Source organism: Phocoena phocoena, chromosome 2 (assembly GCF_963924675.1).
Source record: "Phocoena phocoena chromosome 2, mPhoPho1.1, whole genome shotgun sequence".
NCBI lineage: Eukaryota > Metazoa > Chordata > Mammalia > Artiodactyla > Phocoenidae > Phocoena > Phocoena phocoena.
This window is the reverse complement of record NC_089220.1, coordinates 110,490,426-110,774,222: the sequence shown is the minus strand read 5'-3', so window position 1 is coordinate 110,774,222 and position 283,797 is coordinate 110,490,426. Positions and strand designations below refer to the sequence as shown.

At 41.3% G+C, this 283,797-nt stretch overlaps 4 protein-coding genes across 4 annotated transcripts; 2 read left to right on the top strand and 2 right to left on the bottom strand.

Annotated features, from left to right (window-relative positions):
* Nucleotides 1-476: 476 nt before the first annotated feature.
* Nucleotides 477-10,647, bottom strand: FEM1B (fem-1 homolog B). Its single transcript, XM_065872744.1, has 2 exons — nt 10,287-10,647; nt 477-2,506 (listed from the first exon to the last, which is right to left on the bottom strand). The coding sequence occupies exons 1-2, from the start codon at nt 10,532-10,534 to the stop codon at nt 871-873; spliced, it is 1,884 nt and encodes a 627-aa protein (XP_065728816.1). The 5' UTR covers nt 10,535-10,647; the 3' UTR covers nt 477-870.
* Nucleotides 10,648-42,619: 31,972 nt separating this feature from the next.
* Nucleotides 42,620-58,441, top strand: CLN6 (CLN6 transmembrane ER protein). The gene is made up of 7 exons (XM_065871863.1): nt 42,620-42,810; nt 49,801-49,915; nt 53,102-53,200; nt 54,359-54,547; nt 54,858-54,913; nt 56,419-56,541; nt 58,167-58,441. The coding sequence occupies exons 1-7, from the start codon at nt 42,713-42,715 to the stop codon at nt 58,435-58,437; spliced, it is 951 nt and encodes a 316-aa protein (XP_065727935.1). The 5' UTR covers nt 42,620-42,712; the 3' UTR covers nt 58,438-58,441.
* Nucleotides 58,442-69,172: 10,731 nt separating this feature from the next.
* Nucleotides 69,173-78,960, top strand: CALML4 (calmodulin like 4). Its single transcript, XM_065871907.1, is given in 5 exon segments — nt 69,173-69,307; nt 69,410-69,440; nt 74,037-74,177; nt 75,772-75,960; nt 78,646-78,960. Coding segments are annotated over 5 exon segments (594 nt in total). The 3' UTR covers nt 78,744-78,960.
* A 6,003-nt stretch (nt 78,961-84,963) lies between these two features.
* PIAS1 (protein inhibitor of activated STAT 1) lies at nt 84,964-202,923 on the bottom strand. Its single transcript, XM_065872971.1, has 14 exons — nt 202,877-202,923; nt 176,240-176,684; nt 130,343-130,427; nt 130,031-130,078; nt 126,705-126,795; nt 125,924-126,058; nt 117,932-118,037; nt 107,141-107,214; nt 94,740-94,900; nt 92,871-93,001; nt 91,969-92,149; nt 88,015-88,157; nt 85,971-86,008; nt 84,964-85,349 (listed from the first exon to the last, which is right to left on the bottom strand). Exons 1-14 carry the CDS (start codon nt 202,898-202,900, stop codon nt 85,056-85,058), a joined length of 1,956 nt encoding a protein of 651 aa, XP_065729043.1. The 5' UTR covers nt 202,901-202,923; the 3' UTR covers nt 84,964-85,055.
* Nucleotides 202,924-283,797: the final 80,874 nt, after the last annotated feature.

The window sequence follows — 283,797 nt, the reverse complement described above, 5'->3', positions numbered from 1 at the left end:
AAAGAAGAACATGTAACTATATTGTGACAATTTGTTTCCTAAGAGAGAACACAGCATTCATAATTTTTACATGTCTGTGAGCTGAGTCAAATGCAGACTGTTGCAATTTAGATTAATTACATTAAAACAGAGACTTCCACACATTTTAGAGTCCAAGCCCAAAGGCAAATAGTCCATCAATATTCTCTGAAAAGTTGCTTTAAGATTTACTGCTGTATATGTACCACCCAGCATAATTCAACAATTTCAATGGATTTAACTTTATAAATTTGTAACTATTATTAAGTTAGCACATTTTTCAGATTAATCTGCAGTTATATTTTTAAAAATCCTCCTGACGTTATAATGCGTTGATCTCTTCACATAAATAATGGAAGAGTGAAAACTACCTAGAGCAGTTTGGCATGTGCAGAACATCTAGATATTCCATTACTTTTAATGTTCCTTTTCATTGTTTTTCTTCATGATTCTCAAAACTGCTGCAGAGAATAACATGCTGACACAGGCTTAACAGAAATACTTTTCTAGGCAGTTTTTTTTAAACATTATCAACTTCAAATCATAAGGGCCCTTGTTACATAAACAAAATATTTTATATTCATTCCTTTAAAAAAAGAAAAATAGTTAAGTGACCAATATCCAAACACCTCAGATTATAGTTACACCTAAACAATGTGGTTTTGTTTAAAGTGTATTTGAAATCAGTAACCACATGAGGCAAGAAGACCAAATACAAAACTAAGGAAGGATGAGTAGGGAGGAAGGGTAGTGGAAAGAAAAGCACATTTTATGAACACATAATTCTATTGTCTGTGATTAAAGTCCTTTACTTTTTAGCACCACATTAAATGATTTTACATATCCAGTCACTTAATGAAATCCAACAAACTCTTCAAGAGTTCTGGGGATCTGGTCTTGGTAGTTAATGTCATTAGCCCGAACTGCCCGGGCGGCCAGGCACTTGAGACTCATCTTCATTTGAGTTTTAAGTAGTATTTCTGATACCCCAGTTGTACTTTTGTCTAGCGGAGTCTTATTCTGTTTATTTGTCATGTCGGTGTGAGCGCCAGCTTCAACTAGGCTAATGATGATAGAGTGCAAGGTCAAAAAATCACTGATGGGCCTGTTGTACTGAACGATGATGTGAAGGGCACTGTTCCCTTCATTGTCCACAGCATTCACCTCAGCACCACAGTCCAGCAGGAGCTTTGTGACAAGCGCGTTTGGAAAGCTGCAGACATCATTGGTGTGGAAATCATCAACTGGGGTATTCGAGTTGACAGCTAGATGCAGCAAGGTGAAACCTTCACGAGTTCTGGGATCAAGGTGAATCAGGTTGTAGATCTGCTTGTTAATTTTGCACTGATCTTCTTCGCTGCACTGCGTTTTGGTGGAAATGCACACTAAATACAGAAAAGTATAGAGATTACATTCATAATTGTCCATAGCACTGTGGACGTCAGCATCTGGAATATTTTTTACTCTGTTCATACTTTGTTCTATTTCCAAAACACTGCATCTCAAAACACATTCTATGTCTGGGGCCTTCACAGTTTCATTCAAATGTATCATCTGTGAAAAAACCTGGGCAAATCGAAGAAGATCCTTATGGGTATTCCTGTTACCTTTCTGTCTGAGGTGCAGGGCATGAAGCCACAACTTGATACACTGTTCGAATTCCATGTTATCTGCATAAACAGCTCCCCTGTAAATGATGGGATGGGAAACATCAATGTTGTCGGCACCTAAAATCCGTTCCCGAACTATAAGGCCTTCCATATGAAGAGCATCTCTGTCTTGCCGAATGGATTCCAGTTCCTGAGGATTTCTACATTCAGTTCTATTCCCATAGGCATGGATTGGTGGGAGAACCTCTTTCTCAAGAATGTTATCACCATCTTGAAACCTCTCCAACATAGCTAAATATAAATAGTGGTATGTCTTCATGATGTCATAGTTCTCACGGTCATTTGCAAAGGAAGCACCCAAGAGCTCCAGAGCTTCAATCCGACTTCTTCGGTCACAATCAGCATGAGAGAGCAACAGTTCGACAACATCAGCTTTACAGCTTTCAGCAGCTACTTTTAATGGCGTCATCCCATGGCCGTTCACTACTATAGCAGCACGCCATTTTATCAGCTCCTTCACAATATCTATGTGCCCAGCTTCAGCTGCAAAGTGCAATGCTGTGGCTCCACAATGTGCTTTAGCATTTGGATCGGCACGTTGTTCTAAAAGGTACCTGACCACATCAGTGTGTCCTTTATAGGCTGCAATCATTAGGCAGGTGTTGTCATACTTGTTGGCAATGCTGATGTTGGCATTATTTTCAACCAAGTATTTCACAATGTCCAATCTGCCATCAAAGCATGCTGCCCGTAGCGGGGTTGAGTTAGTTACTGTGGTATGGTTCACGTTGGCTCCATGACTGACTAGAAGCTTAACAACTTCAAAATGTCCTGCCCCTGCTGCACACCAAAGAGCGGTGGCACCATCAATGACATACCTATTCATGAAAAGAACGAACAGTTAGAAAATGGAGGTTACCTGCCCTAACGTAAATTTAAAGGATGTATTCATTTACACTGACCCAAAATCTCAATCTACAGAGCGTTAGTAAAACATTAGTTTGGCTGAAAATAAAATCAGGTAATTTAAGTAAAGCACTTTGCGTAGTACTTGTACCTAGTATGAGCTCAATAAATGTTAGCGACTGTTGTTATTACCAAAGTATAAAAACTAAAAAAAGAAGAAAAATCGAATCACTGACTTGCTGCTAGCAAAAGTAAATAAATTTCAGAAAACAAAGAGGAAATGTATGGAGTTTTTTAACTTCTTGACCACCAAGCTGATTCACTGGCTCTTAGGAGCACAGCATGTTCCTCCCTCCCAGCACCCCCTAGGTACCACAGTTTCATTCAGTACATCAGTGAGAAGGCCACCCCAATCTCTGCATTAACATTGTGTTAGAAACTGCTTTAGGAAGAAAAGTATTTAAGCAGATAATTTTTCCCTAAGATTATCTAAGCTAACAAGTATTATACTCTACTACAGCAGCGAGAAAGAAACAATTACTGCCCCAACATGCATGGTACAACCTTATAACACAGGTCAAATTCTATCTCCCTTGAAGTGAAAAAGAGTACAATCCACCTGGTATTAATATAAATACCATAGTTTAACCGCAATTATCAATACCATCTATCACTTCTGCTGAAAATAAAAGACACACTTTATAAACATGCAAGCAATTACTTCTTCAGTTTCAAATAATGACGCAAAATGTTTATAAGCAAAAGCATTCCCGGTAACAGTTACCTATGGGGTGACCTATGGGGGAAGGTGTAGGATTCACTCGGATGAGGCTTAAAGCTACTAGAAATGTACTATATTTTGATCTGGGTAGTGGCTACATGGGTGGACATTTAGGGGGAAAAACTCATCAAACTGTACATGAAAGATTTGTACATTTTACTGTATGAAAGACATACCTCAAAATAAATTTGAGACTTCTGAAGTTTCTTTTTAAAATTCCATCTTTTTAATGTCATTTAATTGTTAATTGATTTTTTAAACTAAAGAATGAATCAAGAAAATAAGACATTACGTCAGTTGAAATGTTTTAGTGGTTGCCAACTGTACCTTTTGCAAACAATTCAGTTAATTAAAATTCACTTATTACATTTTTATTGTCATGATTATAAACACAAAGTTCAAAAAAGTTTTCTTTCACTGTCAAAACAATAAAATTTTCAACAGCATCAGAAAATACCAATATCTGATACTAAATCTAATGAAAAATGTACAAGACTTCTACATTGAAAATTACAAAACATTCCTGAGATAAAGACCTAAAGAAATGGAGAAATATTCCATGTGTATTGTTTAGGAGATTCAATAATGTTAAGATGTCAGTTCTCCCCCAGAATAATCTACAGATTCAATGCAATCCGAAACAAAATCCCAGCAGGGATGTGTGTGTGTACACATGCACAAATGTGTGCATGCATCCACATATGTGTAGATATTGACAAGCCAATCCTAAAATTTATATAGAAATGCAAAGGGGGACTTCCCTGGTGGCACAGCAGTTAAGAACCCGCCCACCAATGCAGGGGACACGGGTTCGAGCCCTGGTCCGGGAAGATCCCACATGCCGCGGAGCACCTAAGCCCGTGCACCACAACTACTGAGCCTGCGCTCTAGAGCCTGCAAGCCACAACTGCTGAGCCCACGCGCCACAACTACTGAAGCCTGTGTGCCTAGAGCCTGTGCTCCGCAATAAGAGAAGCCACCGCAATAAGAAGCCCGCGTGCCGCAACCAAGAGTAGCCCCTGCTCGCCGCAACTAAAGAAAGCCCACACGCAGCAACAAAGACCCAACACAGCCAAAAATAATTTTTTAAAAAATGCATGGCTTCCCTGGTAGCGCAGTGGTTGAGAGTCTGCCTGCCGATGCAGGGGACACGGGTTCGAGCCCCGGTCCGGGAAGATCCCACATGCCGCGGAGCGGCTGGGCCCGTGAGCCATGGCCGCTGAGCCTGCGCGTCCGGAGCCTGTGCTCCGCAACAGGAGAGGCCACAACAGTGAGAGGCCCGCGTACCACAAAAAAAAAAAAGAAAGAAAAACAGAGGCACTACAGTACTACTATAATTTAACTTCTAAATCAATTTAAAGAAAAAGTTTAAATAAACACAAATAGCTAATAATTTCCACGTGCCAAGCACTGTATTAAGTGCTTAATATATAGTATATCTTATTTAATTCTCATAATAACCTTCTCCCAATAATCCTATAAGGTAGATACTATTATTACGCCCATTTTAAAGACATATAACTAAAAGGCTTACATGAGATTAAAAATACAAAAGTACTTTGGAAACTATATAATGCATCAAATGTAAGGAAACAATACATGTCATTGTTCAAACATGTTTCAATTTTAAAAGCTTTTTTTAAAAAAACTTCTTAATATAATCTATCCAAAAAATCAATACATAGTTAACATACAGTTATATTTACATAGTTACAAAGTTTCCTTGCACGCCTTAAGAATATTATTTGCCAAGAACACGAACATAAACTAAGTAAAAACTCAAGAAATGTTACATTAAAATAGGCATTCACATACATTATCTTTAACTCTTGCAATAACCATATAAGATAAATAGGACCCCTATTTTAAAGATGGAAAAAAAAGAGACAAAAGTAATTAAAATTTTTTTCTGGCCTCAAATTTCCCAGAACTAATGACATGAGTAAAAATTAAATTACAAGTATATACTTCACTTGGTTTTTATAATCGTTTAATACTTTTCCTGGTGTAATCTAATAATTTCCATTTTCCCTATGGTGATGTGACAGGAGCCTAAAAAAAGTTTCAATTATCTATTTTTATTGAGACAATTAAAATTTTTTACATAGTTTATGACAAAATATTCACTGTAGAATGTTACAGAATGACAAATCCTTCAGAAACATTAGCCTTAGTGATTTTTAAATTTCTACATCTAAATAAAAACATTAAACAGATTAAAGGGAATTATAATCCTAACATCTATGACATTTTTTGTCCAGAAAATACAGCTAAAATTATAGCCATATACTGCCTCAAAACAAAATGCCAAACACATTTATAACAAAATGAACAGAAAATAAATAAAAATATAATCAAATTAATGCAATATTTACTTAATGCCTATGGGAGAAGCACTATAAAACAATGATCTTTCTAGATTGAGTCTAAAATTGCAATGCAAACTAGCTATTATGTATTTCATCTTAAAGATGAAGAAACTTGGGACTTCCCTGGTGGCTCAGTGGGTAAGAATCCACCCGCCAATGCAGGGGGCACCGGTTCGATCCCTGGTCCAGGGAAGATCCCACATGCTGCAGAGCAACTAAGCCCGTGCACCACAAATACTGAGCCTGCGCTCTAGAGCCTGCAAGCTACAACTACGGAGCCCATGTACTGCAACTACTGAAGACTGCGCACCTAGAGCCCATGCTCTGCAACAAGAAGCCACCGCAATGAGAAGCACACGCGCCACAACGAAGAGTAGCCCGAGCTCACCGCAACTAGAGAAAGCCCGTGCACAGCAACAAAGACTCAACACAGCCAAAAAAAAAATCAAGAAACTTTAATCTGATATTCACCTTTTAAACAAAATGTATGCATCAGATGATGGAAACGTTTCACAATAAAAGATAACATTTCTGATCACAAAACTAAACTCATGTATTTCCTGGTTCGATCTGAAATAAAAATGTCTGGTTCAAGCATTTGAAATAGAAATAAAAATTCATTAAATGTAAATGACAGCACTTTATTTTAAACAAAGTCCTTAAAATCATTTATCAGATCATATGTAGTTCCTTGAAATATACACTGGAAATGACTTTCTAAATGAAGCCAAATGACGATGTGCCCCTTACGCCTTTCCTCTACCTGGACATTTATTAGAAGTATTAGTACTGGAACTGACTTTAAAAGAGTACTCAACAAAAAGCCTCAGAATTCCCAGAGGTCCTGTTCTCCTTCCCATCCATGTCAGCAAACTTCTAGGACAAGAGTTCCCCACAAACTCTGGCACACAGCAGTCAGGCCCTCAGAACTCAAACCAGCACAGAACTCCAAGGTCACATGACACCTCCCCTTTGTTATGTTCCATTTCTATAACATTCTTAACAGCTTCCCTTACTCCAACTAAAGGTTCTTCTTTCATTCCCGTTCATGTAATTTTTCTTTTTTTAAAAAATTTATTTATTTATTATTATTTTTGGCTGCGTTGGGTCTTCACTACTGCGCGCAGGCTTTCTCTAGTTGTGGTGAGCAGGGGCTATTCTTGTTGCGGTGCGTGGGCTTCTCATTGCGGTGGCTTCTCGTTGCGGAGCTCTAGGTGTGCGGGCTTCAGTAGTTGTGGCTCAAGGGCTCTAGAGCGCAGGCTCAGTAGCTGTGGCGCACGGTCTTAACTGCTGCGCGGCATGTGGGTTCTTCCCAGACCAGGGATCAAACCTGTGTCCCCCTGCATTGGCAGGCGGGTTCTTAACCACTGCGCCACCAGGGAAGTCCCAATTTTTCTTCTTATCCACTCATCTATGTCAATTGTGGTCGTTACACAGTGAGCCATAAATAAAATAATCTCAAATGTTACTCCTAAAAATATGTACAAGGACTCAAATATCAGCATCGGGCTTAATCTAGGTGGGTGGCACCGTCCCCCTTTTGAGGCTCTATTATGAATATACTTTAGTTTTCTAAGGTATTCTAGATGTTTTTAGGCAGAGTATAGGCTTATTTAAATAAGTTATTTTAATGTCTATGTGTCTCTCTATCCCTCTCTCTGTTTCTCTCTGTTTCTCTCTCTCTCTCTCTCTCTCTCTCTCTCTCTCACTCACACACACACGCAGAGTACCATATCAAACCCCATAATTACATAGATACTGTTGCTTAGGATGAAGCTAAGTGAGACTTTTTTTTAATATTAGGCAAATAACAGGATAGGTGGTGAACGATTTGGCAAAAAATTGTGAAGATGGTACATAAATTACTGAAAATTAGGAAACACTAATCTACTTCAGCGCACAAAGAACCTGTTTGTCCCTATCTGGCCATGGGTCTCAAGTACCAGCGGAATCTAAAGAAGGGGGGTTGGCTAAGTACCTCTCAAAAGCCAGTCCCTGAGGGGTGAGTGAGCTTCATATTATTAACACCTCACTCAGACTAACATTTTCACACTGTCTGGAATGAATGTAAAGTGAAATCATGACATTTGCAAGTAACACCCTCTTCATCTATTTCTGAAATGCCTAAATGACTGGAACAAACTGCAAAATAATCTCACAGAGTGGTGTGAGTGGGCAGAAAGGTGGCCATGAATTTCAATTCTTCTCTTTTGTTAATCTGTAAGCTCCTCGAAAGTAGAAACTTTACATTTTCTTCTACATCTTCCACATTATCTGTGTGACACAGGGCTAGGCCCATCACAGGCATTTAATAAGTTAAAAAACAAAACTACTTTGACAGAGCAGCTAATAAATCCATAACTGTAATAATCCATAAACAAAAAAAGACAGATTGAAGAAGCCTCACACAAAATCTCAAATGATAGAAATCTTTGCAATTCCAGTCTCACCAATCTGACTCTTGAAATTTTACACAAGGATCATCAAAATCTGGCCTCCACCTCACTCTAGCCTCCCACACTCTCTCTTAATTTCCCAGGCTTGAACCCCTTACTGAAACTGCACTGAAACATTTGTCATTGCAAGAGCACCATGCTGCCGTCCCTCTTCTTCACTCTCTACTATCCTTTAAGACTGAGCTCAAATATCACCTCGGCTGTGAAGTCTTCCCTGATTCTCCCAGGCAAAGCTGAGCACTTCCTCTCCCTGTGTTCCCTCAGTAGTCCAAAAGATTTCTATAACCCTAAATGGCATGGCATCTACACTTACTCATTTTCATCAATTTCTTACCTCTGCCACACACCACGCCCCACCTCCAGCCCCCGCCCAGGGCAACAGACTGTCTTCCTCTGCAGTGGGAACAGTATGTCATTCATCTCTGCACACCCAATCCCTACTACAGAGCCTGGCACACAGTAGGTGTTCAAAATATGTTTGCTTATTGAACCCTTTAATTTCACTGGTCAGTGCAAAATACTGGGCAAGGTAAGCCACTACACAGGCTCAATGCTACATTCCTAGCCATTTCAGGTTCTCTTAATTGCCACCTCAAAACACCTTTCTCTTTGATGGTTAAGAAAGATGAGCAAAGCCTTTCCAAATGCTTTAGAAAACTATATTTTCTCGCCACTATTCTCTCCTAATCAAAACAGGCCTCAGCAAGCTCCTTAGCAGCAGTGTAACCAGTAGCTGTTACTGCAGAGATTCATATCTCAATGGATGCTTGTGCCTATACAACTGGAATGGTGCTGGAAGTTCAGGGGTCATCCTACTTCACTCCTCTGCGTATAGAAAAGGCTGTGGGAATGCAGGGAGTTACAGAAAGCACACAGAAGCTAGTAAAAGAAAACGAACAAGAATCAGGTTGCCATCTTTGATTAATATGTAAAAGACCATCTCCTTAACGTCCAGAGAGGTGGTACCAGAGGTTAACCACCACCCGTGGGCTATCATTTCAGTAAAATGTAATACCCTGAAATATTTTCCTGTCATCTAAAACAGAAGAAAAAGCTCTTATTATTTCAACCTACAAAAAGAATCAACCAAAATTCAACAATGCCCTAGTCATCTTCAAGAGGAATTGTTTTTTCCATCAGGTTTTAACCAAGCAGTTTTCAATCACCAAAACTAAAGATACGTATCTTTATGCTAGGACCACATCTATCTCAAAAGAAGAAAATGCTAGAATAGCTTATGTACTGGCACAAGTCAACAAAAACAATTAATGCATCTTCATGCAGTTGTAATCTGTAAAACAGGTTATAACCATCCAGCACAGAAAAGATAACGTCAAACCTGACAATTCTGCATTCAACCCTATCATACCCAAAAATATGTACAATTAAACCTAAAGGGCAAGTTTTAACTCTGACAATATGAATTTTTGAACTCCCCACCTGGAATAACAGTATATCATCAAGCTTCCCCACAACATCACAGAATAACATGTAATTTAACAATGGCATCACCTCATCTACACCAGGTCTGGTGCCATTTTCACAGCCAACACATCTACCCCCAGCAATGTGTAAGAGTCGGAATCATGTCTTGGGAAGCCTGGCTGCGTGACCACCCCTCAAGAGGCTGCAACTGCTGCTGGTTCTAGGGGCTTATTTTGACATTAAGGTCCCACAACCCACTAAGGGGCTTTATCGGACACTCACGTGAAGGGGTAAAAATTGGGTGGCCAAATAACTCATCAAACAAAGGTCTTCAACGTTAATTGCTGACCTCGTTAATTTCTGATCTCGGTTACAACCGCAGCACTGATAAAGTGAAAACATGAAAAGGCTGCTACCTCCTCCATACTGCTTCTTCACAAACTATCTAGTAAAGAATACAGAATACCTATTAGGTATCAAGACAGAGGGTGTGGCTATTTACCTATAGAGGGAATAAGGGGTAGGGGCCAATGAGGATGAGCAGCAAAACATGGGATGGAGTATTCGCCCTAGAAGATGAAGTGGGCATTAATGAGGCAAGTCAGGAGGTACAAAATGGGAGAAGTGATACCTCCATGAAGCGAGAGAGAGGGAGGGGAAGACCCATAAAGTGGTGGGTCCGCGCGCGTTAGAGAGGAGGCTGGAGTTGGGATGTACCTACCCGTCGAAGCGGACAGTGCCAGTCTGCTGAGTCTGCACCCGGTAATGTTCTAACAGCAAGCGCACCACCTTGGCGTGCCCATTGCGGGCTGCGATGATGAGGGGCGTGGAGCGCTGCCCTCCCTGCTGGCTAACATAGCCAAGCAGATAGCGGATGTCGCTTTCAGACCGGTTGAGAAGCAAGGCGGCCAGAGTCAGCACCTTGCCCTCGCTGGCCGCCTTGTATACATAGCCAGCCAGGCCCTCCATGGCCGCTGCCAACTCCAACACCCGTTTGGTCGCCACCGCTGCTGCTGCCTTGCGCCCCTGGAGGCCGCGTTCGCCAGCGCTTCAAACCTGGGCCCTCACAGCCCATTCAACAGGGCGCCGCCGCCGCCGCCGCCGCCGCGCCCAGGCAGCAGCGCGGCCAGGGGAGGGCGGAGACGCAGAGGTGGCCGAATGCCGCGGGGGGCAGGTCAGCGATCCAGGCCGGGCAGGGAGGAGGGCGGTCAGGGCCGCCCCCAAGGCCCCAGACGCCAGCCCTGGGCCGAGGGGATCTCCATGGTGGCCGGGCCTCAGGCTGGACCCCTCCTTCCTGCGGGCTGCGACAGGCGCGTGCCCGAGCTACGGGTCGCCGGCGAGGTCCCAAGAGGGCCGCGCGCGCCCTGGATGGCGAATGATGGACGCGCTTCACCCGACCCAGCCCGCCGGGCCTAGGGCCTGAAAGTGCTTCTGCCTCCGCCTCCGCTCTGCGTCCTCCCCAGCTGGAGGAAACCTGCAGGCCCTCGCCCACTGGAGCTCAGAAGAGCCAGACGCTGTCTGTCGGTAGCTTCAGAGGTCCACGCCTGGGGAGGCCCCCAGAGAGAGGCGGAACGCTGCGGCCACAGCAACCCCTGGGCTCTGGACGGGGAGGAAGGCGGGCCTCTGCAGACAGGGCTGAGACGGGGAGGGTGCGAGCGGGGGACGGTTAAGTGGGGTGTCTCTTCCAAAGCAGACCGGCCGGCGAACGAGGCCCGATGAAGAAAGGTTCTGCAAAGGTTCTGCTGCGCGAAGGCGGCCCATCCCCACTTCGGCCCGGGATGTCCTCATTGCCCTTGATGCCTGGAGCTTCCAACTCGCCCCCACTAGGCCCTGGGGGTCCCTAGCCAAGGAGTGGGACAGAGTGAAGGCGCTGAACCGTTACTGCCGGTGGGTTTTGGGGCCCGCCCCGTTTTACCGTAGACATTGCGGGGCTCTTCTCAGCCCGTTTGGGGGCCCGGGGAGGGGGGTGCGTGCACCCGGCGGGGTCCGTTTTGAGAACAGGGCGGCGTCTCTGAGCCCCCGAAATGTGGGAGGACTTTGAGGGTCTGCACGAGGCTCTGAGAAGGAACTGGAAGTCCGACCTGCCCTCCCTGGAGAGGAGGATTAAGTGTGTGAGAAAGGTCGGGAGAGATGGGGAACTGTGGAAAGGGGCGAGGTACCCTGGGAAGGAAGACGAAATCTGTGTTCGGACAGACCAGGATTCTAATCCTGAATCTGACGGGACCTTCGGTTTTCTCACAGACCTCACCAGATTGTTAGGGTTTGAAAAGATCATTCATCCAACGAATATTAGAGATCTACTATGTGCCAGGCTCTGCTTGGCCCTGGGGATTCAGTGATAGACCAGACAGACACAGTGCCCTTCAGCGACTGTGTTGTTGCGGGGAAAACAGACAATAAACAAGTAAACAAATAATAGACAAGACTGGCTGAGTTTGTATCATTACCATTTGCTATGAAGCAAATGAAATAGAGTGATGGGGGATGGGAGGCGGAGCTAATTTAGTTTGGGCGGTCAGACAAGACCTCCATGACATGTAAGGAGAACAGGTGGTATTCTAGGTGGAGGGAATAGCTAGTACAAAAGCCCTGAGGAGGGAACAGTCTTGGTGAGTTCAGAAACAAAGGTCAGGGTGGCTGCAGCAAAGTGGGCCATAGGAAGAGTGATAGGAGGGGAAATCAGCAGGGTGTAGGTCATCTTAGGGCCCAGTTACCCATGGTAAAGTGTTTAAATTCTACTCAAGTGTAGTGGGGGCATTTGAAGAGTTTTAAACAGAAAAGTGACAAGATACAATTTATATTTTTTAAAAGATCACTCTTGCTACTGTGTAAAGAATAAACTGTAGTAGGCAGGAGTCAAAGCAGGAAGGCTACATTTAGGAGGAAAGGTTGGGACTAGGATGGTAGGAGTGGAGGTGATGAATCTCATGGGGCAGTCACAGAAGGTATAAGTTCAATATGGAGGTCACTCCCTCCATACACAGACAAAGGACAATATCTACCATAGAGAAAGAGCAAATACATTTATTTGGTCCCAAGGGACCAGGCTGAGCTCAATGAGTTCACATAAATTATTTCATTTGAACCCCACCCTTCCAATCCTAGTTGGTAAAGGCGTCATCTTAGCTGCAGAGCTATTGGTGAGGGTTTGGGCCACTTCTCAGATTTTTCTCTTCCACTCTACAGTACAACTTTACCTATTTTCAGATCTCTACAGTTTTTCACCCATGTTAAACAAAAACAACACTGGAAATCAGAGCTGAAGGTGGGGTTCTACCAGTAGAGTCTCTGAAATAACTGGTGGAAAAGAAGGGGAAGCTGGTTGTTCTCATTCTGGGGCTTCAGGGTTGGAAAAAATTCCAGTTCTTGACAGACTGAGCCAGGCTTTTTGGCCTCTGGGCACTTGGCGGTGACACATTCGGATGTGGGACCTGGGGGCTCCCTTCCAACTGATTTCATTCCTAGGCTCTACAGAGCAACTAGTCTCCTCCTATTCTCTCCCCCTCTCTCCCTCTCTCTCCCTCTCCCTCCTTTCCTCCCTCTCCTTGCGGCCCTTTGCCCTGCAGCATTCTTTTCACACCCAACTTTTCGAAGGTGATCCAGACACAGGCCCCTTTCACACCCAGCTTTTGAAGGTGATCCAGACACAGGCCCCTTCTTCCCTTTGGTTTCATTTTCTGAAAGAGACCTGATTCATCCAGCTATCCATTGCTGAGTAAGAAACTTTCTTCTGGGACTTTCCTGGTGGTCCAGTGGTTAAGACTTCACCTTCCAATGCAGAGGGTGTGGGTTTGATCCCTGGTAGGGGAGCTTAGATCCCACGTGCCTCTGGGCCAAAAAACCAAAACATAAAACAGAAGCAGTATTATAACAAATTCAATAAAGACTTTAGAAACGGTCCACATCAAAAAAAGAAAGAAAGAAAGAAACTTTCTTCTGCCTCTTCTTGCCCTTTTTTTGCGGTACGCGGGCCTCTCACTGCTGTGGCTTCTCCCGTTGCGGGGCACAGGCTCCAGACGTGCAGGCTCAGCGGCCATGGCTCACGGGCCCAGCCGCTCCGCGGCATGTGGGATCTTCCCGGACCGGGGCACGAACCCGTGTCCCCTGCATCGGCAGGCGGACTGTCAACCACTGCGCCACCAGGGAAGCCCCTCTTGCCCTTTTGAGATGAACTAGGGTTCATCCTGGTGCTGACACCTCAAATTTGGTTGTGTAACTGGATGAGTGCTAGAAAGGATGACTAAACCAAGAGTCATGCCAGAGAGGGGCTCAGAACTTGCACTTCCGGGCCTCCTCCCCCAGATGGGAATATACTTCTGCTCCAGCAGCCCAAAGTCAGGAACCTTCTTTATTTATCACAGTTGCCTAGTATAGGGTTCTGGGCTCCTTGGGTTGCTCAATAGCCATTGACTGGAGAGTATTTGGTAGCCTATATTTACCTGGGCTTGGAGGATGATGTTTCTGTGGTCAGGCTGGGCAAATTAGAGACAGGATGTATAAACAGGACAAGGCTGCTTTCCCAAAGGCCAGAGCCCAGAAATAGCTCCTTGTGCTTCTGACCTATTCCCTTCCCCTTTGACAGAAAGCCACTGAGCAAATGATCAGTAGTAAAATGTAACTGAAAATAGTTGTATCCAGATGGAGATTGATTTGCTGATGACAGCAAACTGCAACCTTCTACCTGGACAAAAGACAGGACCAACATCCAGCACTTTGTTTTCTGGGGATTGGAGGTGACCTATGAGCAGAATTAGCTGTACCTTCCATAGAATATTCCTTTTTCCAAGCCAGGTCAGCCCAGCCTACAGCTCTGAATCAATGGAGTTTCTCAGATTTTTGTATAAAATGTATTCAAAATGTCATTTTTCAAGCACCAGTAAAGATACTTGTTTTAGTCCTGTAAGCCTCCCACAGACCCTAATGGAAGAGGATGACTTTTGGTGTTGAATAGATCTGGGTTGGACTCCGTTCTCTGTGGGTTAGCTGTGGCCTTGGGCAAGTTTCTTCATCTGTACAATGGGAGTAATAAATACTTTCCTTGCAGGGCTGGTGTGATGGTAACAGGCAAGCTCCTTCACCCAGCCTCCTCCTGCGAAGGAGTGCCTATCAGTACACATTAGTTTCCCTTCTTCCTAGCTCCCACCCCAGTCATACTTCCATTGTGCCGTTAACCTGTTCAAGAAAGGACTTCCCACCCCATCTGCATTCTCCCTGCAGGATGTGTCTGCCTCTGGACACATATGGAAAGTAAACCCATAGTATGCAAGGGGCTGGGGAGGTTAATTGACAAGAGCTGGGAAATTCCAACAGAACCTCCGAAGGAAGATGTCAAAAATCAGACTGACGACCAGTCTGTATTAGCCCAGTTTCAGGGGACTGGCAGCCCACTAGCCTTTGTCTCCTCCTCCTCTCTCTCCTAGACTTGCCCTGAAAAGCAGATGTAATAATTGTCAAAGACAAAACCTAAGGTGGAGGAGAGGGGGCAGCTGGTCTGTGTTATTTCCCGAGCCAGTTCACCCCTGCCAGGTTTAGGTTTACCAGGAAAGTAGACTGAAGTTGACATGTGCCTTCTTTCTTCTGACCCCATTCCTCCCTGAATCATGGTACCAGTCAGGTACCCTGGGATTACAATAACAGAACTAACAATAGCGAGCTCATACTGAGTGCTTACCGTGTGCCAGGCATCATAGTAAACACTGTATACAGATTAGCATGTTAAATTTGCACAAGCCTCTGAGGGACATGCCATTATTATCATTCCCGTTCTTCAGATGAAGAAACTGAGATAGAAGTGTTGTGTAACCAGATGTAGAGAACAAACGTATGGACACCAAGGGGGGAAAGCAGCGGCGGGTGGGGGTGGTGGTGTGATGAATTGGGAGATTGGGATTGACATGTATTCACTGATGTGTATTAAACTGATGACTAATAAGAAAAAAAAATAGCACAGAGGACATACAAAAACAACAAAAAAAGAAAATGCACTGGAGAGCAGGGAAAGATTTTTTAAAAAAAAGAAATGTGTAACTTGCTTATGGCCTCATAACTAGAGTGTGTTAGAATGTCAGGATTTGGATGCTGGGTGTCTGACCCCCATGCCCTGACCCTGCTACCAGCTTTCTGTTCCCTCTTTATCCCCCTCTGAATGGCTCCCACCCAGCCTGCTCTCTGCAGCTAGGATCTCAGCTGGAGGTCCCCAAGGCTTTCTATGGTCCTGATCACTTCTCCTGGGCTTAGGTGCTAGTTAGCTAATCTGATCATCCATCCTTTGTTAATGGGAGAAGGGCTAGAGGAAATTCTTCCCCACCTGGCAATCCCACACACACCCTGGACGTTCCTCGTTCCTACCCAGGAACACAGGTCCAAATCCAAAGCAAACGCTGTCTCATCCTAGAGATCTTCCTTGTTTTGCCCTGAGCTCTGTACCACTTTATACCTCTCTTGGAACGCTTACCTCTTTCTTTTTTTTTTAATATTTGTTTATTTATTTGGCTGCGCTGGGTCTTAATTACAGCACACGGGATCTTTGTTGCCGTATGTGGAATCTTCGTTGCGGCATGCTGGATCTTTAGTTGCGGCATGCAAATTCTTAGTTGTAGCATGTGGGATCTAGTTCCCTGACCAGGGATCAAACCTGGGCCCCCTGCATTGGGAGCACAGAGTCTTAGCCATTGGACCACCAGGGGAGTCCCTTACCTCTTTCTAATAATAACTCATGTCTCTATAGCACTTTATGGTCTACAACACTTTCCCATCCACCCAATCCAGCCCCCACCTCCTAGGCTTCTTAACCACCTTCTGTAACTGGGGTGACAGAGAGCATGGTGGTTCAGTACCCAAGGTCTGGAATCTACTGTGCCAGCATCCCAGCTCCACCATTTGCTAACTGTGACACTGGACAAGTTGCTTATTTAGCTTCTTCCCTCAGTTTTCTTATCTGTGAAATGAGATAATAACAGTGCTTCTACCTGGTCATTGTGAGGGTTAAATGAGATAAACACACACAGAGACACAGAAAAACACACACACAACACACGTACACACACAGCAAGCAGCCCATTAAGTGTTGGCTATTGTTATCATTATATCATTGAATCCCCAAACCGTGTGGGAAAAAACAAAGCAAGTCAGTTCTTGTCATCAGTAAACACAAGTTTAAACCAGATAATCTCTAAGCTCTCTGCCAGCTCCATCAAACTCTGATTCTACCATGAATCACGGTTATTTATGGACGGTTATTTAGTTCTTCTATGCTGTAGCAACCCCTGAAGGCCCAGCCCTTAATAGAGGGCCTTGTATATAGCAGACTGTCCTGCCAGGTCAGGGTTAGCATGTAACAATAGTCCCTCCCTCATCCAGGCAGTGGGAGGAACTAATGAGAAATTCCTATATAGCCTTTAGCACAGTGCCTGGTACTAAGTAAGCTCCTAATAAATCATAATTACTATCGTTCCATCTTACAGTGAGCCTCCCAAACATGGTCCTTAAAAACATAGACTCTAGAACCATACTGCTGGGGTTCATCTTAGTGCTGATCCTGTGAGGCTTTGAGTGAGTTAATTAACCACCCTGGGCCTCAGTTTCCTCATCTGTAAGATGAACACGATGATAACAGCATGTGCCTAAATAAGGTTGTTGCATAGATCAGATGAGTTAATATAAGAAAGGCACATAGATTTGTGCTTGGCATATGCGTGGTGTATGTAAGTGCTTTTTGTCATCGTTTACAAATGAGGAGACCCAGGCTCAGAGACATCAAGTGACATCCCCAAGCAGTAGTGGAGCTGGGATCCAAATCTAACTGAGTCTGTCTGATTCCAGAGCCTCAGTCTTTTTTTTTTAATTAATTAATTAATTTAGTTTTGGCTGAGTTGGGTCTTTGTTGCTGCATGCGGGCTTTCTCTAGTTGCGGCGAGCAGGGGCTACTCTTCATTGCAGTGCACGGGCTTCTCATTGTGGTGGCTTCTCTTGTTGCAGAGCACGGGCTCTAGGCGACCAGGCTCCAGTAGTTGTGGCTCACGGCTCTAGAGTGCAGGCTCAGTAGTTGCGGTGCATGGGCTTAGTTGCTCCACGGCATGTGGGATCTTCCCGGACGAGGACTTGAACCTGTGTCCCCCGCATTGGCAGGCGGATTCTTAACCACTGTGCCACCAGAGAAGCCCCAGCGCCTGTCTTAGTATTAGGATATGTTGCTGCCCCAGGTGATCCATGTATATTTTATAACAGGAGCCTTCTCCTATGGTGGAGATCTCAAGAGTGGAGGAGAGTGGGTTGGCACCAGAGACCTCTGGGGTAAGGATGCCCTGAAATCATGCCACAGAAGTGGCTTTTTCCTCACCTTTGTCTGGCCATATGGTTTTAGCGTTCCATCAGGGCTCAGGCCCAGAAACATGGCAGCACCCACACAGGCCTCTAACCTGGAATCTGCAGCAAAACTCTCATTATGCACATTGATGGCACACTCAGAGATGGGCCCCAGCTGTTTAACACAGACAGGCCCTGGCCTTGAGGCTTTTTCCATTTCTGAGGCATGATTCAGCCCAGGAGACAAGACCAGACAGACTTGTACCGGAGGAAGGAGGGCTTGGTGGTGGATGGAGGGGGAGAAGAAAAACAAACAGAGGTTAGAGCAGGGGAGTCTCTCAGCTGCTGGGCTGCAGGGGGAGGGGGTAGGAGCGAGCAGAGGGAGCCTGCCTGCTGGAGGAGCTGCACAAAACTGGGCCGCCCACTGACCAATGTATCTTCCTTGCAGTCAAATTTATTGATTTAAACATGAATCCAACCATGCTTCTGAAGCCCCAGAAAAACACTAATAACATTTCACAATTGTGTAGCACAGTATGATTTCCATAGCATTGCACATAAATAAGCTCAATTTTGAGCTGCTTTTGAAAATAATTGGCTTCTCTTATTACAAAGCATCACATGCTTTTTGAGGGATACTGGGAAATGTTTTTAAATGTAAATTTTAAAATGTCAAATATGTATATATTATACCACTAGCAGTAACGTTTTCAGTAAATTTCTAACTAGGCTTATTTTCTGAGCCTATGTACATATATAGGTCACTTAAACAAAATTGGAGGCATACTACATAAAGAGTTTTAAATTTTTTTTCCACTTAACATAAAATCATAGGCATTTTCTAATGGTGCCAAACATTCAGCTATAAAAATCCATAATGACTGCATTTATCAGTATAGAAGTGCCACAATTTCTGTAGCCATGCCCTAATTGTTGGACATTCCAGATATTTACAGAAGTGTAGTATATACCTATAAATAATACTGCCGTGAACATCTTTTTACTTACATTTCTGTCTATATATCTGATTATGTCCTAATAGTAAATTTCTAGTAATGGAACTACTAGCTCGAAGGATTTGAATATTTTTGAGTACATAGAGCCGAATTACTCTCCAGAAAAGGTATTCAACTTACTCTCCCACCAGCAACGTGTGACAATGTACCTCTCTACGTTTTGAGCCAGTGAGTTAGGTAACAAGCATCTCACGTTACAGATAAGGAAAATTGGGGTTCATACAACTAAAAGTCAAACTCTAGTGCCCTGGATTTGGTGCCAGGGCCCTTCCCACTCTGCCTTCTAGACAAGAAGAGCTCTGAAAAGGTTTTCCTGAGTAATGGAGTTGTATAAAATCTTATTTTTATATCCACACTTATTGGTGAAAATATTTTTGAAAATCTTCAGTTTCTTGACCTTATTTGTGCCATGGGCCCCTTTGGCAGCCTGGTTAAGCTTACCAACCCTGTCTCAGAGTAATGTATTTGTATGCATACAATAAAATACATAGGATTATAAAGGAAATGAATTATATTAAAATATAAAAACAAAATGATGACAGAGTAATACATCTGCTCCTTTATAAATGCATTAATGACAAGATCTAGTACTACATGTAGGAGAGGCAGTCCACCAGGGGTCCTGGACATCCTTGCTGAGTTTACCCTTGTGATATTGAGCCGTTTCAGTAGGTAGTCACTTAGGCAACAGACTAGCTTATTTGCTGCTTACTCAAACAAGTGCTGGGCCCTCGGCTCTAAATTCTTCTTATGTAACATAATCTACTACATGTGCTCGAGTCACCTGGCCCTCCACATTGTCCGATGGGAATTAGAGCTCAGGGAAACAGCGCAAATATGCTGACACTCTAGCTACCCCTTTTGCTGTGAGTAATAACGTCTTACATTTGGGATCCAGGAGTTTTGTGTCTTCTGTCCTTATCCAGGAAACTGTGGCAAGCTGACTGACTTGTTAGCTTGCAGGGAGGGCAAAATCTCAGCGCCTTCACAATTCTGACCCTATCATTCATTTCAAAGTAGTGTTAGGCGTAAATGATATTTTGAGATGTATGCAACAGCTATAATGCAGACTGAAAATACCTGTAATTTTTACTTGTGCAAAAGTCACTGTGGTTTGTTGTGTACATTCATAGTTGAAGGAAATGCTCACTTTCAGTTAAACATTTCTGAAAATCAATGGCAGGTTTTTTTCTCATTCAAGTTCACAGATTTTAGAACTCTTGGCTACAGCCACCTCCTCAAAAGAAGACCAGAAAAACCTGTTGATCAAGCAAAGTAAGTCTAAGTTAATTCAGTATTTACTGCAGAAAGGGAGAATAACACCTTGAAAGAGACTTAGTGTAGTTTCTAAGAAGGAGGATTTCAAGAAAGGGTGTTTATAGGATTTGGAGGCCTGGGATCCAGTGGTTTAAGGTGGTTTTTCAAAGCAAGAAATTGATGGGGAGTGGGCACAGTTTGTGGCATTTAAGACAGTTTAAGATCCGTAAACACAGGAAAGCAGGGGTCTTGAAGCAAGTCTCGTTAAATAAACTTGGTCATACATGTGAGCTCTTTGTCTGTGTGAGCAGTCTGTGGTCCTGAGAGTCACCTGTCCTGTCCCAGATGAGCAAACTATTTGCCCAGATAAATTAATTTCTTGAAACAAACAATTAATCTATTTATCCTCCTGGACTAGAATTTCCTAGAGCAGTTGTGTCATGTTGACATAGGTGGTCTCAGTTCTTATTTAACAAGACCAAGTTCTTAGCTTGAAATCCCCTTTCTCACAAAAGTGGAAGCCCGCCTATTTTTACCTGTTTTTGCTCTGTCCTTTCCATACTGTGAGTTCACCGTGTGTGTGGGCTAAATGTTATACTCCTAGATGTGGGGTTCATTTGTTTTCTATATATGTTTACCCAAAAGACCCAGTAAAATACCTTTTTTAATATATGGGGGTATTTATTTGGTGAGGATTCCTTGTGCAGTACACTTTTCCATACATATGTAATACTTGAATAGTTAAGGTGTTTGGTTTTTTTGTAATACCCTTCTGTTGACCCTGATAGCTGTTGCTTTTTTTTTTCCTTTTTGCATCAAAATTCCCAAAAAGAGCCATCTGTACTCATTGTTTCTGATTACCCTTTCATTGTCTTTTTTTTTTAATGAGCTTCTTTATTTGGAAAATCACAAACATAAACAAAAGTAGAGAGAATTGTAGAGTACGAATCACCTGGATTCAATAATCATAAGCTCATAGTCAGTCATGGTTCATCCATACCCCATCCCACACACATTCCCATTGTATTATTTCAAAGCAAATCTCAGACATTTTATCATTTCATCAATAATTATTTTAGTATATATCTCTAAAAGATAATATTTTTTAACCTAACCGTAATATCATAAATCTGAAAAATAGTACCATATTATCTAAAATATAATATTATAAAATAGCATAATGTCTTAAAATCAACAATTAATTCCTTAATATCATTAAATATCCAATCAGGGTTCACATTCCTAAATGTCTCATAAATGATAGCACATGTTTTTTCATTTGAATCAGGATCTAAATAAGACCCATATATTACATTTGGATGCTATGTACCTTAAATTTAATTTAGAGATTCCCTATCCCTCCCCCCACTTTTTTTTCCTTCTTCTTTTTTAATTTATTTATTGAAGAAACTAGGTCACTTGTCCTGTAGAGTTTCCTACAGTCCGAATTTTGCTGATTGCATCCCCTTGATTTGTTGTTTAACATGTTCTTCTCATTCCTATATTTTCTGTAACTTGTTGGCAGTTAGACCTGGTAACTCAGTCAGATTCAGGTTTGAGTGTTTAGGCAAGAATAGTTGAGAGGTAGCACAGCCGTCTCCTATTACGAAGCATAGGATGGATGTCTACTCATCTTTCTCGCTTTATCTCGGTCTCTCTTTGCAACCATTGATGATCATTGCCTACATCCATCATTTCCTTAGTGGTTGCATTATTTCTTCTTTATTTAATAATGAGAATACTTTTATAAAGAGAAACTTCCTCTTGTTAACTATTTAGCTATCCTGACATACAGTTTACATAGAAAAGGCAGGCCACACTTGATTCTTTCCTTTTGTTTTTATTTGTTTGTTTCAAAATAATGAATTGTTTCCCTAGCATCCTCCAAAAATGAACATTACAGGTTGCTGGGGAAGTTTACTGTATTACTACAAACTCATGGACTTAAACGTATTTCACATGTTTCTGTTCATTCTTATTGACGGAAATACCATTTTTAATCTAGCATACTGTCAAAGATCAAAAAGTTTGAAAACATACAGCACTGGGGTGGCTGTGTAAAATGGTTCAACATCTATGGACAGCAATTTGGCAATATTTAACAAATTATAAAATGCACATTTCCTTTGACCCAACAATTTTACTTTTAGGAATTTATCCTAGAAATAGACTTACAAGCATGCAAAGTGATGTATGTACAAAGGTATTAATTGCAGTCTTGTTTATTTTAGCAAAAACAATGGAAAGAGATATTTATACACACACATTTATAGCAGCTTTATGCACAATAGCCAAAAAGTGGAAGCAACCCAAATGCCCATGGCTGGATGAAGGGATAAAATGTGGTATATACATACAATGGAATATTATTCAGTCTTAACAAGGAAAGAAATTCTGACATGACTGCAACATGGAGGTGTCGGTTGCACGGCAATGTAAATACTTGATGGTACTGAGCTGTACAATTAAAATGATTAATTAAGATGGTAAATTTTATATAAGGTAAATTAAAATTAAAACTAATTACTAACATGAATTTTACCATTGATCTTTCTATTGTGCAACGCCAATTTTAAATGCAACTATCATAGTATTTCACTCACACACGGAATCACACAATACCGAAATTACATAATTTGTGAGTTACGGTTTGTCCCCAGGGGTGCCTTGAGCTGTCCATAAGAGACAAACACAAGAAAGACGGAGGAAGGTCGTTAGGAGGAAAAGAGCCCTCCCAATCCTCCTCCAAGCTCGGAGCCAGAGTAGGGCGCGCTTCCGGAACACGCGGACACTCTCTAGCTAGAGCGGTCCCCCAGGGTGCATCCCTCCTGCAGGGTTGCAGCGAGCGCAGGCCTGCGTGCTGCTGGGTCCGGCTCCTGCCAGCAGATGACCGCCCTAGCCTGGCGGAGTCTGGAAGGGTCAGGCCAGGTGTCTCTCCTGCCCCAGGGCCCCCTGCCCAAACCGGGGCAGACAGGCGACTCCCAACGGTACTGAGACCTCTGCGCCGGTGAAACTCTCGCCCCGGGATTGGGGTGGGCGAGAGACCCTGCGCAGCCAGCCCGGGGAAGGGATGGGCACCATCACACCCCTGACCCTTCCCATAGCCGCGCCCAGAACCCTGCCGGGGACGGAAGGGGGCAGCAGTCGACTTCCTTCTGAAACGCAAATTCAAAGATACAATTAAGGATTTCGAGGCAGTAACAGCACTTCAGAACATGGGACCCCCTGTACGACTGCACCGGCCACACACCCATGCAGCCGGCCCTGGTAGGTAGGGGTCGCAAGTCTTGGTGATAACATCTAGAGCTGTGCTGTCCAATAGAAATAAAATGTGAGCCCCACAGGCGAGTCACGTATGTAATTTGAAATGTTCTAGTGTCTAATTAAAAAGGTGAGATTAATTTTAATATATTTTATTTACCCTAACATATCCAAAAATATTATCATCTCAACATGTAATCAATATTAAAATTACTGAGACATTTTACTTTTTTTTTTTTTTTCATACTAAGTCCTCAAAATCCAGTGTGTATTTTACACTTAGGTCACATCTCGTTCCAAGACCTCAATTGCCACATGGGGCTAGTGGCTGATCAAGTGGACAGGGCAGGTCTAAAGCATGAAAAAGGAAGTGGGTGGCTGGAGGACCGTTTGTGCTGTTGCCACTTGGTGGCATAACATTGGCTGTTAAAACAGAGATACCTACCAACGTTTGTCAGTCACTTCCTGTGACTGGTGCAATTTGGCACCAGAATTCCTGTGAGTAATTTTGATGACTATTGTGACTATTGTGCTGCTATTTTAACACTGCTACTGATTTTTAAATATTCCTGTATGTAACAGTGTCATCCAGACATTCATTAAAGCAGTGGTTCTAATGCTAATGCTACAAAACCGCCCCTAATCAATAAACATTAGAAGGGGAAGTTAGATGTGTCAATTGCCAAGAGGGAAACCAAGTAACCAACAGTATGCTCCATGTTGTTAATTTAGAAATGAAACCTTGGGAAATACTGGAAAGTTCTGAAAAATAAAAATCAACATTTAAGCAGATACACTTCTGTTTTTTTTTAAGCAGATACACTTTTAAGTTTTCAAAAATGGTTACATAAGGCAAAAAGAAAGGAAAAACAAAACCTGACAACAGAGCTGCAAGATCCAGGTCAGAGTAATGTGCACCTGAGCTGCCCTGGTTGTGCATGTAAACACTCAGAACAAAAAGCCCTGTTTTACATTTTGCATGTGTTCCTACAGGGGAAATTGAGTGCTTACTAGAGCACTGTCATTAGGTACAGTTTCATCTTCACCAGCCTTTCCCATTCAGGAGTCACTTTTCCGGCGGACTAGCCTGCCGTGTAGTGGTGAAAATAGGAAACTACAGGCCACTTTTTAAACATTTTATGCATAGTATTTGAAACATCAAAATAATAAATGCAATATAAAACAAACACCTGGAAGTGCACCATCCATCTTAAGAACTAGAACATTACCTATTAATGCATCCACCTGTATGCCTTTTTCCTATTTTATCCTGCCTCCTCATTAGAGATAATACTGGCTTGAATTTTACGTTGACCATTTTCTTGATTTTAAAAAGTAGGTTGTTTTATCATTTGTATATGCATCCCTAAACGAAATATTGTTTAATTTACTCATTTTAGCTTTAGAAAAGTGCTGTCATGATTTTATGCAGTTTTCTGCAACTTGCCTTTTTCATACATTATATTTGACCATGTTATGTGTGTAGCTGGAGTTGATTCCCTGTGGGAATAGATAGCTATTTATTTATCCATTCTCCTATCAATGGACATTTGGTAGCCTCCAATTTTTTGCCATTTTTTAACAGTATGGCAATGAATATTCTTATGCATGTGCAAGAACTTCTTTATAACATATCTAGTTCAATTTTACAAAATACATATAGCCAAAGTGTCTTTCAAAGTTGTACCAATTTACACTCCATTTGTAGTTTATAAAAGGTCCCAGTGATCTTCATCTCCATCAGCACTCGGTGTTACTAAATTTCTTAGTTGTTGCCTATGGAGTTGGAAAACCGGATCTTATTGTGGCATTGACTTGTATAATGTTTCCCTGGCCATCAATGAGGTCGAGTGTATTTTAATTTTTATTGGAGATTTGTTTCCTCTTTTGTAAAGTGCCTATTCATGTCTTTTGCCCATTTTTAACTGGCTTATCTCTTTGTAATTTTAAGATTGAGATCTTAATCTAGGGAGATATATATCAGTTTCTGTATTTAGCAACCTTGGTGAATTGTATTTAGCAACCTTGGTAAACTCTCTCATTAATTCTAATAATTTGTCTGTAGATTCTTTTGGGGTTTTCTACATAAACAATTATATTAGCTACAAATAATGACAGTATTGTTTCCTTCTCTCTCCTTATATCTGTCTTATCCTTGCCTTGTGGAGCAGAAGAGGTGATGGCAGACTCCTTTGCCTCGTTCTGCTCTTAAAGGAACAATGCTTTCAATGATTCATCATTAAGAATGATGACTACTGTAGGCTTTTTAAAAAAAGATTACCTCTTAATGTTAGGACTTTTTTTTTTATTCCTGCTTTACTAAGAGTTTTTACCAAGAATGAATGTTGACTTTTACTGACTGCCTTTACTAGATCTATTTAGATAATCATACAACTTCTCTAACCCATTAATATGATGAATTAAAGTCATGGGCTTTTATGTTAAATGATCCAAATATTCTAGGGATAAAACCAGCTTAGTCATGATGAATAGCCTTTAATATATGCCGTTGGATTTGATTTGCTAGTATTTTGTTTATAGTATTTCCATCTAATATGTTCATGAAGGATTCTGGTCTGTTATTTTCTTTCTCATACATTTTCATACTTGACTGATTTTATTTCAAGGTTATACTAACCTCATATGAGTTGAGGAGCATTGCTTCTTTGGATAGTCTTTGTTCGTGTGAAATTAGAATCATTTGTTCCATGAAAATCTGCTAGGAATTGCCTGAAAACCAGCAAGGCTTGATTTTTTTTTAAGCCACTGATTCAATTTCTTTAATACTGTTGGGAACTCAAGCTTTCTTGTTACAGCTTTGATAAGTTATATGTTTCTAGAAATGTTTCCCTTTCTAGTAAGTTTTTTAATTCATTGATTAATTCATTAATTCATTTTTTATTCTTTATGGCATGCTCATCTTATCTTTTTAATCTCTTCTGTATTTTCAGCTTTCTTCTGTTCTCCATTCCTATTATTGCTTGTTTATGCATGCTACCTACTACCCTCTTATTTAATGAATCTTACCAAAAGTTTGTCTGTTTTATCTGGCCTGGGCTTGTTCATCTCTATTGTATATTCATTTCATTTCATTAATTTTTGCTCTTATCTTTATATCTTTTCTTAAACTTTCTTAAACTTTCTTTGTGTTTATTCTACTGGGGTTATTTTTCCTCTTAGAGCGAAAGGTAGCTCATTAATTTTCAGCCTTTTTTCTTTTTTAATGTAAGCATCTAAAGCTATAAATTTCTCTGTAATTACCATTTTTGCTGCATCCACCAGTTTTGATATGTACAGTTTTCATCACATATCATATAGTTGTTTCTATACAACTTTCAATTTCTATTATGATATCTTACTTGACTCCTAAATTATATAGAAATGTACTTTCTGGGACTTCCCTGGTGGCGCAGTAGTTAAGAATCCGCCTGCCAACGCAGGGCACACGGGTTCGATCCCTGGTCCAGGAAGATCCCACATGCTGCGGAGCAACTAAGCCTGGGTGCCACAACTCCTGAAGCCCACGGGCTCTAGGGCCCGCGTGCCACAACTACTGAAGCCCGCGCACCTAGAGCCCATGCTCCAAAAAGAGAAGCCACTGCAATGAGAAGCCTGCACACCGCAATGAAGAGTAGCCCCTGCTCGCCGCAACTAGAGAAAGCCCGCACATAGCAACAAAAACCCAGTGCAGCCAAAAGTTTATTAATTAATTAATTTTTAAAAAAGGAATGTACTTTCTAATTTCAAAACTCAGGAGGGGGGTGTCATTTATCTTTCTGTTAAAGACTTAATTTAATTGCATAAGTTATAACTATGATCATAGGTCATAAAATGTGATTTATGTGAATCAGATTCTTTGAAATTTGTTGAAACTGGCTATAAGGCCTTTTATATGGTCAACTTTTGGAAGTGCTCCATGTGCACTTGGAAAGAATGTCTATTCCTTGATTGTTGGATATAGAGTGACTTATAAATATCCACTAAATCAAGCTGGTTAATTGTGTTATTCAAATCTTTTTGACCCATTAATAATTGAGATCATTGTATTGAAATCTCCCACTATGTTAATGGGTTATCAATTTCTTTTTTTTAATATTTATTTATGTATTTAGTTTTGGCTGTGTTGGGTCTTTTTCTTTTCTTTTTTTTGGTTGCACCAGGTCTTAGTTGTGGCCAGTGGGCTCCTTAGTTGTGGGAGGCAGGCTCCTTAGTTGCAGCACGTGGGCTCCTTAGTTGTGGCATGCAAACTCTTAGTTGCGGCATGCATGTGGGATCTATTTCCCTGAGCAGGGATCAAACCCGGGCCCCCTGCATTGGGAGTGCAGAGTCTTAACCGCACTTAACCACTGCACCACCAGGGGAGTCCTTGCATTGGGTCTTAGTCGCAGCACGCGGGATCTTTTCTTTTCATTGCAGCATGTGGGCTCTTCATTGCGGTGTGTGGGCTTCTCTCTAGTTGTGGGTGCGGGCTCCAGGGCGTGTGGGCTCAGTAGTTGTGGTGCGTGGGCTCTCTAGTTGTGGTGCGTGGGCTCTCTAGTTGTGATGCATGGGCTCAGTGGTTGCGGTGCACGTGCTCCAGAACACGTGGGCTCTGTAGTTATGACGCACGGGCTCCAGAGTGTGTGGGCTCTGTAGTTGTGGCACACAGGCTTAGTTACCCCGTGGCATGTGGGATCTTAGTTCCCCAACCAGGGATCGAACATGCATCCCATGCATTGGAAGGCAGATTCTTAACCACTGGACCACCAGGGAAGTCCCAGATTAGTCAATTTCTATCCATAGTTCTATACATTTCATTTTATGTATTTGGATACTATTTTAGTAGGTGCCCACAACTTTTGGACTATTATATCTGGTGGATCAAACCTTTTATCATGAAAATGATGAAAGGCCCTAATAATACATTTTGCCTTATAGTCTATTTTGTCTAATACCAATATATTGCACCAGCTTTCTTTTAATTAGCATTTTACTTTTGTTCATCATTTTACTTTCATCTTTTCTGTGTCCTTTTATTTTAGGTTTGTCTAGTTTTTAGGGGTTTTTTAAAAATCTGGGTCTGAGAATCTGTCTTTTGTTTATCCCATTTATACTTATTGTGATTACTGATAATATTTCTACATCTTAATTTTTATTTTCTATTTGTTCTCTTTTCTAAACTTCTTTCAACTTTTTTTTTTTCTAAACTGACTTTTTTTTTTTTTTTGCGGTACGTGGGCCTCTCACTGTTGTGGCCTCTCCCGTTGCGGAGCACAAGCTCCAGATGTGCAGGCTCAGCGGCCATGGCTCACAGGCCCAGCCGCTCCGTGGCACGTGGGATCTTCCCGGACCGGGTCACGAACCTGTGTCCCCTGCATCGGCAGGCGGACTCTCAACCACTGCGCCACCAGGGAAGTCCTAAACTGACTTTTTGTTTTTGTTTTCTTACTCTATTTTCTGCTCTACTGGTATGGAAGTTATACTTTCTGTGTTTTTAGTAATTACCCTTGAAATTTTACCAGGCACATTTAACAAAGTCTAAAGTCAACAGTACTTGAACCTTCTCAAGAAGAACTCAGAACACTCTACCTCCTCTCACCAGCCTCACTCTCCTTCCCCCACCTATAAATTATTATTGTCCAGTATTTGTGCCTGTCATTTTTCAACCCCACAAATTACATGCCATCACCATCTTTCATTACTTGTTTTTTGCAGACAGTGTGTTTGGAATTATCTACATATTTACTGATTTCTTTGCTCACCATTTCTTCTTGCATTCCAGACCTTCCTTCTGGGCTCATTTTCCTTCTTCCTGAAGTTCATCTTCTAGAAGTTGTTTTAGTGAAGGTCTGTTAGTGGTAAAATCTGTGTTTTTTTTCTAAAAATGTCCCTATTTTACCTTCATGTTTCTATCTTACACTTATTCTTGAAAGATAGTTTTGCTGGGTACACACTTCTGGGTTAACAGTTATTTTCTCTCAGTACTTTGAAGATATTTTTCTATCTTTTAGATTCACTGTTGTGGGGACTATATTCAATATCCTGTGATAGACCATAATGGAAAAGAATATATAAAAAAAGAATGTATAGATTCACTGTTGCTGTCACTGTCCAATTGTTTCTCTGTAGACAATCTTTCTTTTCTCTCTAGCTGCTTTTAACATTTTTGCCTTTAGTGCTCTGTGGTTTCCCTACAATATGTCCAGGTGTATGTCTTTTGTAACCTGCTTGATGCATGTTCTGTTTCTCCTATCCATAGGTTGGTGTCTTTTATCAGATCTGGAAATTTTTAGCTGTTAGCTTTTCAAATATTGCTTCTCCTTTATTCTCTCTATTCTCTGCTTCTGGGATTCCGACTGGATATTTCTTAGACCTCATTCCATCTTCCCTTCTCTTAACCTCTCAGTCATAGTTCTCATCTCCTTGACTCCCTGTGCCTCATTCTGGGTAGTTTTCTCAGATCTATCTCCTGTTCACTAATTCCCTATCCAGCTGTGTTTAATTAATCTGTTGTTTAGCCTGTCCATTGAGGTTTTTTTAAATAAATTTATTTATTTTATTTATTTATTTTTCTGTGTTGGGTCTTCATTGCTGCCCGCCGGCTTTCTCTAGTTGAAGCAAGTGGGGGCTACTCTTTTTTTTTTCTTTTTTTGGCTGTGTTGAGTCTTTGTTGCTGCGTGCGGCCTTTTTCTAGTTGCGTCAAACAGGGGCTACTCTTCGTTGTGATGCGTGGGCTTCTCATTGCAGAGGCTTCTCTTCGTTTCAGAGCATGGGCTCTAGGCATGCGGGCTTCAGTAGTTGTGGCGTATGGGCTCAGTAGTTGTGGCACACGGGCTCTAGAGTGCAGGCTCAGTAGTTGTGGTGCACGGGCTTAGTTGCTCTGCAGCGTGTGGGATCTTCCCGGACTGGGGCACGAACCTGTGTCCACTGCATCGGCAGGCGGAGACTCAACCACTGCGCCACCAGGGAAGCCCTGTTTTGTTTTTTTTTAATTTAATTTAATTATTTAATTTTGTATACAGCAAGTTCTTGTTCATTATGTATTTTGTACATATTAGTGTATACATGTCAATCCCAATCTCCCAATTCATCACACCCCCACCCCACCCCGCCACCACTTTCCCCCCTTGGTGTCCATATGTTTGTCCTCTACACTGTGTCTCTATTTCTGCCTTGCAAACCGGTTCATCTGTACCATTTTTCTAGATTCCACATATATGCATTAATATACGATATTTGTTTTTCTCTTTCTGACTTACTTCACTCTGTATGCCAGTCTCTAGGTCCATCCACGTCTCTACAAATGACCCAATTTCGTTCCTTTTTATGGCCGAGTAATATTCCACTGTGTATATGTGCCACATCTTCTTTATCCATTCATCTGTAGATGGACAGTTTGGTTGCTTCCATGACCTGGCTACTGTAAATAGTCATGTACTTTTTGTGTGTGGATGTATATTTTCTTTTCTCTTGGTCATATACCTGTGTATCTAGGTTATGTGATAACTCAGTATTTAACAGTTTGAGGAATTGCCAGAAGGTTTTCCAAAGGGGATGCACCATTTTACAATCCCACTAGCAATGTATAAGGGTTCCAATTTCTCCACATCTTCCCCAACACTTGTTATTGTTTGTCTTTTTGATCCCTTGCTTATTCCTGTGATCCCATCTTTTATTTCTTTAAACATTTTGTATCTAGTTATTTTACATTTTCTTCTATCTGATAATTGCAATAACTGAAAACCATAGGGATCTAAATGTGTTAACATTTTGTCTTCTCTTCATGGTAGCTCATTTCCTTTTGTATTTGATGATATATTTCTGTGAAAATATAAGGTAGGGTTTTTCTTGTGTTCATTGCTATATCCCCATCATCTAGAACAGTGACTGATATGTAACAGGTGCTCAACAAATTGTTGTTGAATAAACAAATGAGTCCTAAGGACCTAAGCAGGAAAGGAAACCCCAGAGAAGATGTGCATTTGCTTCTGCTTAGTGCCAAGATGCCTATAGACCTACGGCTATGTTAGCCTCTATCAGTCACAGTCTCCTTGGGGAAAACAGAAGCCATACACTCTATGTATTCCAAGTGTATCCACCTGTGTCCAATCAGGAAACAAACCACACAGTGATTTATTTTTTTTGTTTTTGTTGTTTTTGTTTTTGCGGTACGCGGGCCTCTCACTGTTGTGGCCTCTCCCGTTGCGGAGCACAGGCTCCGGATGCGCAGGCTCAGCGGCCATGGCTCACGGGTTCAGCCGCTCCGCGGCATGTGGGATCTTCCCAGACTGGGGCACAAACCCGTGTCCCCTGCATCGGCAGGCGGACTCTCAACCACTGCGCCACCAGGGAAGCCCAGTCCAGCTTTTATAAAGAGCCCAAAGCAGTTGGTATTTTTCTCACAATGCTTTTCTAAACATTAATAAAAGCATTTCTAATTAAATGTTCACTGTTTACTGTTTCTAGCATATTAGTTTTAAATCATATTAAAGACATAGTAAAGTTTTTCGTGTTTCATAAAAAATTTTGCAGTGGAAGAGGGCCCCTTGTGTAATTAATGTCTACAATGACTCCATGCCTGTTTCATAAGGACTGAGCATGGCTTTACTAACAAGTTATTATAAGGATTTGTTTATAATAACTTTACTTGTAAGACATTTTCATCATTTAATTTATGTCAAATCAGGAACAAGCTCCCAACTCAAACAATGTTCTTATGGGGAAGACAGAGTTTTATGCAATGGTCAATTCAAGAATGCCCTGGGGAAAAAACTAGATTGTCTCGTTTCGGGTATTTTAGCTTTGTCCTCCACCCCACCCCAAACCCGGCTACCTTACATGTTTCCCCAGGGAAGGGACTGCAGAGCAGGAAGACCTGGGAGTCCATCCTGGCTTCTGCTGGGTAACCTTGGCCTCACATCTCCGAGTTTCCGTTTAATCATCTGTCAAGAAGCAATGACAATACCACGGAGTGGGTGGGCAAGGACAGTAAGGTTACAAGAAATATTGGTTCCATGTGTGCTCTCCTGGTGCCGCTCAACAAATGCTTATTGACTGACTAGGTAACTGGGAACTAGCTCTGGCTAGCTGTCCAACTAGGAAAAGGGATCCCGCTTTGCCTGCTGGGTCTATTCAGAGTTATGACTTGCCCATTGTTCGATGGGGGATCCTGTAGCCAAACAAATGAATAGTTAATTTAAAGTCAGGCAGCGAGGGCTTTTGGCTTTGGGTGGAAACTTAATTCCCAGATAATACATCCATTATGTATAGACTGCCTATACCTGCCTCTGCACTTGGCACTCAGGCCAGAGCCCTGCACAGGAAAGGCAGGGGAGGATGAGACATAGGATGGTGGTGAATGACCCAGTTTAGAACTCCCCGCTCACATCGCAGGGGTGAGGAATCTCCAGGCCATGGGAGTGAAATGTACAACTTGATTTGTCAGCAGGGTGATACTGCCATGGTTACCTCTGCTGTCATTCAGAAGGTAATCTTTTTTGCAAGGCAGGGCATCTAAAGTTTTTAAGATTAAAGATCACTTGAAATGGTATTGCTCCTTTGGAAAATAGTTTGCAGTTTCTTATAAAGTTAAATGTACAGTTACCATAGAAGCCAACAATCCCATTCCTAGGTGTTTACCTGAGAGAAATAAGACATCTGTCCACACAAAGACTTGTACGTGAATGTTCCTAGCAACTTTATCAAACTGGAAACAACTCAGGTATCCTTCAAATGGATTAACAAACTGTGGTACATCCAGACAATAGAATTCTACTCGGTAATAAAAAGAACTGAACTCTTGAAATGTACAAAAATGCGAATGAATCTCAAAGGCATCATACTAAGTGGAAAAATCCAGATGGAAAAAGCTAGATTATTCCATTTATATGAAATTTAAGAAAAGACAAAACTATAATGACATAAAGAAAATCAGTGGTTGTCTAGGGTTGACGATGGTAGAAGGGAGGGACTGCAAAGGGACAGGAGGGAATTTTTGGAAGCGATGGAATTATTCTGTATCATGACTGTGGTGGTGGTTACGTGAGAATATACATTTGTCAAAATTCATTGACTTATACTTAAAATTAAAGAATTTTATTGTGTGTAAGTTATACTGCAATATAGCTAAGTTTTTTAAAACCGTGACTTAAAGCTATCATGCTTATCTCTCAATTAAACCCGAAACTAGCAAAGTTTACTTAAGTTTGATCTTAGACTCATTTTACAGGCAGGTCAATGGGCCTCAGAAAAATTCCTAAGGACTCACTTCTGAGCTGGTGGTGGGAAAGGCTGATACAGGCTTCTGAAGCCAGAAGTTATGTGATGTTTTCTGCTTTGGGAGCCCATGGGCTCAAAGCCCAGAAAGGAATTCAGGGGCACCCTTACAATGTGGAGCAGGATACAGACTACCTGGTGGGATTCGAGGGGATCCAGAAAGTTCTCCTTCAGATGGCCCCCACGTTGGTGCTAAACTTATGGTGTTTCCTCTGGATTCAGCATTTGCCTTCCCCAAGCTTCCTACCCAGGAAAACACATTCTTGCCACCCGGACGATGACCATGAGTTTTCAGGTTTCTACCACCTTCTTAGAGCTTCCCAATAACCTTGGAAGGGGGCTGTTATGATCATCCTGATCTTGGGTGGCGGTGTGGTGGCTGCAGTGTGTGGCACCTTGAAGCAAGATCTCAGTTCCCCGGCCAGGGATTGAACCCAGGCCATAGCGGTGAAAGCCCTGAATCCTAACCATTAGACCACCAGGGGTTAGTGAAGCAGGACCCTGGCTCTTGTCTGCTTTGAAGAAAGAATTCATCAAAGAGATGAAAAGTAGCGAGGCAAGTAAAGGGTTTATTAGGAGAGAAGATAAGTTCAGAGAAAGCATGGGTGGGCTGAGATAGAGAGAGAGAACCACGCTTTGGGGGTGGTTTAAATCACTTATAGGGGGGCAGTTCTTCCAGGTTTCCTCTGGCCAGTCCTCTTGCGTTGTCTGTCTTTGAGTCCATGTTTGGTCTGGCTCAGGGCCCTGCCCTCTGTGCGAGCGCATCTTTTACTCAAGATGGATTCCAGCACGAGGGTCTCTAGGAGGTTAGCAGAACATATTATAGTCCAGTGCCCCCTCCCCTGAGGATCTTTTCTGTCCATGGGTAGCTTGAGGGGGTCTCCTTGAACTCAAGAATGAGAAATATGTGACCTCCTTCGCTTTTATCCAAGCAGGGCTTCGCCCCTATTTGTTTCTGTCATTCCCATCATCTTGAAGTGTCCACAGGAGACAAAGTCCAGCTGCTTATCATGTTCCTGTTATTATCTTTATTTTCAAAGTGTAAACAGGAGGCTAGTTGTAAATGTCTAACCTGGGGCCCATCTATCTCCTACCTCAATCCCATTTTACAGGTAAAGAAACCAAGAGCAGAGAGCTTGGGTGGCTTTTCCCAGAGCACACAGCCCTGAGTCAAGCTCAGTGGGGCCAGAGCCTATCTAAGGCTTATCTTTTCAAAGCCCTCTCTTTCTGCAGCATGGCTGTCCACTTCACATGAATGACTTTTCTACTTTTTAAAGATCAGACCTATGAAGATGCCTCTGGGAAAAGCCTAGATTTTCTAACACTAACAGCTCTGGGTCTCTTGAATAGATGATTAATTTCAAAGTCCAGTCACACAGAGTTCAGGCTTAACAATTCTTAAATAGTTTTTAAAAGCATATATTACTCCTTGCTCGCCATGGCCATGGAGAAACCTCCCTCAAGTCTGCATGGCCTGTCTGGTCAGGCAGCTTGTGTGGTGGTTTCTGAAGAGTACATGCCCCAGAGGCAGGCTGCCCAGTTCATTGATGGCCACAGCACTGACAGGAGAGGCTGTGGGATCTTGGGCGGGTGACTCAGCCTCTCTGTGCCTGAGTTTCCTCATCTGTAAGCGAGGCAAAATTTATTCCTACCCCTAAGGGCTATTGTGAGAATTAAATGAGGGCAGACACGTAAAGCACTGAGACCAGGGCCTAGCACATAGCAGTTGTACAATAAATGTTAGCTGTTAAGAGTGAAAGAAAAGGGAGGACTTCCCTGGTGGTCCAGTGGTTAAGAATCCACCTTCCAATGCAGGGGACGCAGGTTCGATCCCTGGTTGGGGAACTAAGATGCCACATGCTGTGGGGCAACTAAGCCCGTGAGCCACAACTACTGAGCTGGCGTGCTCTAGAGCCCACGCACCACAGCTAGAGAGCCCACATGCTGCAACTACTGAACCCATACACTCTGGAGCCCACGTGCCACAACTAGAGAGCCCGCGTGCTGCAACTAAGACCTGATGCAGCCAAATAAATTAATTAATTTTTTAATAAAAGTGAAAGAAAAGGACCCTGAATTCCTTTCTGGGCTTTGAACCCATGGACTCCCAAAGCAGGAAATACCACGTAAGTTCTGGTTTTAGAAGCTCACATCAGCCTTTTCCACCACAGGCTCAGGAGCAAGTGCTTAGAAATTCATTTGAAGCAGTAATTTTGAGGCCCACTGACCTTTTTTAAAAAATGAGTCTAAGATTAAACTTAAGTAAACCTCACTAATGTTCACGTAAGAGCTAAGGATGTGGCATCAGGGCAGTGGCAGGCCCTGGGACCCTGTTAGCAGCAGATGGGAAGGAGAGGGGGCTAGCTGAGAACAATTCAGTGGGGGAGGCAGACTTCCAGACAAGGTTTATAACACATGTAGAAAAGAGCGATCTCTTCCATTAAGGCATGGGGAAAGAGCACAGAATCTCCTATCTTAGGGCTTTTGTTGAAGCCTAAGGTAGTGAACCGTCCCCTTCCTCCCTGGCCTATCTGGCCAGAGAGGGAGCAGCTGTGAATGCACAGCACCTGGCCTCACTGACTGGCCCAGGGTGGGCACCTGCCTCAAGCTGAGCCAATCGTAATCGCTCCACAAGAACTTAGAATTGGGCCCAGAAGAGTCCAGGCTCATTCTGCTTAACTCCTGGGTGAAAGCGAGGTAAACTTGGAAGCTGTCAGCTGAGGCCATTTGCTGCCAATGCTCCCTAGGACACAGGGCAAGCCAGTTTCAGAGACAGAGAGAAGGATGGAACAGAAGCAGAGTTGGAGGGTTTCTCTAAGTCCAGGCCCTGGTTCTCATCTGTTCCCCAAGGGCCAGCTGCATCCTCGTACTTAGATTCCTTTAAAATCGCTTTTTGCCATTAACCTGGCCCCAGCTGTTTCTAGCAGTCACAACCACAAGACTCTTTTTTTTAAAAAAATTAGTTTATTTATTTTTGGTTGCATTGCGTTTTCGTTGCTGCTTCGTTGCTGCACACGGGCTTTCTCTAGTGGCAGTGAGCAGGGGCTACTCTTCGTGCGGTGCGTGGGCTTCTCATTGCGGCGGCTTCTCTTGTTGCAGAGCACGGGCTCTAGAGCACAGGCTCAGTAGTTGTGGCTCGTGGGCTCTAGAGCGCAGGCTCAGTAGTTGTGGCACACAGGCTCAGTAGTTGTGGCCCGTGGGCTCTAGAGTGCAGGCTCAGTAGTTGTGGCGCATGGGCTTAGTTGCTCCGCAGCATGAGGGATCTTCCTGAACCAGGGCTCGAACCCATGTCCGCTGCATTGGCAGGCTGATTCTTAACCACTGCGCCACCAGGGGAGCCCCCACAAAACTCTTAATGAAAGCAATTTGAGGCAAACACCTCTTTCTGTTTCTTTCCCCCAAGTGTGGTCACCCTCCAAGCTTCCTTAAGGATGACCTCAGCCTGGAGGAGGGTGTCCTACAGGCGATACCAGCTGATAGGGGAAGCCATTCTCCATCTCCTTCTATGGTCCCTCCCTCTTCCCCTAGGCCTATCCTCTCTTCTCTGAGGTCTGACCATGTGTAACTCCTGTTTCCCACAAGCAGAGGTCCCTAAATCAGGCCTTTCCTGACTGCCTTTCTCCCAGCATAACTGCCCCTTCCCTGTCCCATTTCTTCTTTGTCTGCCCTCCTTAGTCCCAGCTTCTGAGTTCAGAGGGCTGTGTGTCATGCCTCCCAGGTGGTGGCTACAGCCTAACAGGGGACTTCAAAGCCTTCCAGAGAGATGATGGATATTAGCTGAACCTATTGTAATCATTTCATAATATACGTAAATCAAACCATGATGCCGTATGCCTTAAACTCGTGCAGTGACGTATGACAGTTATTTCTCAACAAAACTGCGGGCGTGGGGGGGGGGGGAAGATGTTTTGGGAAAAGAAAAATTTTCCAAAGTTCTTATGTAAACTTGATAGAAAGATGAGGATTCGTCTCACCAGATTAGGAGTGAGGAGATTGGAGTCTAGCCCTGGCTTTGCTTCTAACTCACTGTGTGACTTCAGGCTTCAGTTTCCTCAGCAGCAGAATGGCAGAGTTGAATGAGATCAAAGGCTTTTGGGAGCCTTATAAGGAGGCCTTGGTCATCGCCTTGGAAACGGTAGGGGGGAAAGAGAGATGGTTCCTGGGCCCCTGTTTCTCTTCACTCAGAGCGGCCCCACTTGTATCTGTTTTATACACGGAGCCTCCTTCTCAGATGTTACCTTATCTCAGGTTTCCAAAGAAGCAGATCTTGAGGCAGAAGTGTATGTGCTAACAGTTTATGATGGAGTACGATGCTAGGGAAGCTGAGGTGAGAGAGAGAAAAGGAGGGAGAGGGCACAGAGGACTTTGCTGAGCTGGCTGCTATACACCTCCCCTGATGCTAAATCTTGTGGGACCTTCTTTAATGAGGCTGTATGAAGCTTAGGACAGTCCACCCAGAAAGAGGAAGAGAAAGGAATTTATCTGCCAATCCCTGTCTCTTACTGGTCAAAGGTTCACCCCATGGAATGTCTGACACTCCTGCACTCTCAGGCCAGAAATTTGGGGGATCGGGGTGTGCCATTGGCTTGTGCTGGTGAAACAAGTGGCAAGACCTGGAAGACAGGTGTAGCTGAGAGGATCTTAGGTAGGCATTAAAAAGGAGCTCATACAGCTCTAGTTGGAAGAGTGAGAACTTCTGCTAAAATAAAAGTTGAGGGCTTCCCTGGTGGTGCAGTGGTTGAGAGTCCGCCTGCCGATGCAGGGGACACGGGTTCGTGCCCCGGTCCGGGAAGATCCCACATGCCGCGGAGCGGCTGGGCCCGTGAGCCATGGCCGCTGAGCCTGCGCATCCGGAGCCTGTGCTCCGCAACGGGAGAGGCCACAACAGTGAGAGGCCCGCGTACCGCAAAAACAAATAAATAAATAAATAAAAATAAAATAAAAGTTGAAGCCACTGGTCTGTGTAATCCCAAAGAACCTTCCCAGCTGCAGACCTTGATGCTGTTCACTGAAATTGTAGCTGAGACCATTTGCCTTTCTGGTGGGCAGGAACCATGTCCCCAGAGAGTTGGAAGCAAGATTCCTGGAAATGTGTATCCCTCAGTGCCCAAGAGTTGGTGCCAACTTTGCTCTATCCCCCACCCCTGGCCCTGCTCCCCTCAATTTCCATGCAATTTGAGAGCTAACACAGATCATATCTTTAAAGAGTTCTGATGGGACAGGAAAGAGGGGGGACTGATAATCCCACCAGACTGAAGGAGTTTTCATCTTGTTCATTCCGAAAGTCCCAGCCTCCCTGCCAGCCTGGACTCCCCTCCACTCAGGAGCAGCTGTCGGCTCCAGACAGGAGGCAGATTTGATGGTATTTAAGGGATTGGAGGATTAAGTGAGCCAGAGAGGCCCCCACTGCACAGCCTCATCCTCTAATGGCTGGAAGCCCACTCCTAGGTATTATTAAATCGATGATTACATCAAAGGTACGGCATACCCCTACCTTTGGAGCCCAGCAGGCTTGCAAAGCCAGCAGAGAATGAGAGATTAGGGTCAGAGTGGGAAGCCTCAATCCTTCTTCTCTGGTGTATGCATAGATCAATCTGTAGATGGAAGATCAGACTCACCAAAATTAAATCTGGGATCCAGTCTGAGTGTTGTCATTGGCTGACCTTGGGTACACTACTTCAGCTCAGGGCATTGGCTTTCCCTGATGCAAAACAGGAACATCCCCTGCTTGCTGAAAGCAAACATGCCCTTTAGTGGGGCTGGGGTGGGCACTGGGGGTGTGACCTGTGGGCTGCTGGAGCCCAGGATGACCCTGATAGAAAACGGTCCTGATGCAGGCACCAGCCACAGTCAAGATGGGACATACGGGCTCTGATCAAAAGGAGAAGGAATAAACCCAAAAAAAGTCTCTCAAGAGAAAAGACAGGAAAGAAAATAGAATGGAAGTAGGCATAGCTCAAACCCCTCACATCATGGAGGGAAAACCTCAGGTCCAAGGACAGACTTGTAAATAACAAACCCACCAGTGCCAGGCTCTGTGCTAAGTACTTCACGTGCATTATTTCACTGAATCATCACAACCCCAGTGCAGTAGATGCAACAAGCTTCTCCCTGTTACAGATGCGTGAAGTGAGGCTGAGAGGGGTTGAGCAGTTTACCCAAGTGTCACAGCTAGTTAGTATCAGGGTTGAAACGCAGGCAGTCTGCCTTGCAGATTGTCCTCTGGCTTCTTTTTTTTTTTTTTTTAATTGAAGTATAGATGATTTTCAATGTTGTGTTAGTTTCTGGTGTACAGCAGAGTGATTCAGATATACATATATATATATATATAGGTATATATATATTCCTTTCCATTATGGTTTATTACAGGTTGCTTATTCTTTTATATTCTTTTCCATTATGGTTAATATAGTTCCCTGTGCTATACAGTAGGACTCTGTTGTTTGTTCTCAGGCTTTGCCCGTTGTTCTCTTCTCTCACAGGGAAGCTGTCTCCCCAGGTAGCCTCTAAGGTTCTAATTGTCATCTATATTCCTGTGACTCACAAGTCCGTCTGCCCAACTCCCAAGTCTGGCCTAAGTTTCAGATCCGTGGGTCCATCAGCCTTCCTGACCCACCTCAAGCTTAATGTGTCCAAGGATGAATTCTCATTTAGCTCCAACCCGCTTCCCAAGGGGTACCTCCACCATCCACCCAGCTGCAGAAACTGGCCACTGCCTGAACTCTTCTCTCACCCCTGACATCCAAATCACAGCCTTGGTACCTCCTACACAACTCTTGATGTCATCAATTCTCTCCTTTCCACTGTCACTGTAACCAGTCCAGGACCCTCACTAGAAGAACTGGGCCCCAGTCTCTAGTCCTGCCTCCTCTCATCCACCTCCCCAAACCCCCATGCTGTGGAGGGAAGGGTCTAAAATGCAAATATGTTGGTGCCACTCCCCTGCCCAACAGCCTTGTACTGCTTCCCATTTGTTCTCTGGATAAAGGCTCTCCTCCTTTGTGCTGGTTCCTTCCCCAGGTCAACTCCTGTGGCTCTCCCTCCCTGCCCTCTGCTGCTCTCACTGAACTTCTTTCTGTTCCTCCAAACATCAGGGTCTCTCTGGATGCCAAGCCCCCTGGCTGGCTGTCCCCTCTGACTGGAACACTCTTCCCCACTCCTCATGTGTTTGGTGGACTTCTGCTCAGACTTCATTGTCAGCTCAGAAGTCCACAGTCACAGCTAGGATGTCCATCTGAAGCCAGGTCCCCCTAAACTGAACTCATGATTAATCTCTCTATCCAAAACTTTATTCCCTTTCTCGTCCCCTCTGACTTCAATCCTGTGCTAACTGAACACTAATCAGCCAGAGTCAGGTGACTAAAACTGTTGTTGTTGACATCATTAATGTACTAAAATTGCTACTATAGATATCATCATTAACATACAAACCCAGGTTGTGTCTCCAGGGCAGGATGAGCTAACAGACCCCCCCAGCCATGGACCATCTGGTTGGAGAATCATAACCAGAGATATCCGGACTCCTGAAACAACAATTCACAAATGTCACAAGACAATGATTAATCCCAGCCTCTTTGTTCTTCCCCTTAAAAAAAACCCCTAACTCAAAGACTAAGTTGGAGTGGATCTGAGGCTTGTCTCCCACTCCCTTGCTTGGCACCCTGCAATAAACGCTGTACTTTCCTTCACCAAGTGGACAAAAAAAAAAAGTTGTCCACCATCAAGCCATCAGCCACTGCAGCTGCCCCCACTGCGCACCCTGAGGGGAATTCAGGATGGAGAAAAACAGGATTCTGGCCCTAGAGAGCTAAGATGCAGCTCAAAGGTCAGTACGCCCAGACTCTTGCATCTTCCCATACACTAAAATCATTAACTTGAGATGTCTGTTTTTTGTGATTAGCGGTAATCTTTTGACGTTCGACTACATTTTTTTTTTTCTCAGCAAAAACTCCTGTGTATCCTGGCTCCTCCCTTACCTCTTTGGAACAGTTCCTCAAAGCTATCTGAGCTATCTGGGCTACAGTTCTCAGTAATGTCCCCGAATAAAACATAATTCTCAACTTTTAGGTTGTGCATTTTTTTTCAGCGGACAACCACAACTCACTGTCAGTAAATTGGCTTTGCTCCACGTTTGCAAACGGAGTTCAGTTCCCTAAGGCCTCCTCCAGAAGCCTTGTCTGACCCCACCCCCTCCAAGTTTCCACCGTCACAATACTCAGTACCTTCCCCAGCACACCACTTACCAATCCGCACCCCGAACACCCCATGTAAGCCTACTAGGGTAGGGCTCATCCATTCTCATATGGGATGGGGCGCTGCTCAGGAGTTAATACATGTTTGAATGGAAGAGAAGGGAAGTAACTTTTACAAAACCACAGTCTAAGAAAGTGACAAAGCCGGAAATGGATTCTGCATCACCCTCCTCCCCAACCTGGAAAGAATTCGCTCTTCTTTGCGTCCTACCCTCCTATCCCACCGATTTTTGATTCCCAGCGTCAAGGGCCGTAGAGTTGACATTTTAAGGAGTGCTATCTTCCATCTGAGGAAGGAAAGTGCATAACACAGTGGGGAAGGGCACTGAACCCGTCCCCAAGGAAAAGGGAAATCCAGTCTCGTCTCCTCCCCAGGGGAGCATTTGGGTCGAATTAGTCTTTCCCCACGTCCCTAGCCCACCCTAGACTAATATCTAATATGCGGGTCTCAGGCAGCCTAGGCAAAGCTTCCCGCCACCGGCCACGCAGGGGACTCCAGCAGATCCCAGCCCCATTAAGCTACACGTCGTGCCCTCCTGCATCGGTCCCCACCCACTGCCTGGGACGCCACAGTCATCGGGCCCCTCCTTCCCCGCGCGGAGCCGGCCCCGCCTCCCGCGCTCCCGCGGCGCGTCTCTTGTCCCGCCCCCCGCCGGCCCCTCCTCTGGCCCGCGCCTCTGGGGCCGAGCGCTCTCCCGCCGGTACGCACCGGCGCTGGGTATTTGCTTTCGCGGCAGTCAGGCCAGCCGAGCCCGTTTCCAGCTCGGGGCAGCGGGACGGAGGGCCCGGCCGGCGGGGCAGCCATGGAGGCGGCGGCACGGAGGCGGCAGCACCCGGGAGCGGCGGGTGGCCCGGGCGCGCAGCCGGGCGCGCAGCCGGGCGCCTCCTTCCTGCAGGCCAGGTGGGCGCGCGTCGGCGGGCGGAGCTGAACCACAGCCCCGCCACGTGACGGGGAGGGCGGGGGACCGGGGCCACGGAGCCCGGGTGGGTAGTCCACGCGATATCCCTGCAGCTGCTTCTCGCTCACTCCCCTGAGCCCCGCCTCCGCGCTCCTTTCTCTTCCTGGGGGAACCCCATGCCCAGGGAGGCTCAGCGGCGGGGTTCAACTGCCCAGCGGCCCGGCCGGCTCTAGGACAGTCGCTCAGCTGGGGTCCAGGAAACTCGGGGTGGGGACGTCGGCGGCGGGCCCAGAGGACATCTCTGCTCACTAGGGACCCCAACGCGCCTGCAAGCCCCGGGCGCCAACCCGAGTTCTCGGGGTGCCTCTAAACTTGACTTGGGTTCTGATATTAACAGGAGACTCACTACTTGCCCCGAGGAACCAAAGAATGTGGGAATGTAAATGGAACAGACAGCGAAATGTGGAAGCTCCCCTCCAGAGAAAGAATTAGGAAGGGCTTTTTCCACATGGTTGCTGTTCCCTTCTCTCAGTAAGGGGAAGTTATTGGTTTATGTAGCTGAGACCAGGTGCTTGGGGCAGAGGAAGAGGTACAGAAGCCACCTTTTAATCTTTCCCTCCACTCTACTTTCATACCATTTTACAAATTATAGACATTCATTGCACATAGTAGGCATTCATTAAGCATCTCTGTTGTGTCCAGCGCTGTGCCAGGCACTAAAGCGGTGGGTAAGGTGAAGCTAGGAGGGTCCCACAGTCCGGTAGGGCGGGCCTGGGAGGAACAGTCCAGGGGCTGAGAGCTCGTCTTGGAGGGCTGCCTGGAGGAAGTGGAGCTTGAGCTGCATCTCAAAGAACTCAGTAGGTGACAGGGGAAGAAAGGCTGTTTCAGCCAGGGGAAAGCTTGGGAAAGGCAAGGAGTGCAGTGGTGCTGGAGCTTTCTTTGTGTACAGTGGCAGGAGGATGCAGACTGATTGTGAAGGGCCTTGAATGGCAGCAGAGCTGGGACCAGAGTGAGAGCCTTGAGTGCAAAAATTAAGGAGATGCTCTCGGGGCACTAGTGTTCAAAAACGTTCCATGGCTCCCCTATGCCTACTTAAATGTTGGGCCCTGTGTGCCTCACTTGCCTCACCCTAGTTCCTGCCCTAAATGTCAGGTTAAGGATGCAGCTTTTGTTCTGTAGGGCACGGGGGAGCCATGGAAGGTTTTTGAGCACTAGTGTGCTCAGTTTTAGGAAGTTTGTGGTATGATTTGGGATGAAGTCTGAGAAGAAGTCTGAGAGACTTGGGTGAGAGTAGCTCTTTTTCATGCTACTAAGGACATCTCTGTTCCAGATCACCTATAAGTTGGGAGTCTTTGACTGCCTTGACCTGTGGTAGTCCACTTAGAACAGTGTGTGAGTAGTGGATATGGTCACCACTTTATCTCATATGCAGGGTTTCCACACGCAGCATCTTACTCAGTCTTTTTGTATTTTGCATATGTGGAAACTGAGGTCTAAGGAGGTTTACATCATTTGCCGGCAAGAACCAGGGCCTAAACCCAGGGCTTCTGTTTTCTGTTCTTCCTACTCCACTCTGGCTATTCCTCTTTACTCCTACATGAGCTCCCCACCATCCAGGTTGCTCGTGGGGATGGCATGAGAGGCTGGCTGTCTTCCAGGGTGTCTCTGCCCCCCCCCCTCATTGGGTGCCTGTAGGCTGGTTCTCAATATCATTGCTGCACAAGACAGTAGGCAGAATCATCCTGTCTGACTCCTAGGATGCTTGGATTTCCTCTGCTACATTCATGCTTTGCTTACATACCTCTAATGACAAGGTGCTCACTACCTTTCAAGGTACTCTATTCCAGCTTCCACCTGCTCTGTTGACAGTTTTTTATATTGTAATCAAAGTAATACATGCCCATGATTAAATACAACTGCACAGACAGGCTTAGAGTAAAAAGCAGTGGCCCTTTTTCCACCTCTCCCTAGTACCAGAGACAACCATGTTAGCTTCTTTTAACTGTTTCTACCAGAATTAAATTCATATTTCTAAATAATAATAACAAATACTACATACATACCACTTTCTGTGGGCCAGGCCCTGCTCTTAAGTTTTTGCATTTAAAAAAAAGAAAAAGTTTTTGCATAATTTAATTCAGCCACAACTCTTGACGTAAGATCTAGTATTATCCCCCATTTTACAGATGAGAACATTGAGGCCCAGGAGGTAACTTGCTCAAGATTTGGTTAATGGTAGAGCTGGGATATGAACCCAGGCAGTCTCCAAAGTCCACACTCAAAAGCTATGCTCAGGGCTTCCCCGGTGGCGCAGTGGTTAAGAATCCGCCTGCCAATGCAGGGGACACGGTTCAATCCCTGGTCTGGGAAGATCCCACATGCCGCGGAGCAACTAAGCCTGTGCGCCACAACTACTGAGCCTGCACTCTAGAGCTCGTGAGCCACAACTACTGAAGTCAGCATGCCTAGAGCTCGTGCTCTGCAACAAGAGAAGCCACTGCAGTGAGAAGCCCGCACACCACAATGAAGAGTAGCCCCCGCTCACCGCAACTAGAGAAAGCCCACAAGCAGCAACAAAGACCCAACACAGCCAAAACTAAATAAATAAATTTACTATTTTTTTTAAAAAAAACTATGCTCAACTGCTATATCTTGGTTTATCAGTTGCCTCTAAGCTAATGTTTACCCACTAATTTCCTGTTATGATTTGGTTCACTTATGCCGCTCCTATCTTCACAAGATGGTTTTGTATCACCATTTTTAGTTTTGCTCTTTGTTACCTTTGTAGCCTTAAGGAATATGTATATACCATTATTTCTTTTACGGTCAACTGTAAAGCACTATCTTTTTTTTTTTCCCCAAAGTTTACTTATTTATTTATTTATTGAAGTATAGTTGATTTACAATAAGGGCGGTATCTCTTGATTCCTTTTTAAAAGAATATTAGTCTCCTACCCTAATCTCTAGCATTCTTTACCATTTCCCCCACTCCTGTCATCTATAGTTTTACTTTCAAGTTGTCAAGGTTCACAGTATTTACCTGCTCTTTTTTAACCATAATTGCCTTCCATGTTTTGTTTGTGGATTGATTCTGAACTTTGGAAATCAGTATACAATGTTTTTATTAGTTAAGCCATGTAAATATTGTTCCCTACAGAGGCCAGTAAGTTTAACAGTTACATTTGCTTTCTTGTATTGCTTTTGTTTTTCCTGGAGTTTCTAATTGCCTTTCCTTTTTTTCCTCTTATTTTTTGCCTTCATTTTCTCATTTTTTGTTCAAACTTGTCATCATGTCAGGTATTTCACCATTGTGTATATAGAACCAAAATCAGTCCCTTTATAGTCCTCATTCACAGGTCCCTGCTTGACTCCACCATGGCTGAGACTGCTGACCGCTTTGAATAGTTCATCTATATGTTATGTGCTTTATGTCAGGGGTCCCCAGTACCCGGTACCAGTCCACAGCCTGTTAGGAACTGGGCTGCCCAGCAGGAGGTGAGCAAGTGAGCAATCGTTTATCTGCCACTCCCCATCACTCCCCATCACCACCTGAACCATCCCCCCCATTGCTCGCATTACGGCCTGAACCATCCCCCATCTCCTCCCCCCCCCACCGCCGCCCCCCCACCCCCGTCCACGGAAAAATTGTCTTCCACAAAACTGGTCCCTGGTGCCAGAAAGGTTGGGGACCGCTGCTGTATGGTATGTGCTCCCCAACTGTCGTGGTATCAGCTTTCCCAGATGGTAGACTTGTAAAGCCGTGGAGGAGATTAAAGGCCATCCTTGTCTTGGGTTACCTGCCCTTGTGCTTTCACTGTTGTTCTCAGCAGGAGTTTCTGACGATTGAGGCCTAGAGCTGGCATGGCTGGAGGCTAGGTGTGCGAAGTCTGTGAAGTCAGAAAGTTGGGTTAGGTTTGAAGATGCTCATCCCCAAGAGAGGGGCTGGGGGAGAGGATGCCTTCACCCTTCATGATCTGCCCCCTGTGCTCAGAGTCCCAACAGGAGAAAACCAGTCAGATGCTCACCAATCTTGATTCCCAAGTTAGGTGTCTGCCCTGCACCTGCCCTTTTTCTTCCTGCTCTGCTCAGCCAGGCTGGACTCCTGATGGGGATCCCCCTTGACTGAGTGCCTCCTGAGGTGGAAGAGGAAATAGTCCCTGAGCCCCTAGTGTGTGCTTCGTATCCACAGCTTCCAGAGACCCACACTTAAGTGCTTCCCAGGCTTTCAAAACGCCTTTATTTCCTGTACCAAACATCCTGCTCTTTGCCCAGTTTGAAGGTTTCCAGAATGAAACACTGAGGACTGTCATTCTCCTTCCCCATCCAAATTCTTCAGGCCCAGAGGTTGCCACCATCTGCTTTTTGAGGCCTTGCCCTGATGGTCACAAAGGGGAAGGGGCACGGTGGGGCCTCTATACCAGTCACTTGTCTCAGACAATGACTGAATGTCTGCCCCCCGTCCGAAGGCCCAGCAGCCCCTCCTCCTCCTTCCACCAATAAGCCAGGCATCTGAGCTCCCTTCAGCACCTTTCTCACTTCCACCTCCAGGCCTTTGATCCTGCTCTCCTGCTGCTTTTCTGCCTACTGGAATCCACCCATCCATGCTTCCAGGCTCCCTTTCTTCCTGCAGGTGTTGCCTACTGCTTCAGGCTACACCGATCCCTCTCTATCTTGATCTCCTGATATGCCACAAAGCTTATAATAATCAGCAACAAAATAGCAAGCTACTTAGAGCACAGGTCTTGAATCCTTAGAGACCCAGGTTTGAATTCTCTGCCTTTCAGGACTCCTGGATTACGAGTGACAGAAAGCCAGTGTGAACTACAGCACCCTTAGCAAAAGGGAATGTATTGGCTCTTGTGGACAAACCATTGCCTTGGGAACGCCTGGAACTGGGAAGGTGAACCCTCTCAGGCCTTCTTCTCCTCTTTCCCTGCTCCTCTCTGCAGGGCTGCTTCATTCTCACCTGGCTGTCCCTTGAGGCTGGAACCTTGGCCACAGGCAGCCCCGCACTCTCATCTTTAGCGTCCCAGCACCAGAAAGGAAGATGCACTTTTCAACTCTAGTTAGAAAAGTCCCACTGCTCCGGCCTGGGTCACTGGCCCTCCCTGTGGCTCAGGATACATCATCTCTCACCAGAAGAAGGAGGGAGTAGGAAGGCTGACAAAGGGAATAGTTGATGCAGCTTCTTTTTTTTTTTTTTTTTTTTTTTTTACATATGTCCACTCTTTTTTATTCTTTTCCTTATGATGCAGCTTCTTATTAGCGGGGGTAACCTTGGTTAAGCCTCAGTATCCTTATCTGTAAAATGGGAGGGTAACAGCCTCCTGTTATGGCTGTGGGGATTAGATGAGATGGTGCTGGTGAAGCTCCTAGCACAGCACACAGTCGGCACTCAGTAAGTGGTGGGCACTGAGTAGAGGGGACAGGAAGACTTAGTTGACCTAGGAAAGGCCCACTCCACCTGCCTTGCCTGCCGCTAGAGGACGATGAGATCCTCCAAGAGCTTGCCTCTCTGTGTCTGGGTTGCTCTAGCAGCCCAGTGTGGACCATACTTGGAATTGGCTAAAAAGGATCCCAGAAAGTTATGGAAGCAATAGCAGTGTTGACAGAGTAAAATCTTCATGGTGCCTCTAAGCTATTGTTTGCCACTAAAACGAATGAGTAACTGGTAACTGAGATTGTTTTATATCAGCCAGTAATCACTGAGCATAAATCAGGTACTGAGCTGAAAACTCTGGAGAATATGGACTCACATCACACAGCTCCTGGTCTTGGCACTAATGGGGCAGTACAACTTACACCTCAGTCGTCTTAGGAGGAGTGAGCTGCTTGTCACTGGAAGTATGCAAGTAGTGGCAGGGACACTGTAAAGAGGATTTGTACTCTGATGGGGAGGTTGGTGAGTTGAGAGAACCTTAAAATCACCCTTCTTCGTGAGGGTCTAGATACGAGCAAAACTCCAGCCCTGTGATGTCATGGCCTGAGTGGGAGTTAGGGATGATGCACTCCCTGTAGTGGGCTTTGGGAAAAGCGTCATCAGGGAAGCCTTCTTGGAGGAGGTGGCACATGCACTGGCCCTTGAGCTTCAGCTCATTTGTGAAGAGCAGATGGCTGACTGCTTTGCAGGAGAGACAGGCATCCAAAGTTGTGTCATCAGATGGTTCTCCTCTTCTTGCCACGTCTCTCACATCACCTTGTCCCTGCTGCCTTCCTTCTTAGGTTTCACTGTGGATTGGTGAGAAGAAGGACACCTGCAGCCCCGTTCCTACCTCCTCATGGTTCAGAAACCAAGGGAAAGGGAGATCCCCTGTTCATCCCAGTCTATAGTCTGTAAGGCACATCTCACCAGAGGGCTCTGATTGATCCAGCTCAGGTCACATGCCCATTCCGTGGACCAATCACTGTGGATACAATGATGGGTTAGAGGTTAAAAATATAAGCTCTGGAACCTAATCATTTAGGTTCAAATATTTAGCTATGTAACTTCGGGCAAAGTTGCGTAACATCTTGGGCCTCAGTTTTTTCACTTGTGTAATGGGGGTAATATTCTAACCTCAGATGGCTTCTGTCAGAATTAAGAGAGTTAAATGAGATGGTACGTGCAAACAGCTATAGTAGTGCCTGGAATATAGAAAGTGTTCAATAAAGGTTAGCTATCATCATCCATCACCGTGTTTCATGCTTTTCAGCCACATTTGCCTCCTTTGCCCCATCTGATTTCCCCATCATTCTATAGGTAAGAAAACCCGACAGTTATTATACCCTTTGGGCATTTTCCTGCCTGAATCATAGAGAAGCAAAGGTCAGGGCAGATGGAGTCCACTTCCAGGATACCTCCCCATGGACCACAGTATTTCCAGCAAAACCTTTTCCTAGAACTTAATCATGTGTGTTTCCTCCTGCTCTCAAGTCTCTGTGGCTCATCTTCATGGGGAAGCTTCCCATGGGAGGAGAGAAGAGCTGACCCCTTTTGTCTGCCCCTTTCCCAGGCACAGCTCCGTCAAGGCTGATGAGGTTGCCAGCACGGCTCCCTTCCACCTTGATCTCTGGTTCTACTTCACCCTGCAGAACTGGCTTCTAGACTTTGGCCGCCCCATCGCCATGGTGAGTGTGAAGCTGTGGACAGAGCCCTGACCAGCAGTGAGGAGACAGGGTGACTTCAGTTGTCAGAGTGACCTCAGACAAGTCATTGCCTCTCCCAGTACACTGTGAGAATAGGTCTGGATGCTTTCATGTCCTTTGGTTCTACGGCTGTGAGCAGTGTGGCAGCTACCAGCGAGTGGGGGATCCGGGGGGGCCTGACTAGTCATACTGCGCCCCCCCCCATATCTCACACCCAGGTTTAACCAAAGCACCAATTCAGACAGTGGGGTATGAGAAAGGATCCCACCTGCTTCCCCCACAGCCTTGGGATAGTATTGTTTTTCTGGAGGTGAAGAGTATAGGCCGAATTTGCCTATCATGTATGACTTGAGCCTTGGGTAATTTTTAGTGTCATCTGGTGAAACTGTCCCCTTCCCTCCAAGGCTACTTCATGCATCAGTGTCCAGTGGGAGCCTCTACGGAGATTAATACTGGAAGAGCACCAAATCCCCTCACTGGTCACGAATAAGATAGATAGACAGACAGACAGGTAACAGAAGGTGAAAAAAATTGAGTGAGTTCCCACCAAGAACTAAGGTGTTAATTTTTGCATGTGGGTGGTAAAACTAACAATATCCAGCACTGAAACTGACACCTCATACATGCTAGTGCTAATGCAAATTAGGAAAGCCCTTTGGGAAAGCAGTTTGTCGAGGCGATAACTAGTACCTAGAATAGTGCCTAGCAAGATATGTGCTCAGTATACTTGTACTGAATGAATAATAACAGCTAGAAACAGCGGTTAACATACATGGAGCGCTTACTCTGTTCTAAGCTCTTCATGTGTTTACACTTATTTAGTTCTCCCACCAATGCTATCATTAATCTCAATTTTATAGATGAGAAGAGTCGAGGATAGAGAGGGCAAATAACCGGCTCAAGGTCACCCAGCCAGCAAGTGGAGGAGCCAGCACCTGCCCCCAGGCACTCTGGCCCCAGAGCCCACCCCCTTCCATCCTGATTTTATCCAGAACCCTAATATGTTCATCCCTCCCGACTCAGTACGAGCCCTGCCGAGCATCTGCCCTGAAGATGTAATCAGCAAGAAGACAGCCTCTGTACCGAAGGTGTTCATTGCAGTGTTGTTATAATAGCCAAAACTTGGAAGGGACTTGAGTGTCCGGCAGTAGGGACTGGGTAAATCAGCTTTGCTGTACGCAGTCTAGAGGATGCTACCTGGGCATTAAACAGGAATTATGAATACTCTAGAGCAACCTGGAATGTTTAAGGAGAAAAAACATGCCTAAGTGTCATGCATATTGACTGCCTGCCAATTAGTAACGGCCCTAACAGTCTTGTATACATGGGATCAAAGACTTGAAGGGGATGAAGAAAAGCTTCCTGGCAGTGGTGTCGGGGAGGAGGTATGGTGGCTGCTGATTCCTCTTTCTGCAGGCTTGCCATAAGGTTTACCTGTTTTTTAAACGTAGGTGAAAGTAAAGGGACTGAGCCAGGAGTCAGGGCACCCAGTCAGGTTCATAAGTGACTTTGGGCAAGTCCGTGTCATCTGGGCTTTGGTTCTCTCATCTGTAAGAAGACTGGTTGGACTAGCTGCTCTGAGCCCCCGTGCAGCATGAAGGTTCCACATACTGGGGGACAAAGGAGCTGCCCATCAAACTGGTGTTACAGGGAGAGGGGAGATGAGGCCAGGGGCAGGCTCATGGCTCTTCTCATTCATTAGGACTCAGCCTCATCAGGTCTAATAGGGGTCTCCTGCAGGGCAAATCACTTCCCCCATCCTGCACAGAGTTGCTGTGGCCACTATAACCCTAACTGGGCTTATCAGGAATATACATTTGAAAAACCCGTGTATACACTGGAGCTTTTCAGATGTACCCGTGATAGTCCCAAATTTGTAATAACTACAAAATAAAACCGTTTACAAGTTATAAAAGTAATATGTCATAGTTATAACAAGTCGGTTCATATCCAGGGGTATAAAGAAGTGTGAGACTTTCCCTTTCCAGTTCCACCCCTGACAGTTTGAGGCTCATCCTTCCACTCCTTTCTCTACTCATGCAAACATATGTATACATCCTTTTTTTTTTTTCTCTAACCAAAATGAGATTTTACTTTATACTTTATTTTACAACTTGCTTGTTTTACTTTAGAATATATCATGGATATCTCCCTGTCAGTACATATGAGGTGTCATTTCTGTTAATGGCTACTAAACCTTCAATAGAAAAGATGTACTGTAGTGTATTCAAGTAGTCAGCCTATTTCTGGTATTTTGCTATCAAAGAGTATTTCAGCCAACATATATATCTTGCTACAGATAAAGATACAGAGATACATGCACCCAGCAAGTAAGAAAGAGAAAGAGATTGAGATTCTTGTATCCTGAGAGTTTTATTTCTGCAGGGTGAATTTTTGATCGAAATCTATGGTCATTACACGTGTTCTCAATCAACAGATAGTGGGCGTACTACGGTGTGGCAGGGTGGAGGTTGTGAAGTGTTTTGACCTCGAATAGGGGTTTTCCCACTGACACCGACAAGGCTGGGACTCACAGCGTAGAGCAGTAGGAGGAACAAGGGCATTCTAGACAGAGGAACAGCCCTGGCCTGCCTGCCTCTCTCAGGGAAGGTAGAAAAGGAAGAATCGAATCTTTGTAGAACTCACTTACTTTCTCCTTTGTTTCATAAGGTATAGTTTCGACCTGATTTGGAAGTGGTCCATCTGCTCAGTGGACAGTGTTTTTCCATACCTGGGTGGCCAGGAGATCTTGTCATCATCCTAGGACCTGGAGTGCCAGATCCTTAAGGGTCCATGTAGATCACCTGGGCCACATTTCGTGTTACAGATGGGGGAACTGAGGCCTGAAGAGGGGAAGAACTTGCCCAGGGTCACCCAGAACGTTGGTGCACAACTGAGTCCCAAAGGAGCCTCCAACTCTCAGGCCGGTACCCAGGGACCTTTATTTAGTACCCACAGGGAGAGGGACACAGGGTCAGGCCCTGGATTTGTGTCTACTGTGTGCTTACCTTCTCTGGGACTCAGTTTGTCTGTCTGAAAACACCTTGACTTCAGTGCTGCTGAGAGGATCCCAAGAGATCACAGAAAGAATGAAGTGTGTGCAGAAGAGGTTCTGAGGGTCTCATGGGGCTGTGCCTAGTAAATATCATTCCTCCCCTTGCTCCCCAGCTGGTGTTTCCTCTGGAGTGGTTTCCGCTTAACAAGCCCAGTGTGGGGGACTACTTCCACATGGCCTACAACATCATCACGCCCTTTCTCCTGCTCAAGGTACAGTCCAAGGCTCCCTGCCCTCCCTTCCCACCCTCATTTCTTCCTCCACCCGGCAGGGAGCTGGTGCCAAGCCCCGGGAGTGCCCTGAATCAGACTGTCCCCTGCCTAACTCTGGGGGACGAAGGCTGTGATAGAGGGACATGTCAAGCCCCCAGGAGAGGCAGGACTGCCTCTGGCCAGGAGGGATGGAGAAGGCCTCCCCAAGGAGGGGCGTTTGATTTGGACCTCCGCCTGGTGTGCTTGGGGTTGAACTGGGAGAGACCTTCAGGCAGGAGCACCTGAAGACAAGGCCGTGCTAGAGGAGCCATAATACATCTGGGGAGGCTGAGGTGGAAGGAGTGGCTGGATCGCCCAGGGCGAGGTCAGGGACCAGTTGGGAAGGCAGGTGAGGGCCAGGTGGCAGGAAGGGCAGCAAAGGAGGGTGAACTCTCTCCTCTGGCCTGGAGATCCCTGACTTTGAGATACCACTGGGAACACAGAGCTATCTCCTAGGTAGCTGCGGGAGATAGATATCTGGGTGATGGCTGTCTCCAAGGTAGCTCTCGGCAATGCTGGCTTTGCATTTTGCCACATAAGGGCTCTTAAAACTATTGCTGTTTACTGTCCCCATCATTTTGTTTTTAGAGAGACATTTCAGATCTCCAAAAAATAGGGAAGGTGTAATCTCAGAATTCAGAGGGTCTAAATTTAGTAAAAGAATTTAGTTTCAGAAGCACCTGCCGCATCCCTGTCGTTTTCATTTTTGTTTGCTTGGATTGCTCAGTTGCTCAGAAATGGGAGGGTCTCCTCAACAGGCCAGCCCAGTGACCCAGGAGCAGAACTGGGGGTGGTGGGAGGGCAGGACCTGGAGCCTGGATGCCTGTGTCACCTCCAGCACAGCCCGTGGGTGTGTGTGACCTTGGGCAGAGCTGGCCCTGCTCAGTGTGTTTCCTCTCCAGCACAAGAGGGTGCTGATCCCTGGCCCCTGCTGGGTTCACAGGGATCTTGTGAGACTCTGGAGGCTGGACTGGCCCCACTAAAGGGACCCACCAATTTGAGAGTGACGTTCCAGCTGGTGGCATCCATCCCACTCTGGGTGTGAGGGAGGGAAGCAGAGGGCGGCTCCTATCATGGTGGAGGCGGGGGTCATGCTGTCGGGCCTCCCTCTGACCTCAGCTCATCGAGCGGTCCCCACGCACCCTGCCGCGCTCCATGATCTATGTCAGCATCATCACCTTCATCATGGGCGCCAGCATCCACCTGGTGGGCGACTCTGTAAACCACCGGCTGATCTTCAGCGGCTACCAGAACCACCTGTCAGTCCGCGAGAACCCCATCATCAAGAATCTCAAGCCGGAGACGCTGGTGAGCCTCCACCCCGGCAGTGCGATCCGTCCTGGGGCCCAAAGAGGCTGCCCGACCTATCATGGTGCCCTAGATGAGGGCAGGCCCGCCCCCCCGCCCCAAGCTAGGATGCTCCTGTGTTGCTAGGAAGTGGCACCTAGGCTCCCACCAGGGCCCCCTCCTCCGGGTAGGGAGGGACTGAGGGCAGCTGGGGGAGGCCTGGGCATTGGGGGGAGGGGGGCCGCCGGGTTGCGTGGGTCCCGCACCCTCCCTGAAGCCCCTCCCCGAAGCCCCTCCCACTCTGACCCTGACTCGCCTCTGTCGCCCCCAGATCGACTCCTTTGAGCTGCTCTACTACTACGACGAGTACCTGGGCCACTCCATGTGGTGAGTAATGGGGCCCGTGGCCCCAGCCAGCTCTGCCGCCGGCCTTGGTGACACTGAACAAGGGCCTGGGGTCTCCAGGTGTCAAGAGCAGCGGCTGGAATGGCGTGCTCTTCCCGGCGGGAGCGCTGTCACTCAGCTCTGGCTCCCGCCGCGCCGCCTTCCGCTCCCGCCAGCCCGCGGTGCCCGCGGTGGCCACTAGAGGGCAGCGAGTGGCTGTCCTCCCTGAGCCGAGGCTGCAGCGCTGATAAACATTCTCCCCCACCCTGGGGATGGGGATGGGGGCCCCGCCGGGTCGGGCTGCGGTCTTGGGCATGGAGGCGGGGAGGAAGATGAGCAGGTCCGGCGGGGGTGGGGCGGGGGCAGGGTGCTGTCTGTGCCCCCGCTCCTCCTAACTCCCAGGGGAGCGCCTCCTCCCACCCCTTCACCCACAGTGGAGGAAACCTCACGAATGCGGGCTCAGCCACAGGAGATGCAGGGCCCAAGCTGGGGGCATCTGTTCCAGGCCCACACCTTACACAGGATAAGCTGGGGCTGGTGGAAGGGGGTTTGGCCCTGGGTTGACAGCTAGTGACGGAGCCAGCCCTCGGCCTGGGTGGCTTCACTCCCGAGCGAGGTGGGCTTACTCTTATCGCACTTGCCCTACGCTGTGTTTCTAGGTTCTGTTTGGGGGCCTGGAAGGTCAGGGGCTTCCTGGACAGGCAGGCCTCTTGCCAGTTCTCCCTGGCCTGTGCCAGAAGACCCTTTCGGTGGGAGGCCGGGGACGGGAGGAGGAGAGGGGAAGAGAGGCTGGAGAAACGAAGGAGCAGGAGAGGACTGGGCACATGAGGGGCAGGAGGGAAGGTGGGGAAGGAGTCAAGGTGGCAGGAGGGAAGAGAAGGGGGGTGTGATGGCACAGGTGCGTGGGGAGAGCAGCCTGTGTGTGGAGAGGAGAGAGGGTGGTACCTTTGGGGTGAGATGGTGTGTGTATGGAAAGGGGGTGAGGCTGTGGGCTGAGTGTGGGTGAAGGGGCTTCACAGAGCTCCTTGGAGTCCTCTGGCAGGTGCTGTCCCCCCCACCTTATTTTAAACTGGGACCCCGGGCCTCTCCCTCCTCGACCTTGCTGGGTACACCCCTTTCCAGGGCAGTGAGGGGCTGGGATTGCTGGTATTTGTGGGTGCGTACACGAGGCAGACACACACACACACACACACACACACACACACACACACACGGAGTGAGTGGGGTGGCCAGCGCCGCGTGGGAGGGAGCTGCCCCTCCCCGCAACCCCCAGCCTGCGGGGCTCTGACCGGTATGTGCTCAGGGAGCAGACCTCATCTTCCCGCTTCCCTCCTGGACCCCCTGCTCGGGAAAGGCTGCCAGGGAAGAGGGCCACCCGAACCAGGCATTTTTGTAAACCACGAAGTGAGACTGCATAGAATGGTGCCGGGAACCAGTACAAGGACGGGCGGGGAAGAGGCCCTGGGTGGGGGCAGCTGGGCGGCTCAGCACTGGTTTCCCTGCTGCAGGTACATCCCCTTCTTCCTCATCCTCTTCATGTACTTCAGCGGCTGCTTCACTCCCACCAAAGCTGAGAGCTCAATGCCAGGACCAGCCCTGCCCCTGGTGGTGCCCAGCGGCCTGTACTACTGGTGAGTGGACGCTGGACCTGGGGTGCGGGGAGGCTGGGAACCCTTAGTGAGCCAGGGAGTGAAAATGTGCTCTTGACCACAGGGCTGCTGTGTGACCCCAGGTGAGACTCTCCCTGCTGAGGTCCCTGCTTCCTCCTCTTTCAGTGGGGATTGTGACTGCCTTATGGTGGCCGCTCTGTGACCAGGAAGCCAGGCCTGAGTGTGACCTCTTCACATTCAGAGTGCAACCTCGGGGCCAATAGAATCCATCTCCGACACCAGGCCCTGTAAAGGCCTTGGGACCTCAATTTACTCCTCTGTGAAATGGGAATAATACCCACCTGTCTCCCTTTTAGGACATGGTGAGAATCCAGGGGGAGAGAAAGGGGCTTTGTAAACTATGGAGCATCATGGAGATGACAAGGACAGATATGTGGGGAATTCCGTGGCCTCAGGGGCTCCCTGCCTGGTTTCCTTTTCCCTCCAGCTCTCTCTTACCATTCCAGGGGCTCCAGGCCTCACCCAGGCTCCTACCCCTCCTCTGTCACTTCCGCTCTGGAGAAAGGCTCCCCTGGGGATTGTGGGTGTCCTGGAAACAACTAGCCCTTCTCTGGTGGGAAGCCTCCAGCCAAATGAAAAGGGCCTCCGCTCCTGGGGCCAGCTCCGGCCCACCTCCAGGGGCTGCCCGTGGCCAGCAGTGGGGGTCCACCAGGGCAAATCCGCATGCCCGCTGAGGGCAGGATTAACAGGAATGGGTGGCCACTACAGCTGGAGGGAAACAGGTGAGACGTGGGAAGGAGCTTCGGCCCGTTCTTACCCATAGCACTACCAGAGTGATAGCTACAGGAGGCCGTTTATTGAACAATATGCTTTTCCAAGTATGTAGTTCTTGAGAGATAGGGCCATTTATGCCCCCTTTATTAGCAAGAAAACAGAGGCTCCAAGATGTCATGTAAATTCCCCAAGGTGACACAGCCACTAAGTTGCAGAGCTGTGTAGTTCCTTGAGTGGGATGGGTCAGCATCTATAGGCAGGGGAGTGGATGAGATAATCTCTCAGAAGCCCTCTAGCCAGTGTTACTGAGTTCCTGGCCACGTGCTAGGTACTGCCTTAAGAGATGGAGAGAACCCTAGGAGATGAGACTGTCCCAGCCTTCAACGAGACAGTAATGACAACTCCCATCAGCTGAAACTGCATTCCCAAACTCAGACGCCTTTAGGAACCAAGCTAGTAACAGACATGCATGAAGCAGGCATCAAGTGAGGCAGTAGGGAGTGGTGGGGACTGTGGCAAGCTGCAGAACAGTGCTCTGTCTAAAGGCAGCCACTGCTTTCTCCTCATCCGTTATCGTTATGTGGGAATACAAGCCAAAGGTGAGCAGGGAAACCAGAACTCCACATTGGCAGGTAATCTGCTATTTACATACTGGCAACAAATTCAATGTTTTAAAAAACAGTAACTCTACAAGCCAAATCAATATGCTGAGTATGGGCCACGGCTCAGAGTGAAGTGGTTGCCTCAGCCCCTCACTTGACGCGCTAATCTGACCCACTGGGTGGGCAGCCTGGTACTTGGGTAGAGGGAGGTATGCCGGGCAGGATGGGCTGTCACGGCACCCACCTCTGCTCACGCACGGGCCTCCTTAGGTACCTGGTCACCGAGGGCCAGATCTTCATCCTCTTCATCTTCACCTTCTTCGCCATGCTGGCCCTTGTCCTGCACCAGAAGCGCAAGCGCCTCTTCCTGGACAGCAACGGCCTCTTCCTCTTCTCCTCCTTTGCCCTCACCCTCCTGCTCGTGGCGCTCTGGGTCGCCTGGCTATGGAATGACCCCGTACTCAGGAAGAAGTACCCGGGCGTCATCTACGTCCCTGAGCCCTGGGCCTTCTACACCCTCCACGTCAGCAGCCGACACTGAGTCCGGAGGAGTATGTGCACCCCAGATCCTCACCCGACCTCAGGCTGCACGGGGTGTCGAGCCACCTGACCGTGGGCAGCCAGAGGCCACCCTCCCCGCCACCCACCGGCCTGATCTCAGGGTCTGGCAGTGGTCTCTGGTCTCCCTCTGCCAGAAGCTCTCTCTCCCTCCCCACTCCAGGATCGTGGCACCCCTTCGTGTGAGGCTGACTGCAGGTTTCTGAGTGGCCGCCGAAGGCAGAGTTCTCACGCACTTGTACTGCTCCCTGAGCCGCTCACTAGGGGTGGGGACGTCTTGAGGCTCTTCAGTCAGCCTTGTCTCAGCCTCAGTCTCTGCCTGCCACCAGCAGGCCTGTTCCCAGGAAAGGGGCCCTCGTTCCCCATGGGACGACCCCCCCGCCTCCCCCGAGGCACTGGGGCCCCGTCTCCTCCCTCGGCTGCGGGCCCTCAGCCTCATTTACCAGCAGTGCTGACCTGCGTGTGCGCGGGGGTCTCGGGGGCCTGCCTCGCCTCCCCCGGCCCCGCCTCCTCTCCTGTGCTCTCAGGGAGCCCTGTGCCTCAGAGCCTCCTTTCACCTTGCATGCAGTGGTCCCCCAGCCCCCATCAGTCCCCGTCTGCTGTCAGCATCAGGGGTGAGAAGTGTGACTAAAGGCGGTGTGGAGCCCAGCCTGGCTGGCTGCTGCTGCTTCTTACTCTGGGAGTGAATTTGGGAGGCAGGAGGAGGGCGGTCCCTGGAGCAGGGGAGGGAGTGGCTGGTCTGGGGCCCAGGCAGGAGCCCTGGGCTGACCCCAAGGGCCCACTCAGCCCCGTGTGGCTGAGAGCAGGTGTTGCCACTGGCCACTGGCCCTCCGTGCCACTTAGTAGGATCCTGCGGTTGGGGGTCACCTCGGGAGCAAGAAGGGCCTCCTCTAGGTCCCAGCTCTCTTCAGAGGAGTCTGGGGGTGGTTCTCAGGGGTGGGGACCAGCATAGGGCATCTCCAGACCTGCCCCTCAGAGATGTCCCACTGAGCCTCCCAGCTGTGCTGCCAGCCCGTTCCAGGGGCTGAAGCAGAGAGGGTGCCCTTTGGGGCAAGGTGGCGGACCTGGTTTGTGGGAGGTTGGCACTTAGCCTTGGGCAAGTTGTTTAATCCCTTGAGGCCTCAGCTCTTGATCTTTGAGGGTCTCAGCCTCACCACACAGCCACCGGGGGCTTTGTGGGCTACTGTTACTAGAAAACACAGGGGAGGGCCACGCTGAACAGGAGACGCATTGTCGGCCATGCTGTGATGAGAGAAACACCTTTTGAGGAAAGCAGCTTTGTTTTTCAGGCTTGCTGCCACGGCATGTTACAGCACGGTGACCCTTCTCACACCCAGAGTGTGGACATAAAGACTGGAGTTTAGGATTCCCACTTTGCCTTTCCCAGGCACCTTTAAAATAACCACTCAGGGTTTAAACCCATAAAAAGCTGGTGACCTCCACCCCTTCCGCTTTAGATAGGTACTTGGTACCCTGCTGTCTTCTCCCTCAGGATCTGGGACGGAGGATGGTCCTACCCCTGGCTCATTGCGCCCCCTGGCGTCTGGGATCTGAAACAATAAATTTTGTGGCTCTACTTCCTTCGTGTGGATGTATTGAAACTGCCTTCAATCAAAAGGATCCCATGGGTTTCATTTCCCCAGAGTGGGAGCTGGATGCCGAGGGAGCTGCCTGCCGCCCCTGCGTGGGTGGCTTGTGCCCCCTGACTCAGCAGGTCACAAGTCTGTACATTCTTAATTCATAAGCCAGCTGCGGCCTTTCAGCACACAAGGGCCTCCACCTGCCCAGCAACCTCGTTTGACCCCTTCCCTACCTCAAGGCCACTGTTAACTCCAAAGCCTGCTCCAGGCCTGTTCTCCATAGAAGGACTTAATGGATATCGTCTGAGCAGGCATAGGCCTGGTTATGTGGGGTCTGAAGCTTATACAATTTTGTGGGTGCTTCAAAAGAAAACAGTTGAAAAAAAAAGTGAATAAAAAATTAGGTATGAAAACGAGTGTTTAGAATGGAAAAGAAATCACAGCAAGTTATTGGAGCCTTGGAGAGTCATGTCCCTCTTGACCAAGATCTCTTTGGGCAGTTTACTGAAAATGTTGCCCTAGAAATACTTCTTAATTGCCCCCTGGCTTCCCTCCACCTAGAAAACTCTACGCCAATGGTTTTCAAAGTATGGTCCTGACTGGCAGCATCTAGATGGCAGGAGAAAATGCAGATTCTTTCCCCCTTTCACCTGCTGGGTCAGAAATTCTGGTGATGGGGCCCTCCAGGTGAACAAACTCTGCCCCCAAGTGGCATTGGAGGGGGTTTCTGTTTTGCGGCCTGAGTTGAAGTGTAGCCTACACACGACAAGGTAAAGCATACACCTTGAGAATTTTTGTATCGTGAACTCTCAGGTAGCCACCACCCCGTGCAGGTGTTTTCAGTCATGAGAAACACCCCTTAGAGACACCTACAAACACCTAAAAAAGGAGTTGCCCAGGGTGTCTCAGTTGGTGTGCCTTTGAGGACACAGCCCCAAACTCTAGCACACACTGACCTAAACTCAAGGAAATGTCACGTGTATGGTCAGGCCATTCAAGATGGCTGTTCTCTTGCTCTCTGTACATCCCCAGCTCGACCAGGCCCTGCTTCGCTCCCATGACCATCCAATCCTCTTAATTGTAGGGCTTAACTAGCCCCTGGTAAATGAGGAGCCCACCTGACGTCAATTCCCCCTATAACTGGTTACCTCCTTCCCCCGCAGAGCAGCAAAGATGGCTGCCGAGTCCCGTCTGCCGCACACGGTGGGGTGTTGCTCCAGGATGTTGCTTCAAACGTGTAAGATCCCCTATGCAACAAATCACTGATGTCTCTGTCACTGTCTCTGGGCGGTTCCTTTGGTCTCAAGGCTGGGCCACTACAAGGCTTGCAGGCCTGCGGGAGTGCAGCCCCACAATTGGCGAGCCGGCCGAGAAGCCGGGGAGACTCCCGGGCGCACCGAGATGTCGGGGAAGGAGGACGGGGAATGGAACGTTGTGAGGAATCCGGGAGGTGGCCATCCACTCGTGTGCGGGGCCCTGTGGCGTCTGTCTTTGATGAATGAGGGCCGCCAAGGGACTGGCGGATCCACAGACCACCCTGAGGGTGTTGCAGAGATGTCGCTGCCATTACTGTGGGGAAAAAGAAGCTAGACGGTGGAAGGGGTGGCCATGGCTGTGGGCTGGCTGCTGCTTTGGGGGCTGAGAAAGGCCACAGACACTGAGCAAGTGCTCAAGGCTCAGGTTAGGGGCCTACAGGTGGGGTGCCAGGCTGGCCCAAACCAAAACTGCCGGAACGTTAATGGCCAGCTGGAGGGAACAAGATGGGATAGCAGACACTTAGCCCAGCACGCCGCGTGGCTGAAGGGAAGGTAGCTTCCCCGACAGGGAGTCCAGATGGTTGGGGCCCGTCCAGCTGGGAACCCCAAGGCGTGGGACCCTACAGAGAGCACTGGTGAAGAGGAAGAAGATTGGGACGAGGTCATCGAGCTCCCTGTCCCCCAGGCGCAGATGAAGAGCTCTCTTCTCCCCCAGAGCGGAGGCAGCAGACCATCAGGAGGGATGCCTCTCTCTCCCATCATAATGGGGATATTCTGTTAACCTCAGGGTGTGTTTCCCGTTTCAAAGTAGCAGCCCCCACGCTTGGAGCTCCTTTGACAGCAGAGGGATGGCTGGAGAATGCAGACAGAAGGCAAAGACCTGGATGACCTGTCAAATACTTGGGTGTTATCTGGTCCGGTAAGGCAAAAGTGGTACTGTCAGCAGTTACTGGCAAAATGCAAGCACACCTGTGGCCCATCACCCCGAAACAATTACAGACCTGGTTAGGGCTGTTGGAGGCCTCTCATCCCGCATCTGGCCCAAACTTTTTGACCCTTAGTTCAAGCCTGTAAAGAAGGGAGCTCAGTGGGAGAGGACCCCGGGGGAGGAAGATGTCTTCACCCAAGCCAAGGTGGCTGTTAAACAGATCCAGGGCTTTAGGGATATGGACTCGGGGACAGGCCTGTGAGTTGGACGTGGCCAGTTACCTGCAACGGTTTGGTTGGGGCCTGTGGTAACAGCGTAATCACAGGAGTGCTCTTGGGCTTCTGGTCCCACCCGTGGAAGGGGGCAGAATAATCCCATGGATGCCGTGGGATGGAACAACAGCTCTGGGCAATCGACGATGCTTCACGACAGGTGAAAGACATCCCAGGAGGCACCCCAGTGACTGTACGTACTCAGGATCCCACAGCTGAGTGGCTAAAGGAAACCTTCCAGAAGCCCAAGTCCGGGCACGCACAAGTCCGAACCAGAACTAAGTGGCGTGTCTGTTGAAGGCAACGTAGCCCTTGACCTACTGGCCCACCGAGTGCAGAGTTACACGCTGAGGCCCGGTTACCTACAGCATGGAGGACCCCACCGGCCTGACGGAGACAGCTGATCCTCCTGAGATACCACCTTTAGTGGAAGAAGGCACAGGCTCCATCCCTTGGGAGGTTTCGTACACTGATGGGTTGGCCCCCGGGGTAATCAGTGCAGGTGGGCAGCAGCGGCCAGCCGGTCTGCAACGGACAGCATCTGGATGGATGCAGTGGACAGCGCAGGGGTGGATGGTGGCGGGGCGACCCTATGGGGAAAGGACCCCGATAGTGACCAAGGAACCCACTTTATGGGCCACGAAACTGAGGCATGGGCTGATAAAAATGACAGACGCTGGCATTTCCCCCTGCGCTACAACGCCCCTGCTGCCAGGCTAAGCCGAGGGATGAATGGACCACTCAACCCGCTAGTGAAACTGGAAACCCGCTCTCTTGACACGTGGACCAGGACGCTAACTCAGCCCCTCCGAGCTATAACTGAACATCCCAGGAGCAGTCGACCCAGTGCCTGCCGCACGTTAACCCAGAAGCAACTAGGCAACGCCATCCAAGTTCAACTGTTGACCACCGAAGGACCAGTACTGACCAGGACAATAACTTGTCTTCACCCTGGCCACCGGACCTATTGCTAGGGGAACCCAGTACCAAATGGCCTGGGACTGGCAGGTGGGTCCCCGGCGGTTTGGGTGTGCTGCTTCATGGGGAATAGGATTAGAAAGGGACTCACAGGCTTCACCTGTCCTCCACTTGGCCCTGCCTAACACCACTAAGGTAATCAATCCGGGCCCCTGTTGGAGAAAGCACCATTATATGAACGCTATGGTCTGTTATGCGCCCTCTCCAGTATTTGGCACTGGCTGTGGGGACTGAGGGTGGACAGACGGCGTGGGACTGCGGGCTGCGATGCAGACCACAGGTAGGGGTGGTGTGATCTCAGAATGCTGTTACTGCTTGTATCTGGCTTCAGGGTCACGATCTTCCCCCCGTCTCGTGCCTGTAAAACATCTCTATATTTCGTCCCTAGCCTGAGCAGAGGGAATCTGTTTGGGACCTGGACAGCAGTGGTGGCCTCGCCATTGGTAAGTCTGACTGCTGGGTCTACAGCGAGATGCTATCGTCATCCTCCTCTGGACTTCCATGAAAAGTTGACCCAATAAGCGCCTGGCTCCAAAGTCTGCCCACCTCTGGGACTCTTGATACTCCTTAGCAGCTGTTGACTCTGTTGCATTTGTGGTATTTGGTTGCAGTGCCCTCTGCATACCTGACCCCAGGGATGTGGCGGAAGAGGGTCAGACCAAGATTGTAAGGGTCATATAGGGTGTGTAGGGGTGGAGTGTGTGGTCAGGCCGTTCAAGATGGCTGTTCTCTTGCTCTCTGTACATCCCCAGCTCGACCAGGCCCTGCTTCGCTCCCATGACCATCCAATCCTCTTAATTGTAGGGCTTAACTAGCCCCTGGTAAATGAGGAGCCCACCTGACGTCAATTCCCCCTATAACTGGTAACCTCCTTCCCCCGCAGAGCAGCAAAGATGGCTGCCGAGTCCCGTCTGCCGCACACGGTGGGGTGTTGCTCCAGGATGTTGCTTCAAACGTGTAAGATCCCCTATGCAACAAATCACTGATGTCTCTGGGCGGTTCCTTTGGTCTCAAGGCTGGGCCACTACAAGGCTTGCAGGCCTGCGGGAGTGCAGCCCCACAATTGGCGAGCCGGCCGAGAAGCCGGGGAGACTCCCGGGCGCACCGAGATGTCGGGGAAGGAGGATGAGGAATGGAACGTTGTGAGGAATCCGGGGGTTGGCCGTCCACTCGTGTGCGGGGCCCTGTGGCGTCTGTCCTTGATGAATGAGGGCCGCCAAGAGACTGGTGGATCCACAGACCACCCTGAGGGTGTTGCAGAGATGTCGCTGCCATTACTGTGGGGAAAAAGAAGCTAGACGGTGGAAGGGGTGGCCATGGCTGTGGGCTGGCTGCTGCTTTGGGGGCTGAGAAAGGCCACAGACACTGAGCAAGTGCTCAAGGCTCAGGTTAGGGGCCTACAGGTGGGGTGCCAGGCTGGCCCAAACCAAAACTGCCGGAACGTTAATGGCCAGCTGGAGGAAACAAGATGGGATAGCAGACACTTAGCCCAGCACGCCGCGTGGCTGAAGGGAAGGTAGCTTCCCCGACAGGGAGTCCAGATGGTTGGGGCCCGTCCAGGTGGGAACCCCAAGGCGTGGGACCCTACAGAGGGCACTGATGAAGAGGAAGAAGATTGGGACGAGGTCATCGAGCTCCCTGTCCCCCAGGCGCAGATGAAGAGCTCTCTTCTCCCCCAGAGCAGAGGCAGCAGACCATCGGGAGGGATGCCTCTCTCTCCCATCATAATGGGGATATTCTGTTAACCTCAGGGTGTGTTTCCCGTTTCAAAGTAGCAGCCCCCACGCTTGGAGCTCCTTTGACAGCGGAGGGATGGCTGGAGAATGCAGACAGAAGGCAAAGACCTGGATGACCTGTCAAATACTTGGGTGTTATCTGGTCCGGTAAGGCAAAAGTGGTACTGTCAGCAGTTACTGGCAAAATGCAAGCACACCTGTGGCCCATCACCCCGAAACAATTACAGACCTGGTTAGGGCTGTTGGAGGCCTCTCATCCCGCATCTGGCCCAAACTTTTTGACCCTTAGTTCAAGCCTGTAAAGAAGGGAGCTCAGTGGGAGAGGACCCCGGGGGAGGAAGATGCCTTCACCCAAGCCAAGGTGGCTGTTAAACAGATCCAGGGCTTTAGGGATATGGACTCGGGGACAGGCCTGTGAGTTGGACGTGGCCAGTTACCTGCAACGGTTTGGTTGGGGCCTGTGGTAACAGCGTAATTACAGGAGTGCCCTTGGGCTTCTGGTCCCACCCGTGGAAGGGGGCGGAATAACGATGCCGTGGGATGGAACAACAGCTCTGGGCAATCGACGATGCTTCACGACAGGTGAAAGACATCCCAGGAGGCACCCCAGTGACTGTACGTACTCAGGATCCCACAGCTGAGTGGCTAAAGGATACCTTCCAGAAGCCCAAGTCCGGGCACGCACAAGTCCGAACCAGAACTAAGTGGCGTGTCTGTTGAAGGCAACGTAGCCCTTGACCTACAGGCCCACCGAGTGCAGAGTTACACGCTGAGGCCCGGTTACCTACAGCATGGAGGACCCCACCGGCCTGACGGAGACAGCTGATCCTCCTGGGATACCACCTTTAGTGGAAGAAGGCACAGGCTCCATCCCTTGGGAGGTTTCGTACACTGATGGGTTGGCCCCCGGGGTAATCAGTGCAGGTGGGCAGCAGCGGCCAGCCGGTCTGCAACGGACAGCATCTGGATGGATGCAGTGGACAGCCCAGGGGTGGATGGTGGCGGGGCGACCCTATGGGGAAAGGACCCCGATAGTGACCAAGGAACCCACTTTATGGGCCACGAAACTGAGGCATGGGCTGATAAAAATGACAGACGCTGGCATTTCCCCCTGCGCTACAACGCCCCTGCTGCCAGGCTAAGCCGAGGGATGAATGGACCACTCAACCCGCTAGTGAAACTGGAAACCCGCTCTCTTGACACGTGGACCAGGACGCTAACTCAGCCCCTCCGAGCTATAACTGAACATCCCAGGAGCAGTCGACCCAGTGCCTGCCGCACGTTAACCCAGAAGCATCTAGGCAACGCCATCCAAGTTCAACTGTTGACCACCGAAGGACCAGTACTGACCAATAACTTGTTTTCACCCTGGCCACCGGACCTATTGCTAGGGGAACCCAGTACCAAATGGCCTGGGACTGGCAGGTGGGTCCCCGGCGGTTTGGGTGTGCTGCTTCATGGGGAATAGGATTAGAAAGGGACTCACAGGCTTCACCTGTCCTCCACTTGGCCCTGCCTAACACCACTAAGGTAATCAATCCGGGCCCCTGTTGGAGAAAGCACCATTATATGAACGCTATGGTCTGTTACGCGCCCTCTCCAGTATTTGGCACTGGCTGTGGGGACTGAGGGTGGACAGACGGCGTGGGACTGCGGGCTGCGATGCAGACCACAGGTAGGGGTGGTGTGATCTCAGAATGCTGTTACTGCTTGTATCTGGCTTCAGGGTCACGATCTTCCCCCCGTCTCATGCCTGTAAAACATCTCTATATTTCGTCCCTAGCCTGAGCAGAGGGAATCTGTTTGGGACCTGGACAGCAGTGGTGGCCTCGCCATTGGTAAGTCTGACTGCTGGGTCTACAGCGAGATGCTATCGTCATCCTCCTCTGGACTTCCATGAAAAGTTGACCCAATAAGCGCCTGGCTCCAAAGTCTGCCCACCTCTGGGACTCTTGATACTCCTTAGCAGCTGTTGACTCTGTTGCATTTGTGGTATTTGGTTGCAGTGCCCTCTGCATACCTGACCCCAGGGATATGGCGGAAGAGGGTCAGACCAAGATTGTAAGGGTCATATAGGGTGTGTAGGGGTGGAGTGTGTGGTCAGGCCGTTGAAGATGGCTGTTCTCTTGCTCTCTGTACATCCCCAGCTCGACCAGGCCCTGCTTCGCTCCCATCCAATCCTCTTAATCATAGGCCTTAATCAGTAACTACTAACTACCTATGTGCTTGCCCCTTTCCCAGCTGCTGGTTTGCCTGGTAATTGAGGAGCCCACCTGAAGCCAATTCCCCCTGTAACTGGTAGCCTCCTCCTCCCTTGGAGTAGAAAACTGCTGCTGCGTCCTGCCTGCCACCTTCCATCCACAGTGGGGAGTCGCTGCAGGATGTCGTTTTGGACACGTAAGATCCCCTATGCAACAAATTGTCATCTCTGTCGTTGCCTCTGGGCTTTTCGGTCTCGAGGCTGGGCTACTACAAGGCCCAACAGTCATGTCTCCTCCAAGAGACCCTTTCCAGACACAGGGTGATTCTGAGTAAGCCCTTGGCCCGGCCCTGCCGGCCTTCCCCCCAGGCCTCTGCTCTGTGCTCCCCACCCTTCCAAGCCCCCACCTGACGTCCTGTCTCCTCTTCTCCTGTAAGGCTGTCAGTGAGAAGTTCCCCTCCTCTCCTGCCTCCCTCCAGTCTCTCCTCTACTCAGCCCAACCGGGAAGAGTGTGAATCCTCCAGCTGAAATTCTCTGGGTCTAGAAACGGGTGTGAACAGGTGACTCGAGAGACGCGAAGTGGAGGAAAAGAGATCCTTCCACATGGAGGTGGTCAAGGGACAAAGGAGGGCCCCAGCCGTCCATGTGCCAATTACCAACGCATCCCTCTGCGCACATGCAGCCCCTTTCTAGGACCCACTTGTCCCTGGTCTGGGAGCTCTGGTGCAGTGCACAACATGTGCAGCCGTACGTGTCGGTCCTGACAAAGTGGCTGGACCTTGGAGTCAGAGCCCACAGGCAGGACAGCCGTCAGCGGTGGACAAGGGATATAACAGGTGTCTGGGAGAAGAACGGGGAGAACCTAGCTGTGCCCAGCGCTGTAGCTCCAGGGAACCGCCCCCCTCACTTCCTCGGTGGGTGTGGGGAGGGGTGGGGGGCAGCACAAACCACTGAGAAGTGGGGAGAGTCAGCAGCTTCTGCTGGAAGGGGTGGGGGCTGCGGTGGGGAGAGGAGGGAAAGGAAGAAAAGGGGAGAGACTTCCCAGCTGGGAAAGTCACTTAAGAGGCCTCCCTCTGAGCCCCCTGGGCAGCTTGTGGTGGAGCCGGAGACCGCAACGCAGGCATCTACTGCATCCCCACCCCAAACCGCACCCCCCCCCCCCCACCAGAAGGAGGGGAGAGAACTGACACACATGCTGAGAACTGACGGTTCACCAGCCATTTGACCATCAACAGCCCTGTGACGAGGCCCGGCCAGGACACTGAGGCACAGAGCAGTGACGTGACAGGCCAAAGTCACTCAGCAGAGGGGCCTTAGAGCAACAGTGGCTGTGTCCCTTCCGCATAAGGCATCCCAAGGCTCTGGCAGTGGAGGTGGCTGTGCCGTCACAGTGGGGTTTCTTTCCACCTACAAGGCGGTGTGTGATGAGCCTTAAGTAAGGCGGTGTGCAAAGTGCCCAACACCTAGGAGGAGCCTGTCAGCCCCCAGCTTAGTCCCCGGAGAGAGAGAGGAAAGACCCCCAGAGGCAGGGCCAGGGACCCGTTTCCTGTGTGTCACCCCTTCTTAGTGTCCACAGAGGGCTGGGAGAAACAGCAGCGTTTGTCCTCTGGCTACAGAGCTTCAGCCTCCTGGTGCAAGATTGAGTGCTGGGGAAGCCCTCGTGCAGCCCCCGTCTCTCAGAATCCAACCTGCCACTAGCCCAGGCAGGCCGGGCATTAGCAGTACATTGGAAGCTGGAATCTGACCCCTGGCGTTGGGCCTGGTCTCCATGGCAGCCGTGGATTTATAACCGGGGCCTCCACCCAGCTTGGCGGACTTTCGACTTGAAGCCGGGAGGAAGGGGAACAGGAAGGCGGTTCTGGGAGCAGCGAGCGCACGGGTGGCAACCGGAGGCCCCGCGATGGTGAGTGAGGGTCTGTGTGGCCCTGTCGAGCTGTCCTGGGCTGGGGTGGCTGGGGGGCTTTTGTGGAGTCCCTCCCTGACTGTTCTCCTCTCTCTGCTGCAGGCCAAGTTTCTTTCCCAGGACCAAATTAATGGTAGGTTTGGTTTGTTCTTTCATTAGCAACTCACAGCAAAATGTGGGTCTCGTTAGGCAATTTGCTCTGCTCATTTTTTGTTAGTGGGAGGGAAGGAGGTTGGTGGGAGAGCTGGGCCCACCCACAGGCAAGGGGCCGGCCGCTGTAGGGAAGGGCTGGGTTGGAGGTGCAGGTGGGGGGCAAAGCTCGGAGGTAAGAGATATTGGTGTCACACCTGTCGGTGTGATTTACAAGAGGGAGTGATAGGAGAGGGAGCTCACTGGGTTTTCCCCCAGAACTTGATAGCTGGATTTGGGGAAGGAGAGGGAAAGGGGATGGACAGAGAGACACCGCTGTGGCTGAGGACCCAACCAAAGGAGGGGGCTTTGTAACTGGCTGAGAAAGAGAAAAGAGCCCAGGTTTGCACACTCAGGCAGGATGCTTCTACGCTCTGGGCCTCAATCTCCCCATCTGTAAAGGGGGGAAGGTCAGCTTAGGTGGTCTCTGAGGTCCCTTCTGTCCTGACAGCAAGCCTAGTTTTGGTGTTTGGAGCACTTTGTTCCTGGAGTCCCCTGACCTGCTGGTCCCCAAGCAGGCTTCAGTTTCCCGCAGTGCATGGTTCTGTTTCCACAAGGCCAAGCCAACAGGGTTGGGTTACACAGAACTCAGGGGCCCAGACCTGGCTGGGGAGGCCCATCCGAGCTCAAGTAGGGAGATGAACTGAGGGTTACCTAGGCAGGGATTCCAGAGTTCTGTGTACCAGGAGCTTGGTCTATAAGGGAGAGTGGGTGGGTGGGTTGCAGGCACCTCCCTACAGATCCCTTGATATCCTTACCCCACGAGGAGGAACAGAGCAGGGACTCTTAAAACACAAGGCCCAGGGCAGGGGCCCCTCTTGCCCAGGTCTCGAGGCAAGACTTGAGGAGTCTCAGGGCTGGAGTCCAGCTGTCAGCCTCAGCCTCCCCCAACCAACACCTGGCTCTGAGGCTCACCCTCCCTCTGGGGCCTCTGAACCTCCCAGAAGAGAAGAAGGTAAGTTCCCCTTTGTATGTTAATGTCTGACACAAAGAAAGTGACCACAAACGTTAATGAATGAAAGACTGGAGTGGGAAGACCAGGGACCTTGGAGGCAGTGGACCTGGGGTCCAGTCACCTCTGAGCCTCAGTTGTCTCATCTGTGAAGTGGGGCTAATGACACTGCCTCACCAGGCTGCTGTGAGAGATGCAGCATATGTCAGCCATGTGCCTGACACTGGGCCTGGGTGTCGCCCAGACGTACGCTGGGGCCAGCTTGCTCTTGCTGGCGTGAGCCAGATGGTACGGTTTTAAGAAATTTGTGAGCTGGTTAAAATCAGCCATTATTAAATAATGGAAGATGAAAGAATGCTCCAATCCCTCCATCTGTATAAACAATTTTAAAAGATATCTCTTGGGGCTTCCCTGGTGGCGCAGCGGTTAAGAATCTGCCTGCCAATGCAGGGGACATGGGTTCGGACCCTGGTGCGGGAAGATCCCACATGCCGCAGAGCAACTGAGCCCATGCGCCACAACTACTGAGCCTGTGCTCTAGAGCCTGTGAGCCACAACTACTGAAGCCCGCGTACCTAGAGCCCGTGCTCCACAAGAGAAGCCACTGCAATGAGAGGCCTGTGCACCACAACAAACAGTAGCCCCGCTCTCTGCAACTAGAGAAAGCCCGCGCGCAGCAACAAAGACCCAATGCAGCCTAAAATAAATTTATATATATATTAGAAAAATCTCTTGCAGTCAATAGTGCTGAAGACTTGAAAGATTTCAGTTTAATGAATTATAATTTGCACAAAGGCCGAGAAGTAGTTTAATAGATCACTTATCAGATGTAATGATAGTATAGTCATTGGGAAAAGAGTGGCATTCATTGGCATGCAGCCTACCTCATTAATGGTTAAATCAAAACCGTAGGTTGGCAATGGCTACCAGAGCTGTCAAAGCTCACTGTGATAATCAATTGGCTAGATGGAATTTATAATCGAGTATATTTTATGATTTGTAAATTGTGTGCTGTACATCCTCAAGTCTATAAAACTTAAACTATGTACATGTATCATCAGAGCCGGTTGTTACATTCCGAGCATACAACTGGTGTTATCCTAGGCCCTGGGGAGGATTATTTCTTGCCTTGGGGTATTTGTATTTTCAAAGGGAAAACCTAAAGGGGATTTTTAATTCAATTTATTTAACCCAATTTGTTCTTTCATTTAACAGTTATGAGTCCTTTCTTTGTGCCAGCCCAGATCTAGGCATTAAAAATATAGCAGTGCACATAATAGCCCCAAATTCCTGTGCTCACAGGGTTCACCTTGCAGGGAGGGCAGGCGGGGGTGGGGGGTGGGGGACGACAACAGGAAAGTAGTAACAAACAGGATGTTGGATGGCCGGCTGGCCTATCAGAAGGAGAGCCAGGCAGGGAGAGGAAGGAGGTGTGGAGGTCTGGGGGGAGGGGGGGCGGGGCAGGGGGTGGGAGGAGAAGAGCCCTGTTGTTCCAGCGCAGAACTCCAAGTTCAGAGCCAGACTCCCAGGTATCTAAAGGTAGGAAGACAGAACACATATGTAACTGAGGAGGTGGGCCCCCATTTGACCCTAGCCCTGCTGATACCAGGGACCACGGGCCCCCGTGGTGCAGGGCATGGGGGCAGGGGGCAATGTTCCCCCCTGTAGAGCCTGGTGGATTTTAGACCCCAAGAATGTGATGTCCCCACCTGGCCACTGTCAGAAGATGGTCAACTGTCATAGGATGAGGTCTCAGGAAGGCAGCGGGCCCACCCCTCATGCAGAGAGACAGAAGACAAGCCAGACAGAAAACAAGGTGGGGTGGCCAAGAGCGGTCCCCAGGAGGGGGAAGGGGAGAGCTGAGTTTAAGCCCTGCACACATGGTGGCCCTCTCTCTTCCCCCATCCCCAATGGCACTGGGCCTTCTTGGAGGGAATTAGGTTTTGCAGGAACCAAAGGTGGGGTTAGGCCAGGCTCTGGCTGGGCCACTCCAGCCCCTGCCACCAGGTCCTGTTGGTGGTCTGCCCCTCTGAAGCTCAGGCTCTGCAAAGTTCTGAAAGGGTGGAAAGTTCCCATTCAACCTCTCCACAGGCACAAAAGCAGCTAATTGTCTCTAAACCCCACTGCCTGGCCTGCCTTTGGTTAGCAACCTCCCTGAAATCCTCCTGCCAGGAGAGGCCTTAAGGAGGCACCATGAAAGGGCCCTAGGCCTGGGCTTCCTTTTGCCGTCTCTCCCGCTCTGCTGCCCTCTGGTGGCTTCTGCCCGGGAGTGGAGATCCAGTGTGGCCTCCGGGGCAGAGCAGGCTGCCCACCGCGAGTCTTCTGCTGCTCCAGCCTTCCGCCCCATCTGCACCATGGGAACAACGAAGGTACCACCCCGACAGGGTCACAGTGAGAATTACACAAGGGCCTGGGGGGCAAGTGCTAGTAGCGGGAGCTGCGGTTGCTGGTTTTGTTATCAGCTCAGGAGCCAATGGTCTAGGCCTCTGAGGAACCGGCTGGGTGTGGGAAGCAGGAGACAGCAGGGTGCTGAGGACAGCGCAGGGCCCTCCCTGCCTGTTCCCAAGCGGGGCTCAAGCAGGAGCTCTACCCTGTGGGCCCCAGGGACTGGACGAGAGGGGAGTCTTGACCAATTCTGATGAGAGCCCTACCAACAGCCCGTGGTCAGAACCTCTATGAGAGGCCCCTGATCTTCCCAAGCTCATGGCTGGCCTCACTGTGCCTTCAGGGCTGGGGGTCGGGGGAGATGCAGGTGGGGGTCGGTTTTGCTGGGCCTGGGGGGCTGTGGATCTGGAGGCTACTTGGCCCCCAGCAGGGTAGAGAGGGTTTGGGGAGAGCAGCAAGCAGGATCTCAGCAGAGCCTGGGACGACTTCCTGGCAGCGCCTCTTGAAGTCTTGAAGGGGGCCAGGGCCTGTGTCAGAGAGCAGCTTGAGAGTTCAGCAGCCTGGAGGCCGGCGGCTGGAGCAGTAGACTCAGAAGTGCCCACGGTTGTGATTATTGTCATCACATGAGAGCCTCTCTGCCAGGCCTGCCCAGAGGGGATTTCTGGTCCTTCCCAGAAAGGAGGACCCGTAGCCCCGAGGCATTATTGTCCCCGTTTCCCACATAAGCTGTCTTTGCCAAGGTCCCCTGGGAGTCTGGTGCCCTGCTGTGAGCTCCTGGTCTCCCTGGGCTGGCCCTGGAGGGTGAGAGAGAGCTTTCCTCTGGTTTTAGTCGACTGAGGAAGGGAGCAGGGAGGGCAGGAGAGAGGAGGCACAAGGGAAGTCAGGAGAGGGAGGGGAGAGGGTTGGCAGATGAAACAGGACACCTAGTTAAATGTAAATTTCAGATAAACAACAAATACCTTTATAAGTATGTCCCATGCAAAACTTGGGATCGACTTAATGAATACATTTTTTAGAGTATCTGAAGTTCGGTTTACCCTGGCAGCCCTGTCTTTTTCTTTGCTGTGTCTGGCCACTCTAGGAGGGAAAGCGGAGAGGGGAGCAGGCAAAAGGGAGGGGAAGGGCAGAAAGAGCGGGAGAGGACAGAGAGGCGGGGTGGAGGGTGAAAGGCGGCTCCTGATTCTCCTTTCTGGGCTTTGGCAGAGTACAAGGAATGCTTCTCCCTGTACGACAAGCAGCAGCGGGGGAAGATGAAAGCCACTGACCTCCTGATGGTGATGAGGTGCCTGGGGGCCAGCCCGACGCCGGGGGAGGTGCAGCGGCACCTGCAGACTCACGGGATAGGTGAGTTGGCTGGGCCGGCTCAGTTGCCAGGGAAGGAGGAGTCTGGGCTGAGGGTGGGCCCTGAGCCCCACAGCTGTGGTCCTGGGGAGGGCCCGGCAAGCAGGTGCAGATGATCGGGGTGTAAACAGCTCAGAAGCTTGAGGGGTAGGTTGCAGCTGGAGCTCACCAGCTGGGTGCTGTGTATCACTTGGGCTTCCTTGAATCCTCACAGCAACCGGTGACACCCCCATCCCAGAGGACCAAGGGATCTAGGCATTCCCACAAGGTTATCACACACCTGCAGCCCAGACAGTGCTAAGTGATCCCAAAGTTGTTTTGATAGAACAGTGTCCCTTTACTGTTTGTCATGTGCTTAGCTCAACAACCCGATGAAGGAGGCATATCCACATCCGGGTTTTACAGACAAAGATCGAGATTCAGAGCCCATGAGGTAACTTCCCCAAGAGCTTACGCCAATGGTGGACTCAGGCTTGGAACCCAATTCTGATCTCCAAGTGGTTCTCTGCTGATGCGATTATGGGAGTTTCATTCTCCTTGTTTCCTCTGTTTTTGACAATGGAAACATATGGGGCTTTTCATAACGAAAAACAAGTTTTTTTTGTTGTTGCTGGGTTTTTATTTTTTAAAGAAAAAGAGGGAGGGATGTCAGAGGCCAGGATGGCTGTTTGCATTGGTGGCTGGACACTCAGGAAGGAAAGAGAAGGGTGGCCTGGAAAGAACACTTGATCAAGAGCCCATCTGGACCTCAGTTTCTTCATCTCTCAGATGGGTTCCCACCGTCTGCTAGCGTTAACCTGAGGTCCCATCCGAGGGTGCCTGAAGTAGCACTGGGAGCCCATCCTGAGGCCAGCCTGGGCCTGGGGGTGGGCCTCTGAAGGCCTCAAGCCCAGTGATGGGGCGCTTAGCAACTGAGATCTGCTGCTTCCATCTCCGAAGGGGTGGTGGTTTCCTCTGGTTTCTGTCTCCTGCAAACAGGAAGCTGTGGTCAGGGGCAGTTCTGACTTCCTGCAGTTGTAGCCCAGCCAGGGCCTGGGCTGAGGTCCCCAGGCATGCCTGGAGGAAGGGTGTGGGCTGGAGGGACTGGGGTGGAGGCTGCAGTGAGGGAAGTAGTGAGGCTGCAGTGAGGTGAACAGCCTGGTGGGACAGAGGCTTGAGGCCCCAGGTGGGGGTCATCTGTCTATCTTTGTAAATGTGTTACAGTGGCTGCCAAAAGGGGGGATAGACATGTTGGTGCACTTCCCTCCAGTTCAGGGCAGGAGAGAAGCATCCAGAAGGGGATAGAGGAGGCAGTGCTTCATCCTAGTCCTGCCACTGCACTGAGGTGACTCTTCGCTCTGAGCTTCTGTCTCCTTAGTGGGCAAAATGCGATGATAACCAGTCACTAAGGGGTTGTTGGGAGGATTAAATGAGGAATATCCATGGTGGGAACTCAGCAGGACAGGCTGCATCCTCTTCCCCATGACCACTGCCTCCATCATGGTGCTTCCTGAGTTAGGTGGCCCTTGAGCTGGCCATGAAGGCAGGAACCCAGCTGCCTTCCTCAAGAGAAGCCTTTTCCTCCCTGCTCACTCCGCTGTGTTTGGGGGTTTCCTAGACAGAAATGGAGAGCTGGATTTCTCTACTTTCCTGACCATTATGCACATGCAAATAAAACAAGAGGACCCAGAGAAGGAAATTCTTTTGGCCATGTTGATGGCGGACAAGGAGAAGAAAGGCTACATCATGGCGTCTGAACTGCGGTCAAAACTCGTGAAACTGGGAGAGAAGCTCACCCATAAAGAAGGTAATGGCCTGGGTCCCTCTTTCCCACCAGCACGAGGTGATTAAGGGGTTGGGGGAAGGACACCAAAGCCCAATCCATGCCACCTGGGTTATGTAGGCACTGCATTTGATGGATGCCCTAGAAGGTTGTAACTAGGTGTTGAGCTTAGTGAACTCTGGATTGGATCCCAGAAGAGAACTAGGGACCCTGTGGGTGGCAGGAGAAATCAGCCAGGGCGAAGGGACGGCTTGGGGAAACCCAGTTATGATCTACTTGGCATCACACTGTGTTCTAAACTTTCACTGTGGGCCTTCATTTAGTGATTATGACAGCTCTGGGAGCACTAGTGTCCCCCTCATACTGATTAAACAGGTGCAGTGAGTGGCTTGTGAGTAACAGAGCTGGGAGCTACGTGCAGGTCTACTAGACACTTGGACCCCCGCCCCCCAGCCCCTCTCAGGCTCTTTCCTCTCACCACAGCTGTCTTCTGAAGCTGCTACTGCTGCCAAGTTTCTAAACTGAGATGTTACTTTGCTCCCTTTCCCCACGACTCAGCCAGCTCTAAGAGCTTTTCCAGAAGGGGTGTCCGTGGTGGTCTTTGACTCCTACCTTCCCTGCCTTCCTACCTCAGAGAGGATGAGAGGCTTGGGTCTTCTAGGAAAGCCTGATGTCCATGGTAAGGGTGACCCCAATGTTGGGCCCTTTGCAGGTGTTCTCCCAGTCTGCCTGGTGGGCCCCTCGGTCCAGCCATGGCAGCCATGCCAGGTCGCTACCAGAGTCCACAACCACCAACCCCAGAGGCTGGGATTTCTAGTTAGGCGCTGGGCCACTGCCTATGGTTGAGGCAGGAGGAAAAAGGCTTCAGTAGTGATGGGCCTTTAGCCTTTGGTTAAATCACAACAAACAAACAGACTTGAATCCTGGCTCCCCCTCATTCTGGGGGACCTCAGGTGAGTTTCTTAACCTCTCTCACCCTCCTCAGTTTCCTCGTTGGGAAATGAGGTTACAACAGACAATCCCTCAGGTCCCTCCAAGAGCTAACATTCTATAAAGCAGTCTGCTGAGATTTTATCTTCAGTCACAAAGACAGCGCAAAGCATGTAAAAATAGCTCTACAGAAGGCAGATGGAGCTTCCCCCGCTTTTTCAGGCCGGCAGCTATCACGATCTCGTCTTTCATTGTGTCTGTTTTAATGTGAACAGGGAAACACCGGCTCTCCTTCCCTCCCCGGCTCTGAGGACACTGCTTGGGCTTTTATGTACCAAGTGGAGTGTTTGTTAGCAGAGGGCCAGCAGGGGCCTTATTCTTATGGTTAATGATCTCTGTCTAAAGCAATACCATGGCCCCCAAACTCAAACATATCTCTCATTTGTTTAACTGGTAAAGAAACAGTTCAAAGAAACTGACAATGTCTTCCAGACAGAGACTGATGTCCCTTCCTCTGGCTGTGGGAGAAGGAAAGATGATACTAGAAGTAAGACTCCTTTACCCTCGGTGATTGAAAGACAAAGCTTCAGTTTTACTACAGAAGCATCCTTGGAGCTGAGATGGCTGGGAGGGAGGCCTCCTTTGCGACCTGGTTCTTTGTGGGTTCACAGGGAACCGCCGTTCTACCCAGAAGGCATCATCAGACTCCAGCTGCCCCTCTTCTGGACAGTTGGAGGCTGCAGTGGTTGGTGTTAGACCTGTCCATTGGGACGGTTTTAACCAAGTGGCTGGTGGGTAGAAGCATCTCTATGAAATAAGATAAATTACAGTCTCAACACTGAAAATACTCAGCAGTGCTAGCAGCTTACGCACAGAGCACAGTAATTACTTTTTGGAGGAGGATGGTTAAGCAGGCAGTCACAGGATATTTTCTAACAACTACCCAGGATTATGTTGGGGGTGCCTGGGGCCGGGGAAGTTAACACAGAGCAGTGGTAGTTTTGTAAGAGGGTGAGGATGGTCCTGAGAAGCCACCGTGGAACAGTGTATGTAAGCTGAAATGGCTCTTGTCAACTGCTGGGAGAAGCTAGTATTCTGTCCCAGGGATCCAAAACCAGTAAATGTTGGGGTTTTGGTTTGGTTTTTTCTTTTTCTGAGCAACATTAGAGAACAATGGCAGTTTTTTGTAGGCTTTGAGCTTAGTTAGACACAGTTGAATATATTTTCTCTTACAGTACCCCACCCCCAAAACGCACACTTTTAAAAAGAGGTGATGGTGGCAGGTACCACTTGTCACTGAGCTCCCTTGGGGTTGGGGGGGTGTCAAGTTGGAAGGCAGACTGGCAGGTCAGGGGCAGGCCAAAGACTGGGCTGGGGGGCCTGGGATGGAGCTGCAAAGGGTGTCTGTTCTGCAGGGGCCTGAGACGGTAGGCTGTAGAAGGTAAGATTCATGCCAAAGCTTTCTGGAAATACTGGCACAGGGGCCAGACATTTTCTGAAGGGGAAAAAAAAAGCACAAGATGGTTTCAGTGACTGAATCCTTACCAGTACACCCCTACCCTGGCCCCTGCAGAAAGCCTGATGAACTCAAAATTGGATACATGGTCTCCAAGGGGTAGGGGGTGGGTTGTCCGGTTCCCTCCACTGGTTTATTTCCTCATCTCAGGGAACAGTCAATCAGACGCTCAGGGAAGACCTCCAGGGAGTCCCAACCCCCAACTGGATGTCCTATAACGTAACACTAAAGCCAAACTGAAAAATTAATGTGATTTATTGCAGTGGATGATCTTTTCAGGGAAGCAGATATTGATCCTCATGGCAAAGTGAAGTATGACGAATTTATCCACAAGATCACCATTCCTGTGCAGGACTACTGAATGAGCAGAAGGCAAGAGAGCCTCCCCTGGGCCGGAAAACTCAGACCGACGAATCTTTAAAAAGAAAAGCGTTCCTTTCACTGCCATCACTGAGATGGCAGACACAGCAAGATGACATACCTGACCACAGCAGAGGGTAACTTAGCAAGGAAACGAAACGATTTCAGCTACAGTATTAGCATGTCTTTAATAAAAGATTTTTACTGATTTTAATAACTAACTACCATCAGTCTAGCCCTTTATATCATGGAAAGAGCCTTATGGTTTAGAGTTGGGCCAGGGTTCCAGTCCTGACTATGCCACTTCTGAGTCAGGTGATTTTGGGCAAATCATTTCACCCCTCAAAGCCTTAGGATCCTCAGAGGTTGGATTCCTACTTCTTACCTCATGGAGCCTGTTGAGAATGGTCTTCAAAAGGCCTTTGCAATTTGTAGAGCACTGTGTAATCCTGGGTTGCCATTGGTCGTGCTTCTCCTAAAAAGGGCAATTTACCGAAAGACTAATATTCTGTATTTGGGTACTAGAATCATCTTCCGCATTTCCAAGATAAAGCTAGCTGAGAAACAGCAACAAACAGAGAGCTCAAACTATGGCAACAGTTCTTGCAGCCCCACAGGGTCACATACAAATTCTCATTCCCAGTGCATACTAATGTAGTTCAGGATATTCATTCATAAACAGGATAAAAAACAGGTTTAAAACAAGGCAGCATCAGCTAAACCCGGGGAAGAGTGATCCGACTACACCCCAAACCAAAGGAAACCAGATGTGACGAGTTGCATTCACTGAGGCCTTGCAGAGCTTGAGAAGACCTGTTATGATGCTTCTGTCAGAATTTTGAGCTCCTCCCTGACCCATTATCAGAGAGGTTCATGGGACTGGGATGGTCTGCTCAAGTGGGCCAAACTGATGATGGCTTCCTCAGGACTAATGGAAAGTAATAAGGGGATGGAACAGGCCACAGCCGTGACCCAGCGAGAGCCCTGGAAAACAATAGTAGGGGTACTGGTCCTGCCGGGAGCTTTTCCAGCACAAGTGGCTTTTTAAGTTAGTTATGTAGCTAGGAGGTGCCAGGCTGGTGCTGCCTGTGCACTCATCAACGGTGTGGATCCATCGCTAGCGCCAGCACAGCCCTAAAACGGGCTGGAGTCACACACCAGCATGCTGAGGGCGGAGCGGGGCAGAACTCTTAACTACAGAGATTTTCATCCTTATATGTATCAAAACTGGGATCTCTGGGCTGTGGCTTTTTCTAATTGTGCCTTAGTGGCTAAAGCAAAAGAAAACCAAATTAAGAGGGAGGTGCGTCTCTGGGGAGGTTTACACAGAACACAAATCTAAGGGCCAGGAACAAGGTAAACTTCAGGGGACAAAACAGTCACAGTCTTAGTGCAGCTATCTCACGATGCTGCACGGCCTCAGACCAAATGGAGGTCCTGAGAAAGGAGAGCCACTTTCATTTCCCCAACAGTGTAACTGCCAATGAAGTGAGTAGGAATTCCTAGGAGCTGTAGAGGAGGCTTCTGTGGGGGCAGGCAGTATATGGGCCCCAAAACACCAAGTAGGTGACCTTGTGATCGTCAGGCTGGGGATCTTAGGCTCACTCGGTACAGGGGCAGATCCAGGTTTTGTGGGGTCTGAGGGTTATACGATTCGGCGGCCTTCTTTAAGAATATTACAGTAGAAATACAGAATTACTAGGGCTGCTCCTGGGACCCTGGAAGAGACCAGAGCAAGTGAGGGGCCCTGGTGCTTAAACTTCATTACCTTCATGGTAAATCCATCTGAGGGCTGGTTAGATGTTGGCACCCCATGTTGAACTGCTATATTTCACTCTCAGGCAAGGCTCAAGGGTCCTAGTGCGCCACATTTCTTTTTAACTCATCATGGACATGAGGAAGTTAGTCCTGCACAGCCACTCTGGAATACCAAGGATTAGACAGTAGATACCTGTGATTTAGATGGGACAGGAAAAGGAGGTTCTGGGCTATAACAATAAACGAGGGTACGTTCCCTCAAAGCTTTGTCTTTATATGCCACTGAATGGTACCCGTTTGGTTTCAAAGCAAGTTTTATGAATCTCATTTGCCTAACAGGAACCTGAAGTAGACCTTGCCAAAAACACGTAAGTGGTGTGTAATTGCCTTGAGAACCTGGGGCTTGTGTCCACTGACTCAGTGTTCCTCATTAAGGGTGTTCAGTGGGTAGGATTCCAAGATCCTGGGATGTGCTCTGATTTAAACTTCTACCCCAGGAAAGGCTCTGACACTACCCCATGTCTGGGTTTCATGCTCATTCCTGAAATTCCTGTTGGTTTACCTAGCACCAAGTATTGTTTGCAAAGAAAAGGCCACAGTGCTCTTAACAATCAAATTGCAGATTAAACAGATTTAAAACTAAACGGATGCTGTGGTTCATTACAAAGCTAGCCATATTTCAGTAAGAAAGGGGAATGATAGCTGTATATTCGTTACTTACCTCAAAGCATGTTGCAAGAGAATGAGTTACTTGTCATGCTTTGAAATCTCTGGATCAGAGGGGCTCTGGAAGCACAAAGCATTGTCACTTTTTCTCATAGGGATTGTCCCCTTGTATACGCAGCAGTGCATTTTACAGAAGACAAATTAACTGAAGGCTTTTCTTTTATTACATCTAAAGAGCTCTACATAAACAGGTAACATTCAATAGGTAAACAATTTTTTTTCCAATGCATGTAATAAATATTTTCACTTGGTACTTTTATACAAACTGACATTGGTCTACTATACATTTTTAAAAGCCATTTTACTGGTTTGGCATGCGGTATGGAAATTCTAAGAGAGAAAGTTTTAAGGCAATGAATCACAGATTTAAGTTCATGGAATTTATGGTAACTTTTATATCTGTTTATATACATTTTTCCCCTTTGTTAATTAAACAATTAACAGCAGCACACTCTGGGACCACCAGCTATTCTCCCTCCCTCTTTCTGAAATCTAAGCTTTGTATTTTCTTTAAATTAAAAAACAGAATTCAACATGTATTGATAAAACAAAACTCTTACTAAAATAATTTCAAATGTGCTTTAAAGTCCTAAAGATCTTGAAGTGTTTTGTGTGTTTAAAATTGGAGCTGTTTAAAAACAATGTTCTTTCCACAATTAGTAATTTTAAATTGGGATGTATTTTCATTCAGTTTCACACATTTGACTCAAAGGAAAATCTGCCAAGAAATCACATTTCTCAGAAGCTTAAGTGTATCTTTTCTAAGTCAGTAATAATAGAGAATTGTGATAATGTCTACATTAATAGAAGTAGAAAATTTTTAATGCTCAAAATAAATTAGTCAACCAAGCGTGGCATGGTTAAGGTCCAGATACTTTTAAAAACATGTGTTCAATAATGCCCACAAAACAATTAAAAGCCACTTCAACCCTGCTAGTCAAACAGCTATTATACTAAAGATGTGTGTGTGCATATACACACACACACACACCCACAGTACTATACAGACACACAACATATGCGCACCTATTATGAGTGACCAAGGCAAGGGGATGGTGGTAACTTGACTAAAGATTCTGAGAGTCATTAGTCCACAGACAGCATGTCAATATTAGCATGGGTGGGGGAGTGACAGTGGGCTAGGGAAAAAAGAAATAACTGTGCTTTAAAAACAAACAAAAACTTAGAAGATAAAGATGCAGTGCATGACTCCACTAATAATTACTATGGACCATAAAAAGTCTGATTGACTAATAGCGGCCATGAGACCAACAGAGTAATAGCTACTACTACTGCAACATTTTAGAAAGTTAACAACTGAAGGGAACAAACTCCTTAAGAGTGGAATGAACTAAAATAAAAAGACAAACTGAATGGTTAGTTTCTCCCGCGGAGACACGACCAAAGCTACTAGACAGACATTTATTTCTCCCTGTTACCTGTTCTTCCCTTCGGTTGGTATAACGCAGGACCCTGAGAGAAAATAACCCTCTCCAAAACTGGGCTGAAGAAAGTAGAGGGACGGTTTTTCAACTGGATCATTCAAAGAGTCTGTTATTCAGCATCATACACAAAGTTATTGATCAGAATTCTGAGACCACTAACAACAACAAAGAAAAACAAAACTATTCATTTTATCTTAGGTAGCTGAATTAACAGAAACGTTTCCTATTACAATATGAAATAAGAAGCAATTCCCTACAATTTAAGTAATTTCTATCCCAATCTGAATTTAGACACAAATTATAATACTATTAGATATTAGCCTAAGTTAACATGGCAATGAGAGTTCTAAAGTGTGTACTCACATAACACCAGATTCATTTAAAAACTTAACTATTTCCTGTTTTAACTGACAATGAACTTTTTTTTATTGCAAATTGTTTAGTGACTATAACTCAGCCATGTATATGTGGAATACACATGCGTAGGGAAGACTATATAACTCAGTTGTCACTCACACACTTGTCTATAAATACATATATACACACACACATATACATATCAATACCAACCTGTTTTTCAAAATTCAAGTCAACAATTTGGTGGCAGAGAGATACTGTAAAAAACAGGTATGTTTAGATGCCACACAGTCACGTGAACCATTAATTTCATCAGACAACTGAAGATACAGCCATCTTGAACTCTAACTGGATTAAAGTAGGTCAATTCGTTACCACTGCAAGGTTTAAAATGACAATTTTATACACAAAGGTGGTCCTTCATCAACTCTGAGAACAACTCTGAGAACATTAACAGTTGTGATATAAAAATCCAGTCTGGAAAATTGGTAATCGTTATGCCCCTTATCTTTTCTGCTAAACCTTTCAATCAGATAAACAATATTTTCAACACCTTCAGATATTACCTGAAAAACGGACCTTCTCTGACGAGGATTTTGGAACACAAGTAGAACCACTTTTTCCTTCCCTCCAACCCTCACTCATTTCCTGAAAAACAGTTTTCAATATATTTACATTTCCATTATTAATAAGAGTAGATCAGACTGATCCATGAATTCTTAAAAAGATTTGACTTTCCTATGTCATGCTTGTCTTTAAAAGATGAAGAAAAATATAAAACAAACAAGATAACTAGGCTAAAAAAATAAGTACACTCAGAACCAGAGAGTGAAAATGACTAAGGATCAAGCCCATTTTGAATTTCAACTGTTTATCAGATGACAGATTTCTACAGACTGACATGTGTGGTGCGCTGTATTTTCCGAAGAGAATTTACTTTTAAGGGTAACTGACTGTCTTTCTTTTTTGAGGTGATGTAGCCTTACCTCTGTCAGCTGCACAGGACATCCAACAGGGCTTTCTAAGCTATTTTTACTTCCTACTTTGGTATGAAGATCTCACATGAAAACTTGTTACCCTGTGGCCAAAAAAGCAGGTGTTCACAGACTTGGTTTAAATACATAATACTGGCAATCCAAATTTAAAATAAAGAACTAGACTAAAGTGTATTATTCACAGGTCGGCTAAGCCTACTCCTTACCCAAATAGCTCTACTCCAATCTCAGAAACATATTCTCAGGGGGTATCTAGCAAATAAGAGACAATATGTGATGGAGAACATGCAATTGGGACAGTCGATAAAGATGCTTATATGAGAGTTCAAGACCTTCAAAGCACTTTTAAAGAAGCAGGCAACTGATTTATCAACTGAATGCAAACTCGGGAGAAGGAACAGTAACGACACAAAAATACACACAGACACACACACACCCACAAGCTATGTCCTGAAAATACATAGGGAATGCAGAGGAACAGATGAGATTTATAACTTAAGGCTGGATAAAATATGCACACACACAAACAGAATCCAAGTCTGTCATTTTTAGAAAATGGAAATTAAAACTATCCCCCCCAGCCCCTCCCCACAACAAAGAAAAGCCCACAATTTAAAACTTCATACATGCAATTCCTTTTCTGTTATTGCAAATAAAATAATGCCATTGAAGTAAAATAAAACCAAATAGGACAAATGATGAAAAAAAATCTTCAGAATCCAGAAAGAATGAACTGAAGGTGGTTTGTGGGTACTTGTTTTTTTTCTTTTTTTTTTTTCTTTTCTTTCCTTTTTTTTGTTTTTTACAAGTGTTTTTTCAGACAGGCAGTCTTAGATTTATATACAAAAGTAAAACTGAAAATATAGTTTTGTTCTCTGTACATTTCTTTTAATTTTTTCCCTAAAAAAAAGGAAAAAAACACGCTTGTGTACTTTTCTAAACAGAATAAGGTAAAACATAGCACAAAGTTCTCTTCTTTCTACCAAGTTCATTTAATCTGGGGTAGGGATGGGAGCAGCAGGGGCAAGGGAATCAGTCCAACGAAATAATGTCTGGTATGATGCCGAAGATGGATGCTGTGTCCGTGCTGCTCCTATTTGCGACGGTGTGGCTATGGCTCTCCCTTAGGCTGTTGGAGGATACGAGGCTGCTGTTACTGCCACTGCTGCTTCCATTGGTGGCTGGCAGAGAAGTACTGCCTCCTGCACTTAACTGATCAAGAAACATCTGTGAGGAGGTATATGGAAAAAACCGAGACGAGTGTAAGAGGTCTTGATCATCTGAAACCGCTGCTGCTGCAGCGGCAAGCAGGGAGGTGTTATAATGCTAGGGAGGGGAAACAAAACACAGGAAATAAAGTTAATTATACTTATAAATTAATAAACTTTCTTCTCAGCAGAACAAAGTCCTAAATTTAATATATTCTGAGTACCTGGTGTTTCTGAAATATTTAGTAAAACATTTTGCAAAATCAAATGGTCTTACGTAATGATCACATCATTGACATTTTTATTGGCACATCACTGATCTTAAGGAGACATTTTTGTAGCTGAAACTGGGGGGGATTGTGGGAGGGAATAAAAATATTTTTTTGTTTTAATTTGTATTGCAAACAATTTTCATAATGCTATTTCCAAAGAGGCATATAGTCAGAAGCAGCAGGAAACTCCTAGGAGAGTCCACTTTCTTTATCTTCTGGAGATATATGGCCAAGAAATTTATCAGTCAATATGACTCACTGCCCTGTTCTTTATAAAACAGTACTATATATTCAGGCACAGCTGAAACAAAGGGACTTTTATTTAAAGTTTTAAAACCTTAACAATAATGGGTATAACTACTCTGAATTTCCTAAGGAAATTTATTTTCTTTCTCTTGGCTACATATTATACTTTTAAGTATTTTAACTTAGAACTAAAATAACAGTATTTTTTTCATATAACATACCTGATTGTCTCCTGATAAGAAAGGAAAGAAATCTAATCCTGTGGGAGAAAAAATTATTTTAGTTAAAAAAAAAGAAACAAAACAAAGAAAGAAAAAGCCTTCCAAATGCCCCAATACTACAAATACAATATCTTAAAAAGCTAATTCTAAATTCATTTAGAATTTTATTTAAACATGAAGAGTTGAGCTGAATGTTTTACATCTCTCCCATCTCTAGATTACAAAGCCTAGAGTTCAAGGTTTAGCAATGATTTGCACTCCCGGTGACTCCATTTGTGGGACTTGGGCCAATGCTGCCCTGTTAAGTCCAACACTGATCCCTTAAATTGACAGAGCACTTTTCACTAGATGCTCTCATCGACTCCCCTAAAGTCACCTTTTAATCTACTCGAATTTACTCCTCACAAGCACCTCATGAGGTATGTAATTACTTTGGTCTCATTTTGTGGATAAGAACGTTTTTACATTAAGCAAGTTGTAAGACAGATTTTCTTTCTCAGATTCCTTCATTTCCCACTATCTGTTCCAGATTCTAACTCAGAGACTCCTGAGTGACATGAGAGGGGAAGAGATCTGAGGGGGTGTCTAACCGCTGGCCTGGAGGCTATTACAGAAGGACCAGCTCTCATCCCTGGCTGCCAGGAAGTCATTGAAAGCCGGCCCCTTCCAAGTCACATTCTTGTCCATATTGCCCAATGTGTAATATGACGAAGAGCAAGTAAACCAACATGAATAAAATGCCTCATTATGATATCTAAACTTGGAGAAAAGTACAACAAGCAGGTATAGATAAAAATATGACAACAACATGAACACTTTGGGGATCCATCCACTGTCTACACTACAACAGATTATAACGTAAGGATCCTGCAAAATGTATAGTGCTGTGTTTTTTGTTTGTTTGTTTTGGCCATGCCGCAAGGCATGTGGGATCTTAGGTCCCCAACTGGGGATCGAACCTGCATCCCCTGCACTGGAAGCATGGAGTCTTAACCACCAGACCGCCAGGGAAGTCCCAGTACTGCGGTTCTTGATAGTGAGTTTGGCAGTGGGCTAACAGGCAGTGAGAAACGGGGCTACACTGTCTAACAGAGTAGCTGCTAACCACCTGATGTGGCTATTTAAATTTACTAAGATTAAATAAAATGAAAAATTCAGTTCTTTAGTCATACTAGCCACATTTTAAATGCTCCATAACCACATGTGGCTAGTGGCTACTGTACTGGTCAGATTACATTTCCCTAATTGCAGAAAGTTCTATTGGACAGAGCCGAAATAGGGTTTTCATAACAATCACTAAGAATCCACTCAACTATCTCAGCTCCCAAGATCCTTGCCAGTGACCCTGAATTTTACTGTAGGAAATGGGTGGAGGGCACTTTGTGCTTCTGTATTATATTTTCTACAATGAGCATATATGGCTTTTTGTAATTTAAAAAATGTTCTCAGATAATATGGCTAATGTACAAATTATTAAATTACAAACATAATGCGAACTAGTAACTTTTTGATAATGTAAATGATTATTATGAACTCAAAGTACATCGTAGAAATGAGTATACTGACATTTCAAATTACTTTCAAAAAGAAGAATCAGGTTCACCAGAATAAAAATTAAAGCTTTCCAATGTTTCAATTCTGCATTATCTAAAATACAATATGACATAGCTACCCACAATGCCTGCTGCATTATAACTGGATTCACGGAACAAAAACTAATTGTCATAAATATCAAAATTTAAAGCAACATATTGGAAGTCATTAAAAAACAACCTGCAGACTACTTTGAAGCGCACAAAACCTAAAGATCATTACACTGTTTTTTACCACTGGTAGTAAAACACTGGTAGTAAAACACTGGCTACGAACAAGGAACTGAGTCTGTATTTATTTATGACCACAGTGTATATTTCTCCCAGTTTCCTAGATCCAACCCCTTCTTTTCCTAATCTTTCAACCTTTCTTATACTTGCCCAGAAGAAGACTATATAGATCAAAGGCATTCACAATGCTATGTGACGACACAGAAGAACCGGTGACTCACCTTGCAAGTCATAAGGCATGGGTGTCATGTGGAAAGGATGTCTGTAGTCTTGGATGAGGGATGTGTTAATATAGCTTGTGTCTACAGCAGGGAGGCTTGGGGTGCGGGACACTGGAGATGCTTGATGTGGAAGACTTAATATGCTAGAAGAAGAAAAGGTTTGCGAAATTTTCATGAGTCAGTTGAACTTTTAAAAAGGGTTGCATCTCACAATGAGTCCTAGTTTTTGTGCTGGAAATTAAAACAGAAGACAAGTAAAGCAATATATAATTTAGACTACCATAATTATTAGGAAATAATTTGTATACTTAATAGCATCTTTCAGAGGCTACAGGGAAAAAGATGGACGCAATGGTATCCAACATTCATAAATCACATGTTGTCTTTGGAATGACATCATCTACACTTTCAGAATGCAGGGGGAAGGCATGGCTGAGCCACTTCAATGGAATATGAGTGAAAAGTATCTACAGCAGACAAAATTCTGAAACCTTTAAAAAATAAGCACTAGAGTGCTGGCTAGTAAAAAGTTTAGGTAAATCCTTGCAAAGAAAACACATATAACAAGACTAGGGGAATGCAGCAATCTGAGCAGTGAGGAGTTAACAGTGGCCCTCAGACTTGTAAGATTTATGAGAATAAAAACTAGGTACTGTTTATCTTGGTATATTCAATGCCCGGCACAGTCATTACCACGCTATTTACATAAAAGGCCTGCTGAATGAACAAAGGCAGCAAGACAAGGAGTAAAGATGCTCCATAGGGGCTTCCCTGGTGGCGCAGTGGTAGAGAGTCCGCCTGCCGATGCAGAGGGCACGGGTTCGTGCCCCGGTCTGGGAGGATCCCGCATGCCGCGGAGCGGCTGGGCCCGTGAGCCATGGCCGCTGAGCCTTCGCGTGCGGAGCCTGTGCTCCGCAACAGGAGAGGCCAAAATAGTGAGAGGCCCGCGTACCACAAAAAAAAAAAAAAAGATGCTCCATAATGAACAGGTGGTACAGCGTTTTTAAAGGGAGAATAGTATAAATGGAAAAAGAAAAAAAGAACAAAGAGAGGGATTCTGGAAGAACAGAGTGAAATGTTTAAGTAGCTGAGTAGTTAAATCTTTTTTTCTTTACCAAAAATCAGGGAAAAGCAAAAAGAGGGAGAAATAAAAGAAAAAAGAAAAGGAAGAATTAAAATGATTTTGAAAAGAAAAAGAAAGAATTCTAATAGTCCTGGGTGAAAACATAAGGGCCATATGCTATCCCAACCATACAAGAGGCTAATAGACATATAAGTTATAGAAAATAAAGAGAAAAGAAGGTAGAAACAGGCTGTCTTTTGCTTTTAAAACTTCAAGTAAAGTTCTCAGGGTATGGAGATACAATTTCAATGGTAAAAAATATTTCAAAAGATGCCAAGGTTGGATTTCCAGGAATAGAGTTCTAGTTATGACCTTCTACCATATTTTTATGAATGGGATATGAAGCATAAAATATACTCTCATCCACCTCATAAAAATGTTTTGTCTAATGGAAACTTAACTAAACCTCTTACATCTATAGAAAGTACCATTTTCCATTAGCTATCTCCTCTGACAATACCTAAGGGATTACAAGAGAGACAAAAGGAGTTGAAATGCTAGTCTCTGAAAACATCTTGGTATACCAAACAGCAAAGGTAATTTCTGGATGAATACTCAGCAGCTGAAGACCGCAAAATGTTTTACATTTCCTAATCTTTGCCTCTTTCTAATTCCTGGCTGGCTCCTTCTCTTTCAATTTTATGATAATATTCTAAAATGCATTTCCACCTTCACACTGCACAATAACAACAAATACAATAGCTGGGTAGATAGAGGTTTCTATTTATTGGCTAGTCATTACTGAAAAATGGTCACTTGTGCTGAATATGGTGCTGTTCTTCTAAAAATGTCATAAACCTTCAGGTTGCTTGTTTTTATCTGAAAATCAAGAGAGAAAGGTCTGGCGTTAGCAAATACTCTATCTGGGTTCAATTAGTCACTGGGAAGCTCAGGAAGTAGTTAATGCATCTAATGTAATTTCCCAAACATAATAAACAAACTATTTCTGGAGAAACAGCAAAGCAAATATTCAAAGAAGAAAAATTAGATTTCTAAACACTCAGAAAGTTTCCTTTAAGGAAAAGTGTTTACATATGTATGACTACTATCAATATACTAAAGAGCAGAACTAACGTATATATAATGATGCATTTAATCCATAAAGTATTTATGTACCCAGATTTATGAAATGTATTTTAAGGTACTGTTTTATGGCATTTAAAGTAATAAAATGATGATATGTTTTGGTCATGCTATGTTAAATATACCATTTAAAAATATATATAAAACATAAAATATCTTAGACTCAAAATTCTACAGACATTTGCTCTAACTACACCAGCTTTTGCTAATTTGACTCTTCTTCCCTCCCTGCGCCCCACCCACAACTCAGATTTAAGAAAGAAGCTGGTATAATAATATGGTCGGGCTTGTTGGATAACAGCCATCAATGTAGGCTTTCATCAGAGGTGAATGTTCATAAAGTAGGATGTAAAGCAGAATTAGTGTTTAAATATTCATTTTGTATAGAATAATGATACTGTTTTTAATGTCTTTTATTTCTGTCTCTATGATAAAATAAGCTACTCTAGAGTGAAAATATCAACCTGCGTCATATGTCTGGTTGTACTACAAAGATTCCTGAAATAGCCAAAGTCCTCTAATGAGAGAGGAGCCACATTTATCACAATTGTGCTCTTTTACTGTTGCAACTTCATCTTTCAAGTAACTACAAATATACTCAAATATAAGATCTTTTTATCTCATCAAACAATATCAAGCTTGAAAATAATTTGACTCCAAGCACAGAAGTGCCTGCTCTTGGTCTGGTGTTTACTTTCCCTCTTTACCCTTGAAATCTGTAACAATGCTTTCTGCAGACTTTCCCTTCCTCACTTACATTCTTCCTTCAGGCACTACAGTTTGCTGGAAGATCTTCTGAATAGCTCCTATTCAATTACATCAGGCCACATAACTCTCCTGATATATACCTAAAAGGGGTCACACATGGATTTCTAGATTTACCTTTGGTGTGCTACAACTGTGCCTTAGAAAAACATGAAGTCTTTTGCTGAGAATCCCCGAAGTGTCTCATAAGACTAACAGGCTGTTTAAGAGTACAGCTAGAGTCAGCTACTTGTTTTACCATCCTCTACAAAATGTTAAACTCTTTAAGGTTGGGACTGTACTTACTTACTTTATTATCACCCATGTTTAGCACAGCGTGTTTTACATAAAGTAGGTAACAGTGTTTCATGAAGTGACATGAAGCATAACCAAGGTACATTATTACTGATATGAGACTAATGGGAAGTATGGGAAATGAGTCTGCAAAACATAAGCATTGTGTACTGCAACTTAAGTCCTACACTTCTTTCATTGCCAGTCTTAAACATTCTGAGGCAGGTTTAAAGCATTCATCTGGACTTTCTCTGCTTTCTGCTTGAAACACTCAACTTAGGGTTAATTTTACAGCACACATTTTCCAGTTTGAGTAAATATTTTAAATCCTATGACCAGCATTAGGATCACCTGGGAACTTATTAGAAATACACATTTTCTCAGTTCCTATTCCTGAATCAGACATGGGGGCTAGGGAAGCAATGTGTTTTAATAAGCCCTTCAGGTGATACTGATGTATACCCAAGTTTGAGAACCACTGTGCTAGAATCATCTTTTGGTACGATGAAGACCATATCCAAGTGACCCCTTTAATGCATTATCCCAACCCCTTAAGAAACACACCTGAGAAAAATTCAACCTATTCTCTGATTACTAAGTTTTACAACCATTACTAAGTTTTACAATCATTTTATTTAGCAGATCTTTTAACCCTATTTGCAAAATTAACTTTCACAATGAGTTTTTTTTTTTAAGATCTCAGCACTTACCCTTTATTACTTAGTGGTGATGTGGGAGAGAGAGAAGGGCAGGTTCTCTTGGCAGATGGCTCTTCCTCCTCCTCATCAGATGAACTGTCTATGGTTAGGTCAATCACCTCTACTTTCTTACTTTTATTTGAGGACGGGTGATGAGAAGCCACTTGGTGCTCTAATGTGGAGCTCAAGCATCCTGTGTGGGAATGATTGAAACACAAGGCAAAAAAGACCTGTAACATCTCTCCTTTTCTCAGCCTATGGATTAGATTATCAGTTGTAGCTTAGACTTTATCAGTTACAGTATATTGCTAGGGTCCAAGAATACAAAAGCAACAGTGGCTCTGCTCCCCTAAGCTTAAAACTATTATTTATTATCGGTTGTTAAAGGATTTTTTTGAAAATCAATTCTGAATTAGGGCAAACAATCAAAATATATGTCCACCTCAGAATAAAAGTAGTCTGAGGGCAAACACTATATATTACACACGTTTACCTGTACAATACCTGATATACTGAGAGACGTTACAGTAACGTTTTTAAAAAGTCATAGTTTCCTTCCAGCAAAAACATACTAAAAAAGCCAGGAAAAAGATGTAAGTGAAAAAAGAACATTCACTAACCTGTACCAAGTCTGTAAAAAATTTAAAAGGATACCATTTCAAAAGCATGACTTTACAAATAACTTATTAGATTATGTTATTCTGAAATCTTATACCACAAAATTTTAAAAGCTGGCAGAAAGTGAATTTAGAGTTTCAATAGTTCTGAACATTTAATCAATAATTTAATAAGAGTTACTGAGCTATCCATAAACTGGTGAGTATTCTTAAAAATTTTATGTGTTTTAATATTGAAAACCAAGGCTTTACAACAACAGGGAGACTGCCCCACTCTTTTAGAAAACTAACACTCACCGTCAACCCCATTGTAAGAGGCAGAAACTTCCTGTACTTCCTTTTTTGATCTCATAGGTGCCCAAGAGCCATCCTCCTTAAACTGTATTTCATCACAATCTGTACAGTACTTCAGGATTTCCATAAACAAGCTATAAAAAACAATTTGTCCTTTGAATATCACATTCTAAAGTAAGGCCAATTAGAATTATTACTATTCAAAAAACATTCAGACCTTCTATGTTTTGTACAAGTATAAATGCGAAAGAAAGTGTAACAGACAAGGTATATTTGTTCTCAAAATCTAGGGCTAAATAGGAGAATAGTTACTTAAATTATGGTACCTGTATGCAAGAAAATATTATGTAACCATGAAAAATGAGGTTTCCAAAGATTTTTTTTTAATAATATGGGGGGAAATATATGTTCACAGAAAGTGTGAAGAGGCCAAGAAAAGAAAACTCTATATTTTAAAAATAAAATTCTGTGTGAGTGGTATATAAATAGTGCTTATCTCTCAGTGGTGACATTGTGGATATTTATTCTTTTTCTTTATACTTTTCAACATAATCCAAATTGTCTACAATAAGCACATCTTATTTGATAACTGAAGAAATACATGCAAAAATATATATTGAAAGTTAAAGCTTCTTGATAATTACCATGCAGATATTAAAAAATGAGATTTTCAAAAATGTGTAAAATTAATGATCAAATTATCAGGTTGTAATGTTAAATAAAACCAAAGGATAAAAAATACTAATACTGTATAATCACAAATATGGGGGAAAAAATCAGAAAATAACGTAACAGCTTTTTATTTTCGTATGTTTCCAATTTTTCTTTAGGGGTGTGTGTGTATGTGTGGCTTTTATAGTAAGAAAGAATAATCCCAATTGATGCAGGCATCTAGAGTTACATAATATACAGAGTTGGTAAAATATTACTCAATTCTGATTTATTAGTGATCACTGACATCTCTGAAAAATCAAACATAAAACATTTAAGTTACATGTTTACTTCTCCCCATATGACTGGTCTGACATCTTTCAAGCTCTGGATTACACTTCTATCGCTAAATGTATTCCATTCCTTATGTTATACCTTCAGGCTTCTATGTCTTCTCAAATATTATAGGTAAGTTGTATTAAGCATTTTTCTAAAGAGTACAGGAAATCTCAAGAAGATCCTTCTTCTCACAATTTATCTTTGTTCGGCGGCAAAATGGAAAAAAAGGAGGCTAGAGAATAGGAGAAAAGTGAAAGGGATATTCGAAGATGTTTGGAAGGACAGATAAAACACCAGAGTGTTAAAAAAATAATTGACTGTTGTGATGCTATAGGTGGAGAAGAAAGACAAAGACAAGTATTTTAGAGAAAACAAAAAAAACAAAGAGAGCTGCTATTCAGTGTGTTGATCAGTTTTAGGAGCCCGTAAGGAAGGGAGTAGGTATGCTGGCCCACAACTGAAGCACCAGGAAATCTCCAAAAACAGACCAATTTCTGGTCAATTAGGTTAACCAGAGTTTCACAACCCTTTCATTCTCTCTCCAAAATGGTCTCTCTCCAAAATGCATGTCTAGGGATAGATGGATTCATGTTAGGAAAAGTACATCCTACTTAGAACCATTGGTGCTTTAAAATGGTAAATGTCAGGAGGCAGTGACAGTAAGGCACACATTTTCAAAACAAGGGGACATAAAGTTAAAAAGGAGAAATGTTCACAATATTAATTACTTAGAAAACTACTGACTTTACAGTCATGAAAATCCTAAAAATACATAACTCAGGAAACACTACCTACAGAATTTTAATCTCAAACGTGCTGGATAACAAAACCAATAATAGATGGTTACTTTGAAGTACAACGAAAAACTTTAAATTGACATACCCATCAATAATAAGGTGTTCATATGGAGCCTTCTTATCACAGACAGGGCAAACCCAAGTTGGTTTTTTCTCATTCATCTGAATATACAGAGTTGCATCAAAACACTGCAGATGAGAACATGTAAGGGCCCGACATGGAATTGTCAACCGCATTTTACCAAGCTTTGAAAAAGGGAGACAAAAGTAAATATTAGACAACTGTTATACAAAATTTTTCCTGAAACACAAAGTGTATGTATTCCAATTTAAAGCGTATTCTGTTTACTTTTAACACATTTCTGTGAAACATCTACCGGTTAAAAATTACAATATTTCTTTGGATATTAAAATAGAGGGACTATGGAAAGTTACAGCAGAGGTTATTTACCCTCAATCCACAGCTTACAGATCTGCATTTAGGGGAAAGAACCATGAACCCCTTGAAATTACATGCAAAATCTTGTAAGTGTGTGCATTTTTCCGGGGAAAGTGCTTTCACCAAATTCTTAGAGTAGTCCCTAATCCAAACAAGTTAAGAACCACTTTACTAGGTATTGGGAAAGGAAAAAAGAATGCCTTATTAAATGCTCAAGATACAGATACGCTCATTAAGATATCAGGTTGATTGTAATTCAGAGGTCAGAACAGAATAAGCATTCCCCACAATGCCTGGCATAAGTGCCAAAGAGCAGCTCTGAGAAGAAACCCAGGTGTGCGCACTCTCTTCCCTCACTGGGCACCATGACAGGCAATTCAGCAAACACCTCTGGACCTCTAGCATCTCTAGCATGTTATGAGACTTGTTCTTCTTGCCCTGCAAATAGTGCTTATGCTGACATAGGTTGAGTCTGTCCTATGAACAATGAAATCTGTTTCATCTGGTCCCTGAAATGCCAGCTTTGGACCAAAGCAGAGAAGCTGTCCAAAGATCTGCCCAGGGAGCTACCATATCATGACCTCCTTGCATGGAACACACTTCGTACAGTACAGCTGGATAACCACTGTGGGGTCTCCGTAGGTCACAATGGCCATATAGTATAGAAGTCACCTTTCAGTAACCACATTTTTTGCTAAATATCAGGAAAAGATCTTCCACATGTTTGTGAGCTTGAAAAACGTAAGGCCTTGGAAAGGATATGAGTTAAATGAGGAAAAAAAGAGGAAAAGATTCTTGGCTTAGGAGGATTTCACGGAAATGTGTAATTTCCTAGTCTACCAAGGAAATTAACTGTCATTTGGGGCCCTAAATTATTGTTCTCATACCAGTGATTTACTGTGCCTCTAGGAAAGGCACTTAACCTTGCTGGGCCTTTTTTTCTATCTCTGAAGTAACATGGTTTCCTTCTTACTTCAACAGGATGTAGTGATGAAGAATAAAAAAGGACCCAGAATGTGTCATCAACTTGAGGCAGGAATGCCAGTTTACAGTATCAGAAGTATGGACAGGAGGACTCCCAAACTCATTCTACAAGGCCACCATCACCCTGATACCAAAACCTGACAAGGATGTCACAAAGAAAGAAAACTACAGGCCAATATCACTGATGAACACAGATGAAAAAATCCCCAACAAAATACTAGCAAACAGAATTCGACAGCACATTAAAAGGATCATACACCATGATCAAGTGGGGTTTATTCCAGGAATGCAAGGATTCTTCAATATATGCAAATCAATCAATGTGATACACCATATTAACAAATTGAAGGAGAAAAACCATATGGTCATCTCAATAGATGCAGAGAAAGCTTTCAACAAAATTCAACACCCATTTATGATTAAAAACCCTGCAGAAAGTAGGCATAGAGGAAACTTTCCTCAACATAATAAAGGCCATATATGACAAACCCACAGCCAACATCGTCCTCAATGGTGAAAAACTGAAAGCATTTCCACTAAGATCAGGAACAAGACAAGGTTGCCCACTCTCACCACTCTTATTCAACATAGTTTTGGAAGTTTCAGCCACAGCAATCAGAGAAGAAAAGGAATCCAAATCGGAAAAGAAGAAGTAAAGCTGTCGCTCTTTGCAGATGACATGATACTATATATAGAGAATCCTAAAGATGCTACCATTAAACTACCAGAGCTAATCAATGAATTTGGTAACGTAGCAGGATACAAAATTAATGCACAGGAATCTCTAGCATTCCTATACACTAATGATGAAAAATCTGAAAGTGAAATCAAGAAAACACTCCCATTTACCATTGCAACAAAAAGAATAAAATATCTAGGAATAAAGCTACCTAAGGAGACAAAAGACCTGTATGCAGAAAATTATAAGACACTGATGAAAGAAATTAAAGATGATACAAATAGATGGAGAGATATACCATGTTCTTGGATTGGAAGAATCAACATTGTGAGAATGACTCTACTACCCAAAGCAATCTACCAATTCAATGCAATCCCTATCAAACTACCACTGGCATTTTTCACAGAACTATGACAAAAAATTTCACAGTTTGTATGGAAACACAAAAGACCCCGAATAGCCAAAGCAATCTTGAGAACGAAAAAAAACAGAGCTGGAGGAATCAGGCTCCCTGACTTCAGACTATACTACAAAGTTACAGTAATCAAGACACAGGGAGATCAGCTCAGTGCTTTGTGATCGCCTGGAGGGGTGGGATAGGGAGGGTGGGAGGGAGGGAGACGCAAGAGGGAAGAAATATGGGAACATATGTATATGTATAACTGATTCACTTTGTTATAAAGCAGAAACTAACACACCATTGTAAAGCAATTATACTCCAATAAAGATGAAAAAAAAAAAACCCCACACACAAAAAAGACAGTATGGTACTGGCACAAAAACAGAAATATAGATCAATGGAACAGGATAGAAAGCCCAGAGATAAACCTATGCACATATGGTCACCTTATCTTTGATAAAGGAGGCAGGAATGTACAGTGGAGAAAGGACAGCCTCTTCAGTAAGTGGTGCTGGGAAAACAGGACAGTTACACGTAGAAGTATGAGATTAGATCACTCCCTAACACCGTACACAAAAATAAGCTCAAAATGGATTAAAGACCTAAATGTAAGGCCAGATACTATTAAACTCTTAGAGGAAAACACAGGCAGAACACTCTATGACATAAATCACAGCAAGATCCTTTTTGACCCACCTCCTAGAGAAATGGAAATAAAAACAAAAATAAACAAATGGGACCTAATGAAACTTCAAAGCTTTTGCACAGCAAAGGAAACCATAAACAAGACCAAAAGACAACCCTCAGGATGGGAGAAAATATTTGCAAATGAACCATCTGACAAAGGATTAATCTCCAAAATTCACAAGCAGCTCATGCAGCTCAATAACAAAAAAACAAACAGCCCAATCCAAAAATGGGCAAAAGACCTAAATAGACATTTCTCCAAAGAAGATATACAGACTGCCAATAAACACATGAAAGAATGCTCAACATCATTAATCATTAGAGAAATGCAAATCAAAACTACAATGAGATATCATCTCACACTGGTCAGAATGGCCATCATCAAAAAATCTAGAAACGAAAAATGCTGGAGAGGGTGTGGAGAAAAGGGAACCCTCCTGCACTGCTGGTAGGAATGTGAATTGGTTCAGCCACTATGGAGAACAGTATGGAGGTTCCTTAAAAAACTACAAATAGAACTACCATATGACCCAGCAATCCCACTACTGGGCATATACCCTGAGAAAACCATAATTCAAAAAGAGTCATGTACCAAAATGTCCATTGCAGCTCTATTTACAATAGCCCGGAGATGGAGACAACCTAAGTGCCCATCATCGGATGAATGGATAAAGATGTGGCACATATATACAATGGAATATTACTCAGCTATAAAAAGAAATGAAATTGAGCTATTTGTAATGAAGTGGATGAAACTAGAGTCTGTCATACAGAGTGAAGTAAGTCAGAAAGAGAAAGACAAATACCGTATACTAACACATATATATGGAATTTAAGGAAAAAAAATGTCATGAAGAACCTAGGGGTAAGACAGGAATAAAGACACAGACCTACTAGAGAATGGACTTGAGGATATGGGGAGGGGGAAGGGTAAGCTGTGACAAAGTGAGAGAGTGGCATGGACATATATACACTACCAAACATAAAACAGATAGTTACTGGGAAGCAGCCGCATAGCACAAGGAGATCAGCTCGGTGCTCTGTGACCACCTAGAGGGGTGGGATAGGGAGGGTGAGAGGGAGGGAGACGCAAGAGAGAAGAGATATGGGAACATATGTGTATGTATAACTGATTCACTTTGTTATAAAGCAGAAACTAACACACCATTGTAAAGCAATTATACTCCAATAAAGATGTAAAGGAAAAAAGAAGTATGGACAGGACGGATGCAGAGAAAACTGATAGTTTCCTCCTCCGTGCTCCCAACTCTACACTGCATATGATTACACTGTTTATGTGTTTCTCCTCCTACTAGAAACACACTGGGCTCATCTCCTTATCCTTGGCACTGGGAAAGGTACCTGCTATACATACAGCAAGAAGATGGTCCTGTGTACTGATCAGGCTTTAGCTATGCATGCTGGGTAGTTCTAGGAGGCACCATTCATTGAGGGTATGAATCCTGGAAGTTATTTAGTCTCTCTGAGCCTTAGTTTTAGAAAATGGGGATAAAAATAGCATCTATACCATATGACTGTGGGGTCTAAACTATATTTATTGCACAGGGCCTGACACAGAGCAAGTACTCAATATATGTCCCCCATTATTAATAAAAGTACAGAAACATATTTGCTTCAAATCACTCTGTAAGCTAGTAGGAGACCCACTCAAACCTCAGCCCAGTCAGTCTTCTCTGTTATGCTCACACAGTATTAAACAACTCCATTACTCCCTTTCTACACTTCTATTCAGGTTTTATGATTTGATTTACCTAAGTACCTGATGAAAAAGGCACATACACAAAAAGAACAAACTAGCTCTTATAACAGAAATATCATCTATTTACCATTAGCCAAGACATGCTGCGTTAGTCTAGAAACATCTTCCAAATAACCATCTAGGGGGTGGTGCTAAATTACACTTTTATGTCTTAAGTCACACCTTAACTTATCTGTGAAGTGCAAATTCCTACTGAGTAGGTATATTTGCTACTGCCTTAATACTAAGTAGAGAAATCCTAGATAAATACAGTCATCGTAGACAAGGTTCAAGTAACCGCAGAACTAGTAGGCTACTTCTGATATTTATGAAGACAATGGATAAGAAGATAAGAAACACAGCAAGATCCTTTTTGACCCACCTCCTAGAGAAATGGAAATAAAAACAAAAATAAACAAATGGGACCTAATGAGACTTAAAATCTTTTGCACAGCAAAGGAAATCGTAAACAAGACCAAAAGACAGCCCTCAGAATGGGAGAAAATATTTGCAAATGAAGCAAAATATTTGCAATGAAGCAAGAAGAAACAAAGATTGTTTCAGAATCCAAGCCATAGGCTGTAGAACTTATACTATGAAAAGCAGTTATTCTCCAAAGACTGTCACCTCACATAACTTTAGCCCTATAATTTCCAGCTGTCAGTTCATCTTTTCGTTGGGAGAGCAACTCTCAAGCCCTTATATGATCAGCCACACTGACAAGTTTACCTACAGAATTTTTAAGGAACACTGCTACATGAATGGCACAGGAAGGACGTTTACAAATAAGTATACGAAAGCATAAGTTCAATTTCAAATGCAGTTTATTAGCCATCACACAAATGTCTTGCTTCAAAGAATTACCAAGTAATTGTTATATGACCCTCATACTCCTGACTTTTAAAAACAATCACTAAATTCTAAATACTTATCTATGAATGGACACTGAATTCTCTAACTTCAGAAAAGAAGCTGAGCTTTGAACATCTTCATCCTGTAATTACAAATCCCCCTTTTCCCTTTATAGGATGGGGTGGATATTTGCATCATTCGCAAATAAACACTTAGAAAACAACTCCCAAATACGTTTTCTAATGCCATTAACCTTACTATAACAATAGTAACTGATGATACTTCAAGAGAAAATACCCTACGTAGATATAAGTTCAAACCAGCTTACAACAAAGGACCCCCAAAACATCAATAATATATGTACTTTTTCCTTATAAAAAGAAAGTAGTGTGATATTGAGAATTTTATAACTTTTTCATCATCATCATTATGGTAAGTATTTCATGAATAAATTTCCAAGGAGTTTATTTTTTTTTTCTATCAACTCCAAGTGATTTGCATTCGAGTTTACAGGTCTAGGGAGTATCTCACAAAGCAGGTTCACAAACATTCTTCCAGCTCTATTTTTAATAAATTAGAACTGAAAAATTCCCAAAGAGCAAAAAATCTTTAATTATTTTCACTGCCTTTAGCTAAACAGCACACAAAAACCAGAAACTCATTTATTTTGAGCTGTGTATATCACAACAAGGGTAATTCAAATGCACAGTCAGACATCATATTTACATATTTCAAAGGGAACAAATCTCTTTTATTATTCTATAAATTTGATATATAGATGAGTTGCCATTACGAAGTTTTACTTTTTAGAGTAGAAACATACCTAAAATATATTGCCTTACTGTTCCAGAATTATTGTAAAGGGATTGTCCCTTTGGCCTAATAGAAATCCATAAAAGTATTATAATTATGGGTTATATATAGTTGTTTTTCCTATAATCTGAATTTTGAAAGCATAAGTCAATTTAAAATGAACTGCTATAACTGCTCAAACTAAAAAGGGAGGAGCAGGGGGATACAGAAAGAAAAATTTAAAGCTCGCCGATTAAATTAAGAGGTGTAACAAGCAAAACATGATTAACATTTTCTAATAATATAAAGATCACCTGAACTATAAAATTCAAAACTAGTTATATAAATAAGAACATCAAGATTTATATTGTAGTCCTTATTTATATGAATAAATGCTTCATATAAATGTTAAATAATATAAACATCATATATATTAGTACAACTGTAAACACTTTTAAAATGAGACTGCAGAAAAACAAGACCTTCCAGTGATTTGAATGGAAAATGAAGCTTTTGCACGTTCCTAAATTTCTCATGTTCTCTGAACTGGTGTTTTATAATGGAATGGGGCGGCAAGGAATCATGTCAAGGGCGAGGGTGGATAAATAGGTGTTTGGAGGAAAGAGGGTATGATAGGTATATACCTTTAAAAAAAAACTTTGTCTTCTTCCCACCCTCTACTTAGCTGGTCTGTGAACCATTTTTCTAAATGTTAAAAAATACCACATTCCTTTACACCATAGTCTGTTATAACATCTGATTACTTAAGAATCCACCCCATGTCCCCCTGGCCAATATTTTTTATTGTGGTAAAAACATTAACATTAAACCTATCACCTTAACCATCTTAAAGTGTACAATTCAGTAATGCTAAGTATATTCACACTGTTGTACAAGAGATCTCTAGAACTTTTTCATCTAGCAACACTGAAACTCTACACCCACTAATTTGCCCTCTCCCAGCCCTTGGATCCATCTTCCTACTTTCTGCTTCCATGATTTTGACTACTTTATATACTTCATGAGTGGAATCATACGGTATTTATGCTTCCGTGACTGGCTTATTTTGCTTATTGTAATGTTCTCAAGGTTTATCCACATGGCATATGACAGGATTTCCTTCTTTTTTCATGTTCCATACATTATATTCTATTGTATGTATTTATACCGTATTTGTTCATCTCTTGATGGACATTTGGGTTGCTTCCACCCTTTGGCTATTGTGAATAATGTGATGAAAGTGGGTATGCAAATTATTTCTTCAAGATCTTGCTTTGAATTCTTTTTTTTTTTTTTTTTTTTTTGCGTTATGCGGGCCTCTCACTATTGTGGCCTCTCCCGTTGCGGAGCACAGGCTCCGGACGCGCAGGCTTAGCAGCCATGGCTCACGGGCCCAGCTGCTCCGCGGCATGTGGGATCTTCCTGGACCGGGGCACGAATCCGTGTCCCCTGCATCGGCAGGCGGACTCTCAACCACTGCTCCACCAGGGAAGCCCGCTTTGAATTCTTTTAGATATATACCCAGAAGAATTGACAGATCATATGTTAATTCTATTTTTAACTTTTTGAGGAACCTCCATACTGTTTTTCCATAATGGCTGCAGCATTTTACATTCCCACCAACAGTCCACAAGGGTTCCAGTGTCTGTGGCATCCTCACTGAAACTTGTCATCTTCTGATTTTTTTGATAGGCGCCATCCTGATGGGTGTGAAGTGATATCTCATGTGATTCTGATACACATTTCCTTAATGATTAGCTATGTTAATCTTTTCATGTGCTTGTCAGCCATCTGTATACCTTCTTTGGAGAAATGTCTATTCAAGTCCTTTGCCTATGTTTAATCAGGTTGTTTTGTTGTTGTTGTTGGGTTGCAGGAGTTCCTTATATATTCTGGATATTAACCCCTTATCAGGTATAAAATTCTCAAATTATTTTCTCCCATTCCCTAGGTTGTCTTTTCACTCTGTTAACTGTTTCCTTTGGCAAGAAAAGGTTTTAAGTTTATAAGTTTAAGTTTTTAAGACCAACAGGTGTATTCCCATTGGTCTGTCTTTGCTTTTGTCGCCTGATTTTGGTGTCATATCCAAGAAGTCACTGCCAGATTCAACTGAAGCCCTTCCCCCATGTTTCTTCTAAGAGCGTAACAGTTTAAGGTCTTACGGTTTTGATCTTTAATCCATTTTGAGTTAATTTTTACATATGGTGTAAAGTAAGGGTCCAACTTCATTATTTTGCATGTGAATATTCAGTTTTCCCAACGCCATTTGTTTAAAGAAACCATCTTTTTCCCATTATGTAGTCTTGGCACTCCTGTAGAAAGGCATTTGATCATATTGTTTCTGGGCTCTCTATTTTGTTCCATTGGTCTATATTATCTACCTTTCTGTCAGTACCACACACACCATCTTAATTACTACTGCTTTGTAGGATGTTTTGAAATCAGGGAGTGTGAGGGCTGGAACTTTGTTCTCATTAAGATTGTTTTGGCTACTCAAGAGTCCCTTGAGATTCCACAGAAATTTAAGGATTTTTTTTTTGTATTTCTGCAGAAAATGCTATTGGGATTTGATAGGAACTACACTGAATCTGCAGATCACTTTGAGTAGTATGCACATTTTAACAATATTAAGTCTTCTAATCCATAATTATGGGATATCTCTCCATTTATTTCTATCTTCTCTGAATTCTTTTTTGTTATGTTTTATAGTTTTCAATCTCCTTGGTTGAGCTTATTCCTAAATATTTTATCCTTTTTGATGCTATAGTAAATGGGACTGTTTTCATAGTTTCCTTTTCAGTTTGGTCACTGTTAGTGTATAGAAATGCAACTAATTTTTGACTGTTGATTTTGTATCCTGCCACTTTGTTGAATTCAGTTCAAACAGGTTTGTTTTGGGTTTTTTTGTGGAATCTTTGGTGTTTTCTACATAAAAGATCATGTCATCTGCTAACAGAGATTATTTTACTTCTTCCTTTCCAATCTTTTTTTTCCTCCTTGTCCAATTGCTCCGGCTAGAACTTCCAGTGCTATGCTGAACAGCAGTGGTGACAGTGGGCATCCTTGCCTTGTTCTTGGCCTTAGAGGAAAAGCTTTCAAGTCTTTCCACACTGAGTATGATGTTCATTATGGGCTTTTCATATATGGCTTTTATTATGTTGAGGAAGCTTCCTTCTATTCCTAGTTTGCTGAGTGTTTTTATCATGAAACGGTGTTGAATTTTGTCAAATGTTTTTGTCAAGTTTTTTTCCTGCATTGATTGAGATGATTATGTGGTTTTTGTCCTTCATTTTGTTAATGTGGTATATTACAATGATTTATTTTTGTATGCTGAACCAGCCTTACATTCCAGCTATGAATCCCACTTGGTCTGGTGTATGATCATTCTAACGTGCTGGTGAATTCGGTTTGCTAGTATTTTGTTTACGGTTTTTGCATTAATATTTATCAGGAATACTGGTATGTAGTTTTCTGGGGGTTTTTTGTTTCATTTTGTCTTGTCTTGTTGTGTCCTTGTGTGGTTTTGGGATCAGTAATGCTAGCCTTACAGAATGAGCTTAGGAGTATTCTTTCTTCAATTCTTTGTAAGAGTTTGAAAAGGATTGGTGTTAATTCTTCTTTAAATGTTTGGTAGCATTCTCCAATGAAGCCATAGGGTCCTAGGCTTTTCTTTGTTGGGACATTTTTCATTGCCGCTTCAATCTCCTCACTAGTTATAAGTCTGTTCAGATTTCTTACTTCTCCATGATTCAGTCTTGGTAGGTTATGTGTTTCTAAGAATTTATCCACTTCTATGTTATCCAATTTGTTGGCACAGTAGTGTCATAATCTTTTTAATTTCTGTGACATCAGTTATAATGTCTCCTCTTTCATTTCTAATTTTAGCTATTTGAGACTTCCCTCTTTTTTTCTTAGTCTAGCTAAGGATTTCTCAATTTTGTTGATCTTTTCAAAAAACCAACTCTTGGTCTCGTGATTTTTTTGGACTGTTTTTCTATTCTCTATTTCATTTATCTCTGCTCTAATCTCTCTATTTTCCTTCCTTCTGCTGACTTTGGGTTTAGTTTGTTTTTCTTTTTTTAGTTTCTTGAGGTATAAGATTAGGTTGTTGATCTGAGATCTTTCTTCTTTTTTAATGTAAGTATTTACTCCTATAAACTTCCCTCTTCTGCTGCATCCTGTAAGTTTTGGTATATTGTGTTTTTATTTTCATTTGTCTTCAGATATTTTCTAAATTCCCTTGTGATTTCTTCTTTGACTCATTGGTTGTTTAAGAATGTATTGTTTAATTTCCACGTTTGTGGATTTTCCTGTTTTCCTCCTGTTACTGATTTCTAGTTTCATCACACTGTGATCAGAGAAGATACTTTATAATGATTTTAATCTTAAATTTATTAAGACTTGTTTTGTAGCCTAACATGTGCTCTGTCTTGGAGAATGTTCTGTGTATTCTGAGAAGAATGTGTATTCTGCTTTGTTGGGTGCAGTATTCTGTATATATCTGTTAGGTCCAACTGGCATACAGTGTTGTTTAAGTCCTTTGTTTCCTTATTGACCATCTGTCTGGCTGTTCTATCCATAACCAAAAGTCGGGTATGGAAGTCTACTACTATTATTATATTGCTGCCTATTTCTCCCTTTAGTTCTGTCAATGACTGCATTATATATTTGGGAAAGAATTTAACAATTTAAAGTAATAATATAAAAAGCCTGGAGTCAAAATACTTTCCCTATAAAAATGACTGGCTATAGTAAGGAATAAAAAGATAGAAGGATATATACAAAATTATACATTTGGTGATTTTTATTAACTTCACTGTATTTTTTTCTGTACTTTATAGACGTTTAATAGTGAACAGGAGTGCTCTTAGCAATTATAAAACAAAAAAGTTTTTTTTTAAACAGCTATGCAAAGTACTCTATTATAAACTAATTCATGAGCTAATGACCTTTTCATATTGTTTAAGGTTTTATAAATTATAAAAGACTAAGATATAAGACAAATAACAATTTTTGTTTAAGAATAAATAACTTCATCTCAGATTAGCAGGATTCCAATATTAAAAGCTTTCAATATCAGGCTTGCCTGAACAATCCTGGCAAATCAGGAAAGAGCTGAGTCCTCTTATTTTCCATACTTTGTCCCCAAATTTAAATATGATTAATTTGATTAATTACAGAACAAAAGGCAATCAAAATATCAAAGTAATTTACTCTCAGTTTTTCACATATTTTTGTATGAAAGCATCATTCAACGACCATTCCTACTGTTGGTGGACCTGACATCAAACTAGTTAAGAAATAAACCTTAACACATTTTTGGAAACTTTTCCACTACCAGTTTAATCATTCGGTATGTCTTGAGGCTTATATTTATTTTGTAGAAATGACTGAAATTGATCTCATTTTCTGGTTTAAAAATATTTCTAGTTGATTTTTATATGCATAACCAATTCAATTATTCAGGCTAAACAGAATAATTGTTAATTGTTGTTATAGTCATTGTTGGCAAAATGGTTAAATTGAATGTGTGAATAATCATGGCCAGATTTTTATTCAGAAGTATACTATTTTAAAAAATGAAATTTTAATAAATATACTAAGATAATAAAATGCATTATGTGGAGATTTTACACTTAAGTCTGAGAGAAAGTCATTTAATAACCACAAGCAATATTTAAATATAACTTACTAAGAGTAGAAAATTTTTATAGACATATATTTGTTTAGATTTCAATTCCTAAGACTACATGATGTCTTTTACTTTTCATAAACTCTAACAAACAAGTGGGCATGTTTCAATTTAACAGAACTTGTTAAATACTGGAAATACTTAATAACCAAAGAAAATGTATATTAAGCCTCCTGGAGAGCAAATATTAGTTAACACTTACTGGACATAGTAGAGAAACCCTCAGGCTGGTTGTAGCTATTTCACTGTCTGGATCCGCAGTCAATTTCTCTTTAACTGACATTCATCAAAGAGAAAACAAACAGAAGTTGTTTATTAAAGATACATCACCGATGCAACATAAGAAAAAGAATGAGGAACTTAAAAAAAAAGAACTCAAAAATAATCTGCTCAATTATTTTCCAATCAATTGAATGAAAAGATAAAAACAATTTTAAGGTTCACAATCTCTACAATAAGCAAAGGAAGGAAAACAACTGTATATGTATAGACTGACTACATTTCCTGTAAGTCTCCTATTTCTCACCCACAAAACAAAAACTGCATTGCACTAACATAAAGGAAATTTTATATAGCAGGTTAATATATTCAGCTGATGGCAGACCATCTCCCTTTTATAACTCTAAGATACTGGATAAAGATTTTCTTTCTTTTAAACTATGACAATATTATTTTAAAAGAAACTAATAAAAAACAACTATAAAACTAACACGTATAAGTTTTTACAATGCTCACATAATACAAATATTTATTGTAAACACATTAATTCTAATTTCAAATTATAAAAAGAAAAAAGTTCAACTGATTTTTTTATCATATGATTATTTGAGTTTTATATTTATTTATCCATAACCTAATTAATTATGCTACCTTGGGCAAGTCAGTCCTCCTCTCTGAGCTTAATTTTACTTCTTGGAAAATAACAGCCTACACTAGATAATCTCTACATCTTCTCAGTTCAAATTTCCTATGGTTCTTAAGAGAGGAGGCACTGGTAATTTTACTTTTGAAGCTGTTCTGTTACTCTCAGTCAGTCTAACATAACAAGGACTTTTTTTTTTTTTTTTTTTTTTTTAATTTATTTATTTATTTATTTTTGGCTGTGTTGGGTCTTCGTTTCTGTGCGAGGGCTTTCTCTAGTTGTGGTGAGTGGGGGCCACTCTTCATCATGGTGCGCGGGCCTCTCACTGTCGCAGCCTCTCTGTTGCGGAGCACAGGCTCCAAACGCGCAGGCTCAGTAGTTGTGGCTCACGGGCCTAGTTGCTCCATGGCATGTGGGATCTTCCCAGACCAGGGCTCAAACCCGTGTCCCCTGCATTGGCAAGCAGATTCTCAACCACTGCGCCATCAGGGAAGCCCAGCAAGGACCTTTATACTTCTCTTCTGAAAACCTGAGACATGTTACTTCTGAAAACCTCAGAACTTTAATTAAACTTCAGCACAGAAGTGAGACTGGAAATGCCTAAACGTAATATTTCAATAATTTTAGAAACTGTTCCAGAATAAAGTCTATATGTGTAAGGGGGCACAAGTGGAGTAGTTCTGGAGTCAATCATAGAATTTCAGACCTGAGGCACAACTGAATGTGACAGGAAGGAAGGGAGGGAGGGAGGGAGGGAGGGAGGGAGGGAGGGAGGGAGGAAAGAAAGATACAAGAAAATGGAAAGGGGAAAAGTACTTGGGTAAGGAAGAACAGTTTCAGATGTCTGTTGAACTGGTAACTATTTATAAGAACTAAGAATTCTGGCCTTTCCTGGTGGCGCAGTGGTTAAGAATCTGCCTACCAATGCAGGGGACACGGGTTCAAGCCCTGGTCTGGGAAGATCCCACATGCCGCGGAGCAACTAAGCCCGTGTACCACATCTACTGAGCCTGTGCGCCACAACTACTGAAGCCCACGCGCCTAGAGCCCATGCTCCGCAACAAGAGAAGCCACCACAATGAGAAGCCCGCGCATCACAACGAAGAGTAGCCCCCGCATGCCGCAAGTAGAGAAAAACCGTGCACAGCGACGAAGCCCCAACACAGCCAAAAATAAATAAAAGAACTAAAAAAAAAAAAAAAGAATTAAGAATTCTGCCTTTATTAAACTTGATGATCACAGAGTCTGGATTTTTTTGAGATGGTCCAAATCTTAGATATTCTATTCAACTGCCTCCATAAACTAGTGGATCTCAACTAAGATGCACATCAGAACTACCTATAGAGCTTTCTAACTTATAACTGCCCACTGAACCAAAATGGGGAAGAGGGACACTAATAAGTAGTTTTTAAAAAGCTCCAGATGTGATTCTGATGACAGACTAAAAAATCATTTTATGGCCTGGAAATTCAAAAACTTTACAGTCTATATAACTCATAGGCTGTCTATCACATCTAAAAAGGCATACAATCCGTGGGTTTTAGTTTGGAAAATATAGTTATCATATCACTTATGCTAATTAATATTATATGTAAATTATGAAAAGTATGCTTTTGCCATTATAGACCCAATCTTACTCCAACCTTTCTTATAAAGATAGATTTAACCAACAGTATCTTTTTAAAGGTGACAAACAATTGCCATACGAAACAAACACGTAAATAGAATTCTAATGTGATTCCTAACCATTCTGCATGTCTTCACCAACCACTCCCTAACACCCACCATGCACACAGCAATGGGAACAGTAACTGACTTTACATCTTATCTATTTAAACTTGGAGTTAAATGAAGCAATATCATAGATCATAATATCAGCCTTATGCAAAACAAAGTTCAGTGTTAGTACTTTGAAAAAAAAATGAAAAAGGAAAGGCAACCTGAGGTAGTGGTTCAGAGCACAGGATCTAGAGCCAGCCTAGGCTGTTGTAATTCAGCCTTAGTCATTTAACTTTTCCATGCCTCAGTTTCCTCATCTTGTAAATGGGAATAATAACAGTACCTCATAACATTGTTGTAAGGATTAAATGAGTTAATACAAATAAAATGCTTTAAAATAACCTAACATTATACTAAATAAATATTAGTTATCGCAACTTAAAATAAAATGTGACTTGTATGTTTATTTTCTCTCAGAGGTAAAAGAATTTTCTGAAATTATTTTAGAATTAGCTTATTAATTTCTATTTTAAAAAAAAACTTCGCTTTTCACCTTTGCCATTATAGACTCAATCAATTCTTTCCTGTAAAGATATTTTTAATACTTTAGGATCTTGATTGGATTGAATTTAACCTACAGATCAACTTGGAGAGAACTGACATTTCTCCAATAACAATACTGAGTGTTCTGATCCATTAACATGATGTATCTCTTCATTATTCAGGTCTTATTTTAATTACTCTCACCAATGTTTCATAGTTGTCAGCATACAATTGTGCATATATTTTGTGTAACATATTCCTAAGTATTTCATATTTTTAAAATTCTTATTATTTGAATTTCAATTTCCAGTTGCTTACAGCTAGTAGAAATACAATTTTTATAAACTGACCATGTATTCTGCAACCGTGCTAAATTTACACATTGGCTTTAGTAGCTTTTTTGTAGATTTTTTGGGATGTTTTCTAAACAATGAAGTCATCTTCAAATAAAGACAATAATTATTGTTCATTTCTAATCTGTATGCTTCTTTTTTCTTGCCTTATTGTGCTGAATAGGATCTTAAGGGCAATGCTGAATAGAGGCATTAAGAAAGATATTCTTGCCTTATTCTCAGTCTTAGGGGTGAAGATTTTTACCATTAAATATGATATTAGCTAAAGGCTTTTTGTAAATACCCTTTATTACATTGAAGCAGCCCCCTTCTCTCTATTTTGCTGAGTTTTATCATGAATGGATATTGAATTTGACCAACTGCTTTTTCTGAATCTATGGAGACGATCACATGATTTTTTCTTTTTTAGTTTGCTGAGATGAGAAGGTGAATTATATTGATAGATTTTTGAATGTTGTATGAACCTAATATTCCTGGAACAAACTCTATTTGATCCCTATGTATTACTTTTTAATATACTGCATTTGTCAAAACAATTCTGAAAAAGAAAAATAAAGTTGGAGGACAACCTGATTTCAAGAATTACTATCAAGCTTTAGTAATGAAGACTGTGTTATTGGTATAAGGATAGATAAATAGGTCAATGTAAGATAATGGAGTCCAGAAATAAATTCATACATCTATGGTCAACTGGTTTTTGACAAAGGTGTCAAGGTAATTAAATGGAGAAAAAATTAGTATTTTCGAGAAATGTTATGGAACAACTGGTATCTGTATGGGGAGAAAATGAACCTCTAAAGCTTACTTTGTATCATACACAAAAATTTATTTAAAATAAACTGTAGACCTAGATCAAAGAATAAAACAATAAAACTTCTAGAAGTAAAATGTTTGTGACCTTGGGTTGGACAAAGATTTCATAGTATGCAAAAAGCACAAACTATAAAATAAATGCAGGGAAAAGTTGAATTGATATTTTATCAAAGAAGCTATAGGGATGGCAAATAAGCACAAGAAAAGATGCTTAACATCGTTAGTCATTAGAAAAGTTCATATTAAAACCACACGACATATCACCTACACAGTGACCAGAATGGCTAAAATCAAAGCAGCCTGACAATATCAACTGCTAGAGAGAATGGGGAAAAAACTCTAAATCTCAAATCTTCTTGGTAGGAATGCAAAAATGGAATATGCACTTTATAAGAAACTGCCAACCTCTTTTCTATACATTTATCATGTGACCCAACAATCCTAGTCCTGAGTATTTACCCAAGAGAAATGAAAACGTATGTCCACAAAACTGATATTCATATGCAAACTGCAAATGTTTTAGCAGCTTTATTCATGATAACGAAAAACTGGAAGCAATCTAAACGTCCATCAACTGATAAATGGATACCCAAATTACAGTACAGATAAATGGAACACTACTCAATAATAAAGAAGAGCAAACTACATGAATGAACCTAAAACCATTATACTATGTAAAAGAAGCCAGAAACAAAAGGCTACATGCTGTGGGATTTCAAGTCCTGGAAAAGAAAAAACCACTGAGACAGAAATCACATCAATGTTATAAGAACTGGGGGTAAGGAGATGAGACAGAATGCAAAGGGCCACAGGGGAACTTTCTGGGGTGAAGAATGTTACATATTTTGATTGTGGCATTTAGTTCATGATTGCATACACCTGTCAAATTCATCAAACCGTACACTTAAACAGGTGAATTTTTACTGCTTGTAAACTATACTTGAATAAACACAACCAAAATAAAAAAAAGAAGAAAGGTGTGGGGGGGAATCAGTATGTTAAATTTCATAAGAAAGTGAAAAATAAAAATAAGACATCAATATTCATCCTGCTGCATCAACCAACACCGGGTAAATCTTTCAGGAGTTCAGGTTTTCTGGTGTCACTGTGAGCTGCAGCCGTAATAGTATTTTACTATTTTACTATATGATGATTAATTTACTAAAATTAATCTTTGAAAATCCCTGTTGTCATATGCTATGAGAGTTTGCCACTAGTCACATGTGGCTATATTTAAATTAAATTAAATTTAAAATTCAGTTCCTCAGTTGCACTACCACATTTCAAGTACTCAACAGACACATAGTACTAGTGGCTATCACACGGGACAGTGCAGATATAGAACATTTCCATCACCACAGAGTGTTCTATTAGTGTTCTAGGTTTTCAAAAAATTTTCTATCCTTTTTAGAATTTTATTTTATTTTATTTTTTTTGCAGTACGTGGGCCTCTCACTGTTGTGGCCTCTCCCATTGCGGAGCACAGGCTCCGGACGCGCAGGCTCAGCGGCCATGGCTCACAGGCCCAGCTGCTCCACAGCATGTGGGATCTTCCCGGACCGGGGCATGAACCCGTGTCCCCTGCATCGGCAGGCGGACTCTCAACCACTGCGCCACCAGGGAAGCCCTCCTTTTTAGAATTTTAAGGCTGTAAACAATTGAACATATTAAGTCCAATACTTCATTTTATAAGCAAGAAAACAGAGGCACAGAGATGTGATCTTTTACTCAAGAACTCTTTTCATCAATTTACTTAACAGAAGTCTGAGGATCTACTATGTGCCAGGCCCTGAGCTAAGCACTAGGAATTCAAAGAAAGATAAGATTAAGTTCCTGCCCAAAGGAACTCATAGTCTAGTAGAGAGCAAAGATACTTCTCTAATGTGCTGTAATGGAAACTAGCTCAAAGTCAATGCATCAACTCTGGGGGTTCTGAGATACCTCCTGGAAAAAGTGAAACATGAGGGATAATTAGAATTTAGGCAAAGTAGGTAACAGGGAAGTCTGAGGCACAGAGAACAATACTGGCAAAGCACTGAAGAAAAGAAAAGAATTCATTATTTTTGGAGTAAAAAGAATGAGAAGAAGAATGAATACAGATGACACCGGAAAGTAATAAGCAGGTGCCACACCATGGAAAGCTATATGTTTAAGTCATGTTAACAAGTTGGAGTTTTTATCCCATTGGTGTTAGGAAGTCATGGATTGCAAAGAAATGGTAAGATTAGATCTGTATTAATCACTTAGATTGCTACCAGAAGAGAGATATAAAAAGGGGGGCCAATGGGCTTCCCTGGTGGTGCAGTGGTTGAGAGTCCGCCTGCCAATGCAGGGGACACAGGTTCGTGCCCTGGTCCGGGAAGATCCCACATGGCACGGAGCGGCTGGGCCCGTGAGCCATGGCCGCTGAGCCTGCGCGTCCGGAGCCTGTGCTCCGCAACGGGAGAGGCCACAACAGTGAGAGAGGCCCACGTACCGCAAAAAAACAAAAAGGGGGGTGGGCAAGAAAGGAGAGGAATATATAATTCAAGAATAGGTTTTTAAAATAAAGGGAGGATATGAGAGCTTAAATGAGGTCAGTGATGGTAGGGAGAGAGAGAGCTCGACAGAGTTGAGAAATATTTAGGGTTTATGTCTGATAGAACTTAGTGAGTTCAGTTTTCACTACCTGAATCTGAGGAACCAGTGGTATATTTCGGTGAAGACAGTTAGCTATGTGTATCTACATTTGAAATTCAGGGGAAGGTCTGGAATGAAAATATGTATTTGGGAGTTGGTGCTAATTTAAACCACAAGAGTAAATGTGATTATCTCTAGGGAAAGTATGTATGTCCTTGTAGAGACCAAGGACAAAGACCGAGGGAAAACAAACATTTAGGATACTACCCTTAAGAGTATCCATTGAAGGCAAGTGATTGAGAAGAAATAGAGATGAGAATTTCAAGGAGAAAGTTGTTGGTATGGAATGCAGCAAAAATATCTGACATAAACTGAAAAGATAAACTTTAAATCTGGCAATCAGATTGTCACTTGTGACATCTGCAAGAGCAGTTTCAGTGGAATGATGGGAGTTAAAAGTTCACAATGGGTTGCAGTGAGGAGGTAGAAAGGGAAGTGTAGATGACTCTTTGAAGAAATTAGGATGAGAACAAGAGGAACACAGATCTCTATCTAGAGAGTAGCTTGCTTTTGTATTTTCTAAAGGATGAAAAAGACTCAGTGAAGGCTGACAGAAAGAGCCTATAGAGCGGAGGAAGGAACTGAAAATACAGGACAGACAGCAGATAAGTGAGCAGAGAGGCCTCGTATGCTGTTTCTGAGCATCTCCATCTGGATGCCTCATAGACATCTCAAATACCAAAAGTCCAAGAGTGCACTCTGATCTTGCGCCTGCAACCAGATCTTTTCAACACTGTTTTCCATTTCAGTAAATGGCACTACCATGTAAGCTGGTGCCTAGTAAGTAAGGAACCTAGAACTCCTTCACTTCTTTTTCTTCACTCCCCACACGTAGTCACCACTTCTCCCCTTTAACACCTGTCAAACCATCAACTTCTCTCTATTTCCATCACCATTACTTCAGTTCAAGACATCATCGTCTCTTATCTGTACAACAGGTTCCTAACTGGCCTCACTACAACAGCCTAGCTCCCCTTCAATTCAGTCTTCTAAGTGAACTTTTTATTGCCCATATCTGATCGTACCACTCTGCTTAAAAATCCTCTAAGGGTTTTTTATCATCTGTCTTCATATCATCTATATGAACTCACCCCATGGCTATCTCTCTGGCCACTTTCCTCCTTTGTTCTCTCCACTCCAACTCTACTGGCCTTGTCTCTTGGCATATTCTCCTCCCATCTGGGGCTTACCTCCTCCTCATCCTTATAATCGTGTCTTAAACATCATAGCACCAGAGAGGACTATGTTCTCCTGCTGTTACCTCCAGAGTTCCCTGTCTTTCTTCTTTAAGACACATGTCACAACTGTAATTCACTAATGACTTGTACAATCATTTAATTCTGTCTTTCCCACTGGACTGCAAACTTCTGACGGATGCAGAGACAGTATGTGTTTTGTTTAAGGCTACAGTCTCCTGTGCCTGGAACATAGTAGACTCTTAATACAATGTCTTGAATGAGAAGAATAAATGAATAAAAAATTAACTTTGGGCAGGAAACGGGACATTTCCTCCTGAGATTGAAGAGAATAAATAAGGATGGGTACAAATGAAGATAAGCTGAAAAGTAGTTTTGTGACATTAAGGAAGAAATGGGCAATTTAGACAAGTCACATCTTATAGCACCGATTTTCTTGCGCTGACAGTGTTGAAAGAGGGGGAATATTGTTTAAGTATGGCCAAGGTTTAAAGTGATTGCTAAAGGGAAAAAGAAGAGGAGACAGGAACTTGACCAAGAATTAGTAAAGGACTGCTTTGTGATAGCGGTGAGGGGACAACTCTACGTGAAGACAGAAACCGCAATACAAAAATCTACTAGTAATCAAATGAATCAGCGTGGATTTCTCTGTGAAAAGTCTAAATACCATTGACTTTATTTCAAGAATAATGTCTGATTTGACTAATAAAAGTTTGCTGGTAGAATTCATTGATAAGATTAAGAATGACTTACAATGAACATATTTGTGGGTAATTTGATTCTACAAAATATCTGAGAAACCCACCAACATTTTCTTCTGTCAAGTTGTTTCACACAATCTTTTAATTACATAATTAATTTGTTGGGTAACATTTCTTTAGAGATAGCATAAAGGCAAACAATCTGTTCTTTAGTCAATTATGACAAATGCTTTATTGGTAGGATCCAAATTAAAGTTTTGTTGGTTCCCCAAGCCAACAAGATAAGATACAAAGTTCCACAAAAATCCAACCCAATCTGCAATTCCTCTCCACCTCCAGGATTTATTAGAGATGAAATAAACCGCTCTTGAATTCAGTAGCTTTTGCTACTTAACAGTGGCTAACAGTGGTTTGTTCTAGTAAATAAAAGAACTCTAGGCTCACCTTCCCACTCTCCCTCCAGATGGTGCCACAGCTGCAAGCGGAGAAGAATTTACAGCTTGAGCAAAGACAGCTTGCCTTACTATTATTATGCAACATAACAGCTTCATCAGCTTTCAGCTTTATTTCTTGGTATGACCTTTTCTACACAGGCTCACACAATTCCATAATACTTTCTGACTAAATGAAATTCTAACGCTATGTGGCAAATACGAAGATTCTCAGGAGAATGACCAGAATGGAGTGTGAAAAAAGAAAACTTCTTCTCTTGTGTGCTCCTTCAAAGCAGGTGTCTGTCCCTCCTCTTCTTTCAGGATCCCCCACTCATCTCCTTGTCCTTGCCAAAAGGTGCTTCCACTCCCCTAGACCTCAAACCAGACCTCTAGCTCTCCACTGTCTATCAAGGAATGCCTACAGAGGCATTAGCCACTAGTGTGCTCCTCTTGACTCAGAATATTTTCAATTTTAAAAGGACCCTTTTTATACAGAAAAATCCTTCAATGAACTCTTGAGGGTATACTGATATTCAGAGGTAATGGGATCTTTTAATCCGGCATAGAAACAGGTTAGGAAAAGAGATAAAAGCTATGTCACAAAGGGAAACAAGAGGAAAGGTGGTCTTACTACCTTAGTTTCTTTCTACCAGAATGTTCCTAACTACAAATCTGATAGTGGGCTTCATTAATCAACTCACATCAAGAATCCTTAAAAGGGTAGCTATCGAACCCCCATCTGTAAAAGCTTTGTTCTCCAAGTGCCCATCCCCATCCCCCAATCCATCTATCTCTCACAAAGAAGAGAATAAAGGAAGAACTTAGTTCAACTGTTTGGAAAGGCCACCAACCTCTGGCCTTAACCCTCAAACACTGAGGCCAGAAGAGTCAATGTGCCCCTTACTACCTCTCAAGTTCACCTGAACAAAAGGAACCATCTAGTTATTCCTACCTAAGAACCTAGATTTTGAAGGAGCTTTAGATATGATGTGGTATAAACTTCTTGTTACAGATGAAGAATAAGAGATTCAGATTATGAGTAGACTGAGTTTCCAAGGCCACATAACTGGTTAAAAGCAGAACCTACTTCATTATTATATCTACCACCCCACTGACTCTCTTTTTACTTTGTTAATGCAGGGATGTTGTCATCACATACCCTTGGACATTTTTCCTGGATAAACCTTAAATATAAAATAATTCTTGTAAAATATATGCCAAGATTTCCTTTCTATCTCCTAGAATTCCTGAACACTTATTTATTTTTATGAAGCTTTGGTAAAATATTCTTCTGTATGCATGTACTGACTTTACAAAGTTAATTTTAAGATCAGTAAAATATAAACTATAAAATATACGTCATGACAAAGATATTAAAACTACTCTTTTTTTTTTTTTTTTGGCCCCACCACACAATGTGTGGCATCTTAGTTCCCCGATGAGGGATCAAACCCGTGCCCCCCTCAGTGGAAGCGCAGAGTCTTAACCGCTGGACTGCCAGGTAAGTCCCTAAAACTACTCTTAAGTCTTGAATTACTCTAGCTCACAAAACAAAGTTTTCAGTGTTTTAATCCACTGTGACAAGCTCTAGTAAAAAAAATAAACCCTAAAATTTCTTGAGTTGAAAAAACACTATTCTAACCTTTACCAAAATAGTTCAGCTGCATAAATAAAATAAAGTTATCATACGTACTTAAAGCTCTAGAATGATCCGGATTCCTTATTCCCTTTGCTCGTAACCTCTGAAGAAGAACTGTTGAGGACAACTGTTTTACAAGATATACTGCCATGGAATAGTTCTGGAAAAAAACAAACAAAAAAAAAGATGTAGAAAGCAAACAACATACGTAAGTAAATAGGTACATCTATTTTAATCCCACAATGATAGGGAAAGAAAATTAACACCTGTTTAAAACACCTACTGTGCGCCAAGCACTATCTTAGGTGTTTTCATGAATGCTAATTCATTTAATCTTAACCAAAAAGCTGCTGAGGTAATCCTATTTTTATGGATGAGGAAAGTGAAGTGTAGAAAAGTAAAAGAACTTGTTCTAATTTTGCAACTTTCAAGAGATAATGCCAGATCTGTCATGCTTCTGTATTACCTGACTACCTATGCTTGAAGTTAATCAATTTAAGGCACTTATGTAAAGAACATTGTTAAAAATAAATATAAACCAATGCCAGTAAGATGTCAAAGTCATCATAAAACATGTTTAGCAGGTAGCAGTAGCTATTTAAAAAATTAGACTGGCATCCTAATTTATACCATTTAATCTCTCTCTATGCCTTTAACTAGTTTTGAAAAGAGCCTACTTGGGCTATTATCACAACAAGCAGAGGGAATATTAAATATTTTCAAAGAGAAGCTGATGGTTTGGCAAAAGAACAGATGAATATCCATTACCAGCAGAGGGACTACCCAGAGATGGTACTAGGAGAAGGGGGACAAAGAAAATAGTTTATCAACAAGCCAAGGCAAAGTAAAGGGTACATGACTGGATAAGAGGCAGAAAAGAGGGCTGAGGCTTATGAAGGGTAAGAGAGAGATCTAAATGAGAAGGCCCACTTTCCACTTGGTGTTGGAATCAAGAGATTTGGAAAGAAGCAAAAGGAAAAATAATTATTGCCATCTTCTATTTATTAGCTACATACAGTTTTACACACACTCTTAATATATACTATCCACTTCATTTAAACCTCAAAGAAGGCCTGTAAGAGATACGTAGGGCAAGTATCCTTCTAAATAAAGGACTGATAAAATGGAGGCACACAAAAATGCTTTTAATTTTAAATTTTAAAAAATATATGTAATCTGCTCATGATCATGCACCTGCCTGATGACAAAGGTGGCACTAGAAATCAAGAGGAAAGTGAAGGGATGTCAGGACAATGGACTAATGGCCAAGGCCAGTGTAGTTCTCTATAGTTCTTCACTTCACATACCATTTGCTTGGACCCTCCTAACCTAGTCCAATGTACATTCCAACTTTCACACTTTGGAAAATGCATCCCCCTCTTTTGGCAAGAAGAGAATATATTGTACAATACCCTCTGGAAGGTCAAATTTTCACTTAGAGTTCAGAAACCTATCCGTGTTCACATGCTACACATTTTCCAGGAAAAAATGAAGTATCAAAAAAGCTAATTTGGGAGGGATAAATTAGGAGTCTGGGATTAACATATGCATACTACTATATATAAAACAGATAATCAACAAGGACCTACTGTATAGCACAGGGAACTCTGCTCAATACTCTGTAATAACCTAAATGGGAAAAGAAGCTGAAAAAGAATGGATATATGTATATGTATAACTTGAATCACTCTGCTGTACACCTGAAACTAACATTGTAAATCAACTATACTCCAATATAAAATAAAAATTAAACATTTTTTAAAAGCTAATTTACTTTCATTAATAAATCCCATAATTTATTAATGAGGAACAAATAACCTTAAAACTTACCAAAATTTTAGACATACAACATACCAATCTAATGTAAAACTAAAAAGCTCCTTTTAGAAAAAAAATCCTTATTCACCTTTATTATTTGATTAATGGTTCAAGTATGATAGAAACTGCAGAAATGCTAATTAACACTGTGAAATTATTATATATACTTACAGCCTGAATCTTCAGAACTAGTAATCACCCTAAGGCTTTATATAAATTTTTAAGGAGAGGTCAAGTAGAAACTACAAGTTCAGTGAAAAGGGATGTTCACTCTAGTTGAAACATGTAACCAGATAAGAAATTAAAAAAAAAAAAAGGAAGCAAAAAGAAGGTCAGGTATTAACAAACACCACTTGTACCGATAATATGGAATTAAATTTTATATCACATGAAAGAGATTCAGCAGCAACCCCCACCAAAACTTCACAGTGGTATAGTATCTTTCCTAGGTAGATGATATATTGTTCCTGCTAATGCTTCAAAGTACTACTTAACTCCAACTACTGAAATATATTGCATGACACTGATGTTTTTGTCAAATGCTTTTTCAAAGTCTTCAAAATTGTCTATCAAGTTTATAGGACGTTTTCTTCATTATTAAGATATGATCTCATTAAGTGCCCTTTACACCAGTATCTAAATAACTTCTCTACAAACAATGACAATTTAATAAATGGCTAGATGCAGTGATTACTCTGAGGTAGGATAAGAAGTTACAACAGAGTTCACTTATCTCCTTCAACCACTGTACTAGCTCTTCTTTTTCTCTTATATTACAATTTTTAAAATTGAGCTATAATTGACATATAATATTGTGTAAGTTTAAGGTGTACATGTTGACTGAATAGTTATAATATATTGTAAGACGATTACCACCATAGCATTAGCTCTTCCATTTATTTCCTTTGAAGACATAATGCTAACACTTCTCAATGGCAACTAATAATACAGAAATTAATCCCCAAAACAGTAAGAGATCCTACATGAACTATTCAGATTATCTTCACAAGCTGAATAAAACTAGGATCAAAAACCAATCTAATAAGTTATCTTTTGGGCTTCAGAAAAGAATAATTTTCTTTCAATGTTTTATTTCAAAAAGAAGGTCTCCAACTTGTAGATCATGGTCTACACAAATCTTACCTGGGAGATCTTCAAATCACTGAAGATTACTGTTTTCTTTCTGAGGTGTGGAAGGCTTCCCATGGAAGAATATTTCCCCCTCTCCTCTAGTGCTATATATCAGCAACCACATTTCCCTCCTCTCCCACAGTTTGACTTCTTTCATAGTTCACTGTAAACACCCTGGTGTTTATACACTTTTCACACACAGACAAAACCCAAAACATCTGCAATACCCTCTTCAAAAAGGGGGACAAAAACAGGGAGCCCAAGGTACACTAGAAAAAAAACATTTAAAAGGATTTTAAAAACCTAATAGTGACATACTGATTAGGTAAAGAAAAAATATATAACCTTGATAGATCCCAAAAAAGGATTTTGATAAAATTCAAAATCCATTTCTCTCAAAGATATACAGTAAAAAAGAGGACCACAGGATTATGTTGTTGCTATAATTAAGTTCTATCAAAAATTAATAGCCATTATAATACTTAATGTTGTGACACTAGTATTCTCATTAACGTTAAGGAACAAGCCAAGTATGTCCACTAGCACTCACATTACTTAACATTGTTCTGAAGGTTCTAGACAGCACAGAGAACAAGAATAAGAAATTATGGCCTAAGTATTAGGATTATCATTATTCATATAATGATACATCTCAGACTCAAAACCGCCTATTTGGAAATACCAAGAAACCTACTAAAAAGCTATCAGAACCAATACGTGAATTTATGTACTAAGTAAATATTCAACAATAACTAGCTTTTAAATAAAACAATAAATACATTTTTTAGAAAATATAACAGAAAAAAGATCTATTTACAATGGCAGTAATAATAATAAACAACACAAGAATCAATAAAAAATATGGAAACTTTGTAAGAAGAAACCTATTAAATTACTGAGGAACACGAAAGAGGATTTGAATAAATGGAGAAACATACAGTTCCTGAAATAAGGACATTAAATACTGTAAATAAGTTAATCCTCTCTAAGTTAATATACAAATTTTAAAGCAAGCTCATTTATTCCCAGAAAGATTTGGGGGAATAATGCAGGGGAATATGTCTTACTCCATGCAATTACTTTTTCAACATTTTCACTCTCCTCAATGCCCCGATTTCTTCTCTCACTCTCAGCAGACTTCTCTCACCTCCTATCTCACAGACTTAAGAGAATTCATCAGATCAGAACTTACCACCTCTCCAGTACCAATCGTATACATGCATCCAATCCTTTTATTCCACTAAATAAAGAAGTTGTCCCTCCTAGCTACAATGAGTTAGTTAATGAAATTCACTATTGATTATTTTTCTCGTGTATATTTAATCTCTTCCTCCCAAGAAGATACCTGCCATCATCCTTTATACATGTTTAACACTCTCCCATTAAAGCAAACAAATAACTCTCATCTCAAATTTCCCTCCAGCTCAGCTGTATCTATTTCCAAAGCTACCCTTCTATAACTCACTATCTCCACTGCCTTACCTCTGCCTGGTCACAATAGGGCTTCTCCTCCCACCATTCACCAAAACAGCTCATGCTAAAGTCAACTTTATGTTTCTAATCCAAAAAGTATTTTTTTAGATTTCAACATACTTGACTTCTCAACATCTGTTCAGTACTGCTTACCATCTCCTTTTTTTAAAATAAATTTTATTTTATTCACTTATTATTTTTGGCTGCATTGGGTCTTCGTTGCTGCACGCAGGCTTTCTCTAGTTGAGTGGTGGCTACTCTTCATTGCAGTGCACGGGCTTCTCATTGCAGTGGCTTCTCTTGTTGCGGAGTACGGGCTCTAGGCACGTGGGCCTCAGCAGTTGTGGCTCGCGGGCTCTAGAGCACAGACTCCGTAGTTGTGGCACACAGGCCCAGCTGCCCCGAGGCATGTGGGATCTTCCCGGACCAGGACTCGAACCCGTGTTCCCTGCATTGGCAGGTACATTCTTAACCACTGTGCCACCAGGGAAGTCCCTGTCCTTCTTTTTTGAAACTCCTCCCTTGGCTTCTCATACCCACCCCCCGTTCTGCCCCACATCTCTGGTACTATTTCCCCATGTCCTCTGCAGGTTCATTCTCTTCTATCCAGTATTAAAAGTTATAGCTCCTCAAGAATGGTAAGCCTTCAACACTCTCTTCTTTTTACTTGTTACATTTCCCCTAAACAATGTCAGCCTGCTTGTATGGCTCTAATAACCACCAATATGCAGATGACTCATTTTCTTCTCTAGCCCAAACTTATCCTCTGAGCCTATATGCCCAATGCCTCTTCAGAATGTCTCAAAGGCATCTCGAACTCAAAAGCTTCAAAACTGAACTCATGATTGTCTCCATGTAGTCCTCCAATACTCCTTCCTTCAAAGCGAAGCAAAGCAAAACAAAACGCACCTAAATTCAGTCCTTTTTCAGTGTTTCCTCTATCTCAGTAATATTATCATTTACCTTGTCACTCAAGCCAGAAACCAAGGAGTCATCCTTGACTTCTCCCTTTCTCTTAGCCCCTATTTCTAATCTATCACTTAGTCCTACAGATCCACCAATTTATCTCCATCCCCAGTGCCACCACTCTAGACTAACATACTATTTCTATCACTAACGCTTCAGCAATAGTAAGAGGTAACCTCTATGCATGACTCTGGTCTCCATTCAAGCTGTTCACCACTCTAAAGAGTGGCCTTTTCTAAACAGAAATATGGCCCTGTAAACTTTCTGCTTAAAAAGAGAATATCCTTAACATTAACATTACCTCAAAGGCCCTACACGGTTTGGTCCTTTTTTACCTCTCTAGCTTCATCTTGTACCCTGTTCTTCCCCATTCTATGTACTCTAGCAATTCCTCCTCCCTTTCAGTTTCTTAAGAAGAACTAGGCTCACACCTGCCAGTGGACTACTCTGAATGTTGTTTTCTCTGAACCTTTCACCTAACTGATTCCTTCTACCCTTCTCTCAGCTCTTAGCTCAGTCATTACTTCCTCAGGGAAGCCCTGCCTGACCTCTCTCTAGTGCAAAGTGGCCTTTAATATACTCTAAAATCACCACACACATCTTCTTTATATTACTTATAATACAGTTCACATTTTCGTGTGTGACTACCTGCCCCCTAGATCCTAAGCTCCAAAAGAGTCAGGACTTTTTTTTCTCACTATGGTACTGCCAGTCTTCAGCAGAGTGCATGGAATATAGCACACATTCTATAAATTTCAAATGAATTAGTGAATAGACATGAGCTCATATCATAAAACCGTAATAATCAAAACTATTCTGAAATTGTGCCAGAAAAAGAATGCTAGGCTAAGAAACAATACAGAAAAGTTCAGAACACACACAGGATAAATCAAAGCAAATATATAATAATGGTGGCTTCAGAATTAGCATTTATTTAGTCAATGGTATTAGAACTGGCTATTTAAAAAATTAAATTTGTATTTCACACTACACATAAATTCACAATGGATTAAATATTTAAAGGTAAAACTAGAAACCTCAAAAGTCAAGAAAAAATATAAACAAATTATTTATGTAAGATTGGGAAGGGCAGACAGACTAAACTTGATGGAGGCTGACTGGAAAGACTATAAAGAAACAAAACTGTGCAACTAGAGACTATAATACTAAGTGAAGTAAGTCAGAAAGAGAAAGACAAATGCCATATGACATCACTTATATGTAGAATCTAATATATGACACAAATGAACCTATCTATGAAACAGAAACAGGTACGTAGAGAACAGACTGATGGTTGCCAAGGGGGAGAGCAATGGAAGAGGGTAGGAGTGGGAGTTTGGAATTAGCAAATGCAAACTGGTATATATAGGATAAATAAACAACAAGGTCCTACTGGATCGTACAGGGAACTATATTCAATATCATGTGATAAACCATAATGGAAAAGAATATGAAAAATAATGTATATATATATATGTGTATATATATATGTAAAACTGAGTCACTTTGGTGTACCGCAGTAATTAACACAACACTGTAATTCAACTATACTCAATAAAAAAATAAATAAAAAAAAGAAAAACAAAACTGGTTAAGATTTGGCTCCATAATAATTTAAATCTTCTACACATTAAATAAAAATAAAGGGCAATAAACTAGAAACAAACATTTGCCACATGTAAAAGAGGGTTAAATCAATATATAAAGAACTCATAAACAATAAAAACAGCAATACAGAAATAGATATTGATATGATTTTTAAATGTGAATAATCACAAACATAAAATATGCCCAACCTCAATAATAATAAGAGGAGTACAGGGGCTTCCCTGGTGGCGCAGTGCTTGAGAGTCAGCCTGCCGATGCGGGGGACACGGGTTCGTGCCCTGGTCTGGGAAGATCCCACATGCCGCGGAGCGGCTGGGCCCATGAGCCATGGCCACTGAGCCTGTGCGTCCGGAGCCTGTGCTCCGCAACGGGAGAGGCCACAACAGTGAGAGGCCCACGTACCGCAAAAAAAACAATAATAATAAGAAGAAGAGGCGTACTAATTAAAACAATGTGGTACCACTATTTACCTATTAAAATTAGTAGAGATCTTAAAGAAAATAAAACTCAATGTTATCCGTCGACAGGCACATGAATAAACACAAAGTCAGAGAATAAATCTGTACAACATCTTTTGGTAAGGCAATCTGCCTATGTACACAAAATTTCTTTAAATTCTGATGCTCTTTGACTCAGCAATTCCACTTCTGGGAATTTACTCTAAGGAAATTACCATGTATGTATGCAAAGTTAGAGCTACTAGGATGGTCTTCAAAATGTTCTTTGAAATAGTAATCAATCAACCAAATAAATGTTCAACAACAGGGAACATCGTATTGGAATATGATGTAGCCATTTAAAATTATGCATATGAACATGAAATGACATAGGAAGATGTTTATGAAAATTACTCAGTGAAAGTTATCAGGTTATAGAACACTGGGTAGGGCAAGATCCCATTTTTTTAAATGGGAACATGTTGAAAATTCATTGTGAGACAAAAATAAATCCTTTTGCAACTCATTTTTATTTACACACAAGCTCAGGTAGCCATGGAGATTAACCATTCCTTATAATACAAAAATCTGGTAGAAACAAAAATTTACTTACTCTTCCAATTTCTGCAGTCCATGAAACAACAATGGTGTTCGGTACAGTTGTGGACAATCGGACAAGTGAGGTGATATTAATTGGTCGGCTGGGTCGCTTTGGTTCCACACCATTTTTAGTAGGTGGAAGATAACCCTAAGGATGAAATATAATTTATTTCTACTTATTACTTCCACAATCATTTCAACTTCCATTCCTTAAAAAAAAACCTACAAACTACATATGAGAAAATGAGTATTTTCATTTAAAAGTAGAGAAGCAAACGTTTGTAAGAGTTTCCTGTATGTTTCTCTAAACAACCATACAGTCTCATAGTAAGCCTGAGAAAAATACTGGTGGCAGAACTTAAAAATCTCTAAAACTTAAGAATCAGGTTGAATTCATAAAGAGCTTGGATAAGTATATAAGGACTATTTTAAAGGTGAACAATAACAGCCCCCACTCCTCTGTTAAAGGCACAGCATTCTTCAAATCTCTATTCAACCAAAAGCTTCCAGACTCACACGAATACATCTGAGGTTTTGTTGAAACAATCTCGTCTTCCCAAAATTCAGTAAAACACTAAAGCTACCACACCCAACTCCTAGACTATGTCTCCATAGCTAATGTCACAGCTGTTAATTGTACACAGTTGGTACAAGTGTTTCACTCAGTCACATGAATATATATCCAAAATAAAGATGTTTTCTTAACGAAAAATATGATTAACAACAGCTGTGATGACTTATTTGCTAGCTATGTTGGCAATGCACTTTTTAAAAAAATAGCTTTTGGGACTTACTGGAAGGCTGCAAGGTTTTGTATTCACTTTCACGCAAAGATTGGGTGGGAAGTGATCTTCTTGTGGACAACTGGTTTCTGATAAACAAAACCTAAACAATAAAGGACAAGTTTAATTACCTTTATTAAAGGATGACACATTAATATTTTGTTCCATAGCTAATCTAAAAGATGGTCAAACTTAATAACAACAGCAAAAAACTACTAAACCTGAATAAATACATGAAATAGGTTTAAAATAAATAATTCTGTCAATGTAGAGTTTCAGTGGTCACAACTACCAACCTGTAGTTCTCTTCATAATATTTCCAGTCATTTGTTCAAGCATGTTTTGGGGGGGAGGAGGTGGGGAAGTGCTCTGTGGTTGAATAAATTTGAGAAATTTTGAATCAAAAAATTAAATTACGTTTCCTCCATATAGAACTTCTCAGAGCTAAGCTAACAATAACTGTAACTTTTTAAGAGGGAAATATAAATATATAGTAGTTCCCAAATTTATTTGTCTGTGAAACATTTTTTTGGTTCTCAGCAGACTATACTGAAAATGCTAGAAGTCCATCCCCAGGATCAAGCTCTGTCCACCAAGCCCAGGTACTCCATTATTCCCTGAAAACTGAAGATGCTGAATAATAACATTAATTGTATTATATCCACATGTGTTTAGAATACTATTTTAGAAACTCATGAAAACATTTATTTCTAAATTAAATGCGTTATCTTTTGGGAAAACCAAGGACAACTACATAATTTGTACATTCTCACTCCATTCTTACATAGATCAAGAAATCAATTATTAATTTGCTATTTAAGACAACTATTCTTGATTATTATACTTCCTTATTCCCAATATAGAGCTGAGGCTCATTCCACTTTACAGAATATTCACAGCACCTCTGAGTTACATGTTAAGAAGAATGCTATCTCTGAATTCTGTGAAATATTCATCATGCACAAACACCTTCTCTCAACATTTTGATCTGCCTGCCATGCAATCTGTGTGAGGGAGTGTCCACAAAATGGGACAATTTTCTATATAAAATTTTATGGGTACATATAAATATATGGTCATCTTTAAGCAGGGACAATCTGTAGCTTCCATTAGATTCTCAAAGGGGTTAGAGGTCCATATAAAGGTTGAGAATTACTAATCTACAAAGATTTTCTCAAAATATACTTAGCAAACAGATGTCAAAGCCCACAAGATCATCTCTAACCCCAGCAGAAGCTTCTATTACAGGCCAGTTCTTTACTTTGCAACAGTAAGAGGATGCCATAAAGCTTTAAATCAATTACTCCAATGCAGAGATAAATTAGAAACGTGGGCCTGGCTGCCTGAAGCTACAGAAAAGCAATAATTTATATGACAAGTTGACTCCTATTCAATTAAAAAGTGAAAATCTAAATCACCCTTACAAACCGAAGACAAAAAAAAGATTTTAAAAATGGGGAACAAGAGCAGAAAGTTTCTGTATAGAAGTTCATGGGGGTGGGGAGGGAAAACAGATAAATGAAAACAGATTAGGAATCTAATAGAGAAAATATTGATCCTAATTCTGACCAAATTGTTTTCATGTTTTAGATAAAGACTTATAATTAGGATAGTGGAAGGTATACACTCCCAACTTAATACACTGGGATTGCTGTAGGGGGTGAGGAGGGGATGAAAACAATTTAGTAAAATACAAAGAACCACCTAACAATTACCAAATATAATACAAAATGGTTCTTTTTTCATCAAATTCTGGAGATAAATTTGATGGCTAAGCCATTTTTAACCGTCAAGATCCCCTTAGAACCTCTGAATTGATCTTAGAAAGAAAACCTTCCTTTGGAATGTGAACCATACCTCTTGGCTGCTTTAAAGAATGCATGCGTACGTTAATACTAAGGATAGTAACTAGATCTTTTGTTTTAGAGCTATGGTTTTCAAACTTTATTTTAGCCTTGGGATACTCTCCTCAAATGAAAACTAACCCAGAAGTCAAACATGTAGAACAGATCAAAGCCACATTACTTTGGTTCAGAGTGTGTGTATATGTGTGTGTCAGATGGGGGAATTGGGGGCATTGGGGAAGAGAAGGTGGAATGGTAGCCAGAGGGTAGCCCCCAAACAGTGGCTCCAAGCAACAGTCTGAAAACCACTGTTTTAAAGGACAAAGTCACATATCAGTATGAACAAAATGTAAACTACTGAGGCAGGGAAGTAAAAAATATTACAGCAATATACAATTAATTATGAAGGCACCATATTTTAGTCCTTTAATTTATTCAGTCATTATCATAGTCTGTCCCTGACAGAGGAAAAAGTACCTTTTACACAGAAACACCTTTGTCAGTGCCTTCCAAAACCAAGACCTCAACCTCTCCTCTGCTTTCTCAGTTTTCATCACACTATTTTTGAACCTAAATCAGAGTTTTTCACATTATTCCATGAAGCACTGAGCTGGTGCTTTCATCTCTTTTCTGATCTCCTAGTGTATTTATAATCTGTACATACAACTTAGTATCTGATTATTGAGACTGGGCTATCTGTTTGACTTATCCTTCCCACTTTATAGGGAAAACAGATTGTTGAGGAAAACAACTGTCTTGTATTTCCTCTTCTATCCCTATTGCAACAAGAACAATGTGGGACACTTAGGTTTACACAAGGATAGTCACTGAGTAAAAACAACAGCATAAGATGGTTTATGTAAGCAACAAGAAAGAGACATATTAACATAAAAGATGTCTCAGATATTCTTAGAAGAAATGGGCTAAGAAAAGAAACAATATGGGCAGTAGCATGTTGAAAATTTTTCGTTTTCCAAATTGTAAAATTTCATCTTTACAAATCTATCAAGAGATGTCTCACATGGAATCTAAATTAAGAGAGTATCTAAATTAATGGTTTAAAAATACAGGACAAAACAAATTAGACTATTTTGGTTCTTGTTAGTCCATGAGACACTGTAGACTTAACCTAAGTATTAGTTCTTTATCTACAGTAGTTTGCCACTCATGCAGATAAGGTCTTTGCTTTCATAAAACTTGGTACTTCTAAAGAGCTGACCACCATATTTAAACATATCATTAGCTGGAGCTTCTCAACCAACCAAGGGCAACCAAAATAGAGAAATATGGTTAAATATATGGCACATGACTTGGCTACATTAAAATCTAACTTTGATAGTAATTAGGATGTATCGTAACAGGAAAAGGTTTTCCCTCACCCAAACATCTAAACCCAATACTTTCAATATACTTACTGAAAATCAGGTAGATTTTTTAAATCTTTAAGAAATATTAACTTTTAAACTTTGGATATATACTGTAGCAACACTGTACCTTAACTGGACCTGCACTGTGAAGTCACATTTGGTCCCAGAAATATCCCTAGAAAAGACAGAGTAAGAACTACAGTTATTTTAAAGATATACAGAGGAAAGCTGATTCAAAGACACTGTTACTCCAGAAAGTATTTCAGATTTATCAGAAATATTAACAGTTATTAGGGTAACTAACACTATAATAGTATTTTCAATACTAATATTTGCATGACAATAATACTCAACCAATACACTGTTTTTAAAAGTCACTTATTATAGACAAAACTGGATTCAAAGGTCAAGCTGCAAGTCACACTCGAAGACAACTTACATGGAACTACTGATTTGCTGCACTTGTTGTGGTGTCAATGCAAATGCAAAACAGGTTTCTCGAAAGCGCTGGCTGTTGTCTGATGCTAAAGAAGAAAAGAATTATATTCTTAATTACCTTCAAATTCATCAATATAGAACACAACAGCAAACAAAACAAAAAAACCCAACCATTCACACACCTTTAAATTAACTAGGACAGATTCTAGAGTTTAGATAACAACTCAGTTAAGACACTGAAAAATAAGATATGTGCCAATATCTAATCATATAGATGTCTGCATCTAAAAAGCACACTTGTATAAAAACATGCTGATATTAATTTTATTTAAAATAATATAAACCCATTTAAAGATACATGGCTTCTGAGCTAAGTAACAAACATATACATACACCTTGAGATCTGCACAGGTGAGATGACAGTTGGACTTGAAGGCAAATTAAGAATTTTATCATCTCCCATCTAACTATACCATGCCAAGTTTTATACAATAAATATCATATACAGTTTCTCCTACGCTTAGATGAAATGACATCAAAATGTGCCTGTGGTCACTATCTCAAAGGAGGAAAGGAGTTACAAGAAGGGAAGGAAGGGAATAGAGAGAAGGAAGGGAGGGAAGTGGAGGCAGGGAGAGAGAAAAGAGCAAGAAAACAGGCAGGGAAGCACAGGTCAGTGAAGACCAGGGATTCCTACAGGGCGCTGCCGTGAGCAACAATATTTCTATTGGCTTTTAATACACGTTATGTCTATTTTTAAAATCAGTGGTCAATATCCCTCTTGTTCACTAATATTTCCTCAGTGCTTGGCACAAAGAAGCACTGAATGACTGTTTGTTGAATGAACAAAAGACTGAAAATTAAGAAATACCGAACTTAATTATTTAAACTGTCCTTTTCCAGGATAATTTTCTAGAACAAATGGATCACTGAAAGTTATTACCAAGGAACTCCTAGCCTGTGGGCCACTTAAACTGGTGCAGAAAAAGGAGCTGAACCCATCTCTAAAAGGGTTCAAACAAAGTATAAATGGAAGAAGTGAAAGGAAGGTTGAACTCTATCTAGATCAATGGTCTGCAAGCTCATTTGATTATTTGTACCTTTCAGCAAAATAATTTAGCATATACCATGTATATGTTATGTATGTTAAACTATTATATTGATATTGTATATGCTATAAAACACACCACAAATAGAAGTTAAAAATGTTAAGATTTGACATAAAATTTTAGATATTTTTGTGAATTCGATTTTATGGAAAATCTCAACTTTAGAAACTTCTGTTTTACAGGTGATATTTTTTCCTTTATCCCTATGGATTGTCTTGTGTACCCCCTGAGATGCATACCCCCAACATCGGAGGTCACTGTTTCGGATGATCTGCCTGCAAGCAACACTTCCTCCAAAATTACCACCAAAGACAAATGTCAAAAAGCTGTACAAATGTATCACTATGAGAAAGAAATGCAAAAGAACACTGTTGATCTACAATTTCATGTCAATATAGGAGTATCTTTTAAAGTCTACATTTGCTTTTCTGCTTTCTGTGATCTGGGAAGGGTTTTTCTTAAAAACTCTATCCCCAAGAAACAGTTACTGACCAGAAAGTTATCTTAATCATGAAATATCAACGTGGCAAAAGGCAGATAACCAAGGACCAGAATGTAGAAAAGCAAACAGTTTCCTCTGTCAGGCAATGAAAGTGACTTCTTTTGCTTCTTAGAGGATATGTCTCTATAAAGATTTTAGTCCAGTAGGCTTATCCTGATTTAGATTTCTGGCTACATTCTAAAACAGTGCTATTGATAAAATAATTTCCCAAGTACCCAAATTAATATTATTCTCTGGGAAAAATTTCACATTCATTTTAGAATACATGAGTACAGTAAGTTTTGGACACACACACACGCAGATTTAGATAGAGAAGATATGACTAAAATAACAAGGCTGTTTCTTGAGCCACACATAGAAATCAGGTTTATTACTTAATAGTAACCCCTTTTTACATCCTCTTGTGTATAAATGCTCATGGGGTTATTACTGTTTACCTGGAAAAGCATCTTTTGTACTATTTGATTTTCAGGTTTAATTTTGCTGTGAATGCCAGTGAAATTATAGTTTTGGTCTTAGATAAGACTATTTAAAAACTTTTCTAAAAGTTAATTAAGCTATCATTATCCCTTTCAGAAAAGTTCAGGCCAAACAGAATCATGGAATCTTCATACTGAAAAATGAGTCTTACAAATCATCCAAAACAACGACCTCCGATGTTGGGGGTATGCATCTCAGTGGGTACACAAGACAATCCATAGGGTTAAAGGAAAAAATATCTACCTGTAAAATAGAAGTTTCTAAAGTTGAGATTTTCCATAAAATCGAATTCACAAAAATATCTAAAATTTTATGTCAAATCTTAACTTTTTTAACTTCTATTTTTGGTGTGTTTTATAGCATATACAATATCAATATAATAGTTTAACATACATAACATATACATGGTATATGCTAAATTATTTTGCTGAAAGGTACAAATAATCAAATGAGCTTGCAGACCATTGATCTAGATAGAGTTCAACCTTCCTTTCAATTCTTCCATTTATATTTTGAACCCTTTTAGAGATGGGGGAAGAGAAGCCATCACCTTGTCAAGCAGAAGATGACTGGTGATAAACAGTGTAATTGTAAGAAAGCTTGCAGCCCAACAGAGTAGCAAAGTTTAGTGGGAAGAGATGAGATCACATACACCTGGATTCCAAACTGGTTTTACCACTTACTTGCCACGTGACCTTAGGTACTCATCCACTCTGAATCTGTTTTCTTCAATATTTAAACATAAACATACACGAACACAAAAACCCTCATAGGATTATTTTAAATTTAAATGAGGTAAGGTATTTAAAACAAGCACCAATTTCCTTTTCTGTCTCCCTTCCTCCTTATGCCCTTACACTGAATCAAAATATATAATGCTGTAACTCCCACCCACTGATGTCATATAGCATATCCAGTCATAGCCATTCTTCAAATATTTAAGACAGCATTAATGTGCCCCCTCTCTCTCCATCGACTCTTGCCACTGTACTTCAGGCAAGACTTCAGAATTACTCACCATTCTGATCTTTCTCCTCTGGACATATACCAGTCTATCACACTTTTAAAGTGACAGCCAGAATTGAACACACTCTGTCATAGCATACTATTTCTCCAAAATATTTGCTGCCCCTCTATATTGGTCCATCCCCACAGGAGGAATATGACCCAGTGCCACTGATGCCTTGGTCAATGAAATGTGAGTAGAAGTGTACCACTGTGGAGGAGACCTTTAAGAACTAGCCTTGGGTTTCAACATCTTTTTCTTTCCAGTCTGCCTTGATTCTAGAGTGGAGAGAACAGAGCAGAGCCACAACCAATCCACAGCTAATAAGTAACATAAGTGAAAAATAAATCTTAGTTGTTTGCCATTGAAATTTATGATTGCTTATAAACTGACTTATTATTCAGATGTGAGATGACAAGAACAATATTTTTATCAACAACTACCATCTACTTCTGTTAATCCATACAACCACCATAAAGAAATCTACTCTTTTCTCAGATTTAGAAATTGAGGTTCAAAGTAGTTATGCAACTGTCAAGGCCTCATACTAGGTAAGTAAAATCCTAACTGGAGGTCAGATCTACACATTTCCAAAGCCCATGCTCTTCTCAAAACATAGGTCTATTAGCTCCCCTGATCTAAGTGTGCTGTACTTTTTTTTTTTTGCGGTACGCGGGCCTCTCACATTGCGGAGCACAGGCTCTGGAAGCGCAGGCTCAGCGGCCATGGCTCACGGGCCTAGCTGCTCCGCGCCATGTGGGATCTTCCCGGACCGGGGCACGAACCCGCGTCCCGTGCATCAGCAGGCGGACTCTCAACCACTGCACCACCAGGGAAGCCCTGTGCTGTACCTCTATTAATGCAGCCTAGCATTATACTGAATCATAGAAAACAGGAAAAGAATTACCCACTATACTCTCATCATAACTGCTTGTCATTTTTACATATTTCTTTCCAATCAAATTACACATACAATTTAAAAGCTCGCTTTAAAAAAATTACTCTTATCACATTTTCAATTACAATCTCTATTACCATATTTTAATTATTGCATTGTATTCTATCTGTGAGGTGTATGAAAATTTTAATTGCTCCCTTGATAAACCATTTAGGTTTTTCTAATTTTTCATTATTTGAAATGACTCTGTATACAGGGCGTATACGTTTGTTTTTTGGAATGGGGGCGGGGGGGGTAGCTATTATTTTCTTTGGATCAATTCCCAGATGTGGGTTTTCTGGGTCAAAAAGTATGGAGATTTTTTAAAATGAATCTTGACATATCAAGAGTGGTTTGCAAATGCTTGTAACACTATAAGACCATGAGCAATTTGTGCATCTACTAAATACATCCTAGTCTGGCCTGCACGAGAGTTGCTGCTAATTTAATGGGTGGATCTGGGCAACTCCTTAGTAGTTTAATTTGTATTAAGAATTTTTTTCTTGTTTTTAACTTCCTATTTAGTTAATTGTCTAATCTTGTCTTATGCCCATTTTTACATCTGCATAAGAGTTTCATATATAAAAAATATTAACCCTTTGGAAATCTGCTGCAAATATTTCCCCCAGTCTGTTATGTTTTTTCATTTTGGCTACATTTTGGGATGATACAAAAGTTAAGTTTTATGTAGTCTAATCTGTCAACCACCTCCTTGTAAATTCGTGTTGTTCCCCTTCTTAGGTTCAATCAGTACACAATTCAATTCTCTGGCTTGTTGTTTCTATGTAATTATCAATCCATCTGGAACTTATTTTAGTATGTGATATTTTTAAAAAATCTAAATTTTTGTTTCTCCAAATTGCTTAGTTATACTAATACCATTTGTTAAATAATCCTTCTTCCCTATGGATACGTGTGCTTCCTTTACCATATATTAAATCCTTATATCCAACATGTTCCATTCCCAGGCTATTTTCTCATTGGTCTTTTTTATCCTGGTGCTGGCACTCTTCTTTTTAATTGTTATAGTTTCACTATGTTTTAATATCTTATATCAGGTTTCTCTACATCCATTCTTCTCTTTTTTCAGAACTTTAACATCAACTCAAATGTTTTATCATCTAGATAAACTTCTGAATCCTTTTGCCATGATTCTCAAAGCTCAGTGGTATTTTGAGTAGAATTACAATAAACCCATGAATTATTTTGAGAGCTGACATCTTTATATATGTTTACATCTTTAATCTTCCCATCCTGGAGTACTGTATCCATTTATTCATATCCTTAAGGTTTTGTCATTTTCATCATATAAATTAGTCACACGGTTCCCGTTAAGATTATTCTTATGCAAAATATCAACAATAGGAGAATGACTGACTAAACATTCATATAATGGAATACTCGGTAACCAAAAAAGGAGAAAAATCAACAACACCAGAAGCCAGTTTCTTTTTGAAGATCAATAAAATTGATAAACCTCTAGCAAGACTACTAAGGAAAAGAAGAAAAATAAGAATAAGGAATAAGAGGTAACATCACTACAGACTCTATAGACAATAAAAGTATATAGGAGAATATCATGAACACCTTTTTGCCAAAAATTGACAACTCAGAAAAAACAAGTTTCTTGAAAAACAAAAACTACCAAATAGATAACCTGAATAGCCCTATATCTATTTTAAAGTTTGAATTTGTAGTTAAATATCTTTCCTGAAAGAAAAGTCTAGGCCCAGATGTTTTCTCTGTGGAATTCTACCAAATATTTAAGAAATAGTACCAATTCTACATAAATCGTTTAAAAAAACTGAAGAATTCTATCAAACATTTAAGCAAAGAGTAATAACAAATTCTTGCTCCCAAATTAAAAAGAGAACATTTCACAACTCATTTTATGAGAGTTATTACTCCAGTACCAAAACAAGACAAAGACATTAAAAGAAAATTACCAACTATTACCTCTCATGAACATAAATACAAACATTCTTAACAGAACTTTCACAAATCAAATCCAACCATATAAAAAAAAGGATAATACATTATAACCAAGAGAGATTTATCCCAAGAATGCAGGGTTGTTTCAACATTCAAGTCACTAGATTAACAAACTAAAAAAGAAACATGTTGTCATTTCAATAGATGCAGAAAAAGCATGTGACAAAAATTTAACATCCATTCCTGATTTTTAAAAAAACTCTCAGCAAACCAGGAATAGAAGTGAACTTCCTCAACCCAATAAAGGATTTCTATGAAAAATTTACAGCCAACATTACATTTAGGGACTTCCCTGGTGGTCCAGTGGTTAAGAATCTGCCTTCCAATGCGGGAGACGTGGGTTCAACCCCTGGTTAGAGAACCAGGATCCCACATGCTGCAGGGCAGCTAAGCCTGTGTTCCACAACCACTGAGCCTGCGCACTCTGGAACCACAACTAGAGAAGCTCGCTCGCCGCAATGAAGGGTCCCGCATGCTGCAACGAAGATCCCACATGCCAAAATAAATAAATAAATAAAAACCAAAAAAAATTACAATTAAAGATGAGAGACTAAAGAATTAAAAACAAGACAGTGACATCTGCTCATCATTTCTATTCAGCAATGTACTGGAGATTCTTGCCAGTGCAATAAGGCAAGAAAAAGAAAAAACATCAGGATTGAAAAATAACTAAAACCATCTATTCACAGACAACATGATGATCTATGTAGAAAATCTGATAGAATCTACCAAAAGGTATTAGAATAAGTGAGTTTAATAAGGTAACAATGATATACAAAAATCTGTGCTATTTCTATAAATTAGTAGTAAACAATAAGAAATTGAAATTTTAAAAACACATTTATAGTAGCATCCCCTCAAAATGAAATACTTAGGCATAAAACTGACAGACAAGGAGCTAGACCTGTGCGTTGAAAAATGCCAAATATTGCTCAGAGAAATTAAGGACCCAAATAAATGAAGAGAGAGACAGTGTTCATGGATCAGATGACTCAATGTGGTTAAGATATCAGTTGTTTCCAAACTGATCTACAGATTCAATGTAATCCAATAAAAATCCTAGCTAGTTTGTTTTTTTTTTTTTAAGAAATTGAGAAGGTGCTTCTAAACTTCATGTGGAAATGCAAAGGACCTAGAAGAGCTAAAACAACTTTGAAAAAGAACAAAGCTAGAGGGCCAATACCCTCTATTGGCCCTCTATTGGTTTTGAAACTTATTATAAAGCTACAGTAATTAAGACAGTGTGATGTTGGTGTCTAGATTAAAAAAATAGATCTATGGAGCAGAATAGAGAATCTTGAAATATATCCACATATATATGAACGACTGATTTCTGACAAGGGTGCAAAGGCAATTTAGTTGGAAAAGAACAGTCTTTTCAATGAATGGTGCCAGAACAACTGGATACCCATATGCAGTGGGGGAAAAGTGCTTTGAGTTATATAGTACACCATATGCAAAAATTAACACAAAGTAGATCATAGGTGACATCAGAGAAAATGGTAGAATAGAAAGCTCCAGGAGTTAGTTCCTCCTCCCAAACAACCATTAAGCTGGGGGGAAAAAAATCAGAATCAATGACTTCAGAACTCTGAACCTGATCAGACACACAGCAACCAGGGGAATGCTTGATGAAGAAAGAGAATGCTGAATCTGTTGAGAGAGCTGTGTGAGTGATCTAGCAATTATCCCCTATTCCTCAGCCCCACTGTAGCTGTAGGGACTGTAGCCTGTCATCTATCACAAGATTTAAAGAGATGCACACACTTTTGGGGGGGCAGGGTGAGAGGTGACTGGATGTTTGGAGAAATCTCCATCAGATCATAGGCCAACTGAAGAGAAACTTCACAGACCACACACAAGGAATACAGACTTTGCAAAAGTAGTAAAGCAAAGTCACTATAGTCCCCTTGCAGATCTAGCTCCAGCTTCTCACTGAGGGTCACTAAGTTGCTGAAGACCTCTTTGGACTCCTCATCCACCTCAAATCCACAAAAATTGTGAACAAACTGTGGGCAAAGGTTCTTCCAAACCCCATTCATGGTGATGGCTGTAACCTCATGGTAAGCAAAGTCAGTGTTTTTTATGGCCTTGTAGATGTTATAGTCCTTCCAAAATTGTCTCAACGTTGTTCCTGATTCGTCACTCACCTTTAACTGCCTGACGAAAAGTGTGATGTAAATATTATTTCTTGAAAGTCGCTATAACTCCCTGGTCCATAGGTTGGACGAGCGATGTAGTATTCGGTGGCAGATGCAGTACTCTGACGTTGGGATGAAAGTCATCTATGAATGGCGGGTGGCCCGGAGCACTGTCAAGCAGCAAAAGAATGTTGGAATGGGATGTCCTTCTCCAAGCAATATTTCTCTACCTCTGGGATAAGTGGTGGAAAAACCAGTCCTGGAAAATGGCCTGTGTAACCCAGGCTTTGGGGTTACTCTTCCACAACAGGAAGAGAGCCCTTGGCTATGTCTTTAAGGGCTCTTGTGTTCTCTCAATGATAAGCTAAGAGAGGTTTCAGCTTCATATCACTGGAAGCATTGCCACCAAACAACAGTTAGCCTATCCTTTGCTGCTTTATAGCCTGGCATCAACTTTTCCTCCTTACTGATGTAACTTTGGTCTGGCAGCCTCTTCCAGTATAGTCCTGTCTCATCCACATTAAGAACCTGCTCAGGTAAATACTCGCCTTGATCAATAATTTCTCGAAGCGTTTCAGGAAATTCCCGGACAGCTACTGTATCTGCACTTGCTGCCTTGACACTTACTTTTACATTGTGAAGGTTGGCTCTAGCCTCGAACTGATGAAACCAGCCAAGGCTGGCATTAAAAGATGCGCAATCTGGGCTTCTCTGGTGGCGCAGTGGTTGAGAGTCCGCCTGCCGATGCAGGGGACACGGGTTCGTGCCCCGGTCCAGGAAGATCCCACATGCCGCAGAGTGGCTGGGCCCGTGAGCCATGGCTGCTGAGCCTGCGTGTCTGGAGCCTATGCTCCGCCACGGGAGAGGCCACAACAGTGAGAGGCCCGCGTACCACAAAAAAAAAAAAAAAAAAAAAAAAGATGCGCAATCTGATTCTTCACCGTGTTTCTTCAAGTCTTCATAAAGGCTTTTAGCTTTCTCTTGAATCAGCATTAAACTGAGTGGGACTTGATGCTGATACTGCATCCATACACTGAGAAGTTTCTCCATCTCCTCTATCACTTTTCCATGCTTCTTTGATATTATTGATATTGTCCACTTCATCGGCACAGCAGACTTTACATGTTCCATGATCTTGTCCTTGCTCTTTAGAATCATGCCAATGGTTGAACGATTCATGTTGTAAGAATGAGCAATATCTACCATCTTTTCGCCTTGCTCCACTCTCTCAATTATTTTCACTTCTGTATCCATCGTTATCACTTGGCACTTCTTAGCAGTACCAGCTACACCACTGCTACTTTTACGCTTGCTTCCAGACATCCTGGGCTTGAAATAAAGATACTGTACTACAGTACTCTATACAGTACTGTACAGCTGGGGTCCCCAACCCCCAGACCAGTACTAGTCTGTGGCCTGTTAGGAACTGGGCTGCACAGCAGGAAGTGAGAGGCAGGAGAGCGAGCAAAGCGTCATCTGTATTTACAGCCACTTCCCATCGCTCACATTACCGCCTGAGCTCTGCCTCCTACCAGCATTATGGTGAGTTGTACAATTATTTCATTGTATATTACAATGTAATAATAATAGAAATAAAGTGCACAACACTTGAATCATCCCGAAACCACCACACCCCCAACCCTGGTCCATGGAAAAATTGTCTTCCACGAAACCAGTCCCTGGTGCCTAAAAAGTCGGGGACCACTGCTGTATAGTAAAGTACACAAAAGCACAACCACTTGTAAAGAACGCACGCACGTGACAATGTACACCAGACACGTGATCTTACATGACTGGACATGAAAATGCGCACTTGCATCTCTGAACGTTCTCAATTTGAAGGTTCTTATGTAGGGGAATTACTGTACACAAAACCAGAACCACTTCAAACTGACGAGGATGGCTACAATTAAAAACAAAACAAAATCACAAGAGTTGGTGAGGATACGGAGAAACTGGAACCCCCCCATACACTGATGATAGGAATACTAAAATGGTACAGATGCTGTGGAAAACAATTTGGCAGTTCCCCCAAGAGTAAAACACAGAATTATCATTAAGACTCAGCAATTCCACTCCTAGGTATATACTAATGCAAAGAAATGAAAGCAGGGACTCTAAACAGATACCTGAATGCCAATGTCCATAACAGCTTTATTCACAATAGCCAAAAGGTAAAAGAAACTCAAGTGTCCATCAAGAGGTGAATAGATAAACAAATATCTATTCCAGGGATGGATTGGGAGTAAAGATTTCTTTAGGTACAGTCCCAAAGCACGATCTTTTTTTCAATTGATGAATTGGACTTCATCAAAATTAACAACTTATGCTCTTGGAAAGACACTGTTAAAAAAAAAAATGAAAAGAGAAGCCACGGACTGGGAGAAAATATTTACAATTCACATATCCATTAAAGGACTTGTAGCTAGAATCTATAAAGAACTCTTACAAGTCACTAACAAGAAAGCAAACAACATAACAAAATTTGAATGTGCAGAAGATCTGAACAGACACCTCACCAAAGAACATAAATATATGGATGACAAAAAAGCACATTAAAAGATGTTCAACATCCTTAGTCTGTGGGAAATGCAAATTAAAACTACAATGAGATACACACCTATTAGAATGTCTAAAATCCTTAAAATGACAACACCAAGTGTTGACAAGGATGGAGAGCAACTGAAAAGTTCATATGCTACAGAAGAGAATGTAAAATGGCCTAATGGTTTAAAAAACAGTTTGGCAGCTGCTTACAAAGTTAAACCTGTATCTATCATCTGACCCACTTACTCCATTCCTAAGTAATCTACCCAAGAAAAATATAAGCATATAATTATACAAAGATTTGAGCCTAAATTTTCATAGCAGATTTGTTCTCAACAGCCAAAAACTGGAAACTCAAATGTCTATCAGTGGGTGAATGAATAAATAGTGTTATATCCATATAATAAATACCATTCAGCAACGAACTACCGATACAACAACATGGGTAAACCTTAGAATATAATCTAAGAGAAGTCAGCCTCGTTCCCCTCCCCCTCCCCCCAAAAAAGATTATATATTCCATGATACCATTATATAAAATTTTAGAAAATGCAAACTGATCTATAGTGACAGAAAACACATCATATCTAGGGGCTGGTTGGGAATGGAAGGGGCAGCTGGGAGGAATTACTAATGGGATGAGGAAACTTTGGGGAGTGATGGATATGTTCATTAGTTTTATAATGATGGTGATTTCACAGAGTCAAAATGTATTAAATTGTACATTTCAAGTATGTGAAGTTTATGGTATGTCAAGGATATTTTGATAAAGTTGTTTAAGAAAGTAGTAACTAAAGCAAAATGGTGCACACATGCACCCACACACAAAAAAACCGGCAGATGGTGAGGGGGAATGAACAACAGAACAGAACCCTTGTACCACATTTAAGGCTCAAGTCAAAGAAGAAACAGCCAGAAATTCAGAAAGAAAAACAGGAGGAAATGGCGTCCTTGACATCAAGGGAAGAGAGAATTTCAAAGCGGCGGTGGTACACGCTCAGAAGTCAGGATAAGAATTGAGAACTAGACTTAATAACTAGCAAGCCACAGATGATCTTGGCTGGTCCTGTTTCAGTGCAATGTGGAGCAAACGTCAGATTGCAACAGATCCAGGTATGAATGGTTATTGATTTTAATACTTAAATATGAGAACTTTGTTTTCATATCTGCAATAGGAAGTTAATATCTCAGATTTGTGAATTAATTACTATTCTGTTTTGAATCACTACAGCCAATCTTGAAGGTCTCCAAAGTTCCATAATGTAATTTGAAATTTTGCTAAGATAGGACTTTGAATATTAGCTGTTTTGAGGATGTAGGATGAGTGTCCCGGGTAATAACTCAGCCTCTCAATGTGGCCTTGTACACTTGTCAGTAGCTCTTGTTGAGGGTAAAAACAGTCATTCAGATTTCCACCTTTTCCATACTCCAATTCAGAGAAAGGATGAAATGTTCTAGTGGAGTTTGTAATTAAGGATACCTATAAAGGTCGTGGAGGATATCTCTTGTGAATATTAAGGGCTCACTGTACTTATAGGAGAAGATTTTCAACAACCCGCTCCCCCCCGTAAGTATTAATTACCAATGTTTCATCTGTAAGAAAGAAAACCATTGCCTGTAATAACCAGAATATAATTATCAATCAAAACATAAAATGTGCAGAGAAAAAGTTATGGCTTTAGAAATTTCTTTTTTTTAAAAAACATTGTTCCATAGAGAGATGAACTAGACTAAAAAGAGAAAGAGGAATCATGTTGCAATTTACATAAACTAAACATATTGGAAGGCAAAACCTAGATACATAACATAAACAAAGTTATTGAGATTCTGATGATAGAAACACTAAGCTAATCTAAGTGGTTGTACTTTCAACTGCTCTAAAAATATTTATTATTCCACCTCACCAGCAGAAAGAAAAGCTAAAAATAGTCATCTTTCTGTTATAGAATATTTCTTGCTGTCTTGGGGAAAGTGAAACTAAAGTACCTATCTACAAATGTCAGTCTTAAAATCTTTATTGAACATTTTGGTTTATTCAAAAAAACAAACAAAAACCTGGACAATAAGGTAATTTTTAAAAATATACCTGAAATTACATAATTTCATCACTAGACTGCTCTACCACTGAAAAAGAAGGTTGCAGAGTATTTGTTTCCCCCAATAAAAGGCATATACCGAATCATCAACGAACTTATACTGCTTTTGACTATCTATCTTTAATATGGTAAGTATTTTAAGCAAACAAAATATAATGACCTGAGAACAGAGTCATAAAATATTAAGGTAAAAAAGGCAAGATATAAACTTGAAATGTACAGCCTAAGTAAATTTATTTATATATGTGTATATAGATGTATACACGCAATGAAAGATCAAAAGAAGCAGCAAAAACTGGTTTCTTTGTAACTTAAAAGTTTTTTCACATTGAGTATGCATTGCTTTTATAATAATTTGTTTTACATATCTTATATAGAAACCAATATAATATCACACATACACGTTAAACACACAGCTATGATGTTCTACTGCTAGATTTTAAGAATTCTCATGGTGGCAAATATTCCACAATATTTGCCTGGCTAAAGGCAAAAGTTCTTTGGGGGTACAACAAAAGCCACACATGAATTTTTCCACGAAGCAGGAAAGAACACTGTAACATGCAATTCTGTTGGACTCTAGCTCTATGAAACCCTCTGATATCATTTTATCACACCCTAATTGTAGGTTCCTAATGAATTCATTTTCAGTAAGCTTACTATGCTTTTCATCATCTTTCTCCTCTGGAATTTAACTCTACCTGTCTTATTTATTTTGTCTTTATAATTTCTAAGACAGTTTACTGAGTTAGTCAGCTGGTCTCCTGAAGGACTTAAATCATTATGAGCCTATACAGACTCCTAAGTAACTTTAGAGCTAACAGTATGGTAAATATTATATCTGGCCTATCTATTCTTTCACAGCTGGCAGGCTATCAAGCTATTTTAAGTCCAGTGGGGTTAAGAAACAAGACTGCGTCAAACTAAGTCAGCCAGCTATGAACAAAGTCTGATGATCAATGTTTAAATGCAAAAATAGAAAAAGGAACAAGACTATAATTGGAAAGTTAGTTTTCTTTCTTTTGTAAAAATTTTTCATTTTCTTCTTTTTCTGATGTTGGCAATACAACCAAACCAAGTTAGAAAAACCCTAGAATTCTGCCACTTATAGCAGCTAAAAAACACTTTGGTATCCATTTTTCCAGGTATTTTCCCATATACACACACTGTGCGTATGTACATCCATCAGTGTAATATACACAATGTTTCCCACAAAAATTGTTCTGAATACTTTTCTCACTTCAAAATGTGTAGTAAAAATCTTTCCATGTCAATAACCTATCTCTGTCATCATTTTAAGTGGCTACATGGTATTCTATTATATAAATAAGCCATAATTTAACCAATCACCTATTGTTGGATATTTAGGTTGTTTTCAATATTTTCCTTTTATAAACTATGCCTTGATGAATCCTTTCCTCTCCCTCTGGGGGTGTGTGTTTGTATTTGTGTGATCTTTATTTCCTTAGGACATACTCTTAGAAAAGGAATGCGTGGGTCAAAAGATACACACATTTTTAAAGCTTTTGTACAAGTTGCCAAACTGCTTCCAGAAATGCTGTTCATTTGCATAAGTAAGTGGTATATGAGAGTTCCTTGCCAACACTGGGCACTAGATGAAAAACATCTTATTGTCTTAAATTTGCATTTCTTTGGCTACTCTATAAGTTAACTACTTTTCATACCCTTATTGGCTTTATGTTGTAAGGCACTCTAATCGTACCAGTCACATTTTAATTTTTTCTTTTTATGTTTCAAAACTGAGCAATGGGTGGAGCAGTGGTTGAGAGTCCACCTGCTGATGCAGGGGGCACGTGTTCATGCCCCGGTCCAGGAAGATCCCACATGCCGCGGAGCAGCTAAGCCCGTGAGCCATGGCCACTGAGCCTGCGCATCCGGAGCCTGTGCTCCGCAATGGGAGAGGCCACAACAGTGAGGCCCGCGTACCGCAAAAAAAAAAAAACAAAACAAAACAAAACACACACACACACAAACTGAGCAATGGCTTGCTTTTAGTGACATAATGGTCACTGATGACCTAGATAACAGAAGTTTCTTTGTCATGGGTTAAGTGAAAACCTACTTGGAAAGGATTCATGAGAGAAAAGGGAGGAAAGAAATCAGAGACAGTGAATTGAAACACTCCTGGCAAGGAATTTTGTGGTGAAGGAAAAGAAAATGGGGGTATAGCTAGAGGGAAATTAGGAGAAAAGTAGTTTGTTTTTTAAGATGGGAAAGTTAGCACAAAATTGTATGTATATTAATGGAATGATCTAGTACACAGGCAAAAAACTGATGACGTACAAGAGAGAAGGAGAAATAAGCAATGTCCTTGAATAAGCAAGTGAATGGGATCTAACACACAAGTGTAAGGAATGGCCTTAGGCCAGAGACCAAAGAATTCATTCAGAGTCACGGAAAAAAACATATATAGCATATGGTCAGAGACGTAGGTAGGTGTGGATAAAGTACTTATGGGATGGGAACTTTTAGAAGTTAACTTTTGGGGACTTCCCTGGTGGCACAGTGGTTAAGAATCCACCTGCCAATGCAGGGGACATGCATTCGATCCCTGCTGCAGGAAGATCCCGTTCCCTGCTGCGGGAAGATCCCACATGCCGTGGAGAAACTAGGCCTGTGCGCCACAACTATTGAGCCTGCGCTCTAGAGCCCGAGAGCCACAACCACTGAGCCCACATGCTGCAACTACTGAAGCCCGCGGGCCCATGCTCCATGACAAGAGAAGCCACCGTAGTGAGAAGCCTGCGCACGGCAACGAAGAGTAGTCCCCGCTCACCACAACTAGAGAAAGGCCGCACACAGCAACGAAGACCCAACACAGCCAAAAATAAAATTAAATTTAAAAAAAAAGAAGTTAACTTTTGACTGGTTCCATTTTCCTGGTGAAGAAGAAATAACAAGCACAGTCATCAACAAAGAGAGTGGAAAAATAGCTGTGTGTGAGAAAAAGTGTGTTGTGACAGAATAAGATGAAATAGTCATTCAGTGAAGTGGAAAGAGTGTATGAACTAGGGTAACACTGTCTGATGGCTGGGTAAGATTAAACACTCCTGTGCACACACCAATTATTCTAACAGCCTTTCATATATTAAAGATTTGTAATATGGTCATATATTGTAAATATTTTCCCTTGGTTTATTTATTTTGCCATATAATGTAATAAAAAAATGAGTCCTCACAATTCATGTTTTTCCTGAAGAAAAATTCCTCCCTAACTCCAGTATTATTTAAATATTTTTATGCAGTGTAATACATTATTTATGCATCTATTTAAATGCAACCTATATTTCCCTCTGATATCACTATAGTTTCATTTTTAAGCATTTAAATCTTTAAACCATATTTTGATATTATTCTGACAAGTTGCAAGTTAGGAATTTCACTTTTTAATGGTTAATTAGGTACTCCTGAACAATTTAATGTCTAATTCATGCCACTAATTAGAAATTTCACTTTTGTTATTTTAAAATTATATTTCTACTTCATTAACTGCTTATTCAGGCATCAGTTCCACAGTTTCAATTATTATACCTTTGTCATACATATAGACAGTATATTTTACATGTGGTATGCCATACATCTATTTTTCAGAATTCCTCTGTCTATTCTTATTTTTTCTTCTAAATTATACTGGCTATTTTAGTCATGCTACCTACCACATCCAGCTTTCCCTCCTAGTTGAACCTTCCCAGCCCACACCTTCCACCAGGAAAGTAGCTATAGGCTGTTTTCTATACTGGACAGCCACTGATAGCAACAGGGAGCATAATTTTCCCAGGGGTGGCCTATCCACTGGGTAACCCATAAAATGACTATACCTGAAGGGATCTATCCATTAGCAACATATTTACTAAAATCAATTCAAACTAGCTTCTTCCAGGATTTGGAGTATGGAACATAAAGGGTCTCCAAGAGCTCTCTATAGTCAGAGGCAAACAAACTAAATGCTTAGAAAGATATAGAGGTGCCATAGAGGGAGAGAATATACATAACCAGACAGAGAAAGTACATAATCATAACTTTCTAATTCTTATACAACCTTACAATAAACCTTTCTTAGGTGGCCTGAGGTATTACCCTTTCTTGCAATCAAAAATACCTACAACACAAAGGAACTTTGGAAGTCATTTGATAAAGCTCTCTTTCTCTTCCCTTTACCTCCCTGTTAAATTGGATTTCTAATTACAACTACACTAAATTTATTGAAAACAGACATCTTTCAAAGGACTGTGTCTTTCTAAATATTCAAGTCTTTGTGGAATCAAACATTTTTTCTTCTCATAAATCCTGTAAATTTGAAGAGTATTTCTTTGTATTTTTTCTTTTGTTGCTGTTGCATGAGATTTTTCTTCAATTTTCTAACTAGTTCTTAGCAAACATAACAATATTTCTCATTATGTGGGCCATGAGAATATACCATGAGATGTTCTAAAGGGAAAAGGCTTCCATGTTCAAAGAATTTTGGGAAGTTGTTGCATAAAACATATCCCACTTAGAGATTCAGAGTACATTATTACATTCAAAACCCTGAGAAATTCTGCAATAACAGAGCTTTTTTAAATTTAAGTTTCCAAAATTAATAGGACATGGTCAAAGAATACCTACTGACATCCCATGGAACCAGTATCCAAGGATCACATTTTGTAAAACAGTGGTATACAAGCTAGTAGACATTTCTTGTATTCAGCAGCTTCTATTCCCGCAACAGACGTTTTTATTTGTGACTTTACTTCCAGTCTCAGAATGGAGCATATGACCAAAGTCTAGGCTGAAAAGGGCACCCCATTCCCCTGAAGGGTTGACTGGTCAAGGGCGGCACATGGCATTTAAAGTAGTTCAATCATAGTGAACCTCAGGATCTTTTCCTGGGGATACTGGGACAAAGACTTTTTCTCTTTTGGGCTAGATCTGAATCTGGAAGTATTCCAGGAACTGCTGGGAACTACATACTGACTAAAAAAAATAAGACCAACAGAACGAAAGCAGAGGCACAAAATAACATGAAACAGATTAGTTACACAAACATTCATTCAACAAATATTTACTGAGCACCTAACATGTATAAGACATTATTCTAGGTGCTTGGGATAATCAATGAAGAAGAAACCTTATGTAAGTCCCATAAGTGCCCTTATGGGACTTACATTCTGACAGGAAAAGAAAGATAATAAATGATATCATAATAAATAAAGTATGTCAGAAAGTGATAAACATTACAGAAAAAAATAGCACAGGGTAATAGGGATTAGAAAGAATGAGGTGGAATTTTAAATAGGGTAGTCTGGGTAAGTCTTATTAAAAAAAATTAGTATTTTTGGCTTGAAGGAGGTGAAGGAGATAGCCATGTGAATATACTGGGAAGAGCATTCCAGGTAAAGAAAACACCCATGCCAAGGCCCCAAGATAAGAGCATACAGTGTATCTGAGGAACAGCAAGAAAGCCACTGTGGTTAGAGCCAAGTTAAAGAGAATACTAGTAAATAATAATACCGGACAGGTAATGAAGACAGGGCTAGATCATAGGATTTTGGATTTTACTCTGAGTCACATGAGAAGCCAACAGAGAGTTTTAAACAAAGAAGTAATGTGATTAAGAGAGTCACTTAATGAAATCACTCTGGCTACTAAACTGAAAATACTGTAAAGGAGGGAAATGTAGCAGCAGAAATCCATGTAATAATCCAGGTAAGAGATGATGGTGGCTCAGATCAGGGTAGTGGCAGTGAAGGTTATGAGAAGCGGTCAGATTCGGGATATATTTTAAAGATAGAGTCAAAAGAATTTCTTAACTAATTGACTGGGGCATAATAAAAGAGCAGAATCCAGGATGACTCTAAAGATTTTAGCCTGAGCAACTAGGCAGATGGAAGATGCCCTTAACCAAGACGACGACTAGGGGTAGAACTTGTTTTAAAAGAAAGAACATATGCACATATTAAGTTTGGGATAGACATCTGAATAGTGATTTTATATGGGCAGTTGGATGAGACTCTGGAACTCAGAGAGGACTTGGCTAAGATATAAATGTTATCTTGTCAAATAAATGTTGTTTTGTCATATAAATGTTATAAATGTCATTAATGTTTAGTTACTATTTAAAGCCTTGAGACTAGATAAAATCACCAAAGAAATAAGGACAGCAAAGAGGTCTGGGAGAAGAAGAGAAACAAGAAAAGAAGTGTAGAAGACACATAGATGGCCAAGGGGCACAAGAAAAGATGTTCAAAATCACTAATTACTAGAGAAATGCAAATCAAAACTACAATGAGGTATCATCTCACATCGGTTAGCATAGCCATCATCAAAACATCTACAAAGAATAAATGCTGGAGAGGATGTGGAGAAAAGGGAACCCTCCTACAGTGTTGGTGGCAATGTAAACTGGTACAGCCACTATGGAGAACAGCATGGAGGTTCCTTAAAAAACTAAAAATAGAGCTACCATATGATCCAGCAATCCCACTCCTGGGCATATATCTGGAGAAAACCATACTTTGAAAAGATACATGCACCCCAATGTTCACTGCAGCATTATTTACAGTAGCCAAGACATGGAAGCAACCTAAATGTCCACTGACAGATGAATAGATAAAGAAGATGTGGTACATATATACCAAGCCATAAAAAAGAATGAAATAATGCCATTTGCAACAACATGGATGGACCTAGAGGTTATCATACTAAGTGAAGTCAGACAGAGAAAGACAAATATGATATCGCTTAAATGTGGAATCTAAAAAAAAATGGTACAAATGAACCTATTTACAAAACCAACAGAGTCACAGATATAGAAAACAAACTAATGGTTACCAAGAGGAAAGGGGTGGGGGATAAACTGGGAGATTGGGACTGACATATACACACTACTATCTATAAAAGATAACTAATAAGAACCTACTGTACAGCACAGGGAACTCTATTCAGTGCTCTGTAATGACCCATATGGGAATGGAGTCTAAAAGAGAGTGAATATATGTGTATGTACGGCTGATTCACTTTGCTGTACAGCAGAAACTAACACAACATTGTAAATCAACTATACTAAAATTTAAAAAATTATTTAGAAAAGAAGTGTAAGAAGAAATGACCAGCAAGATATAAGGAAAACCAAGAGAGAGAGAGAGTTGTGTCCTGGAATACTTTGTCCAGTGACAAAGCGCTGCAAGTAGGAGAACCTGATTAACTGTGTCAAATGCTGCTAACAGATCAAGTGAGCTGGGGACTGAGAAGGGACCATGGGCTTTGGCATCAAAGATCTTCCTGACAAAGGAAGTTTCAGTGAAGTGATTGGAACAAAAGCATGACTGGAGTGAACTTACAGGAGAATGGAAAGTGAGGAACTGGAGACAGAGACTACAGAAGACTTGTTCGTGGAATTTTGCCACAATAAGGAGCAAAGCAATGGGGGTAGAGGTTCACAGGGGAAGAGCAGAGGGATAAGAAAAGGATCAAGTGATGTCATTGAGCTGAGCATCAAGCCTCTTATTCTTTGGTTATATAAACTAATGGATTAGTTTTTACATTTATGCCCAGTTTTAGGTGGATTTTTCTATCATTTGTAGTAAAAAGAATACTGATTTTTTTCCCCACAATAACCTTTAATTAGCTCTCACGCTGAACTCAATTAGTTCTAATAGCTCCTCACAGTTGATTTTCTAGTAGTTTTCTTGTAGAAGAGTTTCTCGTATCTATATTAAAAAAGAGTTCTTGTATGAAAGTAGCTAGAAGTTTCTAGCTACACTACTACTCTTCACTAGAAAGGGAAATTACTTTAAATAATGTTTCAGTAAACACCTGGTAGTACAGACTGAAACACATGACTGTGCACTTAGTTTTTTCTTAAATATGTATTTTCTCCAGTAAGTATAAGCATTAAATGTTTATCATGGACTTTTTTTGCTTGTTAATAAATGTTGGTCACTTTGTCATCATACATTACTATTAGCTGTATAACTGCATTTAGATACAGTTTAACAGCCATTTTCAAATTCATTCTACACTATCCTTTCTTAAGTAGAAGGGTAAAATATTAAAATTTGAGTAGCAACCTAAATTCATGAACCCAGAAAAGGCTCCAAGGACTATAATTATCTAGTGTAAATATTAGGCATTTAATAACATTTACCCATAACTAATTTTATATTTACAACAGACAAACTAGAAATCCCAGGCATTTGGGTAAATACTGATTTATACTCTTGAAATATACTGCTTAAGAGAACTCAGTCTTACAAACTATTATGTTTACTTTCCTGCAGGAAGAAATGGAATTTCCTTCTGATAAGGATTAAGAGGACTCATGAGGTGAAGGTTGCGGCAAGTGAGCCCATACCCAAGCATATTTGCTGTGAACAGTGATCAGAGGGAAACCAGCTGTAAGTCAATGGATAATTCCTGACAAATACTTAAATTACAAATAAGCAAACATGTACAAATAGCTACTACTATCCTGGACTCCCATCCCTAAGCAGAGAACCTATAGGTTCAAAAGTAGAAATATCATGAGTATCAAGGTTAATTTAATGGAGTTGACCCAGAAGAATCCTCAAGCAAGATGTATGTACCTCTCCTAACAAGAGCACCTCACCATGCTCATTATGACTCTAGTTTTTTAAAGATCCATTAATAATTTTTCACACAACGACCCTAAAGATAAGCCAACTTCCTCTGTGTCCAACCAATGAAACAGCAATCTGACCCAATGCTGGAGAAAAGCTTACTGTGTTGTATATCTATTTAAATGTTACACTATTATAAATGATAGACAATTTCAGGAATTCTCAGTAGTCAAGCTAATAAACTGACTTTCAGAACCAACTCCCTTCACTGTACAGATCAGATTGTTTTCTTATTTCACAGACAACATTAGAAAGAAAATGGAGGGGTTTTGTAGAGGTTAAGAGGTACATCTGCAGGCCTGGAAAAAATGCCACAGTAAGGAGCTAAAGACACTAGACACCTAAGAATGAGGCAGGAGGAGGTGGGAGAAGCATGAAGAAAGACAAATGGGAAGATGCCAAAGACAACTTTCCACTGAAATTTGGCCTGGGCCAGTTTTGCACACGAGTGAGAGAATAGTTTCTTCCTGCTCCTCAAGTTCACCTTCTTGTACCACAAAACCCTCCATTCAGAAAATCTAGAAGGCCTAGAAGCAAAGGTTATTTTCCTCATGGGCACAGAAACAGGTGTTTAACCATCATTTTTAGCCTTGATGGGGGGAAAGGGGAGTGCAAATACTTTAATATCTCTAATGTACACATTCTCATTTCTTTCTCCTATTCTTTTGAACTTTGGGTGCAAATGAATGCACTCTGTCTCTTACACACAGATATTCTTGTATGCAAATGTATGTATATTCAAACTAGAGTATTTAAAAAAAAATCGAACGGAAAAATAAGTATCACCTTTAATTGAATCAGTATCTAAACTGTAGTTTGCCATATAGCAGAAAAAGTATGCTTTGCAATGACCTTCAGTTGAAGAACTGAATTAGACTGACAATTATCATTTTTTAAAGGGCAAAATGTTTAACTGTGTGAGGTGGTTTCTCAGGTATCAAAAAAAAATTAAGTGTCTATCCTCTAATTTTATATTTTAATAGAAAATCTAATATATGTAGGACAATAAGAGATACAACAAACTACTATCATTAAGAACTATAATTTCATTTTGTAAAAGTTAAAACACATTTCAGAAGTTACTTTAAAAGCATAATGGGGGTAAAAGTAGAGGTGAAATGCTAGATTGGGGAGCAAAGAAGAAGTAAGCTGCAGACAGAAAGACTGATATAGATTACTCATTAGGTAGTAAAAGCTCCAGCATTTTAATTCTCGTCACACTAAGTTAAATGTCATTCTCCAGTCTTCTGATTTAGCAAATCCAGATCTTACGGTGGGAAGGTGAGAATTAACATGAAAAAAATCATCACATATATGAATACAATTTTGGCTTTAAACTGATTCAAAAGCACACCAAAATCTACACAAGCATAAGCAAGTTATACACAAACACATAAATACACACATATGACCTTATTTACTTTATCTAAAAATAACCATGGGGGACTTCGCTTGTGGCACCCTGGTTAAGAATCCACTTGCTAATGCAGGGGACACAGGTTTGATCCCTGGTCCGGGAAGATCCCACATGCTGTGGAGCAACTAAGCTCATGTGCCACAACTACTGAGCCTGCGCTCTAGAGCCCACGAGCCACAACTACTGAGCCCACATGCCACAACTACTGAAGCCCACACGCCTAGAGCCTGTGCTCCACAACAAGAGAAGCCACCGCAACAAGAAGCCCGTGCACCGCAACAAAGAGTAGTCCCTGCTTGTCACAACTAGAGAAAGCCCACGCGCAGCAACAAAGACCCAACACAGCCAAAAATAAAAATCATTAAAAAAATTTTTTTTAATTAAAATAAAAATAAATAAATAAAAGTAACCATGGGATGAATTCTAAAGAAATTTCAGCCTTAAGCAGAAATACAAGTTACAGCATCAAGGCTATCTGTTAAAGAATAATGTATTACTTCTATTAAAAAGGAAGTTAACAATTCACATCTTAGGTGAACTTGAAAATATGAATTTCCTAATCTGCTTAATGGATAAAACTATAATTTAACATTTTAAATATTGTTATAACTCCACTCTTTTGGTTGAGTTTTAACTAAATTCACAATATATTCATCATATTTTCTAATCCCCACTCAACCTACTTTGGTTTGAAAGACTGTTAGCTTCTGGATTCTATAGAGACCTCTCAAAATAATCTGAAATAAACCACTAAAGTGAATGTCTGTTTCTCCATTTGACAGCAATTCTTTCATAACCATAACTATTGAATCTATTAAGATTTCTACTCTTATCATGCAATGAGGGAAAATGCTTCTTCTGTCAATGACTCTCACGTAAGCTTTAATTGTTAATATAAACTTTGAGGAAACAGCCATCAACATATTTCTGATAAAATAAATCAATGAATAAATTAACGAGGGGAAAGGAGAGGCAAGACACATTGATTACACTGAAAAATTAACAATGTTGGTAAGAAAATTTAGGTTTAAATGTGTTTGGTAAACTTTAACTAGTAACTACTTAAGGAAACAAAGATGGCAGAACAAAGACCAAATATAACAATGACAACATAAAAATGAGAATATATTACATTTTTAGATTGAGTTATTTTAAAAGCCAGCTAAATGCTTGCTATGTATAAGAGCAAAAACTGCCACATTGAGATACCACTTCATACCCACTAGGTCCCCTATAATCAAAAAGAGAGTAACAAGTGCTAGCAAGGATGTGGAGAAACAGGAACCCTCGTGTATCACTGGTGAGAATGTAAAATGGTAAAACTGCTTTGGAAAACACTCTGGCAGTTCTTCAAAGTTTAGACAGAGTCACCATAAGACCCAGCAATTCTGCTCCAAGATATATAACCAAGAGAACTGAAAATACATATCCATACAAAAACATGTATACGAATATTCATAAGCATTATTCATAATACCAAAAAAGTGGAAACAACCCAAATGTCCATCAACTGATGAATGGACTTTATAAATGTGGTATACCCATACAATGGAGTATTATTTTGCCATAAAAAGGAATGAAGTACTGATACACGCTATAACATGAATAAACCTTGAAAACATTATCCAAAATAGGCAAATCCATAAAGACAGAAACTGCATTAGTAGTTCCAGGGGCTGGGGAGCTGGGACTGGAAAGTGACTGATAATGAGTACAGGGTCTCTTTTTGGGGTGATGAAAATGTTCTAACATTGACAGTGGTGATGGTTGCACGACTCTATGAATATACTGAAACCAATGAATTGTACCCTTTAAAAGAGTAAATTTTATAGTATGTAAATTATATATCAATAAAGCTGTTATTTAAAACACAGAGAACATCCTAAAATGCCACAAGAGGTTGAAAAAAACAAAGAACACAGCTTTTATCAGGCAAATGCTAACAATAAGGAAGCTTAAAAAAGAATTATAACACAAAACAAGGTAACTTTTTTTTTTTTTTTTTTTTTGTGGTACGCGGGCCTCTCACTGTTGTGGCCTCTCCCATTGCAGAGCACAGGCTCCAGACGCGTAGGCTCAGCGGCCAAGGCTCATGGGCCCAGCCGCTCCACGGCATGTGGGATCTTCCCAGACCGGGGCATGAACCCATGTCCCCTGCATCGGCAGGTGGACTCTCAACCACTGCGCCACCAGGGAAGCCCAAAACAAGGTAACTTTATGAGGAAAAGTCTGAAAGCAGGTGGGAAAAAAAAAATCAGTTTATCTTGAGACTTTCACCCTAAGATTAAAAACAAAGGATGGTAATTCTCACCACCAGTATTCAACACTCTGTTGGAATCCCAACCAGTTAAATATAAGATAATGGCATAGAAAATGGTAAAAGAAATAACACTATCCCTATTTCCAGATGACATTGTAATCTATGTAGAAAATTCCAAAAAATTTACAAAAGTCTTCCTAGAACTAAGAAATGAGTTCATCAAGGTCACAAGATACAAAATCAACAACAAAAAAAAATCAACTGTACCTGTATATACTAACAAACACATGAAAATCAAAATTTAAAATACAATAACATCTGTAATCACTTGAGAGTGAAATACTTACGTATAGCTCTAATAAACATGTGCAAGACTTGCATACTGAAAACTACAAAATGCTGATGAACAAAATAAAAGAAAAACTAAATGGAAAGATATACCATGTTCATATATTGGAAGACTCAACAGAAAGACTTTTTTTTTTTTTAACATCTTTATTGGAGTATAATTGCTTTACAGTGGTGTGTTAGTTTCTGCTTTATAACAAAGTGAATCAGCTATACAAATACATATATCCCTATATCTCTTTCCTCTTGCATCTCCCTCCCACCCTCCCTATCCCACCCCTCTAGGTGGTCACAAAGCACCGAGCTAGAAAAACTATTAATTATCCCTAAACTGATTTGGGGGTTTAATTCAATTCCTATCAAAATCTCAGTAGGTTTTTTTGGTAGACATAGACAAGATAATGTTAAAATTTGTATGGAATGGCAAAGAAACTACAATAGCTAAAATAATTTTTAAACAAAAGAATAAAGTTAGAGAAATTACTCTACCCAATTTTACAACATTATATAGCTACTAACCAAGATCTTGTGACATAAGTGGGAGACAGACTACAGATCAGTGGAACAGAACAAAGGACCCAGAAAAAGACCCATACAAATAAGGACAACTAATTTTTGACAAAGGTGAAAAAGCAATTCAATGGAGGAAGGATAGCCTTTTTAAACAAATGGTACTGCAGTAGTCAGACACCTATAAATAAACCTGAACCTAAACCTCACCTTATATAAATAAGGTAACAACAAGTGGGTCATAGATTTAAATGTAAAACATAAAAATATAAACCTTTTAGAAAAAAACATAGGAGAAAATCTTTCAGATCTAGGGTTGGGCAAAGAGTTCTTAGACTTGACATCAAAAGCACAATCTATAAAAGAAAAAAATATTTAATTTTGCTTTGCAGAAGACCCCATTAAGAGAATTAAAAAAAAAAAAACTACAAAATTGGAGAAAATATTTGCAAACCACATACCCAACAAAGGACTAGTATCTAGCATATATAAAGAACTCTGAAAGCTCAATAGTAAAACACAAAATAACAAAAACAAAAACCCAAATACTCCAGTTAGAAAATGGACAAAAGTTATGAAGAGGAAATTCACCAAAGAAGATATTCAGATGCCAAATAAGCAAATAAAATGATGCTCAATATTATTAGCCATTAAGGCAATGCAAATTAAAACCATAAGATATCACTGCACATCTATCAGAATGGCTAAAATAAAAAATAATAATAATACCAAATGCTAGCAAGGATGCAGAGAAACTGGATCACTTATACATGGCCAGCAGAAATGCAAAATGGTATAGTTATTGTAGAAAATAATTTTGCAGTTCCTTTTAAAAAAAAATGAACTTACCATATGGCTCAGCAACTGAACGCTTGGGCATTTATCTCAGAGAAAGGAAAACTTATTTCCACACAGAAACTTGTATATGAATGGTCATAGCAACTTTATGCATAACAGCCAAACACTGAAAACCATCTAAATGTCCTTCAGTGCATAAAATGGCTAATAAACAGTATATCATACAATGGAATACATCCCAGCAATAAAAAAGAACTACTGATAAACACAAAAACTTGGATAAACATCAAAGAAATTATGCTGAGTGAAAAAAGCCAAACTTCAGAGGATACAAGGCATGACTTTTTTTTTTTAATATAACATTGCTGAAATAATTTAGAGATAGAGAACTGATTAGTGGTTGTCAGGGACTAGGAACAGGGCAGGAGGGTAAGTGAGGCTATGAAAGGGTAGCAAGAGGTGGTCTTGTGGAGTTAGTAAATTGATTGTGGTGGTGGTCACATGAAGCTACCATGTGATAAAATTGCAGAGAGGTATACACACACAAAGAGTGCATAAGTAACTGATATAATTTGAATAAGCCCTGTGAATTGTACCAATGTTAATTTTCTGGTTATGATATTGCACTAAAGTTAGAAAAAATGCTAACAATGGGGAGGCTGGGTGAAGGGTATACGGAATGATCCTTACTGAAGACTTCTTCACAACTCCCTATGAATCTATAATTATTTAAAAAATCAGATGTTTTTTAAAAAAGAAACACAATCTATATCCTGGAAGAAAATATTTCCAAATCATGTATCTAAGGACTAGTATCTAGAATATATGTTGCAACTCTTAAAATTCAACACTATAAAAACAAACATTGCAATTTAAAAATGTGAAAGACATCCACAGATATTTCAGCAGGGAGGCTACAGAGACAGCAAACACATCATTAGCCATTAGGGAAATGCAAACCAGAACACAAGGAGATATCATTACATACCTATTTAAACATCTAAAATAAAAAGCGACAATAACAAATATGCTTGCAAGGATGCAGAAAAACTGGGTCTCTCATACACTGCCAGTAGAAATGTAAAATGGCATAGACACTGGAAAACCGTTTGGTGTTTTCTCAAAAAACTGAACACACACTTAACACTTACAACTCAGAAATCTCACTATTGGGCATGTATCCAGAAAAAAAGGAAACTTATGTCCGTACAAAAACCTGTACATGAAAAAGAAAAAAAGAAACAAAACCCCTGCACATGAGTGCTTATAACAATATTATTTGTGATAAACAAAAACTGGAAAATACTAAAGCACCCTTCAACAGGTGAAAAGGTAGAGAAACTGTGACACATGCACACCATGAAATACTACTTCGCAATAAAAAGGAATGGAATGCAATTCCAACACCAATCATAAATAAAGTCAAAAGATATCACACTAGAAAAAACAGCTGCAATTTATATCATGAAAGTACTAAATTCCTTAATTCTACAAATCAGAGTAAAAAGTCTTATAAACCAATTTTTAAATGGGCAAAGTTCACAAACAAAACAATTCAAAGAAAAAGAAATACAACCATCTCAAACAAACTTCACCATCACTCTTAAGACAAATGCAAGTAAACACTATAATGAGTTACAAATATTCAGCTAATAATCTGAAATGATCAAAAAGTTTAATAACACAGCATTGCTGAGGCATAAGGAAAAAAACTCTCTCAACATAGCCGCTAGGATTATGAATTCACAGAAACCTTCTCTGGAGGGAAATTTGGCAATATCTATCAAAATTTTAAACACATTCTACTTCTAGGAATTTATCTTATAAAAACATTGGATATATTTAGACATGTGCCTAGGGATATATATCACAGGACAATCTCTGTAATGCAGTTTTAATAGCAGGAAACTATCTAAATGTCAATCAACAGGAGAATATTTAATAAAGCACACTCCAATCAACTACATACTAAGTAGATGCTAAAAACAGAATGAGGCAAATATGAGGATGAAAACTTTCTGGAATGACATAGAAGGAACTGAAAACAACACCTCCGGTTGAAATAAAAGTAGGAGAGGGACTTCCTTTTCACTATAAACTCTTGTAACTTTTGACTTTTGTATTAAGTAAAAATGTATTAAAATGCATTTTAATTACAATAAAAAATTAAATATAATAATCACATGTTAGTGCAGAATATATAAACAGATCAGGAGAACAGAATAAGGTCTGGAAGAATATTCATTCAAAATAAGTTTTGGAGAAAATAAGAGCCTTACTCTCATATAAATAAAAATAAAATCAAGAACTGGTGCAAAAAAAACCATAAATGTCAAATAGAAAATGTAGGCACTTGCAATTTACTCATCTAGACACAGGATAGGTCATCAAAAATCAGAAGACAAAATCCATAAGTCACACTGTTTAATATAGGAAAAGCAATCAATATAATAAAGAACAAAAACCACAGAGACATCTCAACAGAGAAAAAGCATTTAAACAAATTCCAGCATACTTTCATGATTTTTAAAAATTCAAAAAAAAATATATCTATGAAAAAAATTCCACAGCTAACGTCATACTCAATGGTAAAAGACTAGATGCCTTCCCTCTAAAGAGCAAGATTAAGAATGTCGACTCTTCAAATTCAATAGCACATGAAAAGGATTATACACCATGACCTAGTGGGGTTTATCATGAAATGCAAGGATTAAAATATGACAATTAATCAATGTAAAATACCACATTAAAAGAACAGAAAAAAAACAAAACACGTGACCATCTCATTTGATGCAGAAAATGCACCTGACAAAATTCAATACCCTTTCATGATAAAAATACTCAATAAACTAAAACTAGAAGGAAACTAGCTCAACATAATTAAGACCATATATGAAAAACCCACAGCTAACATCATACTAAATGGTAAAAGATTGAAAGCTTTTCCTCTGAGATCAGGAACAAAGTAACTTTCTATTCAACACATCATACTATAAGTCCTAGCCAGAGCACTTAGGTAAGAAAAAGAAATAAAACGAGGTAAAATTATCTCTGTTCACAGACGACATAACATATATGTAGAAAACCTTAAAGATTCCACAAAAAACTAGTAAACAAATTCAGGAATGTTGCAGAACACAAAATTAACACTCAAAAATCAGTTGCATTTCTATACACTAACAATGACCAATCTGAAAAGGAAATTAAGGAAATAATCCGATTTTCTATTATAGCATCAAAAAGGATAAAATACTTAGGAATAAACTTAACCAAGGAGCAAAAGACTTAACATGCTGAAAATTACAAAGCATTGCTGAAAGAAACTAACACAAATAAATGGAAACACATCCAGTGCTCACGGATGGGAAGACTTAATATTGTTAAAAAATGTCCATATTACTCAAAGTGATCTGCAGATTCAATATAAGCCATATCAAAATCCCAATAGCATTTTCTGCAGAAATCGAAAAAAATCATCTTAAAATTCATCTGGAATTGAAAGGGACTCCGAGCAGCCAAACAATCTTGGAAAAAAAAAAGTCAGAGGTTTCATATTTCCTGATATCAAAACACATAACAAAGCTATAGTAATCAAAACAATAAGGTACAAAAACAAACAAAAAACAATGTGGTACTGACATAAAGATACATAAATCAAGGGAACAGAAAAGATCCCAGAAATAAACCATTGCACATAGGGTCAAATGATCTTTACAAGGGTACTAACACTACACAATGGGGAAAGAATAGTCTCTTCAACAAATTGTGTTAGAGAATCTGGATATCCACACACAAAATAACACGGTTGGACCATTCCTTTACAGCATACATAAAAATTAACTCAAAATGAATTAAAGACCTGGAACTATAAAACTTCTCGAAAAAAATATAGGGGAGACACTGCATTTGGTAATGATTTCTTAGATATGACACCAAAAGCACAGGCAACAAAAGCAAAAACAGACACTTGAGGCTACATCAAACTTAAAAACATATTCACATAAACGGAAACAACAGAGTGAAAAGGCAATCTATGGAATGGCAGAAAATATTTAGAAATCATATCTGATCGGTGTTTTCTTTGTTTTAATTAATTTATTTTTGGCTGTGTTGGGTCTTCATTCCTGCACGCAGGCTTTCTCTAGTTGCGGCGAGTGGGGGCTACTCTTTGTTGCGGTGTGTGGGCTTCTCATTGAAGTGGCTTCTCTTGTTGTGAAGCACGGACTCTAGGCGTGGGGGCTTCAGTAGTTGTGGCACGCAGGCTCAGTAGTTGTGGCACACGGGCTTAGTTGCTCCACAGCATGTGGAATCTTCCCGGACCAGGGCTCGAACCCGTGTCCCCTGCATTGGCAGGCGGATTCTTAACCACTGCGCCACCAGGAAAGCCCTATGTCTGCGTCTTTAAGATAAAAAAGTTCTAGAGGTCTGTTGCACAATATGAATATACTTAACACTACTGAAATGTACACTTAAAAATGGTTAAAAGAGAAATATTTTTACCACAACTTAAAAAAACTTTTAAGGAAATCAGACATATCCCACTAAAAATAATTATATACCAACCTGCAAAAGAATGAAGTACTGATGCATGCTGTAACATGCGTGAACCTTAAAAACATTATGCAAGTGAAAGCCAGTCACAACAAGGCCATATATTATATGATTTCATTAATATGAAATAGCCAGAATAGGCAAATCCATAGAGACAGAAAGACAATTAATGGTTTTCAGGGGCTGGGAGGAGGGGCAAATGGGAGTGACTGCTAATCAGTATGGTGTGTCTTTTGGGGGTGATGAAATTTTTTTCATTAAATAGTAGTGATGGGTACACAACTCCATGAATATACTAAAAACCATTGAATTGTATGCTTTAACAGGGTGAAGCTGTTACTTGAAAAATCCGAACACCATAAAAGTAATAACAGAGTTGACAGCTTAACTTTTTTCAACTTCTGTGTAATGAAAGATATTAGAAATTACATAATAAGATCTGTAACAGACCAAGATAAAATATTTACAACACATAATAGAGGGCTGGCTAATATGCAATACATACAAAGTACAAACCAATAAAAAAAAGCAATATAGAGACTAGAAAAATGAGCAAAGAATATAAACAAGCAATTCACAGATGACAAATGGTTAATAATCATTAAAATGTTTGGCTTCAGCAGTAAGCAAAAATATATAAATTAAAACAAGATGGTTTTCATTTTATCAGTTTATAAAAATTATTTAAAGTATTGATAAAACTGTGGATAATAGGCACTTTCATAACAATGTTGTTGGTCGGAGTGTAAACTCTTTTGGGGGGCAGGGGATGAAATTTGATAGCAAACTAGAAGTATGCATATCCTTTGACCTAGTAAAATTATTTTAAATTTTTAAAAAATAGTCACATAATTACAAAAATATATACTCATATATAAGGATGTTTGCTGGAAGAGGAGCAAAAAATAGAAACAACCCATACGTTCATGGAAAGGAGAAAACTTAAGTTTACGACTATACTATGATACATTCTGTAGGAGTTCAAAGAAATAACATGATCTACGTGAGAAAGTTTTTATAATGCACTATGATATTAAATACAATTCAGAAGATCTGGAGTGTGGAAAATCTCTATTTTTTATAAGCACCCTCAGTAATTCTGACTCAACTACTCCAGAAGACAAAAATGTTAAATTCACGCTCCCTGGTAAATATAATCTCTTTAATTTTCATCCTTAGGTTATGCCTTTTAGTTTACTTTCCCTTGTGTTTTCTAAGATGAACTATGTATGTTTGACTCCTCTACTAGATCATGAACTCCTTGAATAACCATGTCTTATTTTTTCTCAGAAACCAGAATGATGCTTGGCACAAAAAGGAACTTAATAAATATTAGTTAAATGAATAAATTTTTTAAAAATCAAAAATATTATACTTTTGTATCTATATTGTCTAAAACATTGGGAAGAATGGATGGAGAAGACTGTACTTTCATGACCATGGGTATTTACATAAAAATGAAAACATGCTTTATTATGATCTTTGTTCTTTTGGAACATTTTACAGTGGCTTGATCCATATGGAAAGGATAAAAATGAGCAAAAAAAAAGAACTAAAGAAAAAATAACCAATAAAATAATTCTCTATAACTTCATTTTATATTTCTCTTTTATTTATGTAATTTTAGAAGAACTTTAAACTTTTTACTTATAATTTTTTCCCTATTGTTTTTGAGGAGTCTTAGAATCTTCATCTTATTTTTAAGGTCTCTTTAATATCTTATAAAATACCATAAATTGGGCTTCCCTGGTGGCGCAGTGGTTGAGAGTCCACCTGCCGATGCAGGGGACATGGGTTCATGGCCCGGTCCGGAAGGATTCCACATGCCGTGGAGCAGCTAGGCCCGTGAGCCATGGCCACTGAGCCTGAGCATCCGGAGCCTGTGCTCCGCAACGGGAGAGGCCACAGCAGTGAGAGGCCCGCGTACCGCAAAAAAAAACACCAAAAAACAAAAAAACAAATTATTTTCTTTAAGGCAAACAAGGTTTTGCTCCCCACAAATATCAGAAAATCAGGGAGATTTTGAGATTAACTACACATACTTGTCATTTCAACAGAATGAATTTAGCAAACACCTGAAATCTACACTGGGTTGAAAAAAACTTAATTCCTCTTAAAGATACTTAGGTATTGAGTTATGAAGGGTCTATAATTTTAACACCTTAAAAAAAAATTCTAGGACTTCACTGGTGGTGCAATGGTGCCTGCCAATGCAGGGGACACGGGTTCAAGCCCTGGTCCGGGAAGATCCCACATGCTGTGGAGCAACTAAGCCCATGCATCACAACTACTGAGCCTGCACTCTAGAGCCCGCAAGCCACAACTACTGAAGCCGGCGTGCCTAGAGCCATGCTCTGCAACAAGAGAAGTCGCCACAATGAGAAGCCCGCTCGCCGCAACTAGAGAAAGCCCACTCACTGCAACGAAGACCCAACACAGCCAAACAATAAATAAATAAATTTATTTTTAAAAAAAATTCTAGTGACCAAGATCTAGAGGTGCTAAATCAGAATTCCTCACATGTACTGTGAATTTCACACAGGTCCAAACTGATCTATTGAAATAAAACTCCATTTACAGTATGTACTGGTACAAATTATCATGTAAAATTAAAATGTCAAACCCTCTTTCAATGTATGTATGAAATACAAAAGACCTTCAGTAGTTCCCCATACAGTAAATTTCAACACAGTGATCCCACCTGTAGATCCAATGAATTCTACTGGAAAAAAAAAAAAAGACCTCACTAAATAAAGAGAGCAAAAGATGTTATAAAATTGCAAAATTATTTTAAAGAACAATTTTTAAAATACTTTCATTTATTTTTAATATATTATGTTATACAGGAGCATTGGCTTTGGAAGCAAACTTACTTATTTTCAAATCCTGACACCTTCCCCGCATCTCTGTGAATTACCTTCTTCAGATCTCAGCTACTACCACTTTTATAAAATTTAGGCTATTGGTCTAACCATCCAAAGCTGTTTGGAGGCTTAAGTGAGATAACAGATATAAAACTCCTAGCTTAATGCTTATCAGAGTAGATAATAATTTTTAGTTGTGTATCTAATTTCTCTCCTCATGTATTAAAGACTTTATAATAATTTTAACTGATCCTTAAAATATTCTCTATAGTAAATACATCAGTTTAATTAAATGTTATTCTATAATTGGATATTTAAGTTATTTCTAATTTTTATACTGGAAATAATGGTGCAATGAACATTCTTAGGCTTTGAGTTTCCAAAGGTGGAACTAATAGATCAAAAAGTATTTTTAAACTCTTGCTGCATACTGCCAAAATGTACTCTCAAAGAGCTGTATTATAGTTTATATTGCTACCAGCAATGAACATAACATTTTAACACATCTCACGGATACTGTATAGAAATTCACATATATTTTAATGTAAGCTATAGACAAGATTTAAAACCTCATTATTGACTTAACTTTGAATTTTGGTTAAGAACTAGTGAAGTTCAGTGTCTTTTCATGTTTCCTAGCTGCACTTCCCGTTTAATAATTTACATTTTCATATACTGTCTAATAGAGTCTTAGTATCCTACCCCATATTGATTTGTGAGTTCTTTCCTTCAGTCTTATATTTGATTCAAATATTTTTATTCGGTATTTACTTTGACACTTGGGCTTTAAAAAAAAACAAACTGATGCATAGGGGTTTGACATTTTTATGTAATCAACTCCATCATTTCCTTCTGAGGTTTCTTAAATTGTATGTAAACATGAACTGCTAATTTTACATTTAAACTTTACATGGAGAGGTGGCAAAAAGAAACACAAAATGCCACAAGTACTTATAGATAAGTGATTTTCCCCTCTAATTCATATCTTATGTAATAAAATAATTTTTAAATTAATAAAATTTAAGAGCAGAAATAAAATTTTCAAAACTACAGCACCAAATTAACAATGAAACAGAATTCTAAAAACTGCAGAGAACATGTAGAGGTGGTAAATTGAATTTGTTTTGTTAAACTAATTCAGCCTTTTTATTTTTACCTACCTTAAAGTGATTTAATTCTAATAATACATTCAACATCCAGCTTCTTTTAAACTGCAAAATCCCCATCTTTGGCATATCTAAGGCTTATTTACATTTTAGTGTTAATAAGTTTAGCAAGAGTAGTGCCAAAAAACTAGAATGACTAATTGCCACTCAAAACCATTGGGGTCATCTGCAAGCACTGTCAATACCGAAATAGTAAGGCTCAAGAAAGGGAATGGCGGTCCAGTGGTTACGACTCTGCAATTCTACTGCAGGGAGCATGGGTTCGATCCCTGGTCAGGAAACTAAGATCCCATATGCCACAAGGTGGCCACAAAAAAAAAAAAAGAGAGAGAGAAAAGGGAATGGCTTAAAATTACCTTCCAATCACCCAGATATCTAACAACAAAACTTCTGTTTTAAAAAAAGCAAAGAAGGGGCTTCCCTGGTGGTGCAGTGGTTGAGAATCTGCCTGCCAGTGCAAGGGACATGGGTTCGAGCCCTGGTCTGGGACGATCCCACATGCCGTGGAGCAACGAGGCCCGTGAGCCACAACTACTGAGCCTGCGCATCTGGAGCCTGTGCTCCGCAACAAGAGAGCCCCGGGCACCGCGATGAAGAGTGGCACCCGCTCGCCGCAACTACAGAAAGCCCCCGCACAGAAACGAAGACCCAACACAGCCAAAAATAAATAAATAAATATATTAAAAATTAAAAAAGCAAAGAAACAGAATGCCAAAAATGGGTTCTCCCTTTGTTGTACCATCCTACCTGTACCACCATTACCACAACCAAGTCCTCCAGCTGGCTGGTCTGCAGCTTGTATGGTAACTCAACTTGTGCTGGTAAGACTGGACCAAAGTGGTGTAGGATTCATTGGCAAATTCTGAAATGCTACATTTCAAGCACTATATATACTACATGTTTGATCTTTAAATTTCATCCCAATAAAGTCTTATATGTTGGATTTCTCTGTAAAACTACTTGCTTGCTTCTGAACGTAAATGGCTGGCTCATTAATCTCACAATTAAAATTTTTAATGTCATATTTACAATTATACACAAGGATTCTTTACTGATTCTGATCATCAAGATTCGTTCCCAACAACAACAAAGTCCATCATTCTAGTTCCCAAGATAACAATCAAGAACACAAAGATTCATTTATTAAAAACACAATAGATGGCTTCAGGCTTCTGGGCCACTTATACAAACGATAATAAAAATATTAAATTAAATTCACCAGATAAAAAGACAGATTATCTACAACGGGATGTAGATTTAGAAGTAAATTTTAGATCTTGTTTTGAAAGTCAGAAATCAGTGCTGCTCTCCAAAAAAAAATTGCAGAGGAAGGAGCACTTCCAAATTCATTCTATGAGGCCACCATCACCCTGATACCAAAATCAGACAAAGATACCACAAAAAAAGAAAATTACAGGCCAGTATCACTGATGGACACAGATGGAAAGAGCCTCAACAAAATACTAGCAAACCGAATCCAGCAATACATTAAAAGGATTATACACCATGATCAAGTGGCATTTATCCCAGGGATGCAAGGATTTTTCAATATCTGCAAATCAATCAGTGTGATACACCACATTAACAAACTGAAGAATAAAAACCATATGATCATCTCAATAGACGCAGAAAAAGCTTTTGATAAAATTCAACATCCATTTATGATAAACACACTCCAGAAATTGGGCATAGAGGGAACATACCTCAACATACTAAAAGCCATATATGACAAACCCACAGCTAACATCATACTCAATGGGGAAAAGCTGAAAACATTTCCTCTAAGATCAGGAACAAGACAAGGATGTTCACTCTCACCACTTTTATTCAACATAATTTTGGAAGTCCTAGCCCAGCAATCAAAGAAAAAAAAGAAATGAAAAGAATTCAAAGTGGAAAAGAAGAAGTAAAACTGTCATTGTTTGCAAATGACATGATACTATACATAGAAAATCCTAAAGACGCTACCAGAAAACTACCAGAGCTCATCAATGAATCTGGTGAAGCTGCAGGCTACAAAATCAATACACAGAAATCTGTTGCATTTCTATACACTAACAACGAAAGGTCAGAAAGAGAAATTAAGGAAACAATCCCATTTACCACTGCATCAAAAGAATAAAATACCTAGTAATAAACCTACCTATGGAAGCAAAAGACCTGTATTCCGAAAACTATAAGATGTTGATGAAAGACATTGAAAATGACACAAATGGAAAGATATACCATGTTCTTGGACTGGAAGAACCAATACTGTCAAAATGACTATTACTACCCAATGCAATCTACAGATTCAATGCAATTCCTATCAAATTACCAATAGCATTTTTCACATAACTAGAACAAAAAATTTTATAATTTGTATGGAAACACAAAAGACCCCGAATAGCAAAAGCCATCCTGAGAAATAAAAACGAAGCTGGATCAGGCTCCCTGACATCACACTATACTACAAACTGCAGTAATCAAAACAGTATGGTACTGGCACAAAAACAGAAATACAGATCAATGGAACAGAACAGAAAGTCCAGAAATAAATCCACACACACAGTCAATTAATCCACAACAAAGGAGGCAAGAATATACAATGCAGAAAAGACAGTCTCTTCGATAAGTGGTACTGGAAACACTGGACAGCTACATGTAAAAGAATGAAATTACAATATTCTCTAAAACCATACACAAAAATAAACTCAAAATGGATTAAAGACCTAAATGCAAGACCTGATACTATAAAACTCCTAGAGGAAAACATAGGCAGAACACTCTCTGACATAAATTACAGCAATATCTTTTTGGATCCGTCTCCTAGAGTAATGGAAATAAAAACAAAAATAAACAAATGGGACCTAATCAAACTTACCAGCTTTTGCACAGCAAAGGAAACCATAAACAAAACAAAAAGACAGGCTTCCCTGGTGGTGCAGTGGTTGAGAATCCGCCTGCCAATGCACGGGACACGGGTTCGAGCCCTAGTCCAGGGGGGATCCCACCTTTGTTGCCACGGAGCAACAAAGCCCATGCACCACAACTACTGAGCCTGCACTCTAGAACCCGTGAGCCACAACTACTGAAGCCTATGCACCTAGAGCCTGTGCTCCGCGACAAGAGAAGCCATCCCACTGAGAAGCCTATGCACCACAACAAAGAGCAGCCCCTGCTCACCGCAACTAGAGAGACCCCACGTGCAGCAATGAAGACCCAACGCAGCCAAAAATAAAATAAATGAATTTTAAAAAGGCAATCTACAGAATGGGAGAAAATATCTGCAAACGATGCGACTGACAAGGGATTAATCTCCGAAATATACAAACAGCTCATACAGCTCAACAGCAAAAAAAAAAAAACAAACAACCCAATCAAAAAATGGGCAGAAAACCTAAAAAGACATTTCTCCAAAAAAGACAAACAGATGGCCAGGAGGCACATGAAAAGATGCTCAATATCGCTAATTATTAGAGAAATGCAAATCAAAACTACAATGAGGGACTTCCCTGGTGGCGCAGTGGTTAAGAATCCGCTTGCCAGTGCAGGGGACACGGGTTCGAGCCCTGGTCCGGGAAGATCCCACATGCCGCGGAGCAACTAAGCCCGTGCGCCACAACTACTGAGCTGGCGCTCTAGAGCCTGCGAGCCACAACTACTGAGCCCATGTGCCACAACTACTGAAGCCCACGTGCCTAGAGCCTGTGCTCCACAACAAGAGAAGCCACCGCAATAAGAAGCCCGCGCACCGCAACGAGGAGTAGCCCCTGCTCGCTGCAACTAGTGAAATCCTGTGCTCAGCGACAAAGACCCAACGCAGTCAAAAATAAATAAATGAATAAACAAATTTATTAAAAAAAAAAAACTACAATGAGATATCACCTCACATTGGTCAGAATGGCCATCATCAAAAAAATCTACAAATAATAAATGCTGGAGAGAGTGTGGAGAAAAAGGAAGCTTCCTTCACTGTTGGTGGGAATGTAAATTGATATAGCCGCTATGGAGAACAGCAAGGAGGTTCCTTAAAAAACTAGTAATAGAGCTACCATATTATCCAGCAATCCCACTCCTGGGCATATATCTGGAGAAAACCATAATTCAGAAAGATAAATGCTCCCCAATGTTCATTGCAGCACTGTTTACAATAGCCAAAAATGGCTAGCAACCTAACTGTCCATCAATAGATGAATGGATAAAGAAGATGTGGTAAATATACACAATGGAGTATTACTCAGCCATAAAAGAGAATGAAATAATGCCATTTGCAACAACATGGATGGACCTAGAGATTATCATACTAAGTGAAGTAAGCCAGACAGAGGAAGACAAATATCATATGATATCACTTACATGAGGAATCTAAAAAAAAGGATACAAATGAACTTATCTACAAAACAGAAATGGACTCTCAAACATAGAAAACAAACTAATGGTTGCCAAGGGGAGGAGGGGAGAGGGATAAATTAGGAGTCTGGGATTAAAATATACACACTACTATACATAAAATAGATAACTAACAAGGACGTACTGTATAGCACAGGGAACTATACTCAGTATCTTGTAATAACATATAATTGAAAAGAATGTAAAAAAAGAATATATATATATTTATATATATGTGTGTATAACTAAATCACTTTACTATGTACCTGAAACTAATACAACACTGTAAATCAACTATATGTCAATAAAAAATTTAAAAATAAAGATAAATAAAATAGCAATTTATAATACTTAATGGACACTAGTTTATGCTCATACTGTTGTATACAACAAGTGTAATTAAAATGCACAAGCAATAAATTAGTCAAATTAGCCAAAGTTTAAAATAAATAAATAAATTCTCTCTACATCTCTTAAAAAAGAAAAGAAAAGAAAAGAAACCAGTGCTGCCAAATTAGAAAGAAAAGTTCCTAGGGAAGAAACCTGCCTACAGAAAAAAATAGTGCTTTTGATTTCATAAAAATCAAGTACAGAAGAGCACAGCTTGTGTTGAATTGTTAGAAGGCAAATCTTCTAAAAGCAGAGTAGAGTAAATCATAAAGCCTCTGAATGCCCTTTCCAATACTTATCAGAGTCTGTGTCCTTGAATTTGCATCACCTGATCTTTAGGCACTGGCTATTAGGCATGTGGAGGAAGGCAAACTCAATTATAAAAAATGAGAAGAGAAGGAAACTGTGAAATCTAATCCAATGCCAGTCGAGCCCTTGGCAGAAAACACTGGTAACCAATGTTATTAAGATGTAGCAGAAACCTTACCCACACTGCACAAAACAAGATGGATCGTTTTAACTATTTAGGAGTGCTGAAGCATCTGCTGCCTTGTTTCCTAAGGCAAAAAAAACGTGCATATATATAAAACATATATATATTAATTCAAATCTTTTCTATAAATTATTCATACATCTTCCCAAGCCTAAAATAATTATAATTTTCTATATACAAATGTTCTACTTTAAAAAGGAAACAGACTGGCCTAGCTTTCTAAAATACTGAAAATATAAACCCTATACACCTAGGATGCTGGACATCCCTAGGAAATACCAATACACCGTCCTACATCAAATTAAATTATAACTACTTGTAACAGAACTCAGGAAAATCAAATATGTAACCCAGAGAAGAGATATTTGTGGTGTTTAACGGAAAAGATTGTTTGACAAACATTAAAACAAATAGAAACCATCTTCCAAGACGTAAAAAAAGAGGGAGGGAGGGATAAACTGCGAGACTGGAATTGACATATATACATTACTATATATAAAATAGATAAGAACCTACTGTATAGCACAGGGAGCTCTACTCAATACTCTGTAATGACCTATACGGGCAAAGGATCTAAAAAAGAGCGGATATATGTATTAACTGATTCACTTTGCTGTACAGCAGAAACTAACACAACATTTTAAATCAACTATACTCCAATAAAAGTTAATTTTAAAAAAGACTTAAAAGAAAGACAAAAAATATAAGTGACTTGTTTCATGACAAACTGAAGAATGACATCCATATGACCAATAAAATGTCACAGTGTTTCAGATTCTTCAGTATGTAGCATCCAAATACTTTGCAAAAAACATTAAAACAGACTTTATTGTATTTAACTAAATTGGAGAGCTAATAATTGTTTACTGTGGTTACCACATAAGAGGTTCATAGCTCTGTATATTATGGGAATATACAGATGAATGCAGCAGAGCTGATTTTGAGGAACTAACAACAACAAAATGTTATTAAGAGCATGCAGGAAAGTGAAATTGATTTGGATGGGGGAAGAACAGACAGATATAAGGGGGGCATCTTAGAAAGATTAATGGAAAAGGTTTTTAAAAGCATTTGAAATGGGACTCATAGAACAAACAGGATTTTAATACTGACAAAAATACACAGTAAATCAAGCATTTTACTTTACAACCACCTTTACTTCATCTCCCAATTAATGAAAAGAATTCCCTTTAATGTGTGTTCCAAAATGAATAAAGACCTTAAAATTACTTATTGTTAAAGAAATAATAACAAGATGATTATAAAAATGGATAAGAATTATCTAATAAAACGGGGGAATACCAAAACTATTGTTTTGATTTTAGTTAGAAACATGAACCACGCATACAAACATTCAGCTTACACTAGAACACCTTAAACTGTTTAAATCTACTGCTTACAGATAAAATGGAAGGGAGAAAATGAAAAATTAAATTTAACCATCACATTCTGGACTCAAGTGATTAAGTGTGATGAACTAGCTAAGTACAGGTCCAAACTAAACTCTTAAGAGCTTGTAATGATTTTAAATGTATTCAATATGTATACTAAGAAAGAGAATGCTGAAAACCATTTAATTTTTCAGAGAATATTGTTTTCCTAAACTTAAAACAAACAATCTATTGGCGAAAGTAATCCCTTAGAAAACTGAATTCCATGATGCAGTAGTCATTTCATTTAATGAAGTACAGAGATAGTCTTTTAACAATGTTAAAAATCTTATAGATTCCTTTTTTCAATTTTTTTTTTTTTTTTCACTTAACAGGGCCTTAAAATATGTTCATCCTCAACTCTTGCAGATTACTCTGAATCTTTTTTCAAATTCTCTGAGTATTTCCATCCCCTGAACAGTTACTGAATCAATAAACTTCCACAAATTACTTTCTGGTGATCTTTTTATGCATAACCAAAATATCTGCTTTTATTTTAGTTCTATGATAACAATGAGAAATTAGAAATCTATTTACATACCACCAAGCAATTCCATACCACCTATTAATTTTGTGTTTATATCACAAACAATGGATTTATTCATGAAAACTGGTGTTCTATAAAGTTGCCACAGGGCTTCCCTGGTGGCGCAGTGGTTGAGACTCCGCCTGCCAATGCAGGGGACGCGTGTTCGTGTCCCGGTCCGGGAGGATCCCACATGCCGCGGAGCGGCTGGGCCCGTGAGCCATGGCCGCTGAGCCTGCGCACCCGGAGCCTGTGCTCCACAGCGGGAGAGGCCACAACAGTGAGAGGCCGGCGTACAGCAAAAAAAAAAAAAAAAAAAGTTGCCACAAACAATGAGTTAGTGAATACTGAACCATTGCTCCTAGGAGAAATACAGGGTTAGGTTCCTGCAAGCCTCTGAGCACAACATTTTCATCAACTGATCAATACCTAACCTTGTTTTATGTGTGCTTCTGTTTAAAGACACCTTATTTGATATATATTGATGATTCATTCACACTAAGCTCACTGCCAACAGCACTGTAACTCAAGCCTGAACAAAACTGATCTAATACATGTATTTTCTCCATAATGCACATCACAGCCTTTGTGCATACAGTAACACTAGATAAAACTTAAGCACTATGCTTGGGGGCCATTTTAAACAATGCAATCACCAACAAAAAGCACAGAAATGCAAAAAATGTGGCATTAAGTAGAGTGCAAAGCAGACATTTGCTTACAATATGACAGCAGAAAACATGAAAGCAAGAACCACCTAGTTCAACCACAGGTGGGAAAGCACACATGAGCCAACTCAAATTCTTTGCAGCTCTGTGTGTGTCTATAAATGGCTGTGAAACTGTTGTGAGTAGTGATTTTGAATTTACTGAGATAGCAGGCATTCATCCACTAGCATGTGCAAATAATGAGGCTTGACAATACAAAGAAAGTCCAATTAAATAAATCTTACGGGAAATATTTTAGTACTTCAACCTGTCAATTTTGTAAATGCAAGGGTTTACTTAATGGTTATCAAGAATGGGCAAAACTTTATGACATTGCTCTTAAACTACTACACAAAAATACCCCATTGAAGCATTCTATAAATTTTCAGATGAAGAGTAAAGACAGAAAAATTATTTTAAATTTACTGACTATTCTTTAAAAACAGTCAGTAGGGAGAAAATACTATAGAAAGATAGCAAAAACTATCTGCAGCTTTAACAACACAATTTCTTATGAATTACCTGCCTCTCATATCTTTTCAGGGAAAACCCAGATGTTTGCCCACTATTATTACACACTAAAAAGTTCATAAGGATAAAGTACCCTGAAGTATTAAAACAATAAGATATAAATTATGATATATTAAGTTAAACTGCAAAGGCATAAAAAGACAGTGTAGACAATTAGAAATGAACACATAACATATATATTTAAGCAAAGTACCTCAGTAAAATAAAAATAATTTTAAATGCTCTATTTTTATTTATTAATATTTAAAATATTATCCAATATAACCAGAATGTATGTCCAGTTTGCATTTCTACTTTTCATATCAAAATTTAGATACGTATGTAAACATCACCTATTCACACTGGTACTTGAAATTTATATTAGTGAAACTGAAAACAAGAAGATATGTTAATTACTAAGACCCAAAGAAAATTTGAGAGCTGGGAATCAAATCAAATAAAAGCCACCAACGTTTTTTTCCTTTCAAATTTCAGATGATGTTCACTATAGCATGTTTTTGGCAGCGAAAAACTAGAAAATACGTCTTTTAATAGGGACTTATTTAGAACATAAAATAATACACAGTCTGTAATAAGAAATGAGCTCATATATATATATACACACACATGCTCACACATGTACACATAGACACTATATATACGTGTGTGTATATATAGCCTTCAATTAAAAATGGGAAAGACAGACAAGAAGAAATGTCTATATTAGTAAGGCAAAAGAGGGGGTAGGGGCAAGTCACAGAACACTATGTATTGATACAATATAATTCCTTCTTAAAAACAAGAAACATAACTTGCTTATATATGCATATATACTGAACTGCTAACAAGAAGGGACTTTGGCACTTTCGTTTTTTATAATGAGCATGTATAAGTTTTAAAAGCTTACAGTAGGTTCTCAGCAAGTGTTAAGTTTTCTTATTAATGGCTATTTAAAAAATAAAGTCATGTGAAAAAATTCATGTTGTTTGAAAATGACTCCTATAATCTTAATTTATTCAGTTATTCTGCTAAAAATAATTTAAAACAAACATTTCCCAGTTCAAAGAATTTCTGTAAATGTTTTCAAAATTCAACACTCACCAATCCCCCAAACTGAAATGCTTACTGATTTGTAACAGGGGTTGGCAAACTTTTTCTGTAAAAGCCAGACAGTAAATATTTTAGGTTTTGCAGACATACATGTCTCTGTTGCATATTCTTCTCTGTTTTTGTTTTATTTTACAACTCTTTAAGAATATTAAAAAAAAAAAAAATCTTAGCTCAGATCCACCAAAACAGGCTGCAGGCTGGATTTCCCTTGCCAGCCATAGTTTGCCAACCACTGATTTATAACAACAAACCAGCATCTGGAAGTCTGATATTTTAAATATATTACACCAAAGGTAGCAGAGATCCCAACAGGGTCAATTTTCTTCTACCTTAAATAAAGTAAGGTAGCATTATAGCAATTAAAATTTCAAGTTGATTAATACATCGAATTCTATTAATAGGCTAGGCACTTATCAAATGATGGGAAAACATAGTACATGAAATTTCAAGTGTTTATTAGTATTATATAATCATGTGTGCACCTGCAAGGTACACATATCCACTTGAAAAAGTCAACTGAAATTAAAATACTACACATCAAAGCTCAACTCTCCTTTTATAAAAATTTAAACCATTTACTCATTTAAATAATCAAAAATAGTCATTTGTTTTAGATGTCATCAACCCTTGAAAATTAAAAACTGAATTCAGAGACTGATTTTAATTACTGGGTTTTAATTTTAATTTTGTAAGGGTTATTATAAAATAGTAATCAACAATCTAAAATATTACACTTTAAAAACGTTTATATTCTTGGAAAGTTTTTAACATTTTCTGTGTCAGCAACCATCACGGAAGACTTGAATATGCTTTTTTCCTGTCTAAAAGACAGCTTTTATATATTTGATTTGTCTAAAATTGAAAGATCCTTTTTACCATCTGGATCCTACCACCAAATATAAATTTTATTATGAATAATAATCTGGGTCAAATTCAAACTCAAAAATGAAAATGTATCCTCCAAAAGCAACCAAATAATCATTACAGAATAATCTTACCTAGACTGGTGGGTTTTATCAGTTCATCCAGTAAATCATAAAATGGTAATTTTTGAAGTTTTATATCCGGATGGACTGGGTGAAGAGCTGATGTAAGATGTGGGAGTTCCAGTTCATGTTTAGGTCCCAGAAGAGAAACAGGGAGTAACGGTGATGATGCAGGGTGACCATCATAAGTGAGTTGTGGAATGGTAGATGGAGACAAAGTTGCTGGCATAGGACTTGAATGTACGCTGGAGATGGACAAGTCCGCAGGCGTCATGATTTTCTGGGGGAACCTCCGCCTATAGAGTTCTTTAATTTTCATTTGTACAGCAGGACTGCAGCCAGCCTTTAGCAAATGCAGGGCTTTTGTGAGAAGTTCGTGTTTGCGTCCGTGCTTGTTTCTCCCAGCGTAGCCCAACAGTACTTGGAGTTCAGAAACTCTAAGGCTCATAACCATTTGCTTAGAGACAAAACAAAATGTAAAACATTAGTATTCCAATAATATAAGTTACAACATTAAACGATACTTTATTATAACACTTTATCCTTATGCTTTGTTTACAAAGGCCAGTTCATTTACAGTCAATTCCAGTTATTTCAAACTTAAAATCTAATCATTTGATATAACCAAAGAAATTTAAAATTAATATTCATAAATTCACTAACTTCTACCTAGGGTTATGAAAGATGTAAAATAAGTATACATCAGGTAGAACCACATCTCACCTATTCCATTGTTATAGTGAAATTTTCAGGTATTTATCAAGCACTTACTAAGTCTCCAGGAGAGTACTGAGTGCTGTGTGGATGGCAAAAGGTAATGAGCCCTCAAGAACATTTGTTTTCTTAGGGGAAAATTATATAAGTATATGTGAAACATATGAACAGTCCACCTCAAGCACCAGATGTAGGCAGGATACAAATAACATTATGTTACATTCTATACTGACTTTGGGATTTGGATTTATAGGGCTTAAACTATACCTTTTTTGACCTATTATATACCAGATACATTTGATATTTTCATATGGGTTGTCATTAAATCTTTACAACTCCACAAGGTGTTACCCTTCCTGCTTTACATGTGAAGAAACTAGTTAGGAAAGGTTAAACAACTTACCTAAAGCCACATAGCTACTAAGTATCAATGAGGATTCAAACCCAGTTATGTATAATTCTAAAGCCCATGCATGATCTTTCCACTAAACCATTAGGAAAAGGATGACACTGGAAACATATTATTGACACTCTATTGGCAAAGCCAGGCGAAAAAGTCCAGGAATTGGGAATTTCCTAGCAGTCCAATGGTTCGGACTCTGTGCTTTCACTGCCAAGGGCCTGGGCTTGATCCCTCATTGGGGAACTAAGATCCCACAAGCCACGCGGCAAAAAAGTCCAGGAATTCAATCCACATGCCATAATGCATAAGGCTGAAGTAAAGAAATCTATTTAACTTTAACTCTGCGTTCCCAAACTTATTTCTCCTTTCTCCCCAACTACTAAGAGACTACCAACAGGAAATACCCACACCAATTCTCCTATTTTAAAGTTGAGGAAAATGAAATCCAAAGGGAAGACAAGATCATACAGTTATTAACAGAAGAATCCTGACTTTACCACCACTGACAGGGAGGTGTCAGGATGAAAGACACATGTAAGGTTACCATTTACTCTCTATTTGCACAACTATTTTATCCCCTCACCTCATCCCAAATACCACAAAAGCTAAGCTGCCTTCCCTAATTTACCACCACTCCCTGGGATAATATCCATCTCAAGCCAATCATCTAGAAGTTATTTGCAGATTACAAAACAATTAAGAAAAATAAAATAGTGAGAAAAACAAGTGTATAAAGAGCTTTATATGCAATATAGCGGGTTAACCAAAGAAATATGAGCCCTTCCCCTACCTTCCCTGGCCTGGAGAATGCTTTGTTTCCTCAAAGCCCAGATTTTGTCAGCCTTGCCCTTTAGGCCTGGCAGAACTAAATGACTCTCTTTTCACTACTCTTACTGGCCATTTTTCATATCTTTATTTTAGCACTTATCTTGCTGTATTATAATTTTCTTTTTTTTACAAATGATTCCATGACCAGACTGAGGTCCTCTATGGCAACAGTCCCCAACCTTTTTGACACCAGGGACTGGTTTCGTGGAAGACAATTTTTCCATGGACCAGGGAGGGGGGGATGATGGTTTCAGGATGATTCAAGGGCATTGATTTATTATGGTCTCTGTGGAGTCAAACCTGTCTGCTCATGATAATCTGTATTTGCAGCCGCTCCCCAGCACTAGCCTCACCGCCTCAGCTCCACCTCAGATCATCAGGCATTAGATTCTCATAAGGAGCACGTGACCTAGATCCCTCACATGCGCAGTTCACAGTAGGGTTCGCGCTCTTATGAGAATCTAATGCCAGGATAACAATTTCTCCTTACTATCCAAACTGTCCTAAGAGTACAAAATAGTTTTAAAGATTTTTTTTTTACTTATTTTAAAAGGAAAAGAGATTGCAACAGAAAAGCACTGTATTAATAAGTAAGTTTCTGCTCTTAGAGAAATAACATGAATTATGCTTCAAAGATTATAGGTTAAAACTAAACTTAAGTTGGCATTGGTCAAATGTATTTTGTTTTACAGAGAAAACACGATAAATTTTTAGAAAGAGAAGAATGTCTTTCCATTTCAATTCAGCTCCATTCTCTTAAGTCAAAAACAAAAACGGAAACTCAGCGGTTACCATCAACTTATGACAGCTTTTGTCCTAACTCTGTGTATAAGGATTTAAATGCAGCACAGATGTATTATTGTTCTATTTCTATGGAAGAATACATTGACAACTCGCATAAAATAAAATCTCTTGCTTGATGATCAAAAGAAAAAAGTTAATGACATAGGCATAATTTTTGTTTTCATTTTCACAGGATGCATAATTAATCATCACAATTATAAGGTAGGTATTGTCCTCAATTTACAGATGGGAAAACTGAGGCCTAGGAAGGTTAAGAAATTTGTTGAATGTTACAAAACTAGTTCACTCCAAATGTTGTACCTTTACACTATGTTAGTGTCTTTTAGCAAAAACAAACCACATGCCTTTTAATTAGGAAAGAGAAAAACTTCTAAAAGATCAATTTATTTAATATTTAATCTCAACTTCAAGCTTCAACATTTTAGCTTAAAATTGGTGGTTAAGATAAAAGAAAACATCTGGATTCAAATTAACCATTGCACCTTGTAATCAGGTACAGTGAAAGATGAGGTGCTATCTATTGCTATTATTGGAGCAGCTGCTGCATAATCTTAAGGACTGTAATAAGCATGCACTATTTAAAAAACCAAATAAAAGAGGGCAGGAAACGCAACCATCTTAAGTATCTCTCAACCAAAAAGCTTCAAAGAAGCATGGAGCAATCAATTGACAATGTAAAGTGTTGACAACACAGAGGAAAACTAAACACTTAAATGTGAAATGTTAAAATGCAATGTATTTTAATCTTTCGTGTGTTTAAAATCTCCATTTGTTAGCACTACAACAAAATGAATATTTATAACTAAGGATAACATCAACCACTGCTATTACTAGAAATCACTGCCTCCTTGGATAGCATTCTGCTGACTCTACAACCCCAAATGATAGAATGCCTGAGAAATGTGTATATTCTGTACAGAAAGCATTCTGTGAGGGTCAACTTTTTTAAATGAATCTTTTTAATCAGAAAGACCTGTACACCATTTTAAAAGTCGAACAGTTTTACAAGAAAAACAGATGTCACTTGCCCTGTCCCCATTTTTCACATCCCTAAGGCAACTACCTTCAAGTCTTTTTAGCTATTTCTTCAGGCGTTTTTTTCACTATTTCTACTATATAGTAGGTTTATTAGTTATTTAAAATATTTTCCCTTTAGGAAAAAAATTGACTTCCTATTAAAAGGTAATGATTTAGATCTGTTACAACTTCCCATCATCATTTTTGGTTGAATCAACTGTTAGAGTTTATAATATTACCATGGCTGTAAATAATATTCACAGACGAGCCAAAAGTACATCATTATTACTGTTTCTTTTTTTGTATGACCTTGTTTTCCTTCTAGTTAATAACTGCACCATTTTTGCATTTGCTTAATTTTCTGTGTAACTACGGTTAATTCATCTTTAAATTGCTAGTGTTAACTTTCCTCTCAACATATTCAAATATATCAGGTAAATCTCTGTTTTAATTTCTTTTTTTTTTTTTAAATTTTATTTTTGGCTGCATTGGGTCTTTGTTGCTGCGCGTGGCCTTTCTCTAGTTGCAGCTAGCAGGGGCTACTCTTGGTTGCAGTGCGCGGACTTTTTATTGTGGTGGCTTCTCTTGCTGCGGAGCATGGGCTCTAGGCGCATGGGCTTCAGTAGTTGTGGCACACGGGCTCAGTAGTTGTGGCTCGTGGGCTCTAGATCACAGGCTCAGTAGTTGTGGCGCATGGGCTTAGTTGCTCCGCGGCATGTCAGATCTTTCCGGACCAGGGATCGAACCCATGTCCCCTGCATTAGCAGGCAGATTCCTAACCACTGCGCCACCAGGGAAGTCCTTTAATTTCTTTCTTAAAAATATACTCATACAATCCTCCATCAAGTTCCAATTTAGACTGCTTGTTCTCTAGGCCTGGTACAAAACGATGGTCATGGAATTTCCCTTTAACTTATCCTGGGAATTCCCTTATCACTCTTCGTGTTGGACCCCCTGTTTCCTTGATCTCAATTCTTTTCTTGATTTTCTTTTTAGTGGGGTATTTCCTCCAGTAGCTTCCTGAGAAGGAGGCATGGGAAGTACACTTTTCAAAAAATCCCTTGCATTGTCTAAAAATATCTTCATTTACTCATACTTAGTAACTGAGTTTGGCTCAGTATAGAATTCCAGGCAGGAAAGTATGTTCCATCAGAATTTTGAAGGCCTTTCCTCATCATCTTCTCTTAAGAAGCCTGGCACCATTCTGATCTGCAGTCTTTCACAGTCACCTATATATCCTCCTCAGGAAGCTTCCAGATGCTTCTCATTACGTGTTCTGAAATTTTACAATATTGTATCTTGGAGTAGGTTTTTTTTTTTTTTTTTAATTGTATGAACTGATAATTGCTAAGTCTTTTACATTTATAGATGTATGTCCTTCAGTTCTGGGAAGTTTTCTTTTTTTTTAAAAATAAATTTATTTTTGGCTGTGTTGGGTCTTCGTTGCTGCATGCAGGCTTTCTCTAGTTGCGGCAAGCAGGGGCTACTCTTCATTGTGGTGTGCGGGCTTCTCACTGCTGTGGCTTCTCTTGTTGCAGAGCACGGGCTCTAGACACATGGGCTTCAGTAGTTGTGGCACACGGGCTCAGTAGTTGTGGCTTGCGGGCTCTAGAGCACAGGCTCAGTAGTTGTGGCACACGGGCTTAGCTGCTCTGCAGCATGTGGGATCTTCCCGGATGAGGGATTGAACCCGTGTCCCCTGCATTGGCAGGTGGATTCTTAACCACTGTGCCACCAGGGAAGTCCCTGAGAAGTTTTCTTGCAGTAATCTTCCTTTGACTTTCTTCTGTTCTCTTTCTTGTATACCTATTATTTAGATACTGGCCTTGCTAGACTGTCTAATTCTCTTTTGATCTGTTTTCTTTTTCCTCTTGCATTTACATCTCTTGTCTTTAGCTCTATTTTCTGGGAGATTTCCTCAACTTCATCTTCTAACTCTTCCATTAAAATTTCAATTCCCATGAGCTCTTTTCTGTTTGCTGCATTTTTCTTTCTCTTTTTTTCCCCCTCTACATCTTGTTCTTATTTTACATGAATGTAGTATCTTCTCTCTTTTTTAAAAATTTTATTTTTTACTACAGCATCTTTTCTCTTGAGAATATAAATAAATAGGGTGTTTGACGTTGTTATTTTCTTCACCTGCCTGCACTGTCTCTGTAATCTGAGTTCTTTCTTGCTATTTTCTCTGGTCTCTGCCTTTCATGCTTGACGTTTTCCTCAAGCAAGGGAACCTTTGGCTGTACATTTATATCTAAGAGTAAGACACGAAAAAGATGATCAGATGAACTGTGTGAGTGAGCAGACCGAGTACTGCACTCTAGGATGATAAGGCAGGAACTTGGCTATCATGAGGATTCCATTTTTTCCTTTTATCTGATCACTTTTGACACAGAGGAATCCTCCAACCTCCTGCTTTGGCAGTATAAGGTTGGCTTCCAGTGTTCTCAGGGCAGAGTAGGGGAATGGGAAGGGAGGAGGGGAAGGTCCTCACCATTCTATAAGAACACATTTCAACTTAATCTCCTTCTCAGATATGTAACATTTTACACACACACGCACACACACAGTTCGGTGTGTGTGCCTGTATAAGAACACCATTCCAACTACAGAGGCAGGGACCATATTCTGAGAAAAAGAAATACAAGACAATAGTCAAGCAATATCAACAAGTACTGCAGACAGAGAGATTTCTGAGATTAAATAAAAAGTGCCAGGGCTTCCCTGGTAGCGCAGTGGTTGAGAGTCCGCCTGCCGATGCAGGGGACACGGGTTCGTGCCCCGGCCCGGGAAGATCCCACATGCCGCGGAGCGGCTGGGCCCATGAGCCATGGCCACTGAGCCTGCGCGTCCGAAGCCTGTGCTCCGCAACGGGAGAGGCCACAACAGTGAGAGGCCCACGTACCGCAAAAAAAAAAAAAAAAAGTGCCAATGTTACTGTCTCATTAGCTATGACCCTACATTATTAAAGGTCATACCTAAATTGTGAATAAGAATTAGGTACTTCCTGTTGAACCACCTAATTACTCTCATTCACACATCCCACTGCAGTATTTTAGACGATGAATCATAAACCAGACTCTATATTATGAATCTTTATCTGGTATCAATTTGTAAACAACTGTAAACCAAAATGAATTCTAAAGACAGTCAAAATAGGCACTTAACAATGTCATAATATTTCATTTATACTTTTACTTTCTACCCACAAAAGCAATCATCAAAAATACTCTAACTGCATAAAGATTGTACAAAAATATTTTATCCATTATTTTCAAAGTCAGATTCTTCATTCAATGGAACTGACTTTAGGATCATTTCTAATCCTCTCCACTTGAAATAGTTAATAAACAGCTGTTAAATTAGCAATTTGTCAACAATGTCCAGTTCAACCAGAAAACCTAGTTAGGCAGTTTCTACTAGAGCAGCAAGTCAGGCTGGTTACATACTTCTCCATAATCTTGTTCCACCTGATTTCTCATCTTTTATTTATTTCTCAATATAAGATGACTGAAAAATGACCTGTAGTGCCTACTCCTCTAGCTGATTATCTTTCTCCCCTTCTGGTATCTTCCATCACATGGGATTCATTTAGCTCCCACATAATGACAAAACATGAATATTCCATTCTCCTTCAAGCAAAGTATAAACCTAACACTCTGTTGAAATGGCATACCATGGCTTTGATTTTTGATAGATAATTTAAATATTATCCCCATTTATGTACTACCACATTTCATGAAACCCATGGATATGTCCTTCAAAAGCTCCTTCTAGATGATAACTCAAATATTAAAAATAACAAACCGAAATCAAAACAGTTTAAAATTTGGATTAAATATTTTTTACAATAAAAAAAGTTTAGCTTAATTTAAAAAGAGTTTAAAATTCTAACACATTGCCAAACTTCTTATGCAGAGGTAGGACAAATATAACTTTAAGTAAAAAGCTGCTCTGCACACAGATGTTCAATAAATGCTTTTTGGATCCATGAATGAGCCGTAAATGAGTTGTAGAAAGGGAATATAGGAACAAACAATGAACACATAGAGATAAGCTATTCTTCAGAGACAGAGACTCATAATCACATTAATTCAATTCTCAAATGTGCTAGGTACAAATATAACATAATATGGTACTAGTATATATAGAATTTGGATTCTAATACTAACTCGGCCACTAATTTACTGAATCACAATCTTTCAGGGTCTATTTTCTCTCTTTAAAAAATGACAGATTGACAAGAGCTTCTCAAAGATTCCTCAATTTCAAAATTCTATAATGTTATAACTATTAAGTGAAATCTTTCTTTTCATTCTACTCTTCCACAGGATAAAGAAATACAAACAATCTGTATGGTCAGTGAAATCTCTCAATGAGCAATGTTCTCAGTCAAAAATATAAGTGTCGGGCTTCCCTGGTGGCGCAGTGGTTGAGAACCTGCCTGCCAATTGCAGGGGACACGGGTTCGAGCCCTGGTCTGGGAAGATCCCACATGCCGCGGAGCAACTAGGCCCATGAGCCACAGCTACTGAGCCTGCGCTCCACAACAAGAGAGGCAGCAACAGTGAGAGGCCCGCGCACCACGATGAAGAGTGGCACCCGCTCGCCGCAACTAGAGAAAGCCCTCGCACAGAAATGAAGACCCAACACAGCCAAATAAATAAATAAATAAATAAATTTATAATATATATATATGTGTCATACTTGAGTTGATACAGTAAAAATGATAAACCCAGTATGTATTAAATGCTTATAATATGCCAATTACATATTAATTATAGTAGCATGAGTATCTTACTTAACCCTCACATGAACCCAAGAGACAGACCAATATTATTCTCATCGTATGGAGAGAACTGATGCTAAACAGTAAATAAGTAGATAAGTGATGGAGACAGGGCTCAAACCTGACCTGACTTCAGAGCTCAAATTTATAACCCCCAACCAATACAAGTGTCTTATCACAAATCTTAGCCAGGACAGAGTATGTGTTACACTGGGATGGGGGCACTAAATGACTCTACAGAGTGAACAAGCAGCAGAATAAATGCTTATTTGGGGACAGTAAACGTGATAAAAATAGTTTAAGGTTATTCAGGTAGCCACCTATAGGATGGATGAAACGAGACTAAGAAAATAAGACTTCTAGCTAAAAGACATAGCAACAAGCAAGAATTAATTATCTACATGTAAGAAGAAACTGTGACAGTGGAAATAGAGGAGACAGGACCAAGAAATACTGCAAAGAAAATCTGCAAGAACGTTCAATAATCTAGATAAGGTGTCTTTTAAAAAGCAGTGCTATACATGATCATGAGAACAATCGTTCACTTTTCAAATAGTAAAGCTTTATGGACTTCCCTGCTGGCACAGCAGTTAAGAATCTGCCTGCCAGTGCAGAGCACATGCGTTCAAGCCCTGGTCCAGGAAGATCCCACATGCCGTGGAGCAACTAAGTCCGTGTACCACAACTACTGAGCCTGCGCTCTAGAGCCCACGAGCCACAACTACTGAAGCCCACACACCTAGAGCCCGTGCTCCTCAACAAGAGAAGCCACCACAATGAGAAGGCCACGCACAACGAAGTGTAGCCCCCACTCGCCGCAACTACAGAAAGCCTGCGTGCAGCAACAGAGACCCAACACAGCCAAAAAATTTAAAATATATAAATAAATTTATAAAAAAATAAAATAAAGCTTTAAGAAATTTTAAGTCCATCAAATTATAAAAGAATGAATATTTTTTCACAAACTCCTCCAACCAAAACCAAACAAAATGTTGCATTTACAACTGGAGATATCATCTAATTTAAGTTTCAGACAAGATGCAATGAAAGATACATCACACTTTATCTGAGAGAAAGTTAAGAACTGTAAAAGGAAGAATAGATAAATATTAACAAAACAAAAAGTGATAAAAAATGCATTCTGTAACTATACAAAATCTTTAAATCACAGCCTTCAATCTGGGTCCCAAGTAAAAACCTTAGAGGGAAAGTATCAAGAGAACTATTTCAGAGTAACAGGTGTAACCTATTCAATCAAAGTTAGAGATAGTAAATAGCGGAGCTCAGACTCAAAAGTCAGATGCCGAAGTCCACATAATGCTGCAGAGTACTGACAATTACAGACATTATTAGGGAATTTGAAATGAGTTTTTTTTTTTTTTGCCGCACCACACACCATACAGAACTCCCCTGACCAGGGATCGAACCCGGACCCTCTGCAGTGGAAGCACGGAGTCTCAACCACTGGACCACCAAGGAAGTCCATGAAATGATGTTTTTCTTTTTTTAGTTTTTGTTTTTTTAATTTTTTATTTTTGGCTGCATTGGGTCTTCATTGCTGCACACGCGTTTTTTTTTTCTCTAGTTGCAGAGAGCGGGGGCTACTCTTCATTGCGGTGCACGGGCCTCTCACCGTGGCGGCCTCTCGTTGCGCAGCACGGGCTCTAGGCGCGCAGGCTCAGTAGTTGTGGCGCACAGGCTTAGTTGCTCCACGGCATGTGGGATCCTCCCAGACCAGGGATCGAACTCGTGTCCCCTGCATTGGCAGGGAGATTCCCAACCACTGCACCACCAGGGAAGCCCTGAAATGATGTTTTTAAAAACTGTAGAATCACAGGATCATAACATAAAATAGGACTTTATTTTTTAATTTATTTTTCTTTAAGTATACCTGACTTACAATGTTGTTAGTTTAAAATAGAACTTTAGCAATCATCTTGTCCAACTCTCCATCTAATATATGAAGTTCTACTGTAACCTCCTTAACTGATGGTCTCTCAGCCTCTGCTGAAACACTTACATGAGTTCACAATCTAATCGTAAAACATCCTACATTACTGAAAAGCTCTATGAATTGAAATTTTCCTTAAACTTCTACCCAATGGTTCTAAAATTTCATCCTGTTGGTATAGACCCCTTCCCACCCTGGCCATCATACTCAGAGTGAATGAAATAATCCAGATAATAGTTTGACTACGCTTAGTACTATCTCTCTTATTATGAACAGAGCTATTTCTACCAGTGCAACCTAATAAGGCATTTTAGACTGACTGGCCTGTTTTATTTAGGCAAGTGGAAGGATGTTGTACGTTATGCTTTTCTTTTAGCAGGGACAGGGAGTCACGTCCACATCATATTGTCGCTCACATTAAGCCTGAGGTTAACTAAAACCTTTATTCAATTGTTTTCACATGAAACGCTACTAGGTTAAACCTCCTCATCCTCTAATACAATTTTTAAAATTTAAAAATAGAACTTTATATACAGTGCTGCTAAACTTCGTTTTTTCCAAGTTCATTATTCCAACCTTTCAAAACCCTGAAGAACTGCACCCTGCACTCTCTACTGCAGCATTTATCACATGTTGTAAACAGCTGATTTTCTAGTCTATGTCCTCCCCTAGACTTTGAGCCTTTCAAGGACACTTTTCTCCATATCACCTATGCTAAGTATGGTAGATGACATCTAGTAAGTGCACAGATGATGATGATGATGAATTAATTCCTCTTGATTTTGTCATCTAACATTCTTCCCAGCTTTCTGACACCTACAAAATCTGAGAGTTTTGCTACTTAAATATTCATACAGGTCATCCTTAAAACTTGGGATATAACAGGGTCAAGACTATAGAGCCCAGTGGCACATGATAAGAAATTCCCCTCCATATATAACAAGGTTTAAGGTTACAAATAAGATTGTTCAACTACTTAGGATTCAGATGATTATCTTCCCCCAAGATTCTCCAATCTTAAGGTAAGTATTCAATAAACACTATCCAGGGTGCACAAAAAAAACAATTAAGGTTATCATATGCTAGTCTTGATTTATAGCTTTCAGAGAAAAACAAGCTTAGAAAAAGATATATACAATTTTTTTTTTTTTTTGTGGTACGCGGGCCTCTCACTGCTGTGGCCTCTCCTGCTGCGGAGCACAGGCTCCGGACGCGCAGGCTCAGCGGCCATGACTCACAGGCTCAGCCGCTCCACGGCATCTTCCCGGACCGGGGCACGAACCCATGTCCCTTGCATCGGCAGGCGGACTCTCAACCACTGCGCCACCAGGGAAGCCCTTTTTTTTTTTTTGGCCACACTACAAGACTTGCAGGATCTTAGTTCCCCAACCAGGGATTGAACCCAGGCCCTTGCAGTGAAAGCGCTGAGTCCTAACCACTGGACCTCCAGGGAATTCCCACAAATGTTCTTATTTAAAAAAATTATTTTCCACTATGGTTTATTATAGGATATTGAATATAGTTCCCTGTGCTACACAGTAGGACCTTGTTGTCCATCCATTCTATATATAATAGCTTGCATCTACCAACCCCAAACTCCCAGTCCATCCCTCTCCCACCTCTCCTTCCCCATTGGCAACCACAAGTCTGTTCTCTATGTCTGAGTCTGTTTCTGCTTTGTAGATAGGTTCATTTCTGTCACATTTTAGATTCCACATATAAGTGACATCATATAGTATGTCTTTCTCTTTCTGACTTACTTCACTTAGTATGATAATCTCTAGGTCCATCCATGTTGCTACAAATGGCATTATTTCATTTTTTTATGGCTGAGTAATATTCCATTGTATGTATGTACCACATCTTCTTTATCCATTCATCTGTTTGTGGACATTTAGGTTGTTTCCATGTCTTGGCTATTATGAACATAGGGGTGCATGTATCTTCTTGAATTATAGTTTTGTCCAGAAATACACCCAGGGGTGGGATTGCTGGATCATATGGCAACTCTACTTTTAGTTTTTTGAGGAACCTCCATAGTTTTCTCCATAGTGGCTGCACCAACTTACATTACCCCCAACAGTGTAGGAAGGTTCCCTTTTCTCCACACCCTCTCCAGCATTTGTTATTTGCAGACTTTTTAATGATGGCCATTCTGACCAGTGTGAGGTGGTACCTCACTGTAGTTCTGATTTGCATTTCTCTAATAATTAGCAATGTTGAGCATCTTTTTCAGGTGCCTATTGACCATCTGTATGTCTTCTTTTGATGTGTCTATTTAAGTCTTCTGCCCATTTTGATTGGGTTGTTGTTGTTGAGTTCTTTGAGCTGTTTGTATATTTTGGAAATTAAACCCTGTTGGTCACATCATTTGCAAATATTTTCTCCCATTCCATAGGTTGTCTTTTTGTTTTGTTTATGGTTTCCTTTGCTGTGCAAAAGCTTTAAGTTTCATTAGGTCCCATTTGTTTATTTTTGTTTCTATTTCTATTGCCTTGGGAGACTGATGTAAGGAAACACTGGTACAATTTATGTCACAGAATGTTTTGCCTATGATCTCCTCTATGATCTCTTCTAGGAGTTTTATAGCATTTTGCCTTTTTTTTTTTTGAATTTTTGAATTCTATTTTATCTATTTTTTATACAGCAGTTTCTTATTAGTTATCTATTTTATGCATATTACACCACCACCACACCCCCCACCACTTTCCCCCCTTGGTGTCCATACGTTTGTTCTCTACATTTGTGTCTCTATTTCTGCCCTGCAAACTATTTCATCTGTACCATTTTTCTAGGTTCCACATATATGCATTAATATACAATATTTGTTTTTCTCTTTTTGACTTATTTCACTCCATATGACAGCCTCTAGATCCATCCACATCTCTACCAATGACCCAATTTCGTTCCTTTCATTCCTTTTTATGGCTGAGTAATATTCCATTGTATGTATGTACCACATCTTCTTTATCCATTCATCTGTCGATGGGCATTTAGGTTGCTTCCATGACCTGGCTATTGTAAATAGTGCTGCAATGAACATCGGGGTGCATATGTCTTTTTGAATTATGGTTTTCTCTGGGTATATGCCCAGTAGTGGGATTGCTGGGTCATATGGTAATTCTATTTTTAGTTTTTTAAGGAACCTCCATACTGTTCTCCATAGTGGCCATATCAATCTACATTCCCAGCAACAGTGCAAGAGGGTTCCCTTTTCTCCACACCCTCTCCAGCATTTGTTGTTTGTAGATTTTCTGATGATGCCCATTCTGACTGGTGTGAGGTGATACCTCATTGCAGTTTTGGTTTGCATTTCTCTAATAATTAGTGATGTTGAGCAGCTTTTCATGTGTATAGCGTTTTGTCTTATATTCAAGTCTTTAAGCCATTTTATTTTTGTGCATGGTGTGAGGGTGTGTTCTAACTTCACTGGTTTACATGCAGCTGTCCAACTTTCCCAGAATCACTTGCTGAAGAGACTTTTCCCCATTTTATACTCTTGTATCCTTTGTTGAAGATTAATTGACCGTAAGTGTGTGGGTTTATTTCTGGGCTCTCTATTCTGTTCCATTGATCCATATGTCTGTTTTTGTGCCAATACCACACTGTTTGGATTACTGTAACTTTGTAGTATTGTCTGAAGTCTGGGATGATTATGCCTCCTGCTTTATTCTTTTTCCTCAGGATTGCTTTTGCAACTCTGGGTCTTTTATGGTTCCATATAAATTTTAGGATTATTTGTTCTACCTCTATGAAAAACACCATTGGTAATTTGATAGGGATCACATTAAATTGGTGTACTGCTTTGGGTAGTATGGCCTTTTTAACAATATTAATTCTTCCACTCCAAGAGCATGGGATATCTTTCCATTTCTTTGACTCATCTTCAATTTCCTTTACTAATGTTCTATAGTTCCCATCATATAAGTCTTTCACCTCCTTGGTCAGGTGTATTCCTAAGGTTTTGTGGGGTTTTTTGGTGTGATTTTAAAAGGTATTGTTTTTTTAAACAACCCATTCAAAAAATGGGCAGAAAACTTAAATAGACATTTCTCCAAAGAAGACATACAGATGACCAAGAGGCACAGGAAAAGATGCTCAACATCACTTAGTATTAGAGATGCAAATCAAAACTACAATGAGATATCACCTCACACAAGTCAGAATGGCCATCATCAGAAAGTGTACAAACAACAAATGCTGGCGAGAGTGTAGAGAAAAGGGAACCCTCCTACACTATAGGTGGGAATGTAAATTGGTACAGCCACTATGGAGAACAGCATGGAGGTTGCTTAGGAAACTAAAAATAGAGCTACCATATGATCCAGCAATCCCACTCCCTGGGCATATAGCCAGAGAAAAACGTGGTTCAAAAGGATACATAAACCCTAATATTCATTGCAGCACTATTTACTATAGCCAAGATGTGGAAGCAACCTAAATGTCCACTGACAGATGAATGGATAAAGAAGATGTGGTACATATATACAGTGGAATACTACTCAGCCATTAAAAAGGATGAAATAATGCCATTTGCAGCAACATGGATGGACCTAGAGATTATCATACTAAGTAAGTCAAACAGAGAAAGACATGTATGATATCACTTATATAGGGAATCTTTAAAAAAGATACAAATGAACTTATTTACAAAACAGAAACAGACTCACAGACTTAGAGAACTTATGGTTACCAGTGGGAGGGTTGGAGGGGGAGGGATAGACTGGCAGTTTGGGATTGATGTGTACACGCTGCTATATTTAAAACAGATAACGAACAGGGACCTACTGTATAGCACAGGGAACTCTGCTCAATATTCTGTAATAACCTAAATGGGAAAATGATTTGAAAAAGAATAGATTCATGTATATGTATATCTGAATCACTTTGCTGTACACCTGAAACACAAGGTTGTTAATCAACTATACTCCAATCAAATAAATATTTTAAAAATAAATACAATTTTTAAAAAGGTATTGTTTTTTACATTCCTTTTCTGATATTTCATTGTTAAAGAAATGCAAACTGATTTCTGTATGTTAATCTTGTATCCTGCTACCTTGCTGAATTCATTTTTCAGTTCTAGTAGTTTTTGTGTGGAGTTTTCAGGGTTTTCTATATATAGTATGTCATCTGCATATAATGACTATTTTATGAGGTTATATTTTTTAAACTTCAAATTCTACTCACTGTAATAAAGTTAGCTGCCCAGATATGACAAAACAAAATCCCAAATAAAACTTAAAACTGAGAAGCAATCTGATTGAGCTTCACATTAAAAAGCTCCAATTTAAATGACAGGATACTCCAAGTCACCGTTTTCCAAACTACGTTCATACGGTTAATAGATATTCAGAGTAATAGGGTGCTGGGGCAAAACTGGTCCAGGAGGGACTTCCCTGGTGGTCCTGTGGTTAAGACTTTGCCTTCCAATGCACAGGGTGAGGGTTTGATCTCTAGTCAGGAAGCTAAGATCCCACATGCCTTGGGGACAAAAAAACAAAACAACCAAAAGCAATATTGTAACAAATTCAAATAAGGACAAAAAAAAAAACCAAAACGGTCCAGGAAATTCAAGAGTCTATAATTCCCCATCATGCCCTCCCTTCTCAAATAACATTCACACATTAAAGGTCCTAAGAAGTCCAGCAGAAGAAGTATGTTAACTTTGCATCCAACATTTTACAAATTTACTTGGCCACAAAACTCTTCTTTATTATTATCATTTTTAAATCACTGTCATCTCATTTCTTAGCACTTCACAAAAAAAGTATTTTAGAAAAAATTACAAGATCTTCAAGTTTTCCATTTTACATCTGTTGTTCTAGCAACATCATTAAAAGCATCCCCTTCCACTCTTAAAAGTGTCCCACTTTGGTTGATAAATTATATATGGTCACTCTAATACTCTAAAACTAAACACAGGGACTTCCCTGGTGGCACAGTGGTTAAGAATCTGTCTGCCAATGCAGGGGAAATGGGTTTGAGCCCTGGTCTGGGAAGATCCCACGTGCCGCTGAGCAACTAAGCCCGTGTGCCACAACTACTGAGCCTGCACTCTAGAGCCCGCAAGCCACAACTACTGAGCCTGCGTGCCACAACTACTGAAGCCTGCACGCCTAGAGTCCATGCTCCGCAACAAGAGAAGCCACCGTAATGAGAAGCCTGCGCACCACAACAAAGAGTAGCCCCTGCTTGCTGCAACCAGAGAAAGCCCCGTGCAGCAACGAGGACCCAACGCAGCCAAAAATAAATAAATTTTTAAAATAAAATAAAAGTGGATAAGATGGTAAATTTTAAGTTATGTACATATTACTATAATTAAAAACTTTTAAAGAAAAACGAAAACAAAATTTTTAAAGATTTGTCATTTAAAAAATAATAAATTACTTAACATATATCAAAATATTAAATTAAAAAGACTATTCCAAGACAAAAAAAATTGTAAAAATAGTCATTATTTTACATTTTTGCACATCTCTTTAATGTCTGGTTTAAAAAAGACAGCCTCATTTTCATATCCACTTTCACATTCAATCTGCATTAGGTTGTTTTGATTGAAGTACATGAAGAAAATTCAGCATCATGCAGATATGTAGTGGAAAAAGATGGCATATTTCAATAGCTTTCTCAGATAACTGTGGATATTCTTTGGTCCTCTACCAAAACTCAACAAGTGGCAGTTTCTTAAAGGCTGTTCCAATATGGAATCTGAAACCATATCAATGAACATTTCCTACTCTGATATACTCAAGTCCGTTGGTTTGTCTTACATTTCCAATGGATCTTTTTACTATTTTGCAATACCATGCATTGATTATTTAGAAAGTATTGGTTCAGTGAGTTATGCAGTTCTTCCAAATGTTGACCCTTTCACTTTACAACTTCAATATATAACATTCATTAATACCACCCAGGAGACTTCCCTGGTGGCGCAGTGGTTACGAATCCACCAGCCAGTGCAGGGGACAAGGGTTCGATCCTTGGTCCAGGAAGATCCCACGTGCCGCGGAGCAACTAAGCCCATGTGCCACAACTACTGAGCCTGCACTCTAGAGCCCGTGTGCTGCGACTACTGAAGCCCACACACATAGAGCCCGTGCTCCACAAGAGAATCCACTGCAATGAGAAGCCTGCGCACCGCAACGAAGAGTAGCCCCTGCTCACTGCAACTAGAGAAAGCCTGTGTGCAGCAACGAAGACCCAACACAGCCAAAACATAAATAAAATTAAATAAAACAACCACCACTGATCTTATCCAAAAAAAAAAAAAAGTCAAGTATTGGGAAACTGTCAAGCTCAAAGCGGCAAACATAAATCTTCCAAAATTTTATTTTCACTTGAAAGCTGAAATTTTATCATTAGCAACAAATATTGTCAGTTTGTCTTGCTGTGACAGGCTCGCTTGGTTTAGTTTCGAGAAAATGTCTGCCGAATACCCAAGTCTTTATAACCATACTTTGTCAGCCATTCTTTCAAATAAAAATGGTATCCCATTGAAAAAGTAGCTAGTTCAGGGCTTCCCTGGTGGCGCAGTGGTTGAGAGTCCACCTGCCTATGCAGGGGACACGGGTTCATGCCCCGGTCCGGGAAGATCCCACATGCCGCGGAGCGGCTGCGCCCGTGAGCCATGGCCGCTGAGCCTGCGCGTCCGGAGCCTGTGCTCCGCAACGGGAGAGGCCACAACAGTGAGAGGCCCACGTACCGCAAAACAAACAAACAAAAACAAACAAAAAAGTAGCTAGTTCAGCATGCCAACTCAAACAACTGCACAAGTTCTTTTTCTTGAATTAATAACCATCATCAGATTTGGTGTTCAGTAAAAGTGGTTTACAGGACTTTTCATCACACAAAATATATTTTAAAACGTATTCAAGAATTGAGACATAATGAAATTAATAAGTTTTATTGCTTCATCATCTTAATTCCAAGTGCATGATGTCATAAACTAGTACAGTTTAGTGTTACTGCCTTAATTCATGTAGGTTTACCCACCACTGATTTTACAAATGTCAATATAGCAAATAATGTCTTACTTCTATTGAGAAAATAGTTTTGACCTGCAGGATCCCCAGAAAGAGTCTGGAGAACTACCAGAGTTCTGGGAAACACACTTTGAGAACCACTGTAATAGGCGGTGCATTACTTGGATGATTAAGAAAAAAATATTTTTAGTACATATCCCACTATAACAAGAGTGTTTAAATAAATACACACATTTATATGGTGATATGCTCAAACCAACTGATAATCTGGTATTTCACATACAGTCGGAACTCAAACATATAATGAACGACAGAATATGATACTTCCTGAATAAATAACAAATAATTACCAAATACCTACTATAAGCTAGACTCTGACCTAGGTGCCTCTATGTTCTCTTTCTTGGGTAACTCACAGAAGCCCATAGACCAGACTGATGATTTTAATACATGAGAAAAATATTTACCCTGAAATCTTTCAGATCTTAAGATTAGACCTACATGGCTACAAGAAAAAGTCTTAAAATTCACCATAATGCACAAGATAGCATGTTTAAATTCTATTTTAAGCACTATGCCATGAAGCTAAAAACAGGCTTGCTCACATTCAGAAACCCAAATACAAAATGAATTGCTTTGGCTGTGTACTGCCAGCACCCCATAAAGAGCCTACATTCATTTCTCCTCAAGCCAAACAACCCTTACCTGTTACAGTTTTCATTCCTATTTTTAAGTGAGACTCCAATATTAGTATTATAGGAGTTACATTAAATGTGGCAACTATTTTTTTAAAAAAATATATAGGAAACCATCAAAACAAGTTAAGAACTTTTAGACATATACATTGATAAATTCAAGAGGTAAACCTCTACAAACATACATATGAAATATTTGCACTGTAAAAAAGAAAGAGACCATCTCGTTTTGGCACATGTCATGGAAAGAGCTTCAATATAGTATACAGTTAAGTGAAAAAAGTCAAAGGATACTGTATATAGTATGATTATGTATAGTAATACATATACATTCATTTAATAAATATTTACTTACTGAGTTCCATGTATGTCCCTAATTTGTTCTGAATCTAGACATACACACATACAATAAATTATGAATGTTATACAGACATACATAATTAAATGTCCAAAGAAAAATGAATAGGTCAGACACAAAAGACTACATATTATAGGATTCCATTTATACGAAATGTTCAATACAGGCAAATCTATAGGGACAAAAAGTAGATAGCGGTTGCCTGAGGGTGGGGTGGGTTGTGGCAATAGGGTGATAGCTGAAGGGTGCAAGATTTCTTTGGTGGGGGGGATGGGTAAGACAAATATTCTGAAACTGGTTGCGGTGATGGTTACACAACTTTGTGAATATATTAAAATACCATTTAACTGTGCACTTAAATGGGTGAAATGCATGGTATGCGAATTATACCTCAATAAAACTTATGCTCTCTCCTTCTCAAAAAATAGAATAGGTACCAAAGAGGTTGCAAGGGGTAAGGAGTGGGTGGGGTGAAGATGAAGGCCTTTAAAATTTTATTCTACTTACTGCTATAACATTACAATGAGAAATGTAAACGGTAAACCTACAACAGTCTTTCATAAATTATCTGGATTTAATGTTATTCAAGTTCATCTACGCAGGAGCCACGAAAAAAAGTATGAAGATATGACCCTATTGCCGAACATTCACAATTTAGACTTGTCATATAAACATGTGCATCTGCCCCCTCACTAACAGAAACAAATCTTGAATGTAACTCATTTCACGAATATATCTTAGGCACCTACTGTATCCACAGGGTAGGGATGAGGGAAAATGGAGTGGTGTACAAAGCAGAACACTAGTCAACAATAAAAAAGCAAACTAACAGCTCTGGCTTTAAGTTAAAAACTTTTGCTATACAGTGGAGGAGACAAAACAGACACACGAAATGTACTGGAGTCAGACTATAGAAAATCTTGAATACCAAACTAGAGCTAAGACTTTATCCTGTTTTCAATGGAAAGCCAGTGGAGTGACAGGATGAAAGGAGTGTTTGGAGAAAACTGACCTGGCAACCAAAGGGGGGAAATTGAAAGCAGAGAAGAATAGCAGGAAAGGTAAGGAAGAGATGAAGCTTTTAAAAATAGGAACATATATTAACAGTCCTGTGAAAGTTATTGATAATTCAAAGTTACTAGTTAATGTTCAAGGGGTTTATGTTTGTTTTGTTTGCTTGATCTAATGTGAAGCAGAAAAGGAAAAAAGGTGATTTCTTCATTTTGATGAATTTTAGAAGTTCATGGCTAAGAATGAAGGTTTACCAGAAAATTCTGAGGGGAGTAGGGGCTTAGGGAGTTTTTATTCACGTGCTACCACGAAACCAAGAGTAGAGGGAATCAAAAGCAATTGGAAGTTCCACAATTTTTAACATGGAAGAGGAAGTAGCACTCAAACATTCTGCAGTAAGAATAGCAAAAAAAAAAATGCATAACAATTAGTACTATTTCTGAAATTGATAGTAAAGGACAACTAAGTATTTTTAAATATCTCTATCACCTATTTCTGAAAAATTCTAATGATACAATTTGTTATATAAATGCTGAAGATTTAGGTGAGGATCAAATTTAACATATCAAATTTAGAGTATGATCAATTTCATACCCTTAATTTCATCAGCTGTTCCTTCTACAGTGCAGTACTTTCAGATGTTGCACAAATAATATTCTTAATTCAATTCACACATGCATTTATTAATTGATTTAACCCATAAAGGTTCTTAAGATAGAAAAATGGTTTCATTGCCTATGTAACCTCCTTTCTCTAACAGCCTCTCCACAACAATGTTACCTACCAATCTTATACTATGGCGACACTTTGCTTTGAGATTAAAAATATGAGTAAAGCAAAAATTCTCATAATCTATTTCATACTTTATCAAATGTTCTGATTCAGAGCATTTATATAATGTTTACTGACAGATTTACAGGAACAGAAATAATAAAGGTATAAACAACGAACAAATCAAAAATTACTTTTCACTCACAGCACTTCATCTAATCAAAATCTTATTTGCACTGTTCCCTGAAGCACACACAAAAAAAGGTCTGTAGAATAAATATATTTAACTAGAATAAAACATTTTCAGGGGATTCCCTGGTGGCACAGTGGTTAAGAATCCGCCTGTCAACTCAGGGGACTCAGGTTCGAGCCCCGGTCTGGGAAGATCCCCCATGCCGCGGAGCAACTAAGCCCGTGCGCCACAACTACTGAGCCTGTGCTATAGAGGCTGCGAGCCACAACTACTGAACCCCGTGAGCCCAGAGCCCGTGCTCTGCAACAAGAGAAGCCACCGCAATGAGAAGCCCACGCACCGCAACCAAGAGTAGCCCCTGCTCGCCACAACTAGAGAAAGCCCACTTGCAGCAACGAAGACCCAACACAGCCAAAAATAAATAAATAAATAAAATAAATTTTTAAAAAAATATTGCAAACTTTTCTATCAGGCTGTTTGTCAAGACATTGTTTAAAATAGCAAAAAAGAAAAAAAGTGGAAGTAATCTGATTGTCCAATGATAGGGGACTAGCTGAATAAAATACAAGGTTACCTTTCAAATGATCATATAAGCCTATATTTACTAACCTGGAAAGACAGCCATGAAAATAGCAGATTACAAATAAAGAGTAGTACAATCTCTCTTTTGTGATGTATATACACATGCATTTACTCAGAGAGAAAGTCTAAATGGATACCCAGATGTTAACCATGATATTTCTAAGTGCTGGGATTACAGGTGCTGTTTATTTTTGTGCTTACTTTTCAGTATTCGCTGAAACCTTCTCAAGTAAAATGATATTTGCAAGAATTAATGTCTATGATTCCAACTAACAAACTCAAAAATCTTCCTTGCAAAAAGCCCAAGGAATATCCAAAAATACCCTGGCATAGAGCACGAGGGAAAGTATTAGCAACAACATAACTAGAATTCTTTGTGAGCGAAGCACCCTAGAGGGCTCCAGGACTGACATGGCACCTTTAATGCAGCCTACAGTACAGGATTTTGAAATCACAAGACCTAGGCTCAAGTCCCTGCCACTTTTATCTGTATGACCTTGGGCTAGTCACTTACCTTTTCTGGGCTTACTTTATTGGTAAAAGGAAGATATTACCTGCCTTTACTACCTTAAAGAACTGATGGAAAAATCAACATTAAAAAAAAAAAAAACAAGGTCCTTAATGCCAGAGCAGAATACTTCAGAACACACTGCAATCAATTCTATGAAGTAATGAACCAGAGGTTTGTTTTTAAAGGCTATGTCTCATCATAAACACTGCAGTTTTCCAGAAATTTAGATAATTCTTCCCATCCCTACTATAACTCTAAGACATTTTCTTTTCTTATCCCTAGTTACAAGCAAGAAAGGGCGCAAATTACACTGAACTCAAAAGCCTCAGCAAGAACCCTGGAGTAGCATGTTGATGGAGTTCACCAGGAGAAACCCAAGGTTAATCAGCTATGGACTCACCACTAAGCACTACTGCAATCAACAGGGATTACAAGAGACTCTTTGAAGAGAAAGACAATACAATTATCCAGGAGAAAACGGAGGAGGAAAAGGAGATGTTTCAAAACAATTATATGAAATACTTAAATATTAAAGTGTTTTACAAATTTTTAAATATTGTTCATAAAAATGATGACTTAAAACAAAAGCCATCTAAATGTGGCACTTGAGAAAAGCAAGTTATGGAAATTCAATTCAAATTCATGAATAAATTGTCAGATTTACTTGCTTCTATCTGAAATAAAAGCAGACAAATTACACCACAAAGATCAAAATTAAGTGGCTAGTTCTTGAAAACAGGCAGAATATGACAACAGAATTTACTGACATGCTTATACAGATACTACTTTTAAAGGTATGGTTTTTAAAGTATGATTTCTCTTCCCCTTGAATTCCATTATTTACTCCACTAAAATGATAATGAACTTCTTCCTTCCCACTGTTCCTCCAGTGAGTTAAAAACAGCAATATAACGCAATTTGACTTTTAATGCAAAAAAATTTGTAATTTTTTTTTAAACTACTTTAAGAGGAGCTACATGAAGCTGTCAGATTAACTTCCAAAATCTGGCCATCACACCCTCCTGCTTTTGAGTTCCTAAAGACAATAAAATGCTCACTCTCTACATTCTTACAAATGTCATTTATGGGTATTCCCCTAATGAAAAATTAAACCTTTCATAAACAAATTAGTACAGAGAACTTTTTGATATGTCTGACTCATAATCTAATTTTTATTGGCAATATCTTTAAGTGTTGCAGCTTGCACAATTCCTACGGGGGTACAGATCTATCCATTTTTCCCATCTGATCTTGCAGATCTGTTATAGATTTAAAAGGACTCACTAAAATGGGTCATGAGGAAAAAAATTATGAATACAATCCACGGCAAAATGAAATGTGGGTTGTAAATTAAGATAACAAAAGTCACTATTTACTCAAAGCTTCATAGTTGGAAATCCATTGGAATACTTTTGTATTCACCTAAAACTGTGAAAAATCTGAGTTTTTCTTAATTCTTACTCTGACCTTTCATTCCTTATTAGGAATAAGTGCTACTTATCTCCAAACACCACAAAAAACAAACAAAATACCACTCAGAAAATATAATTTCAAAAGGAGTATCTTCCAAAGCTTACTGCACAGAAAATTACATATACACATTCTTAAATAACTATGGTAGGCGTTCCTAAGATCATCTCCTCCCCTTCAAAAAAAAAAAAGAGCAAATGTAACCACAATCAAATATAAACATGTTTAACACAGCTATTACTAACTAAGCAATTTATCACAGCTCCTCAAAGTACTGGGCACACACAATGACAGATCAGTATGTCAAGAGCAGTTATTATAATCTGGAGAAAAAAACTGTACAACAGAACATAATATTAGAAAAAAACTCCTTTGGAAAAACTCAAGTAGATTTTGGAGAGAGCAAAACAGGAGACCAATTTTAGAAAAATAATGTTTCCCCCCAAGTGTTTAGCATTCATCTGATGCAGGCTCATTTTTGTGAAGAGAAACTTTACCTAACAAGACTCACACCAGGGATCTGATCTATCCCCAAAGGCACTTTCTTAAAATGAGAAAGAACAAAGGAGGAAATCTCCCAGCATGTGCTTTCCATACCAGTTTCTTTGGACAGCATCAAGAGTGACAACATAGCCAGCACAAGCTTTTCAGCTTTACTCTGTAGTCCACGTAAAACAGAACTGATTAGCTATCATTCAAAAGGATTCCTAGCAAAATAAATATTAGAAGGCAAAGATCACAGCAACATAGTGACTACATTTTAAAACTACAGAAAACATGTATCTTAAAGCTGCACACTTTTTTATTTCAAGAGTTAATTACCTCCAAATATTCAAATTTCTGGGGCTTTTTCATTTCAGTCAATAGTTTGAAACTGGAAAAAACGAAACCATCCATTCTAAATCTGCCCTCCCTTAATTTGCAATTAGAAGTAAATTAAAAAAGAATGACACTCAAAGGCAGAGCCTAAATATACAAATTTTGGAATGTTAACATTGAAAAACTATTGGGAAAAACGATCCCTCAGCGAAGGTTTCCACTGAAAAACTCTCCAGAAATATACCTGGCGTTTGCTTGTTCTAGGAGTTGTCGTTTCATTATAACCGTGATAATTCTTTAAATAATTTTCATTAATTATAAAAAGACGACTCTCCCCAAAGATTTACAACTGTATATCCTGATCTCCACTCTGACAGAGATGTCAGTTCTCTGGGTCAAGATTTAACCAACTACTCGGTTCACACACAGGAAGCCACAGAGAAGGGAATATCGCGTTCACAGCCTCGAAATAATACGCGTTAGTTAAAAACTGCTTGCTACTGAACCAAAATTAATCAAGCGGAGCCCCATTTGTCACAATCCAATCATAAGGGTTCCACCCCCCCCTCCCCCAACTGCTTGTGTAGTGGCATATCTGCTTCGGTAAAGAAGCCATCATCAGGTAAAGACTGGGGTGGGAGAAAAAGCGGGGAAAAGGGGGCACCCTTTCATCCAATTTCGCGAGGCGAGAGCAATTGGTACAGTTGAGAGGAAGGAAGGAACGTTCTATTTATTGGGGGTTGAAGTAGGATGAGGGAAAAATTTCGTTCAAATCAACATGGCCAGCAAGATGTCCCTACAAACAAAAGGCAACGGGGGGATATAAACACTAACCATTCACCTCCATCAGCTATAGCATCGCCATCATGGTGTGTGCAGAGACCCCCCGAAGGCTCCTCTCACCCTCCACACCAGCCAAAAGGAAGAGACGAAAAAGAAGAGAGAGTAGCTGCTTCCCACCACCTACCACTGCTTCCAAATACACACCCTTCGAGGGGGTTTCTCCCCCCGGTTGCCCGGAATCAGAGAGAAAGAGTACCGTCCCGCCCAGGCAGATTCCCCCGTCACCCCCCAGTCGAACCCCAAAGCCAGCCCGGGGTTCACTAAACTTTACTGGAGCTTCTCCCCCACATCCCCACCCCATCGCCCCAGGATCGCGCTGCCCACAAACGGGGCACCCCGGGCGCCTCCTGACAGGCGGACAGGCGGGCAGCCGGGGAGAACCGAGTCCGGGGCGGGGGCGGCAGGGAGCCCCGGAGGGGCGGGGCGGCAGGAGCCAAGTTCCCGGGGGTCTGAGGAGAGCGCCTGACAGGAGCCCGGGACTGCAAAGGAGGAAGAGGAAGCGGCGGCGGGGAGCTTTCCCAATGCCCCCAACATGAACACCCTGCCCCTGCCCCCGCTCCCCACGGGGGGCGGGGAGGCTGCCTGGAAGGTGAGGAAGCCGAGCCCCGGGGACAGCCGCGGCCCCCACCTCCCGACTCCCTATCTCTTCCCCCGCCACCCCCGCCAGAGGCGCCCACAACAATAACACGCTGGGGACGACCCGTCAGCGCCCCCGAGGCACCCGGGGCCCGCGGCCCGCCGCTGCCTGGCCCCCTCGGCTGGGGCCCGGCGCGCCGCTCCTCTCTACAACTCCAGGCCCGGTTGGAGTCAGGCCCGAGCAGCCCCCCAGGGCCAGACGCATCCCCCCTGGCACCAGCGGCACAGTCTCCGTGGCCGAATATTAGAAGTGAATTCGAGCTGCGCTTTACCTTTAGTTCCGCACTGTCCGCCATCTTGCGTCTGTCAGCGCAAGCGCAGTGAACATCGCCGGGGACCGCCGCTAAACCCGCCCCTCTAGCCAGCCTGGCCCCGCCCCGGCCAGTCCCCTCTCGCCCCTCCACCTCCCCGGCCCGCCCCCGGCCTCCGCCCCGCTCCGGGGGCTCGCAGCCCCGCCCCGGGCACGTACAGCTGCGAGACGGGCACGTACCATTTAAATAATGGCGCCAACCGAGGAGGTTTGACAGTTACTCCCCCCCCAGGCTCCCCGCCCCTCCTCCTTGCCCGGCTGGCGCCTCCGGGAAAAGGCCGGAGAGGGAGGGCTTCTGGCCTGAGCCCCGCCCCTCCGCGGCCTGCGGAACCCTTCTGCAAAGCTTCGATGCCTACAGTCACAGGAAAAAATAATACCTCTCTCCCCCAATCAGCAAGTCCTTTTCAGCACCTGCTACCTGCGAGGCTACACGTGGGCCGCAAACAACAATACGTTATATTTAAGGATCACTTGATGAAGCATTTCCAGGTTTATTTGCTCAGATCCTCCTGGTGACGATGCGGTGAGGCAGGCAGGGAAGAGATTACAATTCCTGTGGTATATGTATGTATTCAGACATAAAAGCTCGGAGAGGAAAAGTGACTTGCCCAAGCTAGTACTTAAAAGAGGTTGCCTCTAAGACAAAATTCTGAAGACGTTTATTCATTAACTTATTTGTTTTAACAAATAATTATTTAGTGACTATGTACCAGCCCTGTTTCTAAGGGCTATATATACATTGGGAAATTAAATACAACAAAGTTCCTGCCTCCCTGTAGTTCTCTAAAGTGGGAAACAGACAACTGAACCAATAAAGATACAATTACAAATGGTGATGAGTACCAAAAACGAGCAAACGGTCCAGTGAGAGAAAAGGGGGTTGGGAGGAGATGTACTTAATCCTGGAAGGGCTTGCTCCACGAAATTGACAAGTATTCGTGATGAAAGAATTATTTCACACCCTCCCCTCTCTACTAAAATCCTCCTCCCAAACCACTGTTCAACTTTGTCTCACACCTGATGGAAAAGACATCAGATACGAACTCCTTGTCTTCTCACCACCAAAACTACTCTTATAGGCATAGTAACATTGGGGTTACTATGAAAGAAGTTTCCCTATGCCTATGAAGGCCTGTCCCTCCACCAGGGACCTGTTTTTTTTTTCCCTCCCACGTTCCTAAGGATTTTACTCCTACAATTACCCCTCCCTCCAACATCATTACATTCTCTCCCCGACCCCATTAGATTATTTCTATCTGCATATAAACATACTGAAGTTCCTCCCATCTAAAACAAACCTTGACTCCAAATTCGCCTCCAGAACTGCCCAATTTCTCGTCTCTCTTCACTGCATAAATTCTCGGAAAGGTTTTTCAAGAGCTGTCTACAGTGCTTGTTCCCACTTCCTCACTTCACGAAATTCACTCCTCAGCCTACTGTGATCCAGTTTTGACTTCCCTCATCAAGATCACTTATCAAGATTACTAATGATCCCCAGGTTTCCAAAGCTAACTGCCAATTCTCTATCCTTGTCTAAATTGACCTCTCAGCAGAATTGCAAACAGTTGACAGCTTCCTCTCTTTTGAAACAGTTTTTCCCCTGAACTTCCCTCAATATCTTATTCTCCTGATTTTCTTGTTCCCTCAGTGAGCCTCATTTTCAGAATCCTTTGCTAATTTTTCCTCTTTGGCTCAATCTTTAAATGTTGCAGTGCTCCAGGGCTCAGTCCTTATACTCTTCTCTACTTTACTCTCCCCAGGTGATCTCCTTGATGCTAAGTCTACAAACTGATGACTCTCAGATTTCTGTCCAGCCCAGACCTCTCCACCAATACCCAGATTCACAAATCCAACTGGCTACTTAATATCTCTACTTCATGACTCATGGTCATCTCAGATCCATAGCAAAAGGCCTTGATTTTACCCCCAACCCTTCTTTCCCAGTATTCTCAGCGGATGGCACTATCATCCACCCTGTTGTTCAAGCCAAAAATGTAGAAATCATCCTTGGTTTCGCTGTTTCATTAACCTCTCATATCCAATCCGTTGGTCAATCCAGCTGACTCTGTGTTTCTACTACCATCACCCTACTCCAGGCTGCCATAATTTCACAAATGGACAGCTGGGAAGGCTACTCAACTGACAGGACCACATTGACTTTTGTGGCCCCAGGCACTTTTGCCTTCTAAAGACTGTGGTATATAACAGATATTATTTGACCTTGTCCCTGGTTCCTGGCACAGAGTTCCTAAAACCCTTATTTCCTGAGTGATAGATTGTCTTTTATTAATCATAACAAGCCCCTTTCCACCACACCTGAATTTATGTTAATGAGGTGACTCAGGGTGGGGCTCTTGCGTAGTTTAAGGATGGGAGCTGGTCAATAGAAAACCAAATGTGATTAAAGAGAGGTCAGTGAATAAACGGAAGTACTGGGAGGCATATCGGGAGGCAAAGTGGGGTGCCTGAAGAGGGTGGGGAAGCTTTGCATCCCCTCCCCCCCGCCCCCTGTACCTTTCCCTATGCATATCTTCCATTTGGCTGTTTCTGAGCTGTTTTATTTATAATAAACTGGTAAATGTAAGTAAAGTGTTTTCCTGAGTTCTGTGAGTCATTTCAGTGAATTATCAAAACTGAAGAGGGGATTGCAGGAATCCTCAGATGTGCTCAGTCAGAAACCGATGGAACTGGTGACTGGTAGCTGAAGTAGGTGCAGTCTTGTGGGACTGAGCGCTAAACCTGTGGGGTCTGATCTTACTTCTGGAGTTAGTGTCAAAATTAAATTGTCAGATACCCAGTTGGTGTTGGAGAATTGATGTGGAAAGACTCCACATATGTGATGTCAGAAAGAACCTCAGAGTCTCTTTCTTCCATAAAAATTATATATATATATATATATATATTTTTTTTTTTTTTGTCTCCACCACACGGGATCTTAGGATCTTAATTCCCTGACCGGGGTCAAACCTGTGCCCCCTGCAGTATAAGCATGTAGTCTTAACCACTGGCCTGCCAGGGAAGTCCTAAAAGTATATTTTACATCTGCATCAGTATATAGACTAATGTAATCCAAACAGAGTGTACTCACTTTTTCTTCTGATTTTAAAGATTTAGAATATTTTTGTGAGACCCTAAAGCTATTGTGGGTCTCACTCAACACTTAAAAATTAACCCCAGGAACCCTCTTGCATCGTTGCAACCCTCTTGCAATGTAAATTGATACAGCCACTATGGAGAAGAGTATGGAGGTCCCTTAATAAACTAAAAATAGAACTACCATATGACCCAGCAATCCCACTACTGGGCATATACCCTGAGAAGGCCATAATTCAAAAAGAGTCATGTACCACAATGTTCACTGCAGCACTATTTACAATAGCCAGGACATGGAAGCAACCTAAGTGTCCATCATCGGATGAATGGATAAAGAAGATGTGGCACATATATACAATGGAATATTACTCAGCCATAAAAAGAAACGAAATTGAGTTATTTGTAGTGAGGTACATGGACCTAGAGACTGTACTACAGAGTGAAGCAACTCAGAGAAGAACAAATACCGTACGCTAACACATATATGTGGAATCTAAAAAAAAGAATGGTTTTGATGAACCTAGGGGCAGGATAGGAATAAAGACGCAGACTTAGAGAATGGACTTGAGGACACGGGGAGGGGGCAGGGTAACCTGGGATGAAGTGAAAGAGTAGCACTGACATATACACACTACCAAATGTAAAATAGATAGCTAGTGGGAAGCAGCTGCATGGCACAGGGAGAGGTGCTTTGTGACCACTTAGAGGGGTGGGATAAGGAGGGTGGGAAAGAGATGCAAGAGGGAGGGGATATGGGGATATGCGCATGCATATAGCTGATTCACTTTGTTATACAGCAGAAGCTAACACAATGCTATAAAGCAATTATACACCAATAAAGATGTTTAAAAAAATTAACCCCAAATAAATCATAGACCTAAATATGAGTTAAAACTATAAAACTCTTAGATGAAAACTGTGGATTAAATCTCAATGACCTTGGGTTAGGCATAGTTTCCTTAGATATGGATCACACATACATTGTTGATAGGAATAGTATAGCCACTTGGAATATAGTTTGGCAGTTCATTTGAAAACTAGAAATGTACTTACCATACAACTTAATTGTGTCCTTGGGCATTTTTCCCAGAGAAACGCAGGAAGTTGTAACAGAATTTTCATAGCAGCTTTATAAGAGCCCCAAACTGGAAACTATCCAAATATCCTTTAGTGAGTAAATGGCCAAATAAACTGATACATCCATACCATGGAATGCTGAAACTGCACACCTCAGGTGGGATTTGATACCAGTCAAAACTTAGATTGGGTCTTGAACCCATGGGCTGGGACTCGAACCCACTGTCTTTTAATTAAAATCACTCACCTGGGCTTCCCTGGTGGCGCAGTGGTTGAGAGTCTGCCTACCGATGCAGGGGACGCGGGTTCGTGCCCCGGTCCGGGAAGATCCCACATGCCGCGTAGCGGCTGGGCCCGTGAGCCACGGCCACTGAGCCTGCGCATCCGGAGCCTGTGCTCCGCAACGGGAGATGCAACACATGGCCATATGGCCACATATGGCCACAACAGTGAGAGGCCCGCGTACAGAAAAAAAAAAAAAAAAAAATCACTCACCTGGTGTCAGGAGTTATGCACAGAAGGAATTCAGTGACAGGCAAAGTGATAGGCAAGAAGTAGATTTATTAATATAGGACACTTGTGAGGGATACAAGTGGGCAGGCAAGGGGGCTCTGCCCCAAGAACTAAGTGGGAAAGCAGGTTTATTTAGGGAGATACACATTCCAAAGACAAACTGCAGTCAGTCTGAAAAGGCAAGAGCCGCCCCAAAATATGGGGGGTGGTTAGTTTTTATGGGCTGGGTAATTTCATAGGCTAATGAGTGAGAGGATTGTTCTAACTATTTTGGAGAAGGGGTGGAGATTTCTAGGAATTGGGCCACGGCCCACTTTTTGGTCTTTTATGGTTGGCCTCAGAACTGTCACAGCACTTGTGCATGTGTCATTTAGCATGCTAATGTATTACAATGAGCATATAATGAGGCTCAAGGGCTACTGGAAGTCGAATCTTCCACCATCTTGGGCCTAGTAGGTTCTAACGAGTTTTTGTCATATTCACAATGCCTATGTCATTCTTTTTTTTTGCGGTACGCGGGCCTCTCACTTTTGTGGCCTCTCCCATTGCGGAGCACAGGCTCCGGATGCATAGGCTCAGCGGCCATGGCTCACAGGCCCAGCCGCTCCGTGGCATGTAGGATCTTCCCGGACCAGGGCACGAACCTGTGTGCCCTGCATCGGCAGGCAGACTCTCGACCACTGTGCCACCAGGGAAGCCCCTATGTCATTCTTTTAAAGGTTGTGCCCTGCCCCCTTCCTTCCTGTCTCAATACTACTCAGCAATTAAAAAAAAGATCAAACTATTGATAAACACAGCAACTTGGATAAACTTCATGGAAATCATGCTGAGTGAGGAAAACAATCCCAAAAGAATTGCATGAATTATTGCATGATTCCATTTATGTAATATTAATGAAATAACATAATTACAGAGATGGAGAAGAGACTAGTGATTGCTAGGGATTAGGGATAGAGGGAGAAAATAGTTCTTACCTGTGTCAACTTCCTGGTTTCGATATTGTACTGTACTTCCATAAGATGTTAATTTTGGGGGAGAATGGGAAAAGGATGCATGTAACTTTCCTGTACATTTTTTTTTGCAATCTCCTGTTAATCTACAATTGCTTGAAAATAAAAGTACAAATATTTTTTCATATACGTTTGAAAAGTATATATATTTAAAAAGTATATATATGTATTAATATATCAAAATTTGTGGAGAGAGGGACATCAACAAAATAGCAGAGTAATAGATCCAAATCCCATACCACAAAACACTGAAAAATTAACCAGAAGCTGTCAGACCAACTTTATCAGAACTCTGTCTGGAAAACAAAGGTTTACAGCAACCAAATGCTTAATTTAAAAAAAAAAAGAAAAGAAAAAAAGGCAAGTTAAAAATGGTAAGAAAACTTTATGACATTTTTACTTGCCACTGCCCTACTCCCTCCCTGATTCAGCAGCAGTCTTAAAGAAAGAAGCCCACCTTCCCAAGATGGAACACTGGTCCCTAGTAATCATTGTGTTTGTCTGTTCCAATCTGTCTAGGGGCTAGCTGAAGGACTAATTCAAGGCTTTTGTCTTCATTTTGCCAACTCTGGAACCCATAACAGAAAAGCAGTGGTCATTGCTTGAAAACACTGTAAGGTGAACAAATAACCTGCAACTGCATGGGGCCAAAGATTACAGTTGGTACATACAACAGACCACCTAAAGCCTGGAAGTAAAAGCAGAGGAGATAAATTTGCTAGGAAATTAGGGCATTCAGATTCAAAAGTGCTTGTGTACACAGGGCGTTTAGAAAGCTACATACATGCCTGAGACAGGATGCATGCTCAGGAAAGACCTGAGGAGATCCTAAGATCTGAGAAGATCCTAAGATTCCACCACTGGCTGATTTACATGCTCAGTGCAACCAGGAAGTGAAGGATGAGGAAGAATTTCAAATAGCCTGGCTAAGTGTTAAAGGAATACAATGCAAAGATTGGGAAAGGTGTTTGTTTTTTTAAGTTCTCATTGTTCAAGAATATACTGGCTGAACAGAAGCTGAGGCTTCAACAATCAAGAACAGCAAACCCTGGGCAAGGGAGAGAGTTTGATTTCCAGAGATAACCCATTATAATATTCAAATGTCCAGTTTTCAATGACAACAACAACAACAAATCACACAATGTACAAAGAAACAGGAAAAAATGGCCCATTCACTGAAAAAAAAAACTGGCAAAAACTATCCCTGAGGAAGCTCAGACATTGAACTTATGATACAAAGACTTTAAAACCACTGTCCTAAATATTCTTCAAAAACTAAGGAAAACTGGACTTTCCTGGTGGCACAGTGGTTAAGAATCTGCCTGCCAATTCAGGGGACACGGGTTCGATCCCTGGTCCAGGAAGGTCCCACATGCCACTGAGCAACTAAGCCCATGCACCACAACTAATGAGCCTGAACTCTAGAGCCTGCAAGCCACAACTACTGAACCCACGCACCACAACTACTGAAGCCCATGTGCCCTAGAGCCCGTTAGATGCAACTACTGAGCCCATGTGCTGCAACTACTGAAGCCCACGTGCCAAGATCCCATGCTCTGCAACAAGAGAAGCCACCTCAATGAGAAGCCTGCGCACCACAACGAAGAGTAGCTCCCACTCACCACAACTAGAAAAGCTTGCGTGCAGCAACAAAGACCCAATGTAGCCAAAAAAAAAAAAAAAAAACTAGGGGAAACCAGGAAAATCATGTATGAACAAAATGAGAATGTCAATAAAGAGAAGGAAAATTTTTAAAGAAGCCAGGTAGAAATTTTGGAGCTGAAAAATTTGACATCTAAAATGAAAAATTCACTAGAGGGGTTCAAGAGCAGATTTGAGCAGTCAGAAGAAAGAATCAATGAACTTGAAAATAAGACAATTGAAATTTTCCAATCTGAGGAGCCAAAAGAAAAAAAAGTAATAAAGAAAACTGAACAGATTCTAAGGGACCTGTGGGATACCATCAACTGGACCAACACATATGTTATGGGACTTCCAGAAGGAAAACAGAAAGAATATTTGAATAAATTATGATCAGAAATTTTCCAAATTTGATGAAATATATAAATCTACATATCCAAGGATTTCAATAAACTCCTAGTAGGATAAACTCACATAGATCCATGAGACATATTATAGTCAAATGGTCAAAAGTCAAAGACAAAGAGAGAATCTTGTAAGTAGTAAGAGAAAAACAATTTACCACATAACAATTATCCTCAATCAGATTAAAAGCTGATTTCTCATCAGAAACCATAGAACCTACAAAGCAATAGGATGGTGTATTTAAAGTGCTAAAAGAATAAAACTGCCAAATAAAAATTCTATATCCATCAAAACTATCCTACAAGAATGAAGGAGACGACTTCCCTGGTGGTGCAGTGGTTGAGAGTCTGCCTGCCAATGCAGGGAACACAGGTTTGATCCCTGGTCTGGGAGAATCCCACATGCCACAGAGCACCTGGGCCCGTGCACCATAACTACTGACCCTGTGCTCTAGAGCCCACGCACCACAACTACTGAGCCTATGCGCTGCAACTACTGAAGCCTATGCTCTCTAGGGCCCGCATGCCACAGCTACTGAAGCCCATGAGCCTAGAGCCCATGCTCCACAATAAGAGAAGCCACCACAATGAGAAGCCCGTGCACTGCAACGAAGAGTAGCCCCGGCTCACTGCAACTAGAGAAAGCCTGTGCGTAGCAATGAAGACCCAACGCAGCCAAAAGAAAAAATGAAGGTGAATATAAGACATTCCAAGATAAATAAAACCTAAGAAAGTTTGTTACTAATAAACCTGCCCTAGAACAAATGCTAAAAGAAACCCTTTAGGCTTAAATGAAAGGACCATAAACAATAACTGAAAGCCACATGAAGAAAAAAAGAACACTGGTGAAGGTAAACATAAAAGTCAGTATTGGGCTTCCCTTGTGGCAGAGGGGTTGAGAGTCCGCTTGCCGATGCAGTGGACACGGGTTCGTGCCCCGGTCCAGGAGGATCCCACATGCCACAGAGCGGCTGGGCCTGTGAGCCATGGCCACTGGGCCTGCGCATCTGCAGCCTGTGCTCCGCAACGGGAGAGGCCACAACAGTGAGAGGCCTGCGTACCGCAAAAAAAAAAAAAAGTCAGTATTATTGTAGTTTTGGTTTGTAACTCTTATTTTTTCCCTATATGATTTAAAAGAGAAACACACAAAATAATAACTATAAATCTATGTTAATGGGCGCACAAAATATAAAGATACAATATATGACAGTAATGATATAAAGGAGGAGGGGCAGAGATTTATGAGAGCAGAGTGTTTGTATATTATTGAAGTTTAGTTGGTACTATTCAGATCAGGATGAAAAATAACTAAAATATGTACAGAAAAAAGGAAAGAAGAAGGGACTCAAAACAGAATACTACATAAAAATCAACCAAAAAAAATTTTTTTAAGGCAATAATGGAGGAATTGAGAAATAAAAAGTATATAACCCATACAGAAGATAGTTAAATGACAGAAGAAAGACTTTTCTTAACAATTATTACTTTAAATGTAAATGGTTAAGCTCTCCAATATAAATCCCTTGGTTAAACTTATTCTTAAGAATTTTATTCATTTTAGTATTATTATAAATGAAATAGTTTTCTTAATTTCCTTTTAAAATTGTTCATTGCTACTGTATAGAAATACAACTAATTTTTGTGTGTTAATTTTGTATTTCACACTGTTGCTGAATTTGTTTAACTCTTTTTTTTTTTTTTTTTTTTTTGCGGTACGCGGGCCTGTCACCGCTGCGGCCCCGCCCGTTGCGGAGCACAGGCTCCGGAAGCGCAGGCCCAGCACCCATGGCCCACGGGCCCAGCCGCTCCGAGGCATGTGGGATCCTCCCGGACCAGGGCATGAACCCGTGTCCCCTGCAACGGCAAGCGGACTCTCAACCACTGCGCCACCAGGGAAGCCCTGTTTAACTCTTAAGTGGCAGTTTGTGTCATATAATTTACCACAATAAAAAATTTAAAAAACAAATAAACTTAGAGGGAAATTTATGCCTATATTAGAAAATTTTAAGGTTGAAAATCAATTATATAAGTTTCCATCTCAGGCAGACATTAAGAGACGAGCAAATCAAACTCAAACTGGCAGTAAGCAAATAATAAAAATGAGAGCAGAGATCAAATTTAAAATAAATATAAAATAGAGAAGATCAACAAAGCCAAAAGTTGGCTATTTGAAAATTTTAATGAAATTGGTTACCCCCTAATAAAACTGATCAAGAAGAAAAAAAGAAAGAAATTGTCATCTTCACAAACGAACAAAGGGTCACTACAGATCCTATAGACACTGGAAAAGATAATAAAAGAATACTATGAACAGCCTGATTCCAGTACAGCTGATGATTTAAATGAAATGAACAAATTCCATGAAACATACAACTTACCAAAACTGACTCATATCCAAGAACATGAGAACAGTCCTACATCTATTTAAAAAGTTGAATCAATTATTTAAAACTTTGTTACAGAGAAAACTCCAGACACAGATGATTTCACCAGTGAATTTTCCAGACAATTAAGAAAGAAATAATAACCAATCTTAAAGTCTTCTCAAGAATAGAAAAAAGAGGGCTTCCCTGGTGGTGCAGTGGTTATGAATCCGCCTGCCAATGCAGGGGACATGGCTTCGAGCCCCGGTCCAGGAAGATCCCACATGCTACAGAGCAACTAAGCCCATGCGCCACAACTACTGAAGCCCACACGCCTAGAGCCCGTGCTCCGCAACAAGAGATGCCACCACAATAAGAAGCCTGCCCACCCCAACGAAGAGTAGTTCCAGCTTGCCACAAATTCAGAAAGTCCACGCGCAGCAACAAAGACCCAATGCAGCCAAAAAAAAAGAATAGAAAAAGATATAACATACTCAACTCTTTATGAGGCCAGGACTGTAAGACGAAAACCTGACAAGGATATTACAAGAAAGGAAAAGTATAGACCACTCTCTTTCATTCTCATAGAGTGAAAATCTTAAGCAAAATATTGGCAAATTGAATCCAGCAATATATATATATATAATATATATATCCATTATATATATATATATATATATATATAATGGAATATAACTAAGAGGAACTTATTCTAGGAACACAAAAAATTGTTTAACATTTGAAAACCAACCATTTTAATTTACCACATTAACAGAACCAAAAATAGAAAAATGATATGATCACATTGATAGATGCAGAAAAATCATTTAATAAAATTTAACAACTATTCATGATACTACTTCAATAAACTATTAATAGGAGGAAACTCCTTTATATGATCATAAGTATCTACAAAAACCCACAGAAAACATAGTTAATGGTAAAACATTGGAAGTATTTCTTTTGATAATGGGAATGAGACAAAGATGATAAGCTAAGTAGAAGAAAAAATAAGGATTAGAAAGGAAGCAATAAAACTGTCATTCACAGAGAACATGATGGTGCATGGAGAAAATCTCAAAGAATTCTCAGAAAAACTATTAGATATTAGAATTTATTAATAAGTTAATTTCACTGGATGCAATGTGAGCTAACAAAAATCCATTACATTTCTATATATCAGCAATAAACAAATAGAAGATATAATTCAGAAAAAGATGACAATTACAGTTACATTTTAAAAATTGCAAAAAGGGCTTCTCTGGTGGGGCAGTGGTTGAGAGTCCGCCTGCCGATGCAGGGGACACGGGTTTGTGCCCCGGTCCGGGAAGATCCCACATGCCGCAGAGCAGCTGGGCCCATGAGCCATGGCCGCTGAGCCTGCGCGTCCGGAGCCTGTGCTCCGCAACGGGAGAGGCCACAACAGTGAGAGGCCCGCGTACCGCAAAAAAAAAAAAAGAAAAAACTATATTGGAACACATTTACAAAAAAGGCCTCTACATTGAAAGCTATTAAATTTTTGCTGAAATTAAAGACCTAAATAAAAAGAGGGATTATACTCTTCATAGATATGAATACTCAATATTGTAAAGATGTCAGTTCTCCCCAAATTGATATATATTTTATTGGAATATATTCAATGTAATTGTAATCAAAATCCTAGTAGATTTGTTACAGATACTAGTAAACTGATTCTAATATTGATAGAAATGCAATGATTCAGAAATAGCAAATATAGTCTTGAAGGGAAGAACCTTAGTGGAGGCCTCACACTACCAGATATCAAGACATATTATAAACCTAGAGTGATTAAATCATTATAATATTGGCACAAGGATAGACAGACCAAGGAACAGAAAAAAATAGTTCAGAGACACTTGGAAAAAGCATGTTCAATAAAGATACAGGTCAATCACATATCATTTAGCAATAAATGATGCGTGACCCCTACCTCAAATCATATATTGAAAGCAATTACAGACAAATTATAAATCTATATATGAAATGTAAAGTAAAAAAATTTTCTGTAAGTTAACATAGAAGAATATCTTTACGGCCTTGAGATAGGCAGAGATGTCTTAAATGAGATGCAAAAAGTGCCAACCACAAAGGAAAACAGTAATAAATTGGAGTATATAAAATTGAAACTTCTCTTCATCGTGACACTATTAAGAGAGAGAAAAGGAGGACTTCCCTAGTGGTCCAGTGGTTAAGACTCCGTGCTTCCACTGCAGGTGGGCACCGGTTTGACCCCTGGTTGGGGAAGTTCCGCATGCTGGTGGTGCGGCCGAAAAAGAGAGAGAAAAGCAAGCCAATAGTGGGAGAACATACTTGAAATACATGTATCCAACAAAAGAGATCACCTAGAATATTATACAACAAGTTTATAAAACTTATTCAAAGCAATTCAACAAAATAAAAAGCAGACAACCCAGTAGAGCAAATAGACAAGAGGACTGAGTTGGCACTTCACTAAAGAGCATATTCCAAATGGCCAATAGATATATGAAAAGATGCTCATCTTCATCAGTCATCAGGGAAACGCTCATTAAACCCACAGTGTGGTAAATTTGGGAAGAGGAAGAAACAGGGTTGGTTCAGCTTAAATGTTACTCTTTCTGAGATGCCTTCTTATCTAAAGACAGTACTTGATAGAGTTTATTTCACCTCTAGTCAATATTTGCCCTATTTTTGGTGACCCACATCTAAGTCACCTCTATTGTAGTAGACTTCACAGAGGGAATTCTCTATGGTGGGGTGTTTTGGTAGGAAGCGAGTGTCCAGAGCTAACCACCCAACACGGTGGCCAGAAGCTGAGAGAGAACAGCTTCATGGTTCAGGTTAGGGGGACAGTTGTGTGAATCAAGCCCGTTCAAGTAAAACCGTGCTGTTGGTTCCCTGGTTCTCGGCTGAGACACAGAGACACAAGGGCAGAGACCCAGTGAGCACAGTTTTCTGCAGCACCACCTTTTCAGTGGTTCCTGCTACCCAGTCTCTGGACCACTCAGTGTTCTAGTTCACTTTCCAAGTCCACTTGTCCAGACTCCCTTTGATCCTAAGAGTTCCCAATTACCTTCTAACCTAAGTGGATTTGCTTGCTTTCAATCAAGTATCCTGTCTGATGCATCTTTCTCTCGTTCATTTTTTTTTCATTATAGTTATCACAGTGTACAATTACTTTATCTCTTTGTCTACTTGGTGCTGACCCTTACCTAAGAGTAAGCTTCAGGAAGTCAGGGTTCATATCTGTCTTGTTTTCCACTGTACCCCCTATACTTAGAACAGGACCTGACATATAACAGGAGCTCAATGAATGCTAGCTGAATGAATGAATGGATGGATGAATGCTTCCTTTGCATACTTCTCTGCTGTCTTGTCTGTTTCTTCACAGACAAAGGGTTTTCAGCAGCCATCCCCTCTGTAATGTTTAACCCAACATATTTTCTGTCAAGACATTTTCATCCAATGATTAAGAAGCCTGCATTTCGGGAACCTAGCTTCAAGACAGACCTAGGATTTAATTTCAGGATGAAAGATTAGAAAGCTGCCTCATGTTGCTACTTCTCCAATATGCCCAGATATTTATATTAACCTTTTAGTTGCTAAACAACAGTTCTCTTTTCTCTCTCACTAACATTCTTCCATTCCACAAAGTAGATCATCCCAACTTTATGAATATCCATCATCTTAGGGAAATAAACTAAGCCATTTTAAAATTTTGAACAGAAACAAAACAAGACTTTTGTTTTGAATAAAAACAAATTTTTTAATTTCTCTGAATTGACCCTCTTGCAAAACACCGTAATAACCAGGGTTTTCAGTCTTTAATAGAATTACAGAATGAAGTATCAGGTAAGGAAGAAGGATAGAATAAGGAGATATCCTAATTATAACTTATTTTGAGTGAGTGTGGTTTAGTGGAAGGAAGTCAGTCTTAAGGATTCAGTATTTTTATTCAGCTTTAAAGCAAAATTAAATTTTTTTGAAGGTGGGCTCAGAACATGGTGGCCCATCCTCAGAACCATAAAAATAGAGTAACAGAAGTCCTACTTGGAGTTAAAAAACTAGACCCAGTGATGCGGATAATGAGAGGTTGTTATTGTCACCTATAGCCTATTTCACTGCAATAAACCCACAAAACAAAAATACCTGTGATAGCCGTTTGTGAGAGCCACAAATATCCAAGTGTTAGGAGAAGGAAGATGTGTCACTTCTAGGCAGCGCCATGGATCTGTGCCATATCCCCCCTCCCTGCTGTGATGACTGTAGAAGCATATGCTGAAGTGGACCTTCCATCAGCTAAGGCTCCTGGGTGACTTCAATGAACAGATGGCCCTGCTGACCCACAATGAATATGTAGTATAGGCAAGAAATAAACTTTTATTGTTTTTAGTGATTGAGATTTGGGAGTTTGTTACTACAGCATAACCTACTTTATCCTGACCTGATCCCTAAATATGAGATGCTGCCAGAACAAAAACCTAAAATGTGTCATTGGCAGTAACAAGGATGATGAGTCACATTACCCGATGGTGAAATATTTGGTAAAGCTGTTGCCTGAAGTTACTTGGAAGGTAGGTCACGTACCTAGTGAAGTTGTAGCTCTAGAAGAAGCAATTAAAAAACCATAATGTTAACAGTATGATTTGGCTGTATTTGACAAGTTATTACAGAGAGAGAGAGAGAGAGGTTTGTGTGGTTTGCAAGCAGGAATGAAAGGCAAAAGAAAGAGTCCAGAAATTCAGAGATTTGCAGAGTTGGAAGACAGACTGCTTCTCATAACAAATAAAATAAGAGATCAAACAATGAAAACCCAGTTTTACAGCAGGAATCTAATCAAGGCTATTCCCTCATATCCACATTTAAAACCTCCGAACGGATTAACATGTGGGAATAAAGGTCCAATCAGAATGGGACTTTAGGGTTGACCCCCTTCAAAAAGGGTGCGTGAGAATATTTGGATTGTGGGAAAGGCATTTGGTGGCTGAAATGTGGATTACAGTAGTCCACATGGCTTTTCACAAACATTTTGGTTTTCTTCTCCTAAGCACATGGTAGGATTGTACTTCCCCTCTCCATCTGAAATTAATCCTGACCATGCCATTGAATTTGGTCAATAAAATGTGAAAGGAAATCATGGATGTTGTTTTGGGGCAGAAGCTTTTCTTGTTTCTGGGGGGGTTTTTGGCCACACCGCACAGCATACAGGATCTTAGTCCCCCAACCAGGGATGGAACCCGTGCCCCCTGCAGTGGAAGAACGGACTCCCAACAACTGGACCGCCAGGGAATTCCCAGGACAGAAGCTTTAAGAGCCAGTGCTGACTCATCATGTCCTCTTCCTCTTCTTCCCTCTGTGTTGGTGTCTGTAGAAGCACGTCTTGAGACACAACCTCCTTCAGCATGGGTTCCTGAGTGACTATAACTCATACATCTTTCTGCCTACCCAACGTGTAATGTAAGCAGAAATACTTTTATTGTTACTCCACTGAGATTTTAGAGCATTTTTTTGCTTCTTATCACTGCACCCCTAATCTATCCTGACCAATATAGTGACCAATGTGTTTATCTCTGTAGGAGGAAAACATTAAGCAAAAAAGGAAATCCACAGCCATAAACTTAAAAAAAAAAAAAAAACTACATTGGACTATATACAAATTTTAACATTTGTATGGTAAAAGACACTACAAAGAAATCATATGCTAGAAAAGACACTTGCAATACATATATAAAAGTTTAACATTAGCTATCTTCAAAGACCATCAATCAATTGATAATAAAACCACCCAACAGAAACAACAGGCAAAGGATACAGAAAGCTGAGGTGGACATTTGTTGTTTCCTTCTCCAGCATTGTTTTTCCTTCTGCCAAAAGCACATAGATTTTCCTTTGGAGAAACTGCTCATCTTACATTCTCAGGCATGTGATTGGGTAGGTTTGACCACACCCTCAGCTCCAATGGGTCCCAGACTAGATTGAGTCACATGCCAAACTCTGAACCAATCACTGAGATTGGGAATGATTGGATAAATGCTGGCGTTTCCATGAGATATTTCTGAACAGCTTTTTAAAAATGAGATTGCTCTAGTACGCTTACATGGAAACATGTGCGTAATATATAGTTTAATGAAAGAAGCAAGTTTCCAAGTAACGTGTATACTCTGACCACAATTTTTTCCAAATATAAAGGGGGGAAAGCCTATAATACATGTGAATATATCTTTGTATGAGCACAGAGAAAAGCGTGTAACATACAGACAATATCGTTAACACTGTGTGCTTGTTGTTAGACCATTGTTTCAGGTCCAGAAACCTTTCATTCTGCTTTGTGATGCTAGGGCTGAGACTCCACAAACCGCATTTCTGGTTTGCCAGCTGCTGTCTGCCACATTCTGTTAATACGGGGTGCTGGAGGGACTTCCTGTTTGCCTCCTGAGGGCTTCCTGTTCCTGTCAGAGTAGCCCCAGTAATTTTTCACCCTGGCAGCAACAGGATTTTCCACATCCCCAGAATGAGCTTCTTGATGACCCTTTAGAGCACTGGCACTCCAGTGTCCGCTCCTCAGAGGTCTGGGTCCCATCTCCACAAGGCCCCTCCTCCAAGTTTCTGGGTTCAAACAACCTTGGCCAATTCCCTTTGTTCACCAGCTCTAGGAGTGGGGAGCCACTTCCTGCGGCTTCTCTGTTATCTCAATGCCCCCTTTTGCCTCCTCAGTCCTCTAGCACCTGTTAAGTCAATTGTACTAGTTTGCTATTGCTGCTCTAATAGGTTATCACAAACCTAGTGACTTAAAACAACACACGTGGGCTTCCCTGGTGGTACAGTGGATAAGAATCCGTCTGCCAGTGCAGGGGACACGGGTTCGAGCCCTGGTCCGGGAAGATCCCACATGCTGCAAAGCAACTAAGCCCGTGCACCGCAGCTGCTGAACCTGAGCTCTAGAGCCTGAAAGCCACAACTACTGAGCCCACATGCCACAGCTACTGAAGCCTGAGCGCGTAGAGCCCGTGCTCCACAACAAGAGAAGCCACAACAATGAGAAGCCTGCGCACCCCAACGAAGAGTAGCCCTCACTCACCGCAACTAGAGAAAACCCGTGCACAGCAACGAAGACCCAACGCAGCCACAACATGAATAAATTTATAAACAAACAAACAATACACATTTATTATCTTACAGTTCTGGAGATCAGAAGTCCAAAATGGGTTTCACTGGGCTAAAATCAAGGTGTTAGCAAGCCTTCATTCCTTCCAGAGGGGCTAGAAAAGAATCTCTATCCTTGCATTTTCCAGCTTCTAGAAGCTGCCCACAGTTTTTGGTTCATGGCCCCCCTCCTCCACCTTCAAAGACAGCAGCACAGGACCTTCAAATCTCTCTCTGACTCTCCTGCTTCCCTCTATTCCTTTAAAGGACCCTTGTGATTACATTGGACCCACATTAATAATCCATGATAATGAAATTTCCACATTTAATCATGCAGGAAAATGTTAAAAATATGTGACCATTTAATGGGACATTTACCATATAATGGGACTATCTCATTATAAAACAATAGATACCCTACAATCCAATTTTCAAACGGTGTATTTATACATGGAAAAACTATGGACAGGTATACTCTAACACATTAAACAGTGGTTATCTCAGAGTATGGGGTTTTGAGTAATTTTTATTTAAAATGTTTATTTCCTTGTATCTTTTAAGAGAAAAGTTAGATGTGTCATACACACACACACACAGAGAGAGGGAGAGAGAGAGCTTGATTTATATATATCTTTGAGATACAACTTAGGGGCCCTACTGCTTTTTCACCTGTAACTCTTTAGCTACAGAGTAATATTATAATTCCTAAGTTACTGCTTTCCGCATCCCACACAACAAGGTAAAACAAAGTAGCTCTAAGAACCAACAAGCGGTCCTGATCCCAGCAAGAACTGCCTAAGAACTAGCCAGCTATTCTTCAAAGCCTATGGCAAACAGCAATCTTTCCATCCGTCCCTTCCTCCTCCCACTCCAGGTGACTGTCACTGCACCTCCTCTGCATGCCCTAGCCACTTTAGTGACACCTCAGAGGCATTCACGTAAGAATCTTCCCACCTAGAATAGAAGCACCTGTGGGCAGGAATCCCATTTTAGTTTGAGAATTACTCTCAGTTCATAATATGAGTGATAGCTTTGGGGTCATTAAGCCCTACTTAATCTCCGGCAAGTGTCTTGAGTTCTTTGAGTCTCGGTGTTCTCATCTGCAATTTGGGATAATAAGGTCCACGTGACATGACCGTAGAGGTGTAACCGCTAAGAATCAGGGCTTTGGAGTTGAACTGGGCTTCTTATCCAAGCTCTACCACTTGTGTGCTTTGTATCCTTAGGCAAGTCACCCTACCTCTGAGCCTGAATCTCCTCCTCTACATACGAAGAATCATTGTAATACTTATTTCAGAGGTTTGGTGGAGGGTAAATAAGAATGTAATCGTGACGACCTCACTGGTCCAAGGATCAGCGTCACCTTTCCCCCGGTTGACAGCATTGGCCTCCTCATGTCTCCATGCTTCTCCCTCCAGTCTCTGTTCAACGCAACAGCCAGGGTGCTCCAGCTGAAGCTCCATTACATTCTGTCATTCCCTGTCAGCGGGCATCAGCAAACTATGACTTACAGGCCAAATACAGCCCATAAGCTCAAAATGGCTTTCACATTTCCAAATGGTTGGGGAAAAAAATCAAAAGGGGAATAATATTTTGTGACACATGAAAATTATACAAAATTCCAACAGTGTACATAAATCGAGTTTTCTTGGACCACAGCTACACTGGTTTATTCACACAGTGTACCTCCATGGTAGATGGCAGCTTCCTGAGTAGTTGTGACAGAGACTATACCCCCAGCAAAAACTAAGATATTTACTATCGGGCCCTGTACGGAAAAAGTTACCAACCAGGGAAGCCCGTTTTTATTATTTTTGATTGATTAGTAGTATGTATACAAGTGCCTAACATAAAACAAACTTGTAGATTTTAATTTCCTTCCCTTCCTTTTATATCTTACAACGCTTGGAAAAGTGTCTTATCCTTACCAAGCCCTCATTACTCTGGTGACTTTTCACTCACCCCTGTGCCCATCCGTATCAAACCAAATATTGGGCCTCTACTCCTTGTCCTGTCCAGCTCCCAACATTCAGCTCTGTGGCTCTGTCACCAGGGGGAAAGTCTGCATGTGATTGAAGGGATACTAGTGGCCCCATCTTACCAGATCTGCCTGAACTACTGCAGACGGTGCTGTAAAGAACTCTAGTTCTGATACCAACCTCAGAAAGACTATTTAAAGGCAAGACACTTAGGAGGTCTGGATGCTTGTACCTAAGATAAAACTGTTATAAAGTCTCCCGGGTTTGGAAAAAACCTGGCTGTGTAATCACCATGGCTCAGCTTTGTTTAAATAAGAGTGTTTGAGGAATGCGTTCAGGACTATTTAAACTCAGATCATTTAAATTCTAAAGAATTCAAAAAATAAGGGTAAACACTTAAATGATTTTAAAGATAAGCAAGATAGGAGACTATATAACTTATAGAGCTTCCACCCTTCGTTCTGAGGGTCAAGTCATTTTATGTGGAGTGTCTGGGGGGAAATAAAGGTAGGGGGTGGGGGAGATGGAGTCCAGGTGTACAATGAAGTCATACATCTTGGATTTTCTGGGGGCACACTTAATATCAAATCTTGTGGCATTTAACAGTGTATCTTGGATTTTTATTTCTGAGAATATGGCCATTTTAATCCATTTAGATCATCTATTCCAACACCCTTATCTTACAAAGAAGAACATGAGGTCCAGAGAGGGATTCGCAAATGCTAGGCATAATTCCTGGCACATAGGTGCTAACTAAATATTTGCCAACTAACTAAAATTGGACCAATGACTTGCTCAAAATTAGTAAGTTGAGGAGTTAGGACACTTCCTTAGGCCCTCTCAGCTAAAGACCATCAAGCCCGCCCTGTGCAGCCTCAACTCCACACAGGTACCAGGCCAGTATTGACCACCATAGAGAGAGCATTAGCCAACACAGGTCCTTTAGGCAGGTGGGTTTGGGATTAAGCGACCTTCTGTACCCTTGTTGGGACCTCTGGGCACCAGTTATATATTTCTCCAACGCCTATCTCACTGGTAGCACGTGATGCTATTTTTAAAAAATTAACAATGATTTCTTTTCTTTTTTTTGCTGTACACGGGCCTTTCACCGCTGCGGCCTCTCCCACTGCGGAGCACAGGCTCTGGGCCATGGCTCACGGGCCCAGCCGCTCCGCTGCACGCGGGATCCCCCCAGACTGGGGCACGAACCCGCGTCCCCCGCATCGGCAGGCGGACTCGCAACCACTGCGCCACCAGGGAAGCCCAATGATTTCGTTTTTAATTTAATTAATTGATTTAATTTATTATTTATTTTTTGGCTGCGTTGGGTCTTCGTTACTGCGCGCAGACTTTCCCTAGTTGCGGTGAGTGGAAGCTACTCTTCATTGAGGTCCGCGGGCTTTTTAGTGCAGTGGCTTCTCTTGTGGTGGAGCACGGGCTCTAGGTGCACAGGCTTCAGTAGTTGTGGCCCGCAGGCTCTAGAGTGTAGGCTCAGTAGTTGCACATGGGCTTAGTCACTCCGTGGCATGTAGGATCTTCCCAGACCAGGGCTCAAACCCGTGTCCCCTGCGTTGGCAGGAGGATTCTTAACCACTGTGCCACCAGGGAAGCCCCAGTGACACCATTCTTACAGACCCTTTTGAGAAAGCCGTCTTGCTCTGAGTCAGGTAGCTCTGCAACCTATGCCCCCATCTGATTAGATAGAGGATAAGGTCCAGGTCAATGGTGGCCATTTTTATAGACTGGAAATACTGGAAGTCTGGAGGGTGCCAGACATGAGACTCTGACAAACAGGCACCTTCTCCACAGCAGAGTGACTGGTGGACCCACCAGAACTACTCTTTAGGGCACAGTCAAACAGAAGATGTAGGGGATGCTGTGATGTGCCACCACATCCCCCCATTAGGATTGAGGCACTCATTTTTCCCCACTGCAGGCATTCTTGGCTATTCACAACCCACCCCCCTCCTAGACTTGCCCTCAGCCAAATTATACCCCTTCCCCAGGAGCAGCCAGCAACTAATGCCTTGTGAGAGTACAAAGGCCTGACCCCATTGTCTCAATCTGAAGCACCTTTGAAAGGCCATTCCAACTCCAGAATTCCCCACGGGGTTGGCTGAGGCCTTTGTATTGACTGCATCGAAGTCCAACTTCTCCCTTATCTCTTACTCCTCATAGGTATTGATCTTGAGAGTTCTTTGCAATAAACTTCCCACAGACAAATAGCCACCTCAGAGTCTTTTCCTAGGGAATTCTAAGACAGAAGGGGAAGCAGACAGTGGAACAGAAGCCTAGACACATTCAGAGAAGGCACTGAGCAAAAGGCATGAGGTAGCAGACACCATGTCCTCGCACAAACCATTCAGAAGTCAGGAGCTACAGTTAAGGGAGAGAAGAAAAGTTGAGAAAGCTCAAATCACTTTCCCAATGCATTGTTAAAATCAGTTGAAGTAACCTGAGTTGTCTGTCTCCTTTCCTTCTAACCAGAAAGAGCCTTAGGACCATACTCAGCTGGACATCTGCCTCCTGCCCTTTCTGTTTTTCCACTTCCTGCCTTGACTCTGGGACCACGTGGCCAGGACACTCTGCCCACATTCATCAGCCTCTCCCTTTGAGGAACTGGCCAGTATTCTCTAAACCCCCAACTTCTGGCTGCCGTCTACTTCTGAATCAACTGATGACCCAGAACAAAAGTGCTTCCTCCTGTCTGACTGTGAGTACTGCATGTCCCTTTGGACACTGTCTTGGATTGCTGCCTGCCGCCCGGGGGCTAGTTTGATGGCAGGGTCATTTTTCCTAGCTCCATGCCCTCAGGCTCTGGCTCCATTCTCTCTCCATTATCCCATGATGTCGAGGGTACAGCCAAGTACACTCAGGTTCTATAATCTCCTTTTCCTTTTTGGCTTTTCACCTCTAAGAAAATACAGACATGGCTTCTTACAATTTTAGTTTTTTCCCCTCATTTCTTGCTCTCTTTGTCTGCGTGTCTCATCCTTTAGCAAGAAACCTTCTTAAGTTTTAAAACTTCATTAGGTCAGAACTAAGGGTTATGGAGAACATCTAACTAGTAGAATAAAGTGTTCACAATGAGTCTGAAATATTAGTTCAACTATTTCTTGTCATAATATAAAAGATGATGGATCGTAAAAAGTTGCTTTAAAATGGATTTATTTACTTATTTTTTTAAATGTTAGTATGCAAAAGTTTAAACATACACACAAGAAATCATATAATACTTCACGTACCCATCATCCAGCCTAATTTATCTAAAATGTACATATTTATTCTACTTTGTTCAGTTGAGTGAACGCAGTCAATAGATGATGAATCAACTCATTTACTTGCAGGTAACTCAAGGTCAACCTAAAATGACAACTACTGATCACTTTGTCTGACTCACCTGCGCATTCCGTGCCTCCCACATTGAATTGGTTGGCAAAAATGAATGATTCTTCTACACATCTCTTGACTTTATCCCCTTCTATCTCCACCCTACTTCTATACTTTAGGGACCTCAGTCTTCTCTTGACTGTATAACTAGATTTTATATCTTGAAATTTTAATATGTTGTCAGTTCCCACCCCCCATATTTGCTCCTCTCTATTCCTCCCATTCAAGCACAGGGTCAGCTCTGAACTCTGAAATCTTGAGAAAGATCTGATGCAGAGCAGAAGGCAGAAGCAGGCACAGCTTTCTCACTTTTGTTTTCCCAAAACCCAAGGAGCTTGAGGGAAAATTAGAGGGTTTGCAAAGGAAAGAAAGGAAGAACGATATTTGCAGGTATAGATAGCGTCTAGGGGCAAAAACAGAGTTCCTTGGTGGGGGAGGTCCCTGCTCCACAGGGAGCCTGGTTCTGATTCCTGGGAGGTAGCAAGTCCCCAGGGAGGAATGGCTACTGGCTGCATCTAGGTGGGGTGACTATAAGCAGACTCACAATAGATGCCCAAATCCCCAGCGTGGCACAAAGATAACAGAGAATTGCTGGGCCTAAAGGGACCATGTGGGCAGGACTGTTGGTTGTCTCAGTGGTACCACATGTCTGATGGGAGCACATTGCCACACACCCCCCACCTCAGCACTGGGGGAGACTCTGGAGCTGTACAGCATCGCCCCTGTCGGTAAAGCAGGGAAGGACTCAGTTCCAAGTCTCAGCGGGATGGCCAGTGAATCAGTTAAGTAACTTGCCCACATTTATACAACTGCTAACGCATGGCAGAGCTGGTATTTAAGGCCAGGTCTCTCGGCTTTACCCCCCCCCCCCAATTACTCTTATAGAATTGCACAAATTCAGTGCCTTAACACCTCCATCAGCTTCCTGAAGAGTGACAGATACCCTTCTGTCCCAGAGGCATGAAGGTGTATCAGACACAATTTCAGGTGACCCCTCTCCTGAGGCAGCTGTGGGAGGTGAAGGAGCTCAGGCTGGCATAGCCTCAGACTCTCTAAGACTCAATGAGCCATGTGACGGTGTCCGGCCTCAGGCTCCTCGTGAAATGGAGCTACAACACCTACATCATAGGGCTGCTGGTGAGCATGAGATAAGATAATGGAGATGAAATGTCCTATAACAAATGTCTGGGTTTAGGAAAAATATCAGGAAGAACACTAACAACTAACACTTTCATAGTAATAGTGATGCCCTGAGGCCTGCTGGACCTTCTAGGGCAGTTCAGTTCCTGGAGACCAAGCTCTCTGGGATCTCAACCTCTGCATAGCTTGCTCCCTTTTCCTGGAACATCTTGCCCAGCCCTGCCCTCCTCTCCCTTTGCAAACTCCTATTGATCTGGCCTCCCTGTAAAATGTCACTGCTTCTGAAGGCCCTCCATGAGCCATGTGTGACAAGCCCCTTCTCTGGGCAGCCCTACCTGCATGCATTGCCCCTTTAGCACTGAAATTCCCTCACTCACCAGCCCATCAGCACAGTCCTCTTCCCCTCAGCCTCCCCTCTCCAACTAAACTAGCAAGCTCCTGGAGAGTGGGGGCTGTGTCTTGTTTATCGTTGTATTTCTGAGGTCTAGAAGAGGGCCTCACATATAATAGACACTCAGTATTTCAAAATCTGTTAAATGAAGGAAGGTACAAATATACCCTCTGAGTCATCAAACACAGATTCACTTATGGCTCCCAGTAGTTTCAGTGCCAAGTATGTCTTACTATAATTGAATTTCCTAAAAATTGGTAATCCAAATACAGTTTAAATATAACATAGCTAGTCACCAACCACCCATAAGCAGAACATAAGTTGCTCCTTGAAGGGCTTGATAATTCTTTGGCTTACCTAAGAAAGTTTAAGAAACATTTGCTGAAAACATTCTCTGACATAAATCGTACCAATGTTTGTTAGGTCAGTCTCCCAAGGCAAGCTCACAAGTTTGCCTTGTGCACGGCAAAGGAAACTATAAACAAAACGAAAAGACAACCTAAGGAATGGGTAGAAAATATCTGCAAACCATGCGACCAACAAGAGCTTAATTTCCAAAATAGCTCATACAACTAAACAACAAAAAACCAAACGACCCAATTGAAAAATGGGCAGAAGACCTAAATACTGTAGACATTTCTCCAAAGAAAACATACAGATGGCCAATAGGTACACGAAAAGATGCTCAACATCACTAATAATTAGAGAAATGCAAATCAAAACTACAATGAGGTACCACCTCACACTGGTCAGAATGGCCATCATTAAAAAGCCTAAAAATAACAAATTCTGGAGAGGATGTGGAGAAAAGGGAGCCCTCCTACACTGTTGGTAGGAATGTAAGTTGGTGCAGCCACTGTGGAAAACAGTATAGAGGTTCTTCAAAAAACTGAAAATAGAATTACCGTATGATCCAGCAGTCTCACTCCTGGGCATATGCCCAGACAAAACTATAATTCAAAAAGACTCATGCACCCCTATGTTCATAGCAACTCTATTCACAATAGCCAAGACATGGAAACAACCTAAATGTCTATCAACAGATGAATGGATAAAGAAGATGTGGTACATATATACAATGGAATACTATTCAGCCATAAAAAAGACCAAAATAATGCCATTTGCAGCAACTGAATGGAACTAGAGATTATCATACTAAGTGAAGTAAGTCAAAAAGAGAAAGAGAAATACCATATGATATCACTTATATGTGGAATTGTTGGGGGGCACCCCACAGGCCTACAAGGCCTGTGCTTGCCCAGCCTCAAGACTGAAGAAAGAGTCCAGAGTCAGCAACAGAGACATCAGTGATTTAATGGAGGGGGGAGCTTACACAGCTGAAGCAAGGTCCTGGAGTGACACCCCACCTTGTGCGGTGCACGCGGGCAGGACATTGTGGTGATCTTTGCTTCTGAGGGGGAGGGGAGATTATCAGTTATAGGGGAATTGACGTCAGGTGGGCTCATTAGTTACCAGGGAAACCAGTAGAGGAGCACTGTCCCTCAGTGGCCCTTTGATAAGAACAGTCACTAGCTGGGCCCTGGGGCAAGTATGTAGGAAGGTCAGTCATGTGTGTAAGATATAGTTGAAGCAGGCACTGGTCAGCCAGGGGATGTACAGAGAGCAAGAGAACAGCCAACTTGAGTGGCCTGACCATACAGGAATCTAAAACATGACACAAATGAACCTATCTACAAAACAGAAACAGACTCACAGACATAGAGAACAGACTTGTAGTTGCCAAGGGCAGGCGGGATGGGGGTGGGGCAATGGACTGGGAGTTTGTGGTTAGCAGATGCAAACTATTATATATAGAATGATAAACAGCAAGGTCCTACTGTATAACACAGGGAACTATATTCACTATCCTGAGATAAACCATAATGGAAAAGAATATTTTTTTAAATGTATGCATATGTATAACTGAATCACTTTGCTGTACAGCAGAAATTAACACAACATTGTAAATCAACAATTAAAAAAGTTCTTGAACCTAAGACAAAAAAAAGAAAGAAAAAAAAACATTTGCTGAGTAACTGTTCAACATAATATATCCTTCCTTGACCAGTGTGGGGACAAAATTCAGTGCATAAATTCTTACTGCTCACCACAAGCTGAGGTGTGTTCTATGTTTCATAAGTTATAAGAATTGGGAACAAGTCTTTTCCTCTTAAAAAAATATCAAAGTCTAGTATATTAAGGCCTGATGCCAGGAGCTATGAGATCGTTGGGGTAATCTAAAGTCCGGATTCTAGACAGTCCGGCCTTCAATTTTTTACAGTCTAATACTGGAAGATAATAAAGAGTACACCATTCCCATCTTAACCTTGGCTTCTGCTCAAGTCCACAGATTTGTGCTCCTGTCTTCTGTACCTGAACTGGTCAATGAGAAGTTAATGAACTAAGAAGTCAGCCAAGCCCTAAACGAACAACTGCCCTAAATATTGACTAGACTTATCAGCCACAGACATTTCACAATGAATGATGGGGGGAAATTCAGTCTTACCGCAAACAGAACCAGATTAAAATGTCTCCCATAACCCCATGGCAAGCAGCTGGGCCATTAAAATCACGAAATGGCACTTAGTCTAACATATTTTGTTTGCCTGATGCCCTCTGGAGCTGTTTATCTCTCTACAGAGATGACACAGGTATGTGATATCCTGATTTTATCTTAGGTTGGAGTGAGAACAATGAGGTCTTCTATAAAGTTTTGGATGGCTAGTCTCCAGAGAGCTGTCTTTTGCAATACGCAGTGAGCTCAGAGTACAAATGATGCATTTACTCCTAAGGAAAAAAATGGACGTAGAGTTACAGAGTTTTTTCCCTGTCCGGCTTCCATATCTCCCTCAGCTTTGTCTTAGAGAAGAAGAAACTGTTATGGGTCCAGGGCTGGGTATCCGGAGCAAGCTGAGGCCAAGAATCGCCTTCCCTGGGAATCTAGAACCAAGACAAAGAGATTCCATTTTCAGTGGGGCTGGTTTATAGACAAGACTTACAAACTCAGGATCTGGGAGTGGCGACTTCTGCCACATGGCCTGTAGAACAAAGAAAGCCAAAATGCAGTCAGAAAAAAGGAAAGAAGGAGAGGATGAAAAATGAGAGAGAAACTTCTGACAACATTCCACGTTCTTTTCTGAAACTTGGCTACTTATTGGGATTCCGTGAGACTCTTCTGTACCTCATAATAGATCCCTTTCTGCTTAAGTTGGCACAATTTGGTTTCTATTACCGATTTGTAATTACCGATTACATTTATTCTACTATCAATTTGGCTTAATCTATTGGTCAGAAGATTCAAAACTAATACACAGGCAATTCTGTGGTAAATATAAACTGCAATAGGAATTTGAGCACATACAATACAATGGTGCTAGGACACTGTCAATAAATTCTTGTGGAATGAATTGAGATCAGTGATTTGCTGGTAAATGCTTTGTTTGTGGGGAGGTGGGAGGGGTAAGCCCTAATTTGTAGCATTTGCCAATTTCCAAGGTGTAAATGCTCCATTCATGGTTGGTTTCAAGCTATGTGAAGTCAGCACACACAGAGTTAGAGCAGCATACTATTATATAGTATTTCTACAATACATATACAAAGGATGTAAATTACCTCAAGAGCACTGCTAACAGTAACATGTAGGAAAATAATTAGGAAGTGATGAGTATTGAGTAAGTATTTATCACTTTTGTTTTAAACAGAATGTATTTAATATATTCCAGTTTAATTTTAATAATGGCTGTTTAATAACTGAAATTCCTGTAAATTTGACCATCTGCTTTTGCAATCTTGTACAAGCTGGCTCTAGCATACCACGCATTAAGATGAAGGTTTGTTGGTCAAGTTCACATACAGGTTTAATACTGGGTTAATATAATAGCAAATACAGAGTAATCTCACCTAACTCTTTACTGCTAGTGCTCGACATGACACATACATTGTTTTGTTGTTGTTCTTTCTAAGTCAGAACTTTCTCATTCCCCTTGGAAGCTTCTAAATTTTCACCCATCCTTCTTTCAAAAGAAGTGATGCCCCACACTTTCCAAGCCCTCATCCCCCAACCCCAAGCTCAAGCTCCCAACCATCTCCTCTGGGACATCAGGTCATTAATTGCAGTTAGCACATCCCAAACCAAACTCATTATTTTTGGCCTGAACTTGCTCTTCCTCCCCCTTCTTCACCTATTTTACACTCTAACCACAAAGAACTATTTGTTTCCTATCTCATTTAATACCATCCCAATTCACTCTGTTTACCAAGGTGGAACTCTGAGTGCAGTGGCTCCCAGCCTTGGCTACATTCAAAAATACCTGCACCTGAGTCCCACAGGCAGCAATTCAGACTTAATTGGTCTGAGGTGTGGCTTGGGCATTGGGGGCGGGGAGGCTTAAAAGACGGCCAGGTGATTCTGATGTTCAGCCAAGTTGCAAACCACTGCTTTAGTGTCAACCTTACCGACTCCCTCTTAGCATTTATTAGTTTAAATTGGCTGCCAAAGACCAGTCAATTCTGCCTCCAAAATGCCTTTCAATTCCACTGCAAATCTCCATTTCTACTCTCCTTGCTCCATCACTCCCTCACCTGGACTTCCATAATTGCTTCTTGACCCATCCCCCACAGTCAATCCGTCCTCCTCTAGAACCTCCTCTTGCACTTACCAGAGTGATCTTTCCCAAATACAGGTCTGGTCGTGTCTTAACACGCACTGAAAAGCCATTATAGTGGCAAGCAGTTGCACCACAATATCTGGATGCAAGAAACATCGCATCTCATTATCTTTCTCAGTCAAATTAAATTGACTTTGAGCATCCATTTTCCAGAAGAGTGGCTTATTATCGACTATCTTCTTTCCTAGAATTATACAAGAATCCCAGGAGGCCCCAACAAGCCAGGAAGTGTGGACCTTCTAGGTCCATCTTGGTCACTCACTGCTGACATGCTATTTACACAACTTATGAGCCAATTCCATCCCCTTGGAGTCAAGCAGGTCACAAAGATCTTTCACCCAGACTTCCAGGCCCCAGTGTCTAGGGTCTGGCTTCCCTGGACCACCCTCAATCTGGGGCACTGTGTGCCAGTGGTTGCTCAGGAGTTCACCACCCATGAACCCCCTATTCCAGAACACTCTGTCCCTTGCCTGTCTTGGGGAAACTGATGGCCTCCTCAACCCGGAAGACTTCCTTCTCCCAGAGGAACTAATTTCAGAGTTCAACACAAAGTCCTGTTTGCTGAAGGGTACCTGGCCTGGCAGGATGAAGCAATCCACTTGGCATAGAGGAGAATCCTGGCCCTGGCCTGGTCTGAGCAGGTCACATACCTGGGCCCAGAAAGAGTGTGGGGCTGGACTTCCCTGGTGATGCAGTGGTTAAGAATCTGCCTGCCAAAGCAGGGGACACAAGTTTGAGCCCTGGTCTGAGAAGATCCCACATGCTGCGGAGCAACTAAGCCTGTGCGCCACAACTACTGAGCCCGTGCACCACAACTGAAGCCTGCGTGCCTAGCCCGTGCTTCCCAACAATAGAAGCCACCGCAATGAGAAGCCTGCGCACCACAATGCAGAGTAGCCCCCCCTCACTGCAACTAGAGAAAGCAACGAAGCAACGAAGCGCACACAGCCAAAGCGCATAGCAACAAAGACCCAACACAGCCAAAAATAAATAAATAAGTAAATTTATTAAAGAAAAAAAAAAAGAGTGTGGGACCAACACCACCAGTGCAGGTAGTTATGACTCTCCCTTTTCTAGGCTTTTGTTGTGGACTCACCCATTGTCTTATCAACACATATCTCTTTTACTTAACCCTGTGGAGTTGCAAAATAATAGAAGGAAGGAGTGGTTTGTCAATGATTAACCAACCTATTGTTGGTCACATTCTTGCAGAACCTAGCATCAGCCCAAAAAGAGCTGGGAATCTGGGAGGAGTGCCTCTACTCTATTCAACTGGTCCCTCAGCACCTTCTTGGCCACTTCCAGCCACTCTCCCTGGGTACACAGGGGACGTCGTAATGAGTTACCTGTAGTTCGCCAACCATGCACCCTCTTGTGGCCTCCATAACTTTGCTTACGCTGGTCTTTGCCTCTAATACCTCCCCTCCCCCTTTCTATACTGATGAGCTCCTATTCTTAACACTCACTTCTATGTCATCTAATCTAAAAATCTTCCAAAAGCATCTCACAAACAGTTGATACATACCTCCATCTTAGGCCCCATCACGTTACTATCACTAACACTACACGTGTTGCTTCACCTCTCAAGTACTCACAGGCAGGCCTTGTGCTAGTGAATATCTTATGGACAGGAACTGTGTTTTCCTTCAGCGCCTTTCACAAGTCAGGCATATGTTAGATGCATTCTAAATTCCTAGAATTTTAGAGCTATAAGGAACCTTGGAGTTCATCTAATCCAGTGGTTTTCGAACTCTATTTTAGTTCTGCAATCCCTCTTCAAACAAAATCTTACATGGAAACGATATTTAAATAGGTGAGAACAGAGAAGCTCTAGTTAAAGCAACGGAGATGGTGGTAGCGAGAGAGAGAGAGAGAGAGAGAGAGAGAGAGAGAGAGACAGAGAGAGAGAGACAGAGAGAGAGAGACAGAGAGAGAGAGACAGAGAGAGAGAGACAGAGAGAGAGAGAGACACCCAGGGACCCACCTCCACAGGTCAAAATCGAAAACCCACAGGTCTTTGCTCAATACCTTCATTTTGCTGATGAGAAAACCATGGTCAGGGAACAATTCTATCTCATATAAACCTACTCCACCCTACATCTTAAGAAAGTTGTCACTTCACTCTCCAATCTTCTAGAATCATCACGGCCTCAAAAGAAGAATCAATGGACCATTTTTAAAGCCTTTGTGTGATAAACGATTTCCTTTACCATGTATTATGCATCCTATTAACCAATTCTTCAAGGAAGGTGTTTATAGGCAAGTTATTACTGTGTCAGGATTGCAGAAACATGTACAGCAATTGTCTGGGGTTTTCTAAAATTGCTTTAAAAAATAAATTTCACCTATAATATTGTGTGGGTGTTTGTAAAATTAACAGGCTTGAGTCTGTGCCATATAGTTCTGCCAGTGTGCCTCAGTGAGCAGTTCCAACCTGCAAAAATCTCTTCCAGGCTGAAGATACTAAGGAAGTATCTTTAGTTTCTCTTGACAAGGTCCGGTTTGGTTTTTGTTGTTGTTGTTTAATAAATTAATTATATTTATTTTATTTATTTATTTTTGGCTGTGTTGGGTCTTTGTTGCTGCGTGCGGGCTTTCTTTAGTTGTGGCGAGCAGGGGCTACTCTTTGTTGAGGTGCCCAGGCTTCTCATTGCGGTGGCTCCTCTTGTTGCAGAGCACGGGCTCTAGGCACGTGGGCTTCAGTAGTTGTGGCACGTGGGCTCAGTAGTTGTGGCTCACGGGCTCTAGAGCGCAGGCTGAGTAGTTGTGGTGCACGGGCTTAGTTGCTCCGCGGCATGTGGGATCTTCCTGGACACAGGGCTCAAACCTGTGTCCCCTGCATTGGCAGGCGGATTCTTAACCACTGCGCCACCAGGGAAGCCCTTTGTTGTTCTTTTTAAATAATCCAGGAAGTGGACCAAAGCACTCCCTTCCTTTATAAGCCACAATGCATTGAGATGTAACTTCGAGGGTGGAGGCATTTGCTTATTCTTAAGCAGGTCCTGGGTACTTTCAAATTATAAGGGAAGTAATTGGAAATTCTTAGGGTCAGATCACAATTGCCTCAGGAGCAAATGCATCTTGTGAATTCCTGCAGAGAGGATATTGTCAATTCCATTACAGTCACAACTCTTTACATCAAACCTTTTCTCTCCTTTCCACCATCACCACCCTAAGTCAGGTCTCACCATCTCTTGTATGTACCATTGCTTTCACCCTCTAACAAATTTCTCCGTCTTCAGTTTCAACCCCTCGGACCCAGCTTTTTGTTTTGTTTTATTTTGTTTTGTTGTTTGTTTAACATCTTTATTGGAGTATAATTGCTTTACAATGGTGCGTTAGTTTCTGCTTTATAACAAAGTGAATCAGTTATACATATACATATGTCCCCATATCTCTTCCCTCTTGCGTCTCCCTCCCTCCCACCCTCCCTATCCCACCCCTCTAGGTGGTCACAAAGCACCGAGCTGATCTCCCTGTGCTATGCAGCTGCTTCCCACTAGCTATCTACCTTACGTTTGGTAGTGTATATATGTCCATGCCACTTTCTCACTTTGTCCCAGCTTACCCTTCCCCCTCCCCATATCCTCAAGTCCATTCTCTAGTAGTTCTGTGTCTTTATTCCCGTCTTGCCCCTAGGTTCTTCATGACCTGTTTTTTTTTTTAATTCCATATATATATGTTAGCATACGGTATTTGTTTTTCTTTCTGACCTACTTCACTCTGTATGACAGACTCTAGGTCCAGCCACCTCACTACAAAGAACTCAATTTCGTTTCTTTTTATGGCTGAGTTATATTCCATCGTATATATGTGCCACATCTTCTTTATCCATCCATCTGTCGATGGACACTTAGGTTGCTTCCATGACGGACCCAGCTTTTGAGCTGCTGCTAGAGAGGACTTTTGCAAATGCACTTGAGTCCCTTGCAAAGTGATGGTGACCAAAAGGGCCTTCTGGGACACTGATCTGGTTCTGTTTCTTGATTTGAGCTTTTGGTTACATGGATGTGTTCGCTCTGTGAAAAGTTCGTGAATCTGTACGTCAATGATTTGTATACGTTTCTGTCTTCATGCATCATTCTACCGTAGCTGGTTTATTTGTCCTGTTAGACTGTGATCCAGGGAGGCTTCTTTCAGCATCTTTGTATCCAGTATCTAGCACACAGTGGTTATTCTACAAATTATTGTTGAATGTTATAGGCATAAATAATTAAATGAATAAATGGAATTGAAGACTCAGGTGGCAAGGGCTATAGGATTTTATCTAGGGCGGGATGATTAGATATACAAGAATGGAATTATGAAAAATGGGGGAGTGAGTAGAGTAGAGGGCCGGTAGGAAGGTTATTTAGAAGTGTTGTGTTCAGACAGGAGGAAGACCAGAGTGAAGTGAGGCACTCATAGAGCACCTGCCAGCACAAGCCACACTGGCATCGCCACACCCTGCCCCACTTTAGGCCAGCTCTCCTTCTTGACATCCCTATTCTGGGACTGCAATCCTCCCCGTTACAAAGGCACCAAAACACCCAAACTCCTCTTTTCTCTCTTTTTTGTCCCCCTCCACCTTCCATTTGCTGCCAAACTAAATGTTTCTTTAATCAATCCTCCTTCCATTCCCATCACTGGCCCCCTTGTTAAGATTCTCCTGGATTCTTAGTCTAATTGTTCCTACCTGGTCTCCCTGTTAGGACTTTGTGTGACATGGAAATGGACTGATTTTTTGAAAAGAAAAGAAAAAAGACTGGAAGGGAAGATTCATTAAAAGATTACAGGGATGGGGCTTCCCTGGTGGCACAATGGTTAAGAATCCACCTTGCCAATGCAGGGGACACGGGTTTGAGCCCTGGTCCAGGAAGATCCCACATGCTGCGGAGCAACTAAGCCCATGTGCCACAACTACTGAGCCTGCGCTCTAGAGCCCGTGAGTCACAACTACTGAACCCACGTGCCACAACTACTGAAGTCCGCGCCTAGAGCCCGTGCTCCGCAACAAGAGAAGCCACTGCAACGAGAAGCCCACTCACTGCAACGAAGAGTAGCCCCCACTCGCCACAACTAGAGAAAGCCCACGCACAGCAACGAAGACCCAACACAGCCAAAAATAAATAAATAAAATAAATAAATCTATATATATAAAAGAAAATATTACAGGGATGACCTACGGAACCTCAAAAAAAAAAAAAAAAAAGCTAGAGTTAGGGACAAGAAAAGTCACCAAGGCTCGTTTGCTGCCTCTTTCTGAGCACTTCTTGGTAATTTTAGTCTATGCATCTTTCTCCTGTTCCTCAGACCTCATGGTGGAAATCATGGCCATTGACCCACACACCAAAGTTTTACATCAGCTTCCAAGAGACCACACCGGACAGGGATGAGAATCTCCCAGGCTCAATACCAAATTCCCATGCAAGGGACTCTGATTAGTCCCCTGGGTCAGGCCTCTGCCCTGGAATCACTCAGTTGTATTCTGGGGACACCATCCAACTGCGACAAAGACTGTCCATGATTGAGCACCATTGCCATGAGGAAGGGGTGGGGCCGTTACCAGAGAAGAGGAGCTGGACAAACAACCCAAGGATGAATTTACACCTTTGGCTTTGAATCTGCCTGGCAAGCCACCACAGGTCTATCTTTCCCAAAGGAGAGCTCTGATCAGGTCACTTTCACTCAGCAACTTGACCTCAGCTGCAGGGTCACCTCACCTGTGGTCACGCCCCAGGGCAGCCTATAGCTGCCCTACAGTGAGACCAAGTGAGGTGGGGGGTCTGTAGTCCTGGCCATTAACCTGACCTGGGACAACGCTGCCAGGCACTGCTCCTGGCAGAATTCCCCACCCAGTTGGCTGAGGCTTTGCCAAGCTTGCATTGCAATTCCACTTCCTCCTCTGTCCTTCCTGCTTCCTCTCACTTCCTTCCATGGTTGTTGACTCTGGCTTTGCCAAGCTTGCATTGCAATTCCACTTCCTCCTCTGTCCTTCCTGCTTCCTCTCACTTCCTTCCATGGTTGTTGACTCTAATGCACCCTCTCTCCGTGTCTGCTTCCAGAGGAGCCAAGCTTTGACAATTGCACGGATCCTTCTGCCCACCTAGGTTTCCCATTTCCTATCAACTCCTCCTGCCTCAATTCCTCCTACCTTTCAGATGCCACCTCTTCTCAGAAGCTTTGCCTAGGTGCCCCAATCAGACGTATTCTCTCCATCCAGTAATCTCTGTCACCACCTCAGATGGTGTACCTTTTTTACTGCACTTGTCTGATTCTCCCCAGTATTGTAGCTATTTGTGAGCCTTTCCACCAATCCCCCAACCTTCCCATAATACACACTAATCAGTGAGCTCTTGGAGTGGAAGTCCAGTTTTGCTTTTTTTTTTTTTCCTCTTTCTCCAATGCTCTGCTAAGTACATGGTCAGTCCTCAGCGTGGGATTATTAATGTTCCCAAACACTTGGGAGAATCAGGCAGTAAACGAATATAAACCACCAAAGGTCTTTAAAAAAAATTTTTTTTCCTTGAACAAGACAGGACAGAAATAAATTTTAAAATACCAAATGTTTGCAAAAGTGTTTAATCTTCGCTACTAGTCTATAAGCTCCTAGACGACAGAGACTAAATCTTGTCAATGTATTCATATCCCTCCCAAGCACGATTTTAGGTCAGTGTAAGATAGAGGCTAAACCCACCAGGTCTGCAGCTCACTAGGCCTGGGGTCACATCTTGACTCCGTCATTTACTTCCTGCACACCCTTGATCAATTCACTTCATTCATTTAACCTTTAGTTTTTTACCTGTAAAATGGGAAATACCTGTAAAATACCTGCCTCACAAGGTTGTTAAGGGACTAAATGAGATAACTGTATGAAGTATAGTGTCTGGGTCAAGTAAGAGTTTGATAACAATTAGTGAATTTTGTTTATTATTAAAGGGTGTTCTATAATGTTTACTAAATGAATGAGTGAATACAAAGAAAGGAGGAGGAAGAAAATAACTTGGAGAAAATCTACGTAGACATTTGCTGAAAGCAGAGACCAGGAGTTATAGGACGAGATGCCAAGTCCTGTGAATTTCATAACTCTGTCATCCTACTTATGAGTGTTTGCCCATAGTAGACACTCAAAAAATGCAACTCTTCCAGAGACCAAAATGGGACAGGAGATAAAGGAAATAGATGTCTTAGACTAGGGCAACTGTTCTCAAATCATTTGGTCTTAGGATTACTTTACCCTCTTAAAAATTATCAAGGATCCTAAGAACTTTTGTTTATGTGGGCTGTATCTGTCACTATCTACAGTATTAAAAATTAAAAATGAGGACATTTTAAAATATTGTTTTATTCTTTTGAAAATAACAATAACAAACTTGTGTTACATGTTGACATAAATAATATCGTTTATGAAAAATAACTATATTTTCCACACAAAAAATGGTGAGAAGAGTGGCATTGCAAATTCCTTTGATGTTTGGCTAACAGAAGACAGCTGGATTCTCATATCTGCTTTTGCATTCAATCTGTGACATGTTGTTTTGGTTGAAGTACAGGTAGAGAACCTAGCCTCACACAGATATGTAGATGGAGAAGGGAGGAGTATTTTAAAAGCCTTTTCAGATAATTGTGAATATTCCTCTTTGCTACCACTCTAAAACTTATTAAGTTTAACTTTATTAAATCAAATAAGTTTCTTAAAGGTCAGTTTCAATGTGGATTATGAAACCACATCACGAACCTTTCCCACTTTGTTATATTAAAATCCATGTACTTTGAATGGATCATTTTACTCGTGTGTGATTTTGTAACATTATGTTTTGGTCATTTAGAAAGTATTGGCTCACTGAGTTATACAGAACTTCCAAATGTTGACATAGCTCATTGTATAATATCCAAAAACAATCACGTTTGTTAATATCGCCACTAATCTCATCAGAAAAGTCTTTCAGTGTTGGTAAGCTGTCAAGTTCTCAATGGCAAATACAGGTTTTCCAAACTTCTAGTTTTCGGTTAAAAACCTGAATTTTATCATTGGCAACAAATGCTGTCAGTTACTTTCCTTAAGGTGACTGGCATACTTTGTTTATATTTAAGAGAATGTCTACCAAATATTCAAGTTTCAATAACCACCCTTGTCAGTTTTTGCCAGTCTTCTTTCAAGTAACAATGGTGTTTCAGGAAAAAAACAGGGAATTCAGTTTGCATCTCAGAACAATTGCACTTCTCCTTGAGACAACCATTGTTCTTCAGTAGTTAGTAGAAGTGCTTTACTTGTACTTTCCATTTCATCATACAGGATAGTATTAAAAAGACAGGTACTAAAGGGTCAAGATTTAATAAAAGTCATATTTTTACTGCTTCCTTAAGGACACTCTTAAGTGAATCCAGCTTTTCTTTTCAAACTGAGAGTGCAGCGTGGTGAAAATTGCCACGTCTACCAGTACATTTTGCTGCCACTGCCTTACTTCATGCTAGGGTGCCAGCAATTGTGCCCATCACTGCTTTTGTACCATCACATCATTGCTTTTGCACCATCAGTGCAAATGTTAACCTTGGGGAAAAAAGCCAATTAACATCTTCGTATTATTATGAAAATAGTCTTGACAGGCCCCCTGGCATGGTCTTGGGATCAACAAGGGTCCACGTACCACACCCTGTAACAGCTGGCCTATAGAAAAGAAATTGAGAAAACAATAAGTCATAACTCAGGCTTCCCTGGTGGCGCAGCGGTTAAGAATCCGCCTGCCAATGCAGGGGACACAGGTTCGAGCCCTGGTCCGGGAAGATCCCACATGCTGCAGAGCAACTAAGCCCGTGTGCCACAACTACTGAGCCTGCTTGGCACAACTACTGAAGCCCGCAGGCCTAGAGCCTGTGCTCTGCAACAAGAGAAGCCACCGCAATGAGAAGCCCGTGCACCGCAACAAAGAGTAGCCCCCGCTCACCACAACTAGAAGAAAGCCTGCACGCAGCCAAAAAAAAAAAGTCATAACTCAAAGGATTATGGCCTAGAGGAGGGATTTGGGGAACTACAGGGAAATTTGAAGACAGAGTCCCTGGAAGGGACCATAGAAGACCCCTAGGGTTGGCAGATTTCATAACTGAAGTTTTGGTTATCTTTGTTTTTAAGTCCTCTAGGGAGACCCCACCCCTTTATTGCCTGTACCTGGGGAGGACTGCTCCCAACACTAGTTTTTTTTTTTAATTTAATTAAATTTATTTTTTATACAGCAGGTTCTTACTAGTTATCTATTTTATACATATTATTGTATATATTTCAATCCCAATCTCCCAATTCATCACACACACACCCTTTCCCCCCTTGGTGTCCATACGTTTGTTCTCTGCATCTGTGTCTCTATTTCTGCCTTGCAAACCAGTTCATCTGTACCATTTTTCTAGATTCTACATACATGCGTTAATATACGATATTTCCAACACTAGTTCTTGTTACACCCCTGTTTTTTGTTTTCTGGCCGCGCAGGGAGATCTTAGTTCCCCGCCCCTGCAGTGCAAATGCTGAGTCTTAACCACTGGACCACTGGGGAAGACCCTACGACCCTGTTTTTACGAGACCCTGAAGGCCTGTGACCTGCCTGCAGTTCTCTACCCTCTACCTCTTTTTTACTTTATTATTTTCTACTTTGGGGCACAAATGCATTTGGGGGGAGGTGACATTTGTTCTGTAATTCATCAATTCTGATATGTACATCATTTTCACATTATAAAATTCCTGAAATTGAGACATCTATAGCAATCAATGGCATCTTATAATTGCTTTTGGCCAGTTAGGGGTCATGGCACAGTTGGCACCACCCATGCATATGTGAACTTGGTTATTGTTTCTTGTGACCTGAGTAGACTGCTGCAAACTGCCAATGTCTCTGTCAACAAACCATTTAGAAAACATTTCGGGAAGGACCATGAGGCCTGCTTGTTTGAAAACCTCTGTTGACATCTTCTGGTAAGATCAACTAACAGAAAGGAAGGCAGGGGTTTGTCAGAAACAATTACAGAGTACTCCTTGAGGATACATTGCATCACTAATGCTCTTGGTGGCAGAGAGGACAATATTGTGTGTAAAACAGACTTCGATTACTCTCAGCTGAAAAGTGACCTAGGAGAGTTGGCCTTGGAATGTGAAGATATTTCAGGAATACCTAACCTATTTACTTGTCTATACTTCCCTTTTTGTACATGAATGCTATGTAATAAAAGCAAATGTCTAAATGAGTCTGAGAGAGCTCTTTCAATAAGTATAAAATGAGAAGTCTAATACAGATGGCCAATAGGCACATGAAAAGATGCTCAGCATCGTTAATTATTAGAGGAAGGCAAATCAAAACTGCAGTAAGGTACCATCTCACACCGGTCAGAATGGCCATCATCAAAAAGTCTACAAATAACAAATGCTGGAGAGGATGTGAAGAAAAGGGAACCCTCCTACACTGTTGGGGGGAATGTAAGTTGGTGCAGCCACCATGGAGAACACTATGGAGGTTCCTCAAAAACCTAAAAATAGAGTTGCCATATGATCCAATAATCCCACCCCTGGGTATATTTCCAGACAAAACTATAATTCAGAAAGACTCATGCACCCCTATGTTCATAGCAGCACTATTCACAGTAGCCAAGACACGGAAACAACCTAAATGTCCATCAGCAGATGAATGGATAAAGAAGATGTGGTACATATATACAATGGACTATTACTCAGCCATAAAAAGAATGAAATTATGCCATTTGCAGCAACATGGATGGGCCTAAAGATTATCACACTAAATGAAGTAAGTCAGACAGAGAAAGACAAGTACCATATGATATCACTTATATGTGGAATCTAAAATATGACACATATGGAACCTCTCAGAACTCTGCTTTTTAAGGTAGGTCAGAGTTCTAAGGGTAAATTTCAACAGGCCAATTTATCATAATTTAAATTACTGAGTTAGAAAAAACAAAGGTTTAGTTTCTAGGCTAAAATAAAGAATTTCTCATTTTAGGATATCTAATTGAAAGCCACTGAGAGAATTTAGCTATCAGAAATGTTAAAAGACTGGTTTATAATGGTCTATTTCTGATACATGAATACTTATACTAACCATGTATAAATGGAAGTCAAAAGTATACCATGCTTCTTAAATATTAGCAAACAGGGCCATGACTTGCAAATTTTAAAATGTACAATTCCTTTTAAACTACAAATATGTTCCCACCAAGTGCCGATAAATACTTTTATAGTACTTGTTAAAGAAATGTTTCAATACGTATTAAACAAGCAGCCCTAAAAATATGCAACTGTTCGTACTTTATGGAAAAATTAAAGACAAACAACATATAAAATACGACACATATGAACTTATCTACAGAACGGAAACAGACTCACAGACACAGAAAACAGATTTGTGGTTGCCAAGGGGCAGGGGGAGGGATGGATTGAGAGTTTGGGATTAGCAGATGCCAACTATTATATATAGAATGGATAAACAACAAGGTCCTGCTATATAGCACAGGGAACTATATTCAATATCCTGTGATAAACCCTAATGGAAAAGAATATGAAAAAGAATGTATATATGTATATAACTGAATCACCTTGCTGTACAGTAGAAATTAACATTGTAAATCAACTATACTTCAGTAAAATAAAATAAAATGAAAAGTCTAAGTGATAAGAAAGTATTGTGTCACAGTTTATTTGGCAGCATTTTTTTGTTCATTCTTAGTGATACATAAAATGATGGGTGTATCTTATAACTGAGGTATTTTAGATTTGATGAATTATGGTGGTAATATTTGCATTTAGCTATATCTGAAGTTTTGAAACATGGCACTTGTGAGTGAAGAGACTCTAATATAGTTGTTCCTTGTTTGTTTCCTTATTGTTTTCTTCCCAATACAAACATTTGCTTATACATCATGAAAGATAAAACCAATTTAGAAATGAAAGAGAAAGTCCCCCATCAACTTGGTCCCCAGACATACCACTGTAAACAGAACAGTGTATATTCTTTCAAAAATAAACTAAATATATTAATTTATTTTTGAAGTATTTGATACTTATAAAAGAATATATGTAATGTATATGTTAAGTTATGAAGCATAAAACTAATAATCATGAACCCATCTCCCACTTTAAGAATTATAAATCCCGATAGCACTGCATCTTCTTGTATATGCCTTCCCAAGCCCATCACCCAGTTTCCCCACCAGGGAAACTGATTTTGTTGTTGTTATTTCTCTTGTTTTCAGTATAATTTTACTATATATGTGTGAATTCCTATACAATGTATTATGTTTGTTTTCTTGCCTTTGAACTTTTAAAAAAATAGTATTCTTCTGTTTATATTCTTCTGCAACACGCTTTCTGCACTCAACATTGTATATGTGAGATTCATCCACATTAATGCCTATAATTCAGGGCTTCTCAACCTTGACACTGTTGATATATTGGACTGGATGATTTTTTGTTGTGGGGGGCTGTCCAGTGCATGTTAGGGCCTGACACATAGTAGCTTCTCAATAAATGTTCTTTCTTTTGTAGCCAACTTGTACACCGAAGTGCTCAGTAATAATATTTGTTGAATGAATGAATGAGTGAATGAATGAATGAATGAACTAAGCTTTTACTCTTCTGGGGCATCTTCTTAGGGCTTCTGCTGCCCTAGCTTATCACTCTTGGCTTGGTTCTTTCACTTAAGCTTTGAATCCTGACTGGATCTGAATTAAATGGTGGCCTTTCGCCATAGCCCATCTCCCTGTGGGAAGCCAAAAGCAACCAGGAGAATACTTGACCCATTCAAAGAAGGTGGCTTCTGGTCAGTTCCATCTCAGTGTCAAAGGCCAGAAACTTCTGATTTTCAAGAGAATGCCCAAATTCCAGATTTTATGGATATCTTCTGATATTTAAACATTTGCCAAGGATTCAATTTCTTTTTTTTTTTTTCACATCACATAGGAAAAATTAGAAATGCCTAAGCTTGGCTTTGGCCCTCAGGCAGCCAGTTGACAGCCTTTGCTTCAAGCTAGCCACCATGGTCCTGCTTTCATGTGACCACGGAGGTCATGGCTCTTGGCCTTGAGAATAGGACCTGCACATAGCGCCCCAGGACCCTTTCCACTGGAGCTTCTCCAGGCCAAAGACTAGGGGAAGGGGAAGAAAGCCAACATTTATAGAAGCACCCTGCACAAGATTCCCACTCTTTCCTTCAACTGCTGCAGCAGCCCTGTGAGATAGGTGTTATCATCATCCCCATTTTGACAGAAACAAAAGCTCAGAATTACAACATCACTTGCTAAAGTTCCACTTTGCTACTAAGTTACAGGCCTAGGATTTGAACCCAGGACTATCTGACCAGACTATAAACTCATTTAGAGAAGAGAGAAACAGTGCCCTATTCCTCTCTGTATTCTTCCAAACACAGGTCTGGGCACGTAGTCAGTGCTCAGTGGGCATGGTTGACCGATTATCAATTGACTGTCTGGAGAAAGACATGCTTATGGCTACATCTTCTCAACACTTAAACAAGAATTTGAGATTCAGTTTGTCTAGGCCCGATAGGCAAACTCCTCTACCAAACAAGAAAAACAACACACATGTACAAATACATGGAATTATCTGAATTGAGTTCTTATCTGAATTGGCATCAAAGAGATACAGAAGAGATAGAAATATTTAAAAGAACAGAATTGTGATTACCTACCAGTTTTTCATAAGCTCTTTCCATTCTCCCTGCTTCTCATCCCCCCAAAAGAACATTTTTGTCGTTAAAAAAAAAAGGCTCCAATTATTCTTTCATGAGCATATCCTGAAAAGGATTCCATACACTAAATTAGTGTGAGTGGCTGGTGGTGATGACAATGATACCTCAACTCTGAGCAGTGATTAATATTTCTATGTCAGTATTCTACAATACGGAGCTCAAATTACAGACTTAATCCAATGAAAAAACATGAGAGGTATTTATAGTCAGAATACTTGTTGAAAGATTCCCCACCTATAGAAACATACAGGATAGCTCCAGGGAGTATATCATCATTTTCCTAAAATGTTGGCAAGAAGCTGTTAGGAGTCCTGGTGTGGCTGGCAACATGGAAGAACATTTCCTCCTCTTGAAGGCACCCAGCCAGCTTCTGACAGCCCTGTGCCAGCTTCCCAGAGCTACAAATGGCTTGGGGTGATTTTATCTTAACTTTATTATCCTAACTCACAACCTATAGAAGTAATAAAAGAGGAAACACAATGGATGAAATGTGAAGCAACAGCAATGATAATGGAATACTACCCAGCCAGAAAAATGAGTGAAATTATGCCATATGGAACAACATGGATTAAGTTGGAGGGTATTTTCTTAGTGAAATAAGTCAAAGAAAGACAAATACTGTATGATACCACTTACATGTGGAATCTAAAAAATAAGACAAAGTAGTGAATATAACAAAAAAGAAACAGACTCACAGATACAGAGAACAAACTAGTGGCTACCAGTGGGGAGAGAGAAGGGGGAGGGGCAAAAGAGGGGTAGGGAATTAAGGGTACAAACTACTATGTATAAAATAAATAAGCTACAAGGATATATTGTATAGCACAGGGAATATAGCCAATATTTTATAATCACTATAAATAGAGTATAACCTTTAAAATTTGTGAATCACTATGTTGTACACCTGAAACATATAATATTGTAAATCAACCATACCTCATTAAAAAAAAAAACTCTGAAGGAAAAAAAAATATGTTTTGACATCTGCCCTATCATATTTCTGCCTTCAAATCTCTCACAGTCCAGGGAGGGGCTCAGTCATGAACAAATAGTTACAAAATGAAATAAGTTACAGATCAAAAAAAGTGGGAAGCACAGAGAAAGGAGCAGCGTGACTCCTCCCTTGAGGATGGAAATCGGGGTGAGGAACTGAGAATCTGGGGCTGGGGCAGGGAATTCCCCATCACAGATTGCTGAGCCACCAAAACCAGAAGGTTGACCCAAGTCCGGGGTCCATGCAGAAAGCCAAAGTTCCAAGTTGGAATGAGAGTCCTGGCATGGACAAGGCAAAGGGCTCAGAGACAACTCAGTGTTGGAGCATAGAGCCCCAGATCTGGGAAAATGGGGGGCCAGATTGACCACAATTGCCTGAGTACCCCCTGCTGCTCCTATATCCCTGTCCCTTCCCTGGGACCTCCCCATGATCCAGCAACCAATGGGTTCAGATGGCCCACCAGGGGCCCCCAGGACGGAGCTGTGTGATAGGCCTGCCTCTGTTTTGATGGCTTTTACATGCTTGCCGGGGCGGGGTGGGGGGGTGATACGCAGGTGGACCAGCCAAGTTTGATGGTTTAGGATGCGATGAAGGGAGTATCTTGCCCTTTTGTGGGGGAAAAGGAGAAGTTTTCTCAGACACTTTGATAAAGAGGCAGGTATGGAGCTGGTGGAAATGGGGCATGACAGAGTGTGTGCGTAAAGGCAGAAAGCATGTAAGGGGCTGGGCTCTGAGCTCGAGGGGCCGTGGGTATCAATGAGCCTGAGCCAGTGGGCTTGAGCCACGTTGGGGAGCCTTAGGCGAGGCTTCAGGTCTTAGACTTTATCCTCTAGCCAAAGAGGAAGACTTTCTTTCCAATTAAGAAGAGGTGGTTCTGAACCCAGGAGCTCTCATTGCCTTACTAGATGGGTCTGAATGCTGGTGGTAGCCATGTTTTTTTCTGTGTCCCAGAGAACAAGCCACTAGGAAACAGACACAAGCCGTTTGCTGCTCTGTCACTGCCTATGTGCTGAGTAGGGCTGCAGATGTCCCAGTCACAGGAAAGCTTTGCTTGAGAGAATGCCCAGAGGTGTGCAGACATCAGCAGTACCCAGTGAATCATGCCCAGAGGGCCTCAGGAGGGTAAGCAGTCCCATTACCCCAAGTCCTGAGACGCAGCCATTTCCCTGGGCCTTAACCTTTGGCCTCTCAGCCTCCCAAGGGCTGCAGAGTCTGTTTTCACTGGCCCAAGAGGTAGTTTTCACAGGTCCCTTGTGGCAAATCATACATCTTCTATAATGAAAGAATGCTATCTCACTAGAGACACAGGTCATTTGTCCCTGGTCTGTTCCTTGGGGAACTTTCTGTACAGAAAATATAAACGTCATCTGAGCATCCAACAGACTTTCTTTCCTTCCCATCTGTGTAAAAATTTACCCGTAACACCACTTTATGCTGCTCAAATTTTCAGGGACTTGGAGGGACCATTTCAACCAGCTTCGTGACAGCTTGGTGAGGGAGGTGTCATCACCCCCTCCTATAGGGGAGGAAACTGAGGCTCAGAGAGGGTAAGTTCCACCGTTTGTGAAGTTGAGATTCAAACCCAGACTTGCCAGAAGCCCCAGTCCATGCTCTTCCCACTGGCCCACATTCTCTCTCCTCCCAGGGAAGAGATGCTGATGCAAGGGCTACTATTTCCAAGGGCCTGGAGTTCCTCTGAATGTTTGCTTACCAGTTTAGTTGAGTTTAATAAGACAAATCATTCTGACTGGGCCTTAAAGACAAACATCTCATGACAGTGAAAAGTGTGAGAAGAGAGGGTTCATCATAATATTTTGCATTTATAAGACTCTATTTTCCCAAGCATTTTACAGTTTCCACCGCACTGAGTCACCCAACCCTCCTGTGAAGGAGCTGGAGCATTTATTACACCGGCTCCTTCTGAGGGTTAGGTCAGGCAGGCTACTCCAAATTTCAGCGGCTTCCCCTTTTGGGGGTTACAGTCCTCCATGGTGTATTAGAAAAGAGGGGATTTGAATAGCAGGGACCCTCTATCACCACGTACTCCTCTCTCCTCACTGGGGCCTCCTGGGACCTTTTCATGGTCCCCTTGAGAGGAAGCGGCTTGCTCCAAATGGGAGGGGCAGGCCACTCTCACTCTCCTGCCCCCTCCCTTTATTCTTCACCGGCATCATCATATCAGGCTAGACTAGGAGGGTAGGGTAACTAGGGACAATCTCAATGTAGCAATGGAAAAACATTTAAACATGCATGCTAAATATGATTTCTTCCCCCATAGATTAAGAGTGCCAAGAAGTGAAACCACGAAGTTTAGGACCAAGAAGTCATCCCAGGTATGTCTGTGGGTACCACAGGCCTCCAAGGCTGCCACACCTGGGGCCTTGCCAGCTGCCACACACAAAGCTCAGCCCCACCTGGGGCCTTGTCAGTCCCTAACCCTGTGCCCTAGCCTCACGTTTCTCTGAGAAAGCTTCTTCTTTTTTACTTCTGCCTTGCAGATATGACTTGCAAATCTCTCCACTCTGCCTCAAAAATCTGCACCCACGTTTTAGGAAACCCCACCTTTAAATCCGAGGACTTGATCTCACTTTACAGCATTCCCTACCCCAGCAGTACAGTTCCTTAGGTATGAGTTATTCAGTCTGGAATGGTAGATAGAGTGCGGCAGGACAGACCACACAGGGTAGTGGCACTCTCTTTCCACAAGACAGTCAGAGGTTGGGGAGGGTCTCACCAGTTTCCTCTAGAATCCACCCCCTGCCCCAGTCCCCACTACCACTACCCTGTGAGAATCAGGTAGGCTTCTTTATTTTTCTGATTAACCAGTTGGTAACTTTAGATCAGATATACATTCATCTCTAATGGACAGAGTTTTAAAGCCCTAAAGCTAAATAAAGACTGCAAACATCTTCTATTTGGTGAGTGCTGTGTTTTCAAAAATGTTTGAGAATTTGAACTCCTTTAAGTAGGGCATGCCTTCTCAATTAGCCACAGTCCCCACTGTTCCCTAGTGTCCTACACTTAGGCTGATTCACTCATTTATATTATCTGTGTTGCCCCTATAGGCATCGGTGTTTGCCACTACTCTTCCAAACTCACAAGGAAGAAGAGAAACTTTTCATAATTGTCCCCTAATTGGCAAACCTGCTTCTCTCTCAGTGGAGCTGGTACTGCACATTATTACTGCATTGTGCTTGATCTTTTCCTTAAACCCCCTTCCTCCTTTCAAACAAGCTTCCTTGGCTCCATTGGCATTTTAAAATTTCATTACTGAATGGCCAATAAGCACATGAAAAGTGCTCAACATCACTAATTATTAGAGAAATGCAAATCAAAACTTCCATGAGGTACCACCTCACACCGGTCAGAATGGCCATCATCAAAAAATCTACAAACAGGGCTTCCCTGGTGGCGCAGTGGTTGAGAGTCCGCCTGCCGATGCAGGGGACGCGGGTTCGTGCCCCGGTCCGGGAGGATCCCACATGCCGCGGAGCGGCTGGGCCCGGGAGCCATGGCCGCTGAGCCTGCGCGTCCGGAGCCTGTGCTCCGCAACGGGAGAGGCCACAACAGTGAGAGGCCCGCGAACCGCAAAAAAAAAAAAAAAAAAAAAAAAAAAAAAAAAAAAAAAAAAAAAAAAATCTACAAACAATAAACGCTGGAGAGGGTGTGAAGAAGAGGGAGCACTTCTACACTGCTGATGGGAATGTAAATTGGTACAGCCACTATGGAGAACAGTATGGAGATTCTTTAAAAACCTAAAAATAGAGCTACCATATGATCCAGCAATCCCACTCCTGGGCATATATCTAGAGAAAACCATAATTTGAAAATATATATGCACCCCAATGTTTATTGCAGCCCTGTTTACAATAGCCAGGACATGGAAGCAACCTAAGTGTCCATCAACAGAGGAATGGATAAAGAAGATGTGGTACATATATACAGTGGAATATTAGCCATAAAAAGAGAATGGAATAATACTATTTGCAGCAACACGGATGGACTTAGAGATTGTCATACTGAGTGAAGTAAGTCAGACAGGGAAAGACAAATGTCATATGATATCACTTATATGTGGAATCTTAAAAAAAACGTACAAATGAACTTATCTACAAAACAGAAATAGAGTTAGAGATGTAGAAAACGACTTACGGTTACCAGTGGGGGAGAAGGGAGGGAGGGATAAACTGGGAGATTGAGATTGACATATACACACTACTACATATAAAATAGGTAACTAATAAGGACCTACGGTATAGCACAGGGAACTCTACTCAGTACTCTGTAATGACCCATATGGGAAAAGAACCTAAAAAGGAATGGATATATGTATATGTATGACTGATTCATTTTACTGTATACCTGAAACTAACACAACATTATAAATCAACTATACTCCAATAAAAATTTTTTTTTAAATTCCATTACTGGGCTGCTTGTCCCTTAAAGGTTGCTCCTGTAATTATACAAACACATGGCCAAAGTTTTGAGATCATCTCTGGGGTTGGGGCAAGATGGTGGGGAAGAGTAGGCAAAATCATATTCCTATCACGAACTGAGCAGGAGAGAGGTCCTGACCTGGCTCTGGGACTGCCCTTCAGACTGTGGTGTTCTTTTCAGTGTGAGCAAAAAGAGCTTAGTGAACCAATTCACTAAGACCTGGGAGAGCGAAGGGGCAGCCAAGAGTGTCAATAGCAGTAGAAGATTCAGGTCAGGTTAACAGGAGGTCCCAAATATTGCAATGTGAGCCACTCTCCATCCCACACACTCATTCCCACAGCCGGGCCGACGTGATTAAACAATCTCAGCACTCTTTCCCACCAAGTGGACTACTCCCTCACAAGCCTCCTCTGTCCCTCACTCCAGGCAGCCACCACAGCCTGAGCAAAGCTGAAAATTATGATGAAACTTATTTCCAATCCTTTGATTACACTGGCTGGCTAATCTAAAGACCAGGACTCTGGTGTTAACCCTGCCATTGACTCACTGGGCTATCTGGGGCTTGGGCAAGGCTGCTTACCTCTACAGACCGGTTTCTTCAACTGTTAAATGAAGTGGTTGGGCAGTTGATTAATTGATTTCCAACCTGATGTAAAGGTTAAGTGAGTAGAATGATGATTTAGGTGAGGAGGGCTGGAAGAGTACAGAAAAGGAAGGGATCCCTGTGGGTCAGTTGTCCTGAGAGGGTCTCTGACTTAGTAGAATTTATGCAAAGCCGATGGCCACATTTAGAGAAACAGGAGGGGGCTCCAAGCAGGCATCAAGGGCAAAGGCATGGAGGTGAGAATGTATTGAACAGGGAGAGGACCTGTAAATGAACAATAATCTCATAAATCCCTGTGTTAGAGGCATGCAGTCACTCACTCAGTAAACCTTTCCTCTGTCGTACCATGTGTTGGGCGTTGTGCGAGGTGCTGAGGTCCTACTGTGAATAGAAGACACATACAGAGCGACTGCTGCTGTATGCTGGCTCCTTACCCACACTGAAGCGTCGATAGGACTGGATGCAGCTTGCCCTCTGACCCTTCCAGACTGGCAAGGAGATACATTTTAATGGCTGAGTGAGTACAGCCAAGTCACCTAACTGCTCTCAGCACTTTCGCAGATAAGTGAGGCACTTCATGTAAAAGGCACTTCGTCAACTGTAAAATCCTCCACAGATGTTGTCTATAAATGTAAATTGTAATAATAACAACAATTGAATGAGTTGCTGATGGTAGAATTTTAGGCAAGGGACCTCAAATGGCAGAAAGCACTCAAAGCCTCTGGAAACCAACTCATCAGAGAAAAGCTGACTTTGACCCTTGCTCCCTGACCATCCCACCTTCAACGTTTTGACCCAGTTTAGGCTTCCTTTTAAAAGCTCATGGAAATATTTTCTCACTATAATTACAGGCAAGGCTCAGGATCTCTGTCGTAAGAGGAGCTGGTAGAAAAGTGACAATTAACCAAGGCACATAACTGAAGGGTAGATAAATATATCCGGTGGCAGATGAGGTCCCTTCCTATTGGATACTATTCCCAGTATCCAAGGGCAAAGATAGGAATGTGCTTCATTTAGACCAGAGGGTGCTGAGCACCTTATAATTAAAGGCTCCTGTCAAGAAGTGAGGTGCACGTGAATGTGGGTGATGGAGACTTCTGGGTGCCCTCTGCATGGACTGAGTCAACATGCTCCTTTTCCTACCCAGGAGGCTTTCCGTACTGCTGGCAGTGGCTCGATTTTAAAAGTCTGCCAATCATGAGATCGGAGGGCATGTCTGGAGTAGAGACAGTGTGACTCCTGTCACTGAGCAGAACAATGAAAAGTTCAAAAATAGTAGTATCTGCTAGTGGAAAACCAATAAACATATAATTTCCAGGTAATTACTATCATATAATTAGCTCTCTGCTTTCATATGCCCCAGCAGAAATTGAGTTGGGGAGCAACTGTAACACAGCTTAATAATCATGGCACATTCCACAGCAAAATGAAGCCTTTTTTTTCTCCCAACAAAAACTGAGGGTCAAAGAGCACCAAGACTGGCTGAGCCTGGGCCCAATTCACATGGACTGGTGAGCCGGGTTCTTGGGTGACATAAAATGGGCTCTGAGCTCGGAATCTGAAGAGCTGGTTTTCATTCCAGCTCTACCTGATCCCCTCTTGTGACCGTTCCTCCAGCTCTTGGTGTCCTTCTAATCAGTAAAATGATGATGTTGGACTAACTCACGCATTCTCATCACACTCAAGGGGGTGAACATTGGTTCTGGAGGCAAAACAGTCTTAGATATTACAAGGGCTTGTGGCCCTCCAAAGCTCAACCCTATCTGGCAAAATCTGATTTCTTAGTGTTTAACTTATCTCTCTCATCAGGTTTTCTTTGTCATTATCATTAAGTTCACAGAGGATACACAAAATGCATGCAAGGTCAGTACTGCAAAACTACGGGGGATGGATTGGAGGACTTTCTCTTCATCCCTCACTCCATCACAAAGTCTTATCACAAGAGGTGGCTCGTGTGTCCTATTGGCTGCCATTCGCTGCCTCCTGGGTGTTGTTTATGTTTATTTCTCAGTGATTTTGTGCGTGACTTGGGCTTTGAGAATTAAATAAAAAGTTGTTTTTACTATTTCATTCTTCTAAGTTATTCAATCCATCAATAATTATGTCAAGTGCTGAAAAGAAAAAATGTCAACAATATCTGAAAGACTATCTAGCCAAGTACACACACACACAGTGCATAAATGGATATACAATACATCTGTGATATTAAAATTTCATAGGAGCAGCGATTAGGGTAAAAAAAAAAAGGTCTAAAAACACTCTTGGTGAAGGTAATAATAGGTTGAGAGCACTGCACTAGACGATTCTAAGAGTCTTTCCAGCTATGAGATTCTGTAGGTCCATGATTAAGAAGTGTCCTCTGAGTTGGTATCCACCCAGTACAGCAACGTCACTTACTGTCCTGTGAATTTGGGAAGGTTCTTTAACCCCTCTGAGCCTTGGATTTCTCACTGGGAAAGAGGACATGCTTACATGCCTCAATAGGTATCACCATCTTCCTTCTAGGGGAAGAGGAATAGACCAGTTTGAGCAGGGTCTTCATTTGTGTTCTCCTAAAATCAGAGCCTGAGACAAGGACTTGAGTGCAGGTAGGTTTGGGGAGATGATCCCAGGAAGCAGGATTGAGTGAGACAGGAAAGGGTGAAAAGTCAGTAAAGGGTGTGAGTTGGTTACTGCTGTGGGCAGGTGGGCCTCAATCCTGCTGGCAAATCTCTGAAGAATTATCTAGAAAGCATCTTAGAATTGTTCCTTTGAAGGATGGGAGGCTGGGGCATTCGAGCACTGATTTTCATCCTACATGGCAGGGGGTTACCCCTGGGGATGTTGTCTCCTCTGCACTTTGAGGCTGCCCTGCACTTAGGCTGAGTGAGCTTCTGCAGATTTGAGAAAAGATTTGTGGCAGAATATGAAAAGATGCTCATCATTGCTAATTATTAGAGAAATGCAAATCAAAACTACAATGAGGTACCACCTCACACCAGTCAGAACGGCCATCATTAAAACATCTACAAATAGCAACTGTTGGGGGGAATGTAACTTGGTGCAGCCACTATGGGGAACAGTGTGGAGGCTCCTCAAAAAAACTAGAGTTGCCATATGATCCAGCAATCCCACTCCTGGGTGTATATCCAGACAAAACTATAATTCAAAAAACTACATGCACCCCTATGTTCATAGCAGCAATATTCACAATAGCCAAGACACGGAAACAACCTTAATGTCCATCAATAGATGAATGGATAAAGAAGATGTGGTACATATATACAATGGAATACTACTCAACCATAAAAAAGAACGAAATAATGCCATCTGCAGCAACATGGATAGACCTAGAGATTATCACACTAAGTGAAATTAGTCAGAAAGAGAGAGACAAATACCATATGATATCACTTATATGTGGAACCTAAAATATGACACAAATGAACTTCTCCACAAAACAGAAACAGACTCACAGACATAGAGAACAGACTTGTGGGGAGGAGGGGTGGCAGAGGGATGGAGTGGGAGTTTGGGGTTAGCAGATGCAAACTATTACATATAGAATGGATAGATAACAAGGTCCTACTGTATAGCACAGGGAACTATATTCAATATCCTGTGATAAACCATAATGGAAAAGAATATAAAAAAGAATGTATGTATATGTATAACTGAATCACTTTGCTGTACAGCAGTAATAAACACAACACTGTAAATCAACTATACTTCAATTTAAAAAAGATTTGAGGCAGAAAAGGAGATAAAATGCCTGAGATGGGACATTGTCCGTATGCTTGGAAATATCCATCATGGCCTCATTGGTGGCCCAGAGCCTCTGCCCAACCACAAAAGAGTGTGTTTAAGGGGGACTCCTGGCCATAGCACCATCCATCCATCCATGCATCCATCCATACAGGATCCATGCACCATTCATTCATTCAAGCATCCAGGCATCCAACAATGCATGCAACTATCCATTCATCATGCTCCTTCCTACTATGAAAAAGAATTTGAAGTGAGACACAAATATGTGCTAATACCCTGGAAAAGTCATTCCCTCTTTTTGGGATTTCCTTCTTCTCTGAAAAAAAAAAGGTGGGGAGGGATTGGGATGCTTGGTCTTACAGCCCCTGGCCAGCTTTGGGGTTTAAAGTGTAGTAAGAACAAGAATTGAAAAGGCAAGTAGAGTGTGGATTGTCAGCAGCCCACCACAGCTGGAGAAATGAAGTACAGATGTGTTCTGGTGAGGCTGGCTGGTTGTCCAGAGAGGCAAAGCCCCAGTGCAGGCCCTCACTCCAGAATCTGGTGCTCTGCCCCAGAGCTTTAGACACTTGGGTATAGAATCTGGATGTGACTGGGTTCTGGAAATGAAAGTAAAAGGTGGTTGGGGAGCTATAGAGTGGGCCCTGATTCAGAATTCCCAAGTTCATCAGATACACCAGGGGCCAGTTTATTAACTTAGCATGAGCTATAACTGTCAAGAGAATCAGAACCCTTTGTGGGCTGATCAGCACATACAGAAGACAAATGCTAAACACAGGCTCTTTGGGGAGTTTGATTCAGAACTTGGGAGGGAGCAGGTGCTTTCATGGCAGGTGTCACTAGGCTATGACAGTCTGATGCATCCAACTCTCTCTGGAGGCAGGCTCACGGGGGCTGACAGTGAGCCCACCTTCTCCCCTGACAGTGTGGAGACACGTGGCCAAATTCTGTGTTTTGAGTCCTCACCCAGCTGTCCATAGTACTATTGAGAGTTCTTACAACTCCCAGATTGGATACAATGCAATTCATTTTGAATCAAGTGCCTTAACTGAAATCACATTCCAGGTCTGCTTCCCAGGAATGAGTCTTGGGTGCACTCAAACCTTTCAGTCACCTACCGAGGGTTGCTTTAGAGTAGCTGATGGCATCCATGATGTGTAGGTTTTCCTAGTTTGGCTCTCTGAGAGTGTACTGGCTAGCCATCGCCTGCTCCCTGGCAACACGCACACACCCTACCCAGAGCTATTCTCTGCTCTGTTCCGTGCCCCAAAGTCTGCCTCTGCGGCTGCACCCTTGGCCTCCTTTGCCAGTTCACTTGTGGTTGGCAGGGGATTGGGGACAGAAAGAGATATGGGTCAGATATTTTTCTTTCCCTCTATCTCCCTGCTGTGATGGCCTGTTTTTGGCTGCCTCCCTCCAAGGCTATAGCTCCTGATGGGAAGTCCCTTATTTACTCTTCTTATCCCTTCAGACCTAAGGGTGGTAACAGCTTCCCTCCCTCTCTCAGATGCTGCTCTCTGAGTGCCCCAACATCCCTTGTTGGTTCCCTGAATTCTGCTCATATCGCTGTATCTCCCTCCATCAAGTATCTTCATTTGAACCACCTGGGGGTTGAATCCTACTTCTTACTCTGACCCTGATCATTACAGAGGGTATCCTTATTCTCAAAGTCCTGGTAGGCCCCCATAATAGTTTCCCATATCATCACAAAAAGGGCTTTATGTTTTCATGTGACAACATGTTTTAGTGTAAGAGCGAAAGCAATTGACATTGACAGGTTTAGAAACCCCGGACAAGAATAAAGTGTTTCAAGAAATGTCTCAGCTGGACAATGGCACATTAAGGAGGAGATAATTATGACCATCAGTGACCTTCTCAATGACACACCAAGGAGGGTGTTACTGTCCTGAAAATAATCCCATCACATTTCACTTTATGAGAAAATAGAGATATCAGATTTAGAAATTAAATAGCTTATCAAATTTTAACTCTCAATCATAAGATATTAAGGTTATTAATTATTAAAGTTCTAATCATGCATTAAGATACTTTAAACATTTAAAAATACACTGAGCTTCTAAGAAGTTAATTTTACAAAAAGAACATTGGTTGAAATGAACAGAAGTTAATTTCTCTGGGCCTCCCTTTCCTCTTTTGTTTGGCAGAACAATTTTTATTATCCTTCTTACTAGTTTAGGAAAGTCTAAGACTCCACGATCCGTGGAGATTCATTCTGCCCATCAATGTATTCATGCTACTCAGCCTTTCTTCAGCTTATTTGATCAACCTACACTGTTGCATAAAAAGTGCTGTGGAGCCCACTAAGGGGAGGGCTTTCACCCACCCCCACATCTGCTTCAAGTCCCTAAATCTTCCTCTGACACTCCTGGCCATAAAATCTCACCCCTCTGTTCCACATCAACACTTGGAATGTAAACCACACAATTTGCCATCTGACTGCATATATTTTGTTCTCTGCTTGCTTCACATGTGTTGTTTCTTGTATTTTCAGTGAAATTATAAATCACTCTGGACATAGAAAACAAACTTATGGTTACCTAAGGGGAAAAGGGGGGGGGGATAAATTAGGAGTTTGGTATTAACATATACACACTACTGTATATAAAATAGGTAACCGGGGGCTTCCCTGGTGGCGCAGTGGTTGAGAGTCCGCCTGCCGATGCACGGGACACGGGTTCGTATCCCGATCCGGGAAGATCCCACATGCCGCGGAGCGGCTGGGCCCGTGAGCCATGGCCGCTGAGCCTGGGCGTCTGGAGCCTATGCTCCGCAACGGGAGAGGCCACAACAGTGAGAGGCCCGTATACCGCAAAAAAAAAAAAAAAAAAAAAAAAAATAGGTAACCGGGACTTCCATGGCTGCCAGCAGTTAAGACTCCACGCTTCCACCACAGGGGGCACAGGTTCAATCCCAGGTTGGGGAACTAAGATCCCTCGAGCCGCATGGTATGACCAAAAAAAATAGGTAACCAACAAGGACCTACCGTGTAGCATGAGGAACGAAACTCAATATTGTATAATACCTATAAGGGAAAAGAATCTGAAAAAGAATATATATATATATATATATATATATACACACACACACACACACAAACACACACACATAACCGAATCACTTTGCTGTACACCTGAAACTAACACAACATTGTAAATCAACTACACTTCAATTAAAAAAAAATCATTCTGGGATAGGCACACTGTCATACATCATTGTATGCCCTCTGCCACCCAGAACAAGGGCAGACTCATAGATATTACACATCCATTCAGCCAACATTTCTGAGCAGCTACCATGTGCCGGGCACAGTGTTGGGCTCTGGGCATAAAGATGATTAAGATAAAATCCAGATTCTCATGAAACTCAAAATCTGGAGAGGACAATAGATTTGTTAATATACAATTATAGCATGTCCTGGTAAGTGTTCAAATGAAGTCATGATCCCAAATACCAGGGAGAGCAAAGAAGGTGAGGGTTGATATAGATATTAAAGAATAAGAAGACTTTTCCAAGAAGTGCAATGATGGAAGGGATGCCAGTAATGGGGAATTAGGTGAAAAGAACTATGTCGGCAGAAGGGCAAGCAGTGGGATATTTGGGCACTCCTTGGATGGGAGGGGACAACATGATGGTGGGAGATGAGGTGCTTCAGAGGCCCTTGGTGGCCTCTTGGAGCTGGAGTCCTAAGACATGGGTCTGAATTCTAGTTTTGCCTTTTCCTTCACATCAGCCTTTGTGAGCCACCATTTCCTTATCTCTAAAACAGGAACAATAAGACCTATTTCTTACTGCCTTTGCAAGGATTAAACAAGGTAATAAATGGAAGAGCACCAGTTTAATGTCCTGCCATACCACTTACTGGTTAGGGGATATTAGACAAGTTACTAAATCATTCTGAGCCTCAGTTTCCTCATGGGACAATAATAACAATACTTAGATTAAATTATGTTTAGAATTTCATAGCAAGTCTTCTTCCTCTGCCTAAACGATATGCATCCTTCTTTTGAATAATTATGGAAGGAATTATATTTTCCTTTTTTCTCCCTGGCTGCCAGGAAGCTCAGAAGCAAGTCTGATGGCCAATCCCAGAAAACATGGGACCCCTTTTGTGAATGTCTCTGCCATTTCCTCCTCCTGGACTGCATTCTCCTTTTTGGAGCACAGGCTCCGGACACGCAGGCTCAGTGGCCATGGCTCACCGGCCCAGCCGCTCCGCGGCATGTGGGATCTTCCTGGACTGGGGCACGAACCCGTGTCCCCTGCATCGGCAGGTGGACTCTCAACCACTGCACCGCCAGGGAAGCCCCTGATGGTTCTTTTTTTTTCCCCACTTAGCCTGGTTCTTTTCCATGAAAGTATATACTCTTATGAAACAGGAGTTTTAATGCTTGCAGAATATTCTTATGAATTGAAGCAACTTTAACCAGTCACTTGTTGCTAGAAGTTTAATGATTTCCCTTCCTCATATTGAGACAGAAGATGGATAGGTAGACAGACACACAGACGGGGAAATAAAAATAAAGAGATATATAGGTGTCAAGACCCAAATTTATGGCAGTGCAGCACTAAATACCACCTGAACATTTATTATTGATTATTATTTAATGTTTAATTATGTAAATAATACATGGATACATTCTCCTTGTAAAAAATTGAACACTTCTGATAAGGCTAAAGTCTTTTTGGAGCCCCTGACTCCAGTACCCTTCCTGCCTCCCCAGAGGAAACCATTATTATCAGTTTGGTGTGTAAACTTTGCAACCATTTTCTATGGGAATATATATATTTCCATAAAAAATGGACTCATCTTTGTATTCTGACAGTTAATCTTCTGGGCTGTGCCTTGGCTTGCCCTTCATATTCATGATTTTTTTTTTTTTTTTTTTTTTTTTTGCGGTACGCGGGCCTCTCACTGTTGTGGCCTCTCCCGTTGCGGAGCATAGGCTCCAGACACGCAGGCTCAGCAGCCATGGCTCACGGGCCCAGCCACTCTGCGGCATGTGGGATCTTCCCGGACCGGGGCACGAACCCGTGTCCCCTGCATCGGCAGGCGGACTCTCAACCACTGCGCCACCAGGGAGGCCCCATGATTACTTTTTAAGACAGGCCACATGTATATAAGTGTATGTAAGTGAAATAATTTATGAAACCAAGAGAGAAAAGGTATCACATGGAAAATATCTCTAGAAACTCTACAGCCTTTAAGAAAATAGAGAGTTCAGGGTTTCCCTGGTGGCGCAGTGGTTGAGAGTCCGTCTGTCAATGCAGGGGACACGGGTTCGTGCCCCGGTCCGGGAAGATCCCACACGCTGCGGAGCGGCTGGGCCCGAGAGCCATGGCCGCTGAGCCTGCGCCTCCGGAAACTGTGCTCCGCAACGGGAGAGGCCACAACAGTGAGAGGCCCGCGTACCAAAAAAAAAAAAAAAAGAAAGAAAGAAAATAGAGAGCTCATATTCTCCCAATAGTTTCCAGGTACTTTCTCTTTTCTGGGTTAGTCTCTGAGTACTGAGGGCTTTCAGGAGCTGCCAGGGCAATGGAGATATTTTGTGTCCAAAGGGTAAATGTGTAAGAAGGAAAGATCCTTGGAGATCACTCCCAGCTCCCATACTACAGATGGGGATATCAAGGCCAAGGAAGGAAGAAATGAACTTCCAAGGTCACACAATTCGGTAGCAGCAGGGCTGGGGTAGAAACCCAGGCTTCCCGATTCCCAGTCCAGTACCCTTTCCACACTCACATGCCCAGTTCCTGCTTTCCCTTTGGGAACTTGCCCACAGACCAACCTGTGTGCAGTCACTCAGAGGTGATAACACTCAGTCGATTCTTGTACACACATTGTGCACATTTTAGATGATGTGGGAAAACTGTGATATTGAAGGATATTGTATGGATGTGCTCCTTCATTCACTTATCCCGATGTTCACGGAGTGCCTTCCCTATGCCAGGACCTGTGATAGGTGACACAGGGGTTCAGGGATGCATCAGACCAGGTTCTGCCCTTTAGGAGCCTACAGCCTAATTGAGGATATATGACAAGTGCAATAAGAGCCGCAGCGCCAAGTCTAAAGTGCCGAGTGCTATGCAAGAGGTAGAGAGTGCAGAGAGAGCCCAGACACCATTGCATCTAAGACTGGGAAGTCAGAGAAGGCTTTTTGGAAGAGGTGGCATCTGAGTGAGCCTTTGAAGGATGATTAGGTTAGTTGAGGGGCAGTAAGTCAAGGGGACTCCAGGCATAGCAAAGTGCCGAGAAAGAAAAGCAAGAGGGTTTTAGAGAAAATGCAGAGCTCAGGTTGGTAGGCAATGAAGAGGCTTGTAAAGGATGTGGGGGCCAGGCTTGGCCCCCTTGACGTGGAATCTTGAGGCATGTATCTTGTGGCCTTCACTCGAGTGTACGCCCCCAGAGGAAAGACAGCTGGCCTCACCCCTCTGAATCCTCTTGATGCCTGGCAAAGTCATGCATACGTTACATTATCATGGATTATATTATATTAATAACGATAATATGTAACATTATACTATAATGCATACATTATATGTGTGTATACCTATCTATATTATATATACACACTACAGATTATATATGTATGCATATATTTAGAAGGGAGGAGCGGGGGAGATGTGAAGAGGGAAAGAGGGGAGTAAGTAAACAAACAGGCAAGATTACTTCCTTTTGTCACCTACCCTTTACCCTTCCCTGGAGATATTGTGTTTCTTCATTCTAGGAGTCTAAATAAATTGTCAGTTCAATCTTGTGTGGTAATGTGTTTGTGTCACAAATGATCTGACTGCATGCTCTAGTATGGTAATCACTATTTATTACTTCTTAGAAGTTATAAGCCGCTTTGCTATTCTCACTCCCAGGAAGAATGTATGACTGTCACAAATTCCCTCAGGAACAAACACAAAATCTATTCTTCTTAGGGAAAAAAAAATCCTCTCCAATGATTAAGGAAATGCCAAATTAAAACAATACAAAATATAATTCCCCTCTTTCCCCTCAAATTAGCAAAATTTTTAAATGAATGAGAACATGCATGAACATGAGTGGGTTATTCCTATTCATATGAATCAAGTATGTATTAAGAACCTTAAAATGTTCATACTCCTGGACAGTAATGGACATTTCTATAGAGTTATGCTAAGGAAGGAATCTGAAATGTGGACAGAGTATTAAATATAACGGTGTTCACGTCAGTATTATTTATCATTGGGAAAAATGAGAAATAATAGGATGTCCAACATGAAGCTTACGATTAATAAATTACAGTGTACCCAGCCAGAGGAGTATTATGCAGGTCCTACAATGCATGTTTATGGAAGACTTTTTAATGGCATAAAAATATGTGCCTGTGTGTGCGTGCATGTGTGTGTGTTGATTTGTTTATCAATAAATACTCAGTGTGTTTTTTCTAAAAATAAAGACTTTTTTACATAACAAGAAGCAAAGAAAGTCAGGAAATTAATAATGATACGATCTCCCATCACTTAATCCACAGACAAACATTTCACCAACATCCCAGCAACGTTCTTTATAGCAAAAGGGGAAAAAAATGTTTCTTCTGGTTCAGGATACAAAATTGGATCACACGTTGCATTTAGTTGTCTTTAGTCTCCTTTAATCTGGAACAATGTCTCACTCCTTTTTGTCTTTCATGATTTTGGTAACTTTGAATAGCACAGGTCAGTTATTTTGTAGAATGTCCCTCAATTTGTGTTTATCTGATGTTTCCTCATGATTAGATTCTGGTTATGAATTTTTGTCAGAAACATGACAGAGGTGATGGTGTGTCCTTATCAAATCAAGAGGCATATGGTGTCATTTGGAAGATGGGGATTGACATATATACACTAATATGTATAAAACAGATAACTAATAAGAACCTGCTGTATAAAAAATTCAAAAAGAAAAAAGAATAAACTGGAAAAAAAAATTATTTGGCCAGCCAAAGAACCAAGAAATGTCTTCCTCTCCTACAATTTCATTTTACAGTTTTTCCATATTGTTTTTCATTTAATTTTTTCTGAGTATGTGAAAATTAACATGGTTCAAGACTTGTAGTTGCCAAAGGGGATGGGGGGGGGCAGTGGGAGAGAGAAGGATTGGGAGTTTGGGGTTAGCAGATACAAACTATTATATATAGGATGCATAAACAACAAGGTCTTACTGTGTAGTACAGGGAACTACATTCAATAGCTTGTGATAAACCATAATGGAAAAGAATTTGAAAAAGAATGTACATACATGTATAATGGAATCACTTTGCTTCCAGTAGAAATGAACACAGCATTGTAAATCAACTATATTTCAATAAAATAAATTTTAAAAAAGAAAAAAAAATCAAGAGGCATATGGTGTCTCTTTGTCACATAACTGGTGATGTAATCACTCAGTTAAGGTGGTGACTGTCAGGTTTCTCCATTGTAAATTTACTACTCTTCCCTTTATAATTAATAAGCATCTCATGGGGAGATACTCTGAGACTATGTAAATATCCTGTTTCCTGTTAAATTTTAACCCACTAGTTTTAGCATCCGTTGATGATACTTGTTTGAAACATTTCTTACTATGGTGGTTGCCAAATGACAATTTCCTGATTCCATCAGTCCTCTTTTACTAGCTGTAACTCTGCCCTAAGGAAGAATTTTCCCTTCTCCCCCATTTATATATTTATTCATTTTTTATCAGCATGGATTCTTATTTATTTTATGGGTTATTATTTATCATATCATTATTTATTTTGATGCTCAAGTTGCCCCAGATTTGGCCAGTGGAAACCCCTTTGACTGACTCCAACATCCTTTTGATAGAACCCCATCATTTTTTCTGGCACTTCCATACTACCTGATGCAACTAGATAGTACTGGTAAGTTCCAGGCTTACCTTGTACTGTCCGTGCTTCAGCCCTAGAATCTGTCATTTCTCCAAAGAAGACTTGGTTACTTTTAGTGGATAATAGTATTCAGAAACCAAGATTTGGACAATAAGTGTACTCTCTACTACTAAAATATCACTGCCTCTGGGCCCTGTCAGCAGACACAGCTAGGAAATACACACACACACACACACACACACACACACACACACACGCACACATTTATACTCACATATCTGAAAATATGTTTTTAACAAAATATTGAGTGGAAAAATACAGAATTACATATACATATATGGCAGACTGAGCCCACGCCCAGCCTTAGAAAAGATAAGGGGGGACAAGATATAATTCAAAAACAAGGACAGGCTTTCTTTATGGTCCAACAGTGTGAAGGATCTCCATGAGACTGAAAGCAGGCAGGATTGGATTAAAGAGAAAATCAGCAGCAGCGATAGCTTGAGTGAGCCACCCCAAAGGAGGGAAGAACACCAGGTGTTCCATGTCCAGAGGTGATGGGAGAAAAGTGAAAAAAAAAAAAAAAATAGTGCCTATGGGGAAACTGATGGAGGGATTTTGGAGAATTGTAGCAGAGCAGCCAGGCCAATCGACCTTGTATTTCTCCACGTACCTTGCGTGTAAGAGCTCTGGGGGTAAGTACTTGGATTAATGAGAAAGGGCCACGTACTGAGTGGTTGTCAAAGTCTGGAAGGAATGAAAAACATCCAAGCCCAGAAGACCAGCTGCCGAGCTTCCACCCAGCAGCAGGTCCTGCCCATCAAAGTAGTGTGGAGTACAAGTCCCAGCAGCTGTTTTGCCCTTCTCTATAAGCAAACTGCTCAACCAGAGACAGCTGTCAGCCTAACCAGACACTGCAACTGCAAAAATGCATACACAGTCAAGAATCGCCAATTGCTTGAGGTGTGCAATATTATAAAAAAGAGATCATAAATCTAACAGATAAATGCACATCTGAGAAAAGGGAGTTAATAGGGTAACCAGAACTAGACTTTAAAATAAATATAATGATAAATCCTAAGAGAGATAAGGAAGAGTACTTCATTTGAGAAAAAGAACTGGTTGTAAAAAAGAAACAATTAGAGATTTTGTAATAAAAATATAATTATTGAAATTAAAAAATAGATGGGCTAATATGAGAATGAGCACATTTAAAGAGTGAACAGGGGAACTGGACGATGAGACCTAGGAATTCTTCTGGAATGCAGCACAAATAAAAGAGATGGGTGGTAAAAAGAAAACTTAAGGATACAGGGGATAGATTCAGAAGTGTTAATATTTATCTAATAAGGGTTTCAGAGACATAGGGCAAAGACAATAGAAAGGACTCACTATTTAAAGAAATAATGGCCAGAGATTACCAGAATTTTTTAAAAAGTAAGTCTTCAGATTGAAAGGGTCCACCATGTACCAATAAAAATTTTTAACCCACATTTGGATTCATCATAGTGAAATGTCAGAACATGAAGGCTAAAGTAGAAATTCTAAATTAAACGCTCATTTGAAAAATCAGATTTACCAACTGCAAAAGAATGAAGTCAGGTTTCTTTTTGGCAACATCAGTTCAATATCTTCAAAATGCTATAACCGTAGAGACATTTGAATTTATTATTTAATAGCCAAATTACTATTTAAATGTGAGGATAAAAGAGAGACATTTTCGGACATAAAGTACTCAGAAAGTTTACTCAGCTCTTCTTTCCACATCCCTTCTGAAAAGGAAATAAAATAAAACAAAAACCAATTAGAGGGACTTCCCCGGTGGTGCACTGGTAAAGAATCCGCCTTCCAAGGCAGGGACACGGGTTCGATCCCTGGTTGGGGAAATAAGATCCCACATGCTGCGGGGCAACGAAGCCTGAGTGCTGCAAACTACAGAGCCCACGCACTCTGGAGCCCGAGCACCACACCTAGAGAAAGAAAAACCCTCATGCCACAACTAGAGAGAAGCCTGCACACCCCAGGCTTGAAAGATCCTGCATGCCTCAACAAAGATCCCACATGCTGCAATTAAGACCCAATGCAGGGCTTCCCTGGTGGCGCAATGGTTAAGAATCCACCTGCCAATGCAGAGGACACCGGTTCGAGTCCTGGTCTGGGAAGATCCCATATGCCGTGGAGCAATTAAGCCTGTGTGTCACTACTGAGCCTGGGCGCTAGAGCTCATGAGCCACAACTACCGAAGCCTGTACGCTTAGAGCCTGTGCTCCACGACAAGACAAGCCACTGCAATGAGAAGCCCACACACCGCAAGGAAGAATAAATAGCCCCTGCTCGCCACAGCGAAGACCAACGCAGCCAAAAATAAATAAACTTATTAAAAAAGACCCAATGTAGCCAAAACAATAACCAAAACAAACCAAAAGACCAATTAGATGCTGTGCTCCAGTTAAAGAAAAAAAATCCAAGAGGAAACTGTTATGCGAAGACCAGAGGAAAACAAAGAGTTTAAGAAATCATAATAAGAACTTCCTGGAAAAGTTATAAAATAAACACCTGGAACTAAAATTTTAGGTATCAGCAAAGTCAACATATATAGAAATATCGCACAAAAAGTGAAGGAAAATAAAAAAGTTTTGTAATAGAATTTTGGCCTTGTCTGGGTGAGGATATAGATTCTAATGAATTCTTTAAAAATATATTTGCATATGTGCATTAAAAATGAATGTTAATACAGAAGTTGGTTGCATTTCTTTATACTAACAAAGAAATATCAGAAAGGGAATGTAAACAATCACTTTTTAAATCGCATCAAAAAATAAATTAAATACTTAGGAATAAACCTAACCAAGGGGGGTGGAGGAGTTATATGCTGAGAACTACAAAACATTAATAAAGGAAACTGAAGGCGATTCAAAGAAATGGAAAGATATCCCATGCTCTTGGATTGGAAGAATTAATATTGTTAAAATGGCCATACTACCCAAAGCAATCTACAGATTTTTTTTTATAAATTTATTTTATTTTTGGCTGTGTTGGGCCTTTGTTGCTGTGCTTGGGCTTTCTCTAGTTGCAGCGGGTGGGGCCTACTCTTCCTTGCGGTGCATGGGCTCTAGGCACGTGGGCTTCAGTAGTTGAGGCACACAGGCTCGGTAGTTGTGGTCTGCAGGCTCTAGAGTGCAGGCTCAGTGGTTGTGGTGCATGGACTTAGTTGTTCTGTGGCATGTGGGATTTTCCTGGACCAGGGCTCGAACCCGTGTCCCCTGCATTGGCAGGTGGATTCTTAACCACTGCACCACCAGGGAAGCCCCCCAATCTAGAGATTTAATGCAATCCCTATCAAATTACCAATGGTATTTTTCACAGAACTAGAACAAATAATCCTAAAATTTATATGGAACTATAAAAGACCCAGAATTGCCAAAGTAATCCTGAGAAAAAAGAACAAAGCAGGAGGCATAACCACCCCAGACTTCGGACAATACTACAAAGCTACAGTAATCCAAACAGTGTGGTATTGGCACAAAAACAGACATATGGATCAATAGAACAGAATAGAGAGCCCAGAAATAAACCCATACGCCTATGGACAATTAATCTTCAACAAAGGAGGCAAGAATATACAAGTGGTATATTCAGCAAGTGGTATTGGGAAAGTTGGACAACTGCATGTAAATCAATGAAGTTAGAACACACCCTCACACCATACACAAAAATAAACTCAAAATGGCTTAAAGACTTAAGTATAAGACAAGACATGATAAAACTAGAAGAGAACATAGGCAAAACACTCTCTGACATAAATCATACAAATGTTTTCTTAGGTCAGTCTCCCAAGGCACTAGAAATAAAAGCAAAAATAAACAAATGGGACCGAATCAAACTTATAAGCCATTGTGCAACAAAGGAAGCCATAAACAAAACAAAAAGACAACCTACAGACTGGGAGAAAATATTTGCAGATGATGCAACCGACAAGGGTTTAATTTCCAAAATATACAAACGGCTCATACAACTCAATAACAAAGAAACAAGCAACCCAGTCAAAAAATGGGCAGAAGACCTAAATGGACATTTCTCCAAGGAAGACATACAGATGGCCAACAGGCACATGAAAAGATGCTCAGCATCGCCAATTATTAGAGAAATGCAAACCAAAACTACAATGAGGTACCACCTCATACTGGTCAGAAAGGCCATCAATAAAAAGTCTACAAATAACAAATGCTGGAGAGGGTGTGGAAAAAAGGGAACCCTCTTACACTGTTGGTAGTAATGTAAATTAGTGCACCCACTGTGGAAAATAGTATAAAGGTTCCTCAGAAAACTAAAAATAGAGTTGCCATATGATTCAGCAATCCCACTCCCGGGCATATATCCAGACAAAACTATAATTCAAAAAGATACATGCACCCCTATGTTCATAGCAGCACTATTCACAATAGCCAAGACATGGAAACAACCTAAATGTCCACAAACAGATGAATGGATAAAGAAGATGTGGTACATATATACAATGGAATACTACTCAGCCATAAAAAAGAACAAAATAATGCTATTTGCAGCAACATGGATGCAACTAGAGATTATCATACTAAGTGAAGTAAGTCAGAAAGAGAGAGACAAATACCGTATGATATCACTTATAATGTGGAATCTAAAATATGACAGAAATGAACCTACCTATGAAACAGAAACAGAATCACGGACATAGAGAATAAATGGGTGGTTGCCAAGGGGGAGGGAGGTGGGAGAGGGATGGATTGGGAGTCTGGGATTAGCAGATGTAAACTGGCATATATAGAATGGATAAGCAACAAGATCGTACTGTATAGCACAGCAAACTATATTCAATATCCTGTGATAAACCATAATGGAAAAGAATATGAAAAAGAATGTATATATATGTATAATGAAGTTGCTTTGCTGTACGGCAGTAATTAACACAAAACTGTAAATCAACTATATTTCAATTAAAAAAAAAAAGAATGAAATAATGCCATTTGCAGCAACATGGATGGACCTAAAGATTATCAAACTAAGCAAAGTAAGTCAGAAAGACAAACACCATGTGATATCACTTGTATGTGGAATCTAAAATACAACACAAGTGAACATATCTATGAAACAGAAACAGACTCACAGACATGGAGAACAGATTTGTGGTTGCCAAGGGGAAGGGGGGATGGGGGAGGGAAGGATTGGAAGTTTGGGATTAGCAGATGCAAACTGTTATATATAGGATGAACAAAAAACAAGGTCCTACTGTACAGCACAGGGAACTATATTCATTATCCTGTGATAACCATGATGGAAAAGAATTTGAAAAAGAATATATATCTGTATAACTGAGTCACTTTGCTACACAGCAGAAATTAATACAACATTGTAAATCAAATATACTTCAATAAATTTTTTTAAAAATGAATGTTAATAAGCATGGGAAAATGTACTCAACATCATTAGTCAATAGGGAAATGCAAATCAAAATTACGAGATACCACCTCACACCCAGTAGGATAACTATAATAAAAAAGATAGATAATAGGAAGTATTGGTTAGGATGTGGAGAAATTGGAACCCTCACACATTGCTGGTGGGACTCTAAAATGGCACAGCCACTTTGGAAAACAGCTTGGCAGTTCCTCAAAATGCTAAATATAGACTTACTGTATAATCCACCAATTCTACTCCTGGTATATGCCCAAGAGAATTAAGAACATATGTCCACACAAAAACCTGTAAACAAATGTTCGTAGAAGCATTATTCATAAGAGCAAAGGAGTGGAAACAACTCAAATATTCATCAATGGATGAATGGATAAACAAAATGTGGTATACCCACACAGTGGAATATCATTCAACCATAAAAAGAAATGAAATACTAACACACGATACAACATGAATAAACCTTGAAAACATTATGGTAAGTGAAAGAAATCACACACAAAAGGCCAAATATTGTATGATTCCACTTATATGAAATGTCCAGAAGAGGCGAAACCATAGAGGGAGAAAGTAGATTAATGTTTGCTAGGGGCTAATGGTAGGGGAGAATGGGGAGTGACGGCTAATGGTTTGGGGTGTTTTTTCGGGGATGATGGAAATGTTCTGAAATCAGACAGTGATGATGGTTGGACAACTCTATAACTATACCCAAAACACTCAGTTGTACACTTGACAAGGGTAAATTTTATGGTACGTGAATTATATCTCAATAAAGCTGTTATTAAAAAAATTAGTGTCAGAATGTAATATTATTCAGACTAAAAGTAGGAAGGACATTCTGAAAAATGTTACAACATGGATGAACTTTGAAGACATTATGCTAAGTGAAATCAACCAGCCACAAAAGGATAAATAGTATATGATTCCATTTGTATGTGATACCTAGAGTAGTCAAATTCATAGAGACAGAAAGGAGAATGGTGGGTAGCAAGGGTTGGGGGAGGGGTGAATGGGGAGTTAGTGTCTAATGGGTACAGAGTTCCAGATGGGGAAGATGGTTGTACAACAATGTGAATGTACTTAATGTCCTAGAACTGTACATTTAAAAATGGTTAAAATAGTAAACTTCATTTCAGGTACATTTTACCACAGTAAAAAAATGAATGTTAACCACTAGAAGTCTCAAATAGAATATGCAAGTTTCAAATCAGTAGGTGAAAAAATTGAATTAATAAAATTTAATGATTCCAAAACTAGGAGAGTGGGGGAGGGGGAGGAAGTTGAAGAAAGCATAGAAATGGTAACACAAATAAGATGGTCAAGAATAAGTGCAAGAAATGTGGTGTCCTGGATTCAGTCCTGGAACAGAAAATGGACATTGGTGGAAAAACTGGTGAAATTGAAAAAAGTCCGGGCTTTAGTTAAGAGTAACCTACTAATATGGGGTTTTTTAGTTTTGACAAGTGTACCACAATAATGTAAGAGGATAACATCACAGGAACTGAAACTGGGTGTGCAGTATTTAGAAACTTCTGTATTATTGCAACTTTTCTGTAAATATAAAAGTATTCCAAAATAAAAAGTTTATTAAAAAATTATTTTTTATTAAAAACATAAGTGCAAGAATATCAGTAATTACCAAAAATTGTGGTTAATTAAACTGACCCATTAAAAGACAATGTTTTCATTTTGGGGATTTTTCCCCATTATATAGTTATATATTGTTCAGATAGAAAATATACTTTTAAAAATTACAGAGGAAAGTTGAAAAAAAAAACCACCTGGAAAATAATTAGCAAAAATATTTTTCATAGTGACAAAAGGAATAATTTGCTAAGAAGTTATAACCCTTATGAGTTGTGTGAACCTAACAGCATACTATGAAATATACAGTAAGATTTTATAGAATTACTAAGAGAAATTTATAAATTGATATTTATATTGAGAGACTAACACACGTCCCTCAGATTTGACTATATGTAAGACAAAAATTATAAAGGTATGTAGTATCTGAGAGCCAAAAATGTTTATCAGTTTAGGTCACATTAGCATCTATAACAACAACAAAAAAAGCAAACCTTAAATATCAGGACCTTAAACCTTAAACAATAGAAGTTTATTTCTCTTTCATGTAAAATCCAATCTTAGGTCATGCGCTACAGAGGAAGGGTCTCTGCTCCAGAGCCAGTCAGGGATGCAAGCTGATAGATACTTTGCTAGCTTCAAAACGTGACTTCCACGGTCACCTAAGTGTTGTATCCTAGCAGACAGTCATGGTAAAAGAGAGAATGGAGACTCACATGTGAGCCAGTCCTGGAACTGACACATTATAAATTTTATTCATGTTCCATTGGCCAAAACTCAATCATATGGCCACATCTAATTGCTAGAGAGGCCGTGAAATACAGCCTTGTTGTATGCCCAGGAAGAAGGTGGAAACCGGTTTGTTTGTCAGTTAGCCAGTCTTTAACACAGTAATTAACAACCTATGAAGGACTCCCCCAGTGGTCCAGTGGTTAAGAATCCATCTTACAATGCAGGGGATGCCGGTTTGATCCCCGGTTGGGGGACTAAGATCCCACATGCCTTGGGGCAACTAAGCTGGCGCACCACAACTACAGAGCCCATGCACTCTGGAACCCGGGGGCCACCACTAGAGAGAAGGCCGCACGCCGCAATGAAAGATCCCGAGTGCAGCAGCTAAGACCTGATGCAGCCAATAAATAAATAAATAAAACAAAAAGTGATTAAAAAAAACAAAAAACAGAAAAGCCTATGAACCTAGTGGATACGTATAGAACTCTGAACCCAACAGAGAATATATGTACATTCTTTTCAAAGACAAATGGAACATTTACAAAAATTGACTCTTACGCTGCAAAGTCTCCAAAATTTGTTAATTGATGTAATATAAAACATTTATTGCCAACACAGAAATAAAATTAGATGTCAACAACAGTATAAAGATGACTAGAAACTTGTATACATCTGGAAACTTAAAAACACAGTTCTAAATAATTAATGGGATGAAGAAAAATCATAAGAGAATTAGAATTGAATGAAGTACTACTTTGGAATGCAAAGTAGTTTTCAGGGAAATATATAGACTTACTGGCACTTATAAAACAAGAAAGATGAATGATGGATGAACTTAGCTTTCATATTAGAGATGCCATAACAAATTATCACAAACTAAGTGGCTTAAAACAACAGTTTATTGTTTCATAGTTCTAGAAGATACATGACTGAAATAAATGTATTGGCAGGGTTATGCTCCCTCTGAAGGCTCAAGGGGAAGATACTTCCTTGTTTCTTGCTAGCTTTTGTTGATTGCACGCAATCCTTGACATTCTTTGGCTTTAGACACAACCCTCCATTCTCTCCCTCTGTCATCACATGATGTCCTCCCTGTGTGTCTGTCTTTGGTTCCAGAGAAGGATTCCTCTTTTCTTACAGGGACACCAGTCATATTGGATTTAGGGCTCATCCTAACCCAGTAAGACCTCATCTTAACTTGGGTACATGTGCTAAGACCCTATTTCCAAACAAGGTCACATTTACAGGTTCTGGATGGACATCAATTTTGGGGGACACCATTCAACCCAGTAGAGCTTCAAATAAAAAAATAAATCGAAAAAAAACCCTATGAAACATAAAGAAAGTATTTAGAATAAAGAAAAATAGCAAAGACTGCAGTAGAAAGCAATAAAATAGGAAAAAAGTTAATAAATAGTCATTCTTTGAAAAGTCTTAAAGAACTTGATCAATTGAAACAAAGGGAGGGCAAATTAACATTATATAGATTGACAGAATGGTCAAACTACCAACTACTGACTCAGAAGAGATTTTAAAGTTATAAAAGACTACTAAACAACTTTATGGGGACTTCCCTGGTGGCGCAGTGTTTAAGATTCTGCTTGCCAGTGCAGGGGACACAGGTTCAAGCCCTGGTCCGGGAAGATCCCACATGCTGCGGAGCAACTAAGCCCATGAGCCACAACTACTGAGCCTGCGCTACAGAACCCGCAAGCCACAACTACTGAGCCCATGTGCCACAACTACTGAAGCCCGTACACCTAGAGCCTGTACTCCACAACAAGAGAAGCCACCACAAAGAGAAGCCCGTGCATCACAATGAAGAGTAGCCCCCACTCGCCACTACTAGAGAAAGCCCGCGCACAGCAACAAAGACCCAACGCAGCCTAAATAAATAAATAAACCATTATGCAAAAAGATGAAACCCAGACGAAATGGAAACAGGAAAAATTAAATTATCAACCACAAAAGAAATTGAAATTATGGTCAAAGATCTATCCACTAAAAAGATACTGGTCTATGTGGTTCTATAGGAGAGTTTTACCAAACATTAAGGGGACCAATAATTCCTTTCTTATATTAACTGTTTCAGAGAAGAGAAAAAGAGGGAAAGCTACTCATCTTATTTTCTAGATGAATATTCCATGGGAGCCTGAGAAAAATGCTTATTCTGCTGCTGTTGGATGAAGTAGTCTATAGATGTCAATCATACCCAGTTGATGGATGGTGCTGCTGAGTTCAGCTATGTCCTCACTGATTTTCTGCCTGATGAATCCATTTCTGACAGAGAAGTGCTGAAATCTCTAACTACGATAGTGGATTTACCGATTTCTCCTTGCAGTTCTGTCAGTTTTTGCCCCACATAGTCTGACACTTTGTTGTTAGGCACATACATGTCAAGAATTGTTGTATCTTTGTGGAGAACTGACTCCTTTATTATTATGTATTGCTGTTCTTTATCTCTGATAATGTTCTTATTTTGAAGTTAGCTCTGTCTGAAATTAATATAGCTATTCCTGCTTTCTTATGGTTAATGTCAGCATAGCATTTTTTCTCCATTTACTTTTAATCTATATGTGCCTTTTATATTTAAAGTGGGTTTCTTGTAAACAACACATAGTTGAATCATATTTCTTCATCTACCTGGACAATATCTGCCTTTTATTTTATTATTTTTTTTTTTGCGGTATGCAGGCCTCTCACTGTTGTGGCCTCTCCTGTTGCGGAGCACAGGTTCCGGACATGCAGGCTCAGCGGCCATGGCTCACGGCCCAGCCGCTCCACGGCATGTGGGATCTTCCCGGACCGGGGCACGAACCCGTGTCCCCTGCATTGGCAGGCGGACTCTCAACCACTGCGCCACCAGGGAAGCCCTGTGGTTTTAACTAAGTATTTTACATGATTTCATTTTCTCTCTTTTCTTAACAAACCAGTTATATTTCTTTTAGAGGTTTCCCTAAAGTTGCAATATACATTTGCAACTAATCTAAATCCACTTTCAAATAATCCTATACCACTTCACAGGTAGTGTGAGTACCTTATAGTAACAAAACATCCTAATTCCTTCATCCTGTCTCTTGTATCATTGCTGTTATCATTTCACTTATTATGAGCATATATATACACATATATATATATATACACACACACATAAGCAAAATAATTGAACACATTGTTGCTATTATTATTTTGAGCAAACTATTATCTGTTAAATCAATTAAGAATAAGAAAAATAAGTTTTATTTTACCTTCACTTATTCCTTCTTCAATGCTCTTTTTTTTTTTTAAACGTAGTTCTGAGTTTTTGACCTATAGTTGCCCCTCCATACCCTTGAGTTCCACATCTGTGGAGTCAATTAACCTTGGATTGAATTTATTTGGAAAAAATCTAGAAAGTTTCAAAAAGCAATACTTGAATTTGCCATACCCTGGCAACTGTTTAAATAGCATGTATATTGTATTTACAGCTATCTACATAGCATTTACACTGTATTAGGTATTATATGTAATCTAGAGATGATTTAAAGCAGTGGTCCCCACCTTTTTGGCACCAGGGACCAGTTTCGTGGCAGACACTTTTTCCACGGAAGCAGGGAATGGTTCATGCGGTAATGAGAGCGATGGGGAGCCACAGATGAAGCTTCACTCGCTTGCCCGCTGCTCACCTCCTACTATGCAGCCCAGTTCCTAACAGGCTGCGGAGGGGCTGGAGACCCCTGATTTAAAGTATATGGAAGGATGTGCATAAGTTATATGCAAATACTGCTCCATTTTACATAAAGGTCTTGAATGTCCTTGGAGTTTGGTATCCATGGGAGGTCCTGGAACCAGTCCCCTGCAGATATCAGGGGACAACTGTATATTATTTTCCTTCTCTCTAAAGAACTTCTTTTAAAACTTCTTGCAAGGCAGGTCTACTGGCAACAAATTCCCTCAATTTTTATTTATCTGAGAAAAAATTTTTAGTTCTCCTTCACTTTTTTTACGCGGGCCTCTCACTGTTGTGGCCTCTCCCGTTGCGGAGCACAGGCTCCGGACACGCAGGCTCAGTGGCCATGGCTCACGGGCCCAGCTGCTCTGCGGCATGTGGGATCTTCCCAGACTGGGGCACGAACCCGTGTCCCCTGCATCGGCAGGCGGACTCTCAACCACTGCGCCACCAGGGAAGCCCTCTCCTTCACTTTTGAAGGATAATTTTGCAGTGTACAGAATTCTACATGGCTGGATTTTTTCCTCTCAATACTTTAAATATTTTGCTTTACTCTCTTCCTTCTTGCTTGGTTTCTGAGGAGAAGTTGGATGTAATTCTTATCTTTTTTTTTCCTCTATAGATAAGGTGTATTTTTCCTCTGGTTTCTTTCATTTTTTTATCTTTAATTTTCCATAATTTAAAAATAATATGCTAAGATATTGTTTTTTAAATATTTATCTTGCTTGGTGTTCTCTGAGTTTCCTGAATCTGACATTAAATTGAGAAAATTCTGTTATTATTATTATAAATATTTCTTCTGCTCCTTCTCTCTTTCTTGAGGTATTCCCATTACACATATGTTATACCTTACGTAGTCGCCCACAGACCTCAGATATTCTGTTATATTTTTTTCAACCTTTGTTCTCTTCGTTTTTTGCATTTTGAGGATTCTATTGAGACATCCTCAGGCTCAAAAATTCTTTCCTCAGCTGTGTCCACTCCACTAATGAACCCATCAAAGGCATTCTTCCTTTCTGTTACAGTGGTTTTTTTTAATCTCTTGCCCTTCTTTTTCATTCTTTCTTAGGATTTCTGTCTCTCTGCTTACATTGCCCATCTGTCCTTACATGCTGTCTACTTTTATCCATTAGAGCCCTTAGCATATTAATCAGACTTATTTTAAATTCCCAGTCTGATCATTCCAAAATCCCTGCCATGTCTGGTTCTGATGCTTGCTTTGTCTCTTCAATCTTTTGTTGTTGTTGTTGTTTTCATTTTTTGCCTTTTTGTATGACTTGTAATTTTTTCTTAATAGTCAGACATGATGTACCAGGTAAAAGGAATCGCTTTGTTAATCATTAAATAAAAGTTTTTAAATTACAATATAATATACTCTGTACAAGGAAAAAAGTATAGAAAAAAGACTGAAAGGAAATGTACAACAATGTTGAACAACGCCTGTACCGGGCAATGTGTTTATGGGTGATTTTGTTTTCTGCTTTTTTTTTTTCTCCTGTACATTACACATTCTCTGGAATACCATGTGTCACTTTATAATTAGCCATGAAAAATGTAAAATGAAAATAAAGAGGCTTTTAAAAACCCACTGTCAGATTCAATCTTTAAAGAGTAGTGTGTTTACTCCCCTTTCCCCTAAAGGAGGCCCTGACATTTAGAGACAATATAAAACACTCTGAAGCATCATTTAATCCTATTACTCTTCTGGACCTCTTATAAACCAGGGGATGATCCTTTTGGCTCTTTAAAATAAATCTCCCAAGGTCACCGGGCTTGTCTATTAACAGAGGGGGTTGAAACTCCCAGGCCAGTACTCCTCCCCCTGCACCATCTGGCACCGTGGAATTTCATCAAAGACTGCTTGAGCTAGCCAGAGAGCCAAATGTTCAAATTTTTCTTCTTTCTAAGGGAATATTACTCCCTCTTAGGATCATTCCACTAACAAGCCATTGCCCCCTTGCTGGGCCTCAGTTTCTTCCTCTGTAAAATGAGGGACTTGTGTTGTCCTGGCAGATGTGGAAATTCCAGGCTTCAAGACAACTTGTGCCCTTTTTTTTCTCCCTGTTACCTCAAGGGTTCTGCTTTTTTCTGCTGGCTCTGTCATGGTCCTGGGGAGGCCATGTCCCATCCTAGTTCTGCCACGAACTCATTTACTGGGTATCCTTGATCAAGTCAGTGACCCATCTGGGGACCTCAGTTTTCCCATCTGTACTGTGATGGTTTGGGCCCGGACCAGAGATTTTCACATTCTGGGTGTTACAGCTCTAGAGTCCTGGGGACGGTGGACGGAGTGAGCAGCACCCTCTGTGTTTGGTTTGCACATTGTGGTTCTGGGTAAGATTTCCTTTGAAAAAAGGATCTGTTGCTACAAAACTGCTTGAAAACTATTGAGCCAGGAGACTCTGCAAACCTTTTTTCCAGGGCTGACATTCTATTTCTCTACCAATTGCAGAACACTGGGTACCAGGGTGAAAGAACAGGGTAGACTCCACTTCCCTGTAGGGGCTAAGCTATTGGGAGAAGAAGTGGAGATGGGTGCTACTAGGTGGTGCTAAGATCTGAGACCCTCAGATCAACTCAGCCCACTCAGCCACTTCTCCTTCATTCCCCTACCCTTCCCCGTCACCTAGGCAACCAGGCGGGACACTGGGCCTGCGGTCCCTCTTTCCCCCTCCCTCCCCACCCACTCAAACTCCGGGCCGCATTCCCACCCCTCTGTCTGTCCACAGCTTCTCTGCGTGGAGAGATGCAAATCCTACCTTTAGGGCTGTCTTTTTGTGAACATGAAATCCAGATTCCAAGCGGGGGCCCCTAAGTCCTAAAATAATTTTGGCTTGCATGCGAATTTGCCTGTTTTCCTGGAAGGCGTGCTGCAAGCAAAGGGTCTGACCTTGCCACTGCAGTGAGTGCAGAGCTCTGGGAGGCCTAAGGCCCAGGCTCTCTCACTGGAGACCAGGGTTGCCATCGGCTGGGGGTAGGGGGGTCTTGGGGGCGGAGAGGGGGTGGACAGAGGCGGTGGATGCCACCAGCGGTTCTCTGCTGCAGGTAGGAAGTTGGGAGTAAGGTGTCCTGGAGTTTCATGTTTTGAGAGTTATCTCCGCTACCAAGTGGCCAGAGCTGAGGGCCAGGGTCAGGGTGGGAATCCAGATAGGCTCATGATAATAGTTAAACGGAGGCAAACAGGAGGCAGAGACTGGGGAGTTGGAAGGGATGGACAGGGGGCTTTGTAGAAGGAACTTGCTGGAATTTGTGTCTGCAAATTACACTGAAAAATTCCGGGTTCAATTCAGGGGGTGAGCTGGAGTGCTAAGCTGGGTGGTGGACGTCGGGCCATAAGAGGCAGTAGAACCGTGGGCGAGTTCCAGCTACTTGGTTTCTTCAACAATTAAATGGGGATGAAAGAAGGTGTGTGAACTAGAGCAAGGGTCACATATCAACAGCAACTAGAGCTAATGAACAAATTCAGCAAAGTTGCAGGGTACAAGACCAATATGAAAAACCAGTTGTATTTCTATACACTAACAGTTAACAACCGGAAAAGGAAATGAAGAAAACAATTCCATTTATAATAGAATCAAAAAGAATAAAATATGAGGGTCTATCAGAACTCTCCTTACTTACTGCTCATTTTTTCTGTAAAACTAAATGTCCCCCCAAAGTCCATTAATTTTTCAAAAATAATAAAATACTTAGGAATAAATTTAACCAAGGAGATGCAAGACTTACATTGAAAATATTGCTGAAAGAAAATAAGGAAGATCTAAATAAATGGAAAAACATTCTGGGTTCATAGATTCAAAGACAATATTGTTAAAATGGTAGTACTGTGCAAAGCGATCTATAGATTCAATGCCATCTCTGTCAAAATCTGAAAGGCCTTTTTGCACAAATGGACAAGATGATCCTAAAATTCATATGGAATTACAAGGGACTTCAAATAGCCAAAACAATCTAGAAAAAGAATTAAGTTGGGTGACTCATTCTTCCTGATTTCAAAGTTCACTGTGAAGCTACACTAATCAAAACAGTGTGGAACTGGTGTAAGAATAGAAATACAGATCAATGGAATAGAATTGAGAGTCCAGGAATAAACCTGTACATCTATAGTCAATTGATTTTCGAAGGGTGTGATGACCATTCAATGGGGAAAGAGTCTCTTCAACAAATTGTGGTGGGGAAACTGAATACTTCCATGCAAAAAATGAAGTTTGAATCCTACCTCACCCCAGACTTAAAAATTAACTCAAAATGAATCAAAGACTTAAATGTAAGATCTAAAACCATAAAACTCTTAGAACACATAGGGGGAAATCTCCATGACCTCACATTTGGCAATTTTTGTCCCAAAACACAAGGAATAAAAGAAAAAAAAATGGATGAATTGGACTTTATCAACATTGAAAACTACTGTGCATCAAAAAACACTATGAAGATAGTGCAGTGACAACCCACAGAATGAGACAAAATATTTGCAAATCATATATCTGACAAGAGACTTATTCCCTTATCAGAATATATTTAAAAACTCCTACAACTCATCAACAAAAGACAACTGGATTGCAAAATGGGCAAAGGGCTTGAATAGATATTTCTCCAAAGAAAATATTCAATGGCCAATAAGAATATGAAAAGATGCTCAGTATCATTAGTCACTAGGGAAATGTAAATCAAAACCACAATAAGATACCATTTCACACACCAGAACAGCTATAACAAGTATTGGCAAGGGTGTAAGAAAATCAGAACACTCACACATTGCTGGTACGAATGCAAAATGGTACAGGCACTATAGAAAACACTTTGGCAGTTCCTTAGTAACTTAAACATATGACCCAGATATTCCTTTCCTGGGTATATGCCCAAAAGAATTGAAAACAGGTGTTCAAACAAAAACTTGTACAAAACTGATCATAGCAGTATTATTCACAATAGACAAAATGTGAAAACAATTCAAATGTCCCTCAACTGATAAAAGGATAAACAAAATGTGGTATATACATACAATGGAATATTATTCAGTCATACAAAGGAATGAAGGGCTTCCCTGCTGACACAGTGGTTAAGAATCCGCCTGCCAATGCAGGGGACATGGGTTCGAGCTCTGGTCCGGGAAGATATCACATGTCACGGAGCAACTAAGCCTGTGCGCCACAACTACTGGCCTGCACTCTAGAGCCCGTGAGCCACAACTACTGAGCCCATGGGCCACAACTACTGAGCCCTCGTGCCACAACTACTGAAGCCCACGCACCTAGAGCCCGTGCTCCGCAACAAGAGAAGCCACCACAATGAGAAGCTCGTGCACTGCCACGAAGAGTAGCCCCAGCTCTCCGCACTTAGAGAATGCTTGCGCACAGCAACAAAGACCCAATGCAGCCAAAAATAAATAAATAAGTTAAAAAAAAAAAAAAAGAATGAAGTACTGATACATGCTACATCATGGATGAACCTTGAAAACACTGTGGTATGTGAAAGAAGCCAGGCACAAAAGCCCATGCATTGTATGATTTCATTTATATGAAATATCCCGAATAGGCAAATCTATAGATGCAGAAAGTAGATTAGTGGTTGCCATGGGCTAGGGAGAGAGGTTAATGGAGAGTGATTACTTCATAGGTATGAGGTCTCCTGTTGGGGTGATGAAAGTGTCCTGGGACTAGGTAGTGGTGAATATTGTACAACATTGTGAAGGTTCTAACTGCTGCTAATTGTAAATTTTACATTATCTGTATTTTACCACAATAATAAAATGTTCAATGAATTTTTTTCCAAAAGAAAGAGAACTCCCTGAAATTTTTGCTCACCTCTCCATAAAGAAACAAACAAACTTGTTTTAACAGAAAAACTATTTTGTTTAAGTATGAGCTTATGCAGAAACTCCATATCTGAAACAGATAAAAGTGGAGGTCCTGGGACAGGGGGTGTCTATGACCATTTCACCTCATATGAAAAGCCCTGAGCAACTGAGTAGATTTTGAGATGCCTTCTAGCCCTGATCTCCTGAGTTTGAGGTGCATAGTAAATCTGTGTTGAAGGATTGCTCGGCTGAGGCCACCAGAATTAAAGGGTCCTGGATTGGTGACCAGGCCGGAGCTCCAGCTCTAGTCCATGTCTGCTGTGGAATTCCGGCCAGAGCCTGCCGAGCTCAGCGCTGGATGGCATTCTCTGAAAGATGACAGAATGAACTATAGCGAAGGGCCCGAGAATGTCTGGGGTAGGGAGGAGGTAGGTGTGGCGCTTAGGAGTTGGGAGCTCTGGACCCAGTCTGCCTGGCTTTGATTCCCGCATCCATACTTACTAGCTTTTTCCTGGAGTTAAGTTCTCAAACCGTCTGTTCACCAGGGGTTAATAATACTGTGTATGGCATGGTGGTGTCATGGGGATTCAACACATTAATTGCAGTAAAGAGCTTAGAACAATACCTGGCATATAGAAAGCCCTCAATAATTAATCTTATTTTTATTCTAGAATTACAGGGGTCCCTTTCATCATACGACTCAATACAGTCAGTCTTATGGTGACTGAGAATCTCTCTCTGAGGAGGGTCCGAGAGATGACCTTGGGCCCCAACTTGCCCTTCATCCTTGTGTCTCCTATAGTACACAAGGCGGTGGCAAACTGAGGTTTCCTCTCCCAAATGTCTGCATAATTTGGTTGTCTTTCAAACCGCTGGTCTTAACCCATTGGTACTGAAATCAACTGAGTGGGCTGTGAGCAGTTACAAACACTTCAAAACATGGAAGAGAAAAGAATAGAATGGTAAACAGAATGCAGCGTAGGTAATTAGGGTAAATATTCAGTATTGTTCGTTGAAGCTTCTGTTTCAGTTTGTGTGTGTGTGTGTGTGTGCCTGCACGCACACGCTAGTGAGCACATATGTAATGGGTTGTGATATAACGTGTGTTTCTTGCTGAGGGTTGCAGTAAAAGAAGTTTGAAGACCATGATCTGGTAACACCCGGGGGCTTCCCAAAGCTCCCTAAGCTGAGCTGAGGAGGGCTGTCTGCCCTAGGAAAGCAGATGGGATTTGGTGGGCAGGACTGACTGAATGAACTCAGGTAATTTGCCCATCCCCCAGCAAAGCTAGGACGGTGGCTTGCACTGGGGACTGGAGGCTGGGAGGAGGGAAGAATCTTCAGCTGGGAGGTGGGGAGATTCAAAGGGTGGGACAGGTGCCCTGATACTTGAATCAAGTCAGTAGAACTTGGAAGACTCCCCCCCTCCCCATACACATAAATACACACTAGGATCATTTAGGCAAAAACCAAGGGCCTGTCTCAGGTGTTTGGCTGTCTCTTTCATAGTATTTTGTATTTTCCAGGCTACCTCATTCCCCAGGTTTGTGTTGTGGTTCCAGAAGTCCCCACCTTCCCCTGCCTTTTAGATGACCCATGCAGACTCATTTCAAAACTACTAGCGGGGCTTCCCTGGTGGTGCAGTGGTTGAGAGTCTGCCTGCCAATGCAGGGGACATGGGTTCGAGCCCTGGTCTGGAAGGATCCTGCATGCCGCGGAGCGACTAGGCCCATGAGCCACAATTACTGAGCCTGTGTGTCTGGAGCGTGTGCTCCGCAACAAGAGAGGCCGCGACTGTGAAAGGACCGCACACCACGATGAAGAGTGGGCCCCACTTGCCGCAACTAGAGAAAGCCCTCACACAGAAAGGAAGACCCAACACAGTCAAAAATAAATAAATTAATTTAAAAAACAAACAAAAAACTACTAGCTTTCCCGCTCCCCTTAGCCCCTGCCTTCTCAGATGTCACTGGCTTCCCTGGGTTCAATTTCTCCTGGTAGCTTTGGCCCAGCACAGACTCCTCCTCCCTCCACCCCAGCAAGGAAGACTAGCACCCCCTCCCCTATGTACAAACTTAGACTCACCGGAGGTCTGGAGTCATTGCCAAGGGCTGGGCAAGGGCTGTCAGCTTTGTGGAAGGGGGCTTCTGGGGATTTCCCAGCTGGGGACTTATCCAGAAAAAGAAGAGGCAAGAGTCAGAAGTATTGTTGAAAATGTGGCCAGGGGACAAGCTGGACTACTGTTTGGTATTACTTATCCACGATCAAGTGGGTGGGAAGTAAAACTGCCTTCTAGTGTTTGGGACTTCAAACCCCTACCCTCACTCACTCTCACTGGGTCTCCTGGGAGTATGGCAATTCTCTGAAGCTGGGACATCAAAAGCCAAAAGGAGGGGGACTTAATCTCAGCTGGGGAAGTATATATTGAG

Excerpts from the sequence above, each read along its gene's own strand:
- FEM1B (XM_065872744.1), bottom strand. The coding sequence starts at position 10,534 with ATGGAGGGCCTGGCTGGCTATGTATACAAGGCGGCCAGCGAGGGCAAG. Across the intron at positions 2,507-10,286 it reads GGCACTGTCCGCTTCGACGG|GTATGTCATTGATGGTGCCA; the intron begins GTAGGTACATCC and ends TTTCATGAATAG.
- CLN6 (XM_065871863.1), top strand. The coding sequence starts at position 42,713 with ATGGAGGCGGCGGCACGGAGGCGGCAGCACCCGGGAGCGGCGGGTGGC. Across the intron at positions 42,811-49,800 it reads GCCTCCTTCCTGCAGGCCAG|GCACAGCTCCGTCAAGGCTG; the intron begins GTGGGCGCGCGT and ends CCCCTTTCCCAG. Across the intron at positions 54,914-56,418 it reads TACCTGGGCCACTCCATGTG|GTACATCCCCTTCTTCCTCA; the intron begins GTGAGTAATGGG and ends TCCCTGCTGCAG.
- PIAS1 (XM_065872971.1), bottom strand. The coding sequence starts at position 202,900 with ATGGCGGACAGTGCGGAACTAAAG. Across the intron at positions 130,428-176,239 it reads GATAAAACCCACCAGTCTAG|CATCAGACAACAGCCAGCGC; the intron begins GTAAGATTATTC and ends TTTCTTCTTTAG. Across the intron at positions 92,150-92,870 it reads CTCTTACAATGGGGTTGACG|GATGCTTGAGCTCCACATTA; the intron begins GTGAGTGTTAGT and ends ATTCCCACACAG.